The sequence below is a fragment of the Chelmon rostratus genome, chromosome 14, assembly GCF_017976325.1.
Source record: "Chelmon rostratus isolate fCheRos1 chromosome 14, fCheRos1.pri, whole genome shotgun sequence".
NCBI classification, from domain to species: Eukaryota; Metazoa; Chordata; class Actinopteri; order Chaetodontiformes; family Chaetodontidae; genus Chelmon; species Chelmon rostratus.
Window position 1 is genome coordinate 10000932 of NC_055671.1, and position 243793 is coordinate 10244724.

Genomic DNA, 243793 nt, shown 5'->3' on the forward strand with positions numbered 1-243793 from the left:
AATTATGTCCCAGATTTCTTATTAGAGATGCTTTACAGTGCCCTTACCTGTGCCAGTACTTTAAGAGACTGCCACATTGGAAGACACTTGCACACCCCGTACTCACCACCACCTGTATTTCTTTTTTTCTCCTCGCTGCCAGCAGAGTCCATAAATCTATCTGACTCTCCTCCTGTGAAAATGGCTCCTCCCACACTTTTTACATCAGCCAATCCTGTCTCTCTCTTTCAGCGCTCTCTACTCCCTCTAGCATCAAGCCAGCAGCTTGAGCTCTTAGGATTCCATGAGAGTTTCTTCCACTTGGCCGTCCCGTCACTGTTCCCCCTGCCTGGCCCCTTCCCGAGATCGGGTAGCCTGGTTCACTGTGTCCTTAAACAACCCGTGTGCATGTACAGGAAAGGGGCCCGAAAGTGGGGAGGCCCATCTCTAACCCTTAGTTTTTAGAGAGACAGAGCCGCACTGGAAAAATCTCTATGCTAACTTTCCTTTATAGATCAACTCTGAGGTGTAATTAACTTGTACTAACTTCTATAATATAGACACACACTGTGCAAAATAGACAGAGCGCATTTTAAAAAGTAACAAATAATAAACTTATTCTCAAGATTATCATATTTTCATGTTATTATTTGGGATGCACTGACAGGCAGCTTTAGTGATTTGGGCAGTATTTATAATATTCTCATCTTTCAGTACATGTGTGCCCTCACACACCGACGTGGACCGTCAACTATGCAGGTTATCAAATTCCTTGGTGTTTGAATAATGGTGCCAGCTCAATAAAGAGACGAACTCCTGTCGATTCAGTGCATGCAGCTGTGTTCATAGTTGTGCAGAGGCTGTTGATATTGTCATTCTTTGATACTGGAGAATATGGCTGAATGAAATTTGTCAGAATATTTTTCCTTTTTGCACAATTTGAGAAAATGTTAAAGAGTACAGAGCTCTGAATTTTTTGTCTAATTAAAAATAATTCGTGCTTCATTGTGAAAATGAAAACTATCCTTATAATTACTCGTGATAAAGTATTCTTATGAGGCTCTGGTGCTTCACTAGAGCAGTCCATCAGGCATATAAATGGGTTTGTGAAATCAAAATTTGGATGGAAACAATAACAATTATTAGAGGAAATGGATTAATTTAAAGTGGAGTCATTTTAATGTTTTAATATTTTGTAAATAACTAAATAGGAGCACTACTAATTCATACACATTCCTAAACTATCTTACTCATAGAGCTTGGGCCTCCCATCTGTCTCTCTATAGGTACTGTGCTCCCTAACTTGGGGCATCTGTCTGATTTGAGATGGGTGGATGGATGGATGCATGGGGGAACGGACGGATGGGTGGCACCTGTTAGGATGAAATTGATGGCCTTGTCCTGAAGGTGCAGAGTCACGAGGCGTATGAGTGCGCAGCAGCCAAGAAATGGACAGCAGACAGATGACGTCCCTTGTTGAGCTAATGATATGGGTAGTAATATCTATCATTAGTGAAGGCACAGTTACCACAGATACTACTATCTTTATATACTGGTTGTCTGTAGTTTGTTCTCCAGATAAACTATATGACCATTTTTGTTATAATAAATTAGTCTTTTCTTTGTCATTGTCATTTACTTGTCATTTTCTAAGATGAAACAATGGTGTATTTTACAGTTTCTTTGTCATTGTCCCACATTAGTCTGAAGAGATTTATTGGCAGTAAATGGTACCAGCTTGCTCTTAATTTTGCTGTAGGTAAATACAGTATCTGCTAGTTCTGCAGAAAACTGTTCTCATGGCTAAAACTCAAATTGAGTGTGTGAACCTACTAAAATTAAGAGAAGCGCACCTTTTGATTGGGTTTGATTTGCTAGGGTTTTGGCCTGCACTCCTTGTCCCTCACTGATCAATGGAAGCGTGACTATTTAAAAAGATGCATATTCAGTAAAATGTAGACATTATATTCTGTTTGTGATTGAATATAAATTCAGTTGTCTTTCCCAGCATAGTTGTGCTTCATTGACTTGAAAAATCTATAAATGAATGAATGAATTGTCATATGCTCCACAAATAATTTCCATTTTAAGAGACTGGTATGAGTTCCTTAACATTTTCTGGGGACAACGGTTACAAAGGACCAAAGCATAAGGGAATGCATAAGGGCAAAGAGATTGAAGGTGTTTGCCTCACAAAGTAATTTTATTTAACTATTTTTTTAAAGGCATCCTCAGATGAAAACTTGTGGACAACCTTTGCGTAAGTGGACCACTGACCTAATCACTAAACAAAAGTGGGAATGAGGGAGAACCTCACTCAGAGCCTACAGCTGGATGGTGGTGGAGATGCGACTTATGAAATCCTACATTAAGCAGCTACAGTAACAGCAGCAGTGGTGTGAATTACCAAAGGGTGCATCAGGTATATGTTGCATTAAGTAGTGCTGGATGTCTGCAGGAACTGGCTTGCATGGCGACACCCATATTGAGAGATGCACTGTATAAATTCAGATAAACCTGAAACCAAAAATCACTCATCCGTCACTGTTGAAAAAAAATGTTGCAGGTCTTGAGAACAATGTCTTCACAATACAAAAAACGACCATAGTCTGCCTTTTACACTACTAACTGGAACATGAGTGAATGGCTGTTGAATATGGGGACATTGAAAGCACAGTAGACACACTGTCATGTGGCTTTATGATCCCTTTGACTCATGATCCCCTCAAATCCCCGGTGACCTAGAGGCCACGACCTCGGCATCTGCCAGCAGCGGCAGAAGGAGAAGCAAGCTACAACTGTCTGAGTCACACCTAGACAGATGCTCTGTAAGATGAAGTCTCAGCAGTGAACCCGCCCCTACGCTCACTGCCACTGACTGAGAGTCTCACAGGGCAAGATGAGTCATTAGACATCGATCCTGACTTATTTGGCTCTAAGCTACACTGAATTATTTGAAGCGTACACTTTAGATATGAGGAACGCCATATAAGGATACTGTTTGGTCTAAAGCTGCTACAGTATGAAATGTGTGTCTCAATGTAAAATATCAGCGTTTGAGGCTAAAGCCAAACATCTGAATTTTATGTGTTTGCTCAGTGTAGCCAAATAAGGCATACCATTTAAAATCTGGTAACATCAATATGTGTCATTGGTGTGTGAGAACTTACACCAGTGTCAAAATTCTGTCACTGAGACAAACCAATAGCTTAGAGACACCTCAAGGGAATATGGTCACTCACTGTTTGGCCTCTCAACACACCATTGTGCACAAGCGCTTGTGATTCCAGATGAGATTTTGTTAGTATTGGCGCCAACATTCAATTTAAAGAAATAATTACTGCAATAGATACTGTATGTCTCACAGATGGAAGTTGTGCTGCCAAATAAGCATCTCACTCATAATTAACAATAAAAAATAAGAACTGGAAGTTGCACTCCTCGAAATCCTGTTGTAACTTTAGCTAGCCAAACTAGCTAGCTATCTACCTCTAAGTATGGATCTGGCTGGGAATAGGTTAATTCACTTCACTTTAGTCTGGTTACATTTTAAAGCTTTTATTCTCTTAATTGGTAGACTTTGTCTCTCTTTGAACAAAATATTTTTTTTATATTTTATACTTTCATGCCTATCATTACAAGGCATGTGACACAGCCGATGATCCTAGCAGTCACCAGCCGCTGGCCTCACTCAGGGAAGATGCAGCTCATGTGCTACAGACATGGCATGTGGGGAATGTAATGTAGTGTAATAGCAAGCGAAGGTATCAGGATGAAGTAAACCGTTCTTCATTTCTCAATTTCCACTTAGTTTAATATATGCAACGGTTCAGACCACTGAAAAGGAGACATAGGGGGGAAACAAACCCTCCCAAAAGTGCTGTATCTATGTATGAACTATTTCAAAAGTGGAGTTGGCTTCTGTTCAATGAATTTGTATATCAATTACATCGTTTATTGGAGGGGGACACATTTCATGTTTTTCAGAAGTTGCAGGGAACTTGTCCCCTCTGACTTCCCAGGGGTCTGCACCCACCCTTTTTATTAAGCAAGTCAATTATATTTTCTTTACTGAATTATTTCTTCATCAAATATGCAATACATAGTGCAAAATTGATCATTTTTTAATGAAACTAGAGCAGCATTTTTACCTGTATGTTTTGTGAATTTTTTCCATAATTTGTGGCGTCAATGGTGACAATGGTTGCATTTTTGCAGTATAGTTTAGTCACAACTCATGTGTTTATCTTTTAAAAACACATTTTCATCCACCTCCACTAGAATTCCACTAGAATTTAGATGATGAGTCTTTTGAGGGAAATTCAACTGATGATTCAATTATTCATCTTAATAGAATCCACATTTAATCTCCAGACACACAGATTTGAGAAATTTTTATTGTTTGGATGTTTTTCTTATTTCTTTCATTCATCTTTTAATAAAATTCTGGTGTTACAGCTCCATTGACTTGTACACTGTATAGGGGGGTGGGATTATAAGAGTACTTAAATACAAGGCACATTTTTACTCTTGAACAAAGCTTTCCATGCACATTTATGCGAGTGAGCATTGGATTTATTTGTTTATGCTCTTGATGTGTGCAGCGGCGCATGGATGTGAGCTGAGTTTGATGTACGCAAAGTGAAGCTGTTTGCCTCTTTCCTTCCTGTGTGTTCTGAAATCTCCTTTGCTGCAGACAGTCTGGGGTGCAGAGATGGAGGATGGTGTGGGGTGTGGGGGAGGTAGGCAGCGGACGTGGCGGCAGGCCAGAATCAATTGGCAGTGTAATGAGATGGCCTGGTGCCAGGTAACCATGGAGCTACCCTCTTTGCCTGTCTACCAGTGCAGAGTTCAAAATTAAACTGAATGAATGAGAGAGAGAGACGGGAGGGGAAAGAGGGCAGGGGAATAAGGGTCTGAAATGGCAGGAGTGGAGGGTGAGAGAAAGGAAGAAATGGCAGGAGAGGAGGGTGGCTGATGAGGCACTGTGGGCTAGTTCTAAGCACTGCTAGAAAATTTAACTTGAGCCTTTATTTCAAAGAAGGAAGATAGAGGGGGTAAACTCACGATCCACCCAGGATTTTTATACTCTGGAATATCTGGAAATACTGTTTCTATCAGTCTGCATTTTGCTACTGTGCACTGCCGGCATTTAGGTAAAGAGCAAGTGCTCTTCACAAAGAAAGAAAAAAAGTGACCTTCCTGAGTCTTCTCCTTGAAGTCCACATTGAGCTGCTTCTTTTTCAAGTCTGATGGCTTTAGTCACTTTAATTTGCCTGTAAATCTCATATCTTCATCCCGTGCTAGACCCACTCTCCTCTTCCTGTCATGGAAGATGTGTTAATATTGAGCATTTGGCTGCATTCTTAAAGTGATTAGTACAAGCCAGTGGATCCTGCAGATGAATAGAAATTAAGTAATTAATACAGTAATTAGATCTTTTTCTCCTTCCTACAGCCTTACCCCTGCTATGTCATTGTGCTCGCTCCCTTTTCAACTCCCTCTGCGAAGCATCTTAAGAAGCAGTGTGCCACCCATAATGGATAGTTTTACTTTCTACTTTGTCCCTGTCTGATGAATACCATACTGGTATGTTGTCAAACACTGCGGTGCAGTCCAACCATGATTAGTGATATTTACTGTAGAAAATTGAATCAATACCTTCCATACATTTATACATGTATAATAATAATGAGAGAGAAACTGTAATATTTCAGAAGTTCCGAAAAGCTTGCGTTAATTTTAATGTGTTGAAAGGAGAACAAAGGTTAATTTATATATTTAATTTAGATGGTTACAATGAGATTAATAGATGTCGATAATGCAACTTGATGACAGCTTTAGTTCTTGGATCTTTTATGTGTTTCACTGTGTGATACAGTCAACCTATAAACTTCTTTTTCTCTTTGCATAAAAGCCTATGAACCCAGATTTTTTTTCTCTCAAGAGAAAATCTCTACGAAGCAAAAACTTGTCAAGTAAGCAGAGCATGCTCAGGATGAAGTTTTATCTCCCAAGATTTAGTTGTTTTCTGACTCAAAGCCAGCATCTGCACTGTCTGTAGAAACTTGCCAAACCTGGCTCAAACAGGGCAGAGCCAGCCACATATCACGGGCTGGCCAGACCCAGCTGAAGAAAGCGTTTGTTTTGTGATGTTTCTCCCGCAATGGTGAAAGTAAATGTTAAGCTATGGCTTGAACATACAGGTTATATACTCTGCTTGATTGTAGATTGCAGTTGTGCTTATCCTGATATCACCTTTATTTTGACTATGATGGCGTCTTACATTTTCTAATCAATGGTATTTAGTGGGAGGGCGAGCGTGATATGCTACTCGTCTGTCTGTACAGTAGAAAGCGTGTTCAGCAGTGGGCCTCATGGCCTGTGAAAAATGCTCAGGCACTCTCTGCTGAAATGGCCCAGACTTTGAGAGTTTTGAGTGCACATTGAGAGAGAGACGAGACAGTGGGCCAAGATGTCTGTGGTGTGGATTAATGGGGAGGACTGGAGAAAGGGTGCCGCAGTTGTGCGTGAGCAGAATATTTGATGGAGGAAGCGAGAGGAGGGAACAGTGAGGGACAAGCAACTGCAAGAGATGGGTGAGATGAAAGGGGGGGGGGGATAAAAATGGACTGAAACATCAAGAAGCAAAGATGTATGAGCGTAAATGAAAATGTACAGTAATAAATACTGCTGCTGTCTCGCGTCTCCCACTGGTGCTTAATCCTGCTCTGTTGTCTGATAGCACTACTGTGTAGACTTTACACATTCATTCTGTTGTTGGGCTGAACATGCGGATAAAATCTACACGAAGGCCTTCACAGACAGCTGAAATACACTACTCAGTCTAAATACATATATAGGTTGAAAAACAAAACATCGCATAGAATGAACAAGTAAATGCTTTTGTGAGTACACACTGTGGTCAATCGGGTATGTTTTTCAAGTATGTAAAGCCTTATTTACCTTATTTGCCATATTTATCTGACTTACAAAACTACTTTAAGTCCCTGTGAGACATACTATAGACACACACACACCTGTAACCATGATGAAAACACTTCTTATTAAATGATCTTCATGCTTCTTCTCTTTTTCTTCTAGCAAAGTCTCTGGCAGACAGATGGGTACATCTAATGTCCTTATGTCTGCTTTCGGTTGTGGTGAGCAGCAACATTTTGCTAGACTAGCTTTACATACACACAGATACTTTAATCTTAACACTTTCATGATCTTGAATGTGAGTAATTTGGAGCTGTGATTAAGCAGATTGAGTACTGTGATAGTATAGCTTCATTACTGAAGGGTTATTGAACATGAACACAGCATCAAGTGAGCCTGTCCTTTATACTGCATCCAAATTACAAATGCTACCCAGTATATAATTTTTTTAACAGTTTTACCTACCCCCAGCTTTAAGTTTGTGAAATCTCCACTCTGGTGGATTTCAGAGGTATTACTGGAGGTTTACTTGTGTAAGTTCCTCTGATAATGCAGCAGACTGGCTGGACTGTGGGCGTTTATCTTCTGTTTTGACTGCTGTATCCAAACAATTAAAAATCAGCCATTTGCAGGGCCTGCCACCTTCAATGGTAAATGTTGCTGGTAGGTGCTCATAAAGGTTTGTGATTTCCTTTAAAATGCCAATAGAGAAGTGCCACATTTGAAACAGAAACAGCACCAGCTGCCCAGAAGTCTCTTGGTACCAGTGACTGGCCATAATGGTGGCATGGATAGAATTTTGTTGTTACTCTGAAATACAGATGCAACTCTACTTAACACAAATAGAGAATTATCAAAAAAGTGATAAAAGGGACAGTTACCAGAGAAGGGTAAATTATTGATGCTAGTTGTGGCCTTTCTGGAAATCTTCCAATTTTCCATATCAATATGAGAAAAACATACAGCATGTAACTGTTTAAAATATTATTAGAATAATACCTGCAGAGGAAGACGTCCACAGGCTTTAATCCACTAACAAAACAAAGATTTGAAAGTGGTAGTTGTTCAAGTTCAAGTGTACTTGTCTACTACTTGTCATTCTAAATCTAAAAATGAAAATTTTGCTTCTTCAGGACCTGCCAAAACATAAAAATATCTCAAGTGTCTGAGTGCTTCAAAATCCTGGGTGATCTAAAAATCCGGACAAACAAATGTTTTTAAGTTATTTGATTTTATTTATGCCGTACAGTATTCAGATGACGAGATTAAACTCTCGCAGTCAGTTATGTGTCTGTCTAAAGGACAGCACAGACCCTCATAAGGCCATGCAGTAAGACCAGCCAACCATATGAGGAGTCCTGGACCTGCTGTAGTGATACCCCATTAGTAACAATGTTTTAAGATAATTTTATATCAAGAAATACAAAACTGTTTTTGCTTTGTCATCTAACATTAATTCAAAAGGTCATCCTGTACTAATAAATTACTTCCTACCCTTGTCACTTACACATCCCTCAGGTGAAAAGGAGTGTTGGCATTTCATAATACAGCCGTTCTTTATTAAAGATGGCTCTCAGATGCAAAATTGAAGCAAAGAGATTTCCACCACACTGATGGGAGAAGTTAACATCACATGTCTCTGCCAGCAGCTGCGCCTGTGACTCCGCAGTAATAAATCTTTCACTTGAACAGTAGTAAATCATGAAGTAAATTATTAGTTAATGTCCTGTTCACAGGAATTCACGTACACATTTTGTGAGAGAGGGGAAAGGAGGGGGATAATCCATTTTTAAAATTGGGTAGATGTCATGCAGGCTGCTGTGTGACCATGGCTGCAGCTTGTATAGGCCTAAGATGGGCAATAATGAGGACACATTAAGTGTAAGATAGTAAACAAATCACAAAAAGCTAAAACAATCAAATACAGTATTAATGGATGTTACTCAAGCCTGAATTCTTCTGTGTGATTGTCACTGAATTTTCTGCCCTGACGGTATGTTACTGTATAAAAAATGTGTTAATGATTTTTTTCCCCACTGCTGGCCGATTCTCCCAATGCTCTGAGATTGGCTGAGAGTGGTTACCTTGTTAGAGGTTATGCCCATGTCGATCGTTCTGTTTTCCTCAACCTTCTGTTTTGGAGAGGCTCTTTTCTGTGTCGGCACCATGACAGGGTTCTTGGCAATATCCTGAAAGTCAAATCTGTTCATTTAGATTCAAGTGGTGACCATGGAGCAGACAGCAGCCCATTGGCATCCTGTGGCAAAACTAGTATTCAGGGCACTTAATATCCTGAGCTCAACATTTGTCCTTATTGATAACACTAACAAGCTGATATACATGGGTGAGTCAACATTATGTGTTAAGGTGGTTCTCATCTATAAATAAAATAAATGACATAGATAAAATATGGTACACACTGTTATTATTTAATCTGTGATTGCTTTTAAATTGTTAACAAATTAGCTTAATGTTCTTCCAGAGTTTAGACATCAGGGTCAGGTAGGGCAGCGCCCTGATGCGGGTTATATTGTCTTGCTTAAGGACATTTAAAGTAGGGCAGCTGCTTACTGGCACGAGGCTCAGGTGAATAGTGTTTTACTGCACAAGAGTGTAGAGTAGCTGCTTCGAAATCTCAAATAGTGCCTCCAATGTTGGTGCAAGTTACCTCACCAGTGGGTTAACTGCTCAGATGTGGGATGGAAATATTTTGTAAATGAGTAGCATTTTGTGTGAAAACAGTGGACACCCACATCTGTATATTTTACAAGGAACAAGTGCTGCACTGTTTAAAACAAAAAACCTTTTGCTGTAAAGGAAGAACAACACGATCAAGTATATGGAAGTGAGTTTAAAAGTACAACAGAGTCCTTATCAATGATGTCTCAATTTCGAAAATGTGCATATTCTGAGGTCTGCTTCCATTTCTTCTTTTTCCAGTTTCTACATTTTCAAAAGCTTGACTCTGCAAAGTACACGGGAGCAAAGAGACTATGAACAGAATAAGTCCATGGATAGAGCCTTGAGATACTCCGCTAGAAATGCGCTGATGTGGATGTAGCACTTATTGACTGCAGCAGCCTGGCCACACATACTGTTCTGTACTGAGGTTAATTACCTTGAGAAAGACAAGAGGAATCCACTCAAGTAAATCAGCTTTCATGACAAACATTTGACATTATTTTGATGGAGAAGTTTATGTACAGTGTATATATGTAAAAACTGTGAACCATATAGCTATAAAGTCATAAAAGTCAGGACATTATGTACAGAAAAGCCAAGGCACACAGAGTAGAAAAATAGTCAGTAGGAAATTTTGAATTATGATTTTGTCATGCAAATTTGAAAATAACTACCATATCCACTCAAAGCTAACAATAATAATAATAATAATATTTCTACAGTCACCAATACGTATATTTTTTATTGTTATAAATAGAAAATTTACAATGATCAAATTAGACTCACTTGTCCTGTATGGCATTCAGGAGAGATTTAGAAAGAACGTAAAACATCAGGAGGATGACACACGACAATAGTGTGTAGCATCGGGATGTGGGCATGTGGGAATAAGCCATATCAGCCGTACTCGTTTACAGTCGGAGCCTTCCCCTGCATGGTGGGCCAAGTAGAGTTTCTCATGGACTGACAACACAGCTGTACACCATTCGTCCGGTATGAAAGACGGCTAATGGGACAAAGGGCATGAGTGAGGAGAGGGAAGCGAGGGAGAGATGCTCGCTGAATCGCCCAGCCCTCCCCTGAGCAGGACGGGGAGCACCACTCTTCCTCTCTGCTCATAGCTGCTTTCCCCCGGCCCTCAGCCATTTTGGAGAGAGGAAAAAGTGGCTGCTTTCTCTCTCCCTCTCTCACTACGTGGCATAGCTTTGGAAGGGCTTCGGCTGCTGTGTTGTAGCAGCAGAGAAGAAACATTTTGCAGCTCGCACTTGGGAAATAATATGTTTGCAGAGAAAAAATTCTGATGCGAAACAACCTTCTTCCATCTTGACTTCTTTTTTTTTTAATGAATTTTTGTTTCCCTTGCATTCAGCTGCTAAGCCTCTCTCCTCTTTGCTGTGCACTTTCACTCATGCTGTGTCCTTTTCTTTAATAACTTGCGCTCCAGTTTTGTTGGCCGGTCCTTTCCCCTTGTCTCTTTTAAGTTATATCTTTTCTCATCTCTCAATTTGATTTTATGCAACAGAGTGTAAGACAAAGGGATATGTCTAAATTTTGGCAGCACTAAGAAGAGACAGAGCTGCAGCCAAGGATCCTGCTGGGATCCAAAAAAGCCAAGCAGAATGAAGCACCAAAAAAAAAAAAAAAAAAAACACCACCCTTTCCTTTGCTTGGTCACAAATTCCACTTTTTCTGTAGCCAGCCCTGCGCTGCGACTCCTCCTCATCCACATCTTACCGCATTCAACCTTTTGCCATTTCTCTCTTGCCGTACCTTTTTTTAAAGGCGATTGAGGTTTTTGTACCCCGGAAAATGGGCACTGGACAACGGGTTAGGAGGGCGTAACAGGGAAAGAACGAGGGGATGTTATCTTCCTACTTTTGCTTGTTTTTTATCAATTTTGAACTGTTTTTGTTATTGAATCGTTGTTGTAGTGCTTGCAGTTTTTAGTCTTTTATGTGTTTTAAGGGTGTGCTTGAATTACCACGTGTTTGTAAGTGGGGGGTTTTAGAAATGTGTGTGCACGGGTATCTTATCTGTCACCGTCAGACTTTCTGTTCTGTTCACAGTTTTTGCTGATTTGTATATCTGCTTTTATAGGTTTCTTGATTTATGCTGAAGCACTGGCCTACACTACTCCTCAAGCCTGACTCCATCTGATTCCAGAGGATGTCTGACCATCAGTTCCAGCGTGTGCCCTACTGGTATGTTGGCGATTTATAATACTTATCGTTTCTCTGTTAGCATGTTTCAAAGTAATTTCTGATCCGTACCTTATGATGCGTACCTGATGATTTGTTCACAGTGCATGTTTTTCATGATTTTTGATGGTATTCATGGCAAGTAGTAAGGTTATGTTTTATTGCACATTATGGAAATGCATAATTGAACAGGTACTTTCACAGAAGGCATTTCTAAACTACTATTATTCTTTTCAAATATAAAACATGCATCGTAATTGTTATTCTGTACAGGTGCAGATTAGTATGATTTCACAGTCTCATTATTCTTAGGTTAAAATATTTAACCAGAGATGTTGGATTTGTTGTCTTTTGGCGATTGCAGTCGTACTTGATCCTCTTTACTAAGAATATAAATGCTCTCGTAATGATCTTGGGACATTTTATTTGTAATGTGGTATTTTATAAAAACTAAGCCTAAAAGGGCATTTTATACAGCACACATTCATTTTTTTTTGTTTTATTCAAATCATTCTTTAGTTGCTGGTATTTCGTCTTTTTATGTCCACATATAAAAGAACGTACAGTATATTATTCTGTCTGACATTAAAAAAAAAAAAAAATGCTGACCTCAGAAGAATGTGATCAGTAGGTGACACAAAGGTCCACATCCATCTCACAGTCATGTGCTCTGGCCTGTTCACTGTACCATGGTTTAATTTCAAGGCTATCCTCTGGAAGATACACACAAAGGAAATATGTTTTATAGCCACAATGAAAAGTTAAATATAAAACATAAAAAATACATGAAAGGAGCAATTATTTTCGGCAATCAGACAAGGATTTATTCTGAAAAATATATGATAGTAAAAGTAACAACAGACTCAACTCATTAATCTTCTAACATACAATCGAAGAGATTATGATGTACATGTACAAAGTTATCAACACTTTGACTCTAGTTCTTGATAAATACTGTGATGGTGATTGTCGCACACTTGTTTGAATGCCCACTGAGTTCTGGTATGTTGTATGAGTGGAGTTTACAGGTTCAGATAGTAGAATGACTTGCTGTTTCCATGTTTTGTGGGTTTTGCCTGCCTTATTTGATCTTGAAGGGTAATGCCAGCTGCCACAAACCCGTAGATCCGAACTTGTGGTGACTGGCTGCACAAGCTCGTATCTATAGGTATGTGTCTTCCTGGCAAATACAGCACCTGACCTATACCTGTAAGAAAAACGACTAGCTCGATGTAATTATCTTCAAGCAGGTTTTGAGTGGGCAGTCAATAAGATAGGACTACAGACTTCATTACAGTCTTGTCTATACAGTAAGTTATTTATAACATAAACTCTCCTTTCCTGTGTTCGAATGATCGAGCACCACCGACCCTGTCAGGACATTCTCTACCAAACTTATCCCATGTGCTCCATCTTTACGCAGTGACCCCACCCAAGCAGGAGGGTTGGACTATATGACGTTGAAAAAATCCCTCTGATATCTCTGACTGAATTAGGCCATTGGGTCAGTACTTCTTCATTTTAATATTGGCTTTTCTGAATGTTTCCATAAAATTGACTTGTCAGGTATGTAATTTGATGGATTAGCAAGAAACAAACATTCCCCTGTGGTTATTTAAGTATAGACTGTTTCTTAAATTGTCTTAGAAAAATCAAGACGTTGTAATAGCCATCTATATTACAATGTAGTTCGCTATCAGAATATATTATAAAAGTACGTTTACCATGATAGATTTGGCCGACTTTGCCCAGCCCTGCAAAGCATCCACCCTGCAGTTTCTTCCAGTGTTCCGCAGGTTGAGGTAGTAGGTTGTATAGTTCAGAGTGACACCACAGGAGATAACTGTACAGCCTCCTAGCTTTCCCTGAGGAAACACCACACACACTGGACACTGATGGATTATTTTACCAAACACCAGTTTTTGTGAAAAATTTGATTGGACACTGGATTTATCAGTTGGTTGTACACACATTGTCTTTATACCAGGCAGTTTCGTATCTGGCCTTAAGATTTAGATTTTGAATTTTTATTATTTTCTTTTCTTTCATGCAGCGTTTCACATTATTTTACTGGACATAGGAAGAGATGAAAATATGTGTTGCACAGACTCACGTGAACGTGGCAAACATTTCAGTATTTGTGGCAAGAAGACAAAATTAAAACCATAGAGCAGAGTTAAAACAAGGGGGAAAACGCACCAACATGCTGCTGCAGCAATGTCTGTAGACCGCTCTAATGAAAGAGATGCCACTGAAGGGAAACACCATACAGCCGCAGGGGGAAGAACACGGTCTTGGCAGCCAATTATGTACAAAGTTCAGTTTCACTTAACCAAAACGATATATTTCCTCTGCACAGCTATGTGGTAAAGAGACTGCTGTGATCAAAACAGCCAGAAACAACTTTCACTGCTTCAAACCAAGAAAACCACAGACCCCTGAAATCATCTAGGTCTCTGACAGGAATATAAAATGCACTGATTTATTGCTTTATTTGAGGCACATTCAAACGAATTTCTAGTACTTTGTCACAAACTGTAAGACTTCTAGCTGCTCTTCAGAGGCACATTTTTGCTGCTTAGTTTTGATCTCTGTTGGAGACTGTGTTTTCAAATCTCCCAGTTTAAGGTGGTGGAATTTCAGTCATGGCCTCCCATCAAGAGATGCTGAATGTGACATACAAATGAAATCAATGTTAAGAATATGCAGTTTAAAAAACAACAACAAAACATTCAATTCATCATGAGCAATTTGCTGTAATTTATACCACAGTTGCAGGTTTTCTCCCTGAGTAACACAGTTGTGAAAATTAATTATTCCTGCTACAACATAATTTGTTCTACCAAAAAGTATGTTCTTAATACAGTTTTTAGTCTGAACGAATCTAATAAATAAAAGATGATAGTGGATGCAGTCCTGTTAGGAAGAGATGGTATCCCCGTTGTGCGGTGTGCTGCTGTTTGCAGATGTGTAGAGCTTGGAGTGGTCTGATGATTAAAGACTGTTTCCACTTAAACTCTTTGCTCTCTGTCCCAAGGCCACTGGGTTCGATGGAGGTGGAGTAAGGAGCTCTGTGGGCCAGAATTAAGCGGGGACCCTTGGTACGGTGCAGCTTCTGCTGTATGAGAGAGCGAGTCAGTTACAGTAGACACAGCATTACACTACTGCAGGCTTTTTTTCGCCCTTGGCAAATAATTACCATGTTTGGTCTGTTTTTTTTCCTGGTACGAGCAAAGTCTTTTTTATTTGCATCCCTGTGTGTGTGAAATGTTTTGTTGTGGCCACGGGGTAGTGTGTTACAGTATACAGCAGGAGGCATACAGGAGCGCTCCCTAATGCCCCCCTAGCACACACACCCCACCCTCCTTGTGGAATCTAAGTGTAGGTTTTTGTCTTCAGTGAAAAATTCTAAAAATAGTCCCGTTTAGCTGTTTTAATGTTAGTTCAGTGCGTGGGGCCAACTCGAAGTGTCAGCGTTGCTGGAGAGGAAGTGGAAATAAAGAAAGGCACTTTGTAAAACTGAGATTATATTAGCGGACCCGTCACTGCACTGAAGTGCATGTGATGTGTTGAGACACCACAGCATGTGATGTCTGCGACCCAGAGAGATGCATTTTGCTTTACAAAAGTGTTGGAATAGAGTTTTAGAAGAGGACAAGTGTCTGAAAATGCTTCAGTCAGAAATAAAGAAAAATGTATTTGAAGTGAGAGCTTTGTTTTTTTATTGACCTTGCAATGACAGAGAATACACTCTCCAAGAAGTCCATTTAAACCAGAAGGATAGAGGCTGGGACCACACAGGCCATTTTTCAGTTGTCACTGATCTCAGCCTATTGTGTGTTGTCCGTCAGAGGAACCCTGTTCCGGTAAATTCCCCATCTCCCCATTTGTCTCGCTTTCTTACCATCTTGTCTACTGTCCTTTTTTCACAAGCTCTTTCTGCTTTTTTACAGCAGCTCATGCTGATAAAATATAAGACAACCACACCACCATGCTTCCAGTTACATTTCCTTTACCACTCCCTGAACTAGGGCGTTTTCTCTCTCTTGCAACATTGTGTTGTCTTTTTCTTTTTTTAAACTTTGTTGTAGTGTTTTTTTTTTACTAGTAGTACAATACTGTACGATCAGTGACATGTACACAAAAACAAACAAAAAAAAAACGTAACGTAGTGATATTAAATGAAACAATATACAATGACAAAAGCAGACCCCCAGTAATCCAAAATGAATGAATAAAAAGACAAAATTAAAAAAAAAAGGTGTTGAACATGTACAGAGTGCAGAGAGACTTGTATTAAGGGAGCATGGCTAATTCTGACTTTTTCCTTTTTGCAGAATAATAGAATTTTATTTTTAAGATGGTTAAGAAATGGATTCTGTACCTTATAAAAAGTCTTTGTGGAGCCCCTTAATGAGTATTTTATTTTCTGTAACTTAAGGAAATACAGTACCAGTTTGATTTAGTGAGTAGGTAGGCGGGTGTACATCTTTTCAGTTAAGGAAAATTAGGCATCTGGCGGGTAAAGTAGCAAAAGTAATACAGTTTGTTTCAGTTGTCCCATCATGGCAGTATTGTGGGATCTCTGTGTAATAGCAACCAACACCAACTGTATAGCCACTGTAAAGCCTCTTTTACACAGAGATTACGCATTACTGCCATAACCAAGACCTGTCATTACACCTGCTTTGCTTTTTACGCAGGTGTTGATTTGGCTCTGTTGCTACCTCTGCTGCCATCTTAAGGGCAGAACAACAATGCCCCTGTGTTCCGTGTTCATATGTTTTACACAGAGCAGCAATCAAGAATAACGGCACAATATTCCCACCTTGAACAGCGTGCAAAAGGGGCTAGTCATATATTGTACACGGGGGCCTGAAAGGGCACCAAAGATGGCTGTGAATGGGCATGTGTCAATCCTTTGATACAGGCGTTCTTAGTTTGTTTTAAAGGTGAAGACCAAAATTCTTGAAGCTTAGCATGGCACCAGAACATATGTGCGTAAGTATTGGGAGATGACTTGCAGCAGTTACACAAAGGACTAACGTCAAGGAATTATGTAGGCATTTTCTGTTGAGTACGGTGGGTGCGATGCAGGGATTTTACAGGGCATTACATCATGCTTGGCACAGATGGAGGAGGTATGAACTATTTGTAAGATTGACTGCCATAATTCCTCTGTAATTTCTTTGCCCAGATATAACTCACAGTCCACCTTAATATGAGGGAGGCATAAATGATGTGCCTGTATGATCCTGCTATACAATGTGGAAATTATACTTCTGAATGACAGATGTTGCTTTAAGAGTGCATCACATGTGTTGCCTGAAGGTAGGGTAGAAACTGGGGCAGAGTTTTATGTACGAAGTCTTGGACTTGCAGATAACGAAAGAAATATCTTCCAGAGAGACTGAATTTGCTACAGAGTTGTTCAAATGAGGAAAACACACCATCTGAGGACAGATCAATTACATATTTAATGCCTATTTTCTGCCAATCTATGAATGTCTTATCCAGTAAGTAAGGTTTGAAAATGTGGTTTGAGTGAATAGGGGATTTTAAAGAGAAGGACAGTCATCTAAAATGACGCATCTGGGTTCAGATCTTAATGGTTGACTTCACAGAGAAACCTGCTGATGAAGTAGAGACTGAGGAGAAAACTAAGGCTGGCAGGATAGGCATCATCAGGATTCAAGCATTTATCATAATGATGCATCTGCACTCGGGTCTTCATTTAGCCAATGTATAATGGGACATATGTTCAATGCCCAGTGATATGCTAAAAAGTCTGATGCCACCATGCCTCCAAGACAGTTCAGATGTCGTAAAATCTTTCTTGCTATTTTAGGAGCTTTCCAATTCCAAAAAAAAAAAAAAAAGCGATTTGGGGATGAATATAGGAATACATTAGAACAGTTAAGTGAATTTAGAAAGAATATTCATTTGTATCGAGTTGATACAACCTGTAGCATAAAGTGATAAAGGCATCCAGTGTTAAAATGAGCTCTGCCTTCCTGATAAGAGGGAGAAAGTTAGCTTCAAAAATGTGTGTGTAAAACAAACACTGAGATTTACAAACTTGTGTATTGCCTTAAATGGAAGAGAATGAGCACTGATTGGCAACCTAATTATTGGGAAACAAGTAATTTTTCTGTAGATTTAGTTTGAAGCCTGAGAGCTCATGAAATTGGTCTAGGACATCAAAACCATAGCAGAGAATTTGCAAGGTCAGAGATATATAGCAAGAAGTCATCTGCATACAGTGACACCTTTTGTTCTTGTCCTTCTCTAATGATATCTCCTATTTGTGTATTGTGTTGGAGGGCAAGTGATAAAGGTTCACTTACACATACTCAGCACAACAGTGGGCCAAAATATAACCAAATGACAGGACTAATAGGCAAGCTTAGTGATTCTCCGACAACTCAGGCGATATCTCCCATAGTCTGGCCAGTGGGATGCTGTTGACTGCAGGGAGCAGCACGCCTTGGAGCCAGGGGTTTGATGGTGGGTCCATAGAGTGGTGAAGATGAAGTTGGAGAATAATCTGAGTCTGTAAAGTGGGTGAACTATGAACTACTGACTTGTTAGCTTGTTGCCAGGGCTCAGCAAGCAAATGTACGGTCACTCAGGAGGGACTGTGCTTCTTCCCCTGGTTAGTAACTTAAGATGCACAGACTTTTTAAATTCATTAATATTCTGCAAAAGGGATGTGGCCTATGGTCTGCGAGTTCATGATCACTGAATTGGGTTGGGTTCGGATCGACTTTCTGTTCGGCCCGGTTGCGGACAATGGTCCAGGCTTTGAGATGGCCTGCAATACAATATGCATCTCAGATTCTAGAATGAGAACCTATTTTTGATTAAGCCTGCTCGGTAGATATATCTGGTCAGACGTTCTCAAGGCAGCGGGCAAGAATCTTCACAATGAATTTTTCAATCTGCATTTGTCAGTGAAATCGGGCGGTAAGAACCACATCAGTAAGGGTCCTTATTTTTTTAAGAAGAACAATTTATACTCACATAGTGTTTTTGGAAGACCTCCTGATGATTCACTATACATGTTTAGAAGGGCTTGTGTGAGCTTTTTTGTGAATCTATTTAAAAATTCCACTGGATAGCTATCTGGGCTTGGACACTTGCCACTTTGCCTGTCTGTAATTGCCTCAGTGAGCTCTTCTAATGTTATTGGGCTGTCAAGAATGTCAGCTCTACCTGTAGCCACTTAAGGTATTGGAATATCAAAAAATGTGTGCGGAAATTTAGTACAAGGCTTTTGTTCCGAGGTATAGAGAGAAGCATACATTTTTTTATGTGTTATTAATCTCCTGGAGATGCTGAGTAAGATTATTGCTTGTAATAATTTCTGACATTAGCTCAGATTGTCACCATATTAGCAGTGGGTATGTCCGGATTTGTTTAGCATTTCTCCTGCATCAGCAGTAGAATGGTTATTGAATTCTGTTATAAAGACATTGTATATTCATTCACTAATTGTATGATATGATTAGTTGGACTAGTAAGAGTGAAAGTATTGTTTTTCATATGATACATCATCTATACTTTAAATGTGTTTTATAATGTGCTATGGTTATTCTGAAGTCGTGTTGGTTTCAATGAAAAATTCTGTTTGTTTATCTATTAATTCAATAAATTTTACATCAGGTTGCAAATGTTTCTTCAGTCTCCAAGGTGGGCAGGAAGTATCTTGTAAACGTGCCCATTAAGAGGGTCAAGTCTATGATGAGTGTAAGGGTTCAGACAACATCATATATCTGTAATGGCATAGTGACTGAGAAGTGTATTAATTACTTTTGCAGGTCTAGATTTAGCAGTTATTTTATTATGTGTCCAAATTTAGGAGACAACAAGTCTCCCACAATAGTAAAGTGACGTGAGTCAATATTAGGTAAAGAGAAATAAAAAACTGCTCATTATCATGGTTAGAGTTCTTCACTCTTAATAAAGTCAGCATACAATTATGCAGTGCCCGTTGCGGTTTGCTACTATGTTTGAGAAAATGACCGGGATGGAGCGATGGATGACACTAGCAACACCTCACGCTTTGCTGTTAATATCAAGTGGTAGGATTGAGACACTGGAGGAAAACAATCTAGCACCCAGGCTGTCGAGGTGATGCTTTATTAAGGTTTGCGGACTTACATAGCCCTTTAACATCCGAGCTAGTTAATGTAACAGACGTGCCCGCTGTTCCAAAAGTCACGCCACTTTTAGCCAAAGCCCTACGTATTTGAACGTAAAATTAACATTGACAATACTTGCATCAGACATACAGTAGATTGTCACCACCATGAATTAATTGAAGCCGACACACAAAAGCAAAAGTAAACCAAAAATAAACAACACCCTCACACCTGTACACCTCTTAAGACTTGGTACAGCTATTTCTCTCATTTAAGAGGTCTGTAGACTAGCCTATCACTTACCTATACAGAACAGTGAGCACAAATGCAAGACAAGGTGAATTCTATGTTTGGCATGCATAGTGTGCAATAAAAAGATCTGCACAGAGAAAACAGGAAGAAAGAAAACTTTCTATCTATGCTATCTTAGCATAGTCGTAGAATATAATAAGATATGCTTTTTGCAAACAATTGCGACATATTGAGAATGATTGTTATAATAGGTCAGAATGTTTGGAAGAAACTAAATCTAGGCAGCATACTTAAACAGCAACACTTTAACAGTAAGACCCCAGGTTAGGTGAGGCACTCAACAGTATCCTCGCTTAGCTGACTAAATCATGAACATTAGCTTAAGTGACAGTTTCTAAGCTTCAGAGTTGTGTAAAAGTTAGTTAGCTGTAACTTGCTCAGTCTCAACATCTTGCCTCTGCTGGCAGCTTCATTATGGTTGTCACTGAGTTGCAGCAGTACTCTGGAAGTCACATAGTCCATTGCAGGTTGAGGGTCACCAAATGAGCATTACACTTCCACTGGGAGAGTGACCTGGAACTACGCTGGGTCATAAAGGCCAAAATGGGCACCTCTGATGTTACAGAGCTACCTACTCACGTCTCCAAAAGCAGGTGTCTTCTTCGCAATGCTGGAAGTGAGATTGGGCAAGATATATAATGATCATCCATAATAAGACAACAAAGGCGTGCTGGGCAGAGGATGAGTTCACAGATGTGGAAATACTGAACCCAGATGACAAACTCTGCAGGAGACCTGATGCAACTTTAGGTGGCGATGTGCCTTCTTTGTCCTGTGGTATGCCTACCAGACATACATTATTTCTTCTTGATCTGTTCTCAAGATCTTCATACTTGGCTTGGAGGTCTCTGACATCAGATTGGATTTAGAGACTACGGCATCTAGAACAGATATGGAGTCACTGGTCACTGTTGCTGATATTTCCACCTCCTGTATGTGTCTTCCTACTTGTCCATGGATCTCTGTATGGTGGGCACTGATAAAGTCATCTCATCTTTGATGGTACCAATATCTGTCTGTATTCCACCATCTGTGTCCTTGTAAATGTCACTTTTTAGGTATTCTAGAGCATTTGTACATATACCAGCAGTTACAACCTACCCCGTCTCTTCAATGAATGCGCTAGCATTAGCACTACCATTAGCATCACGAGTGGTCTTAGTCGACAGTTTATTGATTGTATGCTTCATGGTTCACTCTCAGAGTTGGTCAGTGTGCACTATGGTAGTTTATTTTAATTGGAACTATTGTTTGACAAGGATTGGAGGCTGAAATTATCTGTTTGTATCAAAATTTGAAAATCACCTCATGCAGCTTGCATAAAGTTTGCCTACATCTCCTCTGCACAAGAGCGCACCCCCCCCACCCCCCTTTTTCAGTCTTGTTCCCACCCTCCTTTTTCTCCATGAAACGCACGCTGTTATACCCAGTCACTCTCGCAGACACAGAGGGAAAGAGAGAGAGACAGGAACAGAATACGGGACTTGCCGACTGGAGAAGGATTTTTTTTTTTCTTTTCTTAAATGAAAAGGAGCTTGAAAAGAGACATTGTAAGATAAAAATGGGATTTTCTGTCTTTGCCTTCTTTCTTTCTCTCCTTCTGCTACTGTATGCTCTTGTTCTCTTTACCTCTTTTTCTCTCCCTACCCACCTCTCCTTATCTCTCCTTCTCTGCGTATAGCAGGCCTTTACAGTCTGTGATTTCAGCTGTGCGAGGAAATGAATGGCCGATATTTATTTCTCTTTGCCCGCTCTGCTGCTGCTGTTTCGGCACTGTATGTAACAGGCAGAGGGACAAGCGCAGGCTCTACAGTTCTCTGCCCTGGGGACTTGAGCCTGCAATCCATGAAGCATGCAAGGCAGAGGAGGGAGAAAGAAAATACAGAGGCACAGACAGAGAGGTGTGATACAGCGAGACTAAAGCGCAGAGCAAGAGCAGAAAGAAAATGTGACACAGATGGAGCAGGAGACAGACAGACAGACAGGGAAGAATAAGATGGGTCGTAGTGTCACATGGAGAAAGAGAGGTGAGTAGCAGCGGGCAGAGGCACGACAGCAACAGGCGTTACACATTTTTTCCTATTATTCACTACTGTGACTGTTTTGGCGCTCTGTGTCTGAGCCTATTTTCATAGCTTTTAACCATTTCTGCCAAATTCAGCTGATAACAAGAACTTCCGTTTGTTTTTTATTTTTTTAAGGTCTGGTGTAAAGCTATGATTTATATGGAAAACTTTATGGAATGCTGAGATTGTGGGCACATGTCTACTTTATTGGATTGTATGTGGCAAGCATGTGTGTGTACCTTTACTTACGTTATCTTGATACTCCTTTTCTTCCACTCTTTCCTTCCTGTCTTTTCTTTCTCATTCGTCATTTGTTCTTGCGCTCCTGTACTTGTGAGCATGCATGCAACGGTACAGGCCCATTGGTCCACTCTTTTTTTCCTTGTAGATACTATTTTTCTACTGGTGCCCATCACATTGCACACACTTGCATTTTGATTTTGTTCAAACATTTAACGAGTAGATTTTGCTTTTATTGTCTACATTTTCTGTATCTGCTTTATGTCTTTACATAGTGGCTTCTTTCTTCCATAGTTTCTAAATTTGCTGTATTATTAGTCATTCTTACTACTTTTTTATTTAAACCCATCTCTGTTATATTTCACCTACTTTAACCCTTTCACCTCACACCTACCCTTCCTTTCATCTCTCTCTCTCTCTCTCTCTCTCTCCCTCTCTCTCTGTCTCTCTGTCTCTGTGTGTCTCTCTCTCTCTCTGGCTGCACATGGTATAGTCTTGCATGTCTGAGCAGCAGACGGCTAGACAGCGGCAATCTGCTAGAGCAGCCTCATGTGCTAGTCCGAATAATCCATTCAACAAAGCCTGAGCTAGCAGCACTAAAATCTCTTCCTCTTCTTCTCTCTCTCTCTCCAGCTTTCTTTTTTTCTCACAGATCTCTCTCTTTCCATTTTGTCTGGCCACATCCTCCCCTCCTCTGTTCCTCTGCTAGGCTGACCAGCGCAGACATACAGAGAGGACTGCGGCAGCCTCCGCCACCACAGTCAGCTGGGTGAGTTTTCTCTCCGTCTCTCCTTCCTCGCATCTCTTCTCACCGCCCTCCCAACCTCTCTATTTCTCCTCCTCTTCATCTCGTGGGCAGCCAGGGCTCATTCTGTCTACCTGACGAATGAGCTTTCCTTCCATAAAGTCAGGGCTGCATGATTGACAGGTGCGGTCTCAGAGGACTGACAAGCCTGGAGTGTCTGGAGATAGGATATCTCATAGGGAGAATGTAAGTGGTGAGGAGCTTTGGCTTTTTTAGTAATGGGGAGGGATTTTTATCTGAGACAGACCCTGGCAGTATATTTTCGGCCTCTGCTGCTATCCTGGTTGCACTGCTGTGTGTTTGCATGGTGCAGGATTTATGTATTTGACATGAAAAATCAAAGATTATCGTAGCCTGGTTCGGCCAAGCTAGGCTGTGGCAGCGACAGGGAGGCCAAAATACGCTGAGGCAGAGCAATTCTTATGAATGTCATGTGATAATAAAGTGCTGTCTGTCTGGGTGTGTATGGCCATTTAGTGGTGGCTACAGTGCCAGTGAGTATAGTATGCGTATTCACTTGTCATGAGATTATATATAGTGGATTTTGTGTGATGTGATGTGCCTGTGATTTACGGCGTGTGTCGGTATTTGACTCGTGAGCAGAATACCATGATACTTATTGTCTTATACACTATAAAAGTCTGGGATGGATGAACTAATCAATGTGCCACGGGGTCATGCAGACCCCGACTTGCCAAGACCACACTTGATTTAGTATCAAAACTGAGATAGCACAGCACAAAGCCAGGGAGACAGGAAGCTGCCATTGTCTGCTCCAGTCTCAGCCATAGCACTCCTGCAGCAGATGATCTACTATATGTCGCATAGGAAAGGCCAGACAAAAAGCGATCTGTACCTCTCTCATTCCCTGAGACCCTAACTTGTGACGTTTTGCTGTGATGTGCACGGGTTGGGTTCTTGGGAGCTGCGAGGGGCACTCACACATCTCTGTAACCTAAAGCAAAAAAAAAGGAAAAGACTAACATGGCGGAAAGACACAAAGCGCAGCGAGGAAGGGACCGCTTCACTTTTTTAGCGCAGTGACAGGGAATGTTCGTCTGTTCTAAAATCACAGCGAAAATAGAGATAGAGGGGAACGAAAAGGAAGAACATTGGGTTTCTTTCAGAAAATGGTGGGGTTGAGACCCAGTGGCAGGCGCAGCGTGTGGGGCTCTGGGTGGGGAAGAGGGGAGCTGGATGGAGGAATGTGGGTATGAAGGACATGTGACTGGGATGGAGGGATATCCAGACAAGGTGGGGTGACATGGCGAAATGCTGTCACATTTACAATATCCTTGCCTTTTTGGGCAGGTGCAATGAATGAATGAGGAATTTATGACTAAGGTTACACCCACAGTGACTAATGTTACACATGCTAACATAGACAAACAGCACAAGGACCTCACTCATTGGGTTGATACACTGTACTGTGTGTACTGTACGGACACACAGGCTAACATTTGCAGTAATTGATATGCTGTATATATACATATATATATATATATATATAAGTGCAGATATATATATAAGATAACTGAGAAAAGTCACAAATTCATCATGACTCTTCCTATTTCCACTTCTACAGCGGTCTGCGGGCTCTTCATGCCTTAACTTGAGAGCAGCACAAAGTACTGGTGAGCGCGTGATACTGAAGGCTCAGTACACTTGTGTTTGACCTCATGAAAATGATCATCTCTCTTTTGCTATACCTGGTGCACTTATATGTCTTTATTCCCGACATGTGACTAGAAGATACTGAACAAGGAAACTCAATGCGTGGCTGAATGAGAATTGTAGGATATTTGTAATTGCGTGCAGCAGGGTGCCACCCCCCATGGGTGCCAAGTCATTAAACTACGGATAAAAGCAGGATTGTAGCGAGATGCAAAATTACAGCACAAGGCTGTTACAGTGCATACCGTGTTTTAATGAATGTTATTTGAGGGTAGAATGAGTGGGACGGTATTTGGTCCAGGTTTTTGATGCAGCACTGTGTTTGTGGGTCTCACAGTTCTTCTAAAACTACCGTTGAATGTGTTGAAATGTGTCTGAAGGCAAATGTCTGTTTCTATAATTGGTCGGTGATCTGTGATCACAGTAACAGCCTCATTTCCAGCTCTCCCCTCCCTTTATCCACACCTACTGTATGTAACCCTTTACATGTCTCCTTCTTCTTCTTCAGCCACTCTGAAATCGCTCTCAGTCTTTCAGGGAGCTTCGGCAGCATTTGAACAGCGATACTGTTTGATGTTTTGTCCTCATTCTTTCATTAGTTTGGATGAGATGCGATGCAGTGATTATGTGGTTGAAGGACAGGTAGCTTTGAGCTCTGATTCTATTTTCAGCTTTGATTTGAAGGCATTTTTAGCCATGTCAGATTGAACGGTTGAAGAAGCAACTGCCATTTTTGGTACAATCCCCCCATGCTTAAGGAATTTAGGGATTCATTAAATAGGCATTTTTACTATGTGGTCAAATGCTTCTAATGAGCATTGACTTCTGTAAATCTGCAACTCATTCACATTGTCACGCACTTCATATCTTATTGGGAGTTTTGCTCCCCAGCCTGGTTTCAGTTTACTATGTGAAAGGATGCAGCTGTAAGAAACGTTGCTTCAGAAAGACTGCAGCAGCATGTAATACAGGTTAGCCACACAGCGTTAACAAGCATATGATCTCTGACTGTAAGTAAGCTCTAAACATCCTAAGCAGAGCTGAACAGAAGAGAGATAACGACTCTTCACAGTAGAGTCTGGCTGCTGATTTCTGCAGGATGTCTGACCTTTCATTGCTATGGTTGGAAATATTTCACTGCTGAGGATTTCAACTCCATGCGATTGTATGCATATTGAGATATTTTAGCTGTCTGGGTCATATGTTAATGTCTGTGTTACAATGCTATCTATTAATCTGTGTGAGATATGCATTATCTGAACCGTTTCTCATTTCCCATGTGTTTCCATACAAAGCACAGCATCCATTGTTTTTTTGTTTTGTTTCGTTTTTTTTACATTGAGGTATCAGGTGGTAAAATGTAAATGTAGTCATGTGATGTGGTCTCAGTTCAGCGGGGTTTCCTACTCGGAGCAGCGGGTCAGCAGCAGTAGGTCATGGTATCAGTGTTTGCCTTGTTCAGCAAAAACATGCAGAGAAAGAGTACATCCAGACAGACAGCAAGGAACAAGAAAGGAACAAGAAACCTCCTGAATATTTGTAGAGTGGTCGCAGATAGGATTTCTGTTTGGTTTTGAAATGTCATCCTCTCCTCTGACAAAAAGTTAATGACTGTAAGAAAAATGAAAGCAGCTAACTTTAATTTGTGCACCTCAAGCATCCACACTGTACCTCCATCACTGTGTATGTGTATCTGCGCGCACACAACACATTATTAAGACCTCCCACCACAGCCTTCCCCTTCGGCCTCTGCTAGATTTTTTTCCAACTTGTAAAATGGCCGACCATCGAGAGGAGGAGAAATCTTTCAGTGTGTCTCACTGACAACTTGCTTGTGTGAATGTTTTATGTTTTTGTACAGTATTACAGGTGTAGCGCAGATATAGTACACACAGCTGGGCCTGCAGTGGACGAGGAAACAAAGCAAATATTAATACAAGAGGGTTTTGACTGACAGTAAGCAAGCAGATGTTACGCTTCGGTGTTTAATGATGAAGGACAAACAAGACATTAGCATTACACAATACTGTTACTGTTACTTATAGCATATGTTGTTTAGCTAAATGAACCTCATAGCTGGGCAGTGCGTGTACAGTTCTTTATTGCTGTCAGTCAGTTAAGGACTCGCCAAGTAATGAGGTAATGTGAGAATGGAGTAGCTACAATATGGTTGAACCAGGCCTGTGTCCATTTTTGTCACTTAATTAAAAACAGGTTTAGCAAGGATTCATAAGATTTTATCAGAAAACATTTCACTGTAATAGCAGATAGCAAATCCTGGAGTTGAAATGGTTATACTGTAAATCACAATGCAGCCATTGGTGATGTTCTACTGCATACAGCGACTTCAAAATTCAACATTTGTGATACAGTTTTTATTATTCATTTTCATGGCTAAATGCATGAATAAACACATCTGTTATGTGAGTGTACAGCATATGTCAGTGGGTATGGTTTTGTCAGCTTTATGTCTTCCTTCATCTGTCATTTCCAGCCCTTCCCCCGCGCTGTGATCTCACTCACGCTCTCACTGAGTCCTGAGATGCCCTCTGATCACTGGATGAGAGGCTGGACTCAGCTCAGTCTCTTTCTGTCTGCTGCTCGTTACAGTAGCTGCTGTTGCTCCGGCGGCAGGAGCAGGTGTGTCTACCTCCTGTGCCCCCCTCCTTTCTGTTCCCTTATCACTGCAGTACGGCAACTCTGTCTGGGAGGCAGCCACTCCATTGTTCTCGCGCCCCCCCTCACCTGTCGATGCTCCTGTGGGTGCTGGCTCCGCTCTGCCCGCCCCAACCCATGGAAGGGACTGTCTCCAAATCACTGTGATACTTGGCACTTAGGTGCCCTGAGCAGGTTACGCTTACGGCTTTCTGTCTCTTTTCTCCCTGGACAGAGCTTACTACAATCTCTGCTGCAGACCGCCGCCATCTTGTTACTGCTCGTGCTGCCGGTCTGCCTGCCTCTGCTGCACTCAAACCAAATCGTCGAACCCAGCCTCAAGTGTTTGCAACATCTCTCTCCTGCCACTGTCGTTTTGTTCCACGCAAATCCTGCCTTTGCTTTAACGCGACACATCCCTGCACCCTGCTTATGGACACATTTTACCGCAGCACGCACCTGGAAATTTTTAGGTGTGCATTATACCTTAATAGTCGTCATACAGTAGAGGCTGCACAAGCTGTCATCACGCAGTCTCACAGCAAAATATACACTAGTACAAAAAGGAAAATATGTCACTGGTAAGATATATTCAAATGTGGACTGTGTCTGGTTAGCAAAACCATGACCAAAACCTTATATTATCACAATCACCAAAACAACGTACTCTAATCTTAACTAGAATAATTCACCATGACCAGTTAAACATAACAATGGGCAACCACAGCTCAGCCAAATAGGTGTAACCATGAACTCATGGTTATTGTACTAATGTACATATTATGTTTTGACAAAACTTGCCATCTCCTTTTTGAAAAAATATGCATCACGATCTATCCCTGATTCTGCAGGCATTTCTGTTTATGGACCCAAGTGAACGCTGAGCATATGAGTGTGTGTGTGTGTTTGTTAGAGAGGCAGAGAGAGAAAGAGAGGAATTGAGCAGTAATAAGAAAGTCCTCATCCTGATTCTGTTTGGCAGAAACTGTGCTGTTTGACCATATGTGCACAGAACAGACTTCCATCATAAAATGACTGCTTCACACATGCTCACATTCACTGCAAACACACGACTTTCACAGAGCACGTCTGAAAATAGTTAGACTGTGTAGATAAAGTGCCATAAATTATTCACAGTTGGCTGCTTTCTAGCTGCACTTGTAGTTTAAAGTATTTTTGTAGTACCACAAAGGGAACACAGTGCATCATACTCAAAATCAGACACAGGTGAAATGCACACATTTATTAAAGAAAAGGGTACAAATTCAGAAAGCGTATATCAGCTTATACAGTCTGGAAGTGGTATTGCTGTATTCAACTGTGCTTTGGTGAAAAACAAGTGAATGTGAGTAGGTGGAGGCCAGAGTGATAGAGCAGTGGGTTCAGAAGGTCTTCGATCCTCTCAGACGCTCTGCCAAGAAGAAACTATACTAATGCAATCATAAAGAGTATGAAGAAAACAAACTGTCCCCCGAGAATATATCCATACGTCTGAGGTTGCCGGTTTTATTTTTTAAGTTGTGTCTCTGGACATACAGTACATGCACTGTAGTTTTCTTTGCTTCAGGGTTAAAATGTTGTCAACGTTTATCTGAAGTTCCACTTTTCAGGTCAGTGGAGACAGCTCTCTGTCCCGGCTGAGAGTCAATCACATCATATTTAGTCTGAATGCGATGTGGTTCAAGAGAGAAGAAAATGGCCAGAAATGAAGTCATTCCTCATATCAGTATCAACTACATGCCGAGACTATACACAGTGTATGGAAATGTTTTGTCTGAGACCGAAAATCCCAAAATGTAGAATCTGCCAGTCCTTAAATGACTTCACAAGCTATCAACACATAAAATCTTGATGGATGAACCCTGAATGGTAAGACAGATGCTGTTTGACAAATAGAAGAGTTAACGGAATAACAGGAGTGCATTGTATAAGTCAGTCAAAAACAGCAACACAACAAATGGTTCAGTTTAGAGCCACAAAAATGAACTGACAGTCACAGTCAACAAAAACTGAACACTTGAAGATTCACATTTTGTCAGGCTTTATACTGTATTATAAAGTGTTCCTGTTTTTGGCAGCTCTGTTGATCAGGATAAAGCACTGATAAAGGCAACAGGTTAGAGAAACACAGGCCATGAGATAGTTTGTAGTGGCATTACTTTCACATCACCTGTGTTTAGGGATGGTGGTGTCGGTCTGTTGGTTGGTCAGTCCACCACTTAGGTACAGACTCAAATATCTCAGCAGTTTTTCATGCATTTTTACAGATATCCATGGTGCCCAGAGGAGGGATCCTAATGACTTTTGGTGTTCCCCCAACTTTTCCCTTTGTGCCACCTGCAGGTAAAAATTTTCACTAATCCAGTGAAACGTCTCCACATGTCCTAGATAGTTTGGCACATTTTACACAGAGTCATGATTCCCAGACAATGTATCCTTATGACAACAGTGACCTCCCCTGACTTTTTCCTCTATTGCCAGCATGCATGTGGTTTTAAGGTAAATGCAACCTGAGTGGATTGCCATTAAATTTGTTGCGAGCATTCATATCTTTTGGTGATTCCTCAATTTTTCATCTAGCACGATCCTCGGGTCAAAATTTCAATCCATCCAGTCCTTTAGTTTATGAGTAACCTGCAAAAATAATGAAGCCTCAGCTGGGCTTTGTGTTAAGTGCTAATCAGCAAATGTTAACATGCTAATATGCCAAACTAAGATGGTGAACGCGGTAAACATTATTTCTGCTAAACATCACCATGTTAGCATGGTCGTTGTGAGCATTTTAGCATGCTGAAGTGAGCATTAGGCTCAAAGCACTGCGGTGCCCATTGTAAGTGCAGCCTCAGAGCTGCTAGCATGGCTGCAGACTCTTACTCTTGTTTCTTTAGTGGAAGGAAACTGAACTATTACACTCAACAACATTTGAGTTCATGTTATATGGTGCTGTTTTGTGTTGGTAATTTCTGTATTGTTTTTGCCTGAATGTTGTCAAGATAGTGACAAGCACTGCAGTTTCTTAATGTGACAGTATTCATCATGTGTAGCTTACATCTCAGATGTAATTGTGACTCTGTAATTGCTGTTTATTGGTTTTGGACATGTTTGTTTTTTATGCCCACACTGTACATTGGTTTCTCCTTGGGTACAATAAAGTTAATCAGTTATTTTAATGTGAAGCAGAGCAGGTAAAGCATAGAGGAATAAACTATAACCATACTCTGACCAGCTATTTTAGCATCACTGACATGTTCCAGCAGTGTGAATAAATCACAGAACAGTACAGCAGGCTATCAATTATCACATTGATTAGTAGTTTTAATCCTTACTCTTGCTGTAGCTGCTAGAGCGCTGCTGTCGCATTATCATCATGAATAAGAGAATAAGAGTGCAGTGCATTGCCTTCAGACGGCAGAGTAGACATAGATTGCATGACAAGGTGCTGTTTGCACATGGAATGTAGAAAGATTTCAGGCACTCGGTGATGAAGGCCAGATGTTTGAGTTATGCATAGGAAGTCAATTGTCTACAGTTCCTACTGGGTATGACAGTGATGCAGCAAGGCACCAGCACTGGTATCTACTGTATAATCAAATTCAAAGAAGGCCCTCTCACATATTATGTCCTGGATTTAACCAATACATGCGCTTGGTTTAAAAAAAAATGTCTTCAAAAAACATAACATAAACAGAAATGTCTAAATAAAAATAGAAACAGTATATGAGTGAGTATATATCTAAGTAAGAGGAGTCGCTCATGAATTTCCTAGTTACAGTTTGCATAGCAACTAATCCTGTTTTTCACAAAGCAATACTTATTAAACCTTAACAGAGTCAGAGTGCTTGATGCTGATCACAAGTATGATGGTGAAAAGCTGAAATTAAGGAAAGCTATAATATTTTGCATGTTTTTCAGTTGGTCAGCCAGACAGTCACACAAGCTGAGGTAGAAGGGCAAAAGAAGGCCGGCTTTACCGAAAATGTATGATGGACAAAGTTTTAACCCGAGAGCAAGAGCGACTGCTGAATTCTTCAAAAGTTTTTGGATTTTGCAGGATGTGGTGGTTATAGTGATGCAAATTTCTACACAGCAGCCTGTGGTACATGCATACTGAAACTCATCTCCTCCTACTGTAGCCTTTTTCCCTCGTTCCTGCTCCCTGCTTTTTTCTCCTCGTCTTACACGCAGTTACACACACACACACACACAGCCTGTGTCTGTGCCTCACACACACACACCGTCTTTTGTTTGGATTCAGACGGCATTGAAGGCAGATCCTGTGGCCCTTCTGAGGAGAATGTTAATATGCCCGCTCTGGTCTCTCTGGGGATGCAGAGAATGGACTCTAGCTGCTAATGCACTGTCACAGTAACCCCGCTCACTCTTCTCATTCAGTTAACAACAGCAGCACTGCTGCCAGCACTGAAAACTATATAACTACACTCACAACTTAACTGAATTATTCTCCAGATCCTGTTTTCACACAACATGCTAACTTTACCACATGCATCTGTGCAGAATTATGTGAGGTGGGCTACTTGTTGTCTGCACTTATTTCACTCACATTCAGTAGCACAGTTTAACAGTTTTGGTCAATATTTAACTGCAGACTGTAACTCATGAGGCATCATTTCAGTATAGTTTCTTTAATCTCTTTCCAACCCAATCTAATATTGGTACTTCAGGTTTTTGTTGACATGCTACAGGGCTATTTGTTCCACCACAACATCTTCACAAACAAACAATATTAAGCTAAATTTAGGGTTTTGTGAAGACAAACTATCTGTGCTGTGTTTAGTCATAAACTGTCAAATGACTTAAACAATTTGCCAAAAGATAGGAAATATTTTGCTTGTGGTTCACAAGGAAGACAGATGTAGCCCATTTACCAAACCAAATGGGTCCATGTATCATCTGTTCACTCAATTATTTCCTGCAGTCTGGAAAATAGAAAACAAGCAATCAGAGAAAAAACAAACGGATCACAATTTTCTTTTTCTGCTTTTTGCTGGTATCCAAAAATGGAATATTTCTCCAGTTTTCATCTTGAACAAGTTTTATTTCACACAGGTATGCTGTGTTTCTAGCAGCTTATGAACAGAGTCACAGAACGTTGACGCTGTGGCTGCGAATTGGAAGGATATTGGTCATTTAGCTCCCTCATGCTCTCATCAGTTATGCAATGAAAAAAAACCAAGTGATCTTAGAGGTGTTAAAAAGAACTGCATTGATCACTGTATATACTTTTAGACGTTGAACTAATTTTGAAATATTGTCTCACAAATTAAGTCGACGTGTTTGCATTTACTATATTGTACTGTACATCTGAAGCTGTAGGCCAGTTAATTACATGAACTTAATTCTCGCTTGCTCTGCTGCTTTTGACTGTATTACACAGCCTTCATCAGCAGGGTTTGGGTTAGCAGAGTCGGGATGCAGCACTGTCTTATTTCCCAATAATAATCTGTCAAGCACACATGAACTAGAAAGCTCACAAAAGACTACAGTTTCTGTACTGTACGTTTGACATGCAGGCACTTATTGTCAACAGAAAATCCCTCGCATTAATAAATTTATACTGTAAGCGTCAGTGGACTGTCCTGCGTGCGCTGCATAGTGGACTTTTTCTTTCACTCATTCATTCCTTTTCCTTCTGTTTCCCAGCTGTGAGCAGGGAAAATGCACCACACTGTCCTCCCATTTCCCCACCCCATCTTGCTCCTCGTCAACTGAAGTCCTTTCATAATGAATGGCAAGGTACGATAATAGCCTTCAGGTTGCCATAGAAATGAGACAGGGGCCCTGTATGTGATTTTTTTCTCTTTTTTTCCAAGCATAAATGACAGAGGACTCCCACCCTCACAGGAAGCTCTGCACTTTGCCTCCATCTTTTCCTCTTCTTGCATCTTTTCTTAATCAGCATTTCTTCTCTCTTCTAGGCCTGTTTCTACGTCAACGGATTTGATGCATTTATATGAGGATCAGGAACCGTAAATTTAACAGAAAACAGAAGAATTCAGTTTGAATTCCTCCATAATATGTAACACTGTTTTTTTTTTCTTCATATATCACTGGCAGTCCAGACAGTTTTTATACCCAGGGCTCTGAGGCGACCTGTAGTCCGGTCCACACACACACAAGTCAAGACTTGAAGGAGCAGATGGAGCTTTTTCGCCACGCAAGGCACCCGCCCAACTCAATGTCTCCTCCATGCATTGAGCATTTCGATGCAGCTGCTAACGTGGCTGTTGAAAGTGAGCTCTTGTGATCTCAGTTGCCCAACAGCTGCTCTCAAGCTAAACAAAGTATTGATCCAGTCTGTCATTTTCACACTCCCTCACTCGGGTCTGGAGGTTGGAGATGATCTCTGATGTGTTCATGTCATGTTTGTGTTGTCAAGGGGTGGCGTGGTGATAGAGTGATGAGTAATAACTTCTAGTGCATGTGCCTCCATTAGACTGTATATATTTATGTACTTTATATGTAATGGATGAGACAGACGGGTGTTATGTGTAAAGAGAATTTTGATTGGCCATAAGCTTCATTAACCATCAGAGGGCAGCTTTAGCCAGTGTTGATTTTAACCAACAGCACATGTGCTAAATATCTGTGAATACAAATATGATTACAGGTACATAACGTTCAATACCTTCAAACCATGCAGCATGTCGTACAGTCAGGCTGAACCTGCTTTCAGTCAGAGCTGGAAATGAATGTGATATGTTGAGGAAAATTAATAACACATTTAATGTTTTTTTTTTTCAAGCAAAAATAATTTTCTGCTTCTGACTCCTCAGTTGTAAGGATTTTAATTGTTTACCTTTTTTAAAATAACACACTGAATAATTGAATATATTTGGATTTGAAATTTGGGTTGGCCGAAACAAAGGATTTGAAGATGTGACCTTGTGCCACGGCAACCTGTGATGGACATGTGATGTTTTATTTTCTGAAGGATTAATCAATAATAAATTCAATATTAAATCATCCAAATTATCAATAATAATAAAAAACAATCAATAGTTGCATAATGTGCATCTGACCTGTTTTGTTGTGAGGTCCAGACACCTTCAGTCCATTGACAACCATATATATGTACTGATGTGTTTTGTACAGTGTGCTTCATCAGTAATGTGTGGGTGTAGTTTGATTGGATTTGGCCAAGAGTAAAAATAAGTAAATGTAGAAAACATCTTCACTACTTTGTCAACACCTGACAAACGCTGTCAAGAAGGTTGTAAAAAGTTAGATAGAATAAAATGAGACGCAATCAGACTGTTAAAGCTAAAGCCAGCATTGTTAGCTCATTTTCCACAGACAAATCAGTTTCTGGTGTCCTCTGCAAACTTCCTGTGTGTTTTAACTAAGGCCTATTTTGCTGTGTACTTTTGTTTGTGCTGTGTCTGTGTTGTCAAATTGGTAAATATTGTTTCTGTGTTTTGACAATTTGCCTGTTTGCTGCAGGGCCCTCCATCCTCCTTTGGTAAAGTACTGTGTGAAGCGTTGGAAGCCAGTTAATGCTGCAAACTGGCCATGCAACATTTACTAATGAAATGTGTTGGTACATTTATATCAAAGTATGATGAGGGAGTTTCATTGTGGTATTTTAGTGTTTTCGTTACTACAACAAGCACATTTTAATCACCTTTGTTCAAACGTCAGTAGTTAATTAATCATCCTGTTTCTCTCATTAGTAAAGAGCCAATGTCATGTTTTGATTCTATAATTCTTCTGAAGAAAGTGTCACATCGATTCCTTCTTGGTGGAGCGATCACAAGTCTCACTGTGTTCGCGCCACAGCAGCTGCACAAACCTGTCGCCCAGATGATTCCCCCGTCACATTTTGAAGAAAAAGATGGTGTCATCTGTCGGTGGTCTGCCGTATATCAGTTGTTCTTCAGTGCTATCATCTCTAGAGGGCCGTGCTCCTTTCTCTTCTATTAACCTCTCCTCTTGTTTGTCCTCCAAGTAACCACAAGGTCAGGTTCACTTCCCCCTGCTTTGTTCCCTGTCCAATAGTAGCTTTAAACATTTTATGTTTTCTTTGTTTTTTCTCGAGTGCAGTCAACATCATTAGGCTGCGAAATGGTCTTTTTATCCTGTATGTTGTATGAAATAAGCAAAGTAATTAATTCTACAGCAGCAGTATGGCAAAAATGTCCTTCAGTATTTCCTTGCTCACAAATGAAAAGTCCCTTTTTGTAACTACAAATTAATTTTCTGTCACTGCCATTGATGTCCGCTGGTGTTGTTGAGTCAGATTAAGTTATTTTCTGACCTGATGATTTTGCAGGAAACTGTCCTCTGGGACGCCCAAATAAACGCAAGACTCAATGTTATCAAACCCCCTCTTTAAAAAATACATCCATTTGTTCATTAGGTTTTGATATCTGACACATTGACTTTTACAGTTCTTTTAAAAGAACAAACAACATGTTTTTCATTATTCCTTACTAGTCTTACTGTCTTCGTGAAATGTTCAGCCTGTGAGGGCATTAGTGTTAATTTAGCTATTGATTTAATATTAATGACCAAATCAATGATTGGTCGACGGTGCTGATCAATCATCTGAAACTCCATTGGACGTCCACCGCAGTGATCACTGGGTCAAACAGGAAAAAATGGCATCTCATTTCACGTCAACTCTGCTAAAAACTGCTTCTGTCTTCAACGAAATTATTTTTTCTTAGATAATTGAAATAATGCAGGTTTTTACCGACATCACTGTGCTGCAGTTACGCAAAGTAATAGCTGCAGAATGTGAGCAAACATGTAGAAATCACTAGAAACCAGAACATGTGAGATGTTTATGAGGTTTACAGCAACAGCTTGCCAGATAACAACCACAAGTTTGCCACATAATTGATCTTGTCTTTGAAAATATATGTTTGTTGTAAACCTGCCACAACAACACAGAGGTTTACCGCAACAGTTTGTCTGAGGGTCCACATTTTGTACGGCTGTCTGCAGTAATGCAGTAACTGTAGCTGCTGTACAGTATAGATCTCCTCTCTCTATAAAACCACTTGTGCCGTAGTTTTACTGAGCAGAATGACGCAGCTGGATATCATCATCCTATTCAGACTCAGCCAAGGTTGAAATACCTCTCAGACCTGGGTCATCTTTTCGTTACGTTCTCACCTCTTTGTAAACTCTGGTGCGTGCGTTTTATCCATGGTAATTTAGTTGAATGTATGAAATTCAACAAATTAAATAGAAGGCTTCTGTTGGTCTCACGGGGCAAACATCCAGTCCTCACTGCATCGTGTTATTCACACAACCTGCCAGAACACAGTAGGCACATTCAAACACACATACCCTTAATACACGTTGCATGTACAGGAAGTCGTCACTTGTGGTCATTCTGTCACGCTTGCTTCCTGAATGTATTTGCTATAAATACTGTTATTAAATCAGATGAGCATAGGCTTAGAAAAGTTATGTATTTGTGATTGCGTGCGTCTGTGCTGATAAAGACCTAAAGCTGCTTAGGTTTCAAAGGGGCTTATACTGCCTGTTGTGACTGCTCAGCTTGAAGCGCTGCATCTTAAGGATTGGATCAAAACATCAGGTGTTCAGTGCATCTCCTTCTGATTGAAGTTCATTTTGAAAGCGGGTGCCGTACACTGAATGGAGGATTTTTGTGTATTTGACTCGTTATACGACGTTCTGTGTCAGTACTCCTGACCCATAGAGATCCTTGAGTAGAGAGTTGCATACAGCCTGCAACAACACAAATAAAAAGGGTATCAGAAACTATTCACACGTCTGTAGCTCGCTAGCTAGCTAATATTAAGACGGCCACGCCGATTAGTGTCCATCTTTCTGTCATGGACCTGTTTTTCGCAGGTCTCTGTGGCCTTTGCAACCAAAGGCTCTTTTGGCCAAAGTCCACGTGGCACAAAAAGGCAGCGGCATTCCTGATGTCTGTGGCTAATCTGTGGTGTCAGCTTGTGTTAACGCCGCACCGCCAAATTTGAGGGCACACAGGGCCAGAGAATATTAAAAACTCCCATCAGCAGCATTCCTCCAGAGGAGGGCGGGTCTGATGAGAGCAAGGGTCACCTAAGGTTGAACGGTGGTTGTGTGTTAGAGCGGCTTGTACTGTAACGGTCTGATCCACTGGACAGGAGGTGGGGCCGGAGCGGGATGGAGGGAACACACTTCAAAGAGAGAGCGCTCTTTCCTTGTCTATCCTCATTGAAACCGGGCTAAATGAGCTTTGTGGGGGCTTTTGTTCCTGCTGTTAGACAATTCAGAGACTCGACGGAAGATGCCGAAAAGGACAGGAGGTCATATGGGTAGTTAATTATCTGCTTCTCAACCTGCCAGACGCTTTCTACATGCCACCCCAATTGACCTATAATGAGCATGAGATATTGTTCTGCTAAATTTGAGAAGTCTCACAAGTGCAAGGTCAGACTGTTCCTACAATTGCCACATGCCAAATTTCACACAGCCATGAGACAGAGACTTTGTACTTGAGTGCAGGCATTTCTCTTCCTTTATCCACCCCTGCAGCTTCTTACTCTCATTTGAATAAACTAATAACGAACCGTAACATCGCTATTGTTTTTGGGTCTGCGCAGCAAAATGTTACCCACACCTGAGCTCACTACGGGCAATACGATAGCCAAAAAATTCTACGTATTTCTGGTTGTCTGGGGCTGCTGTGCAGACATGTAACATGTGCTCTGCTCTCCCCGACTCCCAGAGGGGCAAGGACAGGAATGCATTCGGGGTCAGGGGTCGGACAGCCATGTGCACGTGCACTGCTGTAGCCTGGCAACAGGTGCTGTGCAAGAGCCACAGCCAAGTCATTTAAGATTGCAGCAAACCTTCAGTCAAGCTTTTCTTCTGTTTTAACTAACAGTACGGCTCCATATTTTATCTGTTGTTTTTGGCGGATTTTGGCATCTGAAAATATTCACTCGTCTTTTTCATGCTAGGTTTTGTTGAAACTGTTTGATGTTAAACAGGCCCGGCTGCGAGAGTAACATCTTCACAGAAAGAGAAGCTCATAGCTGAGAGGTTGGTAGTGTCTCGGGGAAATGATAGCTCTGTGCCAAGGTATTTCTTCTCCCTCCTGAGAGAGGCCCCGCCATTCAGCACTCTGAGGTCAACAAGTACAGACCATTACCCACAATGCCCCTGAACAGAAAAAAAAACTTAAATATGCAGGGCTGTTCCTTTAAGATGGTAAGACAGGAGCTGCCTGAATGCACTCGGAGACAGAGCTGCAGCCAAGATGGAGAGAGGGAGGGAGAGGGAGAAAACAGGAGGGCAGGAGACAGAGATCCTCCAGTAACCTGGAAAAGGATAAACTTGTGTTTCCCTGTTTCTGCTGCGAAGCTGTTAAGTTGCAATTATTCATATTGTAAAATTATGGGTGTCAGTTTGCTGATTGCACCGCTCAGAGAAAATGAGTCTTGTTGCTAGGAGAGGGGAGATTCAGCCTTCTCTTATTGGCCGCTAGGATGCGTAAGATGGCCCAATGAGAGCCCTCCCCCTAACAGCAGTGCAATAGTAGAGCTACTCCCACATGCAGACCTGATTAATATGTCAGACATGTTTTATGGGTTAACGTGAATCAGGCGGGATGTATTGAAAAGACTGCAGCAAGGATTTAGTGTGTGGATGTGTGTGTGTGTGTCTATGCAGTGTGTGTGCCAGGGGGAACACGCCACACTGACATATCACACGCAGTACTTTGAGGTCAAGCGATGCTCTCGATTCTGAAAAATGTTCACATACACACGTACGCAGCATGCTCACTGTAGTAATGAACTAACTCGAAACAGACTAGTGCGGAGTGGAAATAGGAAATAGGATTCCTCACATGTGCATGATTATCACGAGAATGCAGCGCACAAAAGAGAAACAGAAGTGAAAAACTCTGCATTAGTAGTCTGATGTTACTTGAAAGAGGGCTCGTGGGCTGTGGTATATTTAAAACACACCGTACAGTTGTTAACGCACGGTGGATCTCAAAACATTCTGATGCACTTTTTACCTGTCAGGAAAAAAATCCATGTTTTATTTTCTCTGACAGGGTTACCTCAGCAAGTCACTTTGTGTTTGGAGTAACAGAGTTCCTATAATAAGCTGGTCTCTCCGTCAGCTAAAAGCAGGGCTGGACTTTTAAAGAAACATTGTTTGCTGTTTTACCTGCAGTCATATAAATAGACTGACGTCATGGTCCATCACATTTTGTCCAGATAATAAAATCCAGGACTGGGTTGCACCAAAGATGTTTTATCTGTACTCTGGACATACAGTAGCTCCACTGTCCTGGCATATGTTGTAGCTCAACCTAAAGCTGCTGTACATGGACTAGGAGTAGGCCTTTTTCACAGCAGACATTTTGACTTGTCGTAGTAGCTAGTATGATAGCTCAGTTCCATTTAAGTGTCCCAGTAATGACAGGTGACAGAGAGACACAGCTAAATGAAATTCAGCCATTGTTAGTTTAATTATTTATACCTGTCAGAATTGGAAATGATTAAAATCTCTTTAAAGATCCTGTTAAACTAGGCAACAGCATCTGTCAATAGTAGACAACATTTGATTGTGCTTGCTATAATGGCATTTTTTCCTCATTCAAATGTGTTTTATGTTTAGATTCTTATACGCAAAGTGGATTTTTGACACACCCATGATACAGCTGCACAGGTGTTTTCACTTTTAGTGGTTAGACCTTGAAACGACTTGAAAAGGTAATTAGCTTTTGAGCAACGTTTTGTGGCTCACGTCGTCATTCAGATGTATTTTTAATCGTTACTTTTATATCGTTCTTAAACCCTTTATGTTTTGTTCTCTTTAGTTTTTTTTTTTTTTTTTGTCATTGACTGTGGAGAGTTCACGTAATTCCCATCCTAGCTCCGTCTACTGTTGACCTGAGCAGAGGTCCGATCAGCCAGACTAAGTGAAACCACCTGTGTGGGTGTGCAGGGCCACAGTTTTGAAAAATATCAGATTACATTGGGAGGGTAAATCATTTTGGTGGAGGGCCAGATTTGGCACATGTGCTCTTATTTCACATTATTTTAACTAAGTAAAGGGAACTTATATTTACTGTGAGTTATAAATGTATGATATTTCTGGTTAAGTTCAGTCTGAGCTGGCTATGCTGATGATGTTGCATGGTCATGGTCAAGTCCTAATGCAGTGGATAACAGCTATGATTCTAATAGTTAAAGCTGCTCTAATCAATAAGTTTATATTAACAATGCATGTGGTGTGAAAGGCGTTGCTCTTAGTGATAAACCCGCAGGAAATTGTCACCTGACTCTACAGTTGTCCTCACAGCTGCAGAGCACGTTAGCATCTTTCAGCTCATTGTTTTGGCTTCAAGCCTGCAATTTTACCATTTTGCTTCAGTCTCACAGCTTGCATTGCCATTTGCAGATGCAGCAAGCAGATGTTTTGAGGGAAGAAGCTCTAAAAACTCACTGCACATTACCTGCCCAGCACCCAAAGACAGACAGACGGAGTTAGCGACTAGCTGGTGAACACAGTGGAGCATTTAGCAGCTAAGGAGCCAGACATTTCCGTCAGGAGTTAGTGGAAAGCCAAACAGCTAAAAAGAGAGTCAATATTGGGCTTCCATCCGTCAGGTGGACACAAACTCTAAATAAATGCTAATGTTGCTCCATGTCTGCCTAAAGTATATAAAAACGTTTGTCATATTAACTTCATATTGCGATATTACATCAATGAGCCCCCAAGTGGCCAAAATAGTTATGGCAGGTTTCGGTTAAGAGCTCTGGGGCCGAAGTGAGGATGAGCACTTTTGTAAGGTTGAAGTCTGCTGTCTGGTAGCTAACTGTTAGCCTTCCTGCACACAGCTACTATAAATAATACAACAACATTAAAAGCATAATTCAGTCTCACCATAATATACAGTAAATGTCTCAGGAGGGTCCTGGTGACTGTGGCAGTGCAGACACTTGGTGCCGTCTGACTTCAAACATTTCAGTTTACACGAAAGGCAGCAACTTTCAGAGCTATTCATATCACAAACGAGAAACAAGCTAAAAATAAATGTTGTGCTTCTTATGCCACAGCCGATCACAAACTACTCTCCTGCAAAGCAATCACACATCCTGACCTGAGACTCTATGACTGCTTCAATAAATATTACAAAACTGCTGCCACAGAGCCCGCTCCCTGTAGCAGTCAGTCTGTGCTAAATAAGAGAATTAAACTGACACCGCGTCGTCGATGTGAAAATGATTTTCCATATGTTCCTTGCTGCCTGCTGCACTCTATACTGTAGGTAACCAAACTGAGATCAGCAGCTCAGATAAAACAAGTGTCTTGGCATACATGAACTGATAACAACAAGGATTTGTTTGCAGGAAGATGCTCTCAGTACTTCTCTTTGCAGAATAAATTAAAGGAAGTGGCTGGTTGATTCTTGTTCATTGAGATGCTCTAACTGAAATGGATCATATAAAATAAAATCTCTGACTTATCACTAAAATTTTTTATATTTATTTAGGTTTATTTTGGCTTGCCATGCCACATTCCTTAAGTTGCTTGTGCAAAGTATATCAACAAACAAATGTATTGATTGTGCAGCTACCTTGTAGAGAATAATGCACAGGCCAGTCACGAGCACTCAATGAGGAGCTCTTTGAAAGTTTGACACAGAAAGCAAGTGCTCGACCGCATCTTGTTCTTGAAAGCTTCTTTGATTTTGAGAAGCCGCCATTGTTCTAACATAGTGTAGCATCTGTGGTCCTAGTTGTAACCATCAATAATGCATGCTCTGTACTCCGAAAGCATCCCTGAAACTGTAAAAAACTTAAATTGAGTAGAAAAAAACTGTTAGATTTAGAGGTTTCCTTTTAGGAGTTTGGTTCCTGTTGCTTTAACCGGCTGTCAGGAACACACAGAGAGGGTTTTTTTTTTCCTTTTCCCTTTTGTTCACTCCTCTATGGAAATGCACATCTGTTCATCATGGCCACACACGCAGCCTAAAAAGCGAATTGGCAAGCTGCAGTTAGTCTTCTGCTTTAATCCATTGTTTCGGATTCGATTTATTCCAAATCTTATTATTTTTTGTTTTGTTTTTGAACTCCTGTCTCCTCATCCAGTTCACTCTTGAATGGCACATATCTTTTTTGTTCTTCCCCTTGCATCTCATCTTTGTTTTGCCCGGTTGAGGCGCTCTGTCTCAAGTGTCCTATAAATGCAGTTGTTAAGGTCACAGACTTGGAAATAACCCCTCTGTGGTTCAATGCCAGGCTCCTCCAGTGTTTGCTGCACGTTTTTTTTATTTTTTTGAAGTGGCAGGGTGGGCTGGCAGTTACAGGCTGTCCAATTGTCAGAAGGTCACAGGTTTGATCTCTCTTATAGTTGGTGTGTCCTTGTTGCCCCCTCCCCCTTTTTTTTTGAAACAGTTGTATGAGCCAGAAAGTGGATCCGTTAAGATTCACAGTCACACAGAAAGGGCTGCTGTTCACGACGGTTGCAATGCAGAAACAGGGACAAGTCTTGTTGTTGCTGCTCACAAACCCAAGGTCTTCATGTTGTCCAAACACACACAAACAACTCAAAGCGCCATGTGACAGTTTTCTTCCTGGCCTACTTCTTTTCCTTGCTTTACATTCTTATAAACACATTCTGGTCAGGTAGTGAGTTCAGGTCCTGACTCTGCACATTCGCGGTGTGACTGGCGGTGCCTGAAATGGCATCGCGTGCTGACATCTAGTGGTTGATGCGTGGATTTCTTACAGCAGCCAAAAACCCTCAGTCGCAGCTATTAAGCACACATTTTTATTGGTTTGGTGTTTCAGGGTTTTCAAATAAACCAATCTCAGCACCAGACCGATGAGTGTAAGATACCAGCTTTTGAAAAGTAGCGACCACTGTGTTGTATTTGCATCAGTGTTCTGGTTAGGAATACAGCGAATCACATAATTTCATATCCTCAGATGATATTCTACACCTAGTAAAGTTGTTTCCTGAGCTTTAACTTGCAGGAATGTAATTGATTATATTTTTCCCTTTTGTTTGATATCATTAGAATTTATGTGAAAAGTAGCCAGACTATATTGAAGCACTGGTTTAAATATGTATTATTTTAAATGTGCATTAAAATCCTCTAAATCATAATTTTAACCATTTCTGTGTATTTTTAGTTCCAATTCAGAATGCAAACTCTTTCATTTCACTAATTAACTGTTAAGTAATATTTACATTGGTTCATCATCTGCTGCAGAGCTGGTTCGCCCATTTCTAGTCTTACTGTGCATAAATCCATGTTATTAAATGGAACAATTCTCAGCTGTGATTTAACAATTAGCCTGTGACAGTGTTAATAATGAAAACCTGTTGTTTTGCTCTGAGCACTGGAATTTCACACAGCATTTTATGTCTGGCAAATCTGACTTTAAATTAGTGTCAAATTGGATTTTAATACCTTTTTTCTGTGCAGATTGTGGGGAAAACAAAAGACTGGAATTACTGTAGATGGTTTGAGAAAATTCATAAATGAATGACAAACACAGAGGAAAGTCGAATGAGGAAAGAGCATAAAAGAAGAAAGGAAGCAGGTCTATGCTGGGATTTTACATCTAGAGTGAGGTTGATCTCTTTGGCTGTATGACATTATTTACTTTTACAATTACTGAGCAAATATTGCATTTTGTATCAAAAATAAGAGGAAAATAAGATTTACATCTCTTATATATTGCTCTCAATTTTCTGTATAATCTATTGATGCAATATAAATGATAAAGCTACTAATAAAATCCTGTCGACATGTGAAACTGCTGTTTTTATATGTGAGCATATTTCTAAACGTTATCTTGGCAGAGAATGTGTGTGTGGTAGGACGCACAAACAACACTTGATATTTTGCAGTATAAAGATTTATTTGGCAACTGGCTGTAGTGTATAAAAGTAATTCCATTAAAAAAAGGATAAGAATTAGTTTAAAAAAAAAAACCACACAGTACGTCAGTTTTACGTAGATAGAAAAGGGATAGAATTGATAATATCATAAATATCGTTGGGTTTGTTGCTAAAGGTGCTATAAAATGTCATTTGTGCTGGATGTTACTACAAACCAGAGATCAGTTTAGAAAAGTACCTCATCAACATTGGGTCAGTAACACAACACTGCATCCATCTTCAGCTTATAATGCAGCAGTACCATCAGGAATATAGTGGCTATAATGATTAAGACTTCATTTTGTATTTGTCACATTACATTCAGTATCATAGACACTGTTCCTGGTTCTGTAACAGAGGCAGGTTCATGCAGAGGCGCTGAAGGTACCATGGAAGCCATAAGCCATGTTAACAGGCACGTTGGCTCTTCCCAGCTCTTCAAATGTCTTGGCATCCAAAACCAGGAGGAATGTTGCTTTGTCCTGCGGAGGAAAGTTAACCACTGAGAGCTTATTACTGGAATAATGTCAGCAACGGCACATGAAAAGCACGGCGTGAAGTCGGGATGCTTCTCCGTGCACACCACGGGCTGAACCTCTTCAGCCACTTTAAACAAATCCCAGAGCAGGTTGCTGCAGAGTTACGCAGTTCTTTAAAAGAGCAGGCCTGATTGTCTGGAAGGAGCAAAACATCTTTCGAAAAGCGCCTGAGTGCAGAAGACCACGGAGAAATAAAATCATTAATAAGTGACAAATGAATAATTCAAAAAATCAATTCAAGAATTTTAAATGCAATTCCACAGTGCTGATTGACAGACGTGACTTAACTGCAGCTGGTCACAGCAGTTTAATTTTAGCTTTAATTCTCCGTCAGCTTTTGATTTGTTTTAAGTCTGCATTTCACGTCTGTTTCATTTGCTTTTTTGTCTCTTATTGTGAAGCTCTTTGTGACACCTGCTCTTGAAGGGTGCTGTATAAATAAACTTACTCGCTACTTGATGTGCTTTACAGAAACAGCATAGTTAAGAGAAGAGAGGAGATTAATAATACGCTGCAGCACAGACGTGCTGTCAGGACGCAGCGCAACAACAACACCTCAAGATGGTGCTCGCTCTTCTGCATGTCTCTTCAAAAAGAAACTTGCAATTAAGTTTGTAATATGTAGAAATAACTTTTTTGCTGTAATTATCTTTCACATGTCCAAAAATCCTGCAAACATCGTAGTTCACATTAAGTTCAGTTTGTACTCGTCACAAACTCAGTATCATCTGTTTCTGCTCCAGTTTCTGACAAAAATCCCCAAGACACAAACTTTGTAAATTGTAATTGTGTGATTATGTAACATGTAACTGTAATCCTCTCTCTGCAGAGTTCATACCTGGTGTTCATATTACTGGCACCACTAACATAACACAAAATACTTTTTCTGCCATTCGTCTCTGTGCTTTAGAAAGTGTGTTTTTCTGTTTGTCATTCCAAACTTTAAACCATCAAAATTAATTGTGTAAATTCATCTCTGAATATTTATGGCTCTGCTCATCTCATTCATGAATATTCATGATGGATTATGTGTCCCGCTGATAACAGACTTGGAAGAGAAAATGAACCGAGCTCAGGTCGACTTACAGGCGTGCTGCCTGGTGGTTTCGAAAACTCTGGGAGCCCCATGTTGCTTTCAAGTTCAAGATATATAGTATAAAACGAATAAAACTTCTACTAAACCTTTGAAAAAACATTTCAGCTGCCATCATGTGGGATCTCCCACAATTCCTGTTCATCTCCACTCTCCAGAAATAGAGTCTTACCTGTGAGGGGGTGAGAACCACAGAGAGGATGACGCCATCGTCCTCTTCCACGGCGTCAGGCAACGGCACGAACATGGGCTCTGACGGGAAGAAACCCTTCTGGCACCACACCTGGGGTACAACACACACACACACACACACACACACACACGGTCACAATTACACACCATTTCCAGTCTTTATGCTAAGATAAGACAATTTTCTGCTATCGTGTTAGGTAGCAGCTGTTCATATTGACGTGTTCAAAAAAATAGATGCACACACACCTTGAGTGTCTTGTCCTTCAGGTCCATCTTGATCAGAGAGTCTCCCACCAAGTGTCTGAAGCCACAGCCATAGAAATAACGGTACGGTCGTGTGTTATATCTGTCGTAGTTGATCTGAGGGAACTCCAGGCCACCGTACTCGTGGAGGTCGTCTCCATGGAGATCCTCGTGTTGGCAGAACACCTGTTGACAAAGAGAGGCTCAACCCTCCGCTGTGAGTTTTCACCACTGTCATGCAGTGAGGTCCACATTGACTTCACTGAGCAACAGCTTCAGTCTGAGGAAGATGTTTGTTTATTTGTGACTTTGACTTTAATATCCACTTCACAGTTTCTGTGTTGATCTATTGGTTTCATGAATTGGGTGTTGTGCATTATGATCAGTTGAATTTGTTGAGAAGACGTGAACTGTGTCACTCTCCCTGGTTAATAATCTCAGGGACTCCATATTCTCAATCACTGTTAAACCATTCAAACAGGCGGAAGTATGATTAAAACTTGACTGTTATAGAAGCCATTTAGAGGAATTGAATTGTGCTAATTTTGCATGTCCTCCTCTGTATACCTATTAAAATATGATGCCTCAAATCACACACTTTATTATTCTATTTTCATATTTAGCAATCTCATTAGTGTTTCGCATTCAGTGGCTGATTTGATTCTAGTGGTAACAGTACATTTACTCTACACTGGCAAATATATCACCTTTTTCTCCACTACACTGTAATTGACTGGTAGTTACTATGGAGATGACAATGTACATTAAGCTACCTAGTAGTGTTTGAAGTAATTTCTGATGAAAATTTTACTTTTTTAACTGGTACCAGAGTAGTTCTACTTCATGATAGTGCTGCTTCTGCTCAAGTAAAGAAGTTGAATACTTCCACCACTGTTAGTTCCTTGCAATGCGTATTTCTGAACACTGCATCTAGTGTTTCTGCTGAAAAGTGATCGTAAGAGGTGATCATAAACAGCTGAGTTTTCGGCTCACCTTATCTTTGCTGAGTTTGACACACGTTGCCTCGCTGGAGGGCCTCGTGTTCAGGTTCTGGCCTGTTGGGGTTTCACTGGTCACCTGAAGGGGCAGAACGAAACGGCGCGGGAAAGCCCTGCACAAGGTGTTGTACACCTGCAAAGGACACAAGACGGGAACAATGCAGTATGTGTACATTTTAGGGATTTCTGTCTTACATAATGTCTGGCTTGAAAACAAAATAAATCCTGGATTGCTCCAATGATATCTAACAGAATAACCGAGGGAGGATTTTTCCTGTAGTAGCTGCAGTGTTTATTTCCGTGTGCAGGCGGGTATTTATATACGGACCTCATCCAATGCATCTCCTGACTTGCGGAGGTTCTGGATGAGGAAGTTATTGATGGCTTGGCCGTCGTCTGAGCAGCACATGTCAAGCATCAAGAAGCCATCCTCCTCGAAGGCGTTGATCTGATGGAAGGTGGAGAGGGCTTTGGTGTGGTACTTCACTGAGCTGACCTGCAACACAGAAAAAACGATTAGATGAGGTTTACCGATTTCAGGCGTGAATAACTCCTCACCCCTGACCATCACAGTCACACCTCACCTCGCCTGTATGCTTGTCAACGAGATGGAAGACAGTTTCCTGCTTCGGATCCCAGTAGATGCCCTCGCTCAGAGCCCTCCCCCTCAGCTTGCCTGTGACTATCTTCAGCAGGTCCATCTTAATTGGCTGCTCAATGAACACCACGTAGTTCTCAGACATGGCTGGAAGCAGGAGAAAGGCATAACTGGGCTTTTGCAGCTCAGGGCAGCAGTGTGAAAGAAACAGACATCACTAATGAATGCTGGCTCACCAAAGCTGTGGTAGTAGGAGGGATGGGACTTGCTTGCAGGCACAATAGAACAGAGCACTTTGGCGCCTTGTAGGGTGTCTGTGGCATGTGTCTTCTCAGGAGGTACTCTGATGATGTTGTACAGAGCTCCTGGAATAATCGGGAACCTCGTCATAGCTTTTACACACATTCGCCCCGACAATGTAGTTTTCATTACAAAGGAAACAAATAATTCAGGTGCTGCTTTACGTAAACCTTATTGTGGGACTTGTGGACGATGGGACGAACCTTTGCTTCCGTAGGAGTTGCCCATATTGTAGCTGGTGCCGTCTGGGTCATAGTGTGGGTGGGCAGTGGCTCCATTTACAGCGATGAACTTGCTCCAGTCCACCTACAACACATAGCAGGGAATGAGAGGGATCAGTGTGTGCTGGTGCTGCAGTACGAGTAGAAAGAGGATTGTGGTAGATATAACTGAACTACTAGACAGAAGAAAGAAAATATGTGGATGTGTTGCATATAATGAATGAACTGGTATTAATACAAACATCTGCTGCTCCATGACGAGCCTGATAGTACCTTTTCCAATGTTTCTAGGTTTTCTGGATTCACTCTGTGCATGAAATTTGTCTCCGTGCTGACATAGTAGTCACCTTTGTATTTCACAAAGTTCACACTTGCATTGTCTGTGGGTTCTGTAAGAGAGAACAACACAGGATTACTGAGGCCTTTTAAATGAATGTCTTAGTGCTCCTTTAACAGACGTCTTGGTACACAGTTCTACAAATTGCTGCTTGTAGTTACACTGAAAAGTCCAGTAGGAATGTGAAACATTTAGGAAATGCCTGCTCCCCTCTCTGGTTCCCCACTGCGGCACGTGTACACAGAGTAACCTAAGAGGCTCCAGCAGTCCCGGCCTCATCACAGATATGTCAAAACAGAGCTTGTACAAACACTGATCCTGAATAAAGTCTCCTTTTCTTCCATCTGATCTAAATTCTGGCTTCTCAAATTACCAAGCTGACCTCGCTGTGTCGCAATATCTGTGCTTGTTATTTTATTTGTACTTCAGAGCAAGATAGTAATAAAGTGAAGCAATTCACTTGTGCAATGAGTCAACTAAACAGTTCATTGCCACAAGCCCTCTCCTTTATCACACATTATCTGTTTATTAAATCCCTTCTTAGTCAGTCTACTCACGCATGATCTCAAAGCGAGACAGGAAGCGCTGGAAGAAGTTTTTGCAGGGGTCGGGCATGGCGAGGGTACCAAACTCTGACATGACGATGCGGTCCTGTTCACTGTTCTTCTTGTAGGCATCGCTCTGCAGGAATCGACTCATGTACATCACCTGACCTTTTTCGATCTTGAACTGGTGTAGCATAGCCATCCCATCAAACCAGTGGTTGTAGCTGTAATGAAACACAGATTAAAGTCACATCGATTTGCCAACTTCTTTTTTTCCTTTGTGTTGTGCAGCAGTGTGTTTGTTGACATATTTCCCAACTCACTGTGTGTTTCCAAACTCAAACTTCCCCGGGCCGTTGCGGAGGAATTTGCCATTGATCCAGGAGGGAATGGTGCCTTGTACTTCGGTGGAGATTGGCTCGGGGGTCTCTTCTACAGAGTGGACCAGAGGTGCAATTGTCTCCAGTCCCTTCAGTGGCGAGGTCATGCATTTCTTGGCCTTGCCGTTGTCAACAGGCTCGGGATCATCTGCAGTAAACACAAACATATACACAGTATTATACCTGCTGTTGCAAAGCGTCTGTAAAGTTCTAGTCATTCACATTTCATCACACGAGCTGATCATTTCTCAGCATCTCATTAAAACAGGCATCAGTAAAACTACAACCGTCTGCATGCACAGAGCATTCTCCAATCACACGTGCAGCCCACACTGCTGCACTGTCCGAGCCAAAGGACGACGTGTGTTCAGGTATGTTTTGATTATATCACTGGACTGAATGTATTTTAGATTTTATATGTTTTATGAAATTTCAGCAGAGAGTAGCCTAAAACTAAGTACACAGTTTACACACCCTCTGCCAGTTGTTGCTAGCTAGCTGTTACCAAGTGGGATGAAGCTCGATTGAGAGTTTTAATTCATCTAGATCCATTCATTCTTGTTAAATGAGTCAAGTCGTTTCAACTCAACAGAATTGATTTTTTTTTCCATTTCTATTTGAATGGTTTACAGTTGGTTTGTTTCTATATGCAATTGACATGATGAATAGATCCAGAGCAAATCACTGTATATTTCCATTTTATTCCTGTTACTTCCAGTTAATTCAAATGGAAAGTTTCCACCTTGAATATTCCCAGAGACGGTCATCTTTGCACATTAACCCTTGCAATGTGTTAGAAAGCTGCCCACGTCTTTTGTTTTGGCGGGTCAAATTTGACCCGTTACTTAACTCAGCCTGAAAATTATTAAAAACACTAGTTATCACCCAATATTGTTTTTCACCGCATAGCTTCTGCGAGAAAGTTTGAGTTCACGTGGGGTGAAGGGAGCCTGTGTGTGTGTGTGTGTGTGTGTGTGTGTGTGTGTGTGTGTTGTAAGGCACATTGAGCCATATTTGATCCACAGCAGCCCACAGCTTTTAAGTGATGTATACAACAGCCAGTATTCTCTGCTGGATCAAATTTGACCCATAGCATCACAAATGTCACTTTTTTTCTTTTTTTTTTTTTTCAGACCTTTAGAACTTACGAAAATGGTGAAAATTAATTTTTTTGCATTAAACTAGTTGTGTCTGAGGATTAGATGAAGCCTCATTCCAGTACAAAAAAGCAAATGGTACTTTTTACATACCTAAACATGAAAACCGGTTAATTTTGACCCAAACGTCGTATAAGGGTTAAACTATTTATAAGTGGGTGGCCAACATGTGATACATTTAACTGCACTCTGCAGGCAGCAGAAAGAGAAAAGTGAACTTGAAGTAAAAACTATTTGCAATTAAATGCTGATAAATTCAGTATTCCTGAATATTTAAAAAAGAATGCAATGCAACGATGGCGTTCTGTACACAAATCACACACATTCATTGTTTGTTCAACAAACAAGCAGAAACTCCCTGAACTTTAACCTGACACAAAACATTAGAAACACTGTTTCTCATTTTAAAGTGTCTCAAAGGTCAGAGTCTGTGAAATGAAGCTCTAGTGAAAGTTCAGTGACAGAGACATCTCTTTGCATGCTTAAGCTTGTAGTTTATTTCTAATATCATCCTGCATTCACTCCCTGTACGCGTGCTCACTCGTCAGTGCCTCGCAGTCATTGTCTGGGGCTGCTGATCCAATGAGCTGCTCTCATCAGCTGGTCACATCTGTCCAATAGCACAACGACACACCCTCATTGTCAGCCTATCATCTTGCTGCGGTCTTTCCAGACATGATTCTTTCTCTCCGCCTTGGTGCCTTCATTCTGTCCGGACTCCACGGGGGGATTTATTTTGCTGCTGCTGAGGGCGATGCCCCTCGATTACAAAACCTGACAAGACTTCATCATCACAACTAGCTTGTTATAATAAAGTGTTAGATTTCTTCATTCACCACTCTCTCCTGTCGATAAATTAACAGTACAGTTAGATCTGAAGGTGCAGCTGACTGTGGATGTGATTTCGTTTGTCTCACATGTTCACAGAGAAGCTGCAGGAAACATGCAGCTTGTTGCAGCGCTGCGTTTAAGAGGGCGTACAGTCCCTGAGCTGTGTCACCGTAACTTTGTGCTGTTTGGTTTGTCTGGCATACCAACTATGTTAAACACAGAACTCAACTCAATGATGTCAACATTTTTGTGTGTTCACCAAAACATGTGGCTTAAATTATTGAAAACAGTCAGCCCCTCTGTTACCATGGACTGCAGGGAGCAGCTCCTTCTTAAAACTGATTTATCTGGAGTGTAGAAAGAATGAGCAGCATTCATTTCTCAGTGGATTGATGTACATGAGGTTTTAATCTATGTAAAATGTAGTCCTGATTTAACAATGATATAACATTAGAATTCATGTGTGTCTCTTCAAAGATGAGCACTGCCCTGTTTATCACAATATGTGTTTGGGAGAGACAATACAGTCAGGTGGATGTATTTTTACACAAGTACTGTACTTCAGTACAAATTCAAGACACTTGAACTTCAGTATTTCAATTAAACGGAACTTTACACTTCTCTTACACTGCATCTCAAAGGCAAATATTGTACTTTTTAATACACTACATTTATCTGACAGCTTTAGTTACAAGTTACTTTTCAGTTTCCAGTGTCTGGTGTTTAGATGTTTCTGATGAACTGGAGGATGAAGTGATCCTTTATGGGCTGAGAAAAATGCTCCTACTTCTTAAGACTTAACACTTTTACTTCAGTAAGATTTTGAGTCGAGTACTTTTACTTGTAGTGGATTATTTTCACAGTGTGGAATTACTACTTTTACTTCAGTAACAGATCTGAAAATGTCTTCCACCACTAGTTATCTGTTCAGTAATAATAATAATAATAATAATAATAATAATATGGGGGTATCAGTCAGGTTTTAGATTTAAAAAGTTCAGAAAAGTATTCCAATACAGACACAAAACTTTGGAAGCCATTGTCATGTAGACATCCCAGACTCAATAAACATATACACCAGTTCCTGCATTGCATTTCCTGCATATTATTATTGTTTGTATGTGGTTTCTATTGGTTTTTCTATGGTTGTTATATTTTCAGCTATTTACTAAAATTTTTTCTAACCCCTACTTAGTTTTCGTGAATCATATCCACCTCGATATGCGACGCTCGTTGCGGTTCAACATTATCTCTACAGTGCTTCATCCTGTGATTACAGCCTCATATCATCATGATCATATCAAGGCTACATGTACTGAATAACAACGTAGTGGCTGCAGTTTTGTTTTCTCTAACAGACCTGAGAGACTGAAACGCGACACTGGCGGAGAGAGGAACAGTTTGTACTGCAGCACACAGTCTGGATCAGGCTTCATCACCGCTCGGTCCACTCCCAGCAAAGTCTCCCAGCAAGCGGCACACAAACAGCCTCTGAGCGATACACGTGGGTCCTTTTCTCCACTTCAAAAAACGCCAGAGGCTGCCTGCAGCAAGTGCGCAGTGGAGCCATCAGCAGGTGGATCCACGGCTCTGTTCACTCTGAACGCTTCCACAGGACGGAGGGGTCTTACCTGAACTCTGGAGCTTCACAGGAGACATGTCGGCGGTGAACGTCGATGGATACACAGCTCTCCTGCTCTCTGCCTCTGCGTCCAGCTGGACCATAAACTGCTCACCGGAGAGCACCGCTGCACGCAGCTGCGCGATTACGTAACGCGTTATATAACGTGGCTACCAGTACGAGAAGCCGCCTGGGCCAAAACCGAGTGCTTCAACCGGTACGAAGCAGTTTTACACACATGCAAACTCTCAAACTGTATGTGGTGGAAATGTTTTCTGTTGTTGCTCCTGCTGGTGAAGAATGAAATCGAGACTTCTGCCGGCCGACAAGTTTTTTTTTTTAAATTTCCTTCGCAAAGAAAAGGTCAATCAACGTGTGAGCGGTCATGAAGAAAGACCCCGAGCATGGGGAAAACTGGACATTTTATACTTGTGGAGAAACCCACCCCTGGGGTCTGTTTTCCATCCTTTGTTTGATGCATGCTCGGCCTGTCCGCCCCGATCACCTGTTGTCTCCACCTTTTCCTGATTACCGTCCACGTGTTAAATTGTTGGCGTCTCCCTTGTCTTGTGCCAGTGGGTCTTTGTCCCTTGGTCGATTCACCCGTGCTTCCCTTGTTCACAGCCACAGCCACAGAATTGTGTATTCGTACCTTTTTCTCTTGCAGGTATCCTGAGTATACCCCCTGAGGTGCGTGTTAAACCCTCTAGACATCACAGTTTTAAATACAACAGGATTTTGATATTGCTGAAGGAGCAAAAGGGAAGAAGGGAGTCTCAAGTGGTTGACAAAAGGATTTGAGTATTGATGAAGAGACAGAAGGGAAGTTGTGTGTCTCACAAAGAAGTTGAAATTACCATTACAATTCCTCCCTTTTGATTATTGAGTAATCATACAAATCATGGGGGGGGGGGCAGCCATGGCCTAGAGGTTGGAGCGGCTCATGATTGGAAGGTTGCCGGTTCGATTCCCTCACCGGACTGGTAGAAAAAATTGGGTGTGGTGGGGTATCCTCTCCCCTTCCACTATTAGATGTTCCCTTGAGCAATGCACTTAACCCCCCCAATATGCTCCCCGGGTGCTTGAATGTGTCTCACTGCATGTTGCATGGTGCATGTGTGTGTTTCAGTGAATCAGTGATGGGTTTGGGATTAGTAAAGTAAATAAAATTAAAAAAGTAAAGTAAAACACAGCTTAATAATAATTGAATAATAAAGAAAATAACAAGATTTACAAGATGTCATCATCAAAATCAAGGTCTGCTTTGCAAAGGTATTTGTCATATTTGGCATAATATGCGTGAACTTGGCCTGATCTCCAAATTTCAGGACAAACAGTGCATGTGAATGTTGCACTTTGTCCTTCAGTTAGAGTGACATTCTGTGCAGGATTGTAGGTGTAGTGCTTTCTTCAAAGTCAAAGTGAAAGTCAGCTTTATTGTCAATTCTGCAGTATGTACAGGACAAAGAATTGAAATTGCGTTACTCTTCAACCTTTTGTGACAGGACATATATTAAAAAGAGATAAATAAAAACTGTACAATCTAAGTAAAAAAAATGTGTAATCTAAACAATGAAACATTAAGAGAATGTAATTCTTAGGTCTTTTATCACCACCTAGTCGCCAGGTTGGCGAGTGACAGAACTTCTGCGCACTAAGAGAAAAACCTTTGGTGAACCAGTGTTGAGTTATTGCATCCAACATCCCCCCTTTTGACACATGGTCCAACCCATGTGTCAATTTTGCAAAGTGAGGGAAGAAATGTTTGCCGCCATACGTTGTCTGTTTGCGTGGCACCACAAGGTCTCCACAGCATCTTTTCTTGTGGTGCGGCAAAAGACTGTATTGCTGTGAGAGCTAGGAATAGAGACAGGGACTGAAACAAACACAGAATTAGGGTGTATGAGTTGGAGTGCGGGCTGCACGGTGGCTCGGTGGTTAGCAGCGTCGCCTCACAGCTAGAAGATCCCCGGTTCGATCCTGCCTGGGGTCTTTCTGTGTGGAGTTTGCATGTTCTCCCTGTGCAGCGTGGGTTCTCACCGGGTTCTCCGGCTTCCTCCCACAGTCCAAAAACATGCTGAGGTTAATTGATAACTCTAAATTGTCCATAGGTGTGAATGAGTGTGTGTGTTTGTCTGTATATGTAGCCCTGTGGTAGGCTGGCGACCTGCCCAGGGTGTCCCCTGCCTTCGCCCGAGAGACGGCTGGGATAGGCTCCAGAATCCATTCCCCAATCTGGCAAAAAAAACCAAAAACAAACAGATAATAATAATTGTATAATTAATCACAATCCAAGGTTGTGAGTTTCCAAAAGGTCTATATAAGGCCTCCACAAATGAGCAAAGTTCTTTTCCTTCTTTTTTACAATATATGTTAGTCTCGCCAAAGCTAGACAGTTCATCAGTTCCTTTGTCCACATTCTGATAGAAGGTGTGTCCATATTTCTCCACAATAATGCTATTACCCTTCTGGCTTGTAAGGGCCCAAAGTCAATAAGCAGTGACTGCTGTTGAGACACAACAAAGTTCTCAGGGTATATTCCCAGTAAACATATTCTGGCGTGCAAAGGAACTTCCCTTCCAACCACGAGACCTATACAGTGTAACACTTTTCCAGAATTGGTGTACTTTTGAACATTCCCATAAACAATGAATTAACATGCCTTTTGCTTCTCTGCATTTCAAATATCAGGTACATTAGGGTAAATGTGGTTCAACCTGCAAGGTGTAAGATAGGTGCGCATCAACCATTTATATTGTAGCAGCTTAAATTTGGTATTAACAGACTGGGTCTAAGCCTTAAAACAGGCCCCTTCCTAGTCAGCTTCCTGAATGTCCTCCTTTATATCAATTATCCATGCCTCCATCTTTCTGGAAGATGACTCTCTTGAGTGTGTTAACATTAACTTATGGAACTGAAAACTGACCTCTGCCATCCATGTGAGATAGAGTCACTTCCTCAAGTTTTGATAGAGGAGGTACAGAAAACAATTGTTTATGCGTGGATAAAATAAAATGTTTCAGCTGGAGGTATTTAAAGAAATGTTTTCTTGAAATATCATATTTCTCACACAGTTCATTATATGACATCAAGTTGCCTTCTACATATAAATCTGAAAATTTTTCAATACCTTTGTTAAACCACATCCTAAATCCACCATCTGCTCTCCTGGTATAAAACAACTATTGCCCCATGTAGGGGTAAACTGTGATACAGTAGTGTTGGTGTGTCTCCGACATGTTTGTGTGCAGAGTACCACACTGAAATGGTATTTCGAAGAAAAGGATTCTTTGTTTGTTTAACCAGCTTTCTGACACTCGCTGAATATAAATAAAGTTTGAGAGGAAGTCCTTGTGTTGATGTCTCCTCTATAGTCACCCAAGCAGGAAGGAAAGCCGCTGAAAAGTAATACAATGCTGTCCTTAGCTGGGCGGCCCAATAATAAAGTTTTAGATTGGGGAGCTGAAGCCCCCCTCTTTCATATGGTAAGTATAATAGCCTTAGTTGTAGTCTGGCCTTTTTATCATTCCATATGAATTGATTCAGCATATTATTAATGTTATGAAAAAAAGGTGTCAGGTGAAGCGGAAGTGATTGAAATAGATACAGAAACCTTGGTAAGACGAACATTTCATTATGTTTATGCGACCAATCATAGATATAGGCCAGGGGGTCATAATTTAAAGAAACTGTTTGTTTCACATTAGGACTAATTTTATAACCCAAGTATGTAAAACCTTCTTTGGCAATTGCGAATGGTGTATCTATAATCGGCTGCAATCTTTCATTTTCATTCAAAAACATTAGTGCAAATTTGGATTTGTTTATTTCATACCCTGATACATTTCCAAATGTTTCAATTAAATTCACTTATTGGGAAATACTATCCTTTAAGTTCATAAAAAAAAAAAAAAAAGAATTACGTCATCATAGCATATAAAGCTACATGATGTTCATATCCTCCAATATTTATACCCACGATGCCTTCATGAGCTTAATTGGCCATAGCCAGGGGTTCAATAGCCAACACAAATAGCAAAGGCAATAACGGACACCCTTGTCTAGTTGATCGATGGAGAGTAAATGGCTTAGAGACATTATTATTGGTCAATATTTCAGCAGTTGGGTTTGTGTACAAGAGCTTTATCCATCTCAGAAAATTTGCACCAATTCCAAACCGTGGAAGCACGTTAAAAAGGAAACCCCACTCAATCCTGTCAAAGGCTTTGTCATGTCCAACAAATTGTGTTAAGTTATGTTTTTGTCCTGTGTCCATGTTGTCTTGTGACTTCCTGTTTTATTGTGATACCTAACTCTCCTCTCGTTTCAGGCCCTTGACTTCCTGGTGTCTTTCCCGCCTGTCTGATTGTCTACCCCGCCCTGATTGTTTCCACCTGTTCCCCATTACCTCATGTGTATATATAGTCTGCGTTTCCCTTTGTCCCGTGCCAGTTTGTCTTGTCTTGTGCAGTCTGAACCTACGCCATTCCATGCCACGTCTTGTTATCAGGTTTTGTATTTCTTTGTTACTTTGTCTAGTTAAAGTCTTGCCTTGCTTTATTTTGATACTTTGCCTTGCCTTTTCCTGTCACAGTCGCTTTCCTCGTAAGAGTGATTTTTTTGTTTTTCCTCCTTGAGAGCGATCTTTAGTTATTAGAGTAGTTTGTGTCTTCCTCTGTAAAGAGCGATTTATTTTGTTACTTTGTCATTAAAGATTGTTTACACTTTGTCTCCTGAGTCGTGCATTTGGGTTCAAGTCCTAGTTCGGTAGTGACAGGCTTGGCGTGCATTTCAAGATAACACAGCTGTATCTCTAGAGTTGTGTTTTTCATACAATATATTCAGAACACACCGGATATTATGAAATCCATGTCTATTTTTGACAAAGCCATTTTGATCATTACCAACAAGGTGAGGAAGATACAACTCCAGTCTTCTGGCTAAGGCCTTGCAGAGTATTTTAATGTCACACCCCATCAAACTAATAGGTCTGAAAGAGGAGCATTCATTTGGTGGTTTGTTTGGTTTCAGAATTAGAGTTATTATCGCAAGTCTCAAAGATGGAGGGAGTATTCCTTTTGTATAGGATTCCTTATACATGTCCATTAATGGGACCAGAAGTTTCTCACCAAATGTCTTGTAAAATTCAATTGGAAAGCCATCTGGCCCTGGTGCTTTTCCACTCTGCATACTTTGAATGGCCTCTGCTAATTCCTTTATTGTTAAACAGCAATCCAATTCCTGTTGTTCATTCTCTAACAAAGTCCGAAATCTCAAATGATCAAAAACAATTTTTGACTGTCATCATTTCCATACGTTTTTGTTTGGCTTTAGATTTTGTAAAACTAATAATTTCCCCTCTGATATACGCTTTGAATGCCTCCCATCTAACACAGGCATCAGTCTGATTAAGATTAATTTCAAAGTAGTTGTTAATGCGTTCTTCAGCAAATTTTATAAACTGTGTGTCATGCAGTAACTCAATGGGAAATCTCCATCTCTTTGGGTTATGAATAAATGTATATGTAGATTTAATGATACAGCTGCATGATCGCTAATAACATTGCTATCATTCTATAATTTTTGAGAGAAGTCCAAATGACACCAAAAAATAATCAATTCGCGAGTGACTGCCATGCGTACTCCAATAACAGGAGTATTCAACTCTATCTGTGGTGAAGTTCCCTCCATATTTCAACCAAATTCAAATCTTTACAGGACTGCAACAATATTTTCCTTGTTTGTATATGAGTGGAGTCGAGGTTAGTAGAGCGATCTTTTGTGGGCACTAAAGTGCAATTAAAATCACCACCGATAATGTACATACCTTGCAAGGTAGACAGAGTAAGGAAGAGATTTTGAATAAAATTTGGATTCTCATCATTTTGGACCACAAATACACAAAACAAAAAACAAACAAAAACAACTATTAGCACATCTGCTATGTTGGCCATGTTGCTAGCGCCAGCTTGCTCGGGTGATGAGGCCCCTTTCTTGTTTTGAACGGTTGATTTTCGAGCTCTGGTAAAAATGTCGCAGTCCTTAGTTGCCTGAGATGTCGACATAATTAACCCTCAGTTGAAATTTTGAATTCCAAGCCACTATCCGGGGAATAAAAGACTTTTGTGCATGATTGACCGGAACCCCTCTTCTAGGCTGCCATCTTTGTCCGCTCCCAACCAACTCCCTCCCAATAGATTGTGTTTTAATATGTTCAGTATGTATGTGTGAGTGTGGTGTAGTACCTTCTTTGGACCTTACATGTTGGTTTGGCTTGTCAGCAGGAGTCCTTCCCTCTCCACCAGCCCCCGACCATTCTCAGTCTTGGTGTAGGACAGTCACGTTTCCAATGTCCAATTTTGCCACAGCGAAAACAGGCATCCCTGAGACATCTGCTAGCTCTTCTTTCGCTGTTGGCCCCTTGGCCATGTCCTCTGCCTTTATTTTCATGACCTGGCTTTCCATGTCCTCGAGTAGTTGTATTACACATGGTTATTGCCGCCATGTGAGGTTCCTTTTGCGCCAAATCCTCCCTTTTTCTTTGAGAGGATTTGGTCATGGGCATGTACGGCTTGTCTGCGAAGTTCAGACAGACGTGCATCATTCCATCCAATTGTTATAATTGACCTTTGTTCACTTTAGATTTGCACATTTTCACTGAACTCGTGATATTTACTGGATGTTCTCATTTAATCAACAATGTCACCATTTGAGATATTCATCAGGATTTTCATGATCTTTTGCTTGCAAGCGGTGATTTTCGCCATGTTAATTCTTATAGGGAAAGCTTGAGTAAATGTGTTACAGAGACAACAGATATCTCTATACTGAGCATTAGACTCATCTTCCCAGGTGATGTGTTTACAACGGATGTCAACATCTGGGAATTTTCCAGATATTTTCTGCCAGTCTGCGGGTTTCATTTTGGCAATTAAGAGTCTTTTTAGTTCATTTGTGGTTGGTTTAAATTCTTGGCAAAACGTGAGAAGTTGCTCAGCAAATATTTTACCTGATGCTGTGGGGTTAGGTAGGTGTTGAGAGGCTGCTGTGATGTCAGCAGAAGTCCATGCACGGAAGACCAATGTTGTACCTTCAGGTCCAGACACAATCATGGGCATGTTGAAGATTGCATCTTGGTTGGGGTTACGCAGTCTATGTGCAATTGGAGAGGAAGGTTTGCTTGTAGCGTCTTGTGGTGGAACAGATGTCTGAGAAGATGTTCCTGGACTTGTTCTCTGTTGTGTCAGGCTGGAGGGATTTGTAGATCCTCCTCTGCTGGGCGTTGCACAGTTGTATGGTGGTGGAGCTGAGGGATGAGAAGGTGGGCTGCCGTCGAGGTCTGGGTCCAACTTCAAAGCTGTCAACTGTGGGTACAAAGAAGAAGAACTCTGCGGGTCTTGTGTTCTTTGTGAATGTAAAGTTTCATTTGTTTCGAATGTTTCACGTGAAAGAGGTAATTGTTTCTGCACTTTTTTCCTATTTCCGGTTTCTGGTTCTTCTTGCCACATCTTTAAACGTTCTTTTTGACCCTCTATAGTTTCTAGTTTCTTAACAGAAATGTTCCTTTTTTTCTCATTTCTTGCTTTTTATTTTCTTTTTCTTCTAATGTTGATATGTTTTTTAAATGGAGGGATTCCCCTATAGGGACCCCAAACTCAGCTGTCCAGACATTTAAATATAAGCTTTTATCCCGATATTTCTTTCTCATAATATTCACAGCTGGCCTCTCTGGAGGCATGTCACCAGAGAGATTCCCCCCCATTTTCCAAAAATGAGGTACCCGTGCACGACACTTACAATACAGACGTCTCTGATAAGGATTGCTTCATTAAGCTACAGATTTTTTAGAAATGCATTAAGTTGAGGAGGTGTGTTTCCTTTTGTGGTCATATTTTGCCTACATTTATTTATCAATTTCTTTATTTCTGCATTTATTTATATACTTATCACTTTGTTTATGAATTGACCTGTTAATTTATTTCTGTATTGATTTCAGCATTTTCGTATGTATTGATTGATTCGGTGATGAGACTTTGTGGTATTGAACTTTACAGTTTAAAGCAGCTGTGGAGGAATGTGTTGCTCTCCCACTGAGCTGTGAACACAGGGGCTGGGTTTGCTTGCTAACGGGTCAAGTGGACACCTAACAGCTAGTTAGCTGTCCATATGGGCCATGCGTGTTTATCTTGACTTGCAGACTGATCCAGATAATCTTTGTTGAAGGATTAAAGCAATGTCCCAGGGACATCCTATACAGCCTGTGTTCCTGTTATAAAGCTCCCACAACATTTCAGGTAACGTCTGCTTTACTGTCTCCTCATGCTTTTTACAACTGGGATGAATATTGCTAATAAATGCTGTCCCGTGTCAGTAGACTGTAGGCTAGCTGCGTATGCTAGGTGCACATTAGCCTCATCTGTGACCTCAGCTGGAAGCTAACTGTAGCTATTTGTAGATTAGCTATACAAGGGCTGCTACTCTAGGTTTAGTAAAAGAAAAAGGAAAGATAACAGTTAGCTTCATGCTGTGGCTTGTAGTCTAACAAGGGGCAGCATTACCAATAATGGCTAAGCTTTACAAATTGCCATGGCAACAAGGGGCGCCCCAACTGATATACCATTAGGTCAGCTCTCTGGGCTGGTAAGAGAGATGTTAATGTCGCATCTCATTCAATTTGTTCGTTGATGCCTTAAACTGTTTTGTGAGAACACACAATGAGTGAGTAGTAAATAGAAATTAGCACTCAGTAGGAGGGATTCTGTGTTTGGCTGATTAGACTGATTAATTAGATTGACCAGACTGTTAATTCGGTGTTTTGAATTGAGTGAAGCATAGCTAATAAACCTGCCTCAATTTTATCATGTGTCATTGTTGGTATTGTAACAGTGGAGAATAAATGAGCTAATTGTGTCACTTGAAACATACAATATAATTCTACATATGGAAGACACTCACAGTATCAGCTTTGTAAGTATTCATGTGACAACAGTAGAGCTGAAAGATAAGTCGATTGACAGAAAATTGATGTATTGCTTTCTCTGATTCTCTGATTTTTTGTGAGGATTGGCTGCTTTACTCAGACTTTTATCATTGTAAAGTGACTATCATAAAGTTTTCCAGAATTAGTCTGACAAAACAAGGTGTCAACTTGGAAACTTGGATGGATGGAATATTACACTTCTAGCATTTTATAGACCAAATGATTAAAAAATCAAAAAATACATTAATTTATAATTAAAATATTTGTTGGTTGCTGCCCTGATCAACAGTGAAAATTCTCATCGATATATTGTCCTACTCAGGATTTGCTACCAAGCATTGCAATTGGCTTTATCATGTGTGTTTAGTTATTTAGAGTTTATAAATCAATTAAATCAAGCTACCAAAGCACCATTTTCTTGTTGTTATTGCTTGTTATATAACAGGATGTATCATTGTCTTTTTTTAAAACAGGAAACATTTGACCTGCTGACTATAATGTGTTCCAGAAAGAGCTCTAATCACTGGACTTTATCAGAGGTACTTGGGCAGCGGAGGCTGTTAGGACTCGGAGCCCTGCTGGCATGGCTTGTCCTCTTCCATCTCCTGGTCAACGTTTGGCTCCTGTGCATCTTCACCAGTCTCTTGGTGGTTCTCGGGGGTTGGCTCGGGTCCCGTGCTGTACTGGATGCAAACAGCCTCCTCCACTTGGAACACTTTTTGCCTCTTGGCAAAGTTAATCCACCTCTGTATTCTCCTGAGCATGAGTGGAGGTTGAACCATGAGATCCACAGTGCTGTCCACAAAGCGGTGCGCGACTTTGTGTCGTCGTGGTATCGTACTCTGCTGCCAGAGGTGGAGGGGGAGTTTGAACGTGCGGTGCGTAATTCAATGCTGGAGTCGGTGATGGAGCTGAAGGAACGTGCGCGGCTGGTGGACCGAAAAGCCCTGGTTCAACGGCTGCTAGAGCTGTATGGCCGTCACCTGCAAAACTACATGATGGCAAGACAGATACAGTCAACACAAAAGGAGAGCATTAACCTCTGGCAGCTCTACAGTGAAGTAGATTCCCCTCATCCAGCTGTGAGCAGTGCAGCAGCTGAGCTCAGCTACTCAAGAGCTCTAGTCAACCTCGTGTTGCATGTACTCGTTCCATACCCTCAGATGGAAACCAGGACTGGAGGCTACATGGTTACAGAACTTGTCACCTGCAATGTGCTGTTGCCACTTGTAAGCAGGGTATCTGATCCTGACTGGCTCAACCAGACCATTGTAGACATAATCACCAGGTCTAGAGAACCACAGGAAATCAATATGGATGAGCTCCCGGTAGCAGATCTATACAGATGTCAGATCCAGCAGGAGTCCTGGAGCACATGCAGATCACTGTCTTCTTCCGATCGAGCTGGCCTCAGCAGCAAGAGCACCTCTGACCTTGATGATCTACAGAGCCAGAGCACTCTCTCTGAGAGGCATTCCTCACAAAACAGCATGGTCAGCGGGACGTCTCCTGGGAAAGCAGAAAGTTGCCACCCAGGTTTGCTCACACCATGCAAAGTGAACTGCTGTTCACTCACATCTGGCCATTACTCCCACTCATCAGAGTCCAAAATGATTTCACTGGACTCCCTAATTCAGTCAGACTCCGAAGATGACCTGACGGGAGCCTTTTGTGATTGTGGTCCTCCAATGAACTTCTGCAATGCCATCACTTTAAAAGATAATGATGCTTTCGGCTGCTTCGGTCCTGTGAAAAATCTCGGGCCAAAGGTGGTGGTGCCCGAACACTCCCAGTGGCCAGCCGGTATTGCTGAAGAGAAATCTCCAGCTTGTCCTCCAAGAAGACTTTGTCTAGCGTCCTGCAACTTTGATACCTCCAGCAACCACGCTGCATCTGTGAACATCCAGAATGTGCAAATATCTGGTACCATCACTGCGAAGGAGCAGCGTGGCTCAGGCACACATCCCTACACTCTCTACACTGTGAAGGTAACACCACTTCCTACTTCCTTTTATGTTTGACTGATATTTGAATATGTATTATTGATTATTACACATTACCCTTAATTTTCCATTCAGTTTGAGACAGTGGCTGAAGCAGAAAACGGTGGCACTCTGCAACCTGTGTCATGTCGCACTGTCAACCGGAGATACAGTGAGTTTCTCAACTTGCAAGCACGTTTAGAGGACAAGCCTGAAGTCAAGAAAGTAATCAAGAGTAAGAGATGATCTTCTGCTTTAAATGACCTCTGAATTTTAATTTACCAAGACAGATGCATCATTGCAAGTCAATGTTATTGATTTCAGATGTCAAAGGCCCAAAGAAAATGTTCCCTGACCTCCCATTTGGTAATGCAGACATCGACAAGGTTGAAGTCCGTAAAAGCCAACTGGATACATTCCTTAAAGTACGTATTAGGATCATAATGTCAGTAACTAAATGATTTCTGTGGTTCTGTAATTTGAATAATTGTTTTCCCTAGCAATTAAGCAGCATTCCTGAGACATCCAACAGTGAAGACATGCAGGAGTTCCTGGCTCTCAACTCAGATGTTAGCCCATATTTTGAAAGAAAGTCTTTTGCCAAGTCAAGAATTGATAAGGTGAGAAAGAATCTACACACTGTAGATCTTGTGATTGTAAGACACTTTTTTACGTGATCTGGAAGGATTTCTTAGATACAGTGAGAGAAAAATGAACACAATCAAATCAATCTAATCAAATGTGACAGTATTAGGTTGACATTTTGGGAAATGGACTTTCTTGGTGAGAGTTAGATGACAAAATTGATGCCACAATCATGCTTGGATGCTGAATATGTAGCTCATGCCAGCAGGCAATTAGCTTAGTATATGGCATGGAAGCAGGGGGAACAGTTTGCCTGGCTCTATACCTGCCAAGACCTCTAAAGCTCACCAATCAACTCTACAGCTTCAGTTTCTTTGCCATTTTTCCAATAAGAGAAATGTAATTATTCCATGTTCACTCTGATTATTTGCCATTACAGATGATGGAAAACGCTTTAGACACTTTGAAGACAGCTTTTCCTCATCCTGAGCCCCTCAGTCCGATGGAGGACCTTGAGGGAGATGCTGATGGAAGAACAATGGACAACAGAAAGTACAGGTGAGAGCTCTGTGCCAGTCCACTGCCATTGTTCCCAAAACGTGTTGCCATGCAGTGTCCTTTTGTGACCCCTCAATACAACTTGCATTTTCCACTGGGACACTGACCAGTTCAACCAAAGAGCAATTTCCACCCTTGGACTGCTTTATTTGAATACATCTCTGTGGCTTCAAGAGGGATTTACAAGAAATGGGCCATTTCTGGTTTTGTGTTTCATGCATCAGGAGGCTAATGTTCCCAAGCAAAATATCCCCATCTCTCAATATACCCGACCTACATCCTAAAGTGACGTACTGCTTTAGTGAAGGCAGCGCTGTAAGTTATCGTACTTTATTTACCATCTCTGACTAATGTGTGTTTGAAATGGATACTGGACAAGGCTGACATGTTTGCTTTGCTCATTGTGGCTCTTTAGGTCCTGAATGGCATGTCACTGTCTGGCCTCGAGAGTTTCGTCAAAGAGCAGGAAAGACTTCTGTGTGGACCAAATGGGAAAGAAACAGCCAAGCGGAGCTGTGAGCTGCTCGGCAAAGACAAGAGGACGTCAGGGAAAACTCATGGGACAGGTTGACTTTTACACAACTAGCTTCTATTAGTTTAATCCTTCATGTCAGTACGGACATGTTGCATTCCTCTCAGCCCTGGAGAATCATCATGCAGTAACACAGCATCGCCACTTGGGCGCAGCAAAACTCCACTGTTTTTGTAAATTTACTCAGTATTCCTCGTCCTCACTTTCCACCACTGCTGTGTTTCATCTGTACAGTATGTTGTATGTGTTTTAAGGTGTCCCACTGTGTTTCTGTGTACTGTAGACACAGCTGTGGCAGATGTTGCTTTGAACATTTTGTGTCTGCTGATGAAGGACCAGTGGAGTTGGCTGTGCACAGAGAACATACAGAAGACCATCAGACTGCTCTTTGGTACCTTCATTGAGAGGTAAGAGTTTCTATCATCTTCTGTGCTGATTTTTTAAAGGATGTATAATCCCATCTTTATTATTATGATCATTAAGGCGTTTTGATGTTACCATCCACTTGCAGTAAATGCCTGGGCCTTATGTTGTATGGGAACTGATATTCATCCATTACAATAAAGACAGAGAAATGCAGTTACAAGTTGATACAACTTATAAAAAGATGCAGACCTATTTTGCTGGCAGCTGAATTGTTTTTCCTTCATACAGCTGGACATCAAGACGCTGGGTCCTTTTCTATTTTAAGGGGCAGCTTTATGAGGCACTAAGTGGTTTGTAACACGTGGAAGTTGCATGACAGTCTCTCAGATTTCCTTTTAAGATATTATTTATTTCTTTAAATGCCATGGTTATTCTTTGCTGGGAATCTAGAATTACCACTGGGCTTGTTTTTACCACACAGTCTGTGGGAACTGTGCTTGTCTAATCTCTAGTGTTCTGCTGTCTTCAACTGATAATGCTGACCTCCATTTTTGGACTTGACATCTGACCTGTGGGAGTTTTAAGGTTCACTAAGCATGGCAGTAAATAATGTCCATGCTCCTGCTATGGTTCATCGAGATTTAAGAATGCCTGTTTGTGTTGCTTTCCCTTGGGTGCATGTCTTTCGTTCTCTCCCAATCAGTTAAAGCACGTTCACACGTATATCCATTTGTTTTTACTTGTTTTCTGTTTACAATGGCTGATATCTAGTAGACAAAGCAGACACTCTTGCACAGAACGCTTAAATTAAACTACTGATTCTATTTCAGATGGTTGGATGTAGGAGTTGCCCACCTTACCAGTGCCCCCTGCTGGGTGATTTACCTACAAGTGCTGCAGGAAGCTGTATGGCCAGGTGGCACGCTGCCTGCTCAACCTCGGCCAGAGCGAAGTGCTGCAGAAAGAGAGGAAACGAAGGAGCAATGCCTGGACTGTCTAATGCAGCTGCTCCCAGGTATGTAGCAGCTGCTAAATTCAGATTGTAGCTCATTAAATGCTATTTTGATTTGCAAGGCTCCTGAAGACACGCTGTCCTTTTTGGCTTGTTTCATTATCTGTGCGTGAGCAGAGCTCATCACTGACATGCTGGGAAGTGAGAAGTACAGACTGAGCTTGGAGACCATGCTGGAGTCTTTGCAAGACCATCAAATAAACAAGTGAGTCAACAACCGGAGTGTCAAGGAAACATATGTCTGAGTCCACTATTTTAAGACAGCTACACATAGAGACTGTATCAGTAGTGGATACAGAACATGCATTTATCTGGTCATCATATCTATAATTGACTAAACATAAGAACTACAAACTTTGGCTTCAATATGTGATCATATTAACAAAAACACCTATGGAACATCACTCTGCTTTATTCCACAATGCTATAATAATCTTGAGGAAATCTGCTGAAAAAGTTATTGAGGATGAACCTCACTGAATGCTGGAGTGTTCAAGTGAAACCAAAGTAGTCTGTGTTTTTAGTCTAATTTGTTTACAGCTGACACGTCTGTATCATGAAAAGTCCTGTTGCTTAGTTCCTGCTGGCATTGCACAGACAACAATTACCTGGATTTGTCTGATGTTGGTTCAGGTTTAAGATAGAAATGAATCTGCAAAAAACCACTCCATATTATCCATATAAGCGTCTGATTTAGTATCTGTTGATTTCAGTCTGTCATCAGCTGTTTGTGTTATTATGTGTAGACATCTGATCTACTGCATCTGTGACCTGCTGCTGGAGTTTCTGATCCCTGAGTCATGTGACGAGGCCTTCCAGAGGTCCCTGCTGCAGAGTCTGGCCAAAGACACAGAGGGACAATCCTCACATATGACCAGCACATGATAGCACCTGCTGCCTCACAGCTGCACGCAACTGGTGGATAAGGTGCAGAATATGTGTGCATTGAGATGTATTCATGATGGCCTGTTGTCACTGGAGTCCATGGGGCGATGGCACACGATCGCAGCAGTCATGTGGTCTGTAACTATTGCTTGTTTATTGTTTTATTGATCCATTCATTGAGGTGTATTTCCATTATACCAGCGTATATGTTTGTGATTTCTATCTGAATATGACTTTTTTTTTTTACTTATGAGAGTTCTAAATCATCAGTTGATGTGTTGAGCTGTTTTGGTGTCAGGGCTTTGAAATAAATTCAGAAGTCTATTTTAAGACTTTACACATACAAGGCTTTTATTCTGTCCTCCATCTGATGCTACACATCTCAGTGTAATTTGAGCAATTAGTGCCTTCAGCTGGGCACTGTGACAGCGATCAGTGAAACCAGCTGTGTGAAGGAGGGGCTTAACTTATATATGGTTCAGTTTCTGTCACTTTCACAAAGAGGTTAGCTGAGGATCTGTGGGAAACTTTAGGTTTAAGTGCTTGTACTTGTGCCCTGAATCAATACATGTCTTCAATGTAAGGGCGTGTGGAAATTTACTGAAGATGAATACAAAGATTTTACCATCAGACAATCTGAGTATTTACACCTGGTCCAGCTTCAATGAGCAGATTTTGGGCCAGTGTTTGTTCACATACACTCTCTCTGATGAGAAGTAGCTGTTCCAAGGTCAAGATGTTCCAGACAACCACCTTTTTTTTTTTTTTTTTTTTTTGTTCTTTTTTGTTCTGCTGGCTGTAACTTTTAGCTTTTGGTTGAAAGTTTGCTCTGACGAAAACTTGAAATATGATGAAGGCTCCTAAAATATGAGCAAGGTTATTGCTTAGAATATCTGACTTTGAACAGACATCATGCACAATCATTAGTTTAATCAAATAACCAAACACACCACTATATGTGTGAAAAAAGCTGAAGATTTGACTCGCATGCTTGGAGTTATTCACTACAGAGCCTGGACTTTCATAAATAAAAAGTAACTTAACAATAGTGAGTGCAGGCAGTGTTAAACAACACATGATCATTTGGTTCTGACCAGCCTTTGAAAAACATTCACATCTTCAGAGATCTCTTTGATGAGGCTATAAGAGCATGAAAGATGAACACGTCTTGCATGAATTATGAATGTGGAACAAAATCACCAGCATCTATGACGTGCATACGTATGGTGATACAACTCAGTTTAACATGAAGCACATTTTTGCCCACAAAATATGAGGCCATTTTTTCCTGTGACAAAAGAGGAAAACAGCAGAACTTTAAGTGGGCATCAGTAGACAGAGTGTGATCTAATGTGGCCAATACTGCTGTTTTATCCAGTGTAGCATTGTGGTTGTTAAGCATTGCACCACAGCTAGACTCAGCGAACATCACAAGAAAAGTAAAAATGACCTTACAAACTACAAACTACATGCTACATTACATTTCAGTCTGACACAAATCCCTCTTAATTGCACTAAACACTGCAGTGTCTTGCTGTGTGTCCTGTGCAGACAGTTGATGTGCCAGCAGAGTGCAAGCAGTCTTTGTACTGCCTGTCATCCACTCTGAAGTAGAGCAGGTGGCCCTGGAGACAAAAGCTGGGATGTAACTAACTAAGTAGGACTGAATTGTGCTCACATTTCCCTCTGCTCTACCTTCTGTACTGGAGAAATAGATTACTTTTCTAGAAGATTTTAATAGACTTCAACCCTTTGACGAAGATCATTTTGTTTGTGGGGGAACGTCTTTCGTCTGATTTCATGTTAAAGATGTCGTGCATCAACATGTGGACCAGGCTCCCAAAAGATGCTGAGGGGAAACTGATGCTCCTGCCTAAATCAATAAGTTGCTTCATTGCAAACTCAAAGAGATCTGGTACTGTTAGCATCAATGTCAAAAATACAGTGCCAGAGGGCAGAAAATCATCTTCTCATCACTCAATTCAAGTTGAAGAGACATCTGCAATCATCTGTTTTAATGCAAAACATCTTTCAGTTTATTAATTTTCCAGTTGTGTTTCAGCTCCTGGCAGTAGGATTCAGTGCCCTGTGCAACAGAAATATGAGAGAACAAAACGAACAATGAAACGCAGCCTGTGTACAAATAATACTTTTGTGAGGTTTAAGATGACACTGTGTCTAAAAGGTGAAGTTGGTTAAGGGGTGGACACAATAGCAGGAGTACCTGACAATCCAAACGCCATTTAAGCTCTTCGTTTTCCCGATGTCAGTGTTTAAATCTGCTCCCTTTGTCTCCACGTGCAGTTCAGGGCTTCGTAAATTCGATCTTAGGAACCTTTAGCCCAACTCACTTCCTTTCTCATGATATCATGGGCTGATACTGGCGAGCTCCCACCTTCTGTCTCATGCTTTGGGACTTCACTGGCAACCGGAGGAGACAAAACACTCAAGCTGCATTGATGGTGGCCCCATACGTCTCAAAGTCAAAGCAGCTGCATTTTCACCACTAATCTCTCAATGGGGCAAACAGCTGTGAAATTTCACAACTAATCTCTGACTGACATGTGGTCTGCCGCAAGCTCAGATTTATCAGCTACTAATGGTGGATTCATTTCAACTGTGTTTATCTATTATTTAAAAGTGTCTTCAGATATCTCGCGTTTGTTTAATTTTGTTTAACAATGAAACTCCAAAATCAACACTTGAAATACTTTTTCGCCCTCACAGTTCACCTTTAGCTGGATTTGGGGAATGCACTGTGCTCTGTGAACATGAAGGACACTAATTACAAAACAAGATTTTTCTGTCTTCCATGACTGTAACTATTTGGTGTCCGATCTACAGTATATAAATTAGTATTTTTACCATGACTCTCAAACCTTTTCTCTATTCTGTGGGTAATAACATGATAATGTCAGGAATCACAAGTGTACAGTTAATTTAAACACAAGATACTTGTGCTCAAAAAGAGGATTCATTCTCAGTGAAGAACCTTGGAGCTCTAATCTGCCTCTATACCTGCCAAAGAGCAGTGATTCCTAACACGTCTCTGGGGGTCATCAGGTGGAAACCTCCCTTCAACAGTGTTTCGCCTACTTAGTCCCACTACACCTCCAGGAGGTTAGGCAGTGAACTCCGGCGTCCCAGAGTCACCCCCCCTAGTGCCAGTTCACACTGCTCCTACACAATCCAAACAGCACCGCCACGTTCAACTGACCCAGAGATGCTCCAGGTAGTGGCCAGTACCGATGCTACCATTTAACTATTGCTAATGCTAATGCTAACCGCTAGGAAGAACAGAAGAAGACAATACAGTTCCGATGCTACCATTTAGCTAATGTTATGTGCTAACCGCTACCTGCTAAGAGGAACAGAAGAAGACAATAAAGCTAGATTCACCTATACTGTTAATGTTAATTGCTAGCTACCAATACTAACTGCTAAGATACTATCATACTCTCACCGCTTTAGCTATTGTTAGCTGCTACAATGCTACCACAGGCCTAGATGCCACATGTAACTGCCGATTGCCACACTACCATCATCTACCCCTGCCTCTCACCAACTGCACCAACATAGTTGCTTAAGCTTATATTTTCCTTTAAGAGCAATAAAACAGTACCTAATAATACTGTAGAGAACATGAATCCTCTTTAACCGTGCTAGGTGTGGCTCTGTGTATGGCAATGTAGGTGTGACGAACAGTCTGTCCACCACTTTGGTCCAGACTGAAATAGACATTCGTGTCCCCTTCAGCTTTAGCTCAAAGCACCACTGTGGCGAAGCACAGCCTCACAGAGCTGTTAGCAAGGTGCAGACTCTAGTTTTAGCTTTATATTATTCATTTACTTTCGACATGTCTGGTCTAGCACATTTACAGAAACTCATGTACTGAACCTAACCCTTATACAGTAGGTCGATGTCAAAGTGTGTCAGATTAAGTGATACAACAGGCTTCCAGTCCTTTGCCTGCATCCAGGGACTGCTGCTCTCTTTAAATGCTTTTAAAGGTGATGCAGAAAATACCTGCAGAGAAACACTAATGGATATTCACTAACGACTGCAAACCAGTGCAGTGTTGTTGGGAAAATTGGTTGTAAACAACGCAAATTTGACATAGTTTTACAGATTCATTAATAATGGTTCACAGTTAGTTTCTTGGGTGTGTCAACGCTTGATTGATAATGATGTTAATGTGGCCTATTTAATGGCACTATCTGCTGTCTGCATTCAGGGCCATAAGGGACGTTGTTTCTTGCTACTATTTCAGGATATTTGGTAAACTAATTAGGAAAAGGCTTGAAGCAGATGTTCTGCCTGTTTTGGACGTGGAAAATGTCTGTCCTCTGGACAAAGCTCACAGTGTCCCACATCATGAGTGATGCCGCTCTTGATGATGCCCAGAGACATGTGCCATTAACATGATGATGATGATGATGATGATGATGATGATGAACTGGACTCCTGTTGATGGTGCCAAACAACAGATGTCCTGTACATGTGTGCAATATTTAGGATACCAGCCAGAGGTGACACTTTGCTCATTGACCACAGTGAGTCCCACCTTCAAACCACAGCACTGACAGTCCAGCTAAAGCAGACCAGCAGCTGCAGTATCATGAAGTAGGCAAGCTTTATGGGGGAATTCCATCTCGTTAAGATGAATGTACATACCCATGCACATTTGTGTGCACACTCCCAGATGTGGCGATTACTCACAGCAGAGGAGTATCACCAGCTGAGGTTAACAAGTGTGTATGTGCTACATCTGAATTTTGAGGTAAACCTCTGTTTTTTTCCATCCTGCACTCATTATCACAGAGCGTAATTAAAAACAAGATTACACTTGAGCCTTTGCAGATCAGTTGCTGTCATTTACAATAACATCCGACAACAATGTGAGAACATGACACAGAAGCACGCCAGCATCTCCTGGCGTACAATGCCTAGTCGCTGATTCGAGCATCTGACCTTTGGATGAAGTGAATCTGGTTCCTGTTAGCGGTGTGTCCTCTGCTGCACAGTGCAGATGTGCAGTGAGGCCTTTAAGGAACTCTGACACCCCGCCTCAGTGCCCTACTTCCATCTGCTTAGACTGGAAAAACTCAGATGACCAAGTTTTCTGGAAAACAACAACATATTTCAGTCGCAATATGACTTTATCCAATTACAATCCTCCCTCCTACACTCCACCCCTGTCCTATTTTATTTGAGTGTTTGGCCAGTAGTTAAGGTCAAAGAGAAGAAGGAGCGTGAGAGCGGACGGAGAGGTAGGCAACTGTGCTGTGAGCGGACCCCTGTTCTGTGGTTTTATTTGAAATTCACTTGTGATGAGCAGAGGGAGAAACATGACACCTCCGGGTTGAGAAGAGTGAAAAGTGTGATGCTGACCTCTTCCTGACCCCTTGGGACAACTGTCTGGGTCAAACCATCAGTCACTGTCGACTTCTAATGACGCTTGACCTCCTAAAAAGTACCTTGAGGGTTCATCAAGAGTTTCTGCTCGGTCAGCATGTTTTAAAGCCAACTGCAGTGATTATTAGTAAATCTCAACAGATTTATGATACATTTTCGAACAAATCTGCAATAACTCATTTCTTTTGGCCACTTGGATGCAGCAGAGTTAAATTGTGAACACTCAACATTAACTGATCATCACATTTTGATTTGATATGGCCAGCTTGTTAGCCCACAGTTGCATATTTGCATATTTATACATCCAGCAGATATGGAGCTATGTTATGATTCATTCGGAGTTGCGTCTTTGGTCACCTGTTGAATTGAAGTCCAGTATTTGCTCTCCCATTAGCTCTGTTTTTGGTCTCCACCAACTCCTGAGGGAAATATTTGTCTCTTTAGCTGATAAACATGTGTGTTCACCATCTACCCACTCGCTAAGTGTGTCTGTCTGCTGCTTGGTGGTGGGCAGGTAGTGTATGGAGGGTTTTTAAATCTTTTTCACCGAGACAGCTGCCTTCTGCGGCTGAAAACGATGCTATCATGGCGCTGAGAGTGAGCCAGAACAGAAACATTATGGGCTGGATGGCCAAACGATGAGCTGAAACTCGTTATGAAACCACGTAAAGCCAAGGGAAGTACGTATTTTCAGGTGTAGGTTAATCACTTTGATTGATCCCTTTCACATTTCATACGATCATTGTTGTTGATCATCAAATTGTTATAGAGATGTTGATTATAGCCACTTGGTCAGAGAGGCTTCTGCCTTTTTGGAGCACTTATGTGACGGGCTTTGAAAACGCTAGCCTCATGCTAATTGTCATGGCGTGGCAGGACTCAGCTTCACAACCATGTTTGAGATTTTGATGCAGCGACGTCAACATCCTTTCTTTGTGGTGTTTCCATTATTTTGGCCCGACGTAATGTACTATGTCCAGGTCCTAGAGACCTGCGAGTTAAAGAGTGTTCAAGAATGTCCAGGAAACAAGCTGCTGTTTTTGTTCGTCCCCTGAAGGGAAAGTTTGCAAAGTTTCCTTCCCAGCTGAGACGAAACGTACTCACTGCAGTTCCTTACTGTTGCACCACCAGTCAAAACGGACCAAGACAGTTTGACAGACATTTCTTGCTGAGGTCAAGGTGCCCTGTTTGGTATGTGTTTCGAGGGTGGGACGCATTTGAACGTTTGCCTCCACCACTAATTACCATGTCAGTGATCTTAAAATAGTGCAAGTTGCTGCAAGTTTGGTAAAAATATTTGTATCTTCCCTGCTGAGCCTGTACTGTATAATTAGTGGCTGTCATTTGGAGGTTGGTTAGCTCTGTCACCAACACGATGCACACTCTGCAACTTGCACAATTTTTACTTTTACTCTCTTACACTCTTTGGAACCATCATGGACCATGCCACTGGCCCCCAACAATTTTAGCTTTTGGCCCTCTATAGCCAAGCAATGCCTAATGCTGACCCCTCACAGGTAGTTTATGTCGAGGGCTGTGTTTGCCTCTGAGGTTTTTACATTCTGATAGATTTCTAATAGTTCAGAAGGTGTAAAACTCTCCAGTATTTCATGAGAAGTTTTTTAAAAAAGTCAATGAATAAGCTTATTTTTTGTCTCAAAGAATGTCTTTTTTCTGGCAATATCGGGAGGAGTCCTGACCACCAGACTATGCAGCAGCACTTACAGTAAACATATAGTCTATGTAAATATATCCTGTAATTACACTTATAGTACATATAGCAAAAAGCTGGTCGACACGTATCCATCTGTGTCTCTGTGATCACTCGCGCAGTGTCTTTGCTGAAACGCTGAAAGTCAAATGAGTTTGCAGTCTGCGAGCATGTGAACACGCCGAAGACGGGCCTTTCTCTCTGTTTTTATTTAGCTGAACAGTTTTATTGCTCTTCTTAAGAGATCTTTACTCTTTGGCATGTGTATGGCAATGGATTAGGTTTTTTTTTCAAGCTCACAAACTAAAGATCTCAACTCTGAGCCAAATTCTCTGAATCGGAGTGGAAAAAATGTGCTGTTTTTGTTATCCCAATAATTCAGTGCAGAACTTCAATGAGCCATATAAGGAAAACTCTGCTGTTATTCTGCACTAAAACATCTGAACAGTGTGTTCGTCTTCTATTGTTCTTTCTCATCTGCCAACATGCATTAAGTATACTTTTATAGCTGTTGACAATAGCGTACCGGCATTACAGAGGAATATCTTGCATGCAGAGATTGCACTGCAGCTTCTTGACAGCAGCTGTCTCAGGGTGATGAAACAAAGCACATCAGTGTGAATTCTCTTTTTCACCTGTGAACGGACGATGGGACGAGGGGTGCCCCTTGAAATTTAACATTATGCAACATGCTCGTAAAGTTTTTTTCCTCCCCCTCGCTACACTTTCTTTTAACACGATAGTAGTTACAGGCTGTACCTCAAAGGAAGTGTAAAAAGTGACACCACCTGTCATTTTAATAACTAGCCTTTGTGAGCCGTGGGCAAAGGCCAGGCTTATGCTCACTGTCTTCTCTGTTTAAACAGGTACAACATGGTAATAAGGCCTCCTGGTTTGTTTTCTACTGCAAACTGGGCAGGGCTAACCATCCACAGCGTGAAACTCAGTCATTTAAAACAACACCATAAAGCAGCGTGAATCCAGATCAGGGTACATAAAGTATTTCCATTGTCCCCAGAGGACAGAAAGTAGTATTACTGCACGTTCTTAATAGATGGATGTGTTGAAAATGCTTTATAATCTAGCTACTGACTCACTGTAGCCACTATAGACTATATACTTAATTGTACTTTAGGTGTGAGGTCATTGCACGAGAAGTGTGCAAGAAACTAATCCTGTATCAGGCCCAGGGATGTCAGTCATATTTGACATGGACCCAAGAATTACACCAAGCCGTCATTAGTTATCCTGACCTCTACGTAGGCAGAGAGCAGACCAGGGCGTAAATCAATCCAGAGTGGTTCAGGATAACATTATGGCAGAATGTAGCTTTGCACTGAGCCAGTTTACAACAACACGTGGTGCAGGATAAGATGCATTGATCGAGTGTTACATAATGCTGGCAGAGGTGAAGACATGTGTAGTTTGGTTTCTGATGAAATACCACTGGGTTACACAGTTTTACTGATTGCAGTTTTACTCCTGCAGGATGTACATTTGTGCCCCGATTTGTTTTAGAGGGCATCTGTACGTGTTGTTCTGTGAAAGCCCACAACTAATTCAATAGGTGCTGGAGATCGTCATGGTCCTGGTGTTATCCAGCTGTCTGTGTTGCGTCATAAAACTGCGCTTGCTGAGTAGACTTTTGTGCATTACAGCTCTCACACCACAGTGAAAAGATGTCCCCAAGCAATTGCATGATCCCCAGTGGTGCAGCTAAGAGTTTCAAGTAATGTCATCAGTCAATGGACGACACATGTTCATTACAGAAGCTCTCTTTGGTTTGGTCCTCAAGACTTTGTGTCTCGTGGAGTCTTCATGTGAGCATTCCCCAGACGGCATTTCAACGAGGGAAATCTACTGCAAAACTACAAAGCAGAGGTGAGGAAATCGTGACAAATAGTGATAAATCAGAAGAATAAACCCACAAAAAACTGCTGTAATCCAGTCTCATATCACTCCCATCACACGGCATCACTTCATGATATAAAGAAGCTCACATAAGCCTTTGCTGATTGGTGGTATTGCTACATGCACCTGATAAACCCAAAAAGGTGATGAGTTAAAGTGAGACTTTTGTGACGTAATTTGCAGATCAAACACAAAACAGATGTTTGTTTGTTCGTTTTAAACTTAAGTTTAATGAGGGAGACATGAACTTCCTTTGTTTGAGAAGTGTGAGCTGTTTGTGTTGATTTCATGGAAAAGCTGTCTGTGAAGGTGGTGGCAGGTGTTATACAGGTGTGACTGTAGCGTTCATGCACAGTGGTCATCCATCCTGGTCAGAGGAGGAATAAAAAAGCATGAGGAGCATGTGACCTGTGGTGCGCTGGATGACGGGCCGAGGCTGTAGATCTTCACCCTGTCGCTCATCTGCTGTATTTGTTAAAATGACTCAAATCACCCTCTTGTGTTTGTGAAATGCCTGCCTGAAATGAGGCTGCGAAGCAGACGCACCACCGGCTCACACGGTCTGTTTAAGACATGCAATTTACAACACTCTTAACACTATGAGTGAGTAAACAACCTCATTAAAGCTGAATGACTTCACACCAGCATGAAGATGTGTTTCCGATCTTATTTGGCTTCTATGTGTGAGTTCTGTGATCAGTGATACATGACAGTGATGAAGAATGCAAGAATGCAACACATGTGGATGGAAGGACACTCTGATCACCGACACTTCGAACGCACCTTGCAACCCTGACGACCATCAGCAGGTCTGCTGGCACCACCAGCCATGAACCTGAGCGCAGTGGGTGTCAGGCCCTTCTCTTATGCTGCACCCAGCTCCTTTCCCCTCACATCCACATGCTGGATTTTAAACTAGCTTAACTGAATCCTATTTTTATTACAATATAGTTCTCGAACTCATTTGCTTGGCTGTGCTCTGTTGCTTATTGCGTCTCATACTAACTGTGCTAATGTTTGGGGCTCCCCAGCAGGTCACCCAGAGTGCGCCCCATGTACTACGGCTTGGCCTTACCACAGCAGCATTGGATACCTTCCCCGAGTACGCAGCTACGCCCAAGAAGTAGAAAAGAAACAGAAACAGTGTGAATGCTCCAGGGGATTTTCTTTCTTTTGTTTTTTCGGCAACAAAAGTCAGGGAAAGATGGTAAAATTTTAACTGTAACGGACTCCTTATTTGTGTGAAATCCTCTTTCTCTTCACTCACAGATCTGTCTGCTCTTAGATGCCATTAGAGGGCACTGCGGTGAACCAGGTCAGCCTCTCTGCAGCGGTGAATGGTGTGAAGTGTGTGTCACTGCTACAGTGACAACACCTTCTGATGACATCACCACACTGCAGACTGTCACACGAGGCCGTGACCTCAGAGGATGCACTGATTTCAAACGTAGGGGCAGTGTGAAGGGACAAAAAAGGGGTTAGGAAGAACTGCTGCTGAAAAAACACGTGACAGCTGACATAACGCAGAGTAACCACACTGAAGCCAGCGCTGACGTAGGACTGCAGTCACCTCATCATCTGTCGGGGTTTAATTCTACCATCATTCATTCGATCGATACTGATGTAACGTGCACTAGAGGAGCTCTGTGGGCTGCATGCCAGCAGCCAGAAGAATTGGCTGAACGATCCTGGGTGGAGAGGGAACAGTAAAGTCTGCCAAACCATCTTTCTTACCCAGTATGTGCAGGAAAAATACTTCTGTAGGTCTTATATGGCAATAGAAATATACTCACTTCTTCCAAGTGATTCCTCATTCATCTTTAACAAGTGGGAGGTTCACTAAACTCCATACTTTGACTTCAACAGTGGAAACCAGTTGGATTTGTGCTTGTGATATTAGAATCTGTCTAATATATTATGGTATGTGATGAATAAACATGGTGTCATGTGTTTGTGTCATAAGAAAATGAATGCTGCAAGAAACATTTCTGCCTTTCGAAAGAGTCCGACATTATCTGGTGCACTTTTTTATACAAAGTCTTCAAACCCTGTCAACATATACAGCTAATCAAACCAAAGGAGTATTGATGTGAAGCCGATTTTATAACTGAGCACAGCGATCCCCAAGACTCCTCTTGCCCTTTTGCCAAAGTCAGATTCGCAGAAATGAAATGCCCATCTTAGCTGGACCACAAGGAAGATGATTTAATCGTATTTTTGCATTTTTGCATTGTGATCACATGCATCTCATGCAGGGACCGTGAAGAGAGAAGTGGTATCACTCGTCTTTGCTGCTCTGGAGCCAGAGTTGGTTTCGCTCTCCCTCCTGTGGAGTCAAAGGGTTTGCATTAATACTTGGCTCCACAGAGAGGGACTTTCTGTCTTGCTCTTGGAAGTTCTCTGTCTGCCACAGTCTTAGCAGAGAGCGATGGGATCTGCACAAACAAGGCACAACCCCTCCGGATCACGAGCGCAGCGCGGAGCAGAGTTTCCCCCTTGCGTTATCGAGCAGACGTCAGCTGCTCTTTGCTCTGTCTCGGACACGTTGGCATCTCGCTGTGATGGGACCGTGGTCACCGAGAGTGGCTTTCATGAGCCCACATCACCACAGAACACCCTCCTGTTGTGACTTATTTAAGTTGGTGTGTACATCACTTTTTCCCCTCTGTGTGTCACATATTTATTTTGTTCATATGGAAACTGCAGCTGGTTTACATCCCGCCTGTGGGACCAGAAGATTTCCATATCTGTTGATGAAAATCCAACATATGAAATTAATCAAGCGACCAGAAACATTTTGTTCTAATGATGTCTTGTTCACAGGGGCAACTGCAACAACAGTCAATGCTCTTTATATATATTTGAAGTCATATTAGTCCATATTAATTGATTTTCTTTGGCCAAGTCACGGTTGTTATGGTGAATGTTATGGTTTGCCAGCATTGGCTTATTTACAAATCCAGCAGTTATGGACCAACATTGTCATTCGTTTGGAGTCATGTACATATTATTGCCTTAAATGCACACAGCGAGCAAACACAGAGCAACATTAGCGTTCATTTGGAGTCAGCAGGTGAATCTGTGTGCTGTATTTACTCTCTTTTGAGGTCTGGTTTGGTCTCCACTAACTCCAGAGTGAAATATCTGGTTAGTTTATCACTAACTTTGACTGTGCTGGGTTTATAATTTCTTTTTTAGAGCCCATTCATTGAAAACAGCTGCCTGCTGCTGCTGAAAACATGACAACAGTAAAGTTCTGCGCGAAAAACTTAAAACAATGAACTGATGCTGCAACATCTCTTAGAGCTGAGTGGCACTGCAGAGTCGATCCACTCTTAGTGGACAGTAAACACAACATCATTAACGTCTGCTCCTGGCCACCTTTTGCAGCCCGAAGCAACATGTTTCATTACTGATTTCCACCTCTGTGAAGCACCTGTAATGACACCTGTGTGCCACAGCACCACCTACCTGCGTAGAAGATGAGTCAACTCCTTGGCGACCCCGTGTCGGGCCTCCACCGCAGGCAGCTCTGCGTTTGGCGTCAGTAAACCCCTGCTGGGTTATGTAACACCAACAGGAGGAGGCTGGTGATTTATTATACAGGTGTTGGGAGGCTCAGAACTGGTGGAGCTCCAGTCATAAAACAATGCTAGGGGCATGTTCACTGACGAGCAGGGTCAAGACGCACATGTGGACAGGTGGAAACACACGTTAGCCTCCATTCTTTATGTAGATGGAAGCTTTCACACACTTTCATACATGCATTTTTTTGACAATGACACCAAGGACATGAGTTCTCTCTGGTTTTCTCCTTGTACTCTATGTTCCAGTGCCAGGTGTTGTGTTGGTGTGAAGGTGCACGTGTAGATTTGTGTGTACGTGCGTCTGCAGAGGAATCAGGCTTTTTTTTTTTTAAAGACAAGATGGGAGGAAAGACGTCTGTTGATGTTCAGTTTGAAGAACTGCTTCCATATGATTTTTTTCACAATTCAGAGGACTGTTAGTCTTGTTCAGACATACTGAACTCTCTATATGTTGCATGGCAGTAACATTTAAATGATGGTTTAACAAATATTTGTTTAAAGTTCTGGTTGATTTGCAGAAGCCTGTGGCTACAGGTGGTTAAAGCATAATGTCCCAGAGTCGTGTCTGGCAGGAAACAAACACTGAGCATGGCTACTTTATTGGAAATACAACATAAGAACACAAACAAATCCTGCCACATGTGTTCTTTACAAATGGTTTAATGCTCATAGCAGCAGCCATAAACAACATAGAAAAAATGGTTTGATGTGATGAAAATCCTAAATTACATCTCCTGCTAACTGTATATTGGCTTGACCATTCCTGGGTTTAAAGAATTAATATGGATAATTTTGGAAGACAAAAATATAAAATTTTATTAAAATGAGTTGCTGTTTGCCTTTGCTATGTAAATAATCACCACTGTGGCTCCCATTAAGTTGTTTATGTGTGTGTAATTTTAGAATATTTTGCATGAATTATTGAAATATTTTCCAGACTTTGCATATCCGTTTGTTCGGTAAATATTTGCATACCTGCTCAATGAAGCCACCTGTAGCATCTTGAGCGTTCGGACTGTTCTTTTACACACGAGGAGCCGAGGCCCTCAGATGTTTTAAGTTAAATTAAGCTTGGCTCCAGACCCTGCGATGAGGCCAAGTGATCAGTGAATGAAACGAAACGATAACAGCCGTAATATCAGTACCAGAGACAATGACAGAGATGTAGCATAGAGCTGAGAACGCTGACATCAAGCTATAACAAAGGGAAGACTGTGGCCACTGACACAAGTGAAGCAAACATAATAATCGCTAAAGAGAGTTCATAAAAAGTGAGTTAAGGTCTGTGATTATGAATGTCCTGCCGTCTGGAATAATCACTGGATGTATGCATTAAGATCTTAAAACGAGCGGAAATTTTGTGGTAATGGAGACGCAGTGCGTGATCCCTTCTTCTTTCGTCACAAAGCCGGGGCTGGGAGACAGAAGCCAGCAGTTTAGGCATGAAAAAGTTCAAATGGTGGGAACTCTTAACTGGGTGGAGGAGGGATCCCTGGTGTCTGTGGGAAGAGCGGAGTATTTTTTTCCCAAGGTTTTTATTAAGGGTGACAAAGCGTCCTGATCTCTCTGTGAGGTATATAAAGGCCTTTGATCAAAATGGGAGATGTCTGTAGAGCACACATGCCAACTCACGGAGGATCAGGTCTGCGCAGATGTTGAAGAGTCTCGTTGAACAGATGAGTCTCCGTGATATTCCTGACCTTCAGCTGTTCATATGTCATTTGCAGTTTTGGCTTTGAAGCTCTGAGTTTTTAAGCAGTAAGTTTAGAGCCTTTTTTATTCAAATGGAGATCATCCCTCATTGGAAATATGAATATTCTGGTGCAGAGCCACGCAAATGCCAGCGAAATTGACATATTTTGCTTTACTCAGTATCACACACTCTCAATAATATGAAAAAAGTTGAGACGAGGAATATTGCTGGAATTCTCAACCAGTGTTGTAGGTCCACAAATCCTTCATTAGGATTTAAATAATCACCTTTGGAGCACGCTCAATTTAATTTTCACGCATAATTTAGGACGCTGTGTGTTGTGTAACATTATGTTTTCTCAATTTGCACACTGGGCCGTGGTGCAAAGTGTTATGCAACTGTACAAATATGTCCTAGTCTTGGATCAGTCTTCATCCTGGTATCCTAAATGTTGGCATGAGAACTGGAAAGAGTGTGGTTTGAAAATTAAAGGGATTTGAGAGAGGCGATATCACGGTTAAGAAGAGCGGCTGAAGACAGATATTAGCAGTGGGAAGAGTAAAGCTCCCTGGCTGGTTTGGAAAGAGCAGAGTCTGGGTGCTAATGCTGTCATCTCTCCTTTAGCTCTTGACAGTGGAAAGGTCTTGAATGTTTAATGTCATTTTCCACTTTGATGCACACTTTATGCCACTCCTCCAGCTTGACTTCTTATTTTTTAGTTCAAAGAATTTTTATCCCTTTTGCCCAAAGCAACTACACGAAACTTTCATTTTGTGTCGATTTTGGCGGCCCCTGTGCACACAAGCGGTATGAGCACCACCTCCGCATATCATGTGACAGACAACTTATTTTTAATACCGTTTTTTCTGTTTTAAATAGAATGTTTTGCAGGATGCACTGCGATGAGGAATGATGAGTCCTTTCAAATCCCACAATTCTCTCCATCTGCTGAATGAGCGACCAAGCTAGACTTTAATTTTCACTCACCTCTGTCGCCGTTTCATTTTTTGTCCTTCTGTGAAATCTTTTCTTTTTCTCGCCCCAGTATTTGCCATAACCACAAAATATAACATCAAAAATATAATTCTCTAAAGAAAACTCTCTTACTGCTTCCTGGCTATCGTACTCTCACTGTGAGAGTTCGCCTGGGAAAATGAACACAGGCTCTTCTGGCCTGCGTGCCGTAAATGGTTTCATCTGATTTTGTGGGGAATCTGACCTGGGAACAGACGTTAGGAATAACTACTTAGAAATAGCCAATCTTCTTGCTAATGGTCTCGTTTGCTTATGTAGGTCATACAGAGGCATCGGTATTAAATTAAGGCCATTTCATACCCAGTTAAAAGGGTCTTGTAATAAGTTTATGAAAACAGAGTGAATTTCCTTCGAGTGACTTTGGCAAGTACGCCAACGGCTTGATGACAGAACGTCTGCTGACCATGACAGACGTTCAGATTTCGTATGTTCTCACTTCAAAACAGTGTGCCTAAGAATTGCTTCAGGAGAAAATGATTTAATCGAGAACGTATCTGCTGATGTGCCAATTACATCCAGTCTGGGCTGCTTGTTTTGAGAGTAGAAAATGCCTAATGTAATAAGTGAAAGCATTGTTTTAGGAATAAAAACAGCCTGAAATGATCAGAATATAAACAGAATATTTGGACACAGCATTGTGTTTATTGACTTCTTCTCTTGGTTAGGCTTCATTATTCTCCCCTTATTAAAAAAAATCTAAATACCTCACACATGATATGAAAAGTCAGTAACGTGTTAATAGTGAGTGAAGTTTTGATTGGGGCTCTTGTAATAAATGTGCATGGAATATTTTTAAAAAACTATTTACTGATCATATAATAATGTCTTTAGTGCCTCATTGTGAGCTACACACGACCAATTCATGTCACACAATCAAAGAGTAACGTTAGCTAGGAAGTGGCTGAATGCTAAAGTTAGCTGTTGCGTAATGGTAGCCACCTAACGAATGTTATTTTACCTTGAAATATTCCAAATATTATTAGATTCCCAATGTTTATGGCTTGCAACCTGGAGCACGGCAGCACGACATTATCCTTTTCTATAACACTGTTTGAGCTTCCCATTGAGTCTGACATCAGAGGAAAATGGACGCCGTGTGCATATGGTCTATGAGCAAGTATGATATCGTCCAAACTGTGTGCAGGTCCTGAGCTTTCTGGTCAGGTCCAGGTGAGGATATGTCATCTGTGATTAGTAGACGAGGATAGCAATACCACAGCTTTGCCACACTGCAAAGGGAATAGATGGGAAATAATCTATGGATGGCTTTACTTAGCAGCAACAATAAAGTGGTCTAAAATCCTAAAACACATACAGTAACACATGAGACTTACTGAATGAACTTGTCATAAACATTTTGACTCACAATCGTTATACAGGATAGAAAGAAAATAGCCATAGGAGCGCAGGTCATTTTTGTTATTGAAGAAAGCCTCATTACTGCTCTAAATAGCTCGGTGTGCCACATGGAATTATGTCTGCACTTAGCAAAGGGCCTCAGGCAAAGTGTCTGTTTGTGATTATAGTTTAAAGGTTACCAAGATCATGTGAAACTTTGAACACTTTGTGAGAATAATGCAGATGAACAAGTTTGTCCTCTGCCTGACTGAAAAGTGCAGTTTGAAGCTATAAATGGAACGTCAGTGCCACTAAATTTAAATTCATGCCGGTTTTCAAACGTATTCTTAAACAGGATCCACTCATTACTTTCTTCGCCAAGCAACCTCGAGGTGTTGCAGTCCTTTTCTCACCAAAAATCTGGAAAACATAACTTTGTGTATGTGGGATTGTTCTCTTTGAAGTGAGGACCTGCATGTAAATCACTTGCTTGCTCAAAGAAGTGAAGGCGTTGATGTAAGAATGGTTGCAGTCACTGCGCTGGAAAAAGTTTTATCAGAAAAAAACTGACACAAACCAGACCTGACTTACAGTGTTTCATTAGTTGTAACCACAACTTAAAATATTCACTCACCAAAACAAACCACAAAGTTGGAATCACTTAATAAGAAGCTTGATTGATCCCAATGTGAATCTGGGATGATTAAGAAGACATTAACCTACTGTGAGGCTGTGTTAACCACTACACAAAGAAGCCCTTTAGAGGCTCTTGTACTGTGCATGTGATTTCTGAGAGCTATGAAGGACAGACATACTGTGTATTTAATTAGTACAACAATTCATTTTGGCTAAACGTGTTGGACCAATGAATAGAACTGATGTCAACCTTGTCATCGACATCCCAGTAAGACAGCAAGCACTTTTCCCAGAAACTGAGTATGAGTCGGAATGAGTATTAAAAGAGTGAGTAAAGGTTAGGGACCGTTGAGGTTAAACAATACAAACGCCAACTTTCTTGCATGAGATGGAACAAAAATTCTGGACATGGTCCTGGACATGGTCCATTCCACAGACTGACCCTCGAATCTCAACAGTGCACAACCCCTCATTACCTCCTGCATCATACTGAGCCATGAGCTGATCACTACTGCAGAATTCTTACCTTCATTTCATGAGTTGAAGTGGGCCATTTTTTACTGCCAACAATTACTTACTACATATTACTTACTTGAAATGACATGGCTTTAATAATCACTCCACAGCAATACTGGTTACATTGATCCCACTCTTGTTACTCAGCACATATCTGTGAAAGGTGTCTTTAAACAACTCCAAATCCTCAACACTCACAAGTCAAATCATCTTTAAAATGAAGCAAAGCCAGCTAAGAAGACACGACATGTAACCAAGATAAGTTTGGAAGAGGTAGAGGCTGGTTGCTCCCTCACACCTCCAGCCTGTGCTAAGCTAACATGTACAGGACCTGCTTCTCCACCGAACACAGAGAGACCAATCAAATATCAGCCCTCCATCGAGCTCCCGCTAACAAGCCGACCCATTACGTTTCTCATAACTGAGAAAAGCATTACTGTAGTGCACTGGAAGTCCACACTGGTCATTCCTTAAGGGTGCAGTTATTCAGATTACTGCTGCCAGAATGAAGCAACTTACGACCAGATGACTGGACCTGCAGTGATGTCTCACCTCCAGGATTTTCTGGACGGTCTTTCCCAAGGGCGTAGCTTGGAAGGGGACCTCCAGTTGCGGGGCTGTCAAAGATACTGGAACACTCGAGAGAGCAAGTGTGGTTTCCCTGCTTTGATGGCAGTTTTTCTGCCAAGCCATGGAAATGTGCTTCAGCGTTGGGGTTGCTGTGATGTGATGCTGACTCCATTACAGCACAGCTGTGAGTCAACCTCCAGGAACCCCGGGGGTCGAAGTGCTGGGCCCCGTCAATCTGTAACAACAACATGCTGACTGGCTGAGTAACACAACATATGATTCAAGAGATTAGCTCGCCTCTGCCGTTATTTTCCCCTGAGCGATAGCAGTGGAAATGTTGAGAGATTACAGTGTACGGATACTGGAACAAGTTAACAGCAATGTGGAACATGGATGCCATCATTGGTTTTCTTTGAGTCTACACACATTGGTACACTTTTATGTATATTATCGTCTGGGCGCATACTGTAGGACTGCAGGGGGAAAGGTGACTGAGTATACAGTCATTATCACTAGCAGTGCCATATATGGGAATTCAGAGTAATGCTTCAGGTATTTTATATCCCACCAGCAGGTCATATAGCTCAAAAACATGCTGTCAACAACCTGAACAAAGAGGGTGGATTTTATGTGGCATAATGAGCAGCTGTCCTTTTTAAAGACGTTGATAATCTAATACAGTACCTTTTGGTTAATTGTGCCTCATACATTATGTGAGCTTTTCATGTGATAGATTATATTATTACAAGAGTATATGGTTCTGGTGCGCGCCATAAGTCTCCTTGATCTGACCTGTGAGTGTTTACATCCTGCTGAGTGCAGACACAGACTTCAGAGATCAGTTTTATGACACATCACAAGCGATCTTTATTTATTTGACAGGGAATATTTGCATGAAGGATTACGCTTCATGGGTTTACGTAAAATGTTTGAAACAAGGCCGACCTTGTGACATGCTCCCCGAGTTGTTGTGGCGCATTAATAAGTGTGTGCAGCCAGACAGCACTGCTTTATGAAGAAAACCAGCTGAGCGGCTTGAGTAACACACTGCAGGGTGCTAAGGTTTTATGAGTCCTCCCATCGTTCACAGACAAAACACTTTTTCCTGAGACACCCAGTGCTTTGAACTGCAGGAGTGAACCCTGGTCATCCCGTCTGTGCTGTCTTCCAGGAATCGCACACAAATGGACACGTGCACATGCTCGCAGTGTTTTTCCTTCAAGAGTGACAAAGAATAAAAATTTAAAAGCTACAGCTGCAGTTTTACAACACAGAGAGACGACGCAGAATCTGATACCTCATTTTTTAGCCACATTAGCAGCTCAGGGCTCCATTGATGGCAGCATCGGCTTGTGGTCGGTCCACCCCTGTGGTCTCAGCAACTATTGGATGGATTTCCATGAAACTTGATCAGGCAGAAGATGAATCCTGCTGACTTTGGTGACCCCCTGACTCTTCATGTACTGCCACCACAGGTTCAAATTTATCACCTATCCTGCGAAACATATCCCCATCTACAGAACTAGATGGATCTCCACGAGACATTCTGACGACACCCAGACAATTGATCTCAGTGATCCTCTAACTGTTCCTCAAGTGCCACCAAAAACATTTGTGGTTTTTAATTACACATCTTGACAATTATTGGATGGATATCTGTGACATCTGGTACAGTCCTTCATGTTCCTCACAGGTTAAACTGTAAAAACTGGTAATGGCCTGTTACCATCAGCCTGCTAGCATTGTCACTGGGCGCATGTTAGCATTGCGACATTAGCATTTCAGCGTGCATTTCCTGCATTACCTGTCAGTGGTGTCATGTCCCCTTTATGCCCTCTAGTTGCTATAAGTTCCAGGAAAACAAGGAAACACCAGATGCTACATCAGAGAGTGAGGAAGGAAGTCAGTGAATTAGCTCGCTAGCCACTATTAATTTTCATTGGTGCTTGTAAAATCTTGCTTGTGCTTGTTATAATCCCATGCCACTTCATGATATTATCAAATCTTTCATGGTTTTAACATTATCAAATCTTTCATTGTTTTGATTGAGAGATCCCTAGTTGCGGAAAGTACATACTGTGTGTTTAAAGCCCCAATGATTCACTATGATATTCATGTCATTAATGTATCAATAAGGAATACAAAGGTGAACGTTTCCAACCCGAACCCAACGTTATGGAGTCATACAGTGTAAGCCAGTCCAAGTGAGAGAAAATCAAGTTACATTCTCTCGTCTGTCTTGCTCTCAGCAGGACCGAGCACTTCACGTACTTTCATGTAACTCCTGCATCCAGAGTCTACTGTAGATCATCAGCTTATATTATGCAAGGATGATATTTTGAATTCAGTGTACAGCACAGTATGTAGATTTACAGTGTGTACCATGGGTATGCTGTAGTTGAACTAGTTTTCCATCTGTTGTTTTCCACATTGTGATTAAGGCCTGTTTGTTAGTGCTGATGGACACATACAAACCAGAAACCCAATAACCCTAACACAACAACATACAGCACGCAGACAAAACAGACCTGGTTTTAATGAATGTACATGAACATGTTTGCATACTGCTATGATTGTTTGCTGGCACAAGAGGGGGTTTGACTTGAACATATCCTTTTTGCTGCCCTTTGGTGCAGCAGTATGTAAAGTAACCTTGTATGCTGTAAAAGTAAAGAATGTTTACTTACTTTTTACATGTAGTTATATCTTTTTTGTTATATCTCAAAATGATCAAGGCTGGATTCTACAGACAATGAAGTGACTTTAATATGCTTGGAAAAAAACATGACACAATATGTCAAGACAAAAGCAGTGATTGTTTAATTTAATCGCACATTTCAGTCATATTTGAAAATAATGGCATGTTCCTCAGAAGACGGATGAGCTTCATGAACTACATGTATTAGAAAGGAGACACCAGTTGGAGTTTTTCTGTCCATCTGGAGCTCGGGCACTGTATCATTTATAGCAGAATAAAATATGTGTCTTGCCTCCACTTAGAAGGGCCTCAATTGAACCTTGAGAGCTTATTGGATGGCTCCCTGCACCAGAACAGTCTGACAACCTGTCTGTCGGGTGCACTTACGACCAGGTGCTTTCAATCAGTTTCCCTCAGACTGAAATGTCCTTACATGGTGCTGTGTCGGGTCCAAAGATTTCTATTGTAATATTCTGTTCTTGCAAAATAGCAAAATAAAACACATTTTTTATCGCCACTCTTCTGGATTTATACGGCTTACTTAATAAAAACTTAATAGACAGATCAAACCATGACATGTTAGACTACAGCATGATTCTCCGTGCTTTGGGCTGGAAGGGAAAAAATGAATGAAACTCTACCCAAGTGGTGACTTTATGAGACTGGCATCAGGATGTGTGGCTTACTTTTACCAGAAACAAATGAAAACAAATCTCTTCTAAGACAAAACTGTTACATTTTAGATGATGGAGATTTATAAGTTCCAGCTCCTTAAGTGCCCATCTGTCTCTTAGGTTTCACAGAGGCAGACAAAACCACATAAACATTATAATCACTATAGTAGGCCTGACATAAAAGTAAATTGAAGATTAATCCAAGTAAGTAGAAAAACAATGATGCAAACGTTGTTTTTGTATTAAAGCATCTGTGCTTCTGCCTTTGCTTCTCCACCTCAGTGGGGCGATAAAAGTTCTAGAGAAATATTTGGATTTGGTGATGGTAATCCTGACTCCATCAGACTCGGCAGTAAACCTCTTGAGTGCACACCAGAGATCAGGGATGTGGCCAAAAGGACGACATCATCTGCAAACAGCATGGAGGCAAACAGATGTTTCCAAGGCAGACAACGAGGCTCGTGCAAGAACTTTTTCGTAGTGTCATCCTAAAATTATCTTACTTTCTCCTTGGAGGCTTTCTCACACGAGAAAGAACTCTTTGAACTGGACGACATGGATGTAAATGGCTTGTTTCAACCTAAATTCTACCTGTTGATGAGGAGTTCTCATTCATAGGGTTGCATCATTAGCTGCTTAACTTATCAAATACTAAGTTTAGGTCAGTTAGTCCAGTTTAGCATTGTCAACAGTGGTGTCAGAAGACCTGAAACAGCAACTCTGCACTGTGACAGACATAGAGAGTATCACTTAACTTGAACTGAACAGAACTGAACGTGTATGAAGACTAGAGGCAGCTGTCAGACTGAGAGTTATTCTTTCTATGAAGTCCAGATCTATAGGGTGGTATGGGGGCGTCCATAGTGAATTATAATGCATTCGTAACACTTCATGACTACACTCGCGACTTACTCCCCCAGTGGAGGCTGTGCACACACACATAGTATGCATTCAATCAGCTCTGGGTCAACTCCATCTTGCTCACTCATGGTGACTATTTTGAAAGAACAGTTTAGTGCAAACACCACTGTGACACTGATTGCCAAATGTAATATAAGCATACCACTATTGTGCGAGCTTGAACTTGTAACAGTCATATCTGAATGGTGTAAAAAAAAACATGAATTTGAACCAATTTAGATACGTTTTTATATCAGACAAATTAATAATGATTAAGCATATTAAGCCGTTAAGCCTTAAGAACTGAAGTGCTAAGACTGTCTTGCATTAGACATGAATGTTTTATGGTGTAAATATGTTTTCATATTTCCTGATACCAATTTTTAGGCCCCCCTAAAAGTTCTGTAAAAGGTCCTGTATGTGATAAGGGGACCTAAATATCTAAAAAAAAATCCTTAAAGTTTCCTCGTAGAGGATGAAAGGGAACATCCTATGCTTATCACCCCACCCCCACCTCTTAAAGGACTCCACATCGGGACCATGCAGGAACGTTCAGGGAACATTACAAGGTGACATCCTCACTAACACAACACAACTAACACTGGTCAATCAGGGACATTGGGTGGGACATTTTTCGGCGTATGGTTTTAGAGAAATGTCCAGTATCCAACTGAGAAAGTCTGGGAAGGTCTAATTTTTTAAGTAACATTACAATTCACTGAGGAGTTCACTGAGTTTATGTGATGGACGACAAGTATTTCCTTACAGAATTATGTTGAGTATTATTTGTACTTCTTCTTTCTTCCTCTTCTTCGCCTGCCTCGTCTCATATGTCTCACATCAGAAGTTGGATCAGGTGTGCATCGTTTCAATGGAAATGTAAGAGCTCACACTCTGTTTACTCTCTTTTTCGTGAGCATATATGCTGCTGTTGAGTCAGTGATGTTGAAGTTTTGGAGTAAAGTGAGAAGTCCTGTGTTTTTCTGCCTCATGTAATCCCCACATAAAACTCTGTCAACACCTGTGAGAGCGTTCACCTCCCTCCTGCAGCTCCTAGTTCTTTGCTCACAGGATGTGCAGGAGGAAAAGGATGTGGGTCAGGGCGCACCACTGCAGGCATGTGTGTGTTTTCCATAGCACAACTTATACCTGTCAGTGGATCAACTGTGGCTGAACAGGCATTAACTGTATTCATTTACCGCACAATGGATGTTAAAGGAATTTGTAATTGTGTCATGAACTGGCCTGCACGCTGTTGTGGAGTACTGGGACCGCAGGCTTCCAAGTGTGTATGGCCTCACAGTCGACTTGTTGGCTTTCACCTCTTCCTGGCTGTAAGCGATCAATTAGTGCCAGAGTTTGGCCACTGATTTTACACACTTGACTCGGTTACCAAGGTAATTCAGGAAATAGCATGCAGGGTGGTGGCTGTGTTTGGGATAAAAACTGGCATCCATACTCGTGTGCTGGGTTTGAGCTCCTTCCTGCTGCCGCACACTCACGTGTTACTGTCGAATATCAGAGTGCAGTGCTTGTTGTTTATTTCAGGCAGTGAAATATGAAAGAGTATTTGGAAACCAAGCTTGTTTTCACAGATTTTACACTTTTTCACTTTGTTAAGATTCTCAACAACATTAAAATTGTACTTAAAACACTTTCTGCTGGTTGATTCAAATCACCAACTTCATTTCCAGCATTTGAAATGAAACGTGGCAGAGGTTTTAGATCGGAGCAGCGTCATGAAAAAGAGATCTGACAGGGAAACATAACACAACAACGGTCAGACGATCGTACAGGTTTCAAACAAACCCCCAAGTTCCCCAAACTGATTTTGAAGAGAGAGCCAAATGGTAACCTGCTGTCTACATGTTACCCAGTTTGCACAATCTGTGGCATGACGAATTATTACAGACTTTCCAAGTGGACTCACTTTGGGTTTTTAACTCCAAAAAAAGCTGTTTAGATAATTTGGATAAACTGATCCACTGGTTTCTTGCCCAGTTGGATTTCATTGTATTGATGTTGCAATGTTCACAGACCTCAGTGAAAGCAATGAACAATATTGAATACAATATCATTATAACTTACAGATGATGGCCACAACTACAAAAATAAAATCCCAGTTATAATAACGCCAATTTTCCCTGTCACTTGGTTTAAAGTTCTGCTGGAGATGCACATGACAAGGGCAGGTTAAAATTTCCCAACATGCTGCAAACAGTTATGATAAGCATCGCCGCCATATTGCATTTTCTTTTCAGTGAACAATAATATTCGACTTGCTTCCAAATCACTGCAGAAGCCTGCTCAGCATGTGCAAAAAAAGCTTTTGCAAACATTTCATTTTTTATTTCTTGAATAGCAGGATTAACAGCATCAATAGTGAGCAACAAGTCAGCGGAGTCGGAGTTTCATCGCAGTAAAATTCCACATCAGGTCACCTGCAGAGCATCACCTGAGGGGCTTCCTGTCACAGGTAGTAAAACTGACTCGGACATGTGTGGGGTTGCCCTTTATTGAGCAGGAAGTGGTGCATAGGCCGTGGGGTCACTGTGTCCAGAGCATATTTCAACTTAAATAACACCACACATGCTGGACCACGTTATTTTGTGATGCTTGCAGTGAAAACATCTGCAACATCTCATGCACGGCTGACAACAGCAAAGGAAGCCTAAGCTAAAAGCAGCATCAGCCATCGTCTCTTGTTTCAGCTCAAAGTCCTCAAGTGACCTGTTAGTTTCACAATATATCAAAGAAAAAAGTCCCCATGAAAACATGCTCGTGTGCCAGCAGGGACGGACACGCTAACGCTCATTCTGTTTCTCTGGTGCATCCAAGTCTAAGCTTCAACATGTTGTAAATAACCACATTTTGGCGTTTGCTCATGACCACTGGATCATACCATATAAAGGGGTTTTGACAACTTCTTTGACTTGAATACATCATTATCCCAAATCCTACAATATCACCATCACGTGCTTATATTTCACTGTGAATATTACACATCTGCCAGAGATCAAATAAAAAGTGTGTTAATTTTAGGATGCACTTTTGATGTGTAACAGCTGAACATGTTAGGGTAAACTTCAGTTTGTAGGTGGGGGGACAGTGTGTTCAACCCACCTGGGAAAGCTCATAAAGCCTCATAAAATTAATCTTAGGCTCATTGCTTTAGGATCTTAAACTTCACTCATCATTACTCACTGTTCAAATGATATGATTGCAAACTAACGGCACAGTCAATGACATCTCTATAAAAATGACATCATTTCCATTCAGAGGATTAATTATACTCTTACCTGTGCCGTGTAACCTGATTGAATCATCACCTCTCCTTTTGGATCTCTTTTCAAGTGGGGCTTTTGTGCGGGCCGGCGTTTATATTTTATTCATACGACATGCCTGGGCCCATGTTTCTCATTCTGCTCTGATGGTGCAGATGAAACACAAATTGCAGGCTGTGCTGAGCTCACAGGCGCCAAGGTTTGGCGAGGCAGAGCTTTATAACACTGGAGGCTTTCAAGCCTTTTGGTTCTAATTAAAGCCACTCTCCTCTCTACACGACGGACACCACGTCGGTTTATGTTAAAGCGTCTTTGGCAGTAGTAAATCATTCTGCCTTAATATCTTCATATCTGTTATTAAAATGTGCTAGATATAGATGTAGAGTTGTATGAATAATCACATTGGGAGAAACTTTTTAAATAGGTAACAATGGACGTGTGCAGGAAAAGGTGCCCGCGTCTTACGTAATTACAGCCTATGACAGATGTATGAGTAACTGTTGCCACATTGTATGATTCGGTCTCACTGGACAACCATGTGGTGACCTAAGACACTCGCCATGTCAGTTTGTTTACAGCTCTACCTCCTCCTCCTCTGTCAACACATCCCCCATATCTCCTGCAGCAGCTTCAAAATGTAGGTTGTTTTTATCTGAGTGAATAACATCAGGTGTTTCTACTTAAGGCAACACGTACGCTCCATGTCGGTGGTCTCCAGCCCCGGGCCCTTTCTCAATTTATGTCAGAAGCGAAGTGCGTTCATCTTGAATCAATATTTTCTAGCTCTTCCTACATCTTTTCTTGTAATTATCTAATCTGCTAATAATGACAATGAAGTTTGATAGCCTTCAGATAGTAAAGCTACGTTTTTGAGGCAGTAACGGAGCCAGGTGTGGTTCACACCGCCTCATCTCTGCCTCTGCATTCACGCAGCGATGAAAGTAGTGATCACGTAATTTATCTTCCCCAAACGCGCATCGTGTCTCATGCACTGTCTCAAAACGAGAACAGCATTAAATCATGCACGTGCGTCATCATGACTCAAGCGAACCAGGCTTTTCCTCATTGTTTTGAAACTGCCTCTTGATACCAGACTTTATTTCTCAGAACCAGAAAACAGCTCATGACACATTCTTATTATGAGAAAACAAGATCAATGGAACATCATAAACATGTGCTTCTCTGTCCCCATGATGCAAGTCACAAACTATATAGATTAAGATCTGGTTTGATGATGCGTAACATTAAACACACTGTCCTTTTCAAACCAAAACGTCAAATACCACCGCAAGCATGTCCCTCTCATTATGGAAATGTTAGAAACGGCCTCAGTTTTCCATACAAACCATGAAGCAGCTTATGCACATCTTTGAATCAACCTCTTTTCATTCTTTGTACACGTTGTACTATTGAGTGTCACTCATAATCCCTCATGTCAGAAGCACGCAGAGGAGAGAGAAGATTCATGGTCACTTCTGTGTTTCTGTGTTACGCAATCCAATATGGTGAGTCTGGGGGCCAAAATGAAGATTATTACGTAATTACACTCAGTCGTTTCGAATAAAAATGAAACGTCTGATCTAAAAGGCTCAAATACGACCAACATAAGTCTTTATGAATTTGTCTGAAAGCTCAAACTGAGACAACAAAGACAAATCTATGATCATCTGTTAAATTGCCATCATTCATTATGATGCTATTAGGATACTGTGTCAATAAGTTTTATTGACACTGTGTGTGAGACAGACTTGACGTTCCCGAGGAAAATCTAACTTAAGATAGAAAATAGTCCCTTGATACTCAGATAAAGATCTCCAGAAAGCCAACAGGAGGATTTACATCCCCTCGGTCATTTGATGGGATTTAACTCAACGCTCATTCTGAAAAAATAACTTCAGGTGTTTCTGTATTTCACGTCCAAGCTCTGTTTTATTTCCAAAGCTCAGAGTCACTTTATTGTTCCAGAGCTTAAGGGCAGCTTTAGTGTGCTCTGCTGGCTCAGATGCATTTTCCATGATGTTATTGCCCTCCATCCTATCAGGCTCCTTCTTGACACATTTCATAAGCTGGATGGGGACAGTCCAGCCTGTTTGGACCACATGAGGCTCCGCATGCTCAGGCTGAATTTACTCTGTATCTGTCTTGAGTAAACTAAGCTCTTTAACTGCACTGACTGCAGCTGCTCTTAGTCTAGGAGCATAGGAAGTTGTTTACGTGGTCTTGTTTGGTTATATGGAAGCTGAATATCCGCTATCTGCATGTAGAGCTGAGTGTGAACGGGTCGAATCATCTTAAACTCTCTCTGAGGTCACTGAGTTCAACTCACAGTTCAGCAGGATTAAATGTCGGAGCTGAATCTCACCCCCGAAACGCTGCACTGTAATTGCGCCTGCTTATTTCTGTCAGCGTTGGTGATTGAGCCAAACAGTGCTGATTTACACCATGTTTAACTTTGTTTACATGCCTCCAACTTTTCAGGCTTCCTATCTGTACCGTGACTCTGAGGCTCTCTCATTTAACATGGGGCCCCCGAGACATGCGGTCTGTTGCTTGTCTAAGTGCGAATGTTTACCCTAAACAAAACTGTTTTTGAAACAAAAACTTCCAAAAACTATAAATGCCTCCACTTCTTCTTCTGAGAACATTGCCTTGGGGACATACACCAACCACATCCAAAAGGAAATATATAAAAATGAGCATAAAAACATTTTAATTGTAAATCTGTTGTTCTCTAAACATAACCATTAAACCATCCCCATCCAAAATCATCATATGGTTCACATGCAGGGAAACATTTAAACATTTTCAAGCAAGCAAATTAAAGAGGGAGCAGCAGTGGCAGATGTAATGATGCTTTGCTGAAATATGACTTGTTTAGTATTTTGTATTTGTTGGCGTGGTGCTAAACCTGAAGGGGATGTAGTTCAGACTGAAACATTTAAGCCACAGTATCCTTATTTGCACAGCTTTTATACATCCATTACCACTGATACAAGGGACAAAAGAGTTGAACTGATCTATAGATATTTATCTTATTTAGCAAAGTGGAACCTTCATAGTCATACATTTTTTACACAATGACCAATGAGGAGTTTTGATTGTGTCCAAAACCATACTAAGAACTATAGTGTGTGAGGCGTATACTATTTCCAGTGAATATTTTTAGTATGCAAACACGACACTACACTAGCACATCGATGGCAACAATGATGGATAGACGCTACCTATAAAAAAACATGTTGGAGTAATGTTGCTTACTGTTTTTTTGTATGTTGAACGAGCACATTGTGTATGTAGTGCATAGTATGGAATTTCAGACGAGCTCTATAACCGGACACTCCTGGAGTCTTGTTGTCACTTGTTACTAGGCAACCAGCAGAAACTCCAGGAAGTCCCGGGCAAGAAATAGTCCCGCACATATCCCCCTGTACAGCATCCAACAAACTGGATATAACATTAGTTAGTGAGCTTTAGAGGTGCTGGTAGACAGATTTTGTCACCTTTGGACAGAGCTAGGCTAGCTGTGTCCCCCTGTTTCCACTCTTTATGCTAAGCTAAGCTAACTAGCTGCTGGCTCCTGCTTTATATTGTACGGACGTTGGACATGAGAGTGGTTCAACTTCTAATTGAAATTTCGGCAATCATAACAACAAGGACGGTATTTTCTGATTCTTCTGACATTCACCTAATATTGACATAGTAAAGTGTTTTCTGCCTCATTACCCACTTCATGGCCTTGATGCTAATGTATACGCTGTTTTTCCTCCTCTTCATCACGCCTGGCAGCTACGCTTCATATTGTAAAACCTGCTCTCTGGATTAAGCATTACTCTGGGATACATCAGAGCTGGGGTTCTTGGACGAGCTCCACATCCATTATTTTCTGCTTGTTCAGCAGTTTGTAGTGTTTGGAGGGAGTGTAGTTCTGTGTTATGACCTGTTAAACCGAGGAATAACAGCGGTCACTGCCCAGACAGCCATCTGAACAGCCCTAAGTTACTCATAGAAAGCAGCAGAATGTATACAAACTTTGGACACTATCCATTTCTTTGAAAGTCAACATCAGCTAATTATACTGTAATCAGAATGGAACAGGCTTACACGAGAGGGGGTTCAACTCAACATTAGTCCATCAACCTATTTTCGCAGACATCTTGAAGCATTGCATTAGGAAAGGTTGATGGAAACGGCAAAATTTGGAGAAAAAAAATTCCTCAATCATGCAAAAAAAGTTTTTATGCTCACTTGAGGTGGTTTTTGCCCCTTTTGAAACAGCGTTAATACGCTTAATGGGATTAAATGAGATGACTGATCAACTGTTTCGAGAGAAGACATAAAAGAAAGTGTTGAAACCTTCTTCTTCTTTGAGGTTTTTAAGCATTTGGTGAACAACTAGTTTTGTTTTCAGTTCCTGACCTCTGCTTCTTCTCTGTTTATTGCAGACATGTGTAATGTAGCCTATAACTTAGCTTTGTTTATTCACTCCAAATCAGTTGATGGAAACAAACCTATTTCACATTTACTTTTTATGCAGCATTCCAAAAGTTCACTTCAAATTGAAAATTCGATGGAAACCTGGAAAACTACTGGGAAGGAGATCTTTGCTGACTCTACAAGTGACAAAAAAAAAGATCAGAAGCTTCTCCTCGCGAGGGCAGATATCCCATAGTTCCACGCACGTCTTTGAATCCGCCTGCGAGGAAACGCTTGTGCGCTCGCCTCTGACAGATTGCTGCCGATGGTGATGATTTCAGGCCTCCTTTGCATCTTACATTACCATGTTGCTCACAACCAGATTGTCTCTAGATGTGGTTTAACCTCAGAGGGAGAATCCATTTCTGAGAAAGAGGTCTGTTCGATACAGCTGTTCTCATTACAGCTGTGGTCAGTGTCACCACCATCCAGAGACGTATTCAGATGTGGCAGCTGAGATTAATGGGAGTTAGTTCAGTTACCATCTGAGCTCCGTTCACTCTGTGACCACAGCGCATGTGTGTGCCTGGAAGGCTCTCAGAGGGATGATGAGGCCTCCTTTAAAAGATGAAGAGCATCATCTGTCTGTTTACTGTCAGCTCTTTTTTGTTAATGTAGTTTTACGTGCTGATTATTGGAGATGTGATTGGATCCAGTGTTCTTACAGCATGTCTGTGATCCTCCTTGAGCTGGTGGCAACTTTTATCCATCTCCACTCCACTCTTGTGTGTGGATGAGCATACGCCTGCATTTGTACAGTATTAATGTTTGGTGTTTGCAGAAAAACAATCCTAATGTCCTAATTCAGTGCACCATAATGGGTTAAAGCTAAATCTAAACTAGGAACTATTACCCTCCATGCAGATTGATGGAATTAATTAGTGCTTTTTTTAAAAGGTTATACAATTTCTCCAAATGTTTCGCAGTCAGGAGCTCAAGCATGGAATTAGTCGGCCTTAAAGCAAAATACAGATTCCCAGGTGAGGAAAGTTACTCTTTCAAATGAACTCGATGCAATTTACATTTTTAAAGCCCTGCTGGGCTACATTTAGCAAAACCACCCCTGCTGTTACCAGTCGTTTCCATATGGCAGTTTTATGGTATGCCCTTGCCGTTCCGTTGCCACTCCAGCAGACACATAGATACCACCTCACTTAAAGGCCTTGAAAACATTTGATATTTGCTCATATCACAAATTTTGACCCATGTTATTGCGCTCAGTCTCTTCTGCCATTGTAGCACAGTGCTTTTTCCCTGACACACATCACATTGTCTGATCTGATGTCATCTGGTGATTTTTGGATCTTGCAAAGTCAATACATGAGTTTAATGATCCGCTCGTTTGTAGTACAACACCAGGGTGCTGCATGAGCCTTCATAACTGAACAAGAAAATGAAATTAACACCAAGAAATCAAGAAAATACAATATCATCAAATTTTACTGGAACCGCTTCTTTTTCCCTCATATTTCTCTTCAAAAGCTTGTGGATTCATTTAAACTCTGTTCTTGTGTCAACGAGAGAAGAGAGAACAGCTGCAGCTGTTGTAATGCAATTTTCTTTCCAACCACAAGAACTTCATTATCTGTCATTTCCGTAGACGATGTTGATCATAGTAACATCATCTGTTGAGGTGGTTTTCTGCCAAATGTTCATTAGACGGAGAGTAAATTTTGCTGTGTGGCAACAGTTTCTGTGGGCTGTTTGGGTGTTAGGGTGGAAAATAAAACAATATGGCAGAACAAAGACTCGGAGGAGGCTAATGACTCAGCTCTGGTAATTTAAAGGGGAACTCCACGGATTTTACACATCAAAGTCTGTTTACAGGTCTGTTGGAGTACTACTGCATATGTGGAAAAAGTTGTATAAAACCTTTAGTGACTCCAGAGGGACCTGTGAGAAATCTGATAAATTACCTCAAGTGATGTCACCTGAGGCAGCATCAGCTGGGGCTGAGGACAGCTCATCTCTCCTTGGGGCCTGAGGTTAAGTTAGCCACTAGGTTTCGAAGAATGGGTGAATAAAACAGATGATGTCTCTGGTTCAGCAGCACCAGTGAATAGGATGGGATTCTGAGGTATCATACGAGGATTTAGCTGTTTAATTCCTCATGAAAGACCCACCCTCATGGTCGACATGTTTCTCAGGAAGTGTGTGTGTGTGTGCAGAGGGCTACAGATACCTTCCTGTGATTGTGTGTATAATGCATGAAGCATATGTGTTCGGTATGAAGAGATCTGAGTGCCTGTGCTTCACCACAGTGCGCTGTGAGGGAGCAAATTTCTGTCTTATCTTGTGATACTTGCAACCAAAGATGGAATAATTGCTACTATGACAACTTTCCAGAGCTGTAAAATCCTGACTGTCATGGAGACAGGATCTGTCAAACTCAAACTGGACTTCCTGGATCACATTTCATGGAGATACTTGAAGCAACACGCCCCCACCAAGCCAAGCAGCCCCTTGTTGCTTTAATGCAGGACTCTTTTCAGTCCGAACGCCTGCTAACAGAGACTTCTAGGACCTGACGGCAGACTCACACCTGCAGATAAATAGATGGTGGAGGGTGAAACTTCCCCCAGACCCCCAAAAAATCCAGGAGCTTGAAAGTGTGCAACTGTAATTGAGGCCGTCCTGTTGAATATAGTAAACCTCCCACGTTGAGAAAAGATTAAAGGTTTAAGAAAGGTCTATAGAATATCTTTATTGAGGTAATTGAAGGTTTCCCTACAGGAAAAATTACAGGACAGCTGGTGTAAGTACAACATGCTGTATCCACTGCACCTGTACTGCACTGTACGTGTGGATGAATAGAAACACTAAATTTTAAGCACTTTTTTCTTCCACAGGGAGCCACCACGTCTATTCTCTGCTCCTTTGAATGAAATTTTGTGCTGAAGGCTGTTGCAGATTATGTTTTGCCCTGTTTTCTATCTTCCTTCAGGAAATCTTTGTAGAGAAGGTACAAACCCTAAACCAGCTCCTTTCAGCGAGCTGCTGTCCAACAATGTTTCTCCCACAGTTTTACCACATTTTTTTTCCTCTACACAATTTCATGCCAAGATTTCCATTTTATGTGACACACCATTTGTGGGAGTGAATCTCTACATGTGGAACCAATTTGCTGTGAGCTAATGAGTTTCACAGGTGGCTGGAGTTGTTGCGTGCCACACTGTAGTCGGGAACAGAGAGCAGATACTGCAGTTTGGCTGAGGTAACTGTTGCCTCCATTGTTACCGAGGGCACAGTCCTGTTAAGATGCATGTTTACCTTTGATGATGTTTTTTATTATCAGATGTTTTCTGTCCACTGGCAGCGCTCTGACTGCTGAATCTGAATCCAAGTTAAATTTTCTTTGTTTAGATTTTAAAGATTTCTGTGTTTGAACCGAGAGCAGCTGAATACAGGAGGAACATGCGGCAGTGTGCACAAGTGATAAGCTGCTGCCGATGTGTGACTTTTTCAGCAGAAGAAATTTGTGTTACACCACAGCTGTTTGTAGGCCATTGCAAAATAAAATGGATAGCTTCAGCCTTGGGGGGGGCGAAATGAGAGGGGGAAAAAAGAATATTCTGTGAATGAGTCACTGGGTGAAGGGTGGAGTGATGTCGGCCCAGTCCTCACAGCTGAGAGGGAGAGTGTGGGTGTGTTTGTTGGGGGGGGGGGCACCATGAGGATCACTGGGGCCTTCTGGACCCAAGCTGTTGTTCTGAGCACAGACCGACACACATGCAACCGCACAAACATGCATCGTACACAAACAATAAAAAACACTGCTCACACTTCAGCTGTCCTCAGACGGGGGTCACTCCCCGACACAGAGGCGGTCTGTAGCATATTAACAGATAAATGTTTAATGTTTCATGCTTTCTGTGAAACAAGTGATTAAAATGAGCCCCCTGCTCAACCATGAGTATGTAAATCAAAGAGTTGGCCAGTTCTGTGGGTCTGAACAGCAGACTGACTCCAGTTATCCTTGCTTTAATGTAATTTCAATATAAGGTAATTATATCAAAAGACAACCCAGGATAAATCAGGTACATCTCCACATTGCCAGGTTAAACTGTGTGGACATAAATCAGATCAAGGCCAGACAGCTCTCATACACAGGCTTAACTGGAACATACACTGTCCACACTAAACTTATTGTATTGTTTTCCAAGCCAAAATAAATATTATTTAATTAAAACGCTCTCTTTAACACTGTATTGAATACTATGTGTTGGAAGTTTGAATGTAATTCATGTCCAGTTGTGGCTCGGAGTCAGCTGGCTGAGGTGCTGGTCAACCAGATGTTTGCTGAGAAATTAAACTACTCAGGGTCTTGAAGAAAACATGAAAGGTCTGGTCAATACTGTAATAATGTGTGTGTGTGTGTGGCCATGTATTATTCATGTTGTGGGGACATAAATCTGTTTACACAGTCACATTGTGGGGACAAAACGCAAGTCCCCATAATGATGATGATGATGATGATGATGATGATGGTTAATATCACCATGTACAGACACATGAAGGTAAATAATCTCACTTTCTAAAATCAAGCAATTTCAACCTTTACGTATCGAGGGGTTTTCATCAGGGTCGTCATGCAAACCAAAATTCTGGGGGGCACAAGTGGAGCTGGGGGTTCATGGGGTCCTTTCACATAATGAAAAATAAAATAATGATCCAATTTTTCTATAATTGGACTTTTAAAACTTCAAACCAGTGATCTCCCACTTTGTAGGGTAAATGCTGTTTATTTATTTAGATATTTTCATGTGAATTATTTATGCTGTTATTGGTTATTGAAAGTGAAGTGAAACACAGCTGCCACTGTTCTTGAAAAGAGCTCAATCTTCTCTGCTGCACCCAAAACTTTTAAGGGGCATAAAAGGACTTATTCCATAAAAAGTCTGTATGCACGATGCATACAGACTTTTTTCATTTAAAAAACATATAACAATAATCCATCTTTCAGAAACCCGTTCTGTGGAAGCGGGTCAAATAGACAGCTGCCTTTCATAAACTGATTGCATGACAGTGTGGCGACTTGGCTGTGAGTTTTACTGTGAAGATTGTGAGCTCTGCTGAAATCAGTTAATCCAAAAATGACTGATGGTCAAACAGCAAAACCACCGAACAAATTCAAACAGCACGAACTGACAGCGGTTGAGCCTATTGCATTGATCTGTGCCACTTTCCAAGCTATCAGCAACTGCAAGGAAGATGAACAGCAGGATGTCCTCCGGGACGGTGATTACGTGCTGTAGGCATAGAGACAACTGCCAAAACAAAATACTTTGAACAATATCCAGTTTTCATGCTATTCTGGGGTTGAATGGATAATTCATTTTGAGGTCCCACTGCGACTGCAGTCAATGAGTCACTTCTGGAGTGACCCACTTCTCTTAGAGTGTGGTAAGGAACTCTGTAAAATAACCAGGAACAGTTTGTTTCTAACCACAAGAAATTGTTTTTGCCCTCTTTAACCCATTTAAACACTTCACTTTGCTCTCGTTCTGCCTAAATCCTCTTGTCATCTTTGAGAGGAAGCCTGGTGACGTCCTAATCTCCGTCCCGCCGCTGCTTTTAAATTCCATCCCTTCTCTCCTGCTAATAGCGGCGACTCGGACAGTCGTGCAGACTGACCTTCTTCTTCTGTCTGTTCTGTTTGAACTGGTTGCCCTCTCGCAGCACAGCAGCACAAAGCCGTCTCTCTCCTGGCTGACGTCTCCATGATGATGTGTCTGCTCACCACTTAAAATTGAATATTTACTAAACAGAGAAACAGCGAGACCCTCGGCTACCAACTGTCATTACCCAGTTTTTCGAAATCTGCTCACTAAAAAACACTTTTAAAGCTTGTTCTGCCACACCGTCCTTCAGTTTGTGTGACGTCTGCATGTTTGCACAGCCTTATATCGCTCGTTAGGGAAAAGCGCAGCGCTACGAGCATGCTAAAGCAAAAGCTAACATGTGTAACTAATTAGCCCTGTCTTAGTATTTGGCTGAATCAAACAATTTAAATAGAATCACCAATAAGTCATGCAGTCACAGAGGTGCCAGCACCACTTGTTTTGTGGATGGATGAAGGAATTTTGCTCTTTGATGTGACGTTGAACTTCACAGTTCTCTCCCAGGAACGACCTTCATGCAATTCTCAAATCTTCATTATTTGCATTACTGTAAGAGGAAGACGCACCAACTATTCATTAAATGTTCATCCTCGTTTTGTCTTGAACTTTTCATTTGATAATCTATTAATCTGACCACCTGCACTGGGTTGCACCAGCTACTCATAAATCCATTCCTAAATTACCGATTCACGAAACCGGGCAGCACCATTGAAACTCAGAAACTCAGTTTCAACTAGTAAAAGCTTAAGTTTCAATTAAAAAATAGCTGCAGCTATTCAGGCAGACATGGAAAACTTGGAGTTAACTGCTATGTTAATTTCTATTTAATCCACTTAATTGCCACACCACAGATTATTTCTGCAGTCCTCTGTTGCTTCTCAAACTGTGTCCTTTGTCTGCAACGTTTGTGCATTTTTCTGTCCTTCCAGTTAATTTTTAATGCTCTGGTTTGCCTACAACCTTCATCACATGTATAATTTGAATGCATGCTATGCATTTGAAGTATACGTAGTATATTTAAACAAATCCCACATCAAAAAGTCCAAAGTGCTGAGAAAAATCCCTGCAGAGTAATTCCAAGATAATTGATCTCATGCTTGCAGGACATGAAGTCGCAGATTTAAAGCTCTGCCCTGTGTTAAGTTGAACTCCGGCACTGATGGCATCCCCTGACTTGTATCTGTGTCTGGCGCTCAGACCTGTAACCACACCTGCAGTAAAGGAAGCCAAAGATGTCTGTGTGCTGAAAGGGCCCTGAGCTGCTGTGACAGCCATAATGAAGACATCCACATCCGCTTCAGATGAACTCGAGTCTCTCTGACTGACGCCTTTGGCAGCCAGCCAGCCAGAGCCTGTGGGTCAAGGCACTGCAGGGTGTCGAGTGAAGGACACAAAAGAAATGAATATCCTGCCAGACATGTGTGCACTTGATAAGCCGTTTGAACTGGCCTACTCTGTAAAATGCAGTTCTGAAGAACACGGTGTGCAGCTTTTTATCAGCTTCTCTCAGAGGATTTTTATGGCTTTAATGTGATAATTAGAAGATCTTTTTTAGAACGTTATGCTTAAGACTGATTTAGTCGGAAGAAGTAGAAAGAAAATCAGGTTATGAGAGCTCTGATGGTTGTCTCTACAACAGATTTCTATTTAATAAACAAAAGGGTTGGTTTTTTCGGCATTTTCCACCTAAAACAGTTGATTTAGAACTACTTTTTTGAGGAAAAGAATGTTTCTGTAACTCCTGCATTACCTGAGAAGAGCCAAAAGGTCAAAATGTTTGCACGTGTGCGCACAAACACACACACACACACACGCACCGCATACACACTTTTTCCTGCAAAATATTTTGTGCAGGAAGAAGTGAACAAAGGGTTTTTTGCAGGAAGGGACTAACACTTCTTCTGCTGCTGTGTGTGTTGTGCACAGTCCATGAGGTCCTGCATGATGTCAGCTGTCTCATTCATGCACAGCTTCGTTGGCTCATTGATGCATCATCTGTTCGGCTCCAGCCTCATTCATGCAAGTGTACTTGGTCACATGCACTCACCAGCCTGTCAAAAGCATAGTAATTCTACATTATGTTTATTATTGAGGTTGTAGTGTGTGGTGGTGTTGCACTGGAGTGCATTTTATTGAAAGGTGTTTCATGTGAATGGGGTGGAGATAATATTATGAACCGATATAATGCAATCCAGCTCAGCAGCACTCAATAATAAACATGCAGTTAGATAAATACCTCTTTGTGAGTGTCAATCAAAACTGAACGTTGCTATCTTATGAAGGCAGAACCAACAGCAGAGCTGCTGTAGTGGATCACATCAGATTGTACAAGTGCACCGACTGAAGCGTCTTTTGGTTCCTGAGGCCAGTGCTGCTGGTTCTCATGCAGCTGAAAGAGACAGACCGGCTTTGTTAACCTCTCGCTACTGTGATTACCCTGACATCTTAACATGACCGCTTTGTTTTAAGGAGTTAGGTTACTACGATCAGTCCACCAGAACCAAAACAATGAAAGTAACTAAACAAACATAGCTATAAATACCTTTTTCCAAAACGTCATGTGTTTGGCTGTACCGATCAGTAAACATGTGACAGGATAGTGGAAACATCTGCAGTCCAGCAAACAGCAGGACACTCACATATTTCTGCGTTATATTAATGCAGGAAAACAATTACTGTACACTTCAATGCATCATGTTGCCGCCACCAAATGTTATTAGCCTCAGCAGTGAGCAGAAATACGTGTCCTATCACCAATGTGCATGAGGCACACACAGGACACAAACAATACTGGGATCTGCTCACCACGGGAGAAATGCCAAGGGTTACTCCAGTATCTTATAGTCAGTGTTTCCTGGCCACTAAGTCCATCTGCATTTTTATTCCCGACTTTTCTGGCCACTGGAACAAGAGTTTTTATCAGTCAAGTCAGATTCCAGCATGACTTCATGAGGAGGAAGACACTGATCATTGATCACAGTGAATCAAGTCTCCTAGAGCTCCACATTTCAACATTTACGTCTTAGACTTTGATGAAATCCAGAGCCGTGACATGTTCCAAAGGCAGATCTAATTTATTATGACACTATTGCATATCTTAAGCCTCCTGCTTGTGTTCATGTGCGTGAAGAGGGTTGAAGCCTCTGCTGAGCCACTGAGCACAGTTCAGCTTCTCCTGGTTTGAACAGGATAGATCAGATAAGACTTTGTTGTCGATTCCTATTTATTCATTGAGGAATTCTGTGTGCAAGTTTTAAGGGAATCACGAAGCAAAAATATCTCTTTTATACGCTTTGGTAAGTATCATTTAATCACAACATGTGAGGAGAGCACTGGTGGAGAAGCAAAGAGTTTCTCCTGCAAGAAGAGTTTTAATCATAAGCATCAGGCAAGCATCATCACTCTTTGGTGGTGAAGTTAGTTACGCTTCACACATGCATATTAGTGATAATCAGCCTTTAGTTGACTCCATATGCCAGGAGAATTGACTTTACTAATTAAATTTAAGTGTTTCGCTATGTAATGAAGCTTTTTTTATTTATCTATTAAAATTATAGATAACGTCAGCATTTTCTATTGATGTGCACAACAGCATAAAACATTACACATCAACATATCATTAAGTATATTGCTTTTTTTGTCTAATTATCTTAATTTTACCATTTAGTAAAGCAACGATTTGTTCACTTTTGAGTGAAAAAAAAAGACAACTTAAATATTTATCACGATATTTCTGCGGCACAGCAGGAATATTTTCAGGCATCCGCTCTCAAACAAAACTATCTGCTTTTTATCTTGTGTAAAGCAGAATGAAGGAAAAAAAATCTGGTAATGCTTTCACAATTATTAGACCACATGTGCTTTAAAAACCAACACACAGCGGGCGGCATGAAACAATTAAATGAGAAGCGTGCACCAGCGTAACCAAATAAATAAAAAAATAATATTGATACTGTGAAATGATACTCGCAGGTTTCAGTCTTGTTGATGGTATCAGGCTGGAATGTGAACTATTCACCCACCGCTATACATTTTAAGGACCTTTCAAAACACTCCCATATTGGGTTGGTTGACTTGTTTTGAGAGGAAACAAAACAGGTTGTTATCATTGGAAGCGAATCATGTCTGTGATGAATAAATTGAAAACAGAAATCACGCAGGCTCTGGATGATTTCTTTGGACGGGTGGCCGGTTATAAAATCCATGAGCCATCAAAAATAACTGAATAAATGGCTAAATTAAATCCGTTTTAAATGCCATAATTCTGATCCCACCTTACATGTTTATAAAAACTCAGCTTTATAAAAACAATGATAAACTGAATGGACGAATACGTGTTGTAGGCAGAAGTAGACAAGTCAAGACAATAACACTGTAAAGTATGTGAAGGATTTCAGTTTTAAGCAACTTTGCCAATAAAACTGTGCAGAGGATCCTGTTGTATGTAAGAAAGGTTATCATCAACAAAATGAGTCCACTTAACAGACAACAACATGTCATTTCTGCCAGCAGGGCCATGCTGTTACCAACTTAAAGTCTGGAAGAAGAGGACAAAACTTCAGTCAATTTCACTCTTATAAAACTCTAAAATCTTCACGTTCCAATCACATTCTGAGCAGCACGAGGCCGAGCAGGAGCCGCCGAAGACCGAGGGACCCACCGGGCTACACTGGGCCAACAGTGAGCTGACTTCCTGGCTGAAATTCCACTTTTAAAGTATCACGTGTGTCACATATTTGTGAAATGATGCGTTTCTTGTGATCATAAATAAATCATGAAGTTTGATGATTTGAATCACATGGAATTCGGATTCGCCACTCCACACAGCACTTTCACACCCACACTCTCTGACGCTGGTCAGAAACTAACCACTAACATCTGGCGAGTGTCGACATTGGGAAAGAGTACACTCACCACTCATTGCCAGGTCAAATGACTCTGCAGGAGTTACGGGTATTTATCGGCAGTGATGGAAACATGACACCCGCGTGGACAAGCTCATTTTGGCCCCAAGATGCTACGATGCAGTTTTGGACGTTGCCGCATAAATAGCCAGGAACCGCGAAACACTCCAGCATCGTTCGATTGACGTTTGAAAGAGAGAATAACGTAAAAGATTTTAAAAAGTAGCCACCATAACATTGCCTCTGGCCTCCACGCTGCTTTCACTGTTCCATGTTTTCTTTGGAATTTGTGACATTGAACGTGACAAAAAACACTTTTTTAGTTTGTCATACTTAAAGTCCCGTGAATGGTTCTTCAAATAAACACAACAATTGTGATTGGATATGAAATGTTAATTTGAAAAAACAGATATCTCCATTTTTATTGTTTATTGAAGGGAATATCAATCAAACTGCTGTTGTTTTATTCATTTTGACAATAAAGGCCTTTATCTGTTTTTGCAGAAGAACTCTTCATGTTATGTGATATAGAGGACGCTGCCAAGCTGATAAAGAAACATGTTTTTTGATACGTTTCCTAAAACTGTGGTACGCTTGAGTCCACAAAGAGCGTGCTGGTCTTTGTGGCAAGCCAGACCATGTAGCTGGAATGTTGTTTTTTGGAATTCAATGTCTTCAAGCTAATTCATTCCCCAAAACTGTTTCCCAGCCCACTGTGTCAAGACCTTGACCTCAGGGACCATTCCCAGGTTCTCAGCTAAAACATGAACATCAATCATAGTTTAGACTTTGAAAGACACCGTCATGGGCTGAAGGAGCTCTGGCTATAGTTGTGGGTTTTCTGACCACCAGGCTGTCTTCTCCTGGGACATTTATTAACCAGAACTGCAGTGAAAGCACACAGGGACACTCGCCAGCCAGGGCAAAGCTCCAAACCATAGCGTGGCTAAAAGATTTTTTTTTAATGTTCCTGGGAAGGTCCCACCAACTCTCACACACAATATTACATCAGTAATAAATATCACCTCTCAACTCATATTTTACATTTGCAATCTGGATTTGGCTTCAGATTGAATTCCCAGTGGATAATGGATTTTTTACTGCTGACAACTCAGATAAGGTTATAAGAGCGAGATAAGTCTATCTCTGTAGTCTTTTCATTATTATCCACCCTGGAATAATAAACAGAAATCATCCTCTCCTGTGGGACTGAACCAGCCAATTCTGAACCATTTTCTTACTCCCTAAAAGACAAACATCAGTAGACCCACGGCTCGGGACAGATCTTGAGGTAAACCAGAACATATGTCTGATATTTTTGTCCAATAGCAGCTCACATTAAAACTGCACCCACAGCGTCCCACCATATCACATCAGAGCTGGGATGATTCCATTTCAGCTCCACAGATAGACGCTGCAGCTGAGCTCTGTTCTGTGTCATCTGCAGCGTCAGTGGTGTACAAGCTGTGCAAACAGAGAAATAAAGTTTGGTTGTGCTGAATGTTGTCAGAAAATGTTTATTTTGCACAAGTAAAGATTAATTTGTTCTTGAGGACACCTGGGAATGTCGACCAAATATCCAATTTTGACGTGTGACTTTAGGAACTGAAGAAGAAAGTAATAGTTTTACCAGTTGCTCTAAATCAGGTCAAAGAGTTTCTGTCTGGAAGACAAGCAGTAATCAAATGCTTCAAACAATGCATTGATACTATTGAGGCTGCGGTTCCAGAGAGGTGTCATCAACTGATCGTTGTTGTTAGAAATATGAGCAGGATGTTCATATAAGAAGTAAAATGGAACAGTAAAAAAAGTAAGTAAAGTAAGTAAAAATACAGAGAGAGTGTGTTCACTGAAGTTGCAGTTACTCAAACTGGTGCAGATTTAGGATGGTTTAGCTCAGGCATCTCAAAACGGTTCCATAAAGGGCCGCGTGGCTGCAGGTTTTCATTCCAACCCAGGAGGAGCACATCAGGCCAACCAATCAACATCAAGGGATCACTTAGTTATCAGCTGAAGACTGAGATCAGCTGATTAATTGATTCCAGCCTGGTGTGTTCCTCCTTGGTTGGAATGAAAACTCGCAGCCACGCGGCCCTTTATGGAACCGGTTTGAGATGCCTGGTTTAGCTATTTCACTTTGAACTCTTCTTAACCAGTGTCTGTATATCTTTAGATTTAACAAACTTTGGTAGTATAATACAAGTTTTCACTTACATTGTGAGCTTCTGTGAAGTGGTTTAAAAAAGGTCTGTGTCATGTCTCGTCAGATCTGTTAAGTGTTTTTGTTCACGAGCGTCATGTCTTGTCTTACACATCCTGTTTTATTGTGAAAACTAACTCTCCTCTCGCTTCAGGCCCCTTGACTTCCTGGTGTGTTTCCCGCCTGTCTGATTGTCTACCCCGCCCTTATTGTCTCCACCTGTTCATTGTTACCTCGTGTATATATAGTCCGCGTCTCCCTTTGTCCTGTGCCAGGTTGTCTCGTGCCATGCCCTTGTACCAAGCCTTGATTTATCTAGCTCTGTTGATCCTTGTCTTCCTGTTCGTGCCTTGTATTTTGTTCATAAGTAGTCATTGTTGAGTATTTTTCTAGTCTAGTCTTGATTCATTTGATACTTTGTTTCATTGCCATTTGAGCCTTTTTGAGTTTTGATTCTTGCATTCTAAATTATCCTTAGCGTCTTTTGTTTGTACTTTGTTGCCATACGTTGTATGTGCTGTAATTATTTATCCTGAGCACCTTTTGTTAATAAATTACTTCTTTATTTTGAAACTTTGCAGATTGTGTCTAAGTCTTGCATTTGAGTCCTGAAACCTCGTGCCTCCAGGCCCTGTCAGTCTGGCTGTGTCACATTGGACACTCATGAATGACAGTAGCCAAAAGCTTCACCTCAACATGTCTCCCACCAAAGCTACAAATTAACGGTGGTGTAACCCAAGTTTATGTTCTGCAGCCCCAATTTACAGGTGTTTCCTAAACACCTCACAAGCAGGCTATTGCAGAGCGTGCAGCTCAGACAGGAGTGTGACCGCAGCTCAGTTGGGAAACTGCAAAGCTATAAAAACGCTTCTGAAATAGGAGTTATCACCAAGATGAACTTCATCAGGCATTTCTTTCCAATTAAAAGGATTATGCTGCTAAGTGAGTGACTGAAAGTTAGCTGGTTAGCATTAAGTTTTCCTTCCAGTAGAATTGAAATGAGCTTGTTAGTTGCCCACCTCTGCTGGCTTACTTGCAGCCTAGAAGCTACGCTAAGTGCAACATGCAGCTGCTACTGTAGCTCCAGTAAAGCCCATAAGGCTGTATGTGTGCATCTGAATAAACAGTTTGGATCAGCCATGTTTATTATTGTTATTGTAAGGGTTGTTTGCACTGCACACTTATCTGCGGGCTATTTTTTTAAAGGGGGAGTTGTTTTCTGTTACAAAGCTGCTTCATCTGCTGTTCGCGCTGTCATCACCGGTCGTGGACGCCTTCATGTTGTCCGGTTGTTGTTTAGTGAACCTAGAGTACTAAGTGAACCTCTAATATCCTCCAGATACTGAGCCCCAGATCAGCAGCATAGATTTTTCACCCCATGTTGCAATGGCTTCGAGCAAAATGCCTCAGACAGTTCAGAAACCTCATGTGATTTCACAATAGCCAACGTACAGTAAGTGTAATTTCTACATTTCAACCAGTTCAACGTTTTTTTTTCTTCCCACTGATGTTCGATGCATGAATGTGAACAGCTTCCCAAGTGAGTCATCATAGATGATTTGTGGGAATGTACAAAGGGGGAATCTTTCCAGCATGTTGCCTGAGAACAAAAAATGGGGTGGTTTTTCATCAGTAAACAGAAAAAGTATGTAGCCCCAGGACAAAAGCAAACTCTGGCCGCATAGAAACCACTGCTTTGAGAAAAAATAAAGCAGAGCGATGAATACTAGAAAAAAAAGACAACAGAACCCCAAACTTTGTGCGACCTGCAGTTGGTTTTTAACTAAATCAGATGTTTGCTTCAGTGGTGTAAATCAAATGTTTTTGTCCTTTAAATAAATATCATTGGTCAAACTGTCAATTGACTATTGTCTTGCGTTGCCTGACCTGTTGGTGCATTATGTTTTTGGCCATATTTGTGGTAACTATTACACAGATTGCCGTTATTCATGCTCCCCAGAGGATTAATTCTACTGACTTCTTCTTCAATTTGTCCAATGCTTTGGTTTGTGATGAAATACCTGTAAAAGGAATAACATTCCCATCGGCCTGAACTGCATGTGTTTGCTGCAAATTAACTATCATTCAGGCTCCAGCATGCTCGGTGAGGCAACCCACGAGCAATCTCCTCTGCAGGTGTGTGCGCACTCTCCACTACAATTTATGTGTACTGTACATATGTGAACGAGCCAAAGTTCCAATCTCCAACAGTGTAGAGGTGCCGTGGTGCAGCCCATAGTCCACAGCACAGCACACAGAGAGGCTGCTGTAAAATAAGGCCAAATCTGGTGGTTATTTATCAAAACTTCCATCGTTCACACACTAAACTAAGATGATGAACAACATTAAACCCGCTAAACATTCATAGCATGGAGCATCTTTAACCTCCTGATGATTCTGCATTGTTCTGTTTCCATGACCTGTATGACTAAAAAAATAACGTGCTGCTGCCATGTATAATAATTCATGCTGTTATGAATGGCTGCAGTGTGTTTTCAGTATTTCAGTTTCATAAACTTAAAAAGCTTATGTGGCAAATTCAACAAGCTGCACCTCCCTTATTACATGTTATCCAGTGTGCCATACATCATAGCTTCATTACCTTCTCATTAAATGTGGAAAAGCCCTTCAGGTCTCCTCAGTTATAATTTTGAGAGCGCACCAGTTGTAAAACACAGGGAAACATGAGTTACACAGTCTCATTCTTTTGTGCTCTGTTTGGTGATGCATTTGGCAGCCTAACCTCTATTTATGACAGGCCTTTGAGCAGCAGGCTCATGATGTATAACGTTCGGGCGCGTATTCAGTTGGAAGTCGTTCACGACACAACCTCACATCAACATGTGGGAGTGACTGACGAATGAGCATAGCTCGCTGTTGTTTGGCCATAAAGTAACAGAATAATGGGGAGACTGTCATCTTGCAACCATCTTAAGAAAATTTAGAGTTATGATTTATTTTTCTCACCCGTCCGCCACTCCCGACCCTCTGAGATTGTGATTCAGTCCAGAACATTTAAGGTAGAGCTTGTTGTCATTATGGGATTCATTTCAACTTGAATTTCCATAAATAACCCACTTGACTGATGTCCCTGTCAAACTAAAGCCATATTATGAATTTGCAACCCATTTGGGATTTAAGTTACAGTGTTAAAGGCCCATTTTCTTGCGGGTCTTGTCTCTTGTTCTTTTTATACTTGTTCATTGTTTTTATGTCTTTTGTTTTGTGTAACTCACAATGAGACAGAAACAGCAACCGCTTCGTAATTACACTTTGCTTGACTTTTGGAAACTTCCGCTCCAGTGGTGGCTTCGTTTCAATCAAATCGTTCTTCTTTACGCCAGGAAAGTAGCCACAGATCAGTAATGTAAATAATATATGGCATTTTAATTCACATTATTACAAGGGATATCAAAATTAAAAGAAAATGCCTAGAGCCACCAAACCTTTGCCAATGAATCACTCTGAGTCTGAGCTCTTTCACAAGACAAGCGGCACATATTGTACCAAGAAACAGGTGACAAACCCTTCGAGTTTAAAATGTAGAATGATAAAGCGTATCTGCTGTCAGAGGAGATAATTCATGGTGTCAGGTAAAGAAAGTCTTTAAACACGCCTTTATTAAAGGCTTAAGTCTATGAATTCTTGAGTCTTTAATAGAGCTCGAGTCTTTGGCAACAAGCCGCCCTGTTTTAAATCAGCTCTAACGAGAACCATTGTGACAGTGTGTTTGAAAACTCATTATATCAGCCCTTGATTTCATTACTCTCAACAATTGTGCAAATACAGCAGTCAAGTGGCTCTTGAGGGCCTGCGCCTCCGTAAAAACATCACATAAAATTACATAAAGCCGTGATTACTTTCAAAAACCACAAGCTCTCACTAAAGTGGCAGCGGCTGCTGGACAGTTTATTAAATGAGAAATAAAAGAGGAGCTATCACTACCATATGTCGTTTTATTCTATTTTGTTTTCCATTAGCCATAAATATATTGATTGATTCCAAGGAGTATAAGTCAGTGTGTTTTTAGTGTTTTGTCTGGAAAGGTTCAATAATTACTATGGAAACATTTTCCTGACAACACAAACTGTAATCTCTGAGGAATCCTGACTTCATGGCCGCTGTGTGTCCGTTTCATTTCTGTTCAATCACGACAACCCTTTGTTACAGATAGGACTCAGATAGGCTCACCACTTTGGTCCGGACTGAAACATCTCAACAACAGTTGGATCGTTTGGTACTAAATTTTGAGCACATTCATGCTCCCAAGGCCGATCACATACATGATGACGTTGGTGGTCATCTGACTTTTCCTCTAGCGCCACCATGAGGCTCACAGTTGTGGTTTGATGGAGTGAAATGTCTCGGCAGCTATATGATGAGCTGCCGTGACATTTGGTACTGACATTAACGGCCCTCTCAGGATGAGTTGTGATCCCTCGGTGATGCTCAGACTCTTCATGCAGCCCAAGTTACCATCGCATAAAAATGTGTCCCGCACTTTATAACTTAATATTCCCAGTAGCCTCAGCCTTGCTAATTAGCAAATGTTAGCATGCTGACAGACTAAACCAAGATGGTGAACATGGTAAACGTTATATCTGTCAAACATCAGCTATTAACATTTGGCTGAAATCACTTGGCTCTTACAGTCTTGCAGGATTTGCAGAGGTATCACCACCACGCTGTGTTTCTAGCAGATGCAGCATCATGATAATACCACTAAAACTCATGTTAAACATGGTGTTTCCTGAAGTGTTTTACATCTTGAAAACTGTGTTTCTACACTTCTGCCCTAAATTGTAATGACAGGATACATCATAATACTGACTTTGATTCTGTGCAACGTGAACAGTTTAATTCTGTTTTTTAAAGATGTGTCACGCAGGCATTCAGTGCATAAATTAATGTCTTGTAAAACTTGTGTACACCTTCCTCTGCGTCCCCCTGCAAATGAGCATTTACAGGTTGTTTTAAATCTGCCCCCGAGCCTTCTGGCACTCAGCCATGACGCAGTTGTTGGTCCCCTTCAGTAAACTTAGGAAAGGAAGGAAGGAAAAACATTATTCATCACTATAATATCAATCATCACTCGTGTTGAACGTTGAGTTTCAGTTAGAGAAAGGTGATCTGAGGCTTTAATACAGAGAAACAAAGGTGCACCTGAAAATAATCGATCAAGTCTGGTGTCTGCTTTTCTCTCTCCTAGAAGTCATGGCACACAAATGAAAAATAACTTTTTTTCAAACACATTTTCATATGTTAACACTTCTGACATAGACTGTATAAAGAGAGCTTGAGAGCTTTATCTTTCATTGGTTTAATTTTTGATTTTATGAAAAAGAAAATGGAATGAATAATGAGACTGGAAACATGACGGCTCTTGCTATACGCTTTGGCAGAACATGAGAGCGACCTACAGGGACATATGCTATGTATCCCCTTCCACGATTAATGACTTCACTTTTCTGACGTGAATTCCAGGTCACCTCATGCCGACACGGAGAAGCCAGCAGGACCGATAAGCTCTGCTGTTCTGTCACACTGTTTTTTCAGGGGTTCGGGCAGGTTTCACCATGAAATATGCACATCTGCATGTCACGTTGACCTGAACATCTTGGCTGGAACATCACATTTGTGTTGTTCACAATGTTTGCACAAACCAAAGAGAAATGATCCTATTAGACATATCTGAAGTACACAAGTGTTTGTTCCTCTTAAAAACTTTATGGAGATGTATTAGTTTTAGAGTAAGCGTGCTTCCTTTCTGCATATTATCTCACTAAACAGAACATGACTTACATGAGTATTATCCACTCTACAACATATGACCCTGTGTCTTTTGAGCAGATCTGATGCATTTTCCAGGCATGTTTTAGGGTGTTTTGCCCACAGCATGTTTGGATTAGTGGGATCCTGGTTGCTCTTGTTCATAAATCATGACTTATGGTTTGAGCTCTCAACTGCTCATTTAGGGATTAGAGACTTTAGGTTTGGGCATGAACTTTTATAATGCCACGTTGTCTGTTGCACATTGTAGTCCACGTTTTAAAACAGACAGAGGTACAGTAGAATTGAATTGCCTTACTCCTGCTAAACACTCGGTTTTATAGGTTACTAGCGTCATATGACTTCATCCTCTCGCTTCTCCCTTCAGGATGCTCAGCCAATGAGAAATGAACTCAGTCTCTGGGGACTGGTGGGGCCAGACTGATGTGGCTGAAGTCCAAACACATTCTAGCTGCAGGCAGCAGGGCTGGGCCAAGGTTAAAGGCAAAGCTTGACGTTTTGAAATTCAGCAGATTATTTGTCTCCAGGAACTTGTCACAGTGTAGGAAAAACTTGCCAGTTTGTTTCCCTAAAATGGCTCACTAGCATCATTAGCATTCCCTGTTGAAACCAGCACAGCCGGCCAGAGAAGGAGAGAGTTTGCTCTGCATTATTGAAACCTTCACCTGAATACATTATGCATACAATACAATACTTTTTTTTTCCTTCCTGATGAATTACAGATTGCATTTCTTTGCAAAAAGGTAAGTCATTCTCTGGCCAGCCACCACTGGACTTTTCCTGGGCATGTAACAGGCCAGTCAAAGCTGCTCTGAATTCAGGTTAAACAAAGAACTCGAAGCAGCCAGACCACCCAAAACATTCATGAGTGAGATTATGAGCGGCCGAAGCAGCCAGCTCATGTCCTGCTCTTCCAGTGTTCTGTATACACTCTGCGACTTTGATCACAGCTCCATGATTGATGCCATATTTTTCATTTGCATGGGTTTGTCTTTGTGATCCAAATTATAGTGTGAAGAATAAATGTCAGAACTCTAAAACAAGCCCCCCCTCTTTTGGGTATGTACCATATCCCCTCTCATAAAGACACACATGGTTCTACTTAATCTCTCTCTTCATTGTGGGACCTTAAAAACCTTTTGATTAGAGTAAATGGAATATGAAACCCCAGATTTGGGTCTGATGGTTTGCCTTTCGATGAGCAACTCAAATGAAATATTGAATTATTTCTCATACAGCTGAAGCGATGTTCAGCTGGCTGGGTTATTCAGGACTTTGTGTTTGAACATGTGCACTGTTGCACACTGACCATTCTGGCTCTCAAGTTTTTGCTCATCTGAATATCAACAACTTCATACACAAACAGTTAACTTACATTCTGCTCTCAGCTTGAAGAGATAAAACTGGACTGAACACAGATATCAGTGTCCAGTGCAGCAGAAATACATCAAACACACACCTTGCAATACTTTGACACTCCTATAAATCCACTTCCACGGTTACCATAAGAAATTATTTATTATTGATGGCATCAGTGCAACACAATCTGAGTTTATTTTCAATAGAAATCCTGCTCTCACAGACTCATTCGTTTGTTTTCTTTCCACTTTTCTGTTCAGCTGCTGTAGATGGAAGTCAGCATTTCTCACGTGTTTCACAATATAAAGTTTAATGACTAGGTTTGGGAACAAAGACCACACCTTGAATGCACCCCATTTCCACGCACAGGTATTTAAACTCACCTGGTCCATTACTTTCCTGTTTTGCTCAGTTGTCCCTCACCTTTGTTAGCCTTTGAAGTTGAGAATTACTGTATCCCCTCTGAACTGGAAGTACTTTAGTGTGAAATAGATGCAGCAATGATTTTTTTATTAGCAGGAAACAGCAAATAAATATGAGTTTTAGTCATACAGTGAGTCCTATCATCTTTCTGCCTTTTCTGGGGAATCGTTTGATTTTTTTAGCCTCTCCAGGCCTCTGCAAATAAATATACCCGCTGACAAGAGGTCACAAGAATCCATTGCTTTGTTTTAAGGGGTCACATGCTGGGAAACACAGTTCTGAAGCATGATAAAACATACTTCAGTTTCTAAAGCCTTCTATTTTTTTTCTAATGATAAGCTCTCTCCAATAGAGGTGCTTTAATAGTGAAGGATTTTTTGGCTACTTACTCCTCTAGGCCGACAGTCCAGACGATCAGTCCTGCTGCTTCTTGCTGAAAAGTTGATGTGAGTGCAAAGGTTTCTTTAATCCTTCGAAATTTTTTTCCACCCTCTATTCTATAGGATGAGAAAACAATCCCACTTGTATTCAGAGTCCAGGATTTGTTATGCTGCATTCCTTTTACTTCAGCCTCACTGGAGGCTGGAAAGACATTTCGATTGTCTTATAGCAAGATGATAAAGGAAAAAAAAGGTCTCTCTAATATATGTTGTGTTTGGAGATTGGGGATTTTGTCCACTGGGCCTTCTCTCAACTGGACCCTGATGAAGATGTCTAGCGTTACACTGTATATCCCTCCGCCATATAGCTAACAGAATGTCAGGGATTCAGGTGATTGTGTGGAACGTCAGACTGCACAGGAACTGAGACTATTGCACTTCCCTTTCAACTAAAGGAGACACATTTGCACACACTAGTATCAAGCAGAAGTCTGGCGTCTCTCACACTGGTCTGTTCCTCCTCCATCAGTGGTTGCTGTTGTCACTCAACACACAAAAAGCTCACACCTTGAGTCCACACCTCTCCTGAAGCTGAAACAAGAGGCTGGTACCATTGTTGGCTTGGTACTGATACCACTGTAGATTGTGTAAAATACCAGTCAGGAGTGTAATGCCAGACTTAACATCAAAGGGAACAGGTCCATTCATTGCCATTGCAAACAGGTAGAAGGCTGTTTTCTGTAGTGTCTGGTGTCTGTACTTGCACTGGCCTAATCTCATGAACATGATGGATAGCGTCTTAAACGTCTGCATTGTGTAAGCTGCTATCAAAGCATTGCATTGAGAGCACTGACACTAAATGCTGGAGCTCAGAAAGTGGTCACTACTCGTCTTAAATGCTGTGAGATTTGGTAAATATAAAGCTCATGGCCAAAGGAATGTCCTCAGTGACCCTATTGTCACACAGACATGCCACACAAATAAGCTCCAGGGTTTATCTCCTCTTAGATCTCCAAACACTCCCTGCAGCTGGCTGCTTTCTGTCTTTTCTAATCATTTTTTGCTTTACGTTTTTTCTTCAAGAAGCTATTATAAACCAGACATTCAGATTAGACCCAAAAACACTCACCTTCAAACATTACTCTTAAAATGAACAGTGTAGCAAATCATGAAAAAAAGTAGAACAGATTTTTGTGTTACTTTCTCTGTCCCATTTATCCTCATACATGTTTCCCCTCAGGCAAGGTCAAAGGTGAGTGTTATAGTGACAGATAACCAAATCATCCCTGTTAGGCTTGGAGGTGAGCCACAGTGCTGCAGTCACATCGCCTTACCTGAGTCAGCTGTTGCTGTAGTTCTAGATCTGACGCTGCTAAATGTGAGGCTACCAGCAGCAGCAAGCTAGCGTAGCTTAGCACAAAAACTGGAAACAGAGGGAAACAGCTGACCTAGCTTTGTAATGACAGTAAAAAAAAATCTGCACACTCACATGTCATATCTTGTTTGTTTCATCATACAAAAATGGAACGAGCAGAGACTTCGAACAGGAGCAGTAACCAGTTTTGTTGCTTCCTGCTACCAAACACAGGGACCCTCCACAAGAAGGACTCAGTGACTAGAGGAGAAGATGAACTGGACTCTCTGGAGGCGCTGACAGAGAAGAGGATGCTGGTTGGTCGGCACCCAGAACAGCATCTCTGACTCCCTCCCCTCCCTGCTGGTGGCCATCAAACTGTTAAACTCCGCCCCTCTCTTTGGCACTATCAACATCAGTGGACTACAGGGCTGCTGAGGACTTGCTGGACATGCTGTCTGGACTTACAATTCTATTTTGCAGTCTCTTCGGACTCGTGCAATACATCTTTTTAACTTTGTGAATACATCCATTTTGTACAACATCCTGCAGGTTGCACAGTTGTATGTATGCACATGCTTGAACGGGCATATTTTTTTTACTTTTGCATTAGTATTTGTTTTTGCTCAATTCTTTGTACTGTGTAGTATGTTTGTGTATCACTGTTGTGGTGTGTTTTTTAGCATGCATACAAGAGTGGTCTCATTCTGCTCAACTTTTCCTTGAAGTGGCCTTTTCAGTAGATACTCAGTTCATCAGGTTAGCTGAAGACTAGCTTGATTTTGCCTCGCTGATGATGTGTGGTGGCTAACTAAGCCACAACCGCACAACAAACATGAATGTGTCAAAAAAAATGGCATGCAGTTGAACTCAGCCACACTAAGCTGAATCATTAGAATAGTTTGCCATGAGCGGTGGTCAGCTGCGGATCCGTCATCGCTATTGTTTGCAGACAGATCCTGATCCTGCTGCAGTCAGCAGACCTCCTCAGAGATGCACATTAATGAAGCTGCTCATTGGGCCCTTTCCATGTACCCATTCAGAATCACATGAACTGTGTACAAAGCACTTCTTTGAGAGCGGATATCTTTAAAATGGTCTGTGGTGTGCAGTCCATCTGACTCAGCAATAGCTGCAAAAGCAAAAATCTGCTGCTGATCAGACAGAAGACGCCACATAGAAAATTTGTCACTGGGCTCCTCACCCTAATTACTGACAGAAACTCCCAGGTCTTCTCTGGTTTATAATGGTTTCACTAATTAGGGGTAAGCTTTTCCTTGGTAGGGGGACTATAAAAAGGGAGTAATAGCATGTGGAGTTATGGGTTATTTTTTTTAACAGGAATTGCAATGATGCACTTTTGGCTAACTCAGCTAAGGCTGTGGCTCAGTGTTAAGTATTTGCAGCACTAGTGAGCGAAGCAGGATTTATTGTTTAATAAAATAAAGTACATGCAGCCTTTGTCTACTTGTTCAGCGATAAGAGTTGTTCTGTATGCAGGAGCAGTTAGTGGTTCCCTTTTTTTGCCAAAGAACAAATGATAATTCTGACTTTATTATAACTCGGGGCCTTGCTTTGGTAGTTTTGGCTGGTTGTGATAATGTTGTACTCACCAAAGAAATTTCTGGGCTCTGAGAATGCTGCGACGTCCGCACAATAAAATCTGAGTGGGCAAAAATGCGCAAGTGATTAAATGACCAGAAGGGTTGTAAACAAGCCACCAGTTTAACCAGATTGTCTAAACCACTTCATTTGGAGGTTAGATCAAAACGTCTGGAAAAACCTTTATGACTGAGGAAAACTGTGCACACACAGGATGGCAGAGGTAGACCAGGAAGTCAATCTGTAAACAGTGATTGGTCAAGAATTTTACTGTTTGCTTTGGTTTTCTCTTTCATACATGATTTTCATGCCTTTTTTTTCAAACATTTTTAGCAATGTACAACCCATGCAACCCAAACTGAGATAAAATAGAATCATACTTCAAGGTCCAAGGGCGAGGATCCAACTTGTGAGTTTCAATCTCTGTCCACTCTCCCTCCCTCCTCTTCCCGAACTGGAGAATTCATGTTGGAAATTATCTGTTCTTCCATAAAAGTTAGTATCACTCGAATTAAAGTGTGCATTGCATAAACTATACACTGTTTTAGAGCCTTAGATCATTCATCTTTGGTATTAAGTTCAAACATAACATGGGTGTATTGGAAGATTTATTTTTCCAAAGCAACTTGAGTGCAGCTGGTGAAGCCAAACATTCTTTTTGATAAGGAGTCTAGCTCAATTAAAGCCATCAAACCTGCAACTAGATATGACTATAAACCCAGGCAAGAGGCAACTAGGAGAACAAATAAATATTTCCATTGGCTCTTCTCCAGGCTATCCTCTATCTGCTCTTATGTAGGTCAGACGATTCAGCCTTTTTTGACACATCACTTCCTTCCCAAAAAGCTTAAAAAATGTCAGACACAAGACCGCCCATTCTAGACTCTGACCTTTTTCTCAGAGTCTTCAGACACGCATAAGTCATCGTGTTCAGAATCGCACAATTCAAAATTTCCACCTTCTCACACACAGCTGCATTCTTGGACTGGTCATAGACATAGACAGGCAGAATGAGTCCACGTCAACCAGCGGAAAATAGCTGTAGTTGCATGTCTGAAATGTTCACGGTGAAACCAATGCACGGCAAAGTAGAGTTTATAGGCTACAGTGAACTGCAACAAGGCATGCTGGCCACCCATCTCACCTATTCACGTATTGTAGCTGCAGATGTGACAGCTGGTAATTAATTTGGATATTTCACAGAGAGGAGGCAGAGAACTTGGGCATATGTACTGGTACCTGTTTTACAGTCCACACTTAATCTTCTTCCTCTCTTTCTTCTGTTTAATTTCAATGCTGACCCATGCTTTAGCATAGGTTCTACCTTTTTCTCCCTCTGGCATTATAATACATTTGGGGGAAAATGATGTATTATTTTAACTGAAAATGAGGCATTTAGTGTTTTTAGAAATACTTTTTTAGTTTTTCGTTTAAAGCAACGAATGCTCAACATTGCTAGAATAGAATATGGACAAAATGTCTTTCCTATACTTGGAAGGCTCAGAAATGCTTGATGTTTAAGGATAGTAGTGCACAAATATCAGATTGTCCTTTAGAAATGTGCATGTGAAAAAGACTTTGATGCATGTCTCTCAGAAGGTCGATATTATCAAGAACTGCTAGGTCAAGGGCAACTGGACCACTTTAGGTTTTCATTATATTTCACCTCTCATCCATAAGGCCTCTTCAGTCCTGACTGACTGATGTGGAGCACCAGGGAAAGCATCTGTAGGGAGTGAGAGTCATTTAGGTCATAGGTGAGCTGTTAGGCCACCTGCTTGTTACATGACACTCGGAGAGTTTAAGGTGTGGTGACACCAGAAAGTGGCACAGCAAAATCAATCTGTCTGTCCTCTCAAAATGTTTTATTATGGAAGCTTGGTGACATAGAAACTCCTCGCTGGGCTAGTTGGTGAACTACTGTAGCGGGCGAGCTAACCATGAACACACTAGCCAGCATGGTCAGTATGACAAGCCGGCCACAATAGTTATCAAGCTTTTCTGTTTTCTTGTACTGTGATGTTTACGCCCCCTGGCATGTTGTTCACGACTGTAGAGCCATTTCATTCAATAATAGTTATTGGTGAGGGAAAATTAAGCTCTCTGACCTAATGAGCTTGCCAACAGTTAGTTAGCAAGTTGCTTAGCTCATTAGCTTAGCCGCTAAAAAAACACACTGTTATGAGACATAAATAAAATAAAAGTAAAGGCTGAAATAAAAGTGAATGGTGCAACACAGCTAGTAAGACACAATGACTCTCCACATTTTGGACTGTCCCCTTCCTCAAAGGCCAGGACTGTTAGTCCGCTTAATATTTGTCAAAGGCAAGAATTCACAGGTCAAAGTTTAATGGATGCATTTACCTCACTGGCACGAGTGAATCAGTTAACCACGCCAACTGCATAGGAATTACTTGAATTCACAGCAAAATTTCATAATTTTAAATGCTGCTGTTACCAGTCCTTAATATTGACATTAAATCATTGCACAGCAGGAAAGAAAAAGGAAGTATATTAGTTACAACTGTTCCTTAATGGCTTTATTTTTGGAATAAATATACTGGAGTCAAAGACAATTACAAATGCCTGTGTAAAAAAAGATTAAAAAAGTATTTACATTATTTTTTGCACAGAGCTGAATAAATGTATACATAGTATACAATACAGCCCATGTAGGTCATAGGTTTCTTTTGCTGTACAAAGTGCAAAAGCTAATAAAAAAAATAATGAAAATGATAATCCAACTAACGCAGGATCCATCCTGTAGTGGGATGTTGGATTGGACAATGTGGCCCCTTTAAGAAACAAAACAAGAATATAATGGATTACAGGATTTCATCGAGTGTGTAGAAGGAACAGCTTGGCTCAGGCTGTGGGGCCATGAACAAGGAGATCCAGGAAAACACAAAATCTGTACAGCATAACAGAGACCTGCCAGGTTTTCTTCCCCTCTCTACTTTATTGTTTCATTGATAATAAATTATCTGTGGTAACTGTGCCAGACAGGCATGACTTAACATGGCTGAACACTGTGAGCTGAGAAGACAATTGTTGTGGTCAGTTGACAAATGAAATGAAGGAAGTGATCAAACATGCTGCACGCAGGAGGCATTTAACGCAGCGCGTGTGTGTGTGTGTGATATCATGCTAAGCCCATATCTCTGGTGAGTAGTGCAGTGTTGGGTGCAGCCTGATGGAATCACTGAGCTGGCAGCCACAGACAAAACCACTGGCCATTGTTTCCTGCCCTTCAGATTCTAGTTTAAACTGTTTCTGTGACTGGTGCTGAGTGAGGTCTTCCTCCTGGAGACGGAGAAAAGCTGGCTGCATCATTTCTGTCTGATTCATTGAAAGTTTGAGAAATAATTTTATATTCCCTATTATAACAATAGCACCATGGCTATTACTGCAGAAATCTATCCAATGTTGTATCAACCTTATTATCAACCTTATTTTGCAGTGGCTTGTAAACCAGCTGATTTTTAACAATATGTTTGGACTGAATAAACAATGCAGCGCACAGCAGGTTAAAACATGGCCACATCTGTGTGACCAGTCAAATAATTTCATCAGATTTTATTAGATTCCCTGAAAAACTCCTAAAAAAGGTTGCACATAATGTTAATAACTAAATGGATTGTCCTTCTCTGTGTGAAGTGTTGTGCAGCACATGGGCGTCACATGTTAGTCCAGTTTGTAAAAAGTTATGCATGTCAACCCTGGTATACTTGCTTTCAGCTGAAACTCTGAAACCTGCACAGTTCAATTGTTAACACATGAAATGGGTTCCAGACTCATAAGGTAAACTACATTGATTGCTTGAAAATTGGTATTCTGTATCTGCTGACAGTACGAGGGATTCGACTATTATGCTATTTTGCCATCAGAGTTAGACCTGGATAATGTCTATTGAAGTCAGAGTGATGGCAGTGACAAACATCTTCCAGCATTCACCCTGCGATTTTCACTCACCTTCCAATACTCTAGTTGTTCTTACAAGCAAGCGTCCCATGACGCAGGTGGAAAAATCTGCACCGGACAGACACCGTGTGTGTAATACTTGCAAATGGATTCAATTCAGTCCATTTAAAAGATAACAATGATCTGTAGTTCATAGGTTTTAATTACTAGCAAGGCCTTAGGTTACAGAAGTCCAGCTCCTGTGGCTTCCGAAAGCCAGTGCAGTGCTCCCTTGGGAGCAGATGCCCAGTTTGGGTTTTGCAGTCCAGTGGTCGTCTCTTGAAGCCCTTCCCACAGGTTCTGGAGCAAGGCGACCACTGCCCAATATGCCACTCAGGACATGGGTCTCCACAAACCCTGGTGGCTGGGGGTCTTTGTGAAGGACCACAGTCCAACCCTGGCTTCCCGTCCGGTCTTAGACACTGCACCAACCTCCTCTGGATCCCACTGCCGCAGGTCACTGAGCACTGGTCCCAACCTGTGGATATCCATTTCCCCAGAGCCGGATCCTCCTTGCTATAAGACGTCTTCAGAGTGTCTCCTCTCTTCTCTTTGGCACTATCCTCGGCCAGGACGCTGTTATGGGAATTCACACGTCCGTCCTTCTTGAGAGTCTTGTCCTCCTTGGTCTGACGGGCGAGGTAGAAGGAGTAGCGGATTCGTGGAGGTGTCATCTGACCCGCACACAGCACCTCCACAGTCAGGGCTTCTCCTAAGGGCTTCATGGCCTGCAGGGTCTCGGAGAGGCCAGCTGTGCCGCTGTAGCGCAGCAGGCTGCTTTTCACGATGATGTCCCTCTCACCAGCTGACACTATGTAGTTCCCATTGAGCAGGTAATGGCCCTCGCTGTTCTTCACCGCCAAATAATTGTCATCACTCAGCATTCCCTTGTAGCCTCGCTGACGGATGTCTATGTTGGCTGCACCGACTGGTAACATGACCACAAAGTTGTAGCCGTGCCTGCATGCCAAAACATATTACAATCAATGAGAGCTTATAATAGTGAAGTTGATAATGCTATCATGTTGAAGTAAGGGGCAGGGGGGAGACAGACGTAAGCAATATTCTCTGTAAAAGGCTGTCCCATGACAATGTGGGTTTTACTCACACAGGCTTTGTGAAGAGTCCAGACACCTTCTTGCAGCCTTTGTTATCACCGCCGCAGATTCCACACTTATCAAACTTCTTGGTTGAGCCAATTTTTCCATCACAGCCGGCCTTAATGCACTTCCCTTGGACACACACTCCCGTGGAGTCTGGGGAGCATGGAGTCCCATCCACGACCTAAGGGTAGGTTAGGTTTAAGGTTAGCTTTTCATGTACACTGCATATTAGTCGCAAGTCACAAGAAGCAAACACAACAGAGCATCCAACACATACTACAGTCCACGTAAGAGTTTACCTAACTTTATATCTTTATTCCATTTATTAAAATACTTTATTACACACACTGCTGGTCTCTATGCAAATATGTGACTGGTAAGTTCACTTAATGTGGGGGTGAGCACCCTGACACAGACATTTCTTTTCCACCCTAGGATGTATCACACCGTAAAGGTTTAAACTAAACTGCACACAGGAACTACTGTTGACTCATTTTTTGGTTCAAAGTCATGGCTGTGGTAAAACCATCCAGCTGCTCTATGATTCAGAGCTACATGTCCTCTGAGTGATCTTATCTGCTCCTCCTAAGCCAGTATGATGGAGTGAAGTGTGAACTCTTTCTCACTGCTGCTAAAGCTCACTCCACACCCTGCTATCTGAAAGAGCTAAACTCTACTCCTCCTCTTCTTCATTCCTTCCTTCACTCTTTGCAGTTAGACCAGAGGCAGCTGGCTGACACGTAGTCACGTCCACCCACATGGACGCATTGTTATCTTGGCCTCATATCTCAGAATCTAACCTTAAATTATTCAGGCTTTTGTCTGATCACCAATCTGATTATCTGTACAATTGTTCAAGCAAAGCAAAGAATGCATCTGAGGTGTTGCTGTTTACCTTGGGTGCAAGGACGTAGAAGTAGCCAGTGCCGTTAGCCCTGCAGATGAGTTTACACCTGTCATCTGTAGACACTCCAGAGTACTTCGGTACCCACACCACGGAGGGGGCGATACGGTTACTGTTGAAACTGCGGCCACTGGTCACACACTGCTCCTCACGATAAGTCTTGCCTAGACAGAGGGAGCGTACAGAAGGTGAGAGGTGGGAACGCTCTAGGGAGAAAAATGTCATTGGACATAGTTGTCTGTTTTGAACGACCCGTACCTGTGTCAGGGCAGCGGTTCAGGTTGCAGGAGCGGTATTTGACCCGAACCCCTTGGCAGTATTTACCCCCATTTGACGGAACTGGGTTGTTGCACTCTCTTTTAGACAGTTGGACGCCGCCTCCACATGTGCGTGAGCAGGAACCGAACAGGCCCCACTTACCCCAGCGGCCGTCCACCTGGGAATACACAAACCGGTGGCACATTACAGAAAGTATAACAACAAAGACCTTCCTTAATCACACCCCAGTTAAGGTATATGCTGACACTCGTGTGAGCCTTACCTTCACATTTTGGACTTGTTTTTCAGAGCAGATCCCTTGGTCGCAGACCTGTCCGTCCCCACAGTGTGTGCCATCTGCCCAGGGGAAGTGCCGAGTCATACACACCAGATGGCCATTGGATTTTCCGGTGCACCACAAACGGCCGCATGGTGGCTGCATAAAGGGACAGGGCTTGGAGCCTTCTCCGAACGCGAGCTCGCATTGACGGTCGAGGTTGTAGGACACTCCTGGCAGCAGGTCAGGGAGGACCAGTGGTTTCTGAGGGTGGTCGAGCAAGCATTCCCCTGGAAGAGCGAGACTCAGTAAGCAACACACTGAAACAATATCAACTGTCATGTTTTATGTCTCGCCTTTAGCCGCTGAGCACTTATACTCATTGATTGATTAAAGATGGAACTTCACCAAAATATTATCATAAAATCACTAAAAACGCTGCACTCTATACTTGTGCATCAATATTTCCACTATGTTTTCCATTGTGTGTTGTTGGTGGGTGGGATTGTGGGTTGGGGGCAGTAAGCAGACATTGCCCTTGTGATTTGGGCTCTTTGAAGTGAAAGCACAGCTTGATGCAGTGCATGCAGTGTATCCCACATACCACACACAGACACATCCACACAAACAAGCATAAGTGCCCCACACACAGTCACCCCCACCCCTATCCCATCCCCAAACTCTCCCTAAAACCCCACAACCTCATGTTTGATCCCACCCTTGTTTCATGGCTTGCAGGAATAAAGTTATACTCGAATTGTGTTAAACTTTTACCTTTGAGCTTGAGACCTAGGTTTACACTTTTTATCAAAGTGAGCCATCAAGCAGTGCAGAGGTCAATGGCATGGACTCCACTTACAATAAATGGCATGCAGAAACCTTTCCAGGAACAGGCTAATAATAGAAAGAGTTTGACGAGCAGGTGCTCGGAAATGTGAAGGATCAACGTCACTGGATGAGAGGCTTTCCAGGAGGAGGTTTTATCACTCAGAAACACACAGAGCTTCCCACCCTTATGGGGAATTTACACATCCAAAACAAGTCATTTGTACTGGGGAAAAAACTGGGTTTACTTAGTTTGAACTGTTTATTGTGCCGTTCCTGTTGTGGTGAATTCACAACAGATAATAAGGCTGTGAGTGAATGAGCTGTAAGTGGTGGCAAATTTGTTTCCTCCCATTTCACCACAGATTTGGCAGCGGAAACACGCTGATTAACTGATACAAGTACAATACTATATAAACAAGTCGCTGAATAAGCTGAGTCTCACTTCTTCCTTCCTACACGCTCTCCAAAGAGCAATCATCAAAAACAATAGCTGGTATTGTGCGTGTGTGGAGAAATGAACTGGTTACAAATGATTTTGGGCACAGAACTGCACAAAAACTGCCTCAAACATGTGGCAACAGGTTTTTTTTTCTCCCTACTGTTTTTGAAGTCTAGATTTATGACAGACGGCCAGGAGAAACCACATTTTGACATTGTTAGATAGAAATCACTCAAGTCAAGTCAAAAATGCTCTTCTATGTCTCACTCTGGACCAGTTAGTGTTCTTTTCTACTCAGGCCATCTCTAAAATGGACACAGAAAGAAGCAAAAAAATTTAGTCTATTTGGAGTAAACCTGCATGGGAAACACTGGGCAGATACACCTCGCTGTCCAAACCGCTGTGGTGACTATCCCCAGAACAAGCCCTCAAATTAGGGACAGATGTGGGGGCAGTTTTAAAACAAACGTTTAGCATTGCTCCAAGGCCAAGTCCTGTGGTCTGGCCTGCTTGGCAAACAATCTGCATGCAACCGAATACATTTCTTTTTGGCTTTTGTGAGTCTTTTCTATGAGTATGGTACTATTCTGTAGGAAGTTAGGCAGATGTCACATTTAAAGCACAGATGGACACTGAAATGCTCTCATTAGCATTTAGATGATCATAGTCACATTGCAAATGAAGAAAAACCTGAGCAAATGTCAAAATGCCCTCTTCAGCGACTGCATGGAAGTCATATCTTGATCCACTGACAAACAGAATCAGGGTCTGATTATGTGAATAATTGAAGGAGTATGTGCTCTCCTAACGCGATCATCACCTTGCTACATGTTTGTGAAACACTGTTGGCAGCCTCAAGCTCCCTTCAGAATACCGCAGCGATTTAGCGCCAAACTCCTGTAACATTGCCAGACTCATGATGGAAAGTTTAATCGAAAAAGTAGTGATGCAGCAGAACCAGATATCGTCTTTTATTCCACGGACTCTTCTTCCTTGTCAAAACCTGACACCTTATCCACAATGCAACTCGAATGCTGACAGTTTGGCAAAAGATTCAGGTTTGTTATGCTAGCAGCAGCTAATGTAGCCTCGAGCTGCTAGCCTCAAGCAGAGACAAGCTGGATTCTCATTTTCACACTTGCAGTCTTCAGCACCAATGGACGCTGACTTAATCGACATCCTTCGGTCGTGGAAACTCACCGTGGCCGCTGTCCAGGAATTCAGTGATGATGGCAGCGCTGCAGGGGGACCAAGGGCTGGTGCGGTTGATCTGAATGAGGGTCGGCGACATCATGTGGTTGTCCTGCAATTTCCCAAATATGTCCTCACAAGCCCTCACATTGTCATGTGGCATGTTGAACACATGTCCTGTCGAGAGGGAACGAGACGTCAGACGTCTTTCGGGAATGCATGGTTACTTTTATCTGCGATTGTGCGTATGCACTCCCACTATGGGAAAAACTAGACCATTAATGTGTATTGAATGATGGATGTTGTTGGCAAGGCTCACCGAGCTCATGAGCAGTGGTGAAGGCTGAAGGTAGACCGTCGTCTTCGATCACGGAGCAGCTCCTCTTGGGGTCGCACATGGTGCCGACATCCGCCATGCCAAGAGTGTCACAGGTGGAGGCTCCACACAGGTCCTGGACACAAAACAACATGTGCATTAGTACATCTGAGTACTGAGGAACAAAGCTTCATCTTTCATTAATGATGTCGTCGTTTTACAGTTGGCCTTTGTTTTATCTCCAAATACACTGGGTTAACCTTGGAGTTGATTCAAAACCTGTGTGATTGTGTGACTGAGTTCTATTTTGGTGATGTCAGCTTCAGCAATTAGCTTGGTGAATACAATGCTATTAAAACCAATAACGAATATGGCCAGTACTATGAAAATAAGAACTGAGTTGTAACCAACTGGAATTATCTTTTAGGTCTTCTCTTTGTCATTAATAGTTTTCTAGAGATTGGGAAAGGATTCAATAGAGTCATGCAAGGCTTTCCACCACCCCGTCTTTAATTGTTTTGAGTTTAGGTTTTTAGTGGGTAATGGTGTTTAGAGCACACCTTCCTCTATGAGGTAATGTAACAGTCCCCAATCACAACATTTCCATGCCAGAGCAGAGTTTCCAAATGACCTATTTCTCCACCACAAGGTTTTAAAAACCCAATCTTAGTGAGTATCCATTTGGAACTGAACCTCCTAATCACAGGACAACTTCGGCAGTAACCGCCACAGAGAACCGCCCATCTGCCTGGCCCATAAACAGTACTGTCCCTACATACCCAGAGTGGCAATCAGCTATTACAGATAAAGCACATTACTGGTTTAATGTCACACAGCCCCTACAATCCTCTGCTGCACTGAATGTACACATAAAACACGGTGCCAAGTGAAGACCTCAAGCGCTATGACAAATCATTCCTAGAATAAACCGCAAAACCACAATTGTTGGCCAGTGCAAATCGAGTCCAGATGTGCACATGTGCAGATGATATCTGAACGCTTGAGCCATTTATGAGCAAAAGCTAAAAACTGCAAGATGAACAAGGGAGAAGAAACAGCAGTGTCAATGAGTTTGTTCTTTGCTGTGACCTACTTGCCACATCTGTCATCTATCCATGCATTTTTTGTGTGTTTCTGCAATTTCAAAACAATATGCTAGTCATCTCAGCAAAGAAATATTCCCATTTAATTTTGTGTCCAGATTCCAATGCATTTAACTACCATCTGGCGTTTCATGGTTTGTGTTTTGGGTGCAATGTTCCTAACTATCATGTTGCTCAGAGATTCGCTTAGTACTCAATTTAAAACTATGAGGAGTGGAAAAGAGGCCTGATAGAGCAGTATCACAGACATGGCTTACGACATCCGGACATATTTGGGTGTACTCTTTTCTTTCTCAACCTATTATCTATCAAGCAAATAAAGGAAAACATGCTGTGAATGAAAGTGCAACCAGCCCCATCTCTCTCAGGGGAAACATAAATATGTTAGATTTAGATTTGTTCACATACAATGAACTTTCTGTGAAACTTAATGAACTGAGTAAACATTCTTTACACGACAATCATGCTGGCTGTAGAGTTTAAAGTCAACCACAGTTGCCTCTGGACAACACTGAGTTGGTCTTCATAAAACCTACAAATTACACTGTGGGCTAGTAAACATCAGACAATGGACATGCCATAAATGCCCACTGAAAGCCATGGTAAACCAAAACAATACCACTGACTAAACGAATTCAGTCAGCAAGTCATGACTCAACAGAAGATGGACTGTTGTCTGAATTTCTGACCTTTGCTGATTTGCTGAGCAGAATACTTGCGTATCAGTGTGCAGACCCATTTTTTAATATCTGCAGCTGTAAAATATTTTCTAGGTACTGTATCCTAAGTATGGAATGGATGCATGCGTGCATGCTTAAGCCCTGAATGGCAAACGGTTTAGTAAAAATATGTCAGTTAGATTTTAACAAACAAGACCTGGCAGTTCCATACATAATTTCATTTTGTGAGGATGTCAACACTTAGTCAGGACTTCATGAGGATGTCAACACTTAGTCCTTGAAGTGTTGACATCCTTGATGTTAGGAAGGCCAAAACAATAGTGTCTAATGCTTTTTGAAGGGGAGTTCAGATGGATTCAATATTCTGTTTATTCATAGATTAACCTGGAATGTCATTGTTCGTGGCAGTGACAGTGAAAGTGAAATGTCAGTGCGAGTGTGTGAGCTGTAGGTTCCTACTGTCGTATCTAAACAGAAGCTTGGTTTGATGGATGGTGATAAATTAGGTGTACATGTTTAAATTTGTTCTTTGTTGTACACTCTAAATACTGCCCTGTGCACCTAACAATGTGACAGTGTTTACTCATTTATTACCAGTCAGTTTTTCTTGCCCAGTCTAGGCAAGAAATTCCATCAGCAGGAATCTGTTTTTCACACATAAGGGTTAGGGCCACTGCCAAGAAATTTTCTTTGTTTCTAGTTACAGTTTGTCAAACCTCTGTTCAAAGCAGCGTAGGTCACTAATGCAACAGTGACTGAATGCCATGACGAGTGTCTTTCTGCTTTATATAGCAGATTACATCTACATGACTTGCTGTCTGCGGGCAGGTCCAGTACAGTTAGAATGGGGTCATCTAAACTGGCTACAGAGTTTATAACATCAATGCTGCATGTGGAGCTTAAGAGCCCAAAACCTGGTAACACCCTAGACTTTGCGTCAGACATACTTTAATGGAAAACACAGTAGATTTGGAGTGTCGTGAGCTAAGCAGGAAGAGCATACTGTACGTACATATGAGGCTTATAGTGAATGAGGGAGGAAGTGTATGACAGAGTGAAGAATGTGCTGTAAAGATGCAACAGTGCAGGCCGACTGCAGCTGTGCAGAATTGCCCCTCTGGAGCAGCTAGACTTGGGGTGAGCAGGTGGGGCAGAAACATGGAGGGATGGGACATTTCTGACATGCTCATTGGAACCCAGCCCCCCCTCTCCCCCCTCCATCTCTCCCTTCAGGGGCCTGTTTAATGAGGAGCAGGCAAGGCGGTGGGTAGGGGGCTGGAAACCCCACAGCTGGAGGAAGAATGGGAACGGCCGAGAGAAACAAGACACTTCCGAATAGAGCATCCCCGAGTGCACTGTGGGTCCTCACATTTGGCAAAGTTACAGATAAAACAAACATTTGTTTGAGCTCTAATATGATCATGTGCCATGTTATGTTAATGGCACTGGCCAAAGGTAATTCAGCACTGGTGACTCTGGTGGTGGGGGCTTTGAGACTGTAATTTCATCTGCTGTTGACCTTTTGACTGCAGACTGAACAATATCCAAAGAATATCTTTCACAGTAATCAAGTAAGTATGTGCTGGGTTGACTAACTAACTTTAATCCAACTCCTCAATGTTGAAATAAAATCAAAGTGGCCAGATTCCACAAGGCAGACAGTTCATCTGAGATCAGTGAGTTACACGCTGACCAATGACTGTGAGCACTGACTTCATCTCTGACCCTGTTTCATCTGCCAAAGATTTGGGAATGCAGAGAGAACTCGGAGGTGGGTTCCAAGTCTATAAAACTAGCCTCTGAGGAGCCATGAAGAGCAATCAAGACTATTGCTGTGTTCAGCTCAAGTAATTTTCTTAGTGACCCAGCCTCAGTGTCAGAGCTGTGGTGATATCGGTGGGCTGGATATTTACTGGGTTCCTGCTCCCTGAGTTCGCCAGAGGCGGAGTGTTAGAGAGCAAACCACTTAACTGACACAGCAGGAGGTGCTGGGGGCGCGCATGTCATGTAAAAGCTGCAGTATTTGGTGAACCAAGCTGATCTCTAAACAAACATAAACATGCATCATACATAAAACATTGTTGTTATCCTTGTCATCATCAATGTCGTCATTATTTTCGAGCATAACAAGATGAAAAAAGTATGTGCTGAAAAAAGTAATCAGAATTACACGTTTCTGTGCGTAATTTACGCTGACTAAAATCCTACATCCTCTCCTGCTAACTCGTTACAGTGTGAACTTAAATAAAGCACGTGTTTCTTTTTACCTGTCTAGTGAAAAGGATCGCCGTGTCCCAGTAATCTGGATGCTTGTCGTTGTTTTTGTTCATCTTTTTTTGCCAAGTGCAAAAGTTTCGCAGCGTCATGGCTGCGTTCCCGGACACCTTGGGTCCTTTGTCCTCCTCGGATATGATCACGATCTTCACAACTACGATGCTGATTGAGTTGAGAATACTGGGGTGTTTGTAGAGCCTCGCTGCCACTGACATCAGGGTCAGCAGGTAGTGCTTTAGGTCATCTCCATGGAACGTCGCCATGGACTCGTCCGCCACTACGAGCGTCTCCACGTACCTGTGGACTGAGGCGAACCGTTTGGCTCTCCCCATCCTCTTCAGCATGGTTTCGGTCACATTGCTGTCATCTGTTAGTCGCTTGTATTTCTCCAACGACTGCGCAACCTGGAGACTAATGTCGCTGTCCACTGCGCACCTGGACGTTGAATTGAGCTTCAGGTTGTTGCTGGCTCTGCGCCGGATGATGTGCGCGCCGTCAGCGCTTCTGGTGTCATTCCGCGCTGGGCTGATAAAATATTCCCACCCTTGGAAACCGAAAGCACCTTGTAAACCTTTACAGAGGCTCAAAGCAGCGTAAGAATAGCGGTCGGCATTCACATATCCGGAGTAAAAACACCGGCTCAGGTCAGTGGTGGCATCGGTGTTGGAGAGCAAGAGTGCGTCTTGATTAGAAATGGAAGGGGCAATGAAATTAGAGTCCTGGTGTAAATCGATCTCTAATTCCTGCTGGAAAGCTCGTATTTTTATGACACATTTTCCATTAAGATTTTCCACGTCGTTGTCAAAATCCCTGCTGTCATGGTTGTGGTTATCCAATCTAATCGGGAAGCAAAGTTCACTTTCCATACAACGAACACGTTTTGAAAGTGTAACCACAAAGTAGAGGAGAAAAGTTGTTCTGATAAACATGACGATGCTTGCATTCAATAAAGAATGCAATGACCAAGAGAGAAAACAAAAGGTTATTGAATCTGCGAGCTCAGTGGAAGCGGTGGGAGCCACAGATCAGGGTGAGGAGCATAATCCACTGCGCAGGAGTCTAAAACAATGCAGGTCGCACAAGTCCGCTCAGTGCAAACTCCTCCTGGTCATGTCCCATTCCCATTCTCCACCTGTGTGTGCTGAGTCGACGGCTGCCTTCTGCGAACTTTATGCATGCTCGTCATGTGTAAAAATCTGGAACCTTAGTCTCCTTTGGAGGGGGGCAGACTTTGGACGCGCTCATTGGATGCGCTTTTCCTGCGGCCACTTGACACTCAGCGAGCAGCAGGCCTATCATCATGTCCCAGCACACTGATCAGTTATCAGATCTCCTACTTACAACGCTTTGTGCATAACCTGCAGAAGTCAAGTCATTTCCGAGTTGAAATTTTTTGTTAACATTTAATAATAAATGCAATTAATGGCATTAAGTTTTTAACTCACTTAAGGAGCAGCGCGCTGGATCAGCAGAAACGTGTCCGCCATCCCTAATTCAACACATAACTGAGCGGGATGTTTTAATAACTTGCAGACGTTGCATCTTAAATGGAACATTTAAGGAAGAGAGATAATAAAATAAGGTAAAGCTGACACAAGTCGCTATAATATGGCAACTGAAGTCCTTTAGAGGAATATCAGGCCTCAGATTCTTTATCAGCTGTCATGTCATGGTCGGATCTGTTTCTCTGCGTAAAGCGCGGTTGACATCTGGTGGACAACAAAAGAAGTGGCGGAAAGTAACAAAGCACAATTACTCAAGTTGTGCACATGGCACATTTTTGAAGCACTTGCACTTTACTTGAGGATTTCCATTTTATGCCCCTTTATACTTCAACTTTACTACATTTCAGAGGGATATATTATACTTTTTACTCCACTGTAGCTACTAATTGCTTTGCAGATGAAAACAGTAACTGCAGACCATACATCAACCTTTAAAATATACTGAGCTGTTATAGACTAAGCTGCCCAACAGCAAAGTAGTTTAAGATAGCTTGACCTCGACCTACTACAACAGTAAAATGCATCTTGCAGTTAATGTCAAGTAGCGTTAATAATCTGTTTCCTACCCGAATGTTTCTTGCACTGCTGTAACATGTGATTTTCCACTGTGGGGACCAATACAGTCCCAATAATAATCAATAACATACTACTACTACTACTACTTCTACTACTACTACTACTACTACTAATAATAATAATAATAATAATAATAATAATAATAATAATAATAATAATAATACTGATGATAATAATAATAATAATAATAAGAAGAAGAAGAAGAAGAAGAAGAAGAAGAATACGACTCTGAATGGGACCATTCTGCATAATGAGTACTTTTTCTTGGGCCTATTTTGTTGATGAGAAGACTTCCTCCATCCCTGTCGCAGAGCGAGGCACATGGAGAGAGAGGGTAAGAGAGTGAAAGAGATTTCTGCTGGTATGTGTAGGAAGTGGCTCAAGCAGCACAGAAACCGGCCACGAAGGCTAACACGGAGCAAATCATGTTGTAGTTTAAAATGAGTGGCTCATCCGGGACGTGGCGCCCTCGGCACTTCAGATGAGGTCACTCTCCTCCAGCTCGCCGCCTTGCTTTTGTTTCCCCTTCCCAGTCCGTTGCTAGGAACGCAGCACTGGTTGCTAGGCGAAGGACCCCTGCTTACGTGTGTCCACAGAGGAGCCAGTTTTGACTTTTGTAATACATGTAGGTAAAAATATGTACAGAAAGTATCCAAGTGACTGTTCGTTGTTAAATTAGCCATTAAAACATCACGCATGCGACTACTAAATATAAGTGTGTGGCGAGTCACGCTTAATGTGTTTTGTTAACTTTTGTGAAACGGCTGTTAGCGTTGCTCTCTAGCTTGTGACATATTTGTTGTTACCGTATCCAAAAAGTAGTGGCACATAAAGCTAAGCTGTACCGCTCACTAAACAAACAGTAGCATCTAGCAAAAACCTTAGGGTTATTAAGTTTAAGATTTTGAAGACAAGTGTACGCATATTCTGTATGTACACACAAAAAAAACGCGTGTGTCCGTACAAATGTTCACTTTCTGTCAGTTGATAAGTTACCGTTAGCCTCCTGTTGTTTGCCGTCGACATGGATTTGTATCACGTTTTGGAGCTGGTGGGAGAGGGCTCGTTTGGTCGTGTTTACAAGGGAATGAAAAGATTTACTGGCCAAGTAAGTAACGTGTGTAGGAATAGCAGGTTTGCAACCTGTTTGTGGGGTTTGTTCAGCCACACAGTTACGCCGTCTGTTCGTCTGTGTCCCTTCAGGTGGTGGCGCTGAAGTTCATGCCGAAGGTGGGTCGTTCTGAGAAGGAGCTTCGAAGTCTAAAGAGGGAGATCGAGATCATGAGGGGGCTTCAACATCCAAATATAGTCCAGCTCTTTGACAGCTTTGAGACTGAAACTGAGGTATGTTTACTACAATCTTCTGTCTAAAACACACAGAATGCATCTTGAAATAGTTCACAAACAGCTGCTATCACGTAATCCCATGATATATGTTTGATATGCTTGTTACAGGTTGTGGTTGTAACTGAGTATGCAGAGGGTCAGTTGTTCCAGATTCTTGAGGATGATGGAAACTTACCAGAGAGCCAGGTATATATGTACAATACCCAGTGTTATGCCCGACATTACACTCGTAATGTCTTCACATTTTCTCATTCTTCCCTTCTTCCAAGGTCCGTGAGATTGCCTGCCAGCTGGTCTCAGCTCTGTATTATTTACACTCCCATCGCATTCTTCATCGTGACATGAAACCCCAAAATATACTGTTGGGGAAAAGTGGGGTGGTGAAACTGTGTGACTTTGGGTAGGTAGTTGTTGATCATTTTAAAGAAAAAGTAGCTGCATTAATCATTTCCACAAAGAGAAACTGTATCTGATGCAAACCCGCCGTAGGTTTGCCAGGGCCATGAGCGTCTCCACCTTGGTGCTGACTTCTATCAAGGGAACACCACTGTACATGTCTCCTGAGCTGGTGGAGGAGAAACCTTATGACCACACAGCTGATCTCTGGTCTCTGGGCTGCATCCTCTATGAACTCCACACGGGGGCGCCACCATTCTACACTAACTCCATCTTCCACCTGGTGCAGCTTATAGTGAGGGACCCTGTCAAATGGCCAGACACTATGAGCGACACCTGCACGGTACAGTATAGCTACAGACTAGTCCTTATCTTGTTTGTGTCAAAGCGAACATCTGCTTTGTGTACAGATGTGATTTCAAACAAGTCAAACTAACAGTGAACAGTGAAAAAAAAAGTGCCAGTGAGTTGTTTGAAAATCTGAGAAAATCAGTTTTCTCTTTCCCAAAATACTCACATTTAGATCCTTTGATCTTCAAAAGTCATCGCGTATAAATGTCAGCTACAGAAGATAAACTTCAGAGGAGTCAAATCATTTTAGCGGAAAATGCTGAGCACATTCACTGATATCCACAGTGATAGCTCTGGGCCTGATAAAGGAGGAGACAAGACATTAGGTTTTCTGGCATATGACAAACAGAATATATTGGGTTAATTGTAGTGCTTATCTGATGTTCCCCTGACAGAGTTTCCTGAAAGGTTTGTTGACCAAAGACCCTCAGAAGCGGTTGTCGTGGCCAGACCTCCTGCACCATCCCTTTGTTGCTGATGGTGTTCTAGGTGATGCTTGGGTCTAATGAAAAATGTCCAGACATGCATAACATTGGTCTGTTTTTTAGATTATCCTGATTTTAATAGTTTTATTCCCACACTGGTGTGTTGGCACAGTGCTGTCAGACGCAAGTGTTTTCAGCCCTCTGACAGTCACACCCAGCCCAGACATGCTGGCGCTGAAACTTCAACAAGTGGCGGCGAAGACGGTGCCGACTTCTGGAGAGAGCAGATTATTGCGAAAGGCCAGGGAACAGAAGGACAACAGCAACAGAGGGAAACCAGTGGGCAGTGATGGTGTGAAAGTGAGTCACGAATTGATTTCTCATTCTTAGATTCATGTGGAAATTCATGGAGGAGCTTTAGGCTGTTCTGTGTACGTTAACAGAAAAAGAAGGATGGAGTGGGAAATGAAAGGGCCAACCCTGCCACGGCAGCAGCTTCCCCTAGAGCCAAGCCCCCCTCCAGTGACATGTCTGTTACCTCAGGTCCTTCGATCATAACAGCTGCCAGTCAAAGCCTCAACCCCAAGAACCAAGCCCGCGTGAGACCAAAACACAGGTGTTTATGGAAACTTAAAACAAAGATGCAATACACTTCCCAAACAGACTGATGTGTGTGTTCACACTTATGTGCATGTCCTCTTCAGGGGTCAGATCAGCAGGGACTATGAACAGGAATTCCCCTCTGTCGAGGTCGGACCCCGACTAGTGCGGAGATGCAGTGAGGATGATCAGAGCACACTGCGCAGGCAGGTCAGTGTTGGCTGCTTTGATTAAGTGCTATATGATGACTAATACAGAGCAACCATGCTACTAGTATGCGTGCTAATAAGCAACTAGTTATTGGTGAATATGTGCCTTAATATGAAGTATGGTATGACCATAATTTCTTGTCCTTTCAGGATGTTGACAGTGAGGACTACTGGGAGAAACTGGTCCAAGAATCAGATCCAAGCAATCAGCAGAAAGAACCACTAAGCTGCAGTGCCATCATATCTCAACTTAAATCCAAGATCCTGGCATTTAAAGCTCAGGTAATTAGGTACAACTTTCAGCCGAGCATGAATATATTCTACCTCGGAACTGTTTTACATTCAGTTTCTTCCTTTTCTTTGGTTAGCTAACAGGTGGCATGGTTAAAGAAGCGTGGCGGATTGACCAACCGCTGAAGGTCTTGCACAACCTGATTCTGACCTCTGACCCTGAGAAGTCGCTCCACATCGGCAGGGAACTTGGACTACCGCATGTCCTTTTTGAACTGGTCCATGATACTGTGGAAAACTCGAATTTCATCAAGGTTACTGCTCAGTAATGGAACCATATTCAACAACGCATTATTCTTGTAGCAGTTTTTACTGACTTTTATGTACTTTTTGTGCTTTTTTTCCTGCTCAGCAGCCATGGAGTTTGCTAACACTTGGAGAAATTATTATTGTGCTTGTGATCTACTGGGAGAAGCACTGTGACTGGGTGAAAGAGGAACATAGGTTTGATTCTTCCTTGTCCTCAATGAAGCTGATTTTGTTTATTTGTAAAATGTTGTATGTACAGAAGTGTCATTCGCCACAGTCATTCAGCTGTTGGATCTCATCATCTGCTCTCTTACTGTAGACTGGAAGAGTTCACCAAGCCCTTCATCACAATTCTGACTCAACCAAACTTCATTCCTTTGGCAGTAAGTACTTATTGAAGTTATAATATATAAACAGTTGTGACGCTGTGTAAAACTCCTTTTTTACATATACTCAATTGAAAACAGTACAAAGACAATACATTTCATTTTTTACCGCATCGACTTCATTGATTATTGTAAATATTAGCTGATTCTAAATTTGATGCCAGCAACATGTTTCAAACACAGTTCGTTGATTGCTTTTGATTGTTCTTCTCTATGTTTTATGCAGCGTCACGATTTTTTTGGAATCGGGGTTTTCTGAGTTTTACAGTTGATGTGAAAGTTGTGTGACACAGTGGATTTTGTGGTTTCCTCTTTAGCCTCTGGCTGCCTCCGTTTTGTCTCTGTTTACACAACACGATGTTGATGTCGAGGTTGATATGAACAATCTAACCTCCTTGCTGAAAAACCTGCTTCTGGGCTCACATGAGGTACTGAATGAGACACTCACATATTTGGTAACAATTTGACAGCTTTTAACGCGAGTGTAAAGTGATCCATCACTGTCTCCTCAGCCCCAGCTTTCTCTTCTCTCTGGATGGGGACTCTGTGATGGCCTTCTGTCTTTGCTGCTACACACACTCTCTGAGGTCAGACAAAAACTACAATGTGATAAAACATTCGACTGGATGAAGACCAGACATAGAACTGCAATTTTTTAAGGTGTTTTTTTTTTTCTTTTAACAGCATAAAAATGGCTCTGGATCCTCATGTTTAGATCCAGTAGTTTTTCTGGATCTTTGGAAAAGAATTGGTTCTTCACTAGCAAAGACAACACCAGAGACTGACTTCTGTTCGGCAAATGGTGACTATATGTACCCTATGAAGCCCACCGTATTAATAACAGTTTTGTGCACGTTTTGTACTTATGTTTTCATTTCCTTTTTACATCAGGGCTGTATTCCTTTCTGTCGATTGCGCTGTTTGTCCTCACCAAGGATCCATACTCGTGCGTTCCTCTGTTTACTGAGTGTGAATCAAAATGTGTGCACACTCTTGGCCAGCTGCTGGGCACTGACTGGTTGGTGTTTCTAATTAATTTACTGTTTCATTTGTGCCACCAATCTTAGAGCAGCACAGCTACTACGCCTGGAGCTAACGATAACATCTTTTATACCCCACAGTCTTCATTTGTTTGCTGCAGGCGGTCCTGAGAGACTCGAGGTGGATGTGAGTCACGACGGCGTATCCGTATTGAGCTGCCATTTGTTGTGCTTTCCGTTTGCCCTGGACCTGCCTTCCGACACCATGTCTGCGATTTTCCAGTTGTATGACAGTTGTGGTGTTGTTGCAAGCCTCATGCAGGTTAGGGCCTTCCCATGCTCTGACAAAGACCTCGCTGACAAACATAATTCTCTGATGCAACAAAGGATAACTCTTGCAATAGGCTCACATCAGGCACACACAACTGTACATCTTAATGACTCTTGTGAGAGCATGTTGTTTGTTGTCAGCTGTTTGATCTGTGAGGAGTTGTCTGGATGATTTCGTTTTTTTGTGCTTTGGCAGGTAATTCAAACTCTTCCTCCTCTGCTACTGGAGCTGCCTCTCTCCCTGCTGAGCCGTTTGCTCCTGGGTGACCCCGGTCGCTCTGTTTCCCGCCTCACAAAAGCCGCTTGTGGCTTTTTCGCGCCACCCAGGAACAGCCAGCTCCCTGCCTCTAAACACCAGACCCTGCAAACCAGAACTGCCAGCTCGCTGCTCTCCGACTTGCTGCAGCTGGATGCGCTGTGGGATTCTGCCGTGGAGCTCCTAACTCTGTTGTCCCAAGTAGCCCGCTGTTGCCCTCAGCCTGCCCGCCTTCAGCTTCACCTGGAAGCCTCAGTGCTGCACCAGGCGCTGGCTCACTCTCATGACCAGATCAGGGCTGCCACATGTAGACTTCTGGGAAATTTGGATCCATTCAGGCCTCCTACACTGCACACCCTGCAATCTGACATTTTCAAAAGCATGATAGCATGCCTTCATGATCCCTGCATGCCTGTCCGGCGGACGGCTTGCTGGGCAGTCGGGAGTTGGTTGGGATATATTGTGGCAGAGGCAGGGTTTAAAATAGGTTGGTCCAATGAAAAGGGCAGTGACACTACAAGGTGGGGCAGAGAGAAGGAACCAGATAAACACATGTGTTCACACAGAGAGGCAGCAGGAGAGTTGGCTACAATACTAGAACAGGGAGTGGACGATGAGGAGGAGCGCAAGTGGATGGAGGAAGCCAGGAGGACGGGGGCCATGCTGGCGTCTCTGATCACTGACCCTGACGCCCTTACACGTCGTCACTGTTGTGCAGCCCTGGGAAACCTGGTAAATGTTGATGGCGCTGTGTCCTTGTTGTTGGAGGAAGACGTGTTCAGCTTGCTTCTGAGAGCTGCATGCACAGATTCCCATAATGCAGTGAGACAAGCTGCCATAGCAACCCTGTGCCTGTACAGCAGGCAGGACGCAATACGCCAGGTAATGAAATGAGCAGGTACAAGAGGGCAGATGTCGACATTACAGTCATTCTGTTTCTGTTTTTCAGGATTTGGTCAGAGGGACCTTTTTGTAATTGTTACATGTTTTAACACAACTCGCACTATTTTTCCTTTAATGCCTTCAAGACTTTCCTCTTATTCAGCAGTCTTGCCTTGAGCTCTTTTCCTTTATATAAGTTTGTTTTCTGGTTATGTTACATTGCGTATTCTTTCATGGGTTAGTCAAATGTTTTTCCTCCATCAGTCATTCCTCTGTGCGTGATGGCACATTAAACACATATACATCTTTTCAAGTTACTCATTTTCTTTTGCATTTATTTGAAGGTCCTGATATCCCTCGATGCCAGTAAGAAACTTCTTCAGGCTTCACAACATGCACCTCCACAGTGTGACTATCATCAGCTCATTGGACGGCTGTAAGTGAGTCCAGTTCACCGGAATAAGCAGATTTAACTGCCAAGTGGAAATAATTCTCCTTCCTTCCTTACAATACTACTTCCTCGTGTCTCAAGCAGTGCGGTGTGGACTACAGGCAATAATCATATCACATCATATGTTTAAAAAATTTTCTGAAGTTTGTAAGAAAATAAATAAATTGAGCCTACAGCACAAATTGTTATAAAAAGTCATATTTCTTGGTGAATTTCTTGGTTGACATGACGCATGTTGTCATTGTATGATGAAATAAAGTTTGTCAGTATTTTTCGTTTCATGACACCAGTTGTTCAAATTTCATAAGAAAAAAAAAATAACAGTAATCAAAATTCCCCAGAAACAAGGGAGAGATTCCTTCTGCCTCTCATACTCATAATGATCATCATGAATGGTCGCTATGAGTACAAAAAGGTGCAGTAATTAACTTCAGTACTAGCGATGTTCCTGTAGGCCGACTGTCAGTGTCACAAGTAAAACTGACTTGATTTATTGTCGGGGCTTTGCGAACCGCGTTTTTCATAGGGCCGGACGTTGAATCAATTAATTCCGTTTTAATTTGTCCATTTTGCAGCGTAACACGGGACTAAACAAGATGAGCTCGATGATGATAACAGACTGATGGAAGTTTTCACTCCTCCGGAGCGTCTGCGCCGCGCTGTCGCATCAGAGAGGAGCGCTCGGCGGCGTCCGTCAGGCCCTGAAGGGTTGAACTTCACTTTGTCAAAGATTAAGAGATTTATCTCATTCAGAAAAGGCAGGACTTGTTTTCAGAGAGCAGGCTGTAATTCCTGTTGATTAAAACAGTCGGTGTAAGACACAATCAATTCCAGTCAATTCTGCAACTCCGAGAGAAAAACTGAAAAACACCGGGCTGAGTTGATGACACACTTTATTTTTTTTAAAAGGAAAAAACTTCACACAAAGGAAATATGCATGTATGATTAAATTAACCTGAAATTACAAAGCGTTATAATGTTGTCATTACACATTTTTGGTTTAAACAATCGGAGTTGATAGTACACCGCAGGGGATCAAACCATCGGACGTGAATTTCTTTCCAAAAACGACACAAACATGATAAATAAATGTCTTCAAATCGGCGCTCATATCCAAGATTGTCTTAAAATAAATATGCATAGAAAGGAACGGAACGTCAGTCGAGGCGTGTTTAACAGTAACAGTTGTGGTTATTTGCTCAGCAACCAATGAATTGGAAAGAAATGAGACCATATCCTCTTACACCAAAGCTACACTGCAAAAGCCTCAACAAATAATCTAATGAGATTTTTTTTTCTGTTAATTTTCTACAAAGAAAAGGCTAACACACTCCACTTCCTGAACATACAAAAGTTGTTACAAATTAGTGCAGATCAGCCAGAGGCCTATAAAACTTATTGCCTTAACAAGCAGTTTAGAGAAAGAATCCCCGACTTGTTTCTGAAATCCTAAATTTCATATTCCAATAGAGAGAGAGAGAAAGAGTACATTTATGGAAAACACATGCAGAGGGAGGATGCTAAAACTCTAATATTTGTACAATAAGTAAAACCTTTTTCTTTTTACATCAGGAAAACCAATAGCAGTGAAATCTTTACCATGTAAAATGAAGGACAGGAGTTTGTAGTCTCCTGCCTTGATTCATCCACTGACATTAGTAGGACTGGAGGACTGGATTGCATATCCTGAGCTACAAATCAGATTGTATAATTTGCAATATGCAAAAGACAATTTTACAAATTGCCACAAACACAATAAAATGTCAGTTTCCACCGTCAAAACAAATAATAAATTAGTCCTCTTTTGGTCACAGAATGTATAATTTGCTGGATGATAGATGATATGTTCCATTAGAAGTAATTCATGTATCAGGAAAAAAAGTATGTAAATACAGCAGATAAAGTAACATTTCCAATAAAGCAAGTTAAAATGTAGATGTCTGACCTTTAGCAAAAGAAAGACAAACAACTACATACAAATCCCATCAGCTAATAAATATTTAGGGCTGCAGTAAACCTGATGTCAATCGAATGCTTTGTCAAAAAACTAAAAAAAAAACTAAAATTTTAGTAGTATTAAAATGAGGAAATTGTACATTTTTTCTTAGGTCAATGACGACAAGTTTTTCAGCAGTTCTTTCCGCAATTTCAAAAGTCAACTTCAACCACAATTCTAATATTTTGAAATATTCGTAGCATTTGAAATATCATCTGCTGATCAAGGGAGGCTAGAAATTATTCTAGAAAAGTATTTGGTTTGAAAGGTGTGTTCAAAATGAAATGAAGCTGTTTCACATGTTGAAGTCAACAACATACATGACTACTTCAGCTACTGAAAAGGGTGATACATCATCAATGGCAAATAAAAATTTTAAGTTGAAAAAAAAAATACATTAAGTTCTATTGCTGACATCAATTCCAATATAAGGCTATTGAAAATAGAACCTGCATAATGAATAACATTACTTCTTCAGAAATAACCCTATTTCAATTAGTAGATTCACGCAGTGCGCGATCTATTAAAAATGATTGTCATTTAAAGCATTGCAATGCCACAGTGCAGGCTCAAGTGATTAGAGTGCGAAAGCAATGGAAGCATTGGATAGTGTTGATTTAAAATGTAAAAAATAATTCACATTAGCAAAGCATGCATTTACCCCGCCCGCCAACAAAAAAATTAAACAATCTTAAAAACACAAACATTTTCCCTGTTACGCCCTCTTCAAATGTACTTGCAGGAGCTTGGTGTTACGCTGTTGTGTCCTGCTTGTGCCTTTGGCTACGGGCCTTGTAAACTTCAATCAGCAGGTCTTTGACATACTGGATTTCACGTTCTACCGACTCTGCCTTGTCCCGGAGCTCCCGGTTCCTCCCTTCAAGGCAATGCAACTGTTCCTCCAAAGAATCTAGCTCCGCCCTTTTTCGCTGGCGATACCTGCATTAAGCAAAACAAGGATTAGATCTTAACCTGCCAAATCACGTCAAAAGTTATATTTCATTGAGCAGAAACTAAAACTTACCTGTGAGCGGCAGTTTTGTTCTGATCTCTCTTCTTCTGTTTGCGTTCGCCGCCTTCAGCTGGAATGATGTCCACGTCGTATTTCAAAGCACAGTGGTCTTCCTTCAGCCTGCACGCCTGTCTGTGCCCTAAAGACTCCAAGGTTAGACTCTCCCTAGCCATTAAAACACAGTCTGGGCCCTGATCCTCCAGGAAATTACAGTGTAAATCATGTTGCCCTATCTGCAGACTCTCTGATTTCACCTGCTCGTTGATGTTGCCTAAGAAGCTATGATAGGCCTCAGACTGTGGTGTTGCTGCAAGGTAACAACCTTCGCTGCTCTCTGATTTCCAAGAAACGCTGGCTTTCGTCACCTCCACACTGGTTTTGATACTGTTCAGAACCTCGTTGCTACCAGTGGCTCCGCTGACCTCCCTCATGCTATACATCAGCAGATCCTCTTTCTTGTGTGGGACGTCAAGTGATCCACCAAAGCCAAATCCACCACCAACAACCTTCGGACCACCTATGACATCTTGACTGAAACAGCAATTTTTCTCTTCTTTTGGTAGAGCGGCACATCTTCTGACCTCGACTGCACTACCCAGACAGTAGCTTTTGCCTACCAGTTGCTCGTCCTCTACACAGCCATAGTTACCTGTAAGGGTGACCACTGAGTTACCTGAGTTACTTCCTTTGGAACTCAAATCATAGCCTTCACTGAACCTCACACCATCAGGAACCCTTTTCCTACCACACCCACTGGGACGACTGCAGCTGTACGGGGCGTGTCTTGGAATTTTGGATCGCCCAATGGGCCCGCCACAGATACTCAGCAGGTCCAGTTCTCCCGTTGCCAGGGTAACAAGAAGTGGGCTGGATTCCGATTGGTTGGATGTAGAGTATGATGCGTATGGCAGCTGACTGAACGGCTGAGGACCCGCCGGCAGTGGACCTCTGTCGCATTTTCCCAGCCTCGGCCCTTTCTCTGGCAGTGGTTCAGACAGGAAGTAGTCCTCTAGTTGGGCGAGTTCCTCTTGCAGCAGAGAGGTCATGACCTCCAAGTCAGAGGGCACCTGGATATCATTCTGAAGGGGTGAAGGGGGAAGGGAGGCATTGGTGGAGGAGGGAGGGGAAGGAGGGTTTGGGAGGTACGAGGAGAAATCCACTTCTTCCGTCATCCAGTCAGTGAGACCATCACCTATTGAGGAGAAAAAATAAATGCAATTGTTACATGCTGTTTGGTGGAGGAAAATATCACAGCTGAATAATAACGTTCATGCAAATGTTATAAAAATATCAATCATCCCACATCGTACGAAACAGTCTTCTAAAGGCATAATCTGATCGACGATAGTAAATGCAAAGCAAGATTTTTTTCTAAGTTGCAGCATATCTGTATATTAGCCGTAGCTAGTTTATTACTTACTGTTCAAGAAGGACGAATGTGCTGCAGTGCCGAGCCCACCTGAAATGGGGAAAAATATAAAAAAGCGTACTCGCTGCAACTCACCAATTAAGTGCTGACTCTCCTCTGACACCTCCCCCCTGCACCCCTGTGATTGGCTGTGGTTAGCCTGTGGGTGAGAGAGAGCGAGGGGGTCTGCCGGGCAGACACGAAGTGTCTTCCAAACAGGAGCTGATGTTGCCATCATTTTGTCTGTTGGTGCTTTGATTCAGTCCAAGTCCAAACATATGCTGAGAGCAAGCGGGGTCTGACAGATGGGCCACAGAGAGCAGGGCTGGGTGAGCATAATGAAACCTAGAGGGTAAACACAAACAGGGATCAGAAATGCACGGCTGAAAGGATGCAACTTCTTCAGTCGACTGATGGGATCAGGAATATCACTCCAGCTGTCCTCGGCAAGTTTCTCAACATGACTCTGTGAGTCTGTTTATGGAGGGGCTACAGTGAAGAAATCACCTGCAAGTCATCATACAAGAATCAAGGGGTTGTGAGCAATATGCAAGTAACTCTCCTCAACATCCACCTGTAACAATACATCAATGTACAACACAATGAATCAATCATCATCATCAAACAGTTATTTCAAGTACTTCTGTCCAAGAACAGAAATGGTACAGTCAGTGATACAGAGGTAAGAGCTGTGTCCTTTGGGCTTTGACCTGTCTCAAGGCAAAAGTCACTAGACATCCTCAAAACACGTGGGACCTGGTGACGCTGTCAACGGCCCAACTGTTGTCAAGAAGCACTGGATTAACTCTGCAGACACACTGATCATTAAACCGGATTAATGCAGTTCAGCTGCTACCAATCCAATGTTCCTTTTAAACTAATCACCCTGTTTGATCACTTAAGCACTTTAGGTGACAATAATGTGATATCTAAATAAATCAAATCAATGAATCAAAACATCCGTTTGACAGTGACAGAAACGCCATACTACTATTGTCTAGTTCGCAGAACAAAGACTCTAGGCTATGCTTTTACATGAAATATAAGTTACCATAATACCAACACATAAGTTACCATAATACCACCACATACATATCACAACTCTAATATTAACTCTGCCAAGCACTGTTATCAAAACAGGCTAAAAACCCGGAAAGAACGTCATTGAAGAAGCATGAAATATTTAGCCAAGTAGCCTTTATGGATTTTCAATTAGAAGACACATATGACAGAGAAACCAGCCAAAGGTCGACCACTCCGCAGCTGTAACCACTTGTGACACACAAGCAGACACAACAAACTGATAAACATAACAACAACAACAACAACAACAACAACAACACAGCAACAAACTTGACACAGCTCTGTGGATGGAGAGTAGAGAAGAGTTTGACTTACTCCATCATTGCAGAGAAAAATGTAGAGCGCTTGGTGGTGCGTTGCTAAAGCAAAGCACGGCTTCTTCTCGGGTCCAACAACTTCACGAGTTTAAAGAGCCATATTTTAGCTCGGAATATCCGGGACGGCGCAAAAGGGACGAGTTGTTGCTTTGTTGTGGTCGACCTGTAAACTGAGGAGCTGCTTAATTGTGAGAAAGCATCAGTTCATTCACACCTAGCAACCGAGTGCGTCACCAGGGCAGACCGGGCTGGTGAGTGCAGATCCCTCCGCCCCCGTCCGCCGCGTCTCACCGAAGGACAGCCCACAAACTCACGGCTGAGCTCCGAGAGAAAAGTAGATACTCGTTCCTTGATGCTTCTTTCGAAAGTAATACTGACACTTCGTGTAGTACGTTTTGTTTAGTTACAATAATAACTAATTTCTTGTATTAAACAGCCACGAAATGGCGATGCCTTTTAAAAGCGTTGCTCCTGTGGAGTAAAAGGAAACACGAACAGAAGTAGAAGGCAGCAAACTTTATTTACAAAAGTCGGCTTGAATTTAAATGTATTAAAGTTACCGTGTACAGTAGTTAACTTACCATGGAAAGAGGGGCGGGGGATGCTATGTTTTTACCTTAGCCTAGCTGTAGAAATCTTAAGGTAATACTTAAGTCAGAGGACAAATACATAGATGGTACATGATTGTATAAAAAATGGAAATTTCAACTCATTACAAGTTGTTCGACTCGTTTCGTGTTTATATTTCAGTAGTAATCCAAAAAAGTAATCACATTACTGTAACGCGTTACGCCTCGCCATTGTTTTTTCGATACCCCGTTGTTGCTAGGAAACGGGGCAGTGGCGCTATTTTCTGAGCTCGACAGCGTAGACGACTCCTTTAAATAACTGTCCATAAGTTGCTGATAAGCTTGATTTGGCTCTCAAATACACCGCAGCACGGTTCAGAGAATGTACTTCACAACGCTGCGTGCTGTTGTTTTGGAGAGGGACTATTTGATTCACAACGCACTTTGTTGTTCAGCAGAAGTCTGTTGCATCTCCGTTGCATCAGTGGTCCACGCTCAGAGCGATTGGCTGCGCGTGCTCAGACTGCCGTTCTGTCATTGGTTTAAAGCGGTTACATATGAAATGTTATTGGTTGACGGTAGGCAAGGCGAAGCATCACTGTGTTGTTGTCTTTTTTTCCTTCAGTGCAGACTGCACATGTTTCACGTAAACAAACCGGGCGTGGATATCAGTGCTGCAGTTTTTAAAGCGTAAATATTTTGTGTTACAGTTTTACCAGGATCATTTGTATACTGTCAAAACAGAACAGCTTGCGATAATCAGGTCTTTAGAGAAAAGACTATCTCACTGATGAGAGTGTGATTTATTACCATACTTAAAAGATACTTTCTGAGGATGAACTATAATGTTCATTTTAATAAATATCACTAAACATGTTTTTCAGTTTAGAGTCCATATTGTCATCATTGTATTGTTACTCTGCAGTTATTCTGTTGTAATTATGCCTAATCATGGTTTAATTTTATTTATTTATTTACTTATTTTTTTTTACTGGAGCATTGTTTGATGAAATGACACTGAGTTAGTGAATAATGGGAGAGGATTTCTTTCCCTTTGTTATTGCCTGCTATCCTAATTTATTTCAGAATCCTTCATTTTGCAGCTAATTTAGTGAGACACAGCTGTCAGAGCCAAATTAATTTACTTGTAAATACTGTCAATAACAATTATGTGAGGAGTAAAGCTTTGTTTTTCTCCTTTCAGCAAATCCCGATGCTGAGTGAATGTGCTGTTCTCCTGTTGCTATAGTAATAGCGGACACTGCCCCCTATTTTAGACTTGTTTTCTGGTTGCTGTTGCCATGGGATTTGCATCTCTCTCTCTCTCTCTCTCTCTCTCTCTCTCTCTCTATCCATACCTGTTGTTTTCCTTTCTCACCTCTGTTTTTGCACCCCTCCCTGTCCAACCATTCCTCCATCTGATTTGCTGAGTTGCATCTCTGTGACATTATCATTTTACCAAAGCCAATGGGCTTTTTTCCAGTTCTGCTGAATTTGCATATTGACGGGACACTAGTGTCTAGCCCCTAATAGATTTGTCCACTGAGCAGCATGTCTGTGTATTGATTAAAAGTCGGGAAACATCCAACTTGAATTGAGTGCACATAATCACATTATCCAGAATGGCTACAGAGAAGTTGTTTCCACACAAAGGGGAACATGTCCTTTGTATAGAGTTAATCTACAGAAGCTGTCTGCGTAGGTTTTATTGAATTGGAGTAAAACATTCTGTGTGGGACTCTGACACACACAAGTCCATCTGTGTTAATCTGAGTCATTTAAAGGGACAGCCCTGTTACAGAGGAGCAATTCAGCAGAATGCCCACTGAGTGGTAGCTACCATATGAGAGGAGCTTTGAGAGATTTGTAGAAAGGCAACCTGATGCAATCTAGATAAATGTGGATGTAATGGAGACCAGATTGAGATAGTAGCTGGTGAAGTTGGAGGGTCTCCCAGGAAATCGCTGACTGCTCTCTCTGTCTGTATTAATTGGTCCATGGAGGGCTTCCTGTTTGCTCATCATGAGAGAAATCCAAGGTGTTCATGACAGCACTGCTGCATTTCCCCGCTGTCTCCACTATTAAGTGCAATTTCCTTTGTCATTATTTCGGAGAACATGTAAAATGTGTAAATTGCGCCACTAAGTACCTTTAATTCTCCTTCTTGCTTTGAATAATCCAATGGGCTCAGTGTCTCAGAGCAAAATCTGGATTATCTAAATATATATTTTAAACCAAATTTAACAGCTGGTGAGTTAAGGAACGTCGTCAAACTTTGCATCAAAGTAGACTTGAGATATATTTGAAATCTTTATCATCCTATTCTTTACTGAGACAAGGCTGTCCAGCAGTTGATACCCAAATTCATTGTCTGAATGTTGTGTATGAGCCCAGAAGTCAGAAAAGTCGATGCTGCATGCCAAGTGCATGTATGGCATGTTAGTAGGGGTTACACCATCATTTCATCATCATCTCTCTCAGAATTTATTGTCCTCAACTTTTGCCCCTCTTTGAACATACGATGAAAACATGGAATTCAGTTACAACTTGTGAATGGAAGCCTCTCAGTGGGGATTTGTGGATGTTTTTGTGTGTGTTCGGCCTACAAATCACTCCTGTTTGTTTTTACGTTTGGCATGAAAACGGTTAATCACGTCTCAAAAACGTGACAAGCGTGATGACATTTTCATTCACGAGTGTTACCTAAGTTAACTTAATTTGCATTCAGCCATGACAGATCTGAACCAGTCAGTCACAGGGTTGTGTTTACTTGCTATACCTCAAGGACTTCATGGTAAATTAGAGGCATTTGATGTATAGGACTACAGCGTCTGTTTTGTCTTCCTCTGGGATGTCACAGCTTTTAGCTGGCTCTAACTAGCTCTAACTTCTAATGGCATCTTGAATGAAGGTGTCTATATTGTAAAATTTTACTTAGTGTCAGCAGCTTGACAGATTGTCACATATTATGGAGTCTTGGAGGAAAAGCTCATGGAATTAACCCAAGTTACAGATGACGTGACGAAAAACACAACATCAACAGCAGAATAACCCAGAGCGGAACATAATAATGGGATAATGTCACAGATTAGTACTCAGACATACTGTTCGTGCATCACTTGTGTTCTTCAAAATTTTATCTCTTTAGGCAAACAAGTCCCAAATGGTTCCTCTGTGTCATTCTCAGCACTCAGGCAGTGTCATGCTGCCCTGCAGAGCCATTTATGCTCCAGAGGCTCAATGTCTGTCACCTCTGAGCTTTACACAGCCGATATTCATTCAGGCCATATGCGTCATGCTCATAACACAATTTATACCCTTCACCCATCAGAGATGAACAGTCACTCAACTTTATTTCACATTTATGCTGAACTTTAAATTCTGCATGCTAATCTGTTTAACTAATTTTAAACTGCTGGCTCTTTTGTAAAAACAAATGACATTTTCGTTCTTCATCACTTCATCATATTGCATTTTGGTCATGTGGGTGATGCTTCAAATTAATTCAACTGTAAATCTAAGTCCTACATCATCAAATGTATAAGCAAAGAAATACGCTTACGGCAAAGGTCAAGGCCAATGGTACCCCAAAATGATCATGCAACAGACAAGAGCTAACGTGAATACTAGGACTGAACACGTACAGTATGATAGTCACAGTTACTACAAGTTTTCATACTTCAGTGTTATTGTAAAGTACTTCACATTCATGGATGATACAAAAGAATAATATCCCACACTGGGGTGCAGTTGTGGCGTTCAAGATCCGTGTTTTTGTTGGCCTCATTAGGTCAGCGCTGGTGCTTTCCCTCATTTTCCCCTCTGGATATTTTTCAGATGCTACTGTTGTGCTTGCCATGAAATCCGAAAACATGCCTCTTGTATTGTAATTTAATGATTTGTATGTATTGTGTTCCCTATTCTGAATTAACGGCTGTCATATTAGATTGCCTTCAGAGAGAGCAAAGATGATTTGTTCAAAGCAGTGAGCATAAAGAGTGGAACTTTCACTGGTGTATCAGATGCATTTAGTGAAAGCTTCTTTCATCTGCTACGCCTGTGTGTGCGTGTGTGTGTGTGTGTGTGGACATGTTCGGGGTTGGGCAGGAGATATTTCCCTTTAATCTCCTAAATTACTCTGAACTCACATGCGGATACGAAAACTTATAAATTACAAATGTCTAGCGCTGAAATGTTATGAAGGATGTGCGAGTGGAAGTCTTTGACAAGTGATGCTCTAAGCTCATCCTCTTAGCCGAGACATATCTCCATTTCATCAGAATTTTTTAAGGTTGTTTCCAGACAAGGTTAATATCTCCCATTAATATTGACAAAATACATGTGAGACCTGTATTAATTCACAGCCCGACTGTCTTATTTGTGCTCTAAAGGCTCGGGGGAAAGGCCAGTCTGCGCGTGTGAAAGTGAGATTGCCCTCGGCTCATTAATATTTCACCAACAATAAGGCTGGGTGTCACTCATGCTCATCACCACGGTAATGAGCTCACACTGCCCTCTTAAAGGTCTGTTTATTATTCAGCCGGGCAAGATCTGTGTGTGAAAATCTCTCCCAAGGTCAGAGAAGCGCAAATGGTGTGAACGTTATATATAGATGTAGTCCTCTGAAGTGTTTGAGCTGTAGGAAGGAACCCTCACCTGCGCTGAACCGGCAGAGGATGAATTGGATGTTAATTTTAATAAATATCACTAAACATGTTTTTCACTTCAAACCGTGCAAATTAAAAATTAACCTTTGGAATGCTGAATCTAATCGGCACCTGTCAGGGGAAAGGTGTGTTTCAGTGATTACCTGCTCGTCTGTTAAATATTCCACTGATCCCTGCAGTAAATTAATCACACAGCCCGGTCTTATATTATCATCTATCTGCACGTGCGCCTCTCTTTCACCAATCTAAACCAGGAGCATGAGGAGAGACGCACTGTATGGAGGAATTCATACACGACCATGTTTATGAGGACTTTTTTCGGGGCTCCATGAGATGTTTCCCTGTACGTGATTTCAAATTTCTCGATGTTGAATCATGCATGTTAAGTTGCATGTAATTTCACTTCATGTTTTTTTATTTTCATGTGGCCTACCTAGTGCAGGGCGAGCCATGTAATTAATTACACTGTGCCAGAAATACACGCAAAGGGTGTGATTTCACTACTTCTGGAGCAACTTCTGTAGATAACCAATGTTAATGAGCCATTTAACTAATTAAACCACCTGACTGTTCTTGTGTAAACACCGAAATGTGTTACAGGGAACACCTATTGTGTGCTCTCATTTAAATGGGAATGCTAGCAGCTCATTAGGGCATGTGAGATTATTTAAAGAGAGCTGGTAATTAACGACTTGTTTGCAAGAAACAGTAATTAAGGAAGCAAGAACTTGTAACTGAATGTCCTCGGTTTAGCCAATTTGTCAGCAACAAACTAATTTATCAGACAAACAAACCCACATATGCATCATATATATATATTTATTTATTAGATGTACATGGCAGTTTTATAATATTTTTACTGGGCTATAATTTATGATTTTTAAAAATGTTAATAGAATGTTTTCTTTGACATATTCATGTAAAATACTAACATGTAAATGCTCTGTTATCTGCTTGAATGAAAAGCCCTTGGAACGATATATATATAGTCACTGAACAGTCATATGAACATTTGTATTGTAAAAATCTGACAAAACATTACATAAAGTATTTGGCACCAAGTAATGTTTCATTGTATAAGTAACATGTGACTCTTTTAAAATATTTAATACTAAAATTTGTTGACTCTTTAAGCATTTTGAAATGATAAGAGATTATTTAGTCGTCCGAGAAAAGTTAACAAACTCAAGGGAAAAAGTAGAAATGTATCAAAAAGGGGGAAAAAAAGGCATCAGTTAGAGTGATAACACTGCATGCGCACATCAGCTTCACAGGTGCTTATATGAAGTAAGTGTTCCTCCTGAAACCTCATAAATCCTACTGTAATTATTAACATTTTGGTAACAGAATGTGATTGAACTAATTGAGAGCTCCCTTCATAGATCCATTGGCTCAAATCATTTTCCTTCTCACAGCGGCTGAAACATAAATACAACTCATGAATTCTTTCAAAAGCACCGGTGTCATTACTAAGCCCTCATTTGCTCGAAGGCTTCAGGCTTTTTATGAGAGCCCCAGATTATTTGTCTCTTCACATGTCCATCCGTTTCACACACCATGAGGCAGCGTGTCGTCCAGCTCCGGCGGGGAGCAGCTCAGGTCGGCTCGCAGGTGTCTGGGTGCTCGCTCACTCCCTGTCTTCCTCCAGATCTGTCACCCAGTGGTCCCTCAGCTCAGGAACTGCGTGTAGCCCTCGGCACCCGTTACTATGACATCCATCCAGATCCTCATGGCCTCCGGGGACGGGGCCACCATGTAGTAGAGGCGGTCGTGGGTTTTCACACAGAAGGTCAGAGACGGGTTGGGACTCTGGAGGATCACAGGGAGAGGGGGAGACTTTTCAGACCAGAGGCTGCACCTGTTGCATCTTTTTCCTCAGAGACATTTGTCAAAACACCAAATGGTGTTTAAGAAGAATAAACAATTTAAACCAGTCGAATATGGATCTGTCTATGCCTTGAAATATAGCTTAATTTTTTTTGCAATGCAGTTTGGCAGCTCAACATTTTAATTGATGCTCACAAACAGCAGAACCTCTGACAATATTTTCACAGTTAAAATAAATTGTTGATCTATTCTAAAATGACTTTATCAGCCATTTCAATAGAAAATTGCACTTGCTGTCAAAATAGATTTATTATGAGGAATTGTTTGAGTTAGAGCAGAATAAATTGTGTTTTTAGTACAGAATCTGTATTTGGAAAAACTGAGTATATATTTTCCACTATGAATAAGCACTATTTTGGAATTTCATCCTTCAGATTTTATGTTGATTGATACAGTTAAAATAACTAGCATCCATGCAAATATCAAAAAAATCACAGATGAAGTTCTGAATTGTAAGAAATGAAAAAAGAGCGTTGGTTACCTTGGTGGCACTGCGCAGGTGATCGTAATAAACCTCTTCAATCGCCTGAAAGTAAATGAGCCCTTTCAGCTTGGTCTCATGCTTGTCTGAGAGGAGAAAAAGAAAAAAAAAAACATATTAAGATACATTACATTATGTCTAGTACTGATGCAAGACCTCTGTCAGCCCAAGCAGTAGACAGTACAATCAGCCAGCAATGTGGGGGAAACCTTTCATGTTTGTTTTCGGTCAAATAATGACAGACAGTGACAGTTTGTTTTTTTTTTTAGCAACATTTGTTGTTATTCTTGGACCCGGGGTCACATCTGTAGAGACGCACAGGAGATTAGATCATTTGACAATATTCTGTCCGTCTATTCAGGCCCTCTATTTTCTATGACATTTCAGTGATTTTACTCTAAAATAAAACAGACCAGGATGAAACAACAAAATAAAAGCACATTTCTTCATGCCTCTAACATGTGTGTTCTGTGTGCACACGGAAAAGGAAAACTGACATAGACGGCATCCTGCAGTCCACCTGCAAGTCTCTGCAGAAATCCAGACGGGAAAAGAGTCACGGGATGTAAAAGTTGTACAATCGGGGGGCTTTTCCAAAGTAGGACTGATTTTATCAACAAACTGCACAGACAAAATGGAACTTTTTTTGTGTGCAGGAGATCAGCTAAAATGAAGTCAGTAGCAAGTTTTACTGGCATCACTTCAAAACCATTGCAGTCTCATTTTGTGTGTGTGATTCACCATCATTCTTTTTAAATGTCCTGCTTAAGCCAAACACTTCTGCTTTTGGACAAATGTTCCTCTGCCTCTTCGATCAACGACGACTTGAATGAAAACAGCTCAATAAGCCTTTAACTGCCAGAGAATCAGAGCCGGATAGCGAACAGCAGACATATTTGAACGGATGTGGATTGTTTGTTGTAGATTAATTAGAATACTTTAAAGAGCAATATTGTATTGGTTCACAATTATTACGTGTCTCAATCATGTTAGTTTGCACAAAAGATCAAACCCTGGCATGAAAGTCGTTTGTGGAGGGACTTAAACCGAGACGCAGAAAGAAGGAGAAAGGTGTGAACTCTTTTTCCCAGCAACACACAACCCATGAATAGGTATGAGGAGCACTGTATCAGAGTAAAAGTTAATTAAAAGTGCAAGTCTATTTCAAGCTATGCCTGAAGTCTTTACCATCCTATTAATTTGACTTGTTTTCCTCAGTCGTACTTTCTGGATTGTCTCTGTGGTTTTTCAGCCTCTTCCCTGCCGGCGAGGTTCACTTCTTGAGATCTTTTGTAAATCTTAAAAAGAAGCGCCTATCTTTTTTTTATATATTGGATTTGATCTTTCAGTTCCACATTTCCCTTGAAGCAGGTCAGACCTTCTGCCCAGTCCTTTGCATGGCTCTTCTCTATTCACAGAATGTCTTTAAGCATTTTAAAGTCACTCCAAACTGAGGCGTTTGGAGTTAAGTTTCAGGGAAACCTGCGGATGAAGCTCACTGGACTGATGGGTTTCTCTAGTTTGGGGCTAAACTGAAGTCATTTAAGTGTGAAGGGGACTTTTTTCACGTCTGAGATCAATTGTCTTCAAATAAAACCAGTTTAAAGCATTTCTGGGGTCCACTCGTGTTCAAATAAACAGTGGTCTTTTTGTCTATTCCGTGCACACTGGAGGGCCTGGCTACGAAACAAACATCCAGCAACAATTAAAGGCAATCTTTTGAAATACGTCTGACACTTTTTCTTGCTTTCCCTTTTCCATAAGTCAAATCTGCTTAGTAATGAGATAAATGTTTTTGAAATGTGAGTTTCGTTTTATTAGTCACGAACAAGCCAGGAGCTAGCCTCCTCCCCAAGAAAAACACATCTAGAGAAAGTATTGCATCTTATTTCATCACCATCATCACCATCATCTTCGTCAGGAGTAAGGGGGTGAAAAGGCTAGGCAAGTGAGTGGAGAGAGAGAGGGGAGCAAAGAGAACAGGGGCGACAGTAATAAAAACATCCTCGGATTCTATTTTGAACTTGATTGTAAAATAACGGCTCGAAAACACACGCTGGTGAATTATTCAGAAAACTAACTGTTCTCGTTTCAAATTCAGGGGACAGTCCGATAGACGTGAATTACAAACTGACTTCGGCGTTAACACACAAGAACAAGGCGGAAAATCCCATTTAGTGCAGCTTTAATTAGTGTTTGGTTCCAGATGAATAAACGCTGGTTGGGACACAAGTCGGGTTTTATTGAAAAACACAGCAAAGAGAGAGAAGTGTACATTCTTCAGAAGAGTCTCAGCACTGCTGACGGGTGAACTGAATAAATCAGGTCCGGGCCTGGCGCACAGGAACTTTTCCCCATGAAGTTTTCAGTTGATGAATACTGTGTGCGAGTGGATCCTTATGTGAGCAAATCGGTTTGATTGCTTTAATCTGAAACCCTTTCTGCAAACTGGGCTTGAGACTTGAGTTGGACAAGTCAAGCAGAACTTGAACACAGTAGGATCCTTTATAGTGAATCCAGAAAAGTTAATATAAGCTATTAGTCCTGCAGCCTGTGAAGTCCTGCTGGTGCAGAGGACATTGAGTAGATTTACAGGCTTACTCTAAGGCCTCAAAGGCCTGAGCTGTTGGGTTTTTTTTTTTTTTTTTTTGCAAATTTGCAGATCTTAAAATGAACTTTGATAGAAAATCTCAACATATGACACACCAACCTTTTTGGCAAGGCAAGATGTGGTGTTTGGGTCTCCAGACAAAGCTAAGGCCACAGGGTGCTGCTCTGAAAAACTCAAAAACACTAAAAGCCGTCTGGTCCAATTCATTAACTGTAACACCACATGTGCAGTGTATCGCCTCACTTGTCCCTGTAAATGTTTCTATTTTGGAAGCACCGAAGGATGGCTGAAAGACAGGGTGTGTAATTGCTGCCATTTCTGGGTTTGAATGAGGAAACTGATTATGAACAGTTTTTGTAAACATAACCATAACCTTTCTTAAATGATCATACTGACAGGACTGCATCATTCTGAGTGATGTGATTCACGTGATGCAACTATGTGATGAAATATTGTTTCTGCTGTATTGTCTATTTAGAGTAGCAGCTGTCCATATCTGTTTTTACTACATCTGCCCTGATGAAGATCCTGTGAGGCTGAAACCTCTCTGCATTTTAACCAGCAAAGGTTAATACAACTCTTCTCCTTGATCTGAAGAACGTTTTCTGTTCTGCGTTCAGTTTTTTCATCTTCAAGAGCACTTTAAGGTTCCCTGAACTCACTGCGTGTGAAACTGAGCGAGCTCTTGGCCTCTTCATCCTTCTTAGTATTTGCAAACGTTGAACTGAACTTCATTTTCCCTCACCAGGGACTCGCCTCAGTGTGTATTTCTATAGCGACGCGTCATCATCATCAAGTAAATAGGATGGTTGAGTTCAAAGAACAGTTGAGGCAATAGACCAGAGGATAGGTTCACTTTAAAAGTTCTCCATACCAACTCTGAACTGGTGAACACTGGTTCCCAGTACTGCTTCTTATTGGAATGAACTGCAACGCAACTTGAAGTTGTCTGGCTCGCAAATGAGATCCTGGATCCAGTGAGACTTCCAGAATAAAGAAAGCTCCACTAACACACGAGCCATAATAATTAAAGAAACAAACCCTCGCATCATAGATGAAATGCTGCTGTATCCTCACCCACGTAATACGAGAAGTTCCTCTTGAGACGGTCAAAAACGAACCAGCGTTTCTTCCATGACTTGATTTTGCCGCCCATCTTCACCAGGTGGCCCTTGCACATCTTCTCTGTGAGGATGACGAAGGGGCAGGTGTCGATGCTGTGGCCGGACGACTCCACGTGGGCACGCAGGTCAAACTCCTCCTTACGGTTCGGCAGGTAGCGCGTCATCGGACGGGCCTGTGAAGAAAGCGCTCCATGTTATTTTGACACCAAGAGGTGTGAGAAGATGAAGATATGGCAGTAGCAGAGTTGTTTTAAGTCTTTTGGGGGAAGGTGGAGTCAAATCTAAAGCGTTCATAAGGAAATTACAAGAACAAAATGAAAATGTCTATGAATGCTAACCATAAAAATGACGTGACATGTGTTCTGCATTGAGCTGTGGTTGAAAATGTTAGCAAACATTTGTGCATTTTTAAGTCCTGACACAGAGCAACATCAGCATTCATTTGGAGTCCTCCACCTCATGAATTAGAGCCCAGTATTCACTCGACTTTTAGCTCCTCTTTGGTCTCCGCTGACTCCTGAGGGAAATATCTCTTTAGCTGCTCAATGCTCCACTATGTTTTAATGTATCTAAAACAATAAAGTTGCAGCCATAAAACCAAAACGACGAGCTAAAGAAAGCTAAAACTCTCCTTTGCTGAGGAGAGCTAATATAATAATAATGCTAATGACCCCTGTCACATTATAAATAGTTGTCTGATGAATTGTCAGTGTAAGAAGTGTGTTTATAGCAGCTGTGAGAACAAAGACAGCTCTGTTAATAAGTCGAGTAGGTGCATCTGTATTTGATGATTTGAGGATTTGTTTGCTCATACCGCAGATGACTGGTAATTAAATACACTCAGTCAAGATTAAAGCATTAATTATGTGTACATTATATTTTTTTTGTGCACCCCCCGCATCCACTTTTCTCTCTGTTCTTCCTCTCGCACTCTCCACCCTCCTCTCCATCCTCTCCCCTTTCTCTCCCTTCCCTGACAATCTTTGATCTCCCCATATACCCAGGCTTTCTTCAGTGTCTCGCCTCTCATCCTCTCCCCCAAGTCTCCCGTCCCCTCCTCCCTCCGCTGCCTCCTCTCTCTTCTTCCCGCCGCCCGTCTCCTCCCGCTGCTCCACTGACCTGGGAGAAGTGTTTCTCTCTCATCTTCACCTCCTCCTCCACCAGCCTCTGCCTGTGGGCCGTCTCATCCTGAAGCCTCCTCTCGGCCTCCTCTCGCCTCCTCCGCTCCTCCTCCAACATCTGCCGCCGAGCCTGCACCTCCCTCTCCTGGGAGCGTCGGGGGGGGAGACAGAGGAACAGATGGAGAGAAGAGAGGAAAGAAATAACAGGGGGGGGAAAGGGAGACGGGGACAATATGCAAATTTTAGGCAAATATTGCAATACAAAGTGAACGACTGTCAGAAGAGGCACATGAGAATACAAGTCCCAATCCAGGGTTTTGTAAAATATATCCCTGAAGTCTGTATATAGAAGGTTAAGCTTTGCTGATGTAAAATGATCCTTTGCAGCTTTCAGAGACTTACATACAGATCTACTTTGTTTCAACATGTAGAAATGATAAAAAAGGTAAACAAACGACTTACGACTTCCTTTCACCACACCTGGAGCTGGGTGAACACTTCGACAGTGATGTGTCTTATCTATCTCGTCATAACTGTTCATCAACTTTCGGGGGAAGTTTGGGGGATGATGGGATCACATCATGTTATTGATTTACAAAATCTCAGGTCCAAATTAAGGAGTTCATATAAACTGTGGTTTTATCACTACTGTCCAGCCCTGACTCCAGCAACAAAATCCATAGGTTCTTCTATCTATACATCCGAGGCTGCACTATCATGGTTTCAGTATTTGTGAGAAACATAAATATTAATTTTGAGAGGGCAGCCATTGTATTCTCACTGCTGAAAACAGCGCAGATTAGCTCTATTAGCACAGCGTCCGTTACACCAGAGCTGAAGCAATAACTTCAGGTCTGCCAGTTGAAACTACTGCAGCAGCTAGTGATTGTTTTTATTATTGTCAGTTATTCTTTTGAATAAACAATACATCACTTTATTTATAAAACCTTAGAAAATAGTGTCATGATATCTCACAGTCCATAGAGATTTATTCAGATTGCTTGTTTTATTTGGACCCACAGTCTAAAACCTGAAGGTGTTCAGTTTTCTGTCATTAATGACACAGAAATGCAGCACATTTTGGCACATTTGCTTGAAAAATGACTAAAACAATTAATAAATGATTAAAATGGGTCCTGATTAATTTTCTGCCGATGGACTAATTAATCAGTTGACTAACTGCTGTGACTCTAGTTGAAAGCTTAAATGAAGGTAAATGGTGATAACTAATGTCCTGTCACATCAAAACTCTGCAGCACTTGGGCTGGGAACTTACTCGGTTCTCAATCAGCCTGGCTTTCTCCTGCTGCGCCTCCTTCAGCATCTTCTCCATCTCCTCTATTCTCTGGGCCTCTAACCCACAGGCACTACAACACACAGAGGAGAGGAGTGTGTGATGGCACGGCTACGACAAGGCTTGGGGTGAGAAAAGTAAACAGACATGCCTGGAAACCAAACATTGGGAGCAGGAGGAGATGATGAGCAGCAGTAAACTGTGTCTTTGAACTCCTAACTTCATGAAACACTGAAAACTTGAAGAGGTTGGCATGGCAACAGCCAGGGAGCAGCGATGTTGTCACGGGAACAAAGCGCAGTGACCCTTCTCCTGGGAGACGGGGCAGACTTGAGTGTTCCCATGGAAACAGAGCCGACTCATTTTCCAGTCTCTCACCTTTCTGGAGTACAGGCGGAGTTGCCGGTGGAGACGCTGGTCTCCATGCTGTCTGAGCTCTCCAGGCTCAGGGTGTCGTACGCTTGGCTGCCACTCGGTGGCGACTGATGGTGCAGGATGGAGTGATGGACTGTGGGAGACAGATCTGTGCAGGCAGACAGGGAGCAGAGACAGCTGTCACAGACCTACAGTGCCCTCTACTGATAACTCCAAGTCATTGCCAGCAGATGATTATAATCTGATCAGAGCATGCCAAACGAGGCAGAGCTGACACAAACAGTCCACACAGACTTTAAGGAGAAAGACGCTACAGCCTTCCATGTTCTAGAATAAATGACCACAGCTCTCCTCTGTAGACTTCAATCTGTCTGAATGTTATGAGTGGATGGCAGCTGAAACCCTCCACCGCCAGGTGAGGTGGGACTGAGGGACTCGAGTACCTTTGCTCTGCAGAGGCAGCTGCCTCCTGGAGTCCATGTCTAATGGGTTTGACATCTCTCTCAGCATTAACTGCAACCCCTGTAAAGCACATAGATAACGTCACACATTTAACCACTGAAAAGATTTGTTTTTACAGTCTACATGTGTTAAGTTGATGGGCCCACCCTGGTGGATGCATTTTTCTCATGAGCGGCACCACCAGAGTGTGGCAGGGCTGCAGCTGTGCATGATGCTGCCTGTCCGACCTCGCCATCGGATCTGGACTTCAATAGCTGAGAGAAACAAGACAGATCAGTTCATTATCTTTCACCTTTGAGGAGGAGTTGGATATGCTGTTGGTGCAAATAATAATAATAATAATAATAATTCAAAAAAAATCCTCACCCCTTCTACATTGTTTTCTTAATCTGGAAAGTTCTTTCGAAAAACTTGTAAGTGTAATATAAATAAGTGTAATTTTGAGGTACTTTTCCATTTTACTCCACTAAATTTATTTGATAACTTAATTGCTTTGCTGATATAGACAAATAATACAAAATATAATCAGTGAATAAATGATGATGTATTATCATAAGATAAGAAAATAAATGACTTTATTGATCCCTGAGGAAAAATTCACAAAAAAAAGTGATTAAATTTAGATCTGAGTACTTGTTCCACCTCTACATCTATTGCACATAAAGTCTGAATTCTGAAAAGGAACTCATCTGAACATATGAACTGGATTGCAGTGTCCTTGATGTCTTCTCAAAATACATAAACCTACATTTCTGTTAGCTGTGACATTTAGTTTATGTCCTGTCCCGCTGTCTAGATGTCAGAATAAGAGAAATGATCTTGGCTGTCATGGAAGCTTTGTATCTCAGCACTGATGAGCCTCGTGCATGTAAGTTACATGCAGGGTCAAGTGTCCAGCTGGAGATCAGACTGGAGATCAACATCAGAATTTCTAAATGAGAAATGGTATCAAAGTTCCTTATTAAGCCTCTTATGTCTGTGTTTGACCTAATGCAAGTGTTTGGCAAGTTTCACAGACTACCTTGTCCTGTTTTGTCCACTAGAGGGCCTTCTAGCCATGATAATATGGATGGTTGAGTGGCTGGTGAGGAGGTCATTCACATTCAGTGGTTCTAGATGGTGTGTTGGCAACGCATCTGGCCTGCTGTTAGCTCCCTTTACCAAGACACTGAATTGAACACACTGAACGCGGACAACCAGGAGAGGAGAAATCAGTAGGTGAGAAAGAGTGGAGAATTTACCTGCCCCTGTCTGCGTGTGGAAAAAGACTTTGCAGGCAGTGGTGGAGGACATGACTGAGGCTCTCCAGCAGCCATGATGTCCTGGTACCAGCGCTCGAGGTTAATAGGACACATTGCATTCCTGCTCAGCTCAGGCTGGCTCTGAGGTGATGAAAAGCATTCAGCCAAAGGAGACGGGGGGGCAGTACAGCATCAGCATCAGTGACAGAACATCAGGCAGGTACAGGAAAGATTAACATTCTCGCAGCAATAGCAAGCTGAGGTTGCTGCTTTGGATATCGCGACTGTTCAGTGAAACAAAACACTGAAATGGTGTCGTCAGTTACCAAAATGGGAGAGAATAACAAACCTGTGCAGAGAGAAAGGAGGAAGGACCACATGCAGCTGAGTGGCAAGAGAAGGTGGATTCAGAGGAGGCAAGTTGGAATGATGGAACAGAGGAGGAAGAGGAGGGATCAACTCTGTGCATCCCAAAGATGTGGCTTAACTGACTGACTGTGATGTAGTCCTTCACGTAGACAACCAGTCATCACACGCAGAAACAACATGCACACACACACACATACGTTCACAGAACAGGGAGAGAGGAGAACGTGGAAAAGAGCGTTAGGAAAGCTGTCAGAGAAACATATGGGAGAGTATGACAGAGAGCAGGCAGGGTGTGTACCTCACACGGCAGAGCTGGAGCTACAGCGAGGGAGAGGCAGTGGAGAGCAGCAGGAGAAGAAGAGCGAGGCTGCACAGAAGCGTTTCCATACATCTTATAGACATCAGAGAGCCTGAGGTATTCCTGCATCAACAGCCAAAAACACAGCGATAAGGAGGCTGAAGATGGCTTAGACTAAGAGAAGTCATGCAAGGATGCACAAAGCAAACATGTGGGCATCACACTCACAACTCAGATTAATCATCCCAAAGGTCAGCTTCCAGGTTTTTATTTAGCATCATCTAGTTTATGAACAATTCTCCTCAAATGATTCCATTCTAGATGGTATAACTATACACTGGGGGTATGCAGATAAAAGCATAAACTTGATCTACCTACATATACACAGCATGCCTGCTGTTGTTTGTCAGTATTTGCTAACACACCCTCATGCCTTATTCATTGGAGGAACTGCAGCACAGGCTTTGTTAGGTTTGGCCACAAAGAGGATTTTGCTGAGATTTACCTCTTGTAGTCTAACAGGACAGAGTTCAGGGGAGGGGATGTGAGAGGAGGAGAAGGCGGCAGAGGAGGGACAGGGGCTATGAGGAGGACCGTCCATATAAACAAGGTCAGGCTCGCTGATGTGAAGAAGCTCCTGTTCGAGAAGTTCATCTAAGTTAAAAAAAAAATCCACTTGGAAGGAAGGAGTTTTTTGCAGTACTTGTGATATCATAACCCATGTGTTCCTGCTCACCTCTTTCATAGTGATGTTGGCCTTTGGGAAGTTCCTGCCTCCTGTCAAGGTTTGGTATCTCCTCTCCAGGGCACACAACCTGTCCTGTTCCTGAAGGGCACAACCAGATGGGATACACTTGTACAATGAGCTCGCCATGCGGCTCTATTATGAAATAGATACACGCCGTTATGTGGGAGGCTAACCTTGTGCAACAGCTGCAGAGTCAGTGTCCTGTCTTTAGCCATCCTCTCACAGTCTCGAGCTGCCTGTAACCCCAGCTGCTTCACCTGAGCCTCCAGAGCGCCCATCTTCTCCTGCCATATCAACATGTCCAGTTTCTAGATGTCACGCTCACATATAATCTCACTATTAAACACACACACGTATCTTCTGCAGTGCACGCGTCCCCACCTTCCTCTGGGCCACGCTGCAGTGATAGTCGGCTCGCTCTTGGAGAAGCTGTGAGCTCTGCGTCTCCTTCTTCTCCTCCAGGCTGCTCTCCTCCTCCAGCTGGCAGAACTCCAGCTCCTCAAACTGCTTGGTCCCAACTTCCAGAGCTTCAGCTTTCTGTCCAAACATGGAGGTACATGCAGGTTATTTGCACTGTTCGAACTCAAGCAAACAGAGGTATTAAAGGATAAACTTGGCATATTCTAGATTTTTCTTATTATTGAAAAATCCCATGAAAAGAACCAACCAACCAACAGTGATTCACTAGAACTGTCTGTTGATACGTCTTATTCGCCCCAGGTGACATGTTCCCCTCTTTATGATGAACGCATTGCTCTTCATTTTGACTCAGTCTCACATACACCGTCCTGCTACTGTAAATACCTCCGAGCATGTATTAATCCACGGCTGAAAATAGTTCCCAATAAATGTACTGTTCACTCAGTAACGTTTGCTACAAGCCAGCATGTTTTAGAACGTTTTTTGAAAATGGCAGCATACAATTGTGGCCCGAGAGGTCTGAAAGTACTCAAACACATTGTTGGTTTTGGTGTTTCCTGAAATTTGTTCACAATAAGAAAAACAGACAAAAACATCAGCCTTATCCTTTAATGTCCGAGATGAAGCAAACAAAATGTCATACCATCAAATCTACCAGTGCTCTGCCTATAGACATTAAGTGTGCGTGTGTGACTTGAATCATTCATGGTAAAAGGCATGCAAACTTTTAGAGCGAAGCTGTTAATGACATTATTAATCAATGCTTATTGCATTTGACGTTTCAAGCATCCAGAATGAGGGAACAGCAGAGATTAAGCAGCAGTTTAAAAAACTGCCACTGGAGCAGCAGAAGCGTTGCCTACTGTTTAGTCACACGTACAAATGGCACTGATATAATAAACCTTACATGTTTAGATAATGAAGGGCGACAGCAGAAAAAGAGGAAATGCACAGTCTGCAGATCAAAGAGTAGCTCCAAGTGCTTCAAAACAGAGTCAGTGTTACGTCTGCGGCCGTTTCTGTGCAGATCAGACAGAACTGTGGTATTTGGTATATTATAACTCACTGTTGCCAGCCAGTGGGCTGCGTGAGAACACTGACCCTGCTGAGCTGCTCCTGTAACTGTTCCCTTAGAGACAAGGGGCACTTATCAAACTGCCTCTTCAGCTCATTGTACTCATTCCTCTGCTTTTCCAGGACCTTCCGCTCAGCCGACATATTAGCCCTCCCCTAAAAACACATAGAAACACACACACGCACCATTGGGTCCGCATTCATGCACATGTACACACACACACACACACACACACACACACACACACACACACACACACACACACACACACACACACGTACACACACACACACCAGCCCAGGGAGAAACAAAAAAAAAATCACAGACAACTCAAATCATGCAGGCAAGCTTTAAAGCTACCAGGCTGAGGCAGTTAAAGTATTAGAGGATTGAAGCTGAGGTTAGGTCAGCAGGAGAGTTACGGGTTGCAATGCTTCATACATGTGAGAGAAAAATCAAAAGACATATGCATATCTGAATCAACATTTTAGTGCTGGTCACGTCCAGCTAAAAGTTGTCTTTTTAAACACAAGAACTGATGGACATCTCAGAGAGAAGACAGTTTGTGCTTTGTGTTTTAGGACAGAAATAAGCAGTGCAAGTCAGTTGAGGGTCTATAGTGTTTACACATTCAGGAAGGAGTTTTTATTCAAACGCAGGAACATGTCCAACATTCACGTGCAGTGGCTGTGAGCAAACCGATTTACTGCATAACGTTGTTGTGTGCTGCATGCCCACCTTGTCCTTCTCTTTCTGGGTGGCCTTGTCCAGCTGGCTGAGTTTGAGCTGCAGCTGAGAGATGATTTCAGTTTCAGCCTCCACCTGCTCCTGCTCCGCCTGCCTCTCTGCCTGCAGCAGGGCCTGCTCCATCTCCACCTAGAGACAAATATGGAGTCAGAGTCTGCAAACCAACAAGTGCTGTCAAGATAAATAAATGTCGGGGGGTGAAAGAGAGAGAGCATGCAAGCTAAACTGCCGTATTTCATCAACAGTGTGGCTGTTAGTGTCTGCGTGTGGACCTCCTGTTTGGTCTCTTGTAGCTGCTGCTCCAGTTCACTGACTCTGTGCTTCAAGTCATCAACCCTGGCCAAGATCCTGTTCCTCTCCTCCTCCAGGTGGACCTGGTCCTGACCGGCTAACAGCTCCTCACACTGAGGGCAGAGAGAACACACTACTAAGTTTCATAATCAGAGCGAACCACAAAAAAAACCTAATCCAGCACTTCTCTCCCTCCAGGCTTACATGCCTGCATGAATGTGTGGATTACCTCTTGATGTGTGCTCTCTGTGCTGCTGGACTCCTCTCTCTGGGCTTCCTCATCGTTCTCCCTCGCCCTCTGGGGTCTGTCTATCCCCTGAAGGGACATCCCAGCTCCTGTGTCAGAGCAGGTTCCTGTGGCGCCCCCCAACAGCCCGCTCCTCACCACCTCAGCCAGCTCCACAGCACTGTCCTCATGATTATACCCTGCACACAGATTGATGATGGTCTCCAGCCTCTGTCGCTCCTACAGAAGAGATGTGAGACGTAAGCAGGCCGCCCTACATTATAGATCGTATGGCAGATCAGATTCAGGAGTCCTTGTGTGACATTGTCCCATTTAGACAGCTGTCCCTCAGCTTCTGGCACGGGACAACTGTAACCTGATAGCAGGAGGGTCGAAGCTGATGTAGTTTGGGTCTCAGGAGGGGGGTTCATAGTAAAACCTGTCAGAGCTGCTACTTTCTGATCAGAAAGGCTTTCAGTGTTGCTCTATTTTAGACTCCTCTTTCATTTTCCTTCATTGTGTTATGTATTTGTGTGAGATGCCACATGGTTCTAGTTTGCGGCCAGTCTGCTGTGTCTCATCACTCCAAACAATGGGATGTTTGCTTTAATCTACCAGAATAACAGCGCAATAATTAGAAATCTGGCAAGACTAGAAACAATTGTGCCTGATGTGCTTCTTGCTGTAGTATTGTTGCTTCCACAACCACCAGCCCACTTTTGTCTGGTATTTAAATTATTCAGGCTGTTCCCACACTAAGTCTGTCATGAGAATTGACTTTAACTGCAAGATTTATACCTTGGACAGCTGTTTATGCTATTTAGTTCATTTTATGATGAAAATCAGGAAAGCATTATGTGAAACAATATTTAACTGAAATTCAGAGCTTTAAACTGGCAGGTTCAGTAAAACATGAACATAATGAGAGAAAAATAAATGAACCTGATAACAGGTTGTAGCAGTTTTGAAAAAGATGCTTATTTGCTCCATACCACTCTCATATATGTCTGTTAAATTTAAGGCCACAGCCATCAGCTGGTTAACTTAGCTTAGCACAAAGACTTGAAACAGAGGGAAACTGCTAGCCTGGCTCTGTCCAAAGGCAACAAAATCTGCTTACCAGCACTTTTTAAGATCACTAAGTAACATGGTCTATCAAGTTATGGTATGTTATATAAGGTAACAGATATCAGAGAGGCATCGACCTTCTCATCTAACTGTTTGTAAGAAAGTGAATGAGTGTATTTCCTAAAACTCTGAACTTTTGAACTTTAACTAGTAAATGCAGGTCTTCTAGGGTAGAAAAATAGTGTAGCACTGAAATAAACAATTACAGTGTTTTTGCTTTATGTATCACCATAGAAATCCTGTAAATTAACCAGAACCCCCTCAAAAATAGAAATATTTGGACTCTGCTGCAAACCAGCAATTTGGCCTTTTACTGGTGGAATCGATGCTAAAATTAACTTTTCTATTACATCTCTTCCTCTCTTGCCATGCCCTTTACTTTTGCCAAGAGATAAAGTGCAGCATGGGCTTTTTTTTAAAGTGCAGGAATATCCATGTATGTAGGTTGGGTTCAGTAAAGTGAGATTATAAAAAAAAATCAGCATAGCTGTGCCAACTGTGCCAAGAGAGCAGTGTGCCAAATGTAGAGCATTCATTTCACTGACAGGATATCCTGCCTTTGTCTTTTTCATCTATACATCTACAGTTCATCACTTTTGTGAGCTTCTGTCAAGGCTGCGGTACCAACAAGTCAAGAACCTGGAGGGCCCCACACAAAGGTCGCCACACGTCATCTGGTTTTCCATTAAATGTATCTTATGTGGGGATTATGCACCATTTAAACACAACTGCAACACACATAACAGGAAGTTTAGAAGTGCTGTGATATGATGGAGCATCAAGACGGCGAGCTAATGCAGGAGAAATAGTTTTGGGAAATACGTTTATTTGCTATCTTGCTGAGAGTTAAGAGATGAGATGAGCTAACATCACCGCCAGGAGACATTACAACAGCTAGCACCTCCAACACCCATGTAACAATACAATGCAGTATCTGTAGCCCTAAAGTCCTGAAAGGTGATTTTTTGTTTTTTTTGTTCAATCTTGCTCACACATGTCATTATTGCGTGGGTTAAGTTCATATTAGGTCTATGCCTTATCATTATAGGCCTATGCTCTGAAGTCTGTGGAGGTAAGCAGCATGTATAGCTTTTAAGAGTTTGTTGATTTCTCAAGTATGTTTGAAACATGGCGCCGTTCATAGCATTATTTTACCCTAAAGACCCTAAGGTTCTGTAAAAAATGTAGCTTCAGGGGACACTTACGGGACTTTAGGTCCTCCTTACTTCATACTTTTAATTTGTTAAGTTTTACACTTACGCACTTGTTTGTTTTTTTCTAGCCTTTCTGCTAAGCTAAGCTAACAGCCTCTCAACTTCATAGCAGCATTTGTCATTGTTACACTTTGTTTTTTGAAGGGATTAAACAAAAGAAGTTTAGAGTGTCAATCTGTGGTGCTGTGTTTGTTTGTGTGTATTTTTACCTTTGCCAGGCTAGCTGTTTGCCTCAGCTTCCAGTAGTTACGCTAAGCTAGCTGGCTTTAGCCATTTAACTCTTGGCAAGAAAGTGAATAAGCGTAATTCCCAAAATGCCTCACTATTATTTTAAGGGGGCTCCATCCACCTCTACGTGACTTGTCCTCTGGGATGTTAACATGGTCGCTGACTGTTTAATGTGTCATCGAGGAACTTTTTCACACAGTGGTTATCTACATTCAGCATGTGTCTGTCCTCTGTGCACGGACATATTTTACTGTATTATTCTCATGATTCCGATCAGTCCAGCTCAGACGCATGCCGTCAGTAACTCTCTTATTTGTTACTAGAAACCTTTTGGTTCCTGAAATAGTCTGTGGGCATGGATTGCTGGAAATTACCCCACCCCCTCCTCCCCCTGCCATCCCTTCAGCTGTCAGAGACAGGCTGGGGTGGGGGCCGAAGAATGGTGTCGGGGTCTGGTGGGTGTGGACTGAGGATGGATAACAAGTATGCAGCCTATAATCTATAGGGTGGGCACAAGTAAGAAAGAGCCTTCGGTCCAGCGGGGGCAGCTTTGAAAGTGACAGCCACTCGCCCCGTTTGATAAATACAGTGTTGAGCAACAACCGGCCGCGCCCTCCGCTCTGGACCTTAAGACCTGTGGAGGAATGTTGACCCCGTGTTCCTCGGGCCACATGGGCTGACGATGCCAGTAATGCTCCGGGGAGATGAGCTCCAGGCTGTGTGCCAGGAGATTTAGACAAGATATCTGAATGCAGACATGCTGTCTGCCATGTCCGCAGTGTCAGCGCCTTCTCCACTCGACTGTATTCATGTCCTTTAAAATCACAGGGTTTGTTGACGCTATAGTGTTTGTCCTCATCACTTGTCCTGTGTTGTTTTTAAAGCTATGCAGTGAAGCCAAAGATACTTTTTCACGTTGTGTTGCTAACAAAAACCAATACCCGAGCTAATGACACAAACAACTTAATCTTAAGGAAAAATGTGTTTTTAGATTAAAGGATTAAAGAAGTACTTCTGTTTACTTTGTTGCAGAGAGTTTAATACCACTCTGATGCCTTAAATATGAAGCTACAGCCAGGAGATGGTTGTCTTAGCTTAGCGTAAAACAATTAACCTGGCTAAAATCTGCCTACCAGCACCTCTAAAGATCATCAATTAACATTTTGTTTCTCACTTGTTTAATCTGTGCAAAATGACATAATTTGCACCACTTCTGAAACTAGAGGAGACAACTGGCTCAGTGTAACCAGGTTAAAACTACCATACATTCTATGGTAGGCATTAGCTTAGCATAAAGGCTTAAAAAACAAGACATACAAGTTAATTAGTGAGCTTTATAGGTGCTGGTAGTTAGCTATTTTTTATCTTCAGACAAAGCCGGGTTAGCTGTGTCCCCTGTCTTCCACCATCAAGTGGTGGCTGAACATGATCGTATTTAGCAGGGTAAATTTAGAGCTATTTTTTCAGAGGCTGGTGGAGATCAAACACAGCTAAAGCGAGAGTAAACGCTGGACTTACATTTGTCAGGTCACCACTCTAAATGAATCCTGATGTTGCTCTGTGTCTCTGAGATGTTTGAAAAGATGTTTTTTGCACAGCCGGATACAGCTGTGGCTCTGCACCTGTCAGTTTGTTTTGATGTTTTTCTCCAAAGTGGCCAAAAATTGATAACTGCAGATTTAAAGTATATACAAATTCCACACATACACAGGATATGGACTAAACAACCAGTCGTAAAGGGCAGCAAATGTTTTCTTTATAACTTCCTGAGCGAGGTTCACATCAGCATTCACATTTGGACTGAACCTTTCTTACTGAAGTGATTTTTTTACTCTCATATCTCGTGTGAAGTCATATCTTAAGTGCTGATCACTTACCAGTTTCTCCATTTCCTGCTCACGCAGCCTCTCCTCTCTCTGCCAGCGGTGGTATTCCAACAGCTCGTCCTCGTTGTCACTGATCTCAGATATGCTGTTTTTGCGTTCCCGGGTGTATGGTTTCGTAAGACTCTGTTCCTTGCTGGAAGATCCTTTCACGGTCATGCAGGGGGTCTTTCTTTGGCTATGAGGGCTACCAAGAGGAGACGAACCGGACAGAGAGCCCAGGCCGGATTTGATGGCACAGCCTGGACCAGGCCTTAACTGCCTCCCTCCAGCCTCCTTCTCCAGCCCAGAGAGGGACGATGGACTCTGGGCATACAGTGCCCTCATGGCTTCTGCTTTTGAAGGAGCTATGTGTTTGCGGGGTCCCTGGGGGCTCTCGGGGACAGGTTTAGCAGTGAAGCCCTGTGATCCCGGGGTCCCTCTGTGGGACATGCAAGGGCTGAGAGGAGGAAGCTCTCTCAGGCTGGTGGACCCAGTCGGCTCAGGAGTCCTGAGCCTTTGGGGGGCGTCGACATGAGACAGGTGCTGATCTCTCATAGGGCTGGGGGATCTCTTCTGTAGAGAGGAGCCTCGAACTCGAGGGCTGGATGGAGCTGTTGGGGAAATTTTGACGGAGGATGGTTTATGACTCAGGCTGGAGTTTTCTGTGGCCTGTCCTGACCCCCTGCTAGGTAGAGTGAGGCTGGATGTGGCCTCTGCTCTCACATTCCTAAGCAGCTTTGGGCTCTCCTGAGCCCTCTGACCACCACTAGTCCTGCTTGAGGCCACAGAGAGTGAGGTCCTTGGATGAGGGACAGGAGTGTGGTTGGTTTGAGCGGACCTGGCAGGTACTGGAGGGGTTTTGTTGCCGAGGTTCTGGCTCAGAAAGCTGCTGCTGTTTTCGTAAATGGAGTCCTCTTTCATGGAGCTGTTTCTCCCATTGAGCATGTTTGGTGGGGAGGGCTGTGGAATAGGCTGTTTACCAGATCCTGACGCTGATGAGACATTCAGCACCGAAGAGTCCTGGACGTTCTTTGCTACGTTGTTGGTTTTGGAGTCGCCGTTGCTGGAAAAGGACTGATGGCTCCCATTCAGGACACTGTGGGAGTCTGCGAAGGGAGACAGAAACACTTGTGCATGAGCATTCCAGTTGAATAAAGGAAGAGGACACTCAAACAGACAGTTGCAAAAACACATAAACAAACACAGTGGGAGGGATCTGTCCTGTGTCATCTTTGCCTTGACATCCACCACACCTCAGTTTAGTGCTGGAGGACAAAGAGGGTAAACCATAAAAGGAAAAATACACATGCCTGAACATGTTGTTGCACACACATTCACGCACAGAGTGTCTGTAGCTCACTTTAAACAGTGATAAATGTCTCGGGGCCCATGCTCTCCTGTATGAGGGATGTTGTGCTCCTCACTTGCGTTGTAATCCTACGGGGATCTGGAGCTGCTAAATATAAAAGCCGCAGTCGCGTGCCTCATTCAGAGCTGATGAAATCAGGGCCTGGTCAGGAAAGAGTGGGCCATACAGACTGGGCAGGGTGTGGTGGCTCGTACTGTACTGTTCAGGCACTGACAGCCAAACCAATAAGGTCAGAGGAGAATGGACTCTAAATATCATAGGCAGCACACGGCGGCAATCACAGCCGGCAGTGGGCCAGAATAATATAACATCATCCGAACGTAGCCATAAAAAGAAAGATCACAATAAGCCTGTGCCACAATGGGGTCACACCTTGAGCGAAAACCACAGATTTAAATGAACTAGATCACAATGTAGGCCACAGAAAATTAGTCCTGAGCAAGCTATTTCTGCTTCCAGTCGAGGATAATGACTAATAATTCAGTCAAGATCAACTGTGCAGGAGACTGAAGAACTGATAAACTCAGAGCAACACAAAACAAACACGTTCAGTCATTTTCTAAACTTTTGATGTAAATAAGTCAGTTTAACAACAAAAGTCACTCAGTTCTGAGTTTTACCTCCTGATGTCTAACTGATGCACGTGTTTACAGTTATCTTTTATCACATCATCTCAGCAACCATTTGTTTGGAAGTAAACTCGAAAACATGGAAAGCCTAAACAGCTAATCACGTACAGCTTGATCACGATAAGTCATCCTTCCCAGAAGATGCACAATCCATGTTCAGCATTAACGGGAAATTATGTAACTTCTTGATTTTTTAAGTAGTCAGAATGCATCTGTGACTGAATATCTCTCAGCCCAAAGCATTTGCTCTGCCCAGAATAGCTGCTGAGGAAACTGCACAGCCTTCGTACACACAGTTGTCACTGACACATTTATTTCTACGTCTCTGATAGATTATCATGACTGACTGCATGAGTATGAACACAGACTGTGGGCTTTTCACAGCGGCTGGATCACAGGAACTGTTCAGTGTGGAGTGCTGTGTCGTTATCAAAGCAGGGTCTTTACCAGTAGGATGAGGTCTTGCGGTGCTCAGTCCTCCAGGCAGCATGCTCTTCATCCGCAGGGCCTCCTCTGGATGGTTGAAGCGGAAAAAGGCAGACTGGCCAAAACACAGCATGCACCCTGCCAGGACAAATTATAGCTGATTCAGTGTTGGCTGTTTTCATATCCAAGCATTACTGACTCTCAGTCACTTCAACCATTCAACTGATTGGAGTTAAAATATAACTCAAAATCAGCCCTTCTGTGGCTAACTAATGCAGTATAATGGCTGCAGTCACTTTGCAGTTTTTACAGGCCACTGCACATGTGCTGTGTGTTTGCACACAATCTGCAAAGCTGTCTCACTAACAGCATTAAATATTCAAAACAATAAGAGTGTATTGACCAACTTTTTTTTTTTTTTTAGTTTAAACCACACTTCAGCTTAATATGTGTTAAAATAAGGACGATGAAGAATGACAGCGATTCCAGCATGAGGGAAGAAACAGCAATCCTGAAGTGTGACACCGACAGGACAAAGAGTGGCATATCCATTATTGGTTATTTGTGATGTCGATGGACTCATCCTCCCTAAACGGTATAGAGTGCACTGATCGTTGAACTGGCATAAATAAACTGACAAGTTTAACTCACGTGCAATTAACCAGTGAGTGAAATCAACTCCTTCCCCTTTCTCTGCATTTCTGATGGATTAGTAGAATGCCCGAATCGTTCTCTGAGACTCACTCACTGAAGTTTTGTTTCCAGTTATGGATAATCCACCGAGAGTTTATAATTTATTTCATCCTTCAAGCTGAAGTCAAAGGTCCATGAGGCTGCAGCAAAGTTCCTTATTATATAAATGAAGCGGTCTCCTCTGTTCCTGAGTTGTTTTATTCAGGACTTCATGGCATGTCCTTTGAAAGAAGCAAAGCCTGAAGTATTCTTGTTCAGCAGCTGCTGCCTCCACACACACTGGCCCATCACCCAGCTTCAAATGACATTCTGGTGTAGCTGCTGGCTTGGATCCCATGGAGAAGGGACTGACGGGGGCGGGACTATTATGCCTTAAGTATGCATGTTACTGGAGGGACATGGGGCTGCTTTGACTGTTTTGTTTTTGTGATGCTAGACAGCGTTATTGTTCACTTTGCCTCTAATGAACTTAATACTTAGCAGTACCCAGTTTATGTATGTGGATGTGATACTGCAATGCATTTACGGTTTTAATAAGCAATCTGATTGTACATCAATGTGATTTCATAAGACTAATAGCATGCTAGCAGCTCATCAGTGTACATCAAACTGCAAATGTCAACGCGTGGTAGCACAAGAGGAAACGTCAAGGAATAACTGTAAGTTATTAGCATTCATCCTCTGCAGTCCATGGATGTCTGTGCTAAATTTTGTGCCAATCCACCTCATAGATTTGAGATGTTTCACTGGAAAGGTGAAACTTTGATCTGCTGGTGGCTTGATGAGAGACAGGGGGGTCACCAGAATCATTAGGATTCAGCCTCTAGGCTCAATAAATATCTCTACAAAGTGGTGAACCGACCAACTGATAGACCACAGCGCCATTCTTGCTAGCATGGCAAATATATGCATTATTGTTCTACTCAATCACATGTAATCATTTGGCAAAATCATTTTAGTTATATAAGTTAACTGATATCGAATGCATAAAAACAGTTAACACTCATACTACAGCAGTCACTTAAATGTGTGACAGTCCTACCTTGTGTCAGGCGATAAGGTTTGGAGATGGGGAGGCCATCTACGGAGCACTGGTTCCCACATGGATACAAGGTGATGCTGCCTGCTTTGTTTTCAATGTAGCAGTGCTGGGCTGCGATGCCGGGGCCCTGCAGGGGGATGTCTGTCCCCTCACTGCCTAGCGTGGTCCTCCCTGCGAAAACAGGGAAAACATTTTCTCAGCGTCAGTTACAGGAGATCCATGTGGACCTGTGAATACTTTTGTGAGGTATTCTTAGGTTGCAGTTCAAAGCCAGGGGTGACGGGTGTCATCTGAGGGGTCAAGGCCATGTGGGCGGAGCCTCGAATGGAGTCAGCATGTGACTGAATTTTGAACAACAGGTGTCGGTCTCAGGAGATGTGCTTAGCTTGGCAGATGAAAGGCATCTTGTCAGAGGGAAATAATATAACCAGTACTGTTTAATGTGTTGTAATTTGATTATCAGGTATATTTATATTGCTGTCTGGCTGCAAGAGATTTAACCCAACACAAACACATGTAGCATTTATTCTAATGTGATAGCACAGGCGAGGTGGAGCACAAAGAAAATCCCAGAAGGCTTCTCTGTGGCGCTACTGTCACACCCTCTCTTCCTCTGCGGTATCTAGGCTCACTGAAAGGCAAACGGTGCAAGAAAATGACAGATCAGGGTGTTATTGCATCTGTGGCACAGCATGAGTGACAACAATATGGTTAGAGGGTAATGTGTCATCAGTTTTTGTCAATTCATCACTCATGACAAGTTGTGCCTCTTATTAAAGAATAACTGACTTATTTTGAATGATGATGGTGCTTATACGGAAGTGTCTATAGTAGCTGACAATGATATACAGTAGATTATAGATAGATAGATCATAGTCAGTACAGAGGTGTTTGGGCTCATATAAGCTGTAGTTTATGTTTATGTCGACTGTTCTGGTTTTTTTATAGTTATAGTCAGTTTAAAAAATAATGGTGCAGCATGATAAGGCAGGACTATATATTTAATATAGTGTTCTATTTCCATCTTAATGAAGCCAAAACGATTTAACACCTGTTCATACCACCAACACAAAGTCAATCCACACACACGCACGCACACACACACACACACACAAACACACACACACACACACACACACATACAAACGCAGAGCTCTTCACCTTCCAGCAGTGGCAGCAAGGTGATGGCTGTGCTCAAGCGTCCACTTCCCAGACTAACCAGGTGGGGGCGCTCTGCCTGGACTTTCAGGGACTTGCCAGTCTCGATCAGGTCTAAAGGAGTGCTCTATCAAAATAATAATAATAATAATCAATTGGAAAACATGATTACATGATCCTGAGACCAGTAAGTTAAACAGTTGAAAGTCTGAACACACAAGTTATGTACCGAATGTTCATACATGTAAAAACTACATGTATGAACAGCCAAACATGAATATAACAATGCTCAAATAAGAAGTCCAATACATGCTTGATTTATATTCATTCTGAAATCTGTCTCTTTTTTATAATTGAATAGGATAAGATAAGACACAAATTAGGAAACACTGGTGATACAATATAAGGATCTGATGATATAACACTGCGATGGAGAGGCCAGTTCTGAAAATATCAAGACTAGAACAATTTATTCCAGCCGTGTATGAGTAGCTACAATATTAAACCTACACTCGGAAATACAGTGACTTTTCACCATTTCCTGATCCTTGAAAACAGCCTCATGTACAACCCAGATGTCTGTCTGCAGCTGGAAGACTGAACATGGTGTGATTTTAATGATTCATTCAGCATTTGATTAAAAGCCAGACTTGCTTGCAAAAAATAAAAATTAATACAACAATTAGTGATCATATCAGACAGACAGGGCATAGAAATGAACTTAACTTCTTTCAAAAATCACTCATTTAGTTTGAGCAACACTCTGACCCACAGCAGATGGTGATCGTATTGAAGTCAGCTTCGCATGATCTAACATCCCAGCTGTAAATGGTCCCTGACCCTGAACTAAGGCATGACTCACCTGCAAGACCTGGTGCGTCTGTCGCCCGTGTTCCACTTTATTCCTGTTCATGCGCTCCATGTCGGCTGGACCGTCAGAATTATCCGACGCATGAAGATCCTGAAGCAAACGCGCACATGCAGAGGGAGAGAGTAGCAGGGCATGAATGGGAGTGCTGAGAATACTGCTACTACAGTTGTACTACAATGGGAACAGTGCTTTCCTTAGAAACCTTCTGCCCCACTTATAAGCCCATGTGACCAAGCCATTATACTGGGGAATTGTCTCTCCAGAACTGAACGGACAACACGATCCATCAAGAAAGATGCCATTGATTTATTCCCCAATCTAAGACAGATAACTGATTTTTAAACACATTTGCATTTGGTATCAACTTCTGAGATGCTGCGGAAGGTGTGGACGAGCTCTGCAGGTGGCTGGCACAACAGGGGTCGGATCCCTGCGTCCTCAGACCATGACTCACACACAGATCTTACAAACACAAACACACACATTCCGTGTTTGCAGACAGATGCTGCAGATTAGATCCAGCTGTGTGCTCATCGCCGCTCGCAGGACCAGGACCAGACAGACCTCAAACAATCACTCACAGACGCATAAGCAGCACAGATGACTCACTGTATATTTCTGCTAAATGCTGGTATCCACATCTTTCACTATCACCCACATGGGCTGCTTGTTCTGGCAGAAATTTGGTATCGGCTCAGCATTCCAAGCAAAACCAAAATAGACACAACTACCTATTGTCTAGTGTTTGTTTTGTCTAACATCAACAAGACTTACATTACTGCACGTCATGTGTGACTGTTAAGATGCATGTTTCAAAGGAGATCTCTATTGGCTAATTAAGGATATAACCAACGTAAAGTGCCTCACTAAGGTTCAGTGCTTTTTGACATATAGTGTCTGGAACTCTACTGGAGGGATTAACACCATCCTCCCTAGATATTCCCTCATTTGGTGTTTTTATGGTGTTGGACAGATCTGTCTGTCTGACAGTTTAAAAGCTATCAAAGATGTTCAACCAGGTTTGACTTTGAGGGCAGTAACGTATGATCATTTACATCCTGATCAAACCATTTAATAGCACCGTGTGACCAGTGTTCGTCATTTAAGCTGTCTTTTTGTTCCTTTAACTGCCCACTACACACCGACACATGACTGTTTCATCAAAAAGAGACGCTTGGGCTCTTTGTCGCTCCATCCTGACATCACTGATCATTTAAAATTCTTGCAAAAATAGCCAAAAACCATCCACAGCTGCTTGTGCTCCGAGTTTAGCTCACGCCGAGACAACAGGGCGTTCTATCTGCGTCTGATGTCACTCCAGACGAAGCCGCCGGATGAAACCACACATATCTGACAATCACGTCCAGTGTGTGCGTCTCAGAGGACCCAGTGACACGGAGAACAGACCGTCCCCTCTGTTCACCACTGACACTGGACCCCACACGCCTCTGCCGTCAGCCCACTGGCTGTCAACACTGGCCCTCTTTGAGCCACGCACTCAGACACAGGACAGGAGAGTGGGCAGGGTAATGTGTCTCTGGCTGTCTGACTCACACACACACATATGCACACACACATGTTCCTGCTCCCACAAGCCTCAGTCATTTAACGTACACACCCAGGCTGGAGAACAGTTTTAAAGCTCGCAAATGCAGGGCCTTCCACTGTAACCTGTCATTATGGGGGCAGTTATGCCCTTCAGAGCTGCCATGGGCTTCTGAAAATAGACACCACCAGCCGCACAGTCTGGGCTGCTAATTTTAAAGAGAAATGATTTCAGCTGAGAGGGAACACTGACAAAATAGAGGAAGACAGAAAAATTAACACTCAAAATGAAGCTTAAATAAGACAACACATTTTAAAAAGGGTTATTTTGTGAAGGATGGCATAAAAAAGGTAGAAAACTGTTTACAAATGAAACAGTGCTGGCAAGCACAGTCAGCAGTTTCCTCACTTCACCGACACACATGCAGCTCTTACCATTTCTCAACTCTTACAGAGTCCAGACCACAGCTACCTCCATGAGTTTGTCTGAAGTTTATCAGTCCATAGAGCAGTGTCCACATCGTTGTTTATGTCTTGCTTTTTCTCATTCACTCACTGGGCTCTTCTGCTATTTCCCTCCTCCCAACCCCTTCTCCTCCCCATCCCGGTGCAGAGTTACATCGCAGCAGAAGGGGGACCCGGCATCTGCCCTGCCCTCCGAAATGTGCTCCTACTTCTGACTTAAGGACATTTTTTTGCTGACTTCCTTTTTCTTTGCTTGGCAAATAAACCCTATAAGTAAAGAACTTCAACTCCACTTTCATAAAGTTCCTCCTCAGAGAGACGTACTCACTCCTACAGGATTTCCATTGAGTGAAAGATCAGATGGACCACACCAGGTGACCAGAGGAGGCTGCAAACTAAACTCTGCAGTGAATCTCCTCAGCATTGTCTATTGATAAAGCAGGTGTTAGTCTTATCCCGGGAGGAAATAAAACATGGTGTAGGAGTAGAAGGTGGAACTTCCTGATCCCAGCTCTGAGCCACTGATGTAACAAACTGTTAAGTGGGTATTTCCCCTCTGGAAAACTGTTGAATAACAGTTTATGAGAATATGACTAAGCACAGTGGATGATAATGCATCCACTGTGCTTGATGCATCAGCGATGATGGGGTAGAGAAATACTACGCTCCACAGGAAGAGAATGAACACATGTGAGCCATCTTTTCAGACGTCCCACAGGAACAATTTGGCCCAGAGTCAGAGATGGAGAGAGTGGAGGAGAGTGGGAGAAAGACTCCACTATTGATCTCTCAAGGCTTTTCCCATGGTCGGGGGCCAGAGAGGAGATGGAGGAAATGAAGCAGCTGATGAGTCACTAAGGAAAATGAAAACAAACAAACAGAGGCAGCTAAGGAACCAGATGGACTTGAACACAGCCTGCAGAGGGACTTGATGTTCTGAGTCAGTCGCCCTCTCAGTGATGATGTGGAAGATACAGCTGAGGGGATGAAAAGTTGCTGAGCGTCCATTAAATAGTGATTTTGAGTGTAGTCACTCCAGCTGCAGCAAACAAGGTAACAAAGCAGAATGTAATATAACGATGAGTGTCCACACCAATATCTAGATTACAAAAGTGAATATTTCAGCAAACTGATGAATTTGCTGTTGCATCAGTTCTAACTCACTGGTCTGGACAGTTTAATTGACAGCTAAATTATGCAAAACGATCCACATGGATTAATGATTAATATTAATGTCTGTCTGCCTTCTGATGTTGATTGCTGGCCAGTACTATGACTTAATGCAACTTTTTTTTCCCTGTGCATTGTAAGCTTGAACTGACTGAGAGATGACTCAGTATTCAAACAAGTTATGAGCGCTGTGGGAGGATGATAAACGTTCACCTCTACTGGAAGATTTGCCAGCTGGTGTGAGGATGTCTTCCAGGTCTTGAATTATGTGTCTGGTGGAAGGTTCAGACTGAACAGTTCGTGTGCCCTGTAGATACACACTGTTCTAACCTGACTTGTGATCTCTGCAGGATGTCTGGACATGACACGGCAGCAGACAGGTGGAAGAATGCTGAAGTGCAGTCAGATACTTGAGCAGGACACGGTCAGAGAGATAGAAGCAGCTTATGTTCATGCAGCTGAAGAGTGCGTGGCGGTCTGATGAGAAACAGCTTTCACCTTCTTTCTGGTATGAATTCAGGTGCTGAGCCCAGGCAGCACTTCCTCTCAGGCTGTGCACAAACCCTGCTTCTTCCTCCGGGTTTGACAGACCAAAACATGACCTCCGTCCTAACCCCGACCTTACACGTAACAAACTGAGCGATGGAGCGTGTTGTAGGAGGAATGTTGCATGAGACACTCAGGACGTGACAGAGCCTGATCCTGATGGAGGAGTGATAAAAGACTGATGCACAGATGGCTTACGCTGATTATCATCATCTGCAGTGAAGACTCCGACAGTTACAGGATACTGTGGTATAACAAGGTGTCTCATTCTGCAACAATGTCTGTTCTACAAATTAACTCTCATTTGAATCCTCTGATTTGCTCTGCTAGACATAACATCCTCATACACTGCAACAACCAACACACAGCACGAAAAGCACCAGCTCGCATCATGTGATCGGTCAAATGCTACTCTGATAAGGCGCAACCGAATAAAGAAGAACCGGAAGCTGCGAATATTCCCAAAATATTTTGTTTGCGTCTCCCACCAAACAGATGTGCTGTTTCCTTTCTAACATCTGTCCACTTGTCTCTCATAACTTGTTCAAAACGATGCACATAAGAAGAGTGGATGCATGCAAACTGGCTGCAATCGTAAAGTATATTTCACCTGTATTCCCTTGTCAGACAGAAATGCAACACATTGTAAGGTTTTTGGCATTTTTAAAGGTAAAAATATACTCACTCAGACACATGTGCACCTCACGCTCCTGTCGGGGAAATACTTCATCAGCCTGCAATTCCACCAAAGTGCATTACTGACCACATGAGCCCCAGAGGCAGCCTGATCTCACACTCACATAAAAGTGTCCATTCACAGAGATGGCTGGGTTTGGCTCTGAATCTCTCTCTCTGAAACCAGATGACTTCCACCTGCTCTGACTGCTCTGTAGTATTTAAGATATATAAGATAATGATCACATAAATGACCATGAAGGTATGTAAACTCTCTCACACACAGTATGCGGTGAGTGGGAAATAACTGGGTCATGCTAGGCTTCAAACCATGAGTGTAAACTGCCACAATAGCCCCATTATCTCCTTTTCTCTCCCACTTACTCTTTCTCCCATCGCAACACACACACACACACACACACACACACACACACACACACACACACACACACACACACACACACACACACCATCACGCAAATATTTTTTGTTTCTCATTACCCGAGCTGGCTAAGAACATCTTCTTGTCTGTGGAATGATTGAATCCAGAGCTTAAAAACATCTTCCCAACACTTCATGAGAAAAGTCTCCCAGTTCTCCAGAATGGAAATATGCTCTCAGTCCTTCACTGCTGTTGGGATAGCTTCAAAGAGAAACATTCAGTGCATCCACATACATCTTTCTGCTGGGTCCACCCCTCTTTCCGGCCCTCTTTCTCTGCCCACTTATCATTCCTTTTCCCCATCTGTATCTCTGTATCCCTACAGCACTCTGTGATTGTCACAAGGCACATTTGTTCTCTACATTTAGCTACAGGTACAGACAATATCCAGAACATGTATAGTAACTTGAAAAGTCTTTCCCTTCAGTATCCCTGAGCTAGCTCTGGATCTTTTATGGGAATATGGAAAACTATCTTCAGCGTGAGATCACTTCAAGCATATGAAGGATTGGACTGGCCAATGTTTGTTTACACTTCGAGACAAACACAAGTGACATTTCACAGACGCACTTTCCCTCAAGGTAACGATTTCTGTGGCTTCACATCTCTGCTTCATGTGTAAAATGACACAAACACAGCACAGCTGCAGAAAAAGCAGAGGTTAACTAAAAAAAAAAACAACAAAAAACTGGATATCACAGTGTTTGCTTTGTCACAAGCTGCAGAGAAGAGCAAGACTGGCAAATTTAGAGCCTTTGACAGAGTGCCAATCAGGAAATTATAGTTATCACAGCCAATGGATGTTCAGGTTTTTCCTCTCAGGACGGAATTTTTAGCCTGGCTGTTGGCGTTGGACACGTTGTCAAGGCCCAAGTAATTGGTTCAGCCTGTCCTGGGCTCGGTTCAATCTCGGTGCGTCACGCTGCTTTTGCCCCTAATAAAACAGCCCAAGCAGACAGAAATATCTGCATGCTCTCTTCCTGTAACAGAAAGGTTACGTGTGATTTTAGGTGCACATATGTGCGATGTAATTATAAAATAAGTCATCTGCACTAGAGATAACATCGAAATAAACACATTTCTTATGGATCCCACATTTAGAATTTTAAGGTAGGACTGTTGGAAGGACTGCTGGATCGTCAAGACAGGTTTTCAGATATTTTACCATTTTACATAATAGTACTGTGAGGACTCCAAGTCTCTAATTTCCATCATTTTCATGAATCTTTTCTTGGTATTATGGTGAGAGTGCATGAGTTGCATATGTCTTGGAACAATATGTCCAGTGAGCTGTCTTCAGTTTTTACTAAATGGAAACACACATGGGCATCAACATGTCACACGCACCCCAGACGTGAAACAATTGACCTCTGGTGGCAAAGTCAGTGAAGTGCACCTTCATCATCATGATTGTACTGACATGTGTTACATTGTCTGATTAGGTGTCATTTCTGCTACATGCATGGAAGAATTGTGACAGAAACAAACTTTACTGGTTCTGTTAAAGAAGCCATTGAAAAACTGCCACAAACATAATGCATTTTGCAGAAACAATGGACTCATGCAACGAGGACTTGTTGTTGCATTGATATTTTCCAGCATGCTTCAGTGTGCTTGGAGTCTGATCACTGCACCGTGGAGCTGCCTAGCAAGCCATTAATTTCTTTTATGTGACATAATGTGCATTATTGGCATGTGGCTTGTGGCTTTTTTGCATTGGCCAGCTGAGGTTTTGGGGTTTGCACTGATCCTTGTATAATTAGACCACATCTCTTTCAGAGTTTATCCAAAATCTCATTACAACACTATTTCATATCCTACATTATGAGAGCTGACTGTCTGTTACAGCTTCTATTAAGAAGGTGGCAATGGTGTGGTCATCTTAATACACTATCAAATGAGTCACATGATGTAGGCCACTGGAGCTTTATCCAAACACTACTGCTGGCTGAACACAGGTCCTCTAATTCATAATGGTATACCCACTGCTCTACAGCCACATGTACTTGATCAGATGCCACATAGCTCATGCTAGTAAACTGTTTATCATTGTTTCTTCATATGTCATAAGGAAACACCTGGAGCTCAAAGAACCGTTAGTGTGTTATGCAGGCCTCAACCACAAGATGCGCAAAAGCTCTATTTAGGGTACTTTTAGCTAAAGACAGGTGTTTTAATGAGAAAAACCCCAGAGAGGGTGTTCAAAACAACTTGTCCCAACTCTAAAAATGGGTCTACACAACATACACTCAACCGTCTGTTTCTTAGTCAACTAAAACTACGGCAGCATTATACGATATTGATGCAATTAATCTCATCTTCATGAAGGCTATGTTCAGTTACTTTAGAGAGGGGCTGATTCAACATTATGGTCATCTTGGAGGCCGTAAATACAATGGAAGGTAGGATTTACTGTAGTTGATTAGGCTGAATTATTTTTAGCTATGTGCTCTTCAGATGGAAGGCCTTTGTCAGGGGCCATTATGCTTGACTGGGGAGCAATGGTTTCAGTTGAGCAGAATTTGAACTGCAATGTGTTAAAGGCCATGTTTGAGAGGTTGTTCACGTTTTATTCTAATTAAAAACATTAAATAACTTCAGGCAAAGCTTGATGAAAAGCTGCACAGTCATTCTAGAAAGAACCAGATGACCAGTAACCTGCATGTCGTGCTGCAGATCCTGGTCCACAGACCGTGTTCATGTTGGTCAATGGGGGCCATGATTTCTTCAGCCTAAGGATTCACAACGAGCCGCTTTATTAGCATAGTAACGTATGGGCCTATCGAAGTTTGGAGAGGCTGAAAGGTTAGCCAAATGCAGTAATTCATCGGCTAATGACTAGCAAACTTCTTTCACAAAATTAGCGATTATCTTAGCTTCAGTTAGCCTAACTGAATAACGAATAGGGAGGGCCACTTTTACAAAACAAGCGTTTATTAAATTAAAAACCAAGCGAAAAGTAACAAGGCAGCGATAAACGAGGAACGTTGCTCTTCCAGTTGGAGGTGGGGTGGCCCTTAAAAGGGCCGTTGGGGTGAAAGTTATTAGCCAACAAGCTAATACTCCTGTGACTGAGAGGAGGCCTTCTTTCCCGCCTTGCCGGAGCTCGGTGCAGACTGGCCGGTCTTCTTGGGCAACAGGACGGCCTGGATGTTGGGCAGGACACCCCCCTGGGCGATGGTCACACCGCCGAGCAGTTTGTTCAGCTCCTCGTCATTGCGAACAGCCAGTTGGAGATGGCGAGGGATGATACGGGTCTTCTTGTTGTCCCTGGCGGCGTTGCCGGCCAACTCCAGGATCTCAGCGGTTAGGTACTCCAGGACGGCAGCCAGATACACAGGTGCTCCGGCGCCGACTCTCTCAGCGTAGTTACCTTTGCGGAGGAGACGGTGGACACGGCCGACGGGAAACTGCAGACCAGCACGGGAGCTGCGGGTCTTTGCCTTGGCACGGGCCTTTGATCCGGTTTTTCCTCTTCCAGACATTATCGGTTGTCGTGCGTATTTTCCTAAACAAAACGCTCTTGCTTGTATAGCATAGGACTCAGAAAGAAAGAGTTAGACACGATCTAGATATAAGCCGCAGCTTTGTCCCGCCCCAAGACACGATTGGCTTTTGGAAAGAAAATAGCTTTAGCATGATTGGCTTTGAGAAGGCAAAAGGGACAGGAAGTCAGTGACTATTGGTGTAATTGTTTCTTGTCAAACCAGTCACAGTGGGCGCTGGAGAAGAAACGAAGGCGATTGGTTGTTGTTTTAAGTGCTTGTTGTGACTGGTCCATATCGTTAAAAGGCGGACATAGAAGACCAATCGAGTGTCTTCCCTCCGCCTTCAAGTTTTTGGCGCTTTTGCAAATTGTGCAGTGAAAGTAAAAGAAATCTAATGTAGAATGCATATGTAGAATGAATGCAATGTATATCAGCTTAAACACACATCTGTTATCTATTATCCGATCACTTAAACATGTTATGTATCTCATGAGTAACGTTACAGCTGGCCTGTGAGAATAATGAAAGCTTGGAAAGAGCCACAGGAAAAAAAAAAATAGACTCACGACCACAAGTGAAATTAAGAGCAGACATACAAAGAAGTAATTTTGCTGCCTTTTAAACACTGACGATGTGGGGTCACTTTAACCTGAGTAACTCTACACAGACATATTGCATTTTCCTCCAAAAAAAAACAGCAAATAAAGTTGCTGCGGTACAATTAAAAGTCAGGTACAGACTTGTAAGTGATGCTTCAAAAATAATTTATTTGCAATAAGTTAAACATTTCAAATATAACAGAAATCATACATATCTTAAATTTTGCAGCTGCTTTCTGTTTCACATTCCAGCCATATATATTATATATAATGTGCCTTTAGACAATGAAGTAGCTTTGTTCATTTCTTCAGCATTTTGACTTGGTTATAGTTTTGTGAGGCACATGTATGTGTCCATCAGAGTTCTTTTGATAGCGGTGGCTCCACTTCTGTCGTCCATTTTAATAGCTATCCTTTTATTGATGCGAACAAACCTGAAAATTCAATCCAAATCATTTAATTTGGTTGTTCTGAAGTCCCGTAATTAATGCAATCAGTTAAAAGATATTTCATTTTCTCTGACAAAACACAAATGTCCAGAAATGTATGTACATTTTTACATACTGGTGCTGTTTGCCTTTGAAGGACGCAGCAGGTTTCACTCATATTCACTTCCAGCCCTGAGTGTATCCTCTTTACCCATCACCTCGTCATAACTTAGACGATCCTGTTGCTCGCAATGCCTCATCAGAGCATCTCTGAACACTTCTTGAGACCTCCAAGTTCCATTTATTTTCCAATCTAAACTACAGAACTGTTGATATTCATGTGAGACTCATATATAGGTTTTGCTATGTTTAGCTTATGATTATGAGCTGATCACAGCATTTCCAGCAAATGATTTCGCCTGCAACCCAAGTGAGGCATTTCGCACAATATATGCAGTCTTGTTGCACAGTAATGAAAGTTATTGCAATCATGACAAGTCCATATAAGCATCAAATGAGGTCTCGAAAATGTGTTTTTGTCAACAGAGGCAAGAGGAGAGCAGAAACTGAGAGGTTTTGGGATTTTGGGTTTTTTTTGTTTTGTTTTTTTAATTGACAGAAAAATGTCAGAATTAAAAAAAGTTTAAGCTCATTGTCCAGCTTGAAAAGCCTGCTTGAGATCCTGGCTGGTTGAGGTTCCAAAAGCAAACTGAAATACATCATGATATTCCACAGAAAGTACCTTTATAAAACAAAAGTACAATAAATATGTTATATTTACTGCGTCTTATACAAGATACGACATTGAACAACATTCTAAAACCAATGTATAAGCAATTATGAATGGACTTTACAGCTAGTTTAAGACTGATTTGTATTAACTTACTTAAACTATGTGCTTAAAATTACATTTGCATGGGAGAACACACAGCATGTCTCTATTTTACAAGGTGATGAAACTATGATGAATGCTTTTTTTTTTTTTTTTGGGGGGGGGGGGGTAAATAGCACTTGTTTCATGAGAACCACATAATTATAAATTACCTTTATACAACCCAGAATATTTAAAAAACTTTCAAGTCCAAAGTGCAACCAATAGCATCATACTGGCAATTTCTATCAATAATAAATAGTTTCAGAGCATTTCCACCATCAGTCACAATCAAACACTCCACTTATAGTGTGTGTTCAAACAGGGCACAAGACATTTCATTTTAACTATTACCTTCTTCTCACCCAGCAGCACATTTCTCCTTCATAATAAGATGAGAAACAGACTTCATAATCACATTTTAACATCAGTGACATGATGAAACATGACTTCTGTCCTGAAGGTGCTGTTTTTTCTCTCCAGAGGAAAAAGCCCTCCCAGAGGTATCCTCCTATGAAGTTGTACAGGTGACAGCCCGCCTGGGGTGTTCAGCCTGTCAAAGACTGGACTCTTGCAAGGTTTAGTTGTTCTTCTGAAAATAATAACTGAGACGTTAGAACAATCCTGTCAAAGTCAGGATGGCCCATGTCCAACCCTAACAGTGGTGATCAGTTATCCAGTGAGCTCGCTCCTCCGTTGGTAGCGGCGGCTTTACCTTTTGATTTGCCTGACGAGCGGAAAGAGAAGCGCTTGATGAGACGGCGGGAGAAGCTGCCAGACTTCTTACGGCTGCTAGCAGCGGCAGCGGCGAAGTTATTGCCCATGTTGGAGATGTCTTCGTGGGATTGGCTGAGGCAGGACTCCTTCTCTCGATGCCTTCTGCGGAACAACAGCTTCGACCCACTCTGTAGAAAGCCCACTGGAGGAAGCAGACAGAATGTATTCATGTATTTAAGTGGCAATCCATAATTACAGAATTGAAACCTTGTTGAAAAACACTGGTCACCCAAATGTTAGTTTTCTGAATTAATGCACTATTTTCAGGAGAAAGCTCCCTTATCTAATTGATATGCAAATTGAATTTAGCACTGACTCATTCTAAACCACTTTGGTCTGTTGGGTGTCTGCTGCACGATGGCCTCCAGAGGGCACTAGCAGCCCTTTACAGTCAGCCATGTTGTATGGCCTGTGAATCACTCACTGCTCTACTGAAGTTTTGATGTTATGTAAGGATATAAAAGATTTGCTTGCATGTGAAATATACTGTACTGCTTAATTGAACAGCAGTGAGTTATGAAGATGTAAATAAAAAGGTTAAAAACCTCACAAACTTAAAATGCATGCTTCACTGACAAGAGAAGTGGCAACATGCAATAAAACAATTTGCAAAAACAATGTTTGAATTTCTGAATATTGTTCTTTTACAATTAGCACAAGACATTACACCAAGCAGCAAAATATGACCACCGTGCTACCTTTATGGTCCTTGAGGCTGCGGGTTTCCAAGGCACCAGTGGAACCAGTATCTGATTCCACATCGTCCACAGATGGACGCTCCGACACATCGGAGGGTGTGGTTTCATCCGGGTCCTGTTGATGCCCTGAGCCGTAATGGTTGCCATGCATGGCTGCGTCCATGGCTGCAGCGTAGCCGCTCGATAACACACAGTCATCCTCTGAGAGCGGGACCTGGGGAGTAGTAGATGTTCCTTTTACAAATTTTAGCACAATCAATTAAGGGCTTATATTGGACATGGGAAGAGTTACAGAAGTGTGAACACTTGCTACAACTGTTATTTTAAAATACACAAAATAAAATCTGCATATAATCAGCCATCAGTCTTACACATGCACATCATGACACCTGCACATTCCAGTGACCTTAGTGTCAGGTGTCAAGCTCGTGAACTGAATAAATTTCTAAAGGCTTTGTGGCTAAAATCAGGACAGAAGACTGACATTCCAGCATAAAGTGGTCCAATGGGGGGACTGTGGACTAAAACTAAATTTAGATCAGAGTCATTGTGCCTGGCTCCATGTCATTGTACTTCAGACTCCTTAAAAGTCAATCATCAAAAAACAAAAATATTGATTTCATTTACAGACATAGCTGTGCACGTCGCTAACATCCTACTGAGAAATGAAGCCTGCAGATCAACTGCACTGAAATAAGTTTCCTGGCAGACAATTCGCTTTGTTGCCTCTGTTCTGTTTTGCCTGTGCGGGCGCAAATTCAACAAGAGACTACGTTTAACACAGTTTCCGTGGTCTGACCTTCGACACGCCCGAGATGATCAGCGTGCTCCTCTTTGTCGGTGTCTTCCGAGCTACTTTGGAGGCGGACTCCGTCAGCTGCCGAATGGCCGTCTCTGCAACAGGATCCAGGCCGTTGGAGAGGCGGCTGCTCTCTGAGCAACAAAAACACAAATACTGTCTGTAGCTCTTGTATCAAACTAAAAAAAATGTTATTTAAAGAAATCATATAGTACACAGTTAAATGTGCCAAATGTTGCTGTGTTTATCAGATTTTTTGGCTAGTCTGCTTTGTAAGGGCAAGCCGTGTCCTTGTGTGAACCTGATGTAAAACTTTAAGGTTTTGCACAGGAGAGCCTGCACAGAGAGTGCATGATGCATACTGAAAAGAGCATCCCTCTCATCTCGTGTTACACTGCAGCTCGCTGCTTACCTACTTTGCATCTGTTATGTAAAACAACGTCTGGCCTTTGAACTCACTGCTGGAGTTGGGACTGCCTCTGCCATCTGACAGGACGGTGGGTTTCTTCTCAGTCACCTCCACTTTGGACGGCGAACGCAAAGGAGATTCACCTGAGAGACACGACAACTATTTTAAGTCATTGTAAATGTTATCGCAACATTCCTTTATCCCTCATTGCACGCCTAACCTGGCACAGTACTTCACTCTGTATGTTTACCTGGACTGCGTTCCAGTTTGAGTCGAGACTGGACGGTTGTGACAGTGGTGACGATGGTTCCATCCGGCATGATGGTTCGGTCCACATCAACTTTCTTGGTGGGTGTGAGTGAGGAGCGAAGTGGCAAAGCATTGTGGGCGCTGCGAGGCTCCTCTGTTTCCAAATACAGCAGCTGGAGGAGTCAAAAAACAATAAATGAACTTTTCAATTCGCAAATCGAATGTGAAGAGACGGGAACTTCATTAGAAAGAGTGCACTTCATTAAAAAGGTGGGCACTGACATCAGGACCTGCAAGGACAATTTCAGATGACTAATGAGTGTATGCATGAGAGTGCAGGAGAGTTGCAGGACAGCAGGGGATGTATCCACATGAAATGTCAGCCTGCAGAGGTAAAGCAGATGTTTAGGCTGTCTCTGAAGAAATATGTAGATGGAAAAAAGGGAAAAAAAATGGCAACAAGTTGCCTGAAGTCAGGCATGACAATGTATCAGCTGTTATACAACACTCCCGCTCCTTTTGTTGTGAATCTTTGTTTCATTCCAGCTTGCCTGATGTTAGATAATGAAGTGTGATGTAACTGCACACTTCATAGCATGAGAATGGCTTTGAGAGTTTTCCATCATTTTTTACAGAAATGTGCTGCATCTTGTTGCTCACCTCTGCTGTAATGGTAGCATTTGGTGCCAAGCCGTGGCCGGGGCTTATTGACAGTACGTGTTGTCCAGTAGGAACTTTGCACCGGGGGTCCAGGATGATGGAGGCGTGGCCGGGCAGGAATTCTATCCAGATTTTAACCAAAAAGAAAGTCTTTATAAAAACAGCATGAAAGCTCTACCTTAAATGTTGTGAGGCCACGACAGCAGCATCTGACATGCTGTACATCCCAAAAACGCTAACAAAGACTATTCCAGTGAGCATGCCAGCAGTGCATTCTGGACATAGATGATTTTGCTTAAGCAGTCGAAACATTACTGTTGATCAGGTTTCTGAACAGCAGCCAATAGTAAATTGCTGTCAAGAAATGCCTTACGTTCCCTTTTCCCGTTCCGCTCCAGGAGTCTTACTCTCAGCTCTTTGGTTTCCAGGCCCAGCTCCCTTCAGACAGGAAACAACTGCGTTAGAATGAGAGTGGACCCACGCTACGCAACAATACTTGGGCTGTACCAAATGTCAATTTGTTTCATTCAAAGCTTCTATTGAGGTTTCCCAGCAAAGCTTTGAATGTCTGTCATCACCTAAAAACTTCTTTAAATCCTCAAACAAAATCCTCAATTTCAATAAAGTGATTCATCGGATTAAATACATCAGTCTTTTTAAAAAATAAAATCAACTTTAATGAATAAAATCCGTCACTTTGGTCTGCATAAATCCATGCAGGCAGCAGGCTAATCCAATAAAGGCATAAAATAATGATTAAATAACAGTCGTGCCTTTAGGGTTATGGCAACATTAAGCTCTGACAGAAATAGCAATAATGCAGATACATAATATGATCTTTATCGGCAACTGTGCAGAAATTCAATGGCAGTTTCAATGCCTCTTTTCCTTCCTCAGAGAATTAGCTTAGCCTAACCCGCAACCCATTGTTTTGGGTTAGACTTGATGTGATAATGTTGAATGTTGACCTTCAGAAGAGATTTAATTACTGCTGTGAACACTGTGAAAAGCTCTTCATAACATCTGCTTTCTTCTGAAGCTTTAACTTGGAACCAGAGTGAAGTTTTCTTCTACAACAGATTTCGTCCTACACAGTTGACAGTGCCGAAAAAACGCACCAACTTCTATCAGATTCTGATTCAAATATTGCTAAATCCTGATTAGTGCACAGAAGTCATGACACCACCCACACCATTTACTTTTCCCAACTAAGCACCTGAAGCTGTTTGAGAACAGACATTTTCAGGGCCTTTAATGTTGGCATGAACATACACAATCATGACACATTAACAGCAGCTTTGGCACTGCAGCTGCCGTCTTACAGAGTAATTTCTTCACTCCATTCCAGTGGGGCGTTGGCGTTGCTGGGCACAGACAGGAAGCGGGTTGTCCTCTCTGTGGAGGGTTGGTCCAGGCTCAGGACACAGCACAGCTCCCCTGATCTAGACCACTGACCTGCAAACACACAGCGACACAGTGAGATCTCAGCAATCAGCAGGAAGCTGGTGGGAAATGATCTGACGCTGAGAGAAAATATCTGACCTTTACTTAAGGTCGCCCTGAGCTGCCGGAGCAGTAGTCGTCTCACCAAGATGCTCTGGGGGATGGGGTTCAGTCCCACCGATAGATGGTCCATGGAGGCCTGAGAGTGTGCAGAAAGCAGGTACAACAGTAAAATCAGTATAGTATGACAGTAAGTCAACTCTGGAGTTATGCTGTCTTGCAGCAATGAGGTTTGTAAAATACTTGAGTCTCTCTGTATGATTAATAAATAATAAGCAGGGCAATTAGGGCAATATCAAACACAGTAAGGGAGTTAACAGATAAACCCACAGCAAACGCTAGATCAAGAGTGTGGCCTCATTCAGATTAAGGCCAGGATCTATCATGCAGCCTCCAGTCATAGCAGCTTATTTATTTCAGTCCTTTTTGTTTGTCTTACTGCTGCAAAGGAAAAAAACACACATTTCTCACCAAAGGACTGGACACACAAGTCTTGAGGTTGAGGACCATGGCTGGCTGAGTGCTGAACAGAGTATCCTCTATCAGTCCTTTGATCATGTCCAGGTCTGCCTCGCCCTCAGTGCCCTGAGAAGACAAAGAAGCAACTGACTCCTCTCTGATGACAAACCAATATGTGTTGCAGCAGGGGAGCTTCACAAACTCAATAATAGACACAAAGTGGGGCTATAAATAAATGTTTATTCCTACTTCTGATAATATCCAAGAGGAACAAAGAGAATGGAATTGCTTATTGCTGTTTTAATCTAAATGCCAATATTTCACAGCTACATTTGCCTTGACAACAAAACATCAAACTAAAGACTTTTATATTCTTGTTTTCATATTGAGGGCGTATCCATGAGAGCTGTCTTCAGTAATGAAAGCAATTTCATGCATGAGCTCAATATTTGTTTTTTCCTTAATTTATTGACATTGTTGTCGTCTCAGACAAAATGAATTAAACGACAAGCACATTTATGCAACGATATTCAAGAGCGGCATTTTCCTTCATGACTCACGATGAGATTAATGGGCCGGAAAGTGACTCACATGCAAAACATCACATGTTGACTGAGATTTATGAAGTCAGTCTCAGAAAGACATTTGCATAATGTGTTTCCTTTTTTGAATGCATGCAACCTTTCACTTTGTAAACAGCCTCAGAACTGAGGCCTCGGCTGACTGCACGAGGCCGACATATATTAGTGGTCTCAGTATCACACGTCATGTCTCAGACCTGTCTCTTGCAGGGAGACACGGTCAGAGCGAATGATGGCTGCTTGGAAAGAGTCCAGGACATCAGCAGCCCCTCGTCCTCCACCTCCTCCAGACACACCACCACCTGATGGACACAGACAGGGGTAGCAAGGGCAGACAGCAGAAATGAAGTTAAAGTAGCTACATTTTCATTTATTACATTTTACATTATGAAACACCAGGTAATATGTGGCAGGGTTATTTTATGCCACAGAAAATGCTGTAAAGGGGCAACAATAAAAATGCCCGATGGTGGACTGTGCGACATGCAGATGGAAAATCACTTGCAACATGATTAGCCTTAAAGAAAGAGAGAAAACAGCCATCCTTGGGACAGGAGGCAACGGGGTTTATGGGAAAAGTAGTAGTAGTTTTGATGAATGGTTGCATTACTGAAATAAGACAGCGGCTATTGAGTCTAATAACGTGTACAATATACCAAGATTCCACATTTAGTGACGATGGCAGTGATGGAAGGACTGCATGTGATCTCTCATGTCAATTTACATATTTGAATAAACAATGCAAACGATTCATTTGTTTTAGTGGGCGGCCCTCAAATGTGCAAAAATCCAGGTGTGCTTTTGTACCTTTGTCACCGTAGGTGCTATAGTGATCTGATAGGTGTCCATGGAAACGGCAGCGGGTGACTGCTGGGTGACTGTCACAGGAAAAGTCACCGTGTCCACCCAACATTTACAGTGCAGAACCTGTCAAGCAAGAAGAGGTTGACAGGAGACCATTACTGCAATTGTAGAACACTAACCTCCCCTTTGCCAACGAAAATCCACGTCTTCATCTGAATCTCACTTGATTTGACACAGAAATTCAGTCCAGGATTTTTTGTCATGTGTTGCTCCAATTAAAATGTACTGGGTGGCTGACTCAAGATGCCTGCTTTAGACGCTAATCCCTGCATGTGCTGCAGCTGCAACGAACATCGACCACAAACATTACCTACCATTCGGTGTGCCGATTGGTCAGCGCAGGTCACGCTATCTATGGCAGAGGCGGCGTCCAGCTGGAGACTGCTGTCAAAAGTGATCTGGATGGAGCTCTGGAGGAGGCAGAGGAAGAGAACAAATGTCCTAAATATTACATAAGAGAACGAGGAGACATGAAAGGTTTTGTACTGCAGTGATGCAGCTTTTAATGCAGCTGGTTATCAGTTAGTCACAGCCCGTCTGCATCCTTCGTTAGTGTGTCAGGAATTTTAAGCATGTTTGGCGTCAGAAGTGCATTGATCTTTGTTCTGTGATTGGATGATCACTCACACATGGTCCCGATCACATCATTCACATACAATGCCACCCTTAAAAAGCAACCTTACAACATACAGCAGCCCACAGTCTTTTGCAGGAACAGAAATGTTCCTTAAGGCGAGTTTTGTGATTGAATCAACAGTATTAAGGTGCGATTATTTTCATATGCCGAAGGCTCAACATTACAAGGTGACACTGTTAAATCTGGTGCAGAGTATTTACATGAATCGATGAACAGACTCTTGTAATGAGTATGGCTGTAATGACCACGTCGCCATCAAACACGAGGTTAAGTCCAGGCAGCACTGGGGGTTTGTGCACTCAGACGAACAGTGCCTGAAGATACTGGCAAAAAAAAGACAACATATGTCTGACTAAAGGGTGGAAAGGAGTGCGTTCAAGTCGACATGAGCTTCTGTAATAATGTAGAAGTGGTGGATTCCCTCTCTCCATCAGACTGCTGAGAGCACACTGTCCTTCAGCCTCATAACAGCCTCCATTATCAAAGCTGCATCAGTCAACGCTTAGTCATGCCCACAGCATGGCAGCTTTTACTGTACAGGCGTCGGACTTGGACGACGTCCGTAACAAGAGGAATTAGTGTTGGTAAGAAAAGATTCACCAGAACGGTGGCTACAACAGTGGCCTACTATCACAGCCTGAGTGTGCCAGAGGATCTGTTTCAATAGACGGCTTTAACTGGCTCAGGAGATGCGAGTGAGAGAAAACAAATCCCCTATTGTCAGGGCATATGTTCCTCTAGTTCCAAGTCCAATCTCTATCAAACACAACAGCGGAGGCGGGGCAGAGGTGGGAGGATGATATAACAAAGTTTGCTCTGTGTGTGTGTGTGTGTGTGTGTGTGTGTGTGTCCGTGTTCTAGCCAGGAGGGCGGGAAGCCAAGTGCAATACTGCAAGCTTACGTAGTTTCCCTGGACCCAACACCGCATTCACATGACGGCAGCGTACAACCGGCTGTGTTTACTCCGGTTGGCTGGAGCCTCTAAAACTGCTTGGTCACCCAACCGTTCATTACATCCAAAGTGCAGAACAAATACGATGTGATGTGTTTCAGATTGCGAGCACTTTAGATAAACCCGCTAATCACGAGCTTCTGATTGTGTGTGCCTTGTAGATGTGCAAAGCTCAAGGTTTTTTTGTTTTTCGCTGCAGTCAAAGCCCCGCTGGCATCTTTGCAATGAGACTAATTAGAGTCGGAACAATGTTGTGAGAAAATAATTCTAAATGTCAGCGATGTTTGGGACACCTACAGTCAGCATAAATGAGCATCTTCAGAGCAAAATAACATTTTTACATGATTATTTCTGCACTTAATTAGAAATCTGATAGTGTTGATACAAATGGGAAATATGGGGAGAGAAAGTGGGGTATGACCACAAACTGCATATAAATACATATGTGCATGTATACAAATAATTCAACATGTGTACTTTATACACAGTCTACAGCTACGACATCCATAAATGTCTGTCGCAGGAATCAAACCAGCAATGTTGCTCTTATATGCGCTTATATAAAAAACCCTCAAGTCCATATCTCAACTGATGACAAGTCATGGCACAGATGTGTGCTTTCCACGTCAAGCATGCTAATCCATGACAAAAAGAAACGGACAGCTTTATATTTTTGCGAATGACTTCAGGACACGCAGCAGCACAGGCTCGCCAATCAAAGTCTTGCATGCCTGTGAGCCGGCTGTGTCATCAGATATTCAGGCTTTGTTGTTTCTGCCAGGGGCTGCTGATATAATTTCCTGTAAAGAATCACTTTCTGGGATGAACTAGAACGCCAGCATCGTATGATCTGGGGTTTACCACAGTGCTAGAGGTGTACATGCTTTGAGGTTTGGTCAGAATGGTACAATCATCACGCAGCTTTCAGGTCTATCATGTCCCTGAAATTAAATACGGTTGGAAAATATTATAATATTATTTACTAATTTCAATCTTTGAGGTAAAGCCTAGAATATCTACCTGGTCGCATGTTCATGTTTTTCTATGCCTTCAAAGGGAGTTTACGCAGACTTTTTGGCTTCTGAGGTAGCCATCTGGTGCTCTGTGGTGTTGTGTATCCTCCTGGCAGAGGCCACAGAGCTCAGTTTGTCATGAAGAGGGCAAAACTAGGAGCAAAACCACAAATTTGTTCTCGTGAACCACCACTGTTCAACTGTATGTGGACGGTATTTCTGGAGAGAGACGGTTCCTGAGGACATCCATGGTGTCACTTCAGGTTTGTCAGCATTGGCCCCTTTGGGTCTGGCTGGCTGAATGCCTCTCAAAAGCATGTGGGTCAACCAGAAATACACTCCCCCTGTGGCTTTTGTTGACCCTCATCTTCCTTTCCTGCCTTTTTCTTTCATAGCGAGTGTCTGAGGTTCAGGCTACAAAATGGGACAAACTTTGTGGTGCAGAAAAAGCTCATTCTCATGTTGTATTGTTTTTTTGGTGTTTTTTTAACTTTCAAAAAAACGAAATATCTAACATTAATGGTTTGGAATTTAAATTGAAATTGTGAACGTTTTAGCCCTCAACCACAAACGAACTGGTTTGATAGCATGACAAAATAATGCACATCAGGCCCTTTTTTTTCTTTTTTTAACCCATGCTTGCAGTGTGGCTTGAGGGATGACAACATTCATTGGCAATGTTAGCATGCTAGTACACTAAAAAAAAATGGTGAACTTGGTAAACGGGACCTGCAAATTTCAACAAGGTAGCAGTGTCATTCATTGTGAGCATGTTAGCGTGCTGATGTTAACACATCTGAATGACTGCAGACTTTTGGTATTAAAATAGGATCTCTGTCCAGATCCGTTATCCATATGATGGATCCAGTCTTACCTTTGCATTTGCACCTGGTATTTTTAATGTGTTCTTGCCATCCTCACAGAGATCAGATCTCTGTCCTCCAGAGTAAAACCTACATGTAAGTCATTTAAAGTGGCGGTAAATCAGCCCCAGACTCCCTTAAAAAAAATTCAGTTTTCTGCGTTTTGTGATTTAGGGGAAACTTTAACAACTATGACAAACTCTTTCCTATTTCCCCCCTTTGTAAATTCCGCAAATGAAATACATTAAGTTATTCCTTTATGTATCAAAAATATTGCATCAGCTCATCCTGGCGTGCTGCAGTACCAATGTGTGGCCTTTCATTCATTTCCCACTCATGTTGCTTTCATTTTTCCTGCAGTCCTGTTGAATAACACATTTTTTGGTGCTTTCATGACACAGAATAGACATTTAATCATTAATTAGAGGCGTCTCTGTCAGCCTTCTCACTAGTTCTACCTGTATGTTATGCTTGTATCAGTGTCATGTTGTTCATGGATGCCAGCATGTAACACCTGCCTGAGATCCAACTAAAGCTGGACGACCTCCAGGTGTGGTCCGGCAGATCCCGTCATGATGCATTTACACCTCGCATTAACATGGGGTTTTTCCTTATCCGGACAACGACAACGTACGCATTAGAGTGCATTTTAATACCAGGTCTCAGTGTCTCTGCTGAAATCTATAAACGCATCAGCCATTAATTATGCACTGCTGAATTTACACGGATTCTGAGTAGGTATGTGAATTTCAATTGATTTTATATTTTTAATTATTATAGCATTTCAACTAATTGCTGGTCTACACATAAAACTACTAAATACTTTCATTAAAATTACAACAAGATGGAACAAGACTGCAAGACTTCTATATTAAACACAGAGGATTTAGTTCCACTTCACAACTTCAGGTGGTATATTATATTAGAATAATGCCTAATATGTGTCTGTATTTAACTGCTGAGTCAAAGGAGCCGCCGTACAGATGAAAACCTCAGCACACAGAGATTGTAACATCAAAGTAAAATGTGGCCGTTCCAAGTAAAACTGGCTGGCGAATTTGAATTTCATCAGCTGCTGTGACTGAGGTTAGCTTCCTGCAAATGAGCGCTGAGTGCTTAACGTCCCCTGTCGTTGAGAGGAAATCTACTTGAGCAAAATCACAGGGCATTAATCATCTACCGGCAGTTCACAGTCAGAGAGGGAAGAAGTGAACTGTGGCCTAAAGCTAATCACCAGCCTCTTTATAATTGCACATCTTGAATGGACAGGGAGCTTCCTTCCCTGCAGATGCACACTCGTATGCTCTATTAGTCTTCCTCTCGCACCCACTGAACCCAGTGACGACGGCCTGGCATCATGTGTCAGCTGCAGATGCGTGCACGCACACACACGCACGCACGCACACACACACACACACACACACACACACAGTGGTGAAGCTACTATGATCTGCAGGTCTGAGGAAGCCAACCCATCCAGTCCTCCAAGCCTCCTCCACAGACTAATCCAGCCGGGGACATCTGAGTAGCTCCATATCAAGTGCTCCTGCCAAGGCAAGATTATATCCAGAGGCTTCCGCAGTAATACTTCAGCAGACACACATTTTCCTGGATAAACAACTGAGTCATGCAACAAGCTGCATCGTGGGATTAGTACTGTCCAAAGGTGCAGGATGTGCTTTTTATGCTGCTGAACAGATTCGCGTGTCTCTTCCTCTTCCTCTGGCATATTAACCTTTGGACAAGCTTTGGACAGCTAGATCATTATCATGCTTGCCTGTACTCAATAAAGTGTGTATGGATGTATGTATGTGTGTGTTCATGCAGCAAGAGGGCGTCCTCCTGTTGACACTGCAGCATATAACCAGCGGCAATAAGGCTTCAGGCCAAATCCCTGGACTACAGGGCCACAGGTAGAGTGAGAAAGGGGGTCTTCTTGGCAACAACACAAGTCATCATCATTCCACTGGAGGTAGACTTGACACATCTTCAGATATGTCAAGAACCCAGCTGCAACACATGGCCAGTGCTTTTCACCCCGTGGCTGCAACTGTCTCCTCTGATCTAAATCTTAAGAAAGGCCATCCGAGTCTCTCGCCTTCAAGTAGTGGAGATACAAACACAAAACTCGAAGTCAAACAGGCAACTGTCACTGAAACCTTGTCTCTTGTCTCTACAAACCCAAACAATGATGATTTAACGTCTGCCATTTGCTGCTGTTCACTGTATTTACGTAACAGCTCCCAACCTCCCTGTCAGGATTCAGGCCCCTGGAGCATGTTTTAGCCTCGTCTTGTTGTTTTGAATGCTGGACTTCAGGGGTCAGGGTCAGGTCTCCCCCCGGGGTCTCCCTCCGCTGCGAGGGCACAGCATACTGACGGCACTCAAAATTAGTGAGACAGCATGAGCCGCTCTGTAAGCTAGCAGTGTTTACAGGGTCCCACGTCAGCATTGGAGGGTTCCTGGCTTACGTCACCGTCTGCTGCAGTGAACAGAATATCGATGAGAGCAGCCGAATCAGACTTCTGAAATGAGTGCTATTCAAAACTGCAGACAGTGGCCCACTGGCACTTATGCAACCTTCATAATAATCTAAATCGCTATATGGCATCGAGCGCAGACTTACAGCTTTACAAACAAACACAGACCCTCAAGCAGTTTTTGTCTAGTCGTGACTTTGTTCCTCTATGATGATCGTCACCAAAATACAGGTCACACTCACTGGGTGACTGGGATATAATAGCATATGTCATCTGTGCAAAAAACAGGGTCCTGAAAAGAATGTCATGTCACAGTGATCTTAAGAGAGACCCAGTCTTAAAACACTTAGGTGACAGGCCACATTAGCAGTCTGCATATCATATGAGCTCCTTTCCCACTTCATTTGTTAATTAAGCGTCAACTGTCTATATAAGATGCTGCAGCGAACTGGAAAACTCAGAATCTAGCAAAGACTTTGCGAAATGTTTTACCACAGCTCATGTGGGAGCAAAAAAGTGACGACTGACTGAATATTTGTCAGATTTGTTGAAATTCTCTTCACATTCCTACAAAAATCCAATAATTAATTCAGCATGAAATGATTGGATGGCCTACCTGCCTGTCCACCTTCGTACCTGCCTACCTGCACTCACTCTGCCTGTGCACTCATTGCACATGACTGCAGTCTTCCACGGGGCTTTGTTGCTAAAGCTATAGCGACCCAGTTGCACAAAGAATAGCAGAGAAAGTGCAGCCAAAGTGTCCCAATGCTAACGTGCTAGCTCGACAGCCGTAAGTACTAACAAGAGCCATGCTCAGTGTTTACATTCTGATAATGTGAGGTGTTGTCTTACATGTGAAGGAGACATGAGGTCGTTGGATACAGTTACTGATAACAATGATATACTGCGCACGAGCACACACACCCTGAGCCCACAGATTCTCAGCAGTGCTGGGCTATATATCACAATATCATGATTTTATAGCAAGATATGGTGATATAATACATTTTCTGAGAAATCTCCTGAGAAATGTATGCAATTAACCGCATGAATGCAAAAGTCCACACTGGATTTCCGCTCCCCTCACTGGCTTCTTACATTGCCTCCGATGGTCTGATACTTAGAGATATGAAAGACATAAATACAGTGAATAAACAGGCTGGTAAAATCTGTGACAGTTATATCTCCTCACAGTATTCTGTATATGTGCACATGGACGACTGTAAAACACGCTGATGAACTGAATCTAATATTGGTGGTTCAACATGAGGAGGGGCTTCTGTCTAATAGCTGGACTTGAACCAGAGGGACTTTCAAATTGATTAATTGGTTTCTACAACCAATTAGAAAATTGCATAATGTTAATTTATTGTTTATTGATGAGGACCAGATACAAATAGGGCTGCAACTAAAGATTATTATCATGATTGATTAATAGGACGATCATTTTCTCGATCATAGGAATAGATTGACGTTTTGGGGAATATGCTTATTGCCTTTCCTGCTGGGAGTTAGATTAAAACATCAACATGGAGTCCGGCTGATGGTGACCAGGAACACCAGAAAGTCACTTCTCCCAGCCAAGAAATGTCCTCACACTTGGATTTGTATGGATTAAACAAAGATTAACAGGTTAATTTCCATTCTTTGTGCTAAGCTAATTGGCTGCGGGCTCATCAAAACCAGAGGCGATTAATTGATTATCAAAAGAGTTAATTTTCTGTTCATCTACCTATTGATTCAGCTCTATATCATTTTTATTATTATCTATTATTATTTCTTGGAGGATACAGATTGATATTTGCACCAGTTTTCATGTACAGTGAGCAGTTTTAGAATAAAGTTTTTCTGCTACAGAGTTTCAAGTCTTTATTCTTTTGGCTCTGGCAAAAGAAAAAAATTTGAAATAATTGATTAAAAAAGCATTACATTAATAATAAATAAATAATTAAAACAGTATAATCTAATGCTTGAGCAAACACAACGGGGCCTGCAGAGGAAAAGGGTTTCACTGAATCTAGTTTATAGTGCCAACCTTCCATGCGGCCCCATTCAACTTGCCTTTATTTGGATAAATTTCAACATAATTATTTAAAGACCTCTGTCAGCATCAATCTTAAATGCCGCAGAAGTACTTAGGTTAATGCTATAAAGGATTCGTGCTAATCCCCACATGATGACACTGAAGCCGTATCTTCATCGCGCTGCGTTCCTCCGGGGGAAGCTCATGTTTTTGTAGAAACGCGATTAATGAAATGCAGGTTAGAGGAGAACGCGAGTCTTCGGGTTGCTCCAGTGTCTGTTTTCGAAGTGGCCACAGCAACGTGCCTGGCAGGCGACAGGTGCTTACTGTATGTGAGAGGCAAAGAATGCGACGGGACTCGCTCGTGGCCACTTAATACTCGCCACTAACCCTCACAGCAGGTTTTTCCTGTCGGGCTTCCAGGGAGGAGGTGAAAAGCCAGAACTAAGTCACAACCGTGAGTCTGAACAACGCAGACAAAAGGCCAGAGATGACCGGCCATTGCAACGTGTCACAAACAGTGACTTTCACATTTGATGCACCTGTCTGATTTTAAAAGGACATTATGGCAGTCCTCAATCAGTCCCAGACTGAGTCCTTGAGGTATTTCTATTTGACAAGGCGTGTTTGGAATTTATAATCTCAGTATCACGCTGAAAGTTTTGTTAACAAACGAAGTCACCGGTGATTTGCATGCGTCCCAGACACATTTACAATAACAGATCCCTCTGCGCGCAGACACAATGACTAGCAGATATTTCATTGTGATGGGTGAGCTGGGGAAGCTTTGGCTCGCGCTCTCACTTCACAAACTAAACACCACATGGACACACAGACATGGACAGCTTGTCTCGGCATCCTCCTCCGCTGGTGCGATTAACTAAGTCTGGAGAATTATCTTTTAATAAACAGCATACGCCTTATCGCTGCCGAGGAAAAGGCCTGTACCCACTGGGATTTAAAAGCATTTAATAAGCCCAAAGGTCATGCAGCCATCGTAGAACCGGACCTACGGACAACCCTATGGACAAAAAACACAAGCAATTTCTAAACGCACCTCTTTAGTGCTGCCAAAGGTCATTTTCCATGATTGTCACGACCGGCGAGGTGTCAAATACCGTTCTTTATATGACCAATGAAGAACTTAACTGGAAACTACACAAAACTAACTCCCATTAAACGCTCCAAAGCTCACCCAAGGTTCACAATAATGTTGTGTAGTTTCTTGGTAACTGAGAGCCACGAAGGTCACAACGGATCAACAAATTAAGCCACTAAGATAACTAAGCTGGCACACTGCAATTTACCACCATGCATCAAAGAGGAGCAGCTTCAAAGAATTGTGCTGCTCTGCTCACTGACCTCTGACACGAAGGAACACAAACATGGAGCGGCTGCAGAGCTCTGTGAGCTCCTCTAACCCTAGCTTTTGCCCTCAACTACAGATGGTTGTCTCTTCATATTTAATGAACATCAGCAAAAACAGCAGATAGTTGAGTGTAACTATCACAGTTAGAAGTGAAGTAAATTTTAATGCTATTAACCATGTTCCACTGATATGTATTCCATCAGATATAAAGCACAAAACACACTTTTTAATTGCGATTTGCTCAGAATTGCTAATTTAGAGAGCAGAATTTTGCAAAAAGACAACACACAGTGATGGTATCTTTACAACACAATAACTGAATGTGGATAAATGAAGACTATTATTCTAATGAGGGGAACAAAGTCACATTTCAGTACCCCCCTGTCTGTCTTAAACTCTGGACCCTGAATGAGCGCTTCCCCAAAGTGTTAACTTGAACATCTGAGGGGCGGCTTTCAATCAGCCGAGGTGGGGGTGACCTTTTATGAATCGGAATCGAGTGATGTTTAAGGGCTGATCTGACCCCTTTGAACTCCCCGCCAAACTCATCCCTCAGTCAACACACACACACGCAGTTCCTGAGTGGGGGGTAGTGCTCATAGGAAACATCTGACTGTGTAGCAGACTTTGATTCACAGATCAAATGAACAATTGAAAAGGAGGAAGACCTTTAGGAACGTACTCATGATAAGCCTCTCTCGCGTGCCAAATGACCAACTTTACGATTTGATTAAGTTTGCTCCGTGAGCTGCGAGAGGTGAGAGAACCGCTCCTCTGTTCTCCTCCCGCCGTGGTCGAACACATCCATTTCCCCCCACAGGCCGGGGTACCGGACTATTTTTACCAGGTGTGGGTGTTCACACTGAGGCTACGCTGACTGGTCTTGCCTCTCTGCTCCTCTGTGCATTGATTCAGAGCTGTTACGCAAGGCTCAGCCCCCCATTCTCCAACAGATTAGACACTCCAACTCCCACACCTCCACCTACCTGCCTACACACACTTCCAGCACACACGGGCACGCCAACCGCATCACCCCCTGCTTAACTATTTATGCTCAGTGGAATAACTTCAGGTGTGCTCTTCACGCTGACACTGTGTTTATTCAGCACCTCCTTTGCAATATGATGAGCTACGCCTCCTCAGACCTCAGATGAACAACTTACCCCATGCCTGCAGGCTTGCTCGTTCAGAGCTTTGACCCAGGCTCTCTGCCAGTGCTCCCTGAAGGACTTGAAGGAGAACAGGGAGGTCAGCAAGCCTTTGACCCCAGCCTCAGATCCTCCATCCCAGCCCGGGCGGAGCTTCAGCAGGAATCTCCACACGCTCCCTGCCCAGCTCTGGTGGGGCTGCATCAGGGAGAGCTGCAGCCAGGCTGGGTCTCCCTCGTCCCGCTCGGCCGTCCTCCTGGCTCTCCGCAGCCGCAGCAGGGTCAGCGAGTACTGAAGCAGCCATCCCAGCACGATGAGCAAGGAGGCCAGGAAGAGAGCCACCAGACACAGCCAGCCCAACTCCCGGAGCTCCATCACCGTCTCCCGGAGCCTCTCATACCACCAGGTCCAGATGGAAATATCAGGGCTGTCAGTCAGGGCAGGTCAGCTCCCTTTAGCCTGCGAGAGGCAGCGGTCAGCGTCAGTCGTCTTGTTTCACACTCACAACTTATAACTGAGGAATACGTTTAGGGAAACAGAGCTGGTGGCTATGAGCGCATTAACTTGCTTGTTATCATCACGTTTGTGTGTGTGTGTGTGTGTGTGTGTGTGTGTGTGTGTGTGTGTGCATGTGTGTGCATGTGTGTGCATGTGAAGCAGAAGCCCATGCATTAAAACTGCGTAGATACCTGACAATGAATCCTGCGCTAGCAGAGAGGCTGCAGCGCAGTTTATCGGAGCAAACTCCGACAGGAGACAGCAGCTCCATCCCAACCTACCGTTCAACTCAGACGGTCCGAGCAGCGGGCTGCAGGTCATCGACAGCGAGGTAACGTGAAGCTGGCTCCGTGGCGATGTGCGGCGCTGCCAACGACAAACGTGCGCGTCCCATCTCCGAGTCACCCGCGGTGTGTCGCCCGGAGTCGGTCCGCTGTCACCCGCGACTCGAAAGCAAGCGTCCTGCACTGCGAGCGCGTCGCAGCCTCCGGCGGCTTTCAAATCTCCGCCGGTCGGATCCCTACGCCTCCGTCACCTCTCCACAATGACGAGCTGATAAACAACGGCAGCGGCCCACAGGGGGCGCTGCAGCGGAGGACCGCAGCAGCAAAGAGGAAGTGAAATGTAGAAGCTTCAGAATAAAAGCGCTCACCGAGGCGGCCCCCACACGTGACACAATGCGTTGCATTAACGGACATGCTTTGCACTATTATGTCTGCACACTGCATGTATTGACACTTTATATGGTGAATTATACTGTGCTGTGTGTGTGTGTGTGTGTGTATATATATATATATATATATATATATATATATATATATATATATATATATATATATATATATATATATATATATATATATATATGCTTATTGTAATGCACCTAATAGGCAAATTCTCTGTATGTGTGAAACTACTTGGTTGTAAACTTGATTCTGATTCTGACTTTATTGCCAATATGTTTGTGGATTTTCACCAGTTTAAAACCATATCAACAGGGGCATTAAATGATCTTGTAATCATGTCAATGTTATGTTTCAGATATTTGCACTTCACTTGGGGATGTTGCATTTTAAAGGAACTTTATACTTCTACTGCACTATATTTCCATTTAAACTTACCTGACTAGTATTACTAATTACTCTTCAATTTAAGCTTTTCTGCACGAAACAGATCATGAGTTGATATTAAACTACTCAATATAGTTTCCAGTGCTCCACTTCACCCAACTAATATGTGAAGATGGTATCATTACTCTGAGCGATGGGGCATTTTTTTGTATGTACTTTCACTTTTGATATCACGCTAGGTACATTTGCTGAAGAAACCTTTGTACTTCAACCTGAGTAATATCTTGAATGCAGGACTTGTAACAGAGTGGTTTTACTTTGTCATACTAATGGATCTGAATAGCACTGATCTGTAAATCAGAAATATATTTTTTTCCAATGGCAGAGTCACATATCCTGAAATGTAAGGAGGCCGCTGTTTTAATTGTAGTTTTTCCAAAAATCTTTAATTCAAATGGTACATTGCCTTCTCCACATTTCTACAAACCCTTCTTAATTTATTTATTAACATCATATATGAACTTGTTTAATTCTTATTGTAACCCTCATCTCACCCTGCCAAAAGGCTTGTTGGAGGAATACAAAATGTGTATGTAATTAGTAATGTATGAAAAGAAAGACAGAAAGAAAGAAAGAAAGAAAGAAAGAAAAGACGCTCTAAAGATCAGCTTGGACAGCAGATGGCAGAGGCTCATTATACCCCTAACATAACAACCACAGAAGAAGATGTCACTTCCGTGTCAACACCGGATTGGCGGTGACGGAAAGCAAGAAATCATTTGCGTTCACAAACATTTCCCTTTACTACAACCCTTGTTTCCAGCCAATAACAAGCGTTTGAGCAGCATTTTATTTTGAAGAGAAAGACAGGAAGTTCTTCTTTCTCGTAACACCCGGGGTTTAACGGTTGAAGTGATACCAGACGCAGAGTTAACACAGACAGGTAGTCAACAGCTAATAACCCGTAATGAAAGATGATATGAATTACCATGGTGACTCGTGGACCTCTTCTTCTTTGACACCGGAATCGCGGAGATGCGTTTGGCTCTGAAATACCGATATGACATGTGTTTACCTCAGTGAAGACTGCCAAAGCTCGTTCATCGATCGTCTGGAGGGGCAACGTCAGATTAGCTAGAAACGAGATTTGATCTGTCGGACACAGACCCACCAAAATGCCTGGAAGTATGTCCCCGGTCCCCGTCCTGCCCCTGGTGATCAACTGTCTCATGTCGGCGCTCGGCTGCATGGCCACACTGAAACTCATTCCTGCTTTCAAAGACCATTTCATCGCAGCCAGATTGTACGGAATGGACCTAAACAAAACAAACAAGAAGGAAGTGTGAGTCGTTTTCTTATCTAGCGCGGGATTGTATCGGTCAGTTTGTGTTTTTTATTATGTCAGGTGAAATGTGGCTGGTTTGAGAGTCAGATATTGCTCTTATTGTTTCTCTTTCTGTTCGCTCTTTGCAGTCCAGAGTCCCAAGGAGTCATCAGTGGGACGGTCTTCCTCATTATCCTCTTCTGCTTCATCCCAGTGCCTTTCCTTAGCTGCTTTGTAGGAGATCAGTGCACGGGCTTCCCACATGATGAGGTGGGTTGATTGATGTAAAGCAGACCTGTGTGTTCCTCTCAGATCTGAAGCCTGACCCTCTGTGTTGTTGTTGTTTCAGTTTGTACAGCTGATTGGTGCACTTCTGGCCATCTGCTGCATGATCTTCCTGGGCTTTGCCGATGATGTGCTGAACCTTCGGTGGAGACACAAGCTCCTGCTTCCCACCATGGCTTCCCTGCCGCTTCTCATGGTGTATTTTACTAACTTTGGCAACACAGTCATCGTGGTACCCAAGCCCTTCAGAGCCCTGCTCGGGCTGCACATGGATATGGGTGAGTTGTGCAGTTGTGTCCTTCTGTAAGTCTGTCTACCCCAGTCACATCCTGCAGCCTCTCCAGGGGGATCCCAAAATGTTCCAAACTACAATGGACTTCTGTCCATTATGCTGCTGGACATGCATAAACATTTTGAGGACACACATAATATGATGTCGGAAATGACGCTGCTGTTTCATTCATCTTCAGTCATTCTCTAAATTTTGCTGAGTACTTAATGTGAGATATTCTGCAGGTATTCTCTACTACGTCTACATGGGAATGCTTGCAGTGTTCTGCACGAACGCCATCAACATCCTCGCGGGAATCAATGGCATCGAGTCAGGTCAAGCCCTGTTTATCTCCGGCTCCATCATCGTCTTCAACCTGCTGGAGCTCAGTGGTGTGTGGTTTGTCTTCTCTCTCGCCATCAGCATTACAGATGACACCATCTACAATGCAAGTCCTGGGTGTATTGGATCTGGAAATGCAAATTTTACTTCATAATGCCTGAAACAAGTCAAAGTAGTTTGGAAATAAGTGTGGGATTATCATGTCACACTGTCAGTTTGTCATCCAGACTGAATGTAATACTGTGTCATTTATATACATGGATGTTTTACAGCATGCCTTTTTTGCCGTTGCGCAATAATTCCTCATAACGTGCAAAATGCTGAACATACACTGACCTTTGGTTTGTGTTTTGCCTGCCAGGGGATTACCGTGATGACCATGTTTTCTCCCTCTACTTTATGATACCATTCTTTTTCACCACATTAGCACTTTTTTACCACAACTGGTAAGTTCGACCTATAACCTGAGGCAGTTTTACTAAAAATGATGTATGACTTGTCGGTGGCCCTGTGTTCTGTCAACTTGCAGCCTGTTTTGTTGCAGGTACCCATCATCTGTGTTTGTGGGAGACACTTTCTGCTACTTTGCCGGGATGACGTTTGCTGTCGTTGGCATCCTGGGACACTTCAGCAAAACGATGCTACTGTTCTTCATTCCTCAAGTGGTGAACTTTGTCTACTCCCTGCCTCAGCTCTTTCGTGTCATCCCCTGTCCCAGACACCGGCTCCCCAGGTGACCTGCTGTTCGTGCACTTCAAGTTTGTTTGTGTTATCTTTTCATTCATCATGACTGCTGTGTAATGTACTCAGTCTGTTTTCTTTTTGTTTTCCCCCCCATTGTCATGCCAATGATAGGCTGAATCCTGACACGGGCAAACTGGGGATGAGCTACTCCAAATTCAAAAGGAAGGACCTCTCTAAATTGGGACACCTCATTCTGACGGTAAAGCTCTTGCACTTGTGTATTCTTTTCTTTTCTTTTTTTTTTTTTTTTTACTGAGCGCTTGACCAATTTATGTAAACATATTCAGAAAGTCTGTCTGTCACATTTCCCCAGAGCCCAGAAGAATGCTTTCATATTGCATGCAATGTCTGGCCAGCAGTCATAACTTAAAGATATTTCATTAAAAATGATATGAGACAGAGAAAAGCAGCAAATCCTCACCCTGGAGAAGCCGAAACTAGAGAATGATGGCAATTTAACTTGCTTATTCACTTAAATGAGCTTTTTGAAAAGTTGCAAATTAATCAAAATGCGAATTAATTTTCTATCTCTGAACTAATCAATTAATCCACTAATGGTTTCTGCTAATGCAGCAGCATTATTTGGTTCCGATGTAAAACATGGTTGCTCATGTGCTGTATGCACGTCTTGCACATCATACCCTCAGTCCAGTACACTCTGGGCACACCCATGCAAGGGGTAGCATGTACTCTCAACATGTAAAAGCAAGCAGGTAGCATCGTGCCTGATGGTGCAGATGCAATAAACCCTCAAACAACACTGACATGTCTCTCACCTGATAAAACCCGAATTCCCCTATTAATTAGCCAGACAATTGGACAGAATTGCCATTTCACTTCCTTATATTAGTATTTGAATTGCTGGAAAATTTGGAGATGTGCAGAGCGATTCAGAGGTCTCGCACCAGGTCACCCACTGAAAAAGTGCATGTAGGGAGTATTGATCTAGGTGGGTAAACAGACACACAAGAGGCAGACCACTGGCAGGCTTCCAGCTGTGTTTATTGGTTGATAATAATAATGCCCTTAATCCTCAACAGGTGGCAGAGTTATTGAAGCTGCTAGAAGTGCGAAGAGGCCAGGAGGGAGATGATGATTTTATTGAGTGCAACAACATGACCATAATAAATCTGGTGCTGAAATTGCTCGGTCCCACCCATGAGAGAAGCCTCACAGTCATCATGCTCATCATTCAGGTATAACAAAAGCACCTCCTGAGTCCAAACACCCTGGAATAATGTAGGAGGTATATGAATGTTGATTTCTGTGTGTCTCTCAGGTGATGGGCAGCGTAGTGGCTTTTGGGATCCGTTATCACCTGGTGCGTCTCTTCTACGACGTCTAGACGGCTCTCCAGGAAAGCGCGGAGAATGACGGACCGAGAAAATATTATATTGTTATGGAACTAATTTACAGGCTTGTGGTTTATCTGCCTTTATAGAGTCCATCTGTTATTTTTTCTGCCTCAGACTCTACCTGCAGTAAAAACCCAGTGCAAGGCTTAAAGATCTATTTCTCTTTGTAAAACGGTTCTACATATAAGCATGAATGGCTAAGGACATGACATCAACAGCAGTAGTGCTGGTTGTTCTCCTGGTTTCAGTAATTACAAGGAGAAAAAGGAGACTGGGTCTTAATCAAATTGTGTGCCCCTGACCCTGAAAGTGTATTTTTATACTTGGTTTTTTAAAGGAAAAGTGCAGTCAGTGAGGATGACTTTTAGTCTTCAGGGCAGCCAGCATCAACGGCCGGCCTCTACTAAATTCTTACCATTTCATACCAGATTTCTGGATGTAGAAGTGCCCTAAAAATATTCACAGTGGTCGGCTGCTTGAATCTGCCGTTGAAGCAAAAATGTATGCACTCACATTACACCATCCATCCATACACGTAAATATCAATCCATGCACCACAGGTGGAAAGTTGGTATCTTTTTTTGTTTGTTTACCTCTTAACAAATGCACAGAGAATGGTGATTGTGAAGAAAAGCAGTGAAAACATGATGAGGTGAGAATCAGCGTGGAGATTATCATGGGGAATTAGGTGGAGACAGGTAAATACATTGGATATTGGGTATTGGATTAGAAGTGATGAAGTGAGATTATACTGTCTGGATTGTTGTAAAAGATAATTAAGGTATATGGAAGGTGAAGGGATGGGAATTGATTGTTTATACCGTTCTTGGTATTATTGGATACATATAGTAGCTGTATTTTTATGACTGATATGCATTCTCCTCCTAAGGGTTCAGCAGATTTGACAATGTGAAGTCAACCGGCACTGGACTATTTTGTTTAGGAATGTCACTACAAGTGAGAAACTGTTAACTGTTCAGATGGAAGGCTCAAATTGAGAAATAAAAGTTGATCAAAATATTAGATTGTGCCATTATCATTACTTGCAGTGGTTTCAGAAGTATTCAGCTGCTTAATTAGATGTAGTAATTACAAAAAAATTATAAATACTTGACTACAAGTAAAGTCTATCAAAAGCATTCATAATCTTATCTCTACAGAAGTATTATCGGGAAAAATATGGTTATCATTGACAAATCTGTTTCCGAGTATAAATTGGTCAACAAATCAAAAATTGCTGTGCAAGAATGCCAAAGGCCACAATTTTGTAATAACCAGTGAGAATCTATAAAAATGCTTCTTTATATTATTTATCCATTTAAAAAAGAAGAAGAAAAGAAAATACTGTTAACAGATTTTTTAAGCTCTCAGATATCAGTACTCAAAGGCTCTGCTATTGTATACTGCATAGTGTCGGGTGTTGTAATCTGTAGCACTGCTTAAATTGATGTTTCATAGTCAAAATCCTAATCTGTACATTAAAACTAACTGCCAAATAAACGAAGTAGAGTTAATTGTACCATATTTGCCTCTGCGATGTTGTGGAGTAGAAGTATAAAGTTGCGCACAATGGAAATACGCCGGCAAATACTTCGAAATTGTACTTAAGGACAGTAGCGTAAATGTACTTTACTTTTGAGTCCTGACTATCTCAAAGTTAGAGGAAATGGAGATTTTGAACCGGAACATATGACACCCGGAACTATTGAAGTATGCGTTGTTTCTGGGGCGACATCTGAGCTGCACATAGCCCGCGTTTCGAGTGACTGACCAAAACAATTCCTCTGTTGTTGACGTGTCAGTGCTTTTATTCAGCAACTTATTGCGCTGAGGCTCCTATTCAAGGAATACTTTGACGCTTTTTACGTCTTTTAGTTTGTCAAAGTGTTCCAAGATGATGTTTCTAACGCTCTGTTCGAGCTGGTAAATGTTATAGAGACGCTGATTACTGTTACCAACCAGCATCTGGTGTTAGCTAGCAGCCTGTAGATTCCAGGTGGTGGCCACACCAGGGCGACGGTTGTAGTTTCAGTCCGTTTAAAACACATTAAATTTAGCACACCTGTGACTCAGAGAGATGCCGCCCAACAAACGGATCCACAAGAAAACACTGAAGTTGGAGTGTGAATGGAGTTCGTGTCAGGAGTCGTTCAGTCGGATGGAGAACTTCTGCAAGCACGCGGAGGGTCACCTTACTGCCGTGAACATGGCGGAGGAGGATGAAGAAGAAATAGAAGGTGAGGAGTTTTTAGTATTATAGTTCAAAGTATAGGCCTGTGGCTCATCTATCAGCGGCAGGAAGTTATATTGAAAGACAGCACAATTTACTTTAGATATTAGAGTGCAGACTGGAAGTAGTGAGACACTGATTTATGTTTCTTTGATTTGGCTCTGTACAGCAATGGCTTGGGGTAAAGATAGTTTTCTTTTATGTCTGAAGAGTGTAATATTCCTCACTTGCAAAGTCACCTGCCTAATCTCAATGCCACTGAGCATCTCTGTCACTGGCTAAACTCCAGACTGAAGGCAAAATGTCCCCACAAGTAAGAAGTGAATCTGTCTGTAGCTGAGGCCTGGCAGACCACCACCAGGGAAGACACCAAGTGTGTACTGGTGTGTGTAGGTAGTAAACCTCAGCCAATAAGCAATTTCAAAAGATTTGCAACCAATTATTAAATGTGATTTCTTTATGTAACTTTAATATAGTTTTTCTCCCTGTTACTGTTTTCAATAGATGTGCATCTCAACTACAGCTGCAACGATTAATTGATTAGATGGCAACTATTAAATGAATCGCCAACTATTTTGATAATCGATTAATTGGTTTGTGTAATTTTTTAAGAAGAAAAGTCAGAATTCTTTGACTCCAGCCTCTTGACTGCAAATATTTTCAGGTATCTTTACTCTTCTGTGACAGTTAACTGAATGTCTTTTGGGATTAAAACTAGAATAGTTATTGCTTCATTTTACATCCAGTGTGCTGCGGTGCTGTGAAATTAGTGACGATAAGCAAGAAAAATTGATGTGTTGCGTGGCCACCAAAAGGATGATGCCTACTAATGCAAACCCTTTACTTTTTGTGTGAAGGGGAGAGAAACTGTCTTTGGAGAGACTGTGGCTTCTGTTCTGTAGAGGGGCCTGAGGAGTTGCGAAGACATCTGTTCTTTCACTGTTACCATACTAAGTTGAAGCAATTGGGTCAGCAGGTGCTTAACGCCCAGCCAGAAATGGGCACCTGCTCCATCGGCTACCACAACCGCAACAGCATCCCTGAAATCCCAGACAATTTTATCTGCCTTTGGGAGGACTGTGAGGTAAGCATTGCAGAGGCCACCTTCTCACATGCAGCCGTCAGTTGAGTTTGAAAGGTGTTTTTTTTTTGTACACTTCAGCTAATGCAAGTCCATCATGGATAGAAAAAGAAGTCTACATATGTGACACAAATCATCTCATCACTTAGTTGTCATGGTTTCACTCATCTTAAAAATTCACTGGATGTAAGAGTTTTTAGAAGCTAAGCAATTTGAGAACAGTGACTTGACCTCCAAGAGCGCTCAGCTGGGATAAGTAGGATGATTTCTTTAATTCAAGTGTTAGTGAAGTAGAGTTTTAACATTTGTCTTCCTGATGTCTAAATATTTCTGGCTATGTGTTTCTTTTTTCTATGCGTATTTGTCAAAGCAACCACCATATGAAAACCCAGAGTGGTTCTATCGCCATGTGGAGATGCATGGCCTGTGCATGGATATACCAGCAGGAGACTGTGAATTCCCAGTACGCTGTGGATGGAAAGGTACTTCGTGTAGCATGATTATCTCACGATTATAGAAGAGGTATTAATTTAGCTAAAAATGACACAACCCATTTAATGTCAAAGAAGTGAAGATGCTGACTACATTTTTTGCTTGGTACTAAGACTATGGGATTGTTGAGTTCTGAGCCTGTCGCTCTACAGATTGCGAAGCCACTGCTAAAGGGCGTCCAAAGCTGCGAGAGCACCTGCGGAGCCACACCCAGGAGAAGGTTGTAGCATGTCCAGGATGTGGGGGGATGTACGCTAACAACACCAAGTTCTTTGACCACATCATAAGACAGAACGCCATGGAAGGTAAAAACTAGTCAGAATTATGACAAGAAGATAAATAGCAATGTTCTTCAAATTGTGTCAATCAGTAATTCTTGATTTGTGTGCTTGTATGCATGTTTGCTGTAGGTCAGAGGTTCCAGTGTTCCCACTGTTCCAAACGTTTTGCAACAGAAAGACTACTGAGAGACCACATGAGAACCCACGGTCAGTCCTGCTGCCATTGTGCTGTCAGTGTTCCTAGTCGTTGGTTACGTGGGCTGAGGAGAACTTAAAATATCACACTGCTGTTTTTGTGTGTTTCAGCAAAAGAACCTCATATCACACAAAGTTTTTACTACAAAAAAAAAAAAAGCCATTTTCCAAACCATGCCTTACATTTTTAGATGAATTTTTGCTGGCCAGCAAGACACTGGTTTCAGCTCATGCATGTGTGAAGTGACATGTTAGATCTGATTGGTATCATAAAATGTATAATATACTAGCTATTTCAAGCAAGTGAACATTCGGTCCACCATAGGTACTTACAAGTTTGCATATTTTGTTTGTATTGTTTTTTTGTGTTGGTGTTGCCATAAATCCTTATTCACTTCCACTGTTAGTCGAGTTTCTACACAAGTTTGTTTATGTACCCATAAACATTAGTAAACGTTAGTAAGCCTGAACTCCCCAGACCCCTGCATCCACATGAGCAACTCTCATAGCAAGGAAATCTCTGTGCTGGATATCTGTGTTGTTATAGCAACAGTGTCAAGTTTTAATGTAAATTATTTCACCAGTATTTTTTGGCTTGACACAAGCATAAATAAAAGGAGGCTTTTATAACGTCTATTTTTGACCAATTGATCATGTGATACACTTTGATGTCCAAGCGAGTGAGGCAATTCTTTTGACGACAAACAGCTCTGCAGTATCATTAGGTGATTTAATCTGATCACTGCTTTGACTTTTTCTTGTTGGTACAGTGAGCCACTACAAATGCCCGCTGTGTGACATGACTTGTCCATCGCCGTCTTCACTGCGCAACCATGTTAAGTTCCGCCACAGTAACGAGAAGCCATACAGCTGTGAATACTGCGAATACAGGTATCACATCCTCTCAAGCTGCACCAATGCAAAACACGGTTAGGCTGTAGCAGACACACTTGTGTTCTTTTTTTCTTAATACTCCCACACTTGATTTTGCATTCGCAGGTGTAAGAATCTGGTGGATTTGCGCAAACACCTGGATAGCCACAGCAGCGAGCCAGCATTCCACTGCGACGTTCCCGGCTGCGACTTCACCTCTCGTACCCTTGTCACCATGAAGATTCACCACAAAAGGGAGCACGAGGTGAAAGGGGGAATCCTTTAAATTATTGTTGGTTTGCACTCAGATAGGGATTTTTGATGTCGTCTGTATTTCTCTAATGTTTCCTTTCTGTGATCAGGGGAATTTCGTAGCTCGTTACAAGTGCCATGTGTGCGATCAGTGCTTCACCAGGGGCAACAACCTAACTGTCCACCTGCACAAAAAGCACCAGTTCAAATGGCCATCTGGACACCCCAGGTTCAGGTAAGTCTTGCATTTACGAATCAATGAATCCAGTAATGTTGACTTTTAGACGATGGGGTGTTGCAGCACTGACGGTCTCTTTGTCACTTGGTCAGGTACAAGGAGCATGAGGACGGCTTCTTGCGGCTGCAGCTGATTCGCTACGAGAGCGTGGAACTGACAGAGCAGCTAATGAGGGAAAGACAAAATAGGCAAGCAGACGAGGATGAGGATGGCGGCCAGGCTGAGGGTCAGGAGCTGGAGGAAGAGTCCCCGGGCGCACCTCCTTCGGAGCTGCAGGTTGAACTGAGAGGGGTGCTGCTGGAGGAGGAGAGGACTGAGGAGCCATCTATCAACGCTGAGGAGGGAAGTCAGGAAGACGGCATGTTGTACGTTCTCACTGGAGGCTTGTCATGAACAGGAGGACTCTGTCATGCAGCAGCTCCAGGATACTGCTCAGCAGCAAGGAAGGCAGGTGGTTTGACTGCCACAACAGTCTGTCTACATAGCACACATGACAGGACATTCTGTAATCAGCTGTGCTGTTTCAGATACATGGCAAACATATGAAGCATCTTAAGCGCTTAAAAGAAGTTAATACATCTAACTGAAGGTATGTGTACTCCATGATGTTGAGCCTATATTAGGTAATAACCCTGTTTTAATGTGCTTTGTTTACTAATGTTGATCTTGTGGACAACCTATGTGACAGTATTTTTAGATTATTTTAAATGAAGTCATTGTTTCTCATACTCTAACATCCTCAGTCTGTTGAATGGATACTAATGCTGCGCTGCCTAGTGTGTGGTCATTCTCTTTTAGTTCAGAAACACATCAGCATGATGCCATCAGAATGGTTAATGTTCAGCAAAGTGTGTGGCATTCAGCAAAGAGGACCCTACCTCATCACGAATAAAGTGTGTATTTTTTGATGCTTGAATAAACTTGACAAAATGTTTGCAAAATCACATTTGAAATATTTTTTTTTTTTATTCTTTAATGTGGCACAGCAAAATGTTTTTGCTGCACAAAATTTAACACCATTACTATTAACTAGTCTTCAAGAGCTGAATATGTGTCATTCTAATTTGATATGACTTACAGCTCACCACACACTTCATGTATGGCGCCCCCTGCTGTGTAATTGCTCCACTGCAGCCAGATATGATCAGGCCATACTCGAACAGACTTGTTATCTAAAATTTATAGGCTGAGCTCTAAGTAGACAAACTGATTACATGACTAAACTGAATTGCTGTCTCCCCATTATTCAACCAAATCAACTTACTGAGACTTTCCTCCATTGGTTAAAATGATTATTTTAAGGCCAAAAAATGTGTATGTTTTTGATTGGACTGAAAGGTACACGCACATACAATTTAATTCAATTTTATTTATATAGCACCAAATCAGTGCTTTGATAGCAAATATTCAGATAACACAATTACTGCTCTTCTTCACTCTACCCTGACAATACAAGCTCAGCTCTGGTGATTAGGTGACTTAAACCATGAAAAACCTTGGCCAAAGCAGTGTGTCCAGTCACAGCATGACATACAGCACGCGGTGGCATTAGCTGTGTGTTGAAGATTAGGCAGCAAACACAGCTTAGCTCTCTGCCACTTCATTCTGTAGTCAGTGAGCTCAGACAGTTCCTAATGGCTTCATGTTTGTTGGCTTTGCAAATAAGAGGATGCAAAGAATGTTGCTGGACTGCAATATGACTTCGGCTCAGTTCCCAGATCCATCTGCAATTTTTCACACACACTGACTGCATGAGAGGATGGCCACTGTGAGGTTATATCCACTGCTACTGCTGTTGTTTTGGTCCTTCCAAAGAGCCACTTCTCAGTTTCCTGGATGGACTGGAGAGGTGGAAGGTAGTGGTAAGACCTCCTATAATGCCAGGATGCTGTTATTTTTCACTCATGTTGGGTCATAGAACAGTGCTAATTGCACTGTGAGGACAGTTCCTATGGATCCTTATATAATGACAACAACATCTTTCTTAATCTAAGCCGCAGATGCTGAAAATATTTCCATTTTGTGTTTTGTTTATATATATTATGTGGATGTTTGAGACTTGCCCAGCTATGGTGCATGACAAAACTAATAAAAATGTTTCAATGTAGTCGAGACAGAATGGATTCCCCAACCAGAGTTCATAGATGACATCTATTGGTCTGGGGTAGCACCGCTTTGTTTAGGAGGCTGTAAGGCGCGGCACCAGGAGCTGAGGAGAGATCGATGTGGAGACTCGAGCTGCTGCTGGCTCGGCTACAAGTCCCTGTGCAGAGGTAAGACCGCCACAACAATCACATTAGGTAGAACCCCTAAAACACAGTAAACCTGAAGTCACCCTGTCTGATTGACCTGTTATACTTACGTTTTCTTCATTTTGCATGGCAGTGAACTGTGGGAGGCCAGATGTGGACTATAATGGAGTCGTGTATGGTAACGACTGGTGGGTGGGCTCTGTGGTGAGGTACACCTGTCGCTCTGGCTTCATGCTGGTGGGAAGCCCTACCAGATCTTGCCAGCCTAATGGCCTCTGGACCCCGAAACCTATCTGCCTCCGTGAGTAAACACTGACCACAGTGACACAAAGACCCTACCCTTATGAACGTTTTAGCTGATTTCTCTCTGCCTGTCTTTTAGGAACGTGTCAGCGCGGACGCGTTGAAATCAGTGAGAGGGAGCTCAATGGCACGTGCAACTCCACCTGCACGTATAAGAGCTACTTCGGCCCACCCAAACAAGGTTGCACTCGGATAGACAACTGTAGGAAGAAGGAGACCGGCTGGAAGCGCTTCTTTGCACAGTGTGTCCCTTGCATTTGTGACTGCGCTTTGTCATGTGGTGAGTCGCCTCCCCACCACACTGTCAGGCATAAACGAAGGACTTGTTGAACTGATGTCATGTGAGCAAGTTGCAGTGGTGTCTCAGTGCAAATACACATAAATGTGGTTAATTATATTATGGCTTTAAAAATTAATTTGCTGTCTTTCTTTGAGGAATTCCATGCAAAGAACTGTTTTTTATTTTTAGCATCTGCAGCCTGAAGCGTGGTGAATACACTGTGTGGACTGCACAGTGTCACATCAGGTGAAGAGGAAATGCACAGCTTCAACACCACAGAGCCAAACTATGCTGCTTCATCCGATTGTGGGGACAAATTAGCGGGCCAAAATCTGGGTGTTTGCAGACATTCATTTTAATCTCTTTGGCACACTGAAGCCAACAATGTCTCCTCGGTTTCTATTTACAGGATGTTACACTATGATGAGAAGATTTCACTGCCTGAGGTTCAAATCCCTCTCGTCACTGATGAATTATAAGCAAAGCAGAACGGCTCAGTTCAGTCAATCTGTATGTTGGAAGGCGGCAGCCGGGTCAGAAAAGAAAAGTGAGGTGAATTGTACTTGGTTAAAGCTGCCTGAATGGCCGTGTCAGACGTGGGTTAAATAATTGTTTAAAACTTTTAAAATAAAAAGTTGAACCTGAGTTGCCAGGTGGCTGAGGTCTGTTTTTTGGTATAAGAGGCTCTTTTGGGGCAAATGCTTGTTCACAGGGAAGAATCTGGGAGCTCAGACAGCATTTGCTGGTTGTTTGAATTGATGCTGTAGTGTCATGTCACAGATTACACTGACCAGGAATATCTCTAAAACACACTCTAAGAGAAAGGAAGAAATAAAGATAAAGACAAGGGGAGAGGGAAGTGAAACCACGGAGATTAGCGCCTCTGCCTCATCGCTGCTCCTCTCAGTCCATCTGTCCTGGAAGGAGATGAAACCTTAATCTTGTTACAAAGGGAGGAGCTTTGGTCGAGGAGCTCAGGGGTCAACACGAAGAGTGTCGTAGAGCCTGAGCAAATTGTTCTTATAGGTAGTAGACTATGCACTGTTTTAATATTAAAATGATTTATTGTGGAAAAATAGGACAAATATCTATTTTTCTTGTAAATTCTTTACTTTTGTACAGATGTATGAATGTGAATATGATTTCTGGTGCATTTGAAAGGAAGAAAAAGATACTGCTGCCCTATCTGAAGTCAAAGCACCCACACTCAAACCACCCAGTGCGTTTTCAATGCTTTACTCACATCAGAATTCAAAGCCTGAATGTGCCTCAGATTCGTCATGAGCTGAAAAATGATGCCACTCACAACAAATGTATGCATCTCACCTTCAGGTTCTTCAGCCTTCAAACAGTTGTGATGGTCAGTATACTTTGTGGCATGTGACATTTCTTCTTATATCTCAAAATATTTCTTGTACTTATTCTTGGTACCACATATATCGTATTTTTAAAGTCAAATATTAATTCTTACTAACTCAAAGGTCAAATGAGGACAAATCACTGTCCAAATACTCTTTAAATGTAAATAAATGTCCTCTATATTTTTCAACCAGTGCATGCATGCAAGCCAGTCAGGTGGAGTTGATGCACAGACTCACTCGTTTCGATCTGATAAATGACATTGCTCCTGAAATCCTCTAGATGCTGCTATTTTGTTTATTCTCACAACATTTAGCACCACTTCACAGGAACTTGATAATCCAGAGACATTCGTCTCTGCAGAAATGAACGATGAAATCTCGGTGGGACACTTGAGCTCGTCCATCACTGTCGGGGCCAGGTGCTGAACCTGAGGATGATGTGTTCGTTTGCTTTGGGTTTGTAGCAGCCAAGTCCTGTGAGAAGGGAAACGTTTGGGTCAGATAGTTCACACGTGATCGCAGATTCTGAGAGGAGCTCAGTTGTGCTGTGGAGTTCTTGCAGCGATAGCCAATTAGAAGATAATGAAGAGCTATTAATATGTCGTCTTTACTCCAAAAACCAAACGGGCACTCTAAAATAATCAAAATTACTGACTAGAATTATGTCTGCCTGCTCATGAGCAGCAGAAATTACACCAAATATATTTAAGACAAAGAGTGACTAATATCATCACAACAATAAGATTTTAGAATAATCACAGTAAAGAACACCCGGAGGCAATAAGTGAAAGGAAAGCCAATTCTCCTGCTTCATTACAGCTCATTAAGTCTTCCTCAGATATGCTGTATTGAACCTCTGGGGAGGATACTCACCCACATCGAGCCTGTTGTACTCTCCTGAGCTTTCTGCCAGGATCTCCCAGTACGTCTGCTCGAGCTCACTCCCAGATATTCCATTCACACTCTCCAGCAACAGGCCAAAGTCTGGGTCCTCCTTCACCGTGAACCTGGCGATGCACACACACAGTCAGGACATGTTCCGGAGAAGCAGCTGAGCCACATTAAAGAACAAAGGCTGGTATGCAGGGATATTAAAAGGGAATGTCATGGGTGGTCACACTTGAAGTCGTGCTGCGTTTCCTGCAGTCTCCTCAGAGCGCCCAGCAGCACACCTCCCTCAACCACAGAGCTGAAGTAGGTCTCAGGTGACATGTTAGACAGCACGTTCTCCACAGACACTCTGACAGGAAGAGTCGTAGGACCTGCACGTCATGTTGTATTCAGTTTAAATGATGCTGCGCGTGATACGAACACAAAAAAAGTGTGTGATTTAAGGTTGGATGTTCTCAAGTTTTCACCTGTGTGTGTGAGAGCTCCTGGTGTCAACAGCAGAAGAGAGGCCACAGCGAGGAAAACAGCTGTCCTGAGCGCCATCCTGTCCAATCTATTTACCTCAGATGTCTAATAAAGCTGCAGCTCAGTACTTATAGCGCCTAACCCTCACTCCAGTCTCCCTTCAGTCTCCAGTCAATGTGTAACTTTGCAAAGGCTTCTTTGTTGAGCTGAAGTGTTTGCTCTCATCTCACACATGTGGCCGTCCGTCGCCGTTAATGTGTGGCTCATGAATAGAGAAACACTGTTATCGCTGGAGTGACTTAATGATCGTTTAGTTGATTAATGATCTGCCTTGTGGTGTCTCAGAAGGCATGAGGGGGACTGGTTGCTTGTTTTTATAGAATTTATGTGTGCAAACGTAGCTCTATTCTACAGAGAATGTAAGAAAGGTCACCCCTATTTCCACAAGGCAAATATTACATTATGCAATCAGGATTTGGCCTTTGAATTAGAATAATAGATTGAAGCACCTCCATAGCTGTCTTATCAGTCAAGCTTGAAAATGGCCCTGCACCTCGTTTGCTGGAGCTGAATAGCAAAGCATTCATCTTTAGTTTGGATACTATCATGTCTTCATCACAGGAAGGCTGAGTTATAGCACAAAAATCAAACATGTGGAAGTGTAAACCTGTGTTGACTTACAGGTCTAATCATATACAAGCTTTGCAATCCGTTTGATGGAATCAGGTTTGCATGCTTTGCTTTTCTGTGAATATGGTCATGGTTGATAATATTGGCAGCCTTAAGGAGGCAAATCACAGAGACAGAGAGAGGGAGAGATGGGTTGCTGTGCTGGGAAATTGCTCATGTGGCGACGTGAGAGCTCGTTTTAAATTGGTCTGATTAAGAGGCAGGTGCGATTGGCTAAAAATGGTCTTGATTTCCTCTCAGGGGTGATGTAAGGCATGTAGGGCCCGCTTGAACGCGAGTAACCCCGACTGTTTTACCGAAAATAACCCGGGCACTGCAGCATCAGCACCAGGCAGCTGCGCAGGTGCGGCCTTTAAAGAGACAGCGGGGCCTAACGTCTCGAAGCGTTTCCTCGTGTTTACTCTGTCTGTCCACAGCAGCGCACAGACAGCGCCGGAGCCCGACCTGGTCACCTGCTTCAGGTTAATGTGGGAGGATGAAAGATGGGGGAAAAAGAAAAACACGTATTCATGGCGGAGCTCTATCCTTACCTCAGTGGGTTATTCTCATTTCTCTCATTTCCCCAGAGAAAACAGCCCGGAGTCGCCCCAGAATAGAAAATGAAATAGTTAAAAGCTTTAAATTGGCACCTGAGAGGCTAATTGAGACGGGTTGCGGTGGTCAGTATGATCTGAATGCATTTAATTAAGTGTGAAGTAATTCCAACTTTTAGGTCAGTGTTCCAGCCTTAAATATATTATATATTTAATTAAATATCATCAAAATGTCTTCACTGTGATTTAAAATGCATTAATCACCCGGTATTGTGCTGTGCCTTTACGAAATGCTCTCTATCCGCTTCTTTCTGTTTCATTCTGAAACATGAGTTCAAGATGAGGATTAGGAGGAAATGATCAGAACCAAAACATTTTTCCCCCCTCCAGTAGCATCATGCCAGCAACGCCCTGCATCCCAGACCGGCGTGCGTACCACACAGACGCACTAACCGGTGAGAGGGTGACGGCGGCTGTTCCATCGAGCTGCTGCCGCCGCCGCTGCTGCTGCTGCTGCTGCTGAAGCATCTGCAGCGCTCTTCGACTGTTTTTGTTCCATTCCAGATGTCAGAGATGCCATCAGCGCCACTGCTGAGGATGTGTGTGAGTGTTTCGAGGCGAGCTGGCCACGGATGGATTTCATGAGAGGAATAATCGCGCCGAGGGAGAAGAGAAGCATGACAGGCATCCTGCCGCCCTGACGATTCTCTGGGATGCAGTCATAGTTTGAGGCCGGACATGATTTTGATCTCAGGAGTTGCTGTAGTGGATGCGGGACGATGTGCGCCGCACCCCGAGAAATACTGACGAGGAGAACACAGCTCGGTACATGCATGCCTCTCAGCCGATCCGGATTTTTGCAGGACTGTGGCGCACAGTGAGCATCTTTTGGAATTTTTTCTTTTGTTTTGTTTTGTTCTTTGTGTTTTCAGCTGGCTGGGACTGTGTGTTGAACCTTCTGATGTGGAGGGATTGTGCTGTTTCGTCTGAAGGCATCAACTGAGCACTGTTGCTCTCACCCACAGAGGAGAACCAGGGCTGAGCTGCTCACCTGGTCATTTCAACACACAATAATAAGTATGTGGAAATGCGTGCGTGTGCGTGTGTGCGTGTGCATGTGCAATGCAACACACAGTAGGGCTGGCTGATGGAGCCACAGTTTCTGTTGATGTGTCCACAGGACGGGCTCATTTATGACTCATCTACCTTTAGAAAAAAAAGCCCTCTGCTGAATTCTGTCTCATGTTTTCATCCTCATCAGTTTGTAGGTAACAGGTGCTTTTAGGAGAGGTGGGAGCATCCTTCATCACTGACAAGCCACTGCAGAGCACAGAATCACCACACCGCTGCCAAGCTGCACACCTAGATACATTTAGCAACCATATTTCATCCTTTCAGGAGACTTTTACTATGCTGTGTGTGTGTGTGTGTGTGTGGCTCACGTGTGCTGGCTTTGGGGCTGCACATGACAGATCATGGAGGCCTTCATCTGACTAAGAGGCCATTAAAGCCTCCTAGTGTTTTACAGGGCTTATACGCAGGCTTGTAATGGAAATTCACTAATGGCAGGGTGGTCAATAGAAGTCGTGGTCAATTTTCTTCACCGGTCCTCTTCGCATGAGGATGTTTTACTACATGCACAGCAGGTCATGGGCAGCAGAAAGAGAGTACCACCGGGCTGCACAGAGGTGGCGGCGGATGTTTGGAGACAGATCATGTGTCTACACATGATATGAGTTTTGATTAGGAGTGTTAAACCCAGAACAGACTCTTGATGCTTGTGCGTCTGTGGGCCAACATGTGCTGCCTACTTCCTTTATGTGCTCAAGAATATTCAAAGCTGTCCTGAATGTGTTCTTTAGATCGCAGTGATTTGTATGGCAGTTTCAGGTATGCATGAACTTTAAATAGGCAATTTGACACAATCGGGTGGTTTTGTATATTAGCTGTGCTCCTTTCTCATTATTTTTACAACTACGCACAATTAATTTACACTAAAACAAACATCCCATTAGTTTTCCTGCAGCATTTAAGCATGACCATCTATAAACCTTAAACTGATGATTGCATGACTCTTTATTTACAGGATAACTAAGGTAAAGTAGGTCACCTGATTCATTTAACTCATGCTGATAATCCTCTGAATTCATGTCATTTAGAACTGGTCTTTTGTTTTGTTTTGTTAAATAAGTGCTGATGTTTACCTGACTAATGAAATAGCAACGTGATTCTGAAGATGTCACATGTGCTGACATCTCTGGCGCGCTATGAGGGAAACAGTGTGCTCTTTCAGTTTCAGATTATTGGAAAACTAATGGATCAGCAGCCACTACATGGTTTAACAGACACTTCAGCCTAGGAGGAAATTTGTGAATCAGCAGTATAAAGTGTGCTGCAGGACTGAAACCAGATCCTGACTCCTCACACAGAATCTTATTCCCCTCAACCGGCCACTCCATAGAATGAACTGTAATCAGATCATATGCAGCACCCAGTGTTAGTATGATGTCTGCAGCCATCATAAGATCAAATGCAGCTTTCTGTCCACACACCTGCTGAGGCAACAGTGTTTTATGTTAGTTTGTACTGTTTATTGACCAATTTTAGTGTCCGAAATGATTCGCTTTAAGGGATTTTTCGAGTGAAAATGAATTTGAGGTTCTTCATATATAAAAATACAGGAATATAAAGAAGGATCACACCTTCCTCTTTTGAAGTTGGAGAGTTAAGCTTTTAAAAAACTAACACAGCTGTCCTCTTTTGCAGCCTTTCAGCATGGCTGAGAGGACACTGGAGCAGGGCTCGGTCAGCATCCCCATGGAGGAGACCAAACTCCCCGGCGGAGCACCTCAGGAGGCGCCGCTGCTCACCCACTTGAAGAAAGTGGAGAACCACATTACTGAGGCCCAGCGCTTCTCCCACCTCCCACGTCGCTCTGCTGTGGACCTGGAGTTCAATGAGCTCTCGTACACCATCCGTGAGGGTCCCTGGTGGAGGAGGAGAGGTACTGCAAGCTTAGTTCACATAGTAACCATGATGGATGAGTAAGCCAGCACCACCCATGACGATCAATATCTGGAGTGCAGAATTTTCAAGGGAGGCATTTAAAAGCCTTGGTTGACATTTAAGAGAAATATTTTTTTTCCTCAGCGTTCGGCCGTCTCTCTAGTCTTGGTCTGTTGTTGACACACGTAGCCCAGCCCAGTCCTCACGCACACACTCCTGCAGACCTCCACCATGTTGTTGCAGCCAGTGAGCCTGCAAGCTTTGCTGCACTCAGCAGAGTTTAGACATAGTAAATAATTTACGCTCACAGGTTGGCACACTGCTTGCCTCTCTTTTCCCCGGGTTGTCAGACGATAGACGGTGGCAGTGAGTCAGGCCCACGGCTGACCTGCTCATGAATTACAGCATTGGCTGTAAACTCACTGCTCTTACTAATGATGAGCCTCCAACATCGGTCATCTCTGCTTGTCAACTGCACCACCCTCTGTAAACTGTTCTCTTTAGCTGCTCTTGTTATGGTCTGTACATTCAGCAGGGCGGGGATGGGGGACTCCGGAGGAATCTTTTATTTACATTCTCCATGTCGTAACCTTAGGAGAGGCCCTGCGTGATGCATTGCAGGTTGTCTTGTGTAATATTGATGTGCATTATAAAAGCCTGGAAGAGGAGTGTTTGTTGTTCCACTGGAAAATCTGAATGTATGGAGAGTCTTCGTGAGGAGGCTAGAGAGAGGAACAGCAAGGACTCTTAAACCAGCTTTTGTTTGTTGCGGCGACGCTCTTGTTTTTCCTTTAGTAGCCTCTTCAAAATCAACCCGTGGCTTCCGCTTTTGTTTGTGTTGTCTCTTCAGGGTGCCTGCCTCAGCTCATCAGGCTGATGATGTGTGAACAGGAAGTGTCTCAGCGTTTACTAATTAAGCAGCGCCTTTCATAGAGAGGCTCGCCAGCCATTTTACTCTCCCTCTAATCTCCCTGAACCCCCGTCATATACTGTACATCCAACCCCTCTCTGCCTCCAGTTACCTCTGCCACTTACATAAAATAACAAGCCACACCTACGTTTATAATCAGTGCTCATGTCTGACACACGCTGTGGTTCATTGCGAGGGGCTTGTCGGCGTTTGCGTCTCATTTAACAGGCTAAGCTCAGAGCTGATTCTCTGCAGTCCCTGTCTGCCTGATCAAAGCTGTAAAACAGGTGCAGTCACATAGAGCTTAGGGCTTTTGTTTTGCTGTGTGGTTCTGTAATCAGTGATTATTTCTCCTTGGAAAAAATACACCATTTTATGTCATGTTTGCTGAATTATATGCAACTACACAGATGATAGAGGGGGGAGGTGACAAGCAGCACCATGAGCCCTGAACACATGATGTCATTTGTAATTTAATGTGTTTTTAGTCTTTGAGTCACTCACATGCTACTTAAAGCATTAGTCATTGCTTAAAATGTCTGTGTTGAACAGGAAGAGATTAATAAGATAAAGACCCTGTAAATGCAATAAATGTAGAGTTGTTTCTTTTATTGTAAAAGGGTTCAGGAAGGGTAGGTGATGTATGAGCTGCCCTCCGTCTGCATTTGTTATCGTAGGCTCTTCTGGGCAACGGCAGCCATTTATCCGTGTTAGGATGATGCTGCTGTGGCCTGCTTTCATGTCGGGGGTATTCTCCTCCTGTTGAGGTATTCTCCCGGTGAAACACGAGCCCTGCCTTGAAAGGGGAACGACAGGAAGAGCAGGAAGATGTTTACATGCCTCTAGGTGATTTCAGCTCTGCGTTTTGTTATCTGCTGCCGTTGCGTCTCTGTGCCTGCATCGATGATGTGAGTTTGTTAGGATGAAGAGGGCCGCGGTCATCTCACAGATAGAATCACATCTTTTACTCAAACGTGCTCTGTGCTGCGTAGACTGTGCTGGGATTAAAATGCATCAGTGTGATAACTCAAATTTATGACTGTGATGCAAAGTAGCATTTTGTCATTTACTGGCAGAATAGTTACGAAAATGTATGATTAGGTTTAATCAGATCTGAAAGGAAATTTTTCACATGCAGCTCACAGTGATGTGTGTTTCTTTCTTGTATTTGCTTATTCACCTTGTTATGTTGTAGATTATGTGGTCAGACAAGGGTCAAACAGAAGTCAAAGCAATGGACTACGTGTTTATCATATGAAGAATGATGGTGGTTTATGCAGAGTCTGAGTATGTAATCTACTTATTTCCTTCCATCTGACAGGGATGGACCATTAGAAAATTATCTTACTACTTTATTTTAGTTCTTTCATTCCTTCATTTTCATTTTCTCTGTGTGCAGTTTCACAGCATGCACAGATTAACTTAATATGCCATCAATTTAAAAGACTCGTTTCTTTCTTTAAAGCTGCTTACTGTTTGCCACAATTAGTCAAATTGACTTAAAATTAGTTGATTTATGCAGTTATATGTACTTCAGATAACTTTAAGGGGGACACTGGCGTCACATCAGAGTCCGTTTACAGGTGTTGGGGAGTACTTCTGCATATGTGAAAAAGCTTTATAAAGCCATTTGTGGCTCCAGAGGGAGCTGCGCAAAGTCTGCTAAGTTGCCTCATGTGATGTCACTTGAGTCAATGTTGGCTGACGACTACAAGTGTGAAAATTTAAAAAAAGTTTGTGTAGTTAGAAAACAGTAAGTTTACCAGACCTCTGGAGACCTCATCTCTGCTAGAGGCTAGCAGCTCGGGGCTAAATTAGCATGCACTAGCATAACTCACCAGAATCTCTGACCAAGCTATTGGCGGTCGAGTTGCATTGTGGGAAGTGAGATACCAGGTTTAACAAGGAAGAAGAATGCATGGAATAAAGGAGACAATCTGTCATTGCACTTCACATCCAACAGTAAAGTAAGTGAAATGCTAAATCGGTGGAGTACTCATTCATCCTCCATCAGCTTTACCCATCAGTATACATTTGATTAAAGATAAATACAGAGATTGTGATGCCAACCCTTTAAACATGAGATTGAATTTTAGTTATTTATATAATGAAGTAAAGAAGCAAACACTGAGTCAGTGTGAGGAAAAATAGCTACTTTTCTTCGGATCATGCTGGTTTATGGAAACATTATAGTCCTGGGCTTCAGTTTGAACCATGTGATGACCCCTCCTCAACCATGACTGATAATAATTTGTCTAACAATTACTTCAAAATTACCCAAGAGACTTGTCTGGAATCGCTGAGCGTATACTGTCACATACTGTTAAGTCGGCGTGTCTTCATGGTGTCGGGAGCGGACAGCGTGGTGAGCTACGTGCTCTGTGGCTTTCATGTGATTGGGTGATCAGGACGTGCCTGCAGCCTTGCACAGATAAGACCATTATTTTGTGTGACCTACAGCAGCGGGTTAGAGCATCAGTATGCACCACATGCCAGAACACGGCTGCTTCACTGTCTGAGCACAGGCTGTCTGATGTAATAACACCGTGTGGGAGGAGGGGGCACTGCCATCAGGCTACTTTACTCATGGAGTGAGGGTTGAAGGGGGCTGGCAGCTCTTCTGAGACCCTAATTACACAGCTCGAGATAGGAAGAAGCACCCCTGCAGACAGTGGAGAAATAGGTGAGGTAAGGCAGACAGGGTCGACAACAAGACAGGATACTTAGAGCCCGTTTTAACTTTCCATATCTGGAAGCTTTCAGTATCTATGTCAGCTGAAAAAAGCGTTGTTTTACTGTTTCCAGGACAGAAAGGTTAGGAAATGCGTCATGAAAAAATCTGAGCCATCCTCATTAGCAGGCCACACCACTACGACCAGTTTAAAAACTGCTGCAGGGAAGTAATGCTTGTGGTTTTTCTGTTGGCGCCACTGATGGTCTTGTGATCTGTAGTCTTTTTTTTAATCATTTCTTTTCTTCACTGTGCTGTTTTGCTGCACACCTGAGGCCCAGCTCTCCTAAAATGTTCTGGTCTTTGCTTCTTTATTCTTCACACAGCCAACTTTACCTTGAAATCTTCCTTTTCCTCAGACACTGATGGCAGCTTGCACATCTTTATCTGTCTTAACTCCCCATTTAGTATTTTTTGAAATGGTGGCTGCAGTCATTGAAGCCTGCTAATGAGGATAACGTTTGTATATGTGATAACGCGTTTGCTTGACCACTTATAACAGACAACACTGCAAGCTCTGCCTGAGGGTTCCTGGTATTCAGATATAGTCGTTGTGGCTTCCTCTGCTGGAGTGAAATTAGGTTCTCTATGTGCCTGACCATCCATAGACAGACTAGAGTCAACTGTGGAAAAAAGCCATTAGACTGAACCAGAACCGCTGTTCCACCTGGTTCACTTTCTCAGGAGTTTAAAAAGGTCTTATAAAAGTGAGCAGACTCACAATCAATCAAGCAGATAGACCATGACGAAAATTACTTGCTTGTTCAGTTTGCTGAAGGCAAACTGAACACAGAACAGTAACTTCAAATGTAATTTCAGACCAATCACAGCACCATAAATAACAGGGTTTTTTTTCTCTTTCTCAGGTTACAAAGCCCTCCTCAAGTGTCTGTCGGGAAGATTCAACAGCAGAGAGCTGATTGGCATCATGGGGCCTTCCGGAGCCGGGAAATCCACTCTGATGAATATTCTGGCAGGTTACAGGTGAGATGTGCAATTGTGCAGATTTCTGAACAGCTTTTACTTATTCTCCCACATATTTGTAGCTATAAGATCATAATTCAGATGTGATTTTAAAAGCGCTGAAGAAAATGGCTGCAAAGTTATTTTGTTTTCTGTGGGGAAACAGGGAGACGGGCATGAAGGGCCAGATCATGGTGAACGGTCGGCCGAGGGACCTGAGGACTTTCAGGAAGATGTCCTGCTACATCATGCAGGATGACATGCTGCTGCCACACCTCACTGTGAGGGAGGCCATGATGGTGAGGTCATCGGAAAAAAATTAAAAAGAGCTCCCAAACCCTCATTAAATCCTAATGTTCAGTAATAATGTATTGACTTGTGTGTGTCTTTCAGGTTTCTGCCAATCTGAAGCTGAATGAGAGCATACAGGTCAAAAAAGAACTTGTAAGTCCAAATATGTTGATTGAATTATATGTACTGCATTGTTTTTCAGATGGAAAGACAAAAGAAATTTGTCTCATGTCAGACATTTTCTTGCTATTTATGCCTGAGTAGTTTGAATATCTTTGTTTGAATTGGATCATTGTGGGTAAGACTGTTTGATGGTATTATTGGTTAGTATAGATTGAATAGTTTAGCATCAGTGTAATGATGTACTGGGTTCACTGGGTTGGTCAAATACAGGCATTTTAAAAGAAACAATAATCCCCCCCCCCCCACCTTCTCCAGGGGGAGCTGGCTGCAGACAAGATGGTGGATGTCAAGTAACGTTCCAGCTAACTTTAAGCTACATCTTCACACAAGAACATTCTATAGCTGAATTCACAGAAATGAACAAAACAACAAAGAACCACAATTTTAAAACCTAGTTTTAACTTTAATCACTGCAGCCATGAAGAAGGCAGATACTACAGCAGAGGAAAACATACAGAACACGTCAGCTCTTGATATCATGTGACCTACTGTATATATGTACATAACAATCCAATACGTCCTGATACATAAATAACTGAATAGGCTGATTGGCAATGACTCCCAAAACTACATATATGATCATTGGAGAGTACCAGCAACAGGGATTGTCTATACTGGACTCCATCGTCACATGGTTAATGTGCAGAAACCCTTGCAGATTAGATTTGGGCACCAAAACTACGTGGTTAGGTTTAGGAAAAATCAATGTTTGGGTTAAAAACATTGTTACATACATGACGTAACTTAATATGTAAGTAAAAAATAAGTCAAATATAACTTCACGTGGGACACCATCATCAGTCTTCTATTTGTTTGGCCCATCTATCACCCCACCTCCTCCATAATTGGACTTTCTTGTGCCACAGGTGTTTCCTAAAACACTGTTTTCCCTCCTTTGTTCTCAAAACAGACTAACCCTAAAGCAGGTTGGCCAATCAGAAACCTGAACAAAAGGTATTACCAGTAGGCTACATTCAAGCACTTGAGTTAGTCTAAAACACTGGTGCTATGTAAATCTAGCCTTAGTGCACTGTGATGTTGCTGGAGTCCACAGCAGCTGTGCATCATTCGAGCTAAGAATAACCTAAAGAGGCTGGAGGCTGGGCCATATGAAAAACAAAGACCCAATTCCCAAACAATTTTAAGAAAGGAAAGTCACAGTATTGCACAGTGTGGATAAATGTGAACAGAAAAGAACATCCTGTTCCCTATTGCTGAGCAGTGTCCACCTCCAGGCCCACCCCAAGGTCTATAACTGAGTCAGATGAGGCGGAGCTTCAGGCAGACAAACAGCACTCTATGTCCAGAGCAGGGCAGGCGTGGATTGGCGGACTCATTTGTAATGGGACACAGTAGCTTGATGGGAAAATACATTTGTTTACTATGGCAAAGGAGTGACCCGCCTTTGCCATAATAAACAAAGGAGATAATGACAAACACTGTCCAGATGTCAACACTGCAAGCAGTTTCTAAATGTCTTCATCCTGGAAGAAGTTTTCCAAAAGCTTCATTTTCAGTGCCCTAAAACACCGTTTGTGTGTGGACAAAAGGCCAAAACGTATAGAAGAAGCTAAGTTTTGTAAAATTGCCATGTACATGTGTACTAGGCATTGCTCTTTCTCCTACGTCACCTGACTTCCTCCTTTGCTCCTGACATAATAGCAACTAGAGGTCACTGCCTCGCAATAATAAACATGGGTCGTAACAACTTACTTGCACAGACGACCTATACAGCCGTTGGTGAGGAACTGGCTGTAACAATCGTGGTTGACGTTCACCATCTTCTCTGCAGCCATTTGTTTTACATCACATGACCATTAATGACATAAGGTCAGATACAGTGTATCACGACAGCAGATTTGCACCATCATGTACTCACATTTGTCCCTGTTTGCGTCTGAGGTGGATGAGATCCTGACTGCTCTGGGCCTTCAGGAATGTGCTCAGACACGCACCAGCTGTCTCTCTGGGGGTCAGTGTAAAAGACTGGCCATCGCCCTCGAGCTGGTCAACAATCCCCCTGTCATGTTCTTTGATGAACCCACCAGGTAGGATATTACTCACCGAGTTTGAGTCTGCTTAGTCTTGACAGAAATCCAGATTAAACAGCGCATCCTTCTCTCTTCTTGCGTCCCATCCCAGCGGTCTGGACAGTGCGTCCTGCTTCCAGGTCGTTTCCCTCATGAAGTCTCTGGCTCAGGGAGGACGGACAATCATCTGCACCATTCATCAGCCCAGTGCCAAGCTCTTTGAGATGTTTGATAAGGTAACTTGAGCGCTGAAAGTGCTCGACATGTCCAGCCTTCCGTTAGCCACTGCTCAGGCAGGGCAGCACAGGTTAGCATGATTCATCTTATCCACAGCGGCACAGCAGTCGATGCCCTGGCCTGTTGTTTCGTCAGTTCTTCATGTAATATTCAGAAAGTCAGTGTGTTGGAAACTAGGTTGATTGCTCTGTACCTGTGTTCCTCCACCAGCTGTACATCCTCAGTCAGGGTCAGTGCATATACAAGGGCACAGTCCCTTACCTCATCCCGTATCTGAAGAACCTGGGCCTCCACTGCCCAACGTATCACAACCCTGCTGATTTCAGTAAGTCAAGCTACCCCTTTAGTACAAGTGAATGTACTTGTGTGTGTGGTGTTTTTGTTCCTACAAGCTTGTCCTCTCTGCCCCCAGTCATCGAGGTGGCGTCGGGGGAGTATGGGGATCTGAATCCAGTGCTGTTTGAGGCAGTCCAGGGTGGGCTGTGCTCGGACGAGAGCAAGAAGAACTCCAGAGACAAAAGCGACTCTTCCTGTCCCTCTCAATGTCACAGTGTGAGTGATAGCAGCCCCCTCACCGTAGCACCACACCTGTCTTATATAGCCTCACATCGTATAATGGAAGCCCTCCAACCACAGAACACTGAACATGTCCGCCTTCACTGATCTCAAAGAACTGTTCGATGTCAGGCAGATTTCATCAGTTCCCTTCAATGTTTTCTGATGGCTGCACTTATTAAACAATAAGCAATCTAGTCATTTACATGTGAAATAAAGGTGATATATCTCAAAACCCAAAATGATTTCCAGTTTGAGCAAAAATGCATTGCTACAAAAACACATTATTATTTTCCCCAAACTGTTCCTCCTCTCCACCACTCCATCGATCTGTCTCCTCAGCTTCCTCTCTCTCACTCTTTCTCAGCCTCATAGGTCGCTTTTGATAAAAGCATCGGCTAAATGCTAAAACTGTAAATGTAAACCACCGGGAGCTCTCTCCACCATTACTCTGTATGGTGCATGGTGCAGTTTTGCCCTTCGACTCTTTAAACAGTTTATCAGTATTGATTTTCTCCGTTGCCCTCTCTATCTTCTTCTGGGGTTTTCTGTGCAGGCATCAGCCAATAACCTTTACCAGAGACGATTATGGTGTTTTCTATTCTTATATAAATCCATATCACCATTTTCTGGCTTGTGCCTCTGAACTTTCATCTTCTTTGATTACATGATTTACAATATTATTGTAACTGTAGCGACCCTTGACTTTTCAGCTTTCACTCAGAATGCCGCTGTGCAGACACAGCGTGCACTTTAATTAGATACAAAATGTATGTCTCTACTGATATTTATAGCACTGTCCTCTCCAGGATCAGTCGGGGACTACTTGAATCCCTTTTTCTTTCATGATATAAAATACATTCGCAAGTTACAATACACACCCAAAAACACATTTCCAGTCACATAAACACTCAGTTTGTAATCTTCTACTGTTCAAATCATTTATTTGCACACATGTCAGGGGATGAAAGGGTGTGATTTCTCCTTTTTGCAAACAGTTGTCTTGTATCTATTACATAACTAAGTCCTTGTTCTCACTGTCTCTCCCCACAGGACACAGGAACCCTTGAGAAACACAGCTTTGCCACCAGTACATCCACACAGTTCTGCATCCTCTTCAAAAGAACCTTCATTACGATATGCAGGGACATGGTAAAATAATTATTCTGTGAGCTACTCCTACTCAGACTGTGGTAGACTAAACCTATTATGAAAAACGGCTTTAATTTGATTCTTGCTGTCGCTTAAGGGCTTTTGAGTTGTGTTGATGTTTATTTTGTGTATTTTCAAGGTGCTGACCCACCTCAGGGTGATGTCCCACCTGTGTATTGGAGTGCTGATTGGCCTGCTTTATCTCAAAATTGGAAATGATGCCAGCAAGGTCTTCAACAACACTGGCTTCCTCTTTTTCTCCATGCTGTTCCTCATGTTCGCCGCCCTGATGCCCACCATCCTAACTTGTAAGTTGTCGAGTGTGAGAAACTGGAAACATTGATTTGCAGTGTTGTTTTTCTGGTTGAAGTGGAAACATTTTAATGCAGCTGTTGTTCCACAGTTCCTCTGGAGATGTCTGTGTTTATAAGGGAACATCTCAACTACTGGTACAGCCTGAAGGCCTATTACCTGGCCAAAACCATGGCTGATGTACCATTCCAGGTAATGTTCAAATGATTAAGCACACAGTGGTTTGGGCATGCATACAATATATTTCAAATTAGCAACTCACCAAAATCTCTTTTATAGGTAATCTGTCCAATCATGTACTGTAGTATAGTGTACTGGATGACTGAACAGCCTCCAGAAGCGGGTCGCTACCTGCTCTTTATGGCCTTGTCCACATCCACAGCCCTGGTAGCCCAATCCCTGGGTCTGCTTATAGGTGCTGCATCCACGTCTCTGCAGGTATGCACCCCTCATCTAAAAAATGTGTTTTTCCTTTTTGTTTCTTCACTTTGACCTCCACTGTGCAGAATGGTGTATGTGAAGAGTTTGACACCAGAAGTTTTCACATTCATCTGCTGAAGGGGAAAGTTTCTCTGTGCTCACCTTCAATCAGAGTTTAAGACATGTTTGTACGGGCGTGATTTTGTGACATCAAAACCAGGAAGCCAGCCATGGTCCAATAGGCAGCATAAATAAGTGTGATGAGGAAACTTGAAACCTCCAGTGCACACACATACTGAGGCCTAGTCCACAAGTACATGGGTGTTTTTCAAAACATAGCTTTTTCTATGCATTTTGGCCTTTTATCCACACACAAACACAGTTTTAAGACACTGAAAAAGAAGCTCTTGAAATATTCCTTCCAGAGTGACGATGTTTGGAAACTCTGTTTGCAGTGTTGACGTGTAGAGAGGCAGTTTTTGACTTGTGACGACAGAGTGTGCGCCGTTATAGCCTCTCCTTACATGAAGCGATTTTGTGCAATGGCGGAAGTGGCCAAAATAGTGCTGATGCTAACAGGAGCTTTTTACATTATAACACACAAATGTACTCTTATTCTTCCACCTTTACTGAAGGCGTCAGAATGAGCTACAGAGGTCGCTGCTACATAATCCAACTCTCCATCAATGTTGCTGGTTTTGGACTTAACCCAATCGGAACTCTAGTTTTAGGTAGCAATACCTTTTTTCAGGCTTCTGATTGGCCAGCATGGCTCTAGGGCTACGCTGTGCCCTGTGCCTATGCCCTCAACCATTACTTTAACTTGACTTAAACTTGTGCAACACTGGTGTGGACTTAGAAAGAAGTGAGTTTACCAAACATCAGTAGAACATCAAATCTGCTTGAGGCTAATGGCTCAAGGATACACTAACTTAGCTGCTACACACTCGAATCTCTGATTGCTGAGCTGTCAGTGGTTGAGTTGCATTGTGGGTAATGTAGGCAAAGAAGAAGGAGGATGCATGGTATAAAAAAGACTATATTTCTGGCTCTGCAACATAGTTTTTGATTATTTTTTGTAAACTGTCCATTGTGAGTTTTTGAATTGACTTCTGCTCATTTGTTCCACAGGTGGCAACCTTTGTGGGTCCAGTCACAGCCATACCTGTGCTCCTCTTCTCTGGCTTCTTCGTCAATTTTGACACCATTCCTAAATACCTACAGTGGAGCTCCTATGTTTCCTATGTCAGGTACTGTCTGCTACTTTATGCAGTTCAAATCTCTAAAAGTGTTCGACCACCAAAACTTTTGCTGAACTTATTTTGGTCATTGGTCTTTATGGGTTTTCACTGAAATGAATTTCTTTAAATGAGCCTGGGTTCATGAGGTGTCCCCTTTCAGGTACGGCTTTGAGGGGGTGATACTTTCCATCTATGGAATGAACCGGTCAGAGTTAGAGTGTCCAGGCCTGGTGTGCAAGTTCCAGAAGCCAGAGGAGGTCCTGCAGCTTCTGGATGTGGAGGATGCGAAACTGTACGTGGACTTCATGGTGTTGGGGGTTTTCTTCTTGGTCCTCAGACTGGCTACTTACTTGGTTCTGCGCTACAAAGTCAAGTCAGAGCGTTAAGACGTCCACAGGCATTTACTCATGGATTTGGACGCTCACATGTATCCCGGCAGTGTGAGATAGTAAGCAAACATTTAGTCTGTCTTTCTCTGTCCTTACTTCACATACATGTACAAAGACATACACAAGTCCAGCACATGAAATCATCAGAAAGCTGTGCTGCACCATTACTCAAACTGTACAGTATAATATTATCTTTGAACAGTTTGTTATTTAAGAAAAAGCAAGGTTTGTGGAGTGTTGTTCTACACCCTGCACATTATTAGCTGTCCTCCAGGTTAATAATATATTTCAGATCACCATTCACTTCCAAAAACATTGTGTATCTGCACCATACAGAAACAGAACTCCCAAGGAGTAACAGAAAGCATGTTTCTTTAAAGTGAGAAATTTGCATTTGTACTGATTTCCCAGAACTCCAAGAAAGCCTCTGGGTTCATGCGGAGCCATAGTAACCATCTTGGCACTTGAGTGTCCAATAAATTCTCCAATAACTTCTCCACATGAGAATCAAGTTACTTACTTGGACAGCAACCATTAAGACGCCCCGGGAGTAAGATTTCAAGACAGATACCCTCTTATTGCCATCAGGAAAAGTGGAAACTTTAAGTGCCAGAAAACTTTTGTGTGGCATCTCGCTCTCCTGAAGGATCATTTCATCTGGTGTCCTTACCAAGACGCTGAACACGACGGCTTTTCCTTACGGAATACAACCTTAACAAATCGACTGCCAGTAGATGACTGTCCTCACTTTTCCGCCTCCAGTGTTGATCACAGATGGCGGTAGAACGTTTAGACAAGGACGAAACGTTTGTAAAGATGTCGAGCAGTATTTCAAGACTGATACGGACTCGTCCTGCGACTGATTCATTACTCGCTCCAGATTATACACGGTTGTTCCCGCCAGAACTGAGGAAGCATTCAGTGACCTGGGAGCACAATGTGAAAGCAAGCATGACTGCAGTTTCCAGCCCGAGGCAGTGGGCTGTCTTAATCGTACTGGTTGCAACAAGAGTGCTTTAGGTGAAGTGCAATAGCCTGTTCAGTGGTTAAAAAGAGCGATGTTTAATCAGTGTCGCTCTATTGACACTATTCTTCGAACTGCTTGTTTCCACTCGTTGTATGACTCTTTAGCTGCCTCCTCCCTGAGCTATGAAAGGAATTATCCTGTTTTCTCTCCTTCTCTTTCTCTCTGCTTTGCTGATGTGTGACAGATGCGTGTTGTCCAAAACAATGCTAGATACTTGAAATGCAGGCTGGGCAGTTTCTGTGCCTCTGAACTAGAATGATTTGAGTTTCTTCTGCTTAACTGTTTGCACATACACTTTATGTCAACGTACATGCTGGTCCTCACACACACACACACACACACACACATATAAAGGTACATGTGCACATAGACATACACAGATAAACACAAACACACACACACACACACACAAGCAAACACACACAATCACCCTTGGCAATGTTTAGAAGAACCTCTCCTTGTCACAGGGCAATGCAAATATTTTCCAATAGACTTGCTATGAAATATTTCTTACTCAAACTATGCTACTTAGTAATCCTTATTATAATGCATAAAATAATGTGAGTATATAATCAATGATTGTACAGTGAATATGTTATGCTGTAAACAAATGTACATTTGCACTTTTCAATATATGTTTATTCTCTTTTTATTTATTTGTATTTAATTTTATTTTTATATATCTAT

At 42.2% G+C, this 243793-nt stretch overlaps 11 protein-coding genes and 1 long non-coding RNA gene across 19 annotated transcripts; 6 read left to right on the plus strand and 6 right to left on the minus strand.

Moving 5' to 3' along the window:
• Window positions 1-44625: 44625 nt before the first annotated feature.
• LOC121617101 (beta,beta-carotene 9',10'-oxygenase-like) lies at window positions 44626-53789 on the minus strand. The gene is made up of 12 exons (XM_041952133.1): window positions 53662-53789; window positions 49986-50190; window positions 49675-49886; window positions 49054-49169; window positions 48763-48865; window positions 48496-48624; window positions 48246-48406; window positions 47990-48157; window positions 47657-47794; window positions 46667-46849; window positions 46401-46511; window positions 44626-45078 (listed from the first exon to the last, which is right to left on the minus strand). Exons 1-12 carry the CDS (start codon window positions 53753-53755, stop codon window positions 44962-44964), a joined length of 1737 nt encoding a protein of 578 aa, XP_041808067.1. The 5' UTR covers window positions 53756-53789; the 3' UTR covers window positions 44626-44961.
• An 8105-nt stretch (window positions 53790-61894) lies between these two features.
• snx19a (sorting nexin 19a) lies at window positions 61895-68799 on the plus strand. The gene is made up of 12 exons (XM_041952620.1): window positions 61895-61945; window positions 63105-64619; window positions 64710-64848; window positions 64938-65038; window positions 65114-65233; window positions 65638-65756; window positions 65981-66071; window positions 66172-66322; window positions 66572-66695; window positions 67485-67669; window positions 67784-67871; window positions 68413-68799. Exons 2-12 carry the CDS (start codon window positions 63129-63131, stop codon window positions 68549-68551), a joined length of 2748 nt encoding a protein of 915 aa, XP_041808554.1. The 5' UTR covers window positions 61895-61945; window positions 63105-63128; the 3' UTR covers window positions 68552-68799.
• A 56362-nt stretch (window positions 68800-125161) lies between these two features.
• On the minus strand, window positions 125162-136968 carry adamts15a (ADAM metallopeptidase with thrombospondin type 1 motif, 15a). The gene is made up of 8 exons (XM_041952058.1): window positions 135952-136968; window positions 131905-132037; window positions 131595-131762; window positions 129134-129417; window positions 128851-129028; window positions 128584-128756; window positions 127694-127869; window positions 125162-127545 (listed from the first exon to the last, which is right to left on the minus strand). Exons 1-8 carry the CDS (start codon window positions 136885-136887, stop codon window positions 126753-126755), a joined length of 2841 nt encoding a protein of 946 aa, XP_041807992.1. The 5' UTR covers window positions 136888-136968; the 3' UTR covers window positions 125162-126752.
• A 1977-nt stretch (window positions 136969-138945) lies between these two features.
• Window positions 138946-145345, plus strand: stk36 (serine/threonine kinase 36 (fused homolog, Drosophila)). Of its 3 annotated transcripts, none has more exons than XM_041952698.1 (20): window positions 138946-139147; window positions 139243-139383; window positions 139495-139572; window positions 139656-139786; window positions 139876-140125; window positions 140529-140622; window positions 140731-140918; window positions 141002-141174; window positions 141263-141368; window positions 141518-141649; window positions 141736-141912; window positions 142011-142102; window positions 142227-142290; window positions 142611-142721; window positions 142806-142880; window positions 142978-143095; window positions 143185-143311; window positions 143415-143595; window positions 143800-144741; window positions 145086-145345. In XM_041952698.1, exons 1-20 carry the CDS (start codon window positions 139064-139066, stop codon window positions 145179-145181), a joined length of 3360 nt encoding a protein of 1119 aa, XP_041808632.1. In that variant the 5' UTR covers window positions 138946-139063; the 3' UTR covers window positions 145182-145345. The 3 variants fall into 3 exon arrangements, with proteins under 3 accessions (XP_041808632.1, XP_041808635.1, XP_041808634.1); XM_041952701.1 differs by having other exon boundaries at window positions 143800-144591; XM_041952700.1 differs by having other exon boundaries at window positions 142014-142102.
• A 2570-nt stretch (window positions 145346-147915) lies between these two features.
• On the minus strand, window positions 147916-149846 carry atf5a (activating transcription factor 5a). Its single transcript, XM_041953032.1, has 3 exons — window positions 149705-149846; window positions 148213-149392; window positions 147916-148127 (listed from the first exon to the last, which is right to left on the minus strand). The coding sequence occupies exons 1-3, from the start codon at window positions 149844-149846 to the stop codon at window positions 147941-147943; spliced, it is 1509 nt and encodes a 502-aa protein (XP_041808966.1). The 3' UTR covers window positions 147916-147940.
• A 7206-nt stretch (window positions 149847-157052) lies between these two features.
• Window positions 157053-186677, minus strand: LOC121617234 (pleckstrin homology-like domain family B member 1). 5 transcript variants are annotated; one of them, XM_041952334.1, is made up of 23 exons: window positions 186540-186664; window positions 186049-186097; window positions 181629-181727; window positions 180770-180893; window positions 179609-179779; window positions 177895-178011; window positions 175462-176555; window positions 171018-171254; window positions 170770-170901; window positions 170489-170626; window positions 169777-169905; window positions 168637-168792; window positions 168429-168539; window positions 168244-168333; window positions 166841-166981; window positions 165746-165853; window positions 165581-165659; window positions 165141-165285; window positions 164745-164835; window positions 163467-163613; window positions 162301-162520; window positions 158613-158698; window positions 157053-158053 (listed from the first exon to the last, which is right to left on the minus strand). In XM_041952334.1, the coding sequence occupies exons 3-23, from the start codon at window positions 181686-181688 to the stop codon at window positions 157913-157915; spliced, it is 3717 nt and encodes a 1238-aa protein (XP_041808268.1). In that variant the 5' UTR covers window positions 181689-181727; window positions 186049-186097; window positions 186540-186664; the 3' UTR covers window positions 157053-157912. The 5 variants fall into 5 exon arrangements, with proteins under 5 accessions (XP_041808268.1, XP_041808269.1, XP_041808267.1 ...); XM_041952335.1 differs by lacking the exon at window positions 186049-186097 and having other exon boundaries at window positions 186540-186677; XM_041952333.1 differs by lacking the exons at window positions 186049-186097; window positions 186540-186664 and adding an exon at window positions 183618-183747.
• A 2725-nt stretch (window positions 186678-189402) lies between these two features.
• On the minus strand, window positions 189403-190061 carry LOC121617236 (histone H2AX). Its single transcript, XM_041952338.1, has one exon. It carries the CDS (start codon window positions 189963-189965, stop codon window positions 189537-189539), a length of 429 nt encoding a protein of 142 aa, XP_041808272.1. The 5' UTR covers window positions 189966-190061; the 3' UTR covers window positions 189403-189536.
• Window positions 190062-190715: 654 nt separating this feature from the next.
• Window positions 190716-210391, minus strand: c2cd2l (c2cd2 like). 2 transcript variants are annotated; one of them, XM_041952164.1, is made up of 16 exons: window positions 210133-210391; window positions 209369-209812; window positions 199180-199275; window positions 198809-198928; window positions 198199-198303; window positions 197433-197546; window positions 197001-197100; window positions 196781-196913; window positions 195832-195896; window positions 195459-195580; window positions 194800-194971; window positions 194600-194692; window positions 194141-194274; window positions 193342-193555; window positions 192582-192785; window positions 190716-192458 (listed from the first exon to the last, which is right to left on the minus strand). In XM_041952164.1, the coding sequence occupies exons 2-16, from the start codon at window positions 209726-209728 to the stop codon at window positions 192415-192417; spliced, it is 2076 nt and encodes a 691-aa protein (XP_041808098.1). In that variant the 5' UTR covers window positions 209729-209812; window positions 210133-210391; the 3' UTR covers window positions 190716-192414. The 2 variants fall into 2 exon arrangements, with proteins under 2 accessions (XP_041808098.1, XP_041808097.1); XM_041952163.1 differs by having other exon boundaries at window positions 190716-192785.
• A 1351-nt stretch (window positions 210392-211742) lies between these two features.
• dpagt1 (dolichyl-phosphate (UDP-N-acetylglucosamine) N-acetylglucosaminephosphotransferase 1 (GlcNAc-1-P transferase)) lies at window positions 211743-216666 on the plus strand. Its single transcript, XM_041952504.1, has 9 exons — window positions 211743-212263; window positions 212395-212515; window positions 212595-212808; window positions 213047-213193; window positions 213505-213589; window positions 213688-213876; window positions 213999-214086; window positions 214928-215083; window positions 215167-216666. The coding sequence occupies exons 1-9, from the start codon at window positions 212097-212099 to the stop codon at window positions 215230-215232; spliced, it is 1233 nt and encodes a 410-aa protein (XP_041808438.1). The 5' UTR covers window positions 211743-212096; the 3' UTR covers window positions 215233-216666.
• Window positions 216667-217012: 346 nt separating this feature from the next.
• Window positions 217013-221806, plus strand: LOC121617408 (histone H4 transcription factor). Its single transcript, XM_041952583.1, has 9 exons — window positions 217013-217479; window positions 218330-218556; window positions 218924-219035; window positions 219198-219350; window positions 219456-219533; window positions 220292-220412; window positions 220521-220659; window positions 220757-220881; window positions 220977-221806. The coding sequence occupies exons 1-9, from the start codon at window positions 217320-217322 to the stop codon at window positions 221275-221277; spliced, it is 1416 nt and encodes a 471-aa protein (XP_041808517.1). The 5' UTR covers window positions 217013-217319; the 3' UTR covers window positions 221278-221806.
• Window positions 221807-223650: 1844 nt separating this feature from the next.
• On the plus strand, window positions 223651-224364 carry LOC121617833. The gene is made up of 2 exons (XR_006007414.1): window positions 223651-223719; window positions 223909-224364. It is a non-coding gene; the product is annotated as an uncharacterized LOC121617833 (long non-coding RNA).
• A 6070-nt stretch (window positions 224365-230434) lies between these two features.
• abcg4a (ATP-binding cassette, sub-family G (WHITE), member 4a) lies at window positions 230435-242076 on the plus strand. The gene is made up of 14 exons (XM_041952148.1): window positions 230435-230663; window positions 235173-235290; window positions 235436-235568; window positions 235663-235713; window positions 237646-237791; window positions 237886-238009; window positions 238221-238335; window positions 238423-238562; window positions 239619-239717; window positions 239857-240025; window positions 240121-240221; window positions 240309-240467; window positions 241581-241699; window positions 241851-242076. Exons 1-14 carry the CDS (start codon window positions 230435-230437, stop codon window positions 242074-242076), a joined length of 1929 nt encoding a protein of 642 aa, XP_041808082.1.
• The last annotated feature ends 1717 nt before the right edge of the window (window positions 242077-243793 follow it).

What these genes read in the sequence shown, in the direction of transcription:
- LOC121617101 (XM_041952133.1), bottom strand. Translation starts at nt 53,755, where the DNA reads ATGGTCCAGCTGGACGCAGAGGCAGAGAGCAGGAGAGCTGTGTATCCA. An exon ending in TTTGAGTTTGGAAACACACA is followed by an intron (nt 49,887 to 49,985) that starts GTGAGTTGGGAA and finishes GTTTCATTACAG; the next exon opens with CTACAACCACTGGTTTGATG. An exon ending in ACCTAGAAACATTGGAAAAG is followed by an intron (nt 48,866 to 49,053) that starts GTACTATCAGGC and finishes TATGTGTTGTAG; the next exon opens with GTGGACTGGAGCAAGTTCAT.
- snx19a (XM_041952620.1), top strand. Translation starts at nt 63,129, where the DNA reads ATGTGTTCCAGAAAGAGCTCTAATCACTGGACTTTATCAGAGGTACTT. An exon ending in ACACTCTCTACACTGTGAAG is followed by an intron (nt 64,620 to 64,709) that starts GTAACACCACTT and finishes TTTTCCATTCAG; the next exon opens with TTTGAGACAGTGGCTGAAGC. An exon ending in ATGGACAACAGAAAGTACAG is followed by an intron (nt 65,757 to 65,980) that starts GTGAGAGCTCTG and finishes TTCATGCATCAG; the next exon opens with GAGGCTAATGTTCCCAAGCA.
- adamts15a (XM_041952058.1), bottom strand. Translation starts at nt 136,887, where the DNA reads ATGTTTATCAGAACAACTTTTCTCCTCTACTTTGTGGTTACACTTTCA. An exon ending in CACCACTGCTCATGAGCTCG is followed by an intron (nt 131,763 to 131,904) that starts GTGAGCCTTGCC and finishes CCCTCTCGACAG; the next exon opens with GACATGTGTTCAACATGCCA. An exon ending in AACAAGTCCAAAATGTGAAG is followed by an intron (nt 129,029 to 129,133) that starts GTAAGGCTCACA and finishes GTGTATTCCCAG; the next exon opens with GTGGACGGCCGCTGGGGTAA.
- stk36 (XM_041952698.1), top strand. Translation starts at nt 139,064, where the DNA reads ATGGATTTGTATCACGTTTTGGAGCTGGTGGGAGAGGGCTCGTTTGGT. An exon ending in TGACTTCTGTTCGGCAAATG is followed by an intron (nt 143,096 to 143,184) that starts GTGACTATATGT and finishes TTTTTACATCAG; the next exon opens with GGCTGTATTCCTTTCTGTCG. An exon ending in CAGCTGCTGGGCACTGACTG is followed by an intron (nt 143,312 to 143,414) that starts GTTGGTGTTTCT and finishes TATACCCCACAG; the next exon opens with TCTTCATTTGTTTGCTGCAG.
- atf5a (XM_041953032.1), bottom strand. Translation starts at nt 149,846, where the DNA reads ATGATGGCAACATCAGCTCCTGTTTGGAAGACACTTCGTGTCTGCCCG. An exon ending in GGAGAGTCAGCACTTAATTG is followed by an intron (nt 149,393 to 149,704) that starts GTGAGTTGCAGC and finishes TCTCCTCAATAG; the next exon opens with GTGATGGTCTCACTGACTGG. An exon ending in AACAAAACTGCCGCTCACAG is followed by an intron (nt 148,128 to 148,212) that starts GTAAGTTTTAGT and finishes TGCTTAATGCAG; the next exon opens with GTATCGCCAGCGAAAAAGGG.
- LOC121617234 (XM_041952333.1), bottom strand. An exon ending in ACCTTATCGCCTGACACAAG is followed by an intron (nt 178,012 to 179,608) that starts GTAGGACTGTCA and finishes TTGTCCTGGCAG; the next exon opens with GGTGCATGCTGTGTTTTGGC. An exon ending in AGCAGGAAATGGAGAAACTG is followed by an intron (nt 171,255 to 175,461) that starts GTAAGTGATCAG and finishes TCTCTTCTGTAG; the next exon opens with GAGCGACAGAGGCTGGAGAC.
- LOC121617236 (XM_041952338.1), bottom strand. Translation starts at nt 189,965, where the DNA reads ATGTCTGGAAGAGGAAAAACCGGATCAAAGGCCCGTGCCAAGGCAAAG.
- c2cd2l (XM_041952163.1), bottom strand. Translation starts at nt 209,728, where the DNA reads ATGGAGCTCCGGGAGTTGGGCTGGCTGTGTCTGGTGGCTCTCTTCCTG. An exon ending in CAGGGCGACCTTAAGTAAAG is followed by an intron (nt 196,914 to 197,000) that starts GTCAGATATTTT and finishes GTGTGTTTGCAG; the next exon opens with GTCAGTGGTCTAGATCAGGG. An exon ending in ATGCTACCATTACAGCAGAG is followed by an intron (nt 194,972 to 195,458) that starts GTGAGCAACAAG and finishes TGACTCCTCCAG; the next exon opens with CTGCTGTATTTGGAAACAGA.
- dpagt1 (XM_041952504.1), top strand. Translation starts at nt 212,097, where the DNA reads ATGCCTGGAAGTATGTCCCCGGTCCCCGTCCTGCCCCTGGTGATCAAC. An exon ending in CGGGCTGCACATGGATATGG is followed by an intron (nt 212,809 to 213,046) that starts GTGAGTTGTGCA and finishes GATATTCTGCAG; the next exon opens with GTATTCTCTACTACGTCTAC. An exon ending in TCATCATGCTCATCATTCAG is followed by an intron (nt 215,084 to 215,166) that starts GTATAACAAAAG and finishes TGTGTCTCTCAG; the next exon opens with GTGATGGGCAGCGTAGTGGC.
- LOC121617408 (XM_041952583.1), top strand. Translation starts at nt 217,320, where the DNA reads ATGCCGCCCAACAAACGGATCCACAAGAAAACACTGAAGTTGGAGTGT. An exon ending in GGATGAAGAAGAAATAGAAG is followed by an intron (nt 217,480 to 218,329) that starts GTGAGGAGTTTT and finishes TTTTGTGTGAAG; the next exon opens with GGGAGAGAAACTGTCTTTGG. An exon ending in ACCACAAAAGGGAGCACGAG is followed by an intron (nt 220,660 to 220,756) that starts GTGAAAGGGGGA and finishes TTCTGTGATCAG; the next exon opens with GGGAATTTCGTAGCTCGTTA.
- abcg4a (XM_041952148.1), top strand. Translation starts at nt 230,435, where the DNA reads ATGGCTGAGAGGACACTGGAGCAGGGCTCGGTCAGCATCCCCATGGAG. An exon ending in TACAGGTCAAAAAAGAACTT is followed by an intron (nt 235,714 to 237,645) that starts GTAAGTCCAAAT and finishes TTTGCGTCTGAG; the next exon opens with GTGGATGAGATCCTGACTGC. An exon ending in GATGCCCACCATCCTAACTT is followed by an intron (nt 240,026 to 240,120) that starts GTAAGTTGTCGA and finishes GTTGTTCCACAG; the next exon opens with TTCCTCTGGAGATGTCTGTG.